The 288,358-nt window shown below is 38.3% G+C and overlaps 3 protein-coding genes across 4 annotated transcripts in view; 2 read left to right on the forward strand and 1 right to left on the reverse strand.

The window, feature by feature from the left end:
- Nucleotides 1-1,739: 1,739 nt before the first annotated feature.
- On the reverse strand, nt 1,740-52,558 carry LOC150089366 (photoreceptor-specific nuclear receptor-like; the record flags this gene model as incomplete). Its single annotated transcript, XM_090389958.1, has 7 exons — nt 1,740-1,983; nt 7,873-7,978; nt 22,368-22,614; nt 31,955-32,184; nt 36,530-36,739; nt 43,544-43,647; nt 52,377-52,558. Coding segments are annotated over 7 exons (1,212 nt in total), but the record flags the coding sequence as incomplete, so codon positions are not given.
- On the forward strand, nt 32,015-196,734 carry LOC150089367 (uncharacterized). Of its 2 annotated transcripts, none has more exons than XM_090368549.1 (3): nt 32,015-32,212; nt 184,616-184,900; nt 195,716-196,734. In XM_090368549.1, the coding sequence occupies exons 2-3, from the start codon at nt 184,843-184,845 to the stop codon at nt 196,663-196,665; spliced, it is 1,008 nt and encodes a 335-aa protein (XP_090224675.1). In that variant the 5' UTR covers nt 32,015-32,212; nt 184,616-184,842; the 3' UTR covers nt 196,666-196,734. The 2 variants fall into 2 exon arrangements, with proteins under 2 accessions (XP_090224675.1, XP_090224676.1); XM_090368550.1 differs by lacking the exon at nt 32,015-32,212 and adding an exon at nt 165,026-165,128.
- A 64,135-nt stretch (nt 196,735-260,869) lies between these two features.
- Nucleotides 260,870-288,358, forward strand: part of polybromo (protein) — a 702,481-nt gene continuing 674,992 nt past the window's right edge. The window contains exons 1-2 of the mRNA XM_090389959.1: nt 260,870-260,962; nt 281,984-282,081. Coding sequence (XP_090246085.1) covers nt 260,870-260,962; nt 281,984-282,081 — 191 coding nt within the window. The remainder of the gene's footprint in view (nt 260,963-281,983; nt 282,082-288,358) is intronic.

Below are 288,358 nucleotides of genomic sequence, written 5' to 3' on the forward strand. Positions count from 1 at the left end.
TACGGGGGGGGGATGTGCCCCTGTGCCCTTACCCTGAATCTGCCACTGAGTGCGATCATTGCCAAATCATCAATAGAGAAGTTTTTAAACATTGAAAACAGGTTCTACGCGACATTGGCTACTTTGATATGCTCGTGCTGCTGTTCGAATTGATCGTGAGGTTACCACTAGTGTGTATGTCCTTTGAGTGTGACCGCCCCTTGGATGTCCCATGAGGGTACCGCTAGCGATACATTCTCGTATTTACTACTGCTCCTGTTCTTTGCTGCTGTAAAAATAGCAGTAGCAGTAAATTACTATCCCTACTACTATATCGTTGCCACTTAAAACTATTAGAAATCGCTTAACCCGAAACAAAGAAACGCATACTACATTACAATTAATTCCATTTACTTCTATTAAAATATTCCACTAATTTTCAACGATGTGCTGCCTTCTTCAGGCGAATGTTTATACAATATATCAACCCATGTGTACTGTGTCTGTAAATTGCGCGTGTTCTCTGGTCGATTTACCTGTTTTGCTGGACGAAGAAACCCCAGTTTCTCTGGGGGGGGAAATCTTGCTGTCTACGCCTAAGACCGACTAACTCAGCCACGGAGTTAAAAATCCCATTAAAGTTCCTCGCGTCATCGACGGGATTCGAACCCCGGCCTTTCCCACTCGGTGTGGGGGAGCACGGTGACAATACCACTGTGCTACCGCGCTGACACTCCACATCAAAGGCATTCCCGATCTTGCAATTTGCGAAGACGAACTGTGCGAAACTAGTGCAACGTACATTTAGTACACGTTTCAGAATTCATCCGCCAACTATGAGCAACATTTGTCGTTTGTATAACCAATTTGAAGAGTCGAGAGTAACAGTTGACCCAGAAAGACCGCCGTTACTTCAATGAAACTCTTCCACACCGCTGGATCGGACGTCCTACTTCTACTGACTTGTCCTCCTGCAGTTGGCCTCCCAGGTCTCCAGACCACACCTGCTGTGCCATTTCTTTCTCTAGGGGTAGTAAAGGACACCCTCTCTGTATCACCCATGCCATATGATCTCCAGGAATTAAAATGGATTATCACAGCGATAACACCCATAAACAGGTACGTGCTCGAAAAAGTATGGAGGAATTCGATTATCGGGTTGATCTGTGTGCTGCGATTCAGGGTGTCCACATTGAAAATAACTTTAAGGTATGAAACTTTGAGAGTTTTTCTAACCATTGTAGGCTCGCTGGTTACTTCCCAATAAATATATGATAATCATTCATTTGGAATCGCCCTGTATTACTCATGGAAATATTTAGTGACTCCACATGAGAATCGGTGCACCAAAGACTGTCAGTAAACTCAGAAACGATATTGAAAGTAAACGTTTACCAATACCTTTCATTTGCGTGTTTATACTCATCTAGCTAATTTTACAAAAATACTCAAGACAGTAACATGGCCGGAAATCGTTTGATTGGTTGTTGATAGTTCTCTACATGAAATAAGCTTGTTCTATATTTAGTACTTAACAAACTTTTAACATTAGCTGCATAATTTAATCGTTTTATCACATTACAAATCAGTCATTACCAACGCTGTACAGTGATGATTACAAGACGGCAAACTTACAAGTCGAGTCTAAATAATTTAACATAAAACATTGAGATACTACATGCTCAGAAATCAGCTTCTTCTTCTTATGTGATTGACTCCTTTGCAGAGTTCTCTATGAATGAGGAAATGAAAACGGGTCAGAAAACAAACAAACAAAAAAAAGTTCGCCATTTGCAGGTATTTGTGAGGTGGAGGGAGAATGTTGTGCTGTTACAGTTTTTGGAATCCCTGGGGTAGCAGTCCACATTATTTCAACACTTGAACATATCACACAGTAATTTTTCCATGGCCGTGTTACCAATGATCCTATGGAAAAACAGCAGCTCGATTCTGTCTGCCGGTACATAGCGTAGTGAAGGCAGCATCAACAGCAAACGTCCAAACCTAGAGTCAAAAGTTAAGGAAAAAAAAGAAAGTATATATTATGAATTAATGACAAAATTAATGACCATGAATATTAAGTGCAATTTGGGATTTCATATTTAATTTTCATTACCAATAACTGCATATTTTTTTATATTACTTTGCCTTGAATAGCAAGAAATTTTCACTTATTTAGGAGTAATTATTTTCATTATATATGTACTTGTCTATGATGGCACCCAGATTAACGTCCATCTCCACCAGTATATTCTGTGTTCAAGTATTCTGCTAATGAGCCTGTAGTGTAAAGTATGTGTAACTATTTAGGAGTAAGAGAGAGAGATTGGACAGAACTGTATATTCCAAGAAAATTACTTTTCCCGAAGACGGACAGAATGCTGAAATTTTTCGCCATTCTGTACGTCTTCAGGTTCTTAGACAGGTAACTGCATGAGAGAGAAAAAAATGCATACAGGTAAGTACAGTATTTGTGACTACGAAAGTTGGCTGAGTCGTTTAAAATTTTTGACAGAGCAACGATATGGCCATGAAGATTCATTATAATAAGTGTCTGTGGAGTGTCTGTATTTTTATGGTCGGTTTTTTGGATTTTGCAGGATGGAAAATCCGAGTTTTCAGGTTAAAAGCAATGTGGCCCAAGCTCGAGACTAACTTAGTCGCAGCGTAAAAAAAAAAATTTCACCTGTCCAGTGAAGGAATCATTTCTCAACTTTGGTGATGGGAATTCAATCTAGGACAGACACGCGAGTAATGGCATGCATTGCAAATAAATAGCGCCGAACATCTTCTGAGCGGCTGTTTATTTATAGCGTAAGAACGAGACAACTGGTGATTTTGTTTACAAAATGAAATGTTTGATGGATTTTGTCCAAAAAAAAAAAAAAAAAACGCTCTAAAAATTAACTTAACTTAAATTTCATTACTACAGTTATTTCATTAGCTGCCTCAGTTTTTCAGTCTGTTAAAACGGGTTGAACCACATAGATTCGTAAAATTCTTCTTCAAGGTACTGGGCTCTTCTTTATGTGCCCTAGATCCTTTTCTGCTTGACGTTATATAATCAAAAACATGATTGCATAATTTCAAGGATACAAATGTATTCAGTGTTAACAGAAAAGAATACGCAATCTTTCGTAAATAAGATTGAGTCTATACGTTTAATCAAGCAAACCTTACACATAAAAATACAATAATTTTATTTGGAAGTCTCGAATTATAATAAGTTAGCTATTATTTATTTGCAGCAGTACTTTATCCACATAGGAGGAGAAAACGTATACCCTTACAGCTAGGTAATGATTTTATTACTGAGAATTTAAACACTCAACGTGACAAATCTTTCGCAAACTTGCTGAAATCATAGAAATTTTTTTGCATACTCAGCTCGTTAACTCTATTCTTAAAATTCATTTCGAATATTTGCTGTCAGCTTCATGAAAGTCGTTGCGTAAAATGTAGATTCACTGAGCCAAGTTGATGCGAACATTGACAGCAACTCTATGAATTCTGAGTGGAGAACCATGAACCAATGAACCAGCCGACTCCACATTATGAAGATATTCGTTTATTCATCAACATTCATTTTTCAATTAATAACTGAATTAACTTTTAAGAAAAGCAAATCAGCTTGAAAACGCCTGTTCAAGGAGAGCAGATTGAAGAGATTTTTAGACAGTGTTTAGCTATTTCAAGATTCCAGAGTAAATGGACCTTGCTTTTTTTTTTTTTTTTTTTTTATTTAGGAGAAAACTCTCCCGAAAAGTTTTTCAACCACTTCAGATCACGCTGTATCAAAATCCGAAACGGTTTCAGATTTTACTGAAAAATCATTTTATGCGCGACCCAAAAAAAGTTTTGAGTTCTGACTACTCGAACCTGCTCTACTAAATTGCAAACCAGTATTCTCCTTTTCCATGAAGTTTCACTTCATGGCTTTCTCGACCAAACGCGATTACTCAAAAAATTGGAATATAAGATGATGGTTGTGAGGAACATTCTAAGCCTAAGTGTGTTTTGGGTCAAGCGGCACCAGGGGTTTCCCCCATCTCCGCGTAGTTTACGTTGTGGTGTGTTACAATAGTTCAAACGTTCTGTGTAAAGTGTATTCGTGTCAAACGGCACCAGGGGTTTTCCCCCATCTCCGCGTAGTATACATTGTCATGTGAAACAGAACACTGTTGAGGCCAGAGATTTAAAAGTGTATGGATATTGTACATGTGTACCGTTGTTCATCTGGTCATTTAGCCGCTGGACCCCTACTGAGGCCTAACGTTTCCCACACTAGGCCCCGTGGAGGCAGACCAGGTACACCAGTATTACAGTTATTTACTCTGGCAGGCCCTGCCACCTAATTTCCTGAGATTTCAGTGGTTAAGGCCTACGTTAAAAAAAAAAAAAAAAAAATGGGGGTAGACGCTAGAGGTTTAGATAAGGCCGAGGGCCGAGATAGGTTTTAAATGAAGGTTAGGTTAATTTTTCACATTAAAGTTTATTAGCTTGCAATTGGAACATTCACGGTCTGTAAAGGTAGAGTGTGTGTGTGGGGGGGGGAGACTGAAGATTGAGGGGAATAGGTAGAAGTATGGGAACGAAAGAGAAGGCGATCCCAGGAGTGTCAGTGGAGTAAGCCCCACCAGGGGAAGAAGGGGAAGGCAGGGGAGGGCTAAGACACAGGCCCGTCTCTTCCCCCTCCCTTGCCCAGTTCAGAACGCCAGGCGGCGTGCTGCAGCAGAGCTGCTGTGGTCATGTCCAGTCGTTGCGTCGGACATGGGAGAAAGAATCCCGTCCAGAGAGATCATTGTCTAGTAGAGTCCGCATAGATGGTGACGGATCGTCTATCCTCTGCGATGGATGCTCAATCCTGGGAGAGAGAGTGAGGTCCCACCATAACGGTCATAGTCTGGTTCAGTTTGGATGCTCATGTACAGGGAGCCCTGGGCTAACGGCGTGCATCATTGATTGCAATTTGTGTTCTCCTTTTTGCCAATAAGCCTTGTGCAAATTTGGTGAGGGCACTATATTCATCGAAGCTGTCCAGGAGATGGTGTTCCCGGTCCTGAGGTAAGTAAGTTAGTCTGGTGATTAGGATTCCACGTAGGTCGTCGTACAGCGGGCATTGGTGCATAAAATGTTGCCAGCTCTCGCGTTCCCCACATGGACAATGTGGGTCCTCCACGAGCCGAAAGGCTGCAAGTTTTTCACTGAAAGGTTCGTGACCCGTCAGGAGGTAAGTGGAGTGCAGACCTGGGTGGAGCCAAGGCGGTGATTTAGGGTAAACTTTGTGTATGTCCGGAAGAAATTTCTTTGTCACTTCTCCTTTGTGCTGTTTGTCCAGCGGGTTTGCCATTCTTGCTTCAGATGCCCCAATAATCGGGTCTTTTCAGTCTTTCTATCATTTGTAGGTTCGATGGTGTACCCCATGAATGTGACGGGCATCCATTTAGATAGGTAGTATGACAGGCCACACCTGAAAATCTCTAGGTCCAGCGGGAGAACCCCCGCCAGCACCTTGAGCGCCTGCGTACTGACAGTCCTGCATGCGCGGGTTATTGTTAGAAGGATTGATCTCTGGATTGAATCAAGAATTCTTTTATTTACGGCCTTGGCTGTCTTATGGAACCAGATTGGAGCAGCATATGAGATTGCTGGTATAAATGTAGCCTTATAGTAGAGAGAGAGAGAGAGAGTGTTTGCTTTTTCAGGCCCCAGTCGCGCCTTGTAACACGGGCGACCAGTGCAGAGTAGTTTCTAATTTTTATTCTTAGTTGCTTGAGGTGAGGTTGGAAGGAGAGATTGTTATCAGGGATGACACCTAGATATTTCATTTGAGTGGTAAGCTTTATTGTTTTTCCTTTATTAGTTCAAACGTTCTGTGTGCCACTGCTGGCCATAGCTGGATGATTACTTGTTTTTATCTGAAATATCTGTTTATTTATGATTATCATTGTTCGTACTGATCGCCATCCGACTGTAATGGTGGTGTGCGTTTTTTAATTTTGTATTTCTATTTTATTTATCTGTATAGCTATTTGTTGTTAAAATTCTCTTTTTATCTGTATAGGGAATCATTAATTAATCTGTTATAAGTTAACAAAGAATCATTGTTATTATTCAATCCATTTAAGAGAGCGATGAAGCCAGTCAGTTAACGGAAATGCATGTTTTCAATAAATATAAATTAAAAATTAAGTTCTGAGGGATACAGTATCAACCTTTGGCTGTGGACGTTGAATTTGCTAGACGTGGCCTTGAACATGGAAACCAGAACTTAGAATTGTGCTTAAATCCCCGCAATGGGAAAATGATGGTTATAGTTGTCAAAGTCCTCGGTATTATTTGTACCAGAACCACAAACCATGGGCAGTTTGTAGACATGTTGAAAGAAAGAATTACAAAAGGTCGAGTAGTCGAAGCAAAAATCTTCTTTTGGGTCGCATATGAAGAGATTTTTCAGTACAATTTTCAAAATACAGGTATGATACAATTCAGGATTATTATTTATGCTGAATCGTATCATATGCGTTTCCAAATTTCCTCCCTCAGCAAGAAAATCATGGATTGCACTGATCAAAGTAATAATTCATTTAATGATCTTTTTTACCACTCAGCAACTGTAGATTTACAAAAAAAGACGATTTTGATGAGAAATCGTCTGTTTTGTAAATTTTACTGAAGAATCTTTTTATGTGCGACCCAAATAAGTTTCGGTTCTGACTACTCGAACCTTTTGTAACTCTTTCTTTCAACATGTCTACAGACTGCTCATGGTTTGTGGCACTGGCACAAATAATACAGAGGATTTTGATAACTAAAACCACCATTTGCATATTGTGGAGACCTAAGCACAATCCTAAGTTCTGGTTTCCATGATCATAGCTAATTGAACGCACGCAGCAAAAAGTTCATACTTCACCCATACAATTTAATTTTTATTTATGAAAAAATAAGTTTACTATTTATGTATGAGGAACGAAAAAAAAAAAAAAAAAACGCGTTGGCATTAAATCTCCAAAAATTGTTTCATTACATAAATCAATCTTTAGGATATACAGTATACAAATTGAAATTATAGATTCACCGTTTTCATGCATTTTTGTTAATTGTTTGAATAGAAATGAAAAAAGAAAAAAAAAAGAATCATTATAAATGTCGTTGAGTAACAAATTAAGAAACCTTCTGGGGGTTAAAAAAATATCCAAAACGAACAAATTACTTTAAGTTTACATTAAAAAATTTTAGTTTTCAGCGAAGAAAATTGATTAATTATTTCTCCAAAATTGATAATTCTTTAGAAATTTGATGCTCAAACGATAAAATATTATTTTTGTGCCCCTATCATAAATATGCCCATGGACGACAGAAGTCCCGTCGTCAATGCCTTGGCATGGTCCTGCCCATGTTATCACTAGTACTGGCAATAATATATGTAATTTATAATTCTGTGAATTAAACATTAATTGGCACCTAGTTATATACAGTAAGTAACACTAGTAGGCGCTATGAACATTATACTGTGGTCTTGGTGTGGACATGGGCATACATTACGAAATCTAGACCCTATGCTTGGACAAAAAAACCCAGAATTATTAAGTAGCAGTACCCACGATTCCACGCAAAAGTTATTTCCTTATCTGCGATTTTTATTGTGTTCCTCTGTTTTTTTCATTTACCAACTTTTCAGCATTGAGCTACAGAGCTATGAGCAGTTAAAGCATGTGCGTAACTTGAAATGCTAATAGTTCATTGACTCTTGAGAATAGCACACATATTCATGCGACATTTATTACTCGAAATAATCTAATTGATAATCTCATGAAATTCTGTTTATCTTTCCGAGGAGCATTCTATGCAAGCAATGATATAAGAAAGAAATTATCATCAGAAAGAAACCTGGCTGGCTGGCTAGGATGATGAACTTTCACATGCTGATTTAGCATCATTTGAGCTTGATCTTGGAGACTTTCTACTTGACTGGCATCCTTTAGACCGCGTGCATCTATAAAGGGGAAAATGTAACATTTAGGAATCAGCTAAGTATTCATATTGTACAATTATGAGACCTTTTTAAGTTTGATGATTTAACAGATTGAATTACATTTGTTCAACACTGAAGCTAGTTCAAGTTAGACGAAAATGTGATCAATTTTTTTTTTAGATTTTTTAAAACATTCATTATTTTTTAACTATATAAAAGTTTAGCCTGCTCATAATGAAGTTAATATTTCAAGAGTAAATATAGAGAGTTAGTAACCCAACACAAGCCTGGACAAAAGATCAATCAGGCAAAAAAAAAAAAAAAAAAACAACTACAACCTCTCTAACCATTTCCCAATAACATAACCAGAACAAGAGAAATAATTCATTCCTTGGGATTTCTTTCACATTGATGAAGAGGTGACATGTTATAGAACCCGTTTCAGCGTTGCAATTTTCATATGCCAAAATTTCGGATTACCCAGCGCAGTGCAACTTGCGGGCTTTTAACCTTGTCGCCAGGCCTTCATCCTTATTATCACTTTGAATTCTATTCAAACCTCCCAAAACCATAACTTACCCAAGACTGGATTACATGACAAAGACAACTTGTGCAAGATTTGGTACGCTATACAATTTTTATAACTTAAAGGACCTCATTAAACTTAAATATTTCTTAATATGTCTTGTTCAGCCTAAGATGTAGTACATATTGTCAATAAACTATTTGATAAAGGTAACCATGTACGAGGGATGATCATTTAATTCTCGGACTGGTGCAAGATTTTATATTTACCGCGTGAGCTTTCCATAACTTTCGCTAGAGGCGCTTTCCCAGATCGTTACTGAACTGACTCTGTGTGTGCACGCCAGTACTTGTCGAGCTAATGTTGCATGAGGAGTTTTTTAGCTGCGTTCTACTGACGATCGTGTCGAAGCAAGTATCATGTCGGAAATACAGATTAAACAGCGATATGTGATTCGTTATTATGTCAGACGGGACTTAAAAGCATCGGAAACAGTTAAAGAGATGAATGAAGAGTATGGTAATTATGTCTTAGGTAGGGCGGCCATATTCCAGTGTGACCAAACTTTCTGGTGTGAAGTGGTTTCTCCATTCAGGCAATGCTAGGCGCCATACGGCTAATATTGGGCAGGCAGTGATCACTGCCATAAGTTCCGAGGTTATGCCACATCCCCCTTTTCATCGGACTTAGCCCCGTGTGATTTCTTCCTGTTTCCACATCTAAAGAAAGCTTTGAAAGGCAAGTGTTTCGCGTCCGACTCAATTATGCTTGCAGAGGCACAACGCAGTTCGCAGCCTTTCGAAAAATGGCTTGAACGAAGCATTTAATGCGTGGTACGACGTCGGTGAAAGTGTGTAAAGTTCAAGAGAGAGTATTTCGAAAAGGAGAAATCCACAGGAGATTCACATATTAAGATAAGATCTTGCACCAGTCCCCGAATTAAATGATTACTCCTCATAATTCCAGCGAATGGTGCTATTCTGATAAATGTTTGTAGTGGTATGTCGTAATAACCAGTTGCTGTAAAAGGGCAAATCTCACTCCTCTCCCGACCTCGATTTAATACATATTAGCTCCGAAATGGCGAAGGCAACCATTAACAGTCTTTTGTTGAGCAACGCTTCAGGAAGTGACGTGATTTCTATCTTTATAATATTCAAATTTCTAGTTCATTCATTTATAACCTCCTTACTGTTATCGTTAACATTTTTTCTGAGCAGAGATACTTTCCTAACAACGAGAATGAAAACTCCATCTTTGCTCCAAGAAAAAAACCCTACACTACTTAAAGATTGGAGATCTGTCTCTTTCACGTTCTCCCTACTACAATTCCTTCAAAAAATCCTTTCCGCCATAATCTCTCAAATTTTGCACTTTAACTCTGATCACGTTCACTTAAGTAGAAAAAAAAAAAAAGTATCTCCACAGTGACCAGTTCACTTGCTACTACTTTTATTGCGATTCAAACAATCAATAGTAATGCCCATTAAACTTAGTCTATCTTGGCGTCTCTACTGCTTGCGTGCAATCAATTCCCAAACACGCGTTACTGTTCTACACGACTGCTACTCCATATTTGGCCCACTTCTGTCCTTCATTCAAAACTCCATATTTAACAGGAAACTTTTCCTTTATTCTGGATAAGTTAGGAGTTAGGTGTATATTAAGCGTCAAAGTTACTGAGGCTATAAGTGTAAGGTAGTTTGTGTTTGTAATTTAGTTTATTCTTCGGTCGATTTGCTGTTTGCTAAACAAAAAAATCCAAGTTTTCTGGAGAAAAACCATGCAACCCTCTTCTGAGACTGACCAACTCATCCACGTTGGGAAAAACAGCCCATAAAAATTCTTCGCTCAGTTAACGGGATTCGAGCTCAGGCCTTTTCCACCCGTTGTGGGAGGATAGTGATTATAACAACCATGCTGCTGGCGAGGGCTCTGGTAAAATGTTGGCTAACATCTGCAGAAATATCTCAAGAGGGGAAAGGGGTTGCCATCTGTTTTTCGCTTCTTTAACCCCCTAATTCACTAATTTAAACTTACTTCCCTGTAATTTGCTTACCTTTACGATTGCTTAAGATTTGATGATTTGGTCCTTTCACATTCTGTTGAAGAACGAGCAATCACAATGTTTTCATAAATCAATGTATTTTATTTTTTTTATGAAAACCCCAAACACGAGAGGTATTAGAACCTATGGTACTTGGTACCGTGCATGAGCTGAAGGTTGAGAAGATGAAAGAAGATACTTGTTGACATTACACTTGAATTTTTGTAGATTAATTTTCAGGAAATACATATGAAGGAAGGCTGTTCCAGAAAACGGAAGTTGAAGGGATTAATGAGGAAGAAGAAAAGTTGGTTCTGTGAATTTGAAGTTGGACAATGAAAGGATGTTGATTGATCGCTACACGTGTTGGGACTGCTTTGGAAGAGAGAGTGTCAATGGAATTATAGAAGCCAAATAAGAACAACAGTGACGACTGAAGTATTGGGTTGTTAAAATTAAAGTTAAAATTAAAGTATGTAGAGGGCTCTGGACCGAGTTCTAAGGCTCGTACTGAAGAGAAATTTGGACAACAGGTACAATAAAGAATGAGCTCACCATTTATTGGAAAAAAAAATTAGTTACAAAATTTGTCACTATAAGGCGCTGTGGCAATGCAAATCATTTGAACAGCGCTACAATTGTTCAATATGTCCTCCGTGACCAACAACAGTTTCCATTCGAAGAACAGCATTTTATACAGCAGAACGTAACATGTCAAATGGAATAGCCAGCACATGACGTTTAATGTCAGGCCTGCCAAAGTTTGACATCCTTCCCGATACACCTAGTTCTTCAAAAACCCCCAAAACCAGAAGTCGCATGGGGTGAGGTCCGGTGATCGGGGTAGCCAAGATGTCTGGAAACAACGGCTGATGACCCATTCGTCTGTAAAGTGTTGCCTTAGTAACCTTTGGACACAACAGTGGATGTGGGGTGGCGCACCATCTTCATGAATATGGTATCCTGAAGATACCAAAGTTGTTGAAGCTCTGGTGTTGTGAAATTTGCCAACATTTCATAATATCGCTGTCCAGTGACGGAACAGGTCTAGTCGGTGTTACCTGTTCCAAAAATATATGGTCCAATCATGAATGTGGCCGTAAATCCACACCACACTGTCACTTTTGAAGAATGCAACGAGACTTCTCGGATAACTCGAGGGTTTTCTGTTGCCCAAATGCGACAGTTGTGCATATTCACTTGTCCATTGAAGCAGAAGTGGGCTTCATCACTCCAAAGGATGTTTCATGGCCAAGTGATATCCACTGTCATTCGCGCCAGAAACTGAAGTGCGTATGTGAAACGAATATCTGCATCAATGTGCTTTAGCTGCTGTAGCATGTGTATCTTGTAAGGATAGTACCGCAACACCTGACGCATTACTAGCCTTACCTGTGCATTTTAGCCTTAGATGCTAATGCGCCATAAAACAAACAAACAAACTAGCCTTACAGTGGAATACGGCATGTCCACTTCACGAGAAACAGCTGGCACACTTGCGCTACCACATGGAGATTGACTTGATAAATCCACGACAGCCATAGCCACATCTTCAACACGAGAGGAGTCTACTCGTTTTCGACTTCTACCTGGTTGAACACCAAGATGTAATGTCGCTTCAAATTTTGCAATCTTTCTGCATACAGCAAAAACAGTCATAGGTCCACGTGGGCCTTATGCATTTCTGACGCCGGAAATCTCTGATAGCCGCAGCTGCACTATTTTTGCTGTTCTGATAGTACAACTTCACTAATAGCACCTTTAACTGCACCGTTGTTGGCATTTGCCTGTAGCGCAGGCAAACATCTACTGTATGATTTTGAAAAGATTGCTTTGCTTTTATACAGTACAGTAGAGCTGAGTAGTGGCGCTGTGACAATAACTTACGATTATGCAAATAACGTAAATTATTTGCATAATCGTAACTAATATAGTTATGTGCCATACAGTGACAAATTTTGTAACTAATTTTTTTTTTTCCAATACATGGCGAGCGCATTCTTTATTGTACCTGTTATCGAAATTTCTCTTCAGTACGAGCCTTAGAACTCGCTCTACAGACCTCTACATAGGGATACTTTAATTTTAACACCTCTGTATATATATATATATATAGAAAAGCCATATAACCGACTATGAGACAGAGGGTGGAGATGAGTCATTAATTAACCTAACTGTCCTTTTTGAATGGAATCTAGAAGCCTGAGAGAGGTTTTGGGGAGGCCCTCCAGATGTGGGAACAATATTCCATGGTAGGGCGGATTTGCGATTTGTACAGAGTGATCAGCTGTTTGGAAGAAAAGTAACGCCGAGAGCGAAAGAGAAAACCCAGTTTTTTAGATGCAGAGGAAGCAATATTTGTAATACTTATGTCAAGAGAGAGATTAGAAGCTACGGTAATCCCCAATAGAGATATATGATCTTGCATAGAAATCGGAATGTCATCGAAGATAAACATAGGAGCAGAAGAATCCTTTTTGCTAGATATAAGAGGGGACTGAGCGTTAGAAGGATTGAAATCAACTAAGTTATTTTTGCTCCATTGGAGAATTACCTGGAGATCAGCATTTAAGGAATTGGTAGTGGATATCCGAGAAGTTGAAGCTGTTTGTGCAGGGCCCAGTTTCTCAAACTGGAAGGTGGAATGCAATGTGCTATCATCAGCAAAACTATGGATATGATTTCTAGTCAATGGAAGAAGGTCATTAATATACAAAGTACAAGAGGAAAAGAGTGGAAAAGCAGGAGAAAGAATATTTACCACCAGCATTAGTGGAGGAGTTAAAAGACAGAGAACCATCTACTATCACCCGCAGTGAACGGTCAGAGTGAAAACTGGATACCCAATTACAAAAAAAAAAAAAAAAAAACAGTTGGCAAACCATAAGGTGGAAGCTTATTCAGGAGACCTTTATGCTAAACACGACCAAAAGCCTTTGAAATATGCACTACAGGCTCTATCAGCGGTGTCACGCACTAATCATCCAACCCTGTCCCGAATTCAGCAGATAATATACAGCCTCTATGCAAGTAGATTCGATATCCGCTTCTGCCGGATCCCCAGTCACATCGGGATTAGAGGAAATGATTTGGCCGACATTGCAGTAGAGAGACATTGCAAGACTATCCGTCTGTATAGGGAACCTGTAGTCCCCTATACAGACTACAGGCAAGTGATCCGTAGTAACTTACAATCTCAGTGGCAAGATTCGTGGCATCGCCTGATTACAACAAACAATCTATGTCGAATTAAGTCTGTGATCCATCCTTGGCGGTCCAGCTTACGCAGGGATCGCAAAGAGGAAGTTGTTCCTGCTCGGCTCCGCATAGGACACACTCGTGTGACACACTCCTTTTTGCTGAGGGCTGATGACCCTCCTATGTGCGAGCAATGCGACACCATTTTATCTGTTCAACATATTTTATGCGATTGTACCAGTTTTAGAAATGCTCGTTTTACTGTTTTTACCCATCTGACTGAGCCATATATACTCAGTCAGATTTTAAATGACAATGACAATGTGTCAGCAGTTTTCAACTTTTTTAAATCGATCAATATGTATACACTCATATGAAATATACAATTTGCTTTTATCATTGTACTGATTTTATTTATTGATATGTCTGTATATATATATATATATATGCACCTTTAGACGAAGTAACCTTTTTAAAAGTAACAAGTCTTATCTTTTTTGAATTTTAATCTTTCCATGGCCCACTATAACCTTGCTGTTTTTGTGCCACAAAAAATCAAATCAAATAAAATCAAAAACTTTTCCATTGAAATTGGTCCATGGATGGATAGCATAAGCCAGAATATCACCAGTGGATCGACACTGACGGAATCCATAATAGCGATCATTGATATGAGGGAAGGTATCCGGATGATTTAAGATTTGGCGGTTAACTGATTTTTCCATTACTTTAGAAAGAATACAAGTGTAATGGGACGATAATTGAAAGGGAGAGGGGGATTTGTCACCCATTTTAGGAATTGGCTGTATATAAGCAAATTTCCAAGCAGAAGGGAAATATGGGGTAAGAAAGTGAATAAAGGCGACACAGAACATAAATATGTCCAGGAGCACAGGTTTTGAGAACAAGTAGAGAAATACCATCAGGAACTGGAGTTTTCTTAGCACCAAGACTGCTCAAAATCCTTGTGCCGTCCATTTGATGGAAGACCACAGGAGGCACTGAATGAAGTGTACTGGGAATGGTAGGAGGTGGTTTAGCAAGATCATCAATACACGAGTTAGAAGAAAAGTAGTATGCTAGCAGGTCAGCTTTATCTTTGGCTGAGGCAGCAATAGAACTATTTGGTTTGGACAGAGGTGGGAACAGAGATGGGCAAAAGTTGCGGCCAATAATAACTTTGGCAAGAGACTAGAATTCGCCACTACCTTTTGGACAAGAAGCAAGTTTTCTACTCTTATTCTGTTCGAAATCTAGTTTGGACTGATTAATACCTGCTTTACAATTGTTGTGAGCTTTGGTGTAAGCAGAAAATGAACCTGGAGATTTGGATACAAGCCACTTGCGATATACAACATTTTTATCTTGAACAGCTTTAGCACATTTATTGGAAAACCAACTTTTAGATAAAGGACGAGATTTTAAGGTGGAGTGTGGAATAAAAGATTTTATCCTTACAAGAATAATTTCGCTGACATGATCTGAGCAAACGTTGACATCAGAAGATTTGAAACAGAAATCCGACCAAGGGAAAAAAAAATCTCGCAGATCATCTCATTTTGCATTCCTGTAATGCCAAACTACGCGACTAGAATGGCCACGGGAGAAAGACTCCATTGGAGAAGAGACCACCATCACCAAGTTGTGATCTGTGTTGTCTAGAGGACCTCTCACCTCGACCGTGTACTTAGAAGGGTTGTCTGTGAGAAAAAGATCAAGCGTATCGGTTGCGTGGTTAGGATTGTCTGGTATTCTGGTGGGTAAATGAATAATCTGCGCAGAGGTCATTGGTAACTGCAAAATCTCAGCATCTCGACCAGCTGGGTTTGTGTGACTAGAAAACGGAAGCCAGTTGAAGTTGTGAACATTAAAATCACCAAGGAAAACTACCTCACTGTTAGGGAAGTCGGACTGGAGAAAGTCAGGTTTCAAAGAAAAGAAGTTAAATGAGTTCCAAGTGATTAGTGGAGTTAGCAGAATGATAGAGGCAACAGATGAATTTGACAAATGTGGTAAAGAAATTTATAAGCCAGAGAAGATCGAAAAGAGGAAATTTCAAATTAATAAGTCTCTGACAGGGAACATCAGAACGGACGTATGCACAAGTACCACCTTTGAAGTGAAAGTAATCATACAGCGAATAATTCAGACAACTGAGATGAGTAGTGCTTGACTCAACCGATAACATTCTGTCAGGAAAAAGTACTCATACATAGGATTTAACAGACTGTAAGTGGAAATGGACATCATTGAGATTAGAACTGAGACCACGTATATTTGTGAAATGAATGCGGAAGTGCTTGATAGGTTTAGATCTTTTTGCAGATAAGTTTGTTCTATTAATTTGATAATTCATGATGTATTCAGTAGTAAGAAAAGGTGCGGAGGACATGCGGTATGAAGTAATACAATTTTTGGATATAGCGTACATATGGTAAGAATATAGCCAGCTCCTTGACATAACGTGGTCTCGACAATCCAGCCTTCCGCAAACACATTACTCGGACTCCCTCCAGTCACTATCTGGCAGAGCAGAGGCAGCGAAATTATACACTAGCTGATCCGAATGCCTTCTAGAGAATCCATTTCCGGTGGACTATCTAGCGGCTGGCCTGAGAACACCGTTTTGTAGTTGTACCGTTGAAATGCAAGAAAGATCTCGCCATGATGTCCATCATAACCTCAAAAGACATCAGTCATAGATAGAAGGCATGGGGAGGGGTTGCCGGAACTTTGCTCTGGAGAATAAACATGGATTCCACCATTTCAAGCTTCCAATAAGCAAAGTGGTAGTCATCATCATCATCAGCCATTTTCAATCCACTGCAGGATGAAGGCCTCTCCAGCAACTTTCCAGTTCCTTCTGTTTTGAGCACTGGCCATCCATTTACTACCCACAAACTCATGAATTTCATCTATCCATCTCCGCCTTTGTCTTCCAGGTTTTCTTCTAGCTCCTCTTGGATACCATTCTGTTATTTTCTTAGTCCATCTGTCATCATGTCTTCGAGCTATGTGTCCTGCCCAAGACCATTTTAGTTCTTTAGTTTTGATAAGAATGTCCTTTACTTGAGTTTGTTGCCTAATCCATGTGTTTCTCTTCTTATCTAACAGTCTGATTCCCAATATGATTCGTTCCATTCTTCGCTGTGTAGTTCTCAGCTTCTCTTCCATTCTTTTGGTGAGTGCCCAAGTTTCACTTCCATAAGTCATGGTGGGGAGTATACATTGATTCATTATTTTACGTTTCAGACAAACTGGGATATTGCTCTTCAGTATGTGACTATATTTCCTGAATGCTATCCATTCAAAATTTATTCTTCTCTTGACTTCCAGCCATTTATCATTATTACAGCTAATGACTTGTCCCAGATAAGTATATGACTCCACCTTTTCAATTACTGCTCCTTCAATCATTATTTCCCTTTCTGTAGCATACTTGTTCATCATTACTTTTGTTTTAGCCATATTCATCTTTAGTCCAAATCCTTACTAGCTGTGCATAACTGATTAAGATTTTCCTCTAATTCGTTGGGATCGTGGCTAATGACCACAATGTCATCTGCAAATCGTAAATGGTTTAGGTACTCTCCGTTCACATTGACTCCTTTCTGCGACCAGTCTAATCTTCTGAAAGCTTCCTCAAGGGCAGCAGTAAACAGCTTCGGAGATATTGTGTCTCCTTGTCGAACTCCTTTCTCAATTTTAAATTTCCTACTGTCTTTGTCTAGTCTAATAAAGGAGGTAGCACTCTCATATATTTTCTTCAAAATCATAATATATGGGGTATCAATGCCTTGTCTTTCCAGTGCCCGAAACATTGCCTTATGCTGTATGGAGTCAAATGCCTTTTCATAATCCACAAATGCCAGGCATAATGGTGTTTTATATTCATTTGCTTTCTCCATTAGCTGTGATATTACATGAAGGTGATCCATAGTTGAGAATCCTGTCCTAAAGCCAGCTTGCTCTTTCGGTTGATTCTCATCAAGTATTCTTTCTAATCTGTTAGTAATGACCCTTGTGAACAACTTGTAGATGTGGGATAGCAAGCTAATTGGTCTATAATTTCCAATTTCTGATTTATCTCCTTTCTTATGCAGCAAAACTATGATTGCATTATTCCACTGCTTAGGTGTCACACCTTTTCTAATGCACTTTGTGAAGAGCCTAGTCAGTTTTTGTGTTATATCTCTTCCTCCCAATTTTAACAACTCTACAGTAACTTCATCTTCCCCCGGGGCTTTCTGATTCTTCATTTTCTTCAATGCATGTTCTACCTCATCAGGAAGAATATTGGGTATGTCGTATGTGTTGCTACTTTGCAATCCATCTTCCCCACTGCTGGCATCATTCCCTCGCTCCTTGTATAATTCTCTATAGTAGTCTTCTGCTATTTGAATTATGCCTTCTCTGCTGTTTATAAGTACACCATCGCTATTCTTCAGTTTCAGTATCATTTGTCTTTCTGTATTACTGCTCATGGCTGCTGATTTAATTCCTTTGTTTTATCTTAATGCTTGTTCTACTTTTCTTGGGTTAAATCTTCTTATGTCCTCTCTAAGTCTCTTTCTAATGGCTTTGCATAACTCAGTATACTCAATTTTCTCCCTGTCAGTGTTTTTCTTGCTTTTCATTTGTCGTCTTCGGTTCATCATGACAAGTGTTTCTTGACTAATTTTTTCTTCTTTGGATTTCGTTTTCCCTGTAGGTTTCTTGGGCTTTATCACTTTCAAAAAGTTGTAATATTCCTCGTCGATATCTTGGTCCTCAGCAGTCTGCAGAAGCTCATACTTGTTCTTAAGTTCCAGTACATACTGCTTTTTCTCCTCTTCTGTTATCTCAAAGACCTTTGTATTATTTACTCGAGTCAGTTTTTTCCTTTCCTCTCCTACATCTATATCAAGTGTACATCTTACCATTCTGTGATCACTTCCAACATTTACCTTATTCAGGACGGTAACATCATTCACAATATATCTTCTGTTAGTGAGGATGAAGTCGATTTCATTAGTAGTTAATCCATTTGGACTCTTCCATGTCCACTTTCTGTTCACCCTTTTCTTGAAAAAAGTGTTCATTACTGACAATCCTTGAGATTCTGCAAATTCCACAAGTCTTTCACCTCTTTCATTTCTTTCACCAATTCCAAAATTTCCTATTGTTCCCCTTTCTGCGCTGTTTTGTTTTTTTCCAACCTTAGCATTGAAGTCTCCCATAATAATAGTGTAGTGGGTTTTATGCTCATCTAGAAGACTCTCAATTTCAGTATACATTTCTTCAACCTCTTCATTATCATGGCTCGATGTTGGTGCATAAATCATTATAATCTTTAGCTTGTATCTCTTAGAAATCTTGAGTATTAGTCTTGACACTCTTGGTGATGTACTTTTGAATTCCAAAATGTTGTTTTTAAAATCTTTATGGACCAGAAACCCAACTCCACCTTCACTCCTTTCACTGTTTCCATTGGTGTACAGCAGATTTCCACTTGATAAACTTATAAGTGATTCATTTCTTCTTCTTGTTTCAGCCAAACCGATGATATTCCAATTCACATTTTCGTGGTAGTATTGCACCTATTGATGAGAGTCATCTACCACCTACTTGCCTGGTTACACAGAAAGGCGTCATTCCTTTGTGTGGCGTGGGCGATACACCTCGACCCCTGCTTACTTTGGTTCGCACCCGAGTGGTCACCAACAGTATCTTAGGTGCCATATTTCTTATATGGCATCTAAGATACTGTTGGCACCATATTTCTTAGGTGCCAACAGTATGTTAGGTGCCTGGACATAACCCCCCCATACATGGGGGGTTATACCCAGGGTTACTATTAGTCCCACTATCGTGAAGGTGCAAACAGAGGATTTGGCTGTCACAGACCGACCGGACTTTGTCGAAATTCGGTCCACTTGACTTGAGTATCTCCCGAGTATCAGTTCTATTAGACTCCCAGTTAGCAAGCCCAGCTTGGCGTACCAGAGAGAATGTCTGTGACAGCCTCCAGGACCAATGTTAGATACTATCTGTAACGTCTTTCTTTCGCCACTCGAAAAGTCTCTCTCTCTCTATTAGAATATCATATATACATGTACACATATAATCTGTTCCACTTCGGTTTTATCCTGTAATTTTATATTTTTGATCCTGAACTCACTTTTAAAAATAGCCTTCAGAAGTCTAAAATTAAATCCCTTAAAAATGTGATTGGAATAATAAGCAAAATCTTATTCATATTTCCGTTAGAGCCATAATATTGAAGTACAGTACAATAGAAGTCATAAATCAAAAATGTGGAATTATTAAAAATTCAGCCGATCTTGAATATTTCTCCGAGGACAGTCGACCCTACAAGTATACAAGGGAAATAGGCTGATCGCACTTAAAAGAAAAGAAAATAAATAAAAATAACATCTTAAGTTCTGCCTTTATGTATTATATTCTATCAATCATTTCCAAACCCGAGTTTCCTTCTTTTTTTGCATATGTCATTGTTACTGTGTATTTGCAACGTATAGAACCATTCATTTTGCGAGACATAATCCAGGATACACTAGCTTCCAATAAGCTAGTGTATCCTGGTATGTATTTAGTTTTTAAGGCGATTCGATCAATGAATTCATAAAGCCCCATTTATACTTCCTATTAAAAAATACTGGACACGCAACATCCATACAGGAGTTGGAGTCGGTCCAGGCAAGCACATAGGACTCATAAGACCGATTCGGTAGCACGCTCACATCTTACCTTAATTCTGATGACAATTGCTCTGTGGAAATTATAGAGATCAGCGCTACTGTATTATCTAATAAAAATGTTAAAGCTGATTATTTTATTGACTGATTGATAAAAGAATTGATCATTTCATTGTGCGAGTACAAATACGATTAAGGATAATATTCATGATTTATTGTAAACTCCTCTGAGCTGCGTCATGCCGGCGTACAAACTAGAACATTTTCGGCTCGATGTAGCGCGAGAGTGTAAAAGCACATGTAGTTTGAGTGGACCTTGGTTCAAGCTCGCGTGACTGCTAATACGGTTAATGATGTATTCATTGTCAAATTAATTAATGTAAAATCGTCTGACCTAGTGGCCGTTCCAGAGTATAAACAAGATGTTCACAGAACTATGCAAGATGGTTTCCTATGTTAACACAGCATGGTCTTTGGGGTATGTGCTTTTAAACGATGTTCAGTAGACTTTCGAAATGACGGCACCTTCGGGGATCAAGGTGCCGTTATTTAGATTTTTCCGTTATCTAGAAAGTTTTATTTTTAATCTTTTTAATATAGAAATAATGAGGCTAAATAAGAAATAGAGAGATTAAGAATGCAATTTTATTAACTACAAATAAAAAACATGACGATCCAACGTTACATTCTGCCATTAATACACTTCTGCTTACACCCCGTTCTATTTTCTTTATTATAACAAGTTTATTTTGCGCGTGTATCGCCGTGGTATCGTCACCGTCCTTCCCAAATTGGGTGGAAAAGGCCTGGGTTCGAATCCCGTCGATGACCGAAGAACTTTTATAGGCTTTTTTCACTCTTGGCTGAGTTAGTGGGTCTCAGGCGTAGATAGCAAGGATCTCCCCCCCCAGAAACTGGAATTTATTGTCTAGCAAAACGGGCAAATCAAGCAGAGAACACATGCAATTTACAGACACAATACACGTGGATATACGAATTAACATTGCGGGTGACCTTACTGTAATAGTTGGATTAAGTTTGTCACTAAGCTTTAATGTTGTTCTTCTTTTCTTCTTTGTATGAGGTTTATTAACTTTAGGAGCCATAGTGAGGGGTTTTTAATTTAAAATAAATGTAAAACAGGGGTATAATCTGTGATATCAGTAAAGAATTCCCTTTCAAAACGGCGAACGTAAACAAACAAATAAATAAATAAATATTCATTTATTACAACTACAGCAAGCCCATCACAGCACTAGGCTAGGGGTATCAACGTGCCGTTGTTTGGGGTGCCGTGATTTCGACAGTTTACTGATAAAGAAATTATTAAATCACGACCCTCATCTCGTGGATAGCGCAGTTAGTATAATCACCATCTGCCCCCCCCCCACCTACCTCCACCAATTGGGAAACGCATTAGTTTGAATCCAGTCAATTGGAAATTGAATCCAGTCAATTTGAATTTGGGTTTTTTGAAACCCAAATCAGTTTACAGTTTGGGAGTATTTCATAAAAGATGCGAATTGACAAAAGTACAGAGAAGAAGTACGAGGTTAGCTTAATGCACGAAGTTAAACAAGGACTAGATTCTGGTTTGTAACACTTTAAATGGATCCAATAAACTAAACACTGATCGTTTACTTTTTTCTAGTAATATAATCGTGACGCTTTTATTTTGCAGAGGGTATAATTTGCCTTTATTCAACTAGCAATTGGCTGTTGGCGTAAATATCCACGTAATCTCGTGGAAATGGAGAGCTTATATAAATTTTAAAGGAAATGGAAAAATAGTGGTACGAAATAGATAAAATAAACGATAAAGAATTAAAAAAAAAAAAAAAAAAAAAAGGCTGGTGCCACATCGGTTTTGCCTCCTTGCATGATTCTGTGAATACATACATGATACATACATACCGATATTTGCAAGAGACAACTACATACCTGCTTTAAATAAAACCACCGCCTTCATGCAAGCAAATTCAGCAGGATCAACAGCAACTCTCTTGAAACGCGTATGTGTGTCTTGAAGACGGCGAAGATCCGTTAACACGACATTTGCTTTACCATTCGCCAGTCCAGTCATAACGTTTTCATTAGGTGTAAACAAGGGACTGGATTCGAGAGGCATACACCATTGTACCGCACATAGGAGAAATAGTTCCGACCAGGTTTCCTCCAGCAGAATGACCTAAAAGAGAAGTCATTTTGAATTACACTATGTAAGTGGTACAAACCTGTTACTGTTACTTTAAAGACCAAAAATAGTATACTGAATGTACTCACTACATACAAGTTACAGAGAACATTGAATTGCTTTGAACAGTTTAGACCTGTTGGCTTTTCTTTTTTAATAAGATAGCCGCTACACACACGCTCTCTCTCTCTCTCTCTCTCTCTCTCTCTCTCTCTCTCTCTCTCTCTCTCTCTCACCGCATGGCAAAGAACCGTGATCGATTCCTCTTATCGGCCGAAGTTGAAAATAAGTCCTTTCCAGACAGCGGAACTTTCATGTTTCGCGTGGCCTGGTTAGCCGAATGAGGTTGCATGGTTTTTTTTATTTTGAGAAGTCTGGTTTTTATCAGAAAAATAGAAAACCGAATTAAACAGTAAACAGTACACAGTTTACAGAAGTTGATGCCACATGTCCTTAGCTGCCTCGGAGAATATCCTAAACAACTCACAACCCACAGATCAGCTCTTGATGTCGCTGTTAGCTTAACAAGACTGGTATGATCAAGAAAAAGCATATCCTGTGAGTAAGAGGGATTCTTCGAAAAGTAGTAAAAAACTTCCATATACTCACGCAGTGTTGGCTAATTATAAAGGATGTAAGGTAGTCATAGGGAGCAGCAATTTCTTAAGTGTACGTTGATGGGAGAGTTGTTTCGCTGAAGCCCCTTGAGCTATATTTACAAAATAGGATAAAGACTGTAGTCACACGGGGGCAAAGTGCAATGGAATGTCTCAGTGACTTGCAGAAGCATGTTGGCAGGTTGCACGTCTTATCGTACTGTGGCCAGGCGGCTAGCTCGTTTTGAAAAGAAGAAAGTGAGAATACATCCACCCGTTGATGCTGAATGATTGGTTCATGGGCATCAATGAGAGGCGCCTCCGTAGCCAGGTGGGAAGGAGCAGCAGTGCGTAGCACACGTCTTGATTAGACCGGGGTTCGAGCCCGTCACCACCAAATACGGAGGATGCGGAAAGGTCAGGGAATGACATGACCACCGCATATTCCCGGAGCAACATGGCCTTAGTTGCTAATTCTCCTAAAAACCAAAATAACAAACAAACAACGAACAGCATCAATGAGGGATGTAACAGCGAGGGACCTGGCTGGAGAAGTTGATTGTGCTACAGCATCAGTATTGCTATGAAGGCGTTATTGCAGTGTTGGAAGGTGAGAAATCCTTGAGCACTCCTCCCCATTCTTGGACATGATTCCTTGTGGCTGATTTTTTCCACAGCAGTCGCTCACAGGTCAGTGCTTTCGGATAACAAACATACTAGAAGTAGATTGTTCCCTCGATATCCTTCTACAAACGAATGCTGCTGACGAGCTCGGACACATCCCGAATGGAATGGCTCGTACAAGAGACTGGAGATTATTTTGACGGAACACAATCGTAAAATGTGTGTAAATAAGATTGTTTTGATTTTTTTGTAACAGCCAAGTTGTTGCCACTATATTTTTAATCACCCTCATACTTGAAAAATTATCTCCTTTCAGTATCGCGTGGATTCAAACATGATCAGTTAGAGTCGCCGCAATGCACATTCAAGAAAACAAATGGAATTCGTTTTAAATTGATCAGCTTCTGACGATTTTTTAAAAACATGCCAGTTTACTAGCACTTTCCCCTCCTTTTCGATCGACATTTTTCAAAAATGGAAGTAGACCTATTTGTTTTAGGAACCAACACTGTATTAATGGTAAATATATTTGGAATAATTCATTACACTGGACCATCAGCGGGTTTCATATCCTGATGGTCCAATTTTGGTCCTGACGTGCCGATGCAAGGGAGTTTCTTGTGTTTCGCAGTGAGCATGTGCACCTCCGAAGCGACCATTGACTGCCATGACATATACGAGCTAATGTCCGGCTCATAGTCTACGTGGATATTGGTCTTGCTGTTCCTACGTTGTACTGGGTGATAAACTAGGCCACTGTGTTGTGTCGCTGCTGTTTTACGAGACTAGACATACGATGCTCACCATGGGCGTCGATCATAAGTGGCTGTCCAACGTGTGACTTTTAGCTGGTTGTTCGACTATGTTGAGTCAGTCACGGTAGCCTCGTGACACCACAGAACGGGAACACTTAACGTGTTAACTGTTGTCACCTGTTACCGGCACCTGTACGCGTTGCTTACACAATCATTCCACGTTCGGAGTCGGTTTTTCAGTATTGCAGTCGTTGTAGTAGGATTCTAGAAGCATTAGCGACTAAGGCCATATTTCTCTGTTTATTGTCCGTAAATTCCGTGTGTTCTGTGGTTAATTTTCTGTTTTTCTGGACGAAAAACTCGAGTTTCCGGGAGCAAAAACCATGTTACCTCGCCTGAGACCGACTAACTTAGCCACGTTGTGATAAAGGCCCATAAAAATTCCCCACGTCATCGACAGGACTCAAATTCGGGTCTTTTCCAATCTTTGTGGTGAGAACGGCGGTTATACCAACCGTTCTACCCACGAGGGCGGTTTTTCAGTGACTGCGAGGAGGAACGGGTTGGCGTCTAGTTCTTTCCGTTCAAAGTCGAAAAGATCTCGATGCCGACCCATTATTCCACACACACACACACACTCAAAAAATGATCGTCACGTGTGCAAACTGCAATGTTATATCAGCCTTTCCCGACTTTGAGCCTTCACCAGCGTCGAAGCCCAGTCATTCTTACACAAGGAGTGTTACTAATACATAGCCAACTCAGTATATACTGTATATAGGGTGTATCAGAATATGTTGGATCCACTTCAGGGATGGATTTAGAACCTAAAAACAATAAAAAAAAACTCATGTAAATATAATTCTGATTTCGCCTTGTTTCCGAGCAAGAGCCATTTTCGTGTTCCAGAAACTATCTGCTTACGTTTACGGGAAATGTTCAAAATGACTATCATACACCTCAATACAAGCCTGCAAGTGCCTAATCATAACCCTCCTCACCTGCTCAAAAGTTCCAGGTGTCTGCTCGATTTGCTGTTCTGGAGCTAATGAGTCTACTACCATCTGAAACTCGTTTTATAAATGAACCAGTTTCCTCTAGGCGTTCATGAAAGTCTTCTTATTTGGCACATAATGATAAGGGAGGTTTTCTGCATACAGATGTCTTGCCTCAGCTGCATTGTATATAGCAAGTCCATACGTGAGATGCATGTCTGTCCTCTCTCGAATTAAATAAGCCTCCATTATCACAGCAAATGCACAGCATCAAAATGTTAATTACAAGCTCCAAACTGAGCGCCCTCCTCAGGAGAAATAACTGAAATCATTCAAAGAGCACTACAGGACCTTGTTTACGTAACTATCAGAAAAGCCCTTTATGAGATATCGAGCATTGTTTGTAGATAGTTGAATGGAGCCAGCTATGCTAACTCAGTTTGTGGAAATTATTGCTGGAACACAAAAATGGCTGTAACTCGGAAACAAGACGAAATCAGACCTATGTTTACACGAACTTGTTTTTAGGTCCTAAATCCATCCCTGAAGTGGGTCCCACATGTTATGATACACCCTGTATATGTTATTTTTAATAATGTGAATGACGCTCTTTCTAAATGAGAAAGAAGCTAAAGAATAAAGGGTATTTGACTATTAATACCGCTCTCTTGCTTAGCCACATTTGATTAGTATAAAAGTTAAACTGTCCTTCCACGCTGTATCAGCTTAGGTTCAATTCCTCTCAAAGACGGGAATGATTTTATGGGTTTTTTTCGCACTATGGCAGAGTTAATTAGCCTCGCGGGAGGCTAAGCAAGGTTTCCCTCCCGGAAACTCAGATTTCTTCGTCCGGCAAAACAGACAAACCGACCAAAGAACGAACTGTATTACATACACAATATGCTGCAATTGCATTAGACGCTGCTCGACGAAACCTTCTGACATAAAAATCATTTAATACTTTTTGTTCATTTATATTACTTTCGAAGCAGCGGATTGCTGGTTAAAATAGCTATTTATTCTCTCTCTCTCTCTCTCTAAGATCTTGAAGCATAGTTTATTTTGAATGGAACGTATTTAATTCGTTTGAAACATTTTTATGGATTTTGAAGCCTTTGTTGGTTAAAATATTACCGTTCACAGTATTCATCATAATTTGTACAATTTGGTACACAGTACAATTCAAGTTTTTAGAAAGAAGAGGGCGATGCATGCAGTAGAGGCGAAATTTGTTTTTCATAAGGTGACGTTACTTTTGAAAGTTTAACTTGCATGTATTGTTTTGTATTTTGTGCACCATGGGTGGTTCTGCTGCTGCTTGCTTAATGTTTCTTTGCTCATTGTGTTGTTCTCTTTGAATTGGACGTACCTTTATGGATATAGTTTCCTTTTCCCCGTGAGTAATAGACTTTGGTTACTTTTTACTTTAAAAATTAAGATACTGAGTTTAGATTTGATTTATTTTGCACTTTAATCGTCAGAAACTTAAGCACGCAAAAGTTCTAAAGAGACAATTCGTCCACGTTTGGTACATGGTTTATCGTATTGTCATCTTAATCATATTTGGTGAATTGATTATTTGAGTTTCCTCTGTGGTTCAAATGTTGCGTATTTCTTGTTTCTACTGGGTATTTTGTCAAATTTCACTTTTCACTTAAAAAAAATTCGCTTCACGTAATGACTAGTTTTTTGTGTGAATGTGTTGCTAACGAAAATTTTATTTTACGTGCTCTGAATGAGTACGGAAAACGTGTCTGAAATTCAGTTTAGTGGTTATGCATAAGAAATATGTAAAAGTAAGGCAAGAGGATTCTTTTCTACTTCTATATTGTGGAAGTGCGTATTATGAATGTTATTCGTCATGCTGGTAACTTGTCACGAGTCGCTCAGCGTGGATTTACATTTCGCTTTATTGATCTAACTGAAAGATAGGAGTAAATATTATTGACTACATAAAGAACATAAAAAGTTGATTTACAAATATGTACGCAAGGCAGATCGAGATCTCCAACTATAAATTCTCTCGTACACCAAAAATGGCGACCAGGAGTTTTATAAATTAATGCATTCGAGCGAAAGATGTGTGCCAATAACCAAATTAAGATTCGAGCATTGTACATATTTCTAACACTTACTTTTAAATAATCGTGTGTTTTCTTTAGTTGATTAACAATAATTATACTTATCTTTAATTTGGATTTAAATCATAATTTGGATTTAAATCACGCCTTAAATGTTTGATTTTAATCAAACATTTAAGGAGTTAGTACTATAGCTGTAAGTTTAGTATTCATTTTAAAAACAGTCCAAGACACTATTTTAAAGGTTAGTCGGCAGTACTCCGGGTTAGATCAGTTTCATTACAATTGCAATATCCAGAACGAGAGGCGACGATAAGCAGGAGTATGCTGCCCCTGGCCCCTCTAATCTTGGTTCCGATGTGATCAGGATTAGAGAGGGAAAGAAGAATTACAGCTGGAAGGCCGGCTTGGTGAGTGTTTCTCTGGAACTAATGCTCTCTCTCTCCACCTACCTACCTGCGCCCCTGTAAACAGTACACTAGAGTTGCACGAACAGGTGGAAGGTAAAGTGAGCGAGTGACCGAAAGCAACTTGGCAACAGCCAGAAGTGAAAGACAATTGCTGATAGATTACAATGTGCATAATGAACTGAGACAGTTCATTATATGCAAAAAAGTAAATGATCAGACACACAAAGAATGCAATTTTTTTCAGCAAATAGGGTAGTAATAGTTAATCTGTTTCCTGCTACTGAGTTTATTCTTACTTTCCAGACTACTCGTACTGTGTGCATTTTTACTGAGAATTTCTTAATTGTATTTTTAAAGTGGAACTTTGGCGCAGGAAGTGACGTATAGTTACGGCAACAAATTTTGTAGAATCTCAGAAATTATCGCTCAAGCAGAGACTTTCCAGTGAGTATTATTAATGATAAAAGAAATTTTTTTCCCCCTAAGCATCGCACATAAGGTACACATGCTTTGAATACCTTTTGGAATAATGATTAACACCGAGTGCAAATGTAACTGAATACATCAGAGATTCGGAAAAGGAATTTGGGTAAATTACCTTTTTAAGAACTATTAAACCAATTCGCCTTCAATCTGTTCATTTCCTCCAAAGAATGTAATCAATCTGTAAACTATCTTACCCGTATACAACCCTTTTTTATGTTTAATAGAGATTGTCAGTTTTGTTTGTCTACATGCTACCGTTGGCTAAAACGAGTATTCCTGAATATATTAAACTAATGGAATTGGCTCCACACTTATGTGCTAGTACATCGTGAGAATACAGGCCTTATGCAAATAATGTGGCCTGGAAGAGAAAAAAAGCACGATTCAGAGCTATTGTGGTTTTCACTTTGACGTATATTAGTCTTAGTTGCAAGAAAATACCAAACACTGAGTTAATTTCTTGGAAATGCTTTTAAGATGCCCAGATGATATGTGCAAACAGCTTACCCAATTGAATAAATATGAATGGGGTCGAGAGGTGGGATGGTCCACGAGGATAATTGCTCTTCCATTTGGACAAGATTCTAGACCAGTTGGTCGATTTATACCACTGTATACAGAAGCACATCCACAGTTGCCATACAGGTTTTGATGAAGCATCCACAAATAGTGAAACGACGGGACAGGGCAACTCGCCGGTAGTGGGACTAAGATTTGCTTTTCTGTGGATTACAGATACGTTAATTAATTTCTGGGGGATCTAGTATCGAGAAGCACCATTAATAAATGATCGGCAATATCAGGATCCCATTTAAGTTTACTGCTTTGCCTTTTCCCCACTTCACTGCATCTTAGATACAGCGACTTAGCGGAGGACAGAAGGGATGCGCGTGTGACACGTTGAGAAATATGTCACACGTACATTCTTATCGTTCACTGGAGAAAAAGCTGTTCCTGCCTGTGCATACAAATGCAGTACAAGCAATCAAGCCGTTCATCATTGATTATTGTTCAGGGTAATCCCAGTGGGTGACATTACGTTGAAACTGTACTTAGGCCTTTCTTCTGCCATTTCGCCAGCAGTTACTTAATTTTTTGTTCTAGCATGACAGCGCTCTGCTCCATATCGCTAATCTTGTCAGAAGGTTTCTTTACAATGTTGATGTGCTTTCCTAGTCTACTAGGCCCTCTGATTTGTATGGCATGGAATTATGACAGACATGGGGAAGTATTCCTTCAGAGGTTGTTGTAGGGTTTTAGGAGCATCAGCGATTAAGGCCATGTTGCTCTGTGCGTATATTGTCTGTAAATTGCGTGTGTTCTGAGGTGGATTTTCTGTTTGATTGACGAAAAACAAGAGTTTCCGGAAGAGAAAACCATGCTACCCTCACCCGAGAATCGTAACGTGGCTAAACTAGCCACGTTGTGAAAAAAAAAAAAAAAAAAAAAATCACAGCTCCGATAAATTAATCTACACTTTTTTTGGTGGGGACAGAATTTTTTGACACTGGATATATTTTTGCAAAGCAGTATGGTTTGTTTCCCGATGGATCGGCAACTGCTAAACTTGGTTGTATTGTACTCTGAAGAATTCTTTGAGACTAGTTGCATGGAATATTAAATGTCTGAAAGGCTTATTGCATTTATTTATTATATGTTACTAGAAGTTGACTTTTGGAGCTGCGTTGATTTACGCCGATTTCACTTCCCCTTCTGATTCTGTTATTGGTAGCAATTTCTCTCCCAAACGGCGAAGTATTCTTACTTCGAATACTCTTGCCGGCTAAAGTTAAGAAATCACTTTCCTTTGAATGGGCACCTCCGTAGCCAGGTTGGAAGGAGCAGCAGTGCTTAGCACGCGCTTCTTGATTAGACCAGGGTTCGATCCCGTCACCACCAAATACGGAGGATGCGGAAAGGTCAGGAATTGACCACCGCATATTCCCGGAGCAATATGGCCTTAGTTGCCAATGCTCCTAAAAACCAAATAATAACAATAATAATAACAATAAATCTTCTGAATGGGGAAGAACACAGAATCAGGAATTGAAATGGAAAAATTTTTCTAAACTTAGTGCTCGCTGATAAATTTTTAATAATCATGCATGGAATACACCAATTTATAGACAGTATAATAAGGCTTCATTGCCTTCTGTACAAATTCTTTAACGATCTTGCTGATATAACATGGAATATTAGGCTTACAAAATTAGCTGCTATAGAATCTGACTCTCAATTACGTTGAAGACGGTGCAAAAAATGGGGTCACCCTCCTCCTGATGCAGCGCACCCAGGCCCGCCACAGAGAAGTCCCCAAAATCTTTCTGATTGGTGGAAATCAGAAACACTCCGATGCCGACCATATTCCTTAGGTATCGGTTCTTGTGACTTTTATCATCTTTCCTAAGATGAAAAGATTCCTTCGAAGTAGGCGCATTCAAAGGACATCTTGCAGGTATCCAATACTATCCTCCCCAGCAAACAGCAGGGCAGCCTGGCAGAGTGAGAGTAGCTTGATTATTCTCTAATTGATTTTCTTTCTTTCTCTCTCTGTCTGGAATATCGGTGACGTGGTGCATTATAACCGCAGTCGTTTTTGTGCCATAAAAAAAAACCAACCAATCTGGAATACCGTGTGGAAAGGGGAACCTGAATAACAGATGTATCTTGCATAATCATAATCTTAAATTAAATCAGCCATATGTCATACAAAAATGAGTAAAAAAAATTAGAATTTTGAATCTGGAGACAGCATAATTTTGGCCTCTTAAGGACTACAAGCATGGAAGTGGAATAACCCTGGGTAATAAGATTCAGCTGCCGTCTAGTAATGTTTCTTAACATAAAATTCCAATTACTCTGAACTACAATAGTGTGGTCCAGACCTTGACCGTGATTCACACTTGGATATTCATCTCTCTGGTACTTGGTTATATGCACCCCACCTCTGATACGCGGTTTTTATAGTCCCTGAGGCTTCCACACATCATAGTTACTAACATTCTCACAAAAGTGAAATTGTAAGCAGGGCATTTTGGGTATAGTGGAACGATCGGACTTGCCGAAGTTCTACACTACACATAAGTTCATCTGTGTGACTTGAATATTAGTTCCATCAATTGTTTGTCAGTGAAACATGCGTAAGCCTTCTTGCCATCGTTGCTGGATTAATGTTCATAACTGGACTCGGGTACATTATTCTGCTTTCAGTTAGTATTGAATATGTTTAACAATGATTAACCCACTTATCTCAATTTAAGAATGACATTGCATAAAGAGGAAACTATTATATTTTCAATGTGATTTTTTTCTATTTTATTAATTATTCAACTGGCTTAATGCAGATTTATCTGTAAGTAAACTTTGAAATTCTTTTGTCACTTTTACCTGATCTCGAAATGGCAAATTAGCAAATGACGGTAGATTTTTCGCCCACTTTACAGCCATGAAGAGTAGATGAGCAGAAGTTTCGTACACGGTGTCATGAGTCGGACTAGGCGGAGTACAGGAATACAGCGTCGTCTCGCCGTATGGAGATGTTGTAGGTGGAAGATAATTTCCGGAAACGACACTGCTTGAACAATCACTGTCTTCTTGCACTGTCGAGTGTTCAGACCCTGAAAAGCGCATCAACACTGCATTAGTGTAAGTAACGGTTAATATATTTTCTTTAAATAACATTTGGGACAAAGAGCCTCAACTTTTAATGTTATAATGTATATCTTTGTTTTGTTCTTGAAATTAGAAGGAAACACCGGTTTGCAAACAATTTTACATCGTTCCATTGTTTCTGAATCTTGTCAGTAAACTTTTTATCACCGTTGGCTGAGCTTTAAATAATTGCAGTACATTCTTCGTGATGAATTATGTTAAATTACTGTTTCGATGTCTTTAGTTTAGTTGTTTTTGAACTCGCATGACTAAGTTAAATCTTCTGCTGAATCGATATTTTCAAGAAAAATTAACTTCTGTTAAAACAAAAAAAAAAAAAAACTGTTGACATCTTATTGGATGAAATTATGCACCAACAGGTCCGAAAGATACATTTTTAACAAAATGTAGTCAACAACTTACACAAGAAAGAGCATCCGAGTGTTTTCTCTTTAACAAAAGAACTGGTAGAATCTTTAAAGCATATTAATTGTTTCTGTGTATTTGCCCATTTAACTGAACGTAATTTCGCATATAAAATAACCATTACATAAGAAATAATTTAAAATATTATTACTGAATGCAACATTACAAAAAACAACCACATTCACTCAGGCCATACTTTACAATCATAATAAACTTCCTTTGCTGAATTTAAGTTTGTGGAGCGTAATCTGAAAGTTGGCTTGAAATGTTGTTTTTTTCATAAACCATTGTTTCGTTCAAGAGCTGCACACAACACTTATTATTATTATTGCTGCTTTTACTCCTTATGGGATTTTTCATCCCGTGACTGGTATTGGTACCAAGTACATGTGTTGGTTGTTTGTGTTTGGTTACTATTATTATTACTGTTGGTCGAAGAACTCTGATTATCCTGCTGGTGTTCAGGATCGCGCATTTATAGCGTTCCATTTAAGTGTTTTCTGGGAGGCCACTAACACCTGACACCGTGATCGGGATGGTCATTACTTGTTCCAAATGGCACATTTCTTTATTTTCCTGTCTTAAATCTGTGTACTTCCTGATCTTTACCTCGTAGGTTCTCTGGAGGTTGCTGGTGTTGGGCACCGCTATGCCGATTAGGTTAGTAGCCATTTTCTTCGTGTCGATGAGGGTTATGTCTGGTGTGTTGTGCGAGATCGTCTTGTCCGTTATTATGGCGCGGTGCCAGTATAGTTTGTGAGTAGGGTCTCTAGTCCGGCATAGGTTCATACGTGTAATACAGTATACTTACTTTACTAAACTGGTATTTTTGCGCTAGCTTCTAATGTGGTCATGTCTATGAGTGTACTCCGTCTTGGTGATCACCTTGGAGCCCGCGGTGATATGTTGGATTGTTTCTGGGGACCCTGTGGTATCGTCTACGTATCATCTGTCACTCTGGGTTGTTATGATAGTTGTAATAACCAATTGTAAACGTTAGTTAATTACTCCAATGTAAAATATCCAGCAACACTTTTTGTAAGTCTAAAGAGTTGTACAAATGATGCTACGAACTAAAGTATCTTTTTTATGACCAGGTTTTGGCGCATTATAGCCTTAGTTGCTAATGCGCCAATAAAACCCAACCAACGAACTAAAGTTATTTGATAAAATATACATCTTAATCATCTGTGATATTATACGTGTTTCGGGGGTCTACTGAAATCCATCTTCGGCCCTAATACAGTTTTATTAGGCCTGAAGACGAGTTTCAGTATAATCGCGAAACATAGCCAAAATATTTTGTATTTAGCATGTATTGAGATGACAACATTTCAATAAATAGCTACACAATCTCACATGTGGTGAAAGAGTGCATATTTCAATTAGTTTTATTAAGTTGAAGAGCAAGTGTCATAAGACCACGCTCTCTACAGTAAGTATTTGTGGTCAGAAAGCAAAACTGATATTAGCAACTTATTTTTCCTGTGCACCGTTATTGGCCAAAATAATTGTCAATCAATCGATCATAACAGTATATTAAACAGCTATTGAATAACGAAATGCCAATGAAATAGTATGATTTACTTTTCATATAGTAAAGTTGTAAATAAAGTAGAAAATAAAGAATTTTCATGTATATGAAATTCCTTGTTTTTGGTTTTTTTTTTTTAAATGAAGAACTTATCAGCCATCATTATCTGGGTACAGCAGAGTTGACAAATTGAAAGACTTTACATAAGGTCTCTAAACAATTTGCTAGAAAACCACTTTTTTTTTATAACCGGATGACTATATTTTAAAGTAATGCTGTATAAATCTGGCTTCTTTGAAGAGATGGTTTTATTAATATTATTAACACTAACCTTTTGGAAAACAAAATTAATTTTATACTCTAGGGCGGCCACAGGAGTTCATAAGATATGAAAGAATAAAAGTACATCGCTTTATTAACCAGTCACACGGTTTGAACCCAGGTGTATTAATGTGTGCATCCGAAATGTGTGTATTAATGCGCCTTCGCGTTGGACCAATAGTCTACAATATCCTCTTGTTCTTCATATGACAGTTTCTTCCTTAGATTCTTTTTATTGACATCGGAATAAATCTGTGTAGGGAGTTTGTCGCCGTATGCAGTTATTCTAAGCTCTCACACGGTGTGAAACGAAAGAAAATCTCAAATGCCTCTTGTTTTGAACCTCGTCTTCTTCCATAGAGTGAAGAGAGACAGTGATCATAACCACCAGGCTACCCGCAAGCATCGGGTAGAGTTAGCGCTGCCTCCTTAATATTATTTACTTCAAGTGTTATGTAATGAACACACTGTTAATTCATTTGAATCTTAATTGAGTGGTGTTGCTACATTTTGGTAGGCCTTATTATTATTATTATCCATATGATGCAAGGAAGCCTGAGGCTTATGCTGCACCAGGAAAAAAAAAAAAAACGTTCCCGAGTAACCCTGAGAGAGAGAGAGAGAGAGAGAGAGAGAGAGAGAGAGAGAGAGAGAGAGAGAGAGAGAGAGAGAGAGAGAGAGAGAGAGAGAGTGTCAAAAGTAGAAGGGAATCACCAAGAAAGAGAAGAATGATGATATCCACATTTTCAAAGTAAGCCTCCTGATAACAAAATAATTCATTTATCCCTTGGTTTTTATTTCTCTAATTTTTTATTTGAGTTGCACTCTTGATATTGGATCAAAGTTTGCTTAAAGCGAAATATGCGGCCTTATTTTCACGCAAGACCCAGAAACTGAGCTGAGTCCATGACTAAAGTTAGAAATATGGTACCGGAAAGATGTAAGGGCACTAAATAAAGCAGCTGAATGAAGGACTGCTGTATTCTGGGCCATGTTATAAACTTGTAAACACCCGATGAAATTTGGTATATATCTGTTTTTTTGATTGCTGGAGGTCCGTGATTGTCTTGTGTTTAGTAACTGTTAAAATGAAAGAAGTAAACTCATATTCGTTATTCACATCTTGTGTAGGGTATACTGTCTTTTACACACACCACTCTGTTAGGTGCGACATATGTGGAGTAGTAGTTGATACATTCTTGAAGATTAATCGTTCCGTAAATTAACTTTGATTGTTTTGAATTATTGGCAAGGCAATTCGGACCATGAAGAGTCGTTGTTACTTATTTGAAAATTATTATTATTTTTTTTTCTATATATCAAAGTTGGCTTTCCTGACTGTTGGAACAGAACTTCCACCAACGAATCCGAGGAAACCTTTCCCTTCCGTTTTTAATTAATTCTTCAAAGTACCCCAGTAAGTTGTTTCATAAACCGATTCCAAACTGAAACTTTTAAGCGAGTGGCAAGTACTTTGGTCACTGTTCTTTTAAAGATGCAGTGAACTAAATTAGCGAACATTTAGTCCATAAATTCATATTACGAGGAAAAAGATTTACACTGGGTGGCAGGAAGTTTTCTTTTAGCCACTTGTTAATTAGTGGAATAAGTTGCTTCCATAGCGTAAATATGGTCAAAGTCGCTGATGTGCCTTGAAGCCCACTAACGCCAAGTTAATCTCCATGCATAGTTGGGGTTTGACAGCTTGGTGAAATTCAAAGATCAGTTGGATGGTTACCTACGTGAGGAAGGAAACACATAGCTTTGTTATTTTGTATATATTTTTAATATTATTTATTTCTTATATAATTTTATTTTTGTTTTAATCGGCTATTGCAGCAAAAGCTTGTGGCTTCATTGCCATGTATGGCTACTAATGTATTTTACGACAGATCCAGAATTGCCCAACCTTTAAAATTAATGTCTTCTCATCAACCATTCTCCACACAATTTACTTGCATTCCAAATTAAAAATAAATAAATAAATAAAAGAACAGAAAGCAAATTGCAAATATGAACGTCCAACTTACCGCTGTTGCTCCCGAGTTCTAATTTCGAAGACATGTTTTCTGCGGTGATAAGGTTGGGAAGCATCCGATGCGTTGAGCACGGCGGAGGAAACACACCCACAGCTACCGTAGCTGCAACTCCCGTCCTTAGCAACCGCTCTCCGCCTAATTCGCAGAGGGTTTCCGGCCTTATAGTCGCTGTATTTCGGGGCTGACGTTCGTTCTGTACTGCTGTTGGAGAAAATAAATGTAGGAGAGAAACACCCACATTTCAGTGGTAGCATTATTTATTACTCTAAGATAAATGACAAAACGTTACAGATACTTCTGCACGGATAACAGATTTGGTGCTACTTCGAGGGTCACGCTGCCAAAACAACATTCTGTTGCTACTCTGGACAGCTCCGAACTCCAATTCCCTCTGAATACGTGTGCTAATAATTTTCTGTATTTTTAAAGAAATTTTCAGATCTGTGTGCATTTTTCCAGTATTAGAAGTTTCTTGTTTTTTTTTCACTCTCCATATTTCGTTTTCGGCGTCTAATAGCTGAAAGCAACGCTCTCGAGTGCTAATTTGATTCTTAAATCTAGTTTATTATCGAAGATATCTTTACAGAAACTAAATTACTGCGCTGCTTCAGGACAAGCGATTTTACTATTTGTACTAAACTCATCATTTTCGCTTAAAACACAGGATGTAAAAATGGTTTATTGCCAAAAACAGAACGTAGGCAGTAAACTTTTCATTAATTTTCAACTTAATCTCTGTCCGTTTAAAAGTGGAGTTCCGATGTCGTACAAACAACTCCATTTCTTGCAAAAAAAAACTTACTTTGCATGTCTAGTCAAGTTTTTCACCGCTTCTACAGATAGCATCACTCATTTGAGGATTCTTTAAAAATACTCCAAAAATCCAAAGCAGCTGGATCACCAATTTAAGAGGAACATTCTGACAATTCCATGTTTTGCAATAGTCAGTAATAATATGTTACACATTGCAATAAAACTCCTTTACTCAGTACCACGTCATTTTTTTTTTCTGATAGGTTTATTTGCGAGAAGATTAAAATAATAGTCACTATTCATTCTTTAATTTATCTTTAAAAATGAATAGTAAGACGGTATCTTTGGATTGTGGGGAAAATTGCAATGCGTATAAATGATAACTGGACGCTCTGTCTACTTCACATTCTTTTCTGGGGTCCTTTCGATTGCGTTTCCATTTCTTTGTTTTTGGGGGGGGGGTCATAATGGTGAACCCGCCTTTCATTTTCAAAATCAACATGACGGTTGAATTTCATTGCACGCTGATTTGAATGGTTTACAAAGGATTTCTCGATATTGGTTCAGTATCATAGGAGAAGCGCCATTATTTTAAATAAACATGTCTCTTCGCTTGTTGGCCAATTGAAAATTGGCTAAAAAGCCATTGAATGATTTTCATTTCAATAATTAAGCATATTAGATGCTTAATTATTGAAACGAAATAAAACAAATGTTTTAATTATCATAAATAATTTTACTTGTAAATAAATTGCTGTTTTCTTTTTTATTTTTAGTAAGTTGCATTCGCAAACACATTCGTGAGCTGTGAAGTGGGTTACTTCATGATCTTTTCACGAAGGTAACTCCACCTAATGCTGTGTCACCACTCTGTTACAGCAGTCCGTAATGATGGCTTATCTTTTGATTTCTGAGGTTTAAATACATCATCTCTATTGATGCCAGTGCCCTGGTATCCCAATTTCCCAGCCTTTATACTATTGTGAGTTGCATTGAATGGTATCTTTGGAAATTGAGGCTTAGAGTAGAGCTGCCAGGTAGCTTATTTACTTTTTTTTAACCATTATTTCCACACTGGTTAATTAATTTATTTTGTTAAAACCTGGGAAAAGTTGTAGGATGCACTATAATATTTGCTCTCTCCTCCCATCCCCAACCTAGTATCTTTTAGAAGTGATGGGTTCACCAAAGATGTGCTCTCCAGATGAGGTACGTTTTGCCAGACTGCAAACGCTGTTAGCAGAAAGGCCAGATAACTTAAATTAAGTCCATCAAGATCTTAGTCCATTTTGGACTATATTCTGTTCACGAAATCAGAATATATAGTCCAAGCTGAAACTCTTGGCAGCCCACAACTCAACAGAGAAGATGCAACTAAGTGAATAGCAGACATTGGGAGTTGAGGAAGGGAGAGCAGAGCAAACTCTCACCAGTAATCAGAACAGTGCCCACGTATTGTTTGATTTATGTATTTCTATATCAGTGGCAAGGTTCAAGATGCATTTGACCTCAGCTGTCAATGCGCCATTAAAAAATGAACTAACCAGTTCAAGATGCATTTACTTTTATTTTCATTCGTTCTATTCTCTTCTTCGTTCACGTAAACTCCGCTTTAAGTATACTTAGTGTTTGACAAAACGAACAAGATTCTACTTCTTTAGTAGATTATATACATTTTTTGACATTTTAATAATGTTAGTATTTATTTTACTGCTACTAGCCTCTATAGATTTATATTCGGTGCATGCCACTCATATCGGGCTCTTGACATTTCTGCCCTTTTCAAATTATAAATCTGATAATTCCAATGGTCTGTTTCCTTGCAGTCTGATTGTTTTCATATTTGGAGTCTTTCTAGCAATCCTTTCTTTGCATCTTTCCGACATTTAAGTCTAACTTCCTGTTCTTTGTTCGATCTGTTAGTTTTAATTTAAATCTAAATCTGTCCTTGATAATATAGAGACTAATAATAGTTTGGCATTACCCCTACATTTATGGATATTTGTGTTGTTGTGGCGGACCCCAGGGTTCCCCTCACTAGCCTTTGCTATCCTACAATTTAAAATATTTATAAGCTAGAGGTCTTAGTCTTACACATAGAATTACTGCTTTAATTTTCCACTGTGAGAGTATAGTGGTTTCGCCACTTGTCAGTCGTTTTGAGAGATTTGGTTCGATTCCAGTCTGATTGGAGGAATTTCTAGTCTTCTTTAATTGATGCTGTAGTTAGCCGATATCAGATAGAGGGAGTAGGGTTCCACCCCGTAAGTTTTTTCCGAGTTTCAGTCTGCCCAACGTGAAATCGGCCCGTGAATGTTTGCTTGTACGAAATCAATGAAACGCGTTAAAATGTCATGGCTCTCAGCTGAAGTTTCCACAGTCAGCTCTACGCGATGGACAATCCGAAAATTCAATTTTCCTAGAGAGAGTCGGAAAATGGTTGCTATCGGATTTAGGAGCTTCGAGTGGATAATTATTCAGTTTCAGAGGTTCGAATCACGGTCAACTTAAAAGCGTGTGCGCGCTACTGCACTCGAGCAATTCAGCTTATGGCCTGTGTCAGGTCAAAAGGCGATTTGCAAATTAAAAACAGCCTTAGAGCATTTATTAGCTTATTTTTTTGAAAAGTTAATAAATGGTTTTGAATCTTATAGATCTAATTCTTATTTATGCACTTCTGCTTCAGATATTTAATCATTGCAGAGCAGATGCCTTCTCGGTACATTAAGAGTAGCAAAGGAGGCAATCAAACCTTTTAGCCATAATTATGAGAGCATCTTTAGATTTAGGGGTAGTCTGTATGGACTGGACATGTGCGAATGTATACCCAATTCAGAAAGTGGGATCAAAAGGACACATCAGTAATTACAGAAATGTTAACTTAACTTCTTTTTCAGAGAAAATAATGGAGTCGCTGATTAAACCATAAATGCAGGACCCTCTAGAAAGGAGCAGTTATATTACAGTCACAGGAACGATTTGTTAAAGAGCGATTTTCTCTAATTTGATTGGATACTGTGATGCAGTAACAAAGACATTTAGATGCAAAAACAATTTTGATATCATATAAGTGGATTTCAGGAAAGTGTTTAAAAATATTTTGCATAAGACTGCTGCGCAAATTGGAGCAGTGTGGTATTAGGGGCAAGTTACTGCTATGTTACGCCGAAGGCATTGTTTTCTGTATGTTTTGGGCATTAAAAAGGTTAAGGTATTTTGTTGATGGATGGGCAAAATTGTTATCCAGTTTTCCGTTAGTTTTAATCTGTTTTTAGGATGATTGGCCGGTTTTTGACGTGATCTGAGCCTCTTCGGGATAGTGACGTCCGTTATGAACTGCAATGGACTTTCACAGCAATCTTAATTCATTATTTATCTCTTGGGTTTCATCGATATTTGTCATGGTACACAGGTGACGACGACAACAGAGCGAGTAAACTCTCGTCCTTTTGTCTGCGAGGGGAAATGCACTATTGCTGAGAGCTCGCGGGTCCTTTTTTTTTTTTTGTGAATTAGGTTGATTTCTTGGAACTAATCAATGGGTAGCCCCAGTTTATGTTAATTGCATGCTGGAAGTTGCTAATATGTGTGATGGTTCACACCCTGTTGCCCACGTTCACTTTTCTTTAGGCGCGAATATGTTTAATTTAATCTCAGTTGATCATGAGATAATTGAGATCACAACTTTTAAATTTATGATTTCAGTCATAGTATCATGACTGAACTCAGTCAACAATAGTCAAGTGCTATTTGACTGACAACTAATATAAAAAATGGAGCCCAATTACACCTAATGAGCACAAAACAGTGGTTTGACAAGACAAATGCAATTGCCCACACGTAACTAAGACGGAATGGTTAAGTCATTGATCCTCGTTCTCAGTAATCATCTTAAAATATAAACAACGTGGAGTTTGTCAAAGTGATGCACAAAGCCTGCACAGAAAAGTTAGGACAGCACTCTTCAAGTTTTGTTGTTTTCCTCACTGTGTGCCTGACTTCTGTAAACTGATTACAGTTCCATATACCCAATGAGTTAGTTGTTACGAGGTTTCATTATGCAGTGGACGAAAGAATTTACTCACCTGCATGCATTCTCCAAGCAACAAAGAAACTGAGATGACGGACAACGGTGGAGAACTTCGATTAGAAATATTTATGCCAAATAATTCACGCACAGTAAAATATTCCCTCTTTGACTTTGCAAAGGTGACGCTCGTGCACAACGGTATCCTATTAATGGAATCTTTTGATAGCCGACGGCATTGCGTCCTTGGACACCAAAGACACAAAGGCAGCTAAATGGAAATGGGACATATGGTGGTGAGGCGTAGGGTTTACATTATGTGGAATTGTATGATAATATATAATAAAAAGTGAAAACAACAGAAGGATTGCAGTTTGTGATCATTTGATTGTTTCGTCTTACCCATTCTCGCACTGAATTATATACGTACAGCATTCTTACAAAGGGTCCTCGCTGGCAGCACAGTGGTTAAAATCGCCGTTCTTCCCATACCAGGTGGAAGGGTTCGATTCGGGGTAGTGATGTCAAGAACTTTTTATTGGCTTTTTCACTACGGGCTTGAAGCAAGAAAAATAAGGTTTCCCCCTCCGGAAACTCTAGCAAAACAGCAAACCGACCAGGGCACCCATGCAATTTATGGACATAATATTTTCAATGACCGTAATATATATATTTTTAAATCCTTAGGAATCTGCCCACCTGTGATGTTACTGAAGCGTGCACCACTTCATGAAGAGTATAGATGTCCCTAATAAAATAGCCACTATGTGTAAGTGAAAACTGTAATATGCTCTTCATTGCCGGTACCAGTATCACCCAGGTTGTTGAGATTGAGATTTAATCGAACAAGTGCTGTGATAGCCATATTGCAGCTTGTTCATATGTTAAAAGCTACCGTGTGGGTGAATTGGTTAAAAATAAAGTGAATTCAATCATTTTAGCGTTCAGATAAATTCGAAAAATATATTAAAAAGCTGCAGTCCTGTCATTAATAATGTGGACAAGTGATGAAGATATATACTGATAGAACTAAAACTGACAGCAGTGTCAGTTTTAGTTCTATCTGGGTATTCTGGAATCTGCTGACATATTCCCATCTCAGCAAATTAGATAGACAGCGGAGAGAGAGAGAAACGAAATCTTTATCTTTTTTTATTTATAGAATCCTGAAGCACGTCATATTCTTCATTTTACACCAGGTTACCTGGCCATTCTGCAGTTGTTACTCGATTTTACATTTATATAAGATATCAGTCACAAATAAAAGAAAGCTATATACATGAATATGTAAGATATTAATTTTCGTCCATTTTGACGTTAATACAAAAGCATCTTTTTAGTATTTCCAAGTATTAATAGGGTTACTATAAAGGCTAGAGTGTATGTAGTGAAGAACGCATCTTCCACGAAAAAAAAGTCCACTGGCGTGATCCTGTTAATTAACGAAAGTATTCTATAATTAGTTTAATCCTGTTAGGTCCCTCTGACCTACTAGGACTAAACCCATGCATTTTCCTATACATCAGACACAAGCTATCGTAGCCTTCATCCACTATAAGTTAGACTGCAGTTTCTCTAGCAAAACGTGTTGAAACGTGTCGACTTTGTGATGGCCTTTGTTCTTATTGCTGCACGTTTGCCCTCATCTGGTGATGAAATCACTTCTCCAAATTTAAAATTTTATTAAATGGAAATGCTCGTCGAAATTCTGGGTAAGGGAACAAAACTGTATAATAAAAGTAACGATGCCTATTACGAGCGAAAACGGCGTCCCGGTACGTACAAATCAGTAAACCACCAAGAGGTTTCGTTCCCATTAATACCCTGAATTTGTGAACCTTAAAAGCAATAGTTAAGAATAGCCTCGAAAAGTTGTTCCAATTACAAAATATAATTGATAAAGCGCAGTGTCTGTTACTGAAATTCATAGATATTTAAGGATAATTAATTAATGGGAACTTCTCAAATACCTTTTAGAATTATATTTATCTCTGTGATTATGTGCCATATTAAACATTAAAATGAAAAGATAGATTCCAAATCCATTTCTCTTAAGTATCTATGAATTTCACTCAAAATCAAATAATTTCTAGTAATTGATTACACTATAACGTGTTTTTTTTCCCTTTTTTTTCTTTTTTTTTTTTTTTTTTTTTTCAGTACTGCAACAAACTACCAGAGTTTACTGTTGTCTAATAAAAAGCATAAATTGAAAACATCCTTACCGTCTTTGTTCATCCCCATCTCTAAGCATTTCTTTAAACGACATGCTTGGCACTGATTTCGGTGAGCTTTGTCAACGACACAACTTCCAGTACCAGCCTGACACCTAAAATAAACACGTTTCATTTATTTCGAGTTCACAAATAAATCAGTTTTTTCCCCCCCCAAAAAAATCAAGGGTATGTTTAAATACAATGTATGTACGAATCAAGCTAACACTAGTCTGTGCAGTCGAGCCGATATAAAATCTCATTGCTTAAACATTATAATAAAAGGTGGTTGATATGGAAAAGTTCCATGCAACGAGATCATCTGTGTTTGGGCTCACTTCCCCCAATCGAATATCTTCATCTTTGTATCGTGGGTGTTCTGTTTGTTTGCTTATATGTAAGATCAACCCCATCTCCTGAGATTGATTTATTTTTAAAGCGGAAATTGAACCTAGAACTTTCCCAGAGGATGACCAATAGCGAAACCATTATTGTTGGTAATGTAAATATTTTTGTCCACTGCCATGACAACTAACATAAAATCTTATAAATGCATTATTAAAAATGTTTGCCGCACTTGGGGAACTGTAGGTTCTGTGAGGTGCGATATAAGATCGCAGTTGCTGCTATTTCTCTAGGTGATGTGAACGTGATCTGTCTGATAATATCCCGTAGAAATAGGAATGTCATAATCCCACTGTACAAGGTAATTTGTAAGACTGTATTTGGAATACTGTGTTCAAGTATGGAAACCTCATTTGAAAAAAAAAGAATTAAGCTTCTTGAAAGGGTCCAAAGACCCTCAACTCGCATAGTAAGATCAGCAAAAGGGCGACTGTATGAGGAAAGATTCCGTTTATGTAGGCTACAGAGCTCGGCAATCGGGCACCCCACAAGTAACCCGATTGAGGTTTATAAGGCTCTTAGAGGGGTCAGTAAACCGAACGAAGGGGGAATTTTCACTGTTATAGAGAATTCTAGAACAACAGGGGAATAAATTCAAATTACAGGTGAAGAGGTTTAGGCTAGGTTGTAGAAAGCTTTCTTTTAGCCAGCGAGTTGTTGATTCTGGAACAAATTGCCTCCGCCGGTAGTTGAAGTCGACGGTATGAAGAAATTCAAAGGTCAACTGGATAGTTATCTAAGTGAGGAGGGAGCGCATAATTTGTATTTTCTTATCTTCTTTTTACGTTTTTATCCGGTGCAGCAAAAACCTGTGGCTTCCTTGAAATATGTGGCTAATACTAATACAGTGCATAAAGATTTCACAGCCGTTGATTCTGTACAAATAGTACCGCTTTAGTTGCTGCTACAAAAATAGTTTGGGATCTTTGGATAACATCTCCTGTCAAAAACGCGCTCCAAGAGGTCGTTTCTCTTTGAAGCATAAAAGAAAATGTTTATAAACAAGTGTTGAATGGCCTTCCACACGGGACTCTTGTCAGTGGACATCTCGGAAAATTTTCTGCCCTTCTTAAATCCTCCTCTTTTCACAGATCATGCCGATGACATAATTTGTGCTATATCATCTTTCAGTTGCGAACCATGGTAATACAACTCTGAACAGCTCAATTTTCTCTACAACGATCATCCTATACTAAATTCTTTGATTTCATTAAAAGGTCGGTAGAACACCATGAGCTTTCCTGGTCCCCTTTCCATCTTTACACCGCTCAGAGAACTTTACATCTACCCGTATCATAATTTTCGGATCCCCTACTTCCTCTACTGTTCTCCGCCAAGTGTATAAGTCAATTTTGGAATTGATATTGCTGTATTAAACCTTGAATTTTGATGTATTAAAACATAGCTACTACTTTTCTGATCACTCTTGAAACTGTTCAAGTCATCTTGAAGAAGACCTGCTTCACACTGATCATTAACGACACTCCCAGTATTTACATCGTCTGCGAATTTTGACCTCAGGCCCTGTATCCTTTCGTTGATGTTATATATGAAAATCAGAAACAACGATGGCCTAAGAATAGATCTGTGGAGGGGATCTGATATTCCACCAATCTGAAGAATATCCATTAATCACGATCGTTTGCCTTGCAGTCACCCTGCGCCGACCGGGCTAGCCAGGTAGGTAAAGTGCCTGCCTGGCAACCCAAAGGTCGCAGGTTCGATTCCCGCCTCGGGCTTGGATCACAGTAAAATGCAAAAATTTTGGGAGGTGCAATATAGCCATAGAAGCTGATGCGCCAACAACTAATACAAAAAAAAAAAAAAAAAAAAAAGCAGTCACCCTGCGATTATACTTTTTTTTTTTTTTTCTAGTAATCTCGAACATATTCCGGCTTATACAGTAACCTTTCACGAGTAACTGAGTCAAATGACTTGCTCAAATCCAAAGAAACTATATCGAAATTGTTCCTTGCATCCAGCTCATGAGTAACTGTATCAAAATAGATTAGAGGTTAGTTAAACACGATTTTCCCTTAAGAAAACTATGTATGTCCACTTCAGAATGCCGTTTCTATTTAAATGTCCCCTGGACTGCGCTCTTAATCATTGTCTCAAAGATTTTTCCTAGTCACACTAACAGGGCTGTAGTTATAGACTGCACCCTTAGAACCACCCTTATACAAATATATTGTCGATACTTTTGGCACTTCTCCAGTCCAAAGGAATCTCTTAAGTCCAATGATGCCTTCAAATTAACCTCAGTAGTTTCATATACTCTCTGGCCGCTCCTTCAAAATTACTGGGTATATGCCATCAACTCCGGGAGCCTTACTTGCCTTTATGCTGAAAGTTTTTCTAATAAACAGTTATTTGTAATTTCAAAATCACTCATTTCATATGGCTCAACCTCACTAGCACAGCATCTTCTGAGCATGAAGTGCCTTTCGTCAGTCAAAGACAGATGCAAAATACCTATTCAATTCATCCTTAACGTCAGCTGGGTTATCTAAGACTTTCCTACACCCAGTGCACTAGGGTCCGATCTTATTAGCTTTTTTCTTCCTTGTATTCATATATATGAAAAATGTCTTGTCCCCATTCTTTGCTCTCTTAGCCAGTGCTTTATTATACTCGGTTTTGGCCTCCCTAACCTTATATGTAGTATTATTACAGATCAACTTGTACCTGTTGTAGGCTTCAGTACTTTTCATCGCTCTGTAACTTTCCCCTGCTGTCTTTTACTGTTTTGTTAGACTGGACAGCTGAGTATTCATCCATCCCGGCATATTGCTATACTTTCTTAATATATGCGTTCATGGCTTCCGCGATTATGGCTTTAAAGGTATTCCAATATCCCTTCTAATGTTTGGCCCTCCTTCTGCAATCCGCCCAATTAATAGATGCCAAGTAATGCTTTAAACTGTCATAGCCACTTTTTCTGAAATTAAAACCCGTGCCTTTACCTTTTCACTACTGCAACATCTTTTTTTTTTTTTTTTTTTTTTTTTCATCTTCCAATGAAGAAAGATGTTGCTGAAAACATGCGCAATTTACGGACATATTGCATATCCATAAATATAGCTTTTGGGTAGCACTTATATATTTTTTAATGCTTTGAATGTTGAGAATAAATATTTTTAAATAAAAGTGCCACAAAGGGGAATAGTCGATATTTTGTGAGCATGTATGTGCATCTTTTTTTCTACAACCTTATTTTTATTTTTTTAATCGTATTTTTAACCTTTTTTTTTCATGTTATCTGAATGGAAAATTAAGTTTACTGCGCTTTTTCCCCCCCAGATATTTTATTGGCATATTGTTTTTCTCTTAACCCTTTCCTGGTTTTTTTTTTTGGGACCTTCGACTTGTCGAACGCGGTACGTTCCAGGAGCGTATCCTCTACGTTTGGCGAGGGATTCCTGTATTGCTGGAATTCGGGCGAGTCCCTTTTATAAAGTTGGTTAGTTTGCAGTGGTGTCCTGCACCACAACTTGGCAGAAGGATGTGTGAAAGACTGACAGTAGAAGGTGGAAAGGATGGCTCTGAAGTGGACTCGCACAGAAATTTTATCTACAGTGAAGCATCGTTGACAAGAAAAATCGAATCGGGTTACTGGAGAAAGTAGCTCATACATCTATAATATATAAGATTTATATATTGCTTGTGTTCTCTGGTGTTCATTTATCTTTTACTGCTAAACGGTCACCAGACGAAAAAACCCGAGTTTCAAGGAGGAAAAACGATGTCCTACCCCAAGATCAACAAACTTGCCCAAAGTGTGAAAAAAGCCTAAAAATGATCCTAGCATTATTGACGTAATCGGAAACTAAGCTTTTCTATACGGCAGGGGTGGCCAACTTAATCTGTGATGCAATCGACTTTTTTTTCCTTCAAAATGTGCCGCGATCTTACCATCTCAAGAAATTCATTGCACGTGGTTGAAAATGTTAATCAACACATTGAAGAATGTTGTTTATAAATTTTAAAATTAAATACAATTCAGAATTCTTATTTTAGATTCATACGTATTTAAATTTTTAATTTATGCGAAGTTTGTGTTAATGTCATCTGCCAAGCTTTCAAAATCGGGGATATACAAAGGGTACTAGGAAAGTTTTTTGCAATATGACGCAACAATGAATCACAGGAAGCTGCATGTTGAGACATGTGCATAGTAGCCGCCGCGTCAAGTCGATGGGCTCAGTTATTCATTAGTAGTGAAGAGTGTAAAGTGCTTGCGATGGCATCGTGGTCACGAAATGAGATAAGGACAGTTTTGCGGTATAATTTCGTGCGTGGTTTAACCATAGACCAGTGCTTAGAAGAAATGACTCTTGCACTAGATGATGATTGTCCACATCGTACAACGATATTCAGGTGGTATAGAGAATTCCAAAGGGGAAATTTCACTCTGGAGGATTCTGAGAGGCCTGGAAGGCCACGAACGTCAGTTACGGAGGAAAACGTTACTGCTGTGAGGAAAATGCTTGACGAAAACAGGCGAGTGACCTACCAACAGATAGAAGATAATTTGGGCCTAAATGCACCAGCAATTCGTTCGATTCTGCAAGATCATTTGCACGTGAAGAAACTCTCTCTCTGGGTGCCGCATCAACTGACTGAAGAGCAGATGACACGACGTGTGACTTGGTGCCGGGATATGTTAAAAAAGTTTGATAAGGGACAATCTCGGTATGTGAACAACATCGTGACAGGTGACGAGACTTGGCTGTACTATTACGATCTGCCGACCAAGGCTCAAAACAAAGTTTGGGTCTTTGATGATGACGACACACCCGTAATTGTCAGAAAATCCCGATCTGTAAAGAAGAAAATGATAGCTGTATTTTTCAAATCGAGTGGAATTGTGGAACGTGTCGTTTTGGACACGCAGAAGACAGTCACAGCTAAGTGGTATACTGAACAATGGCTGCCTAAAGTCATTGGATCTATGAAGAACCTACGGCCAAAGTCAAGAATGGACACTTGGTACCTCCATCACGATAATGCTGCAGCTCACCGCGCCAAAGCCTGCACCGAATATTTGACCACGACAGGACTGAAACTTCTCGAGCACCCTCCCTACAGTCCAGACCTTGCTCCCTGCGACTTTGCACTGTTCCCGCATGTGAAAATGAAGCTAAAAGGGAGGCGGTTTTCCAGTGATGAGGACCTTCTACGGGCTTGGGACAACGAGTGTGCTTTACTCCCTAGTGAAACTTGGCAGAACTGGCTTAAAGATTGGTTTCGGAGGATGGAGAGGTGTATTGAATGTAGAGGAAATTACTTTGAAAAAATTAAATAAACAAAGCTGTATTGCAAAACTTTCCTAGTACCCTTTGTACAAGGCCAACCGTAAAGAATCTTCTGTATGCAAGTCCGTAAGAGTAGAGCGATTCTTCGTCTTTTTTTTTACAGTGAATTTTGCAAAAATTCACTGCATTTTTTTTTACAGTACTTTTCTCGGCAAACATTTCCAAAAGTCTTTTTCTGATGACCTGGCTTTTAGGAAGATATTGTTTAGCAATGTAATTTCATTTTCAAGTAATATTTTCTCCGTGTGAAAAATCTCAGCGATTTTTTTTCTGAAATTTGTTTCATATCTTAGTCGACCTTAAATGGACAAGAAATATATTGTCTTCAATTGTTTTAAAATCACTGAATCTGGTTTCAAAATCATCCACAACTTTCTCAATTTCAGAAACATTTCTCACTATTAAATTCAAAAACAGGATAGTTTTGCAAATGACTTTGCATATTTGCAAAATGATCGATTTTTTTTTCTTTGAGATCCTTAGCCATTGCCAAAAATTGATATTTATAATTGATATATATTTATATGCAGAAATACTACTAATCATGTCACCCACATTTTTATTTTTTCCTTGCAATTCCAAATTCAGATCACTTAATTTACTGGTAAAATCTGCCAAAAAAAGCCAGATCACACAACCACACCGTATCTTGCAGCTGCTGATAATCATCTCCCTGTGATCAACAAATTTTTTAATTTCATTCAGCAAATTTCGAAATCTGTAGAAACTTACTCCGGCTCAGCCACTTCACATCTGTGTGTAATATCGGATCTGGTTCCTTTTCATCGAGTTGCTTTTTAACAGTCTCCTTTTAAGAGATTGTCCTCTGATGGAATTCACGATTTTGAAAGCTATCTCCATAATACTTTTAGTATTTAATCTTTTTCTGGCTTTTTGGTGGATGATATAGTGGTAACTCAAAAATCTGAATTCATTCTTTTGGCACAATGCGATGAATCCGTTAAGATTCCCTGCCATTGCTTTAGTTCCATCTGTTATTGATACGAGCTTAAATAATGGTAATTTAATTTTTTCAATAAAATGTTTTGAATGCGTTAAATATATCAAGACCTTTAGTTCTTTCTTTTAACGAAACCATACCCAGCAGTTCTTCTCTAGTGGCAGAATTATCGAAAATCATACGAATAAAAACGAGCAACTGAGCCATATCACTGACGTCTGTAGATTCATCCAGTTGTCAAGAAAAGGACACACTAGCAATATGCGTATGCAGTTGTTTCTCACAATCTTACTCGTTATTTCGATGCGTCGCCTCACAGTATTTCAAGATAATTGCAGATCTTGAAGGGCACTTTTAATTCCATTTTTGTTCTTAAAATTTTAAAAAAGAGAATCTGTTATTTCGAAAAATGCGTCTTTGATGAATTGATCATCAGAAAATGGTTTGTACTTTTTTGCAAGAAGATTACTCACTTTAAATGATGCTACAGTTACTGTTTTAAATTGTGAATTAGGTGTCACGAAGAAATTGTTGTGCGAATAATCTGGATTTAAGTTCTTTTAATTTATTTTTTGTAAGGTCAACTATTAGACGGAAAATCTGATTGGTATTTACCATGGAGCGCTTTGAAGTGCCTTTCTAAATTTCTTTTCTTGGATATAGCCACGAAAGCATTGCAAATCAAACAACATTTTTCTTTTATCATTACAAAAAAGTATTCTCGTTTTCCACTCTTGATGAAAATTATACGTTTTACTCTTTTTCTTAGTATTCATTTTAAATCAAAGGGTATTAAATTAACATAAGTACTGCTCAGTTATTAATATTAAGTAAGCCAAATAAGAATTCGGCACATACGCTATGCTCTTCTCAACATAACTGCGTGAATTTTTACTAGCGGCTACAAGAGTAGTCGTGTGGTTCAACGGATTTGTAACAAGCGTATGCAGTGGGGCGCATAATAATAATGATGATAATAATAATATTTAGTTTTTGATTAATCTATTTTTTATATATATTTAAAATTCTTCGTGATCGACTTGTTGGCCACCCCTTCTATACGGCATGGGAGAACAATGATTACAGCCACTGTGGTATGGTACATGCAAAGGGCTCTTGACATGTAGACGTTTTCTCTGTTGGAAAAGACTTGCTAATCGTAAGACTTGCTAATTGCTTAACGTCCTTACCAGTTTGAAGAGTGATAGCAAGCTAATGGTTTTTGTTATTTCGAAAGTATTACTAACATCCCGGTGGGCCAGTTTGGCACTGAGATATTGGTGGATATTGTTATTTGAGATTTCGACTTTTGAGGAATATGATAGTCGTTTATTGTTTTGACTTCAGCTGCTTTACCTTTTTAATTCAGCGAGAAGCAACATTATTTTTTCGAAGGTGTTGATTGTAATGGAGACTTGTAGTACTGCTCGTCTAGTGGCGGGGGTGATGAGCTGGTTACACTGTGGTTGACTGCGCATGATGGTTACGGATTGAAATAGTTCAGGATTACCAAGTAGTGGAAGCAAAAATCAGTGCGTTACGAACCAGATGTTGCCCGGATCTGGAAGTAGTTATAGGAGGGGAAAGAGGAAGAAATGGGACGGAAAAAGTGGAGGGTATAATATCGAATTATTATGTTACTTATTTCAAGTTTTCCATTTTTTTTTTCTCTTTCAGCGCGTGCTCTTTTTGTTTCATTATATTTTCCTTAGCCGTATTTACAGTATGGGTGCATTCGACACAGACTTCTAGGTTCACCGTGGAGTTTCATCTGTGAGGCGAGTCATCTGGCAGGAAAAGAATACCACGAAATGATGCACCTTTTCGGACACCAATAAATTTCTCCGCCAAATTTTTGAAATAAGGCGTATCTTATACAAAAATTCGATGTACTGATTATTTTTCGTCAGAACCACTTCGTTATGTGATTCGGAAATGTTTTCATTAGAATTAAATTTTCGTTAAAGCATGTTCATAGAAACTGGATTTTACTGAAGTTATTAAATGTGTACTCGATAAATATAATCGAAATTGCAATGCCCATTTAATGTACTCTTACTAGAGAACATTAAAATATTATTCAATTAAGTTTCCGAAAAGAAATTTAGTATATATTTTTTTTATTATGGAAGATAAATCCCCGGAAAAAAAATAACCAAACCTGTAAATAAGTTTCCTCCTGACGCTTCTTTTAAAGAAACCACTGCAGCCGTTACAGGCAAACACGCCGTAATGTTTTCCGCTTGATGCGTCGCCACAGACCACACAAGAGAGTCCGGGAGAGGTCACTTTAGTTGAACTGTCATCACGACCAATGTTATCCGAGTCCTCTTTGTTCAGCAACCTTTGTGTGGAAGAAAGAAGTGGGTAAAAGCCATGTGCTCCTGTTGCCGTATTCGTCACGGTGGTAAATATCGGTGACGGACGATTAGCAACCGAGAAACAGACAGCCCTCTCGATTCCGTTCGGGTTTTCTGACATGGAAGAATCTAAGGAAAAATAAAGGCCTTTAATTATCTTACAGTATAAGCTGCTTTAATCAAAAGTTCAATTTTCTAAATCTCCAAGGAGTAACCGATATATTTAAATTTAGGGATTTCCAGAAGAGTAATTATGCACTCTTCTTCAAATATCCTTTCTTTAAGTTATTGTTCTGTTAAGGAAATGTATTTTTCTGATTGTTTTATTTTTCGGAATCCTCCGGCGGATTATTCAATACTAATACGACTGACTACGTAGCTGAATAGTCAAACGACCGTAGTTTAGGCCCATGAGACCACTAAATACGGCGATGTTCTTATACCTTTTCTCTCTGTATTTCTTGTGAACGCGTTTGATCCTATATGGCCGTCTGGAGTATAAACCGAAAATTTATTTATTGTGAGGATCTTTGTTAACAAAAGGCATTGTTTAACGTCTAACTCAAATGAGAAATCGTAGATTACATGATAGAGTTCCTGTAAACAGTTCCTGATTTTGGATTTATATGGAGAAAATGTCTCCAGACATCGAAATTCGTTGTGATAAACATGGACTCTATCCATTCAACAGCATCCAGACACCGGTATTGTTAAAGTAGTTCGAAAGGTGTTAGTTAGGATTCAGATCAAAGAGTTTGGAACATCGTCCCCAAACCAGGTGTGCTAGGCCTGGCTTTATGGGAAGAAGCATTATCGTACTGGCAGGTGAACCCAATTCTACTGAATTACAGAAAGAAGATACAACGGCTCACCAAATTTTCAAACATTGTGTAGTGCGACTTATTATTTCATATGTTCTCTTTCGATTGCTCCCGAGTATAGAAAAAAGTTCTAACTCCTCTTATTGCGCATTCTGAACTAATTAGAGCAAAAATCAAATTAAAATTTTTATAAAACTTCCCATTAAATAGACATTTGCAAATACAAACACTGTTCCATCACATTAAGAAATTAAGTTCTTCAGGACTGCGATAACATCTTATTTCTAGAGTTTTCTAAATAGCAGTATGAGGTGGGGCATTGTTAAATCATATCACAATGACACCACTTTCCTTTCATTCCAGTATACAACGTTGGTTTCCGCCTTCTTGTGATGTCATCAATCTTTCGGCATCACTCAAACACCTGTTGACGCCTTATACTGCACCAATATCACTTCATCAATATCATGGTCGCTTAATGTTGTGAACCGCTTTCAAAAAGGAGTCGCCAAGGCTGAAATTCAGACACAAGGAATCTGTACCTAGCCAGCCTTACAGAACGAAATTATCGTGCTTCTGCATTGTGAACACCTAACTACCCTATGGGTTTCTGACCTGACTATTCCAAGACCTTACTTAAACACTAAACGTTTATAGTAAGAAACACAAATTGCCTACGTTTTGAAGAAAGTAATACTTTATTACGACTGATTTCGGAAATAATTAAGAATTTAATCCTCAGAATCATTAGAAGATATTCAGGTTTGCAACTTGCCCTTATACTGTTATCGTTAATTATAGTGACATCACAACTCAACCCTTAACAAAGAATTCAATGTAAACAGTATGCTTTACAGTCGTATGAAAGTTCACCCAAGTGTGAACTGTGGAATACGAAATCTGTGAGGTGACGCTCAATGCGAACTTGGTGCTGGGAAAGACGTAACATTCCGTATGGTGGGATAAATCACTAACTGATATACTTTTCTGTCCTTCTACTGACAGAGCGATTTTCGCACGACTTTGAAAACTTACCTTTTTTTATGCATTTTTGGCTTTCTGTGTGACCTAATTGTAACAATATAAAGACTGGTTGCAACCCTAATAAACCACCACTCATTCTGAGGATGGATGTGAAATTATTTCCGAAACCGTCAGTCATAATAAATTATTCCTTTCCTAACAACGTAGTGCCATCTGTTTTCCTTAATATTAAATGTTTTACTCCAAAGGTTTGCAAATATAAATTAAAAATAAATATATAGTATACTGCAAGTACTCATAGCTGGCGCTACTCTTCTATGAAAAAATAATAATAAATAATCAAAAGAGGGAAAAGCAGAAGGGAAATTAAAATTCACACAAAATGAGAAATCGTTCCGTTACTCCAAAGGGGAAACATCTGTCATTTCGTTATGAACACCCACCACAGAGGCCCCTACCCATCTTTATAAAAATATATTGAATTGATCTGAACTTCTGTTATTTCTTAAAAACACAGTCCAGCATTCTACCCACAATGCAGGGGCGTTCGAGCGTGCGACCGTTCAGGGAGCCAAAATTTAGGGGGCGCAAAAGAGAGAATGATGAATTTGTTGGAGTTTATATTAAATAATTATACTATGTTTTATTCGTTGATACGATTTATATTATAATAAATAAAATTATTATATTGCAAAATGTGGTTAATTTATTTATTTCCTAAATAATATATTTTTTTAAAATTAAAAAAGTAAGTATTTTTCAGTTAATAGTAAAAAATATAATGCATAAACTTAATAAGAATTTGGAGAGGGGTCACCAAAAAGTCTTTGATAGACCTGGGACCTGTTCTGCCACAATGATTCTTAAAAACACAGAATACCATAATTCTAACCACAATGATAATTGCAGCGACCTTATTTTTAATGGACGCACATTTCGCTAGCCTGAACTAGTCGAAAAATCTGAAGAAACATGAGGATCACTATAGGACTGAATGAGCCCTCCATCACAAGTACTTTCCAATTGCACTGAGATATGATGATTATCTGATGATCGAAAGCGTTTTCAAATTTAGGAAATTATTCTAATGATAGTATCGCTTTATTATGTCTGTCATTCTATCGGAAAACAAATGCTAAAACTATTTAACCTGGAATTTGTATATAGATTATGACAGAAATAATCGTACAATGAAATCCGTTTATTAAATGAAAATTTACTTCTCCGAAACTGATTTTATAAATGTATTCACCAACTTTATTTGTCACTCAGTTTTCAGTTAACATACATTATTTTTAGCCATGCTCATATATTTGGTTATTTTGTCAACATTTTATTAATTCATTCTATTCTACTTTTCTTTTTCACACACTTTTTTTTTATCGCACGTATTTCCTTCCTTCCTTCCTTCTCTTCATTCATTGGGGTTCCCAACTTTAATGCGAACTGGAGATACGAAAGAAGCAGTAATTCCAAGCGCATCCTGCCTTAAGAAACGAAGTCGGTGAAATTTCTTTGCAACACTTCTTTTGTCAATGTGCAGCAGGCCCGTCTCTGATAGTAATCCACTTTTAAAGTTGCAGTCAAGAATGGCGTGACTCCCTCTCTAACAGGGGGGATTTTAGAAAAACAACGGGACTTCTTACCTTCAGAAACAAAACATCGGAACTCTAAATAGTGGCTTAAGGGACAAATAGGGTCGGCTCTTAGGTGGTGCAGTAAGGAATTGACCTACGTCGTAGTTTGGATTGTTTCTGAATGAAAAGAATCTGACTTTTTCCTCTTCTTTCTCTCGTCTTCATTTCGTGTATTTGTACCAGAAATTCTTGCCGAAAAGTTAGTTAAATGGAATTCTCCAACTAATTCTTAGTCAGGTGGGTGAGGCCAGCAAACCGAAAGAAAGAAAGGCTTAATTCTCACTGTTGCATATTTATCAGTGGCATCTACTCACTGTTTGCGAAAAATAAAAGAAACCAAAGATAGGAAGAGTTGCAACATTTTAGACGTACTTAAGGAAGACCAGTGATCTTTTTGTCAGAATTTTCTTAAATAACATTAAGTTAAACTGGAACAAACTCGGTTTAATTTTAATGCTAAGGGGATGTAGTGTGCATGTTTTTTTTTCTAATTAAAAACTTTTTTATGGTGATAAAGTGATGATAAACAGATATTTTTCATATACAATACGCGTAACATTTTAAATTACAATTAAATTATTACTTTATTACATAGGCAAAACACATCCCAAGAGATAGGAGCTCACAATATAGAGAGAATATAAGAATAAGAACATAATTATTTAGCAGTCATGTAGGCTAGAACCACGTTAACTCAATCGCGAGTACAAATGTACCATAGCATATAAGCCAATGGAAATCATATCGTTAAATCAAATGCAAATGTACTGTATACAGTGCTTTCCCACTTGTGAAAAGTTGCATTTATTTATCAAATTGTCTTTATCGAGAGTTTTATTAAGTGTTAAACGGTATTTGATGAAACCTTAGTGAAGGGACAGCTAAGGTAGTTGGAATTTGTCCCTCTGTCCCTCACAATGTTTTTAATGAACCGTTGCCCAAAATTGATAAGTTTTGAAACAGAGTTCCGCGGTACCATAAGGTTACTTGAAATTGTGTGTGTGAGAGTGAGATAATCTTACGATCATTGTTTTATCCTGGTTTTTAATAAAATATGGATAGAAAGAGGCATGAGATGATTTTCGAGATACAAACATTTAGTACGAAATGACAAATATTCAAAAGTTCAGAACTATCAAGAACAAGGATTTCAAAGTATGTTCTCCAGTATTATGAGCTTCCACAGAGGAACCCAGAAGTTCTGTAAATCTTCCCGTTAATTTTTTTATCATTGATATTTTTATTCAATTTGCGCATACGCGTTACTGTTTTTAGAGATGTAGTGGTTTTGAAGAGGAAAATTTCGATTTTAAAAATAAGTTCCGCGGCCAAAAAAGAAATTTGAAAAGCGTCTGCCTAAATTATAGGCAGTCATACAGAAGCTAGAAAAGAGAGAATGAAGGTAAAAACAAGAAACCTTCATAATAGTATTTATTAGTCAAGTTCTGTTGGTAGAAAATCTAACCCTAAGCAATGCTGATTGCTGTCTCTCTCTTATCGCATACTGGCTTATGGTGCTAATCTTTTTAATATCAATCACTGGTTTCAGTGAATGATTATCACATGCCACGATAAACATATCTCCTGTTTGTGTTTAAAGTCTTGCGTTATCACATCGAGGCCAGAGGGTTTTAAAAAATATCTGTCTCGTTTACTAATGTTCTTTGTAATTGAACAAGAAGTTGTTTAGGAGCCCTGAAACTCATTTTTAAAGCTCGATATAATCTTGCAGACAATCTTATTCTCAGTTTTGTGATCGTTATAGATCGAAGCTATAATGTATAAAATATACCTACAGCATTATTCTAAGACAAGTGTAGTTAATTATTAAACTTTGCTATTACAATATTCGCAGATTTTTTAAAAAAAATTCTTTTAATACATTAAATTATATAGACATTGATTTTTATCCTCGAAAATTTTATTTACGCTTACCAGTGCTCTTATCCATATAAAAGTGTTTTTTAGCGTAATATTCCATAGTGAGTTTTCTACATTTTTGTTCGAATTTTTTTATAAATTCCTAGTTGCAATTCAACGTCTAAAGAATGAATTTATATTGAGAAAGCTGAGTTTTAATAGCTGGTTTTGATCTATTAATAAACAAACTAATCGACCACTTCTACTGTAGCCTTTCGGAGGCTCTCGGTTTTCAAGGGATTTCACAAATAATGCCTTATTTTTTAATTATTTCTATAAACAGAGTGCAAAAATACTCTTTGGCATATATGAAATACAAACATCAGGTATAAGATGTAATAGTGTTTTACACTTATAGTGTAAAACTGAACCGACAAATTTTTATATTTGAAAATATCGAGATTGCAAAAGGAAGTCAACGTTCAAGTTTTTAGGCAGGCCTAATTGAGGCATCCTGTTAACAATATTGATAAAAAGTAATTACTGTATGACATTCTACAACTGTTAACGATCCAGTAGAGCCCTCGGAGGTAACACAGTTGGTAGAATCGCCGTCTTCCCAACAAAGGGTGGGAAAAACCCGAGTTCGAATCCCATCGATGACAGGAGGAATTCACAACGTGGCTGAGTTAGTCGGTCTCAGGCGAGGGTAGCATGGTTTTCTCGAGTTTCCCGGGAACTCGGGTTTTCCTCCATCAAACAGAAAATCGATCTCAAAACACACGCAATATACACGGAGCAATATGGTCTTAGTTGCCGATACTCCTAAAATCCAACAACCAACCAGGTCCAGTGAGACACGAAAAAGTAATATTTGAAAAGATATAAGGAAATAAATATTTTCGTAAAATGCTTTTCCTGACTAGAGTACAGAGAAGGCAGTCAGAAAATAATGAACCAATCTGCTATGAAAACCGTTCTTGAATATGTTTGTTCACGATATCGGCGTCGAGTTTTGTATCTATCAAAAAAAAAAAAAAACAAAACAAATCGTGTATCATTAGAAAGGTCTCAACAAGAAATCGAGTGTATGATTAACCAGAATTTGAGTTAATTTTTAAATACGAAATTAAGACGCTGGTGCGTTTGCGCAAACGATTAACTGGCATTGTAAATAAAGATATTATAAGCACTGTTATTATAATAACAGTTGAACAAGTAGTGTGATGATAAAAAGGTTTTGACGTTTGTTTTTAATAATATACGTGATACAATCCAAATGTAGGTTTTTTTTTTTTTTTTTTTTTTTTTTTACTATTCCTTGATTTATTTGGCAGAAAAATTGAAAACGAAGTGATTTTAGATATTTAAATAAAATAATCCGTCCTTGATACAAGGAAAGGGTTTTTATTAACCTAACCACTGAACTTTAAAGTATGAAACCTTATTTTTATTGTTTATTAACCAAGCTCCTCCACGGTATTCTGCGATCCTCTGTGATAACGAATATCACAGATAAGGGAGCCAGGGACCTCCATCAAGGAAGTTTACATCGCAAATATTGGCTATCAAGAGGTTTCATAAATTAACATATTCTACCCAAAGATACTAAAGGTATTCTTTCCGACACCGAAAAGACAGGATATGTGACAAAAAATTTAAAATAAAGTCTTCACATAGAAAATAATAATAGTAAAAGAAGGAAAATACTTAACTTTTTTATTCCCGCGTTTAATGTTTTCAAAAATGAATAACTAAAATGAATGCAAGAAAGTTTTTCAGAAGTGAAAACTCCGGAAAACCAGTTAAACTGTTTCTTTTACTGGCTGAAGTTGACACAAACTGAAATATAAAATGACTGTTGCTAAATGAAGAATAAATGAAAATATCTGGGGGGAAAAAACAAAAATTCGGCCACCGATGATTGATCTTTTCAAGAGTAAACTACAAGGCCCTTCAGTGGGAGAAGGAAGATCACGTCTAGTACCATTTGAACCTCTTACCAAGGTAGTCGATGTGCGAAGGAACACCAAGGCAACTCTCCCCATATGATGGTTGCGATAATTAGAACTTAGCTAGTAACTTCCTACGAAAAAAAAAAAGTAGATTATTGAACAAATCCATGAGAAACCTCAATACAATAAATTTCCTATTGGTAAACATCAAGAGCAAATCGAATTCTTTAAAGATCGAAATGGAGTATACCTTTGAGCAGGAAGTGCATATGTATTTTAAGTGCGCTAGTTAAGTTTACTGTCAAATATTAAGCCTAAATAGAATATTGCTAGTAAGAGTTATTTTTCAATAACTGGCTAACAGCTCTGACTCGGCATGCATTTCTGATTTCCACAGGAATGCACGACAAGTGCTTTTTGGTCAGAAAGATGGTAGCCATTACAGTTCATTCATAAAAACTGCTTATTCAGTGAAAATTCGTTTTTCGCTCGAAGGAGCACATAATCTGAGAATTACATAAATAAATCAGTAGCATAGAAGTATGTTCAACAGTATTTGGGATATTCTAACTGAAACCAGAATAGCATTCAGTCGTATCCTACCTCTCCTCCTAAATACAACACTAATAGTCATTGTAAAGCGACGATCCTTGTAGCACAAACTGATGCAATGCAGAAATAAGGACTAGTGGATGCACAAACAAGTAAATCGATCTTAGAATACATGTCATTTATAGGCTAGATATGCAGACCTCCTCATGTCCTTGGTTTCTTTGGCTTTCATTCTTAAAGCCCAACGCTCGTTATGAACAGGCAACTGGGAATGATTAAATTTCAGGTTAAAAGAATGGACATTTTTTGCTTATTTTTTCCTCCTGTCTGCCCAGGAAGTAGCTTAAGTGAAACTGTAAACTTATGTGTGGATTCTCTACATGGGCAGCGAGACTGTCGAATTATACACATAAATGCAGCGAAGTGTAATGAATCTAATATGCAATATATTTTCCTCTTCATGAAGTTCAAAGTAAGCGGAAGAAATTAATCCGCTTCATGGGAAATGGAAATAAACTGGAGCCAGCAGGAACAATTACTTGGGAGGTTTTGTGAGTAATAAGATGAAACTGTATGAAAGGCTTCGTTGTATTTATCATCTTTAAGTATAGGAAAGAGCGTAGCTAATAGGCACTAAAGCTTCCCAGATGCATGAAAAGACAGTATTAAGTCTGAAAGAGTCTTAAGAAAACTCCACCAATCGAAAACGATAATTGAGACTAAAGCTAAAGCGACCACAGTAAGGGGATGGATGTCGAGGCAGGATCGATAATCTGAAAGAGAGGGGAAGGAAATGAAAATTGCAGGGAAGTCGCTAAATAATGGAAAGCCGCAATATCCGATAGAGCAGCCGGAGGAAATGATGAGAATTCGAGGTAGTTTGATAGCAGCTTGGTGGAAAGACGTCCAAAAGAAACTTGGGGAAAAACAGAAGAACACGATAAAGATTCGCGGGAAAGCCACCGGAGGAGGATACAAAAAGTACTTTTAGAGAAATACTTTATCGAGCCGAAAGAGATTCGTAGAAGGAAAGGAAATATATGATAAACACTTAAAATTAATTGCACAGGAAGAGACAGAAAGCGAAGTGGTATTTAAAAAAGAATAAAAACCATGGAATTTTATGCATTAAAAATAACTCATTGCATTGCGATAGTTGATCGAAAAGTTTACTTTGATCTGGTTGGTATATGTTATATCGATTTGAAATTCAGCTGTATCCTTCTGATGTATCCTTCCATAATACCACTTCAGCATTACTCTGTCTTTTTCTCTCTCTCTCAGTATCTTTTCGAAATATGGAAAATGAAGAAATATCAAATTGCTTCTTGTGATAAAATACGTTCGTAAAACGGTTGATAAAATTCGATTTATATCACAACTCATATCAACTTGATTGCAGTGTGTGTATATATTACATGTGCAAAAGAAGTTAGTGTTTTTTTTTCTGTTAAGCATGCCAAGGTCGGAGAGGTCTGGGTTCGATTACCGTCTATGACAAGAGGAATTACTGAGGTCCTCTTCAACCGAGACTGCAGTTACCAATCTCAGGCGGAGGATGTAAAGTTCCCTGTGTGAGCTATTTCCGGTTTTTAATCCCTCACTCGGCCACTTTGGGATATGTATAATCTTTGGCCAAAATAGGGCACGTCATGAACTGTTTAATGGGCGTATATATCGCGAGGTACCATCCAATTGCTTAAAGCAAGTGGCAATGTAGAAAATATTTCAGTTTCTGGCAACGTATATACGTTTCAAGATGTTAATATTGTTATAAATAATATATCTAGTCAATAAAAAAAAAATTCAGCTCACTTATTTTATTCATGGATAATGGGCCTATACTACATAAGCAGCCAACTTTGTCTACGTTAAAATGTAGGTTGCATTGCCCTTTTCACATAAAAGGGCCATTTTGGTAAATCTATCTGGGCATTAAGTATCGTGTCAATTGTGCTTATTTAACCAAATAGTTTCCCTTCCCGCAAGGCTTGTATTCTGTTATGGAAGGTAAAATTATTTACTGTTTTTTAAATGTGTACAACAAATGTAAAAAAAAAATTACAGAATGGCATACTTACTTAAATGTACATTTTCGATATTATTAAATTTTAGTATTCACTTTTACCTTTTGTTTTATACAAGATCGGTATCACAATATTCATAAATTGTCTTCTTTTTATCCGTTTATCAAATGTTCATTAAGGCTAGATAGAGATGTTTCAACACATTCCATCGGTTTTCCAGTCTAAAAGGTATTTGTTTTCCTGAATTTTTTTTTCTACACACACAGGTCGATTTCCATAGCATTGGCTGCTACTAATGCTTTTGCTGGAAGGCTTTCCTTTTTAAACAGCGAGGTTTATAGGGATTGGAAAAGTGAACTGGCATGTGAGGATTAAACGAATTTTTGCTGTTTACTTTGGGCTCCTTGATAATCATCCATCATTCCCGTGCGTCAGAATTCTTAACTTTTCCATATTTCTCCAGGGCTGGAGATCGAGATTTGAAAGGAGATTTGCTCAAAGTTGGTAGAGGAGGGTCGCAAATACGGTCTAACCATCTCAAGATTCATTACTCCAGGGAGAGGACCTTCGTTATATGTCACTCTGCCGTTGATGACCATATCTTTAACCCATAAAATGGCGATAGATAGAAGGCAGCTCTTGTGTCGGAAACATCCTACATTAGCAGTCAAGTTTGTCTCGTTAAAATGTAAGCGACTTTGTACAAGATTGTAACTCTCACAGTTTTTGTAATGCCAACACAGTTATGATAACATTGATAATTTGCTTATTTAAACTTTGCCCTTTATGCAGTGTAATTTTCTCCTACCCTTCAGTTGTCTGTCTGCTCTTTTATCTCTCTCTCTCTTGTAAGCAGTTGCTAAATTGCTTTTGCTTTACATGGAGTTACACAAACGGTCAAGACTGGTGGCACCCGATCTGTTATCCGTGCAGTTTGTTGAGAAGGTGGTTGTGTGCCATGGATGAGTTATCACATTAATTCTGAAAGGTAAGTTTGAGACCTTTTTTTTTAGTGTTTCTGGGAGTTGAGATATGAGCTGGTACGAACGGAATACAGGGGGATAATCAATTTTATTTTTTTTTTTATTTCTAATTTTATGAGGACATCACGTATTCGTAAACGAGTACTCTTATTTTTTGAACTGCGTAATTAGAAATGTGAAAAAGCAAATTTTGAAGGTGAATTAGAAATAATTACAATGTTTTACTATTAAAAGAAATAAACTAAAATAATTCATTTTAGTGGACATTGGCAGAAAAAGTTTGCGTGACTGTTCTAAAAAACAGAATTATTACCGTTTGTGGTTCTAAGGTGACTAATTTATTTCTCACCTTAATTTTTCGCCACGATCCAATGTTCTTCACCCAAAACTTACTAACTGAAGAAAGAGGGGATGCATCATTAAGGTTAATCATGAGGACTTCATTGGCAAAGGGGTTATTCCCTTTGATTGAGAAGCCTTAATGTGTCGCTAATCCATAAAGGTGGTTCCATAAATGAAGTGGCAACCATATGCAGGCGATGATCAAGTAGGTAATACAGGCTCATTTAGAAATGCTTTTATGAAGGAAACATAACGTCATTTAGAAAAGGGAAAATCTTGTTTAACTAATTCAATAAACTATTATGAGGATGTGGCTTATGGGTTGTATGTAGGATTCAATTTTGTCATTGTTTATTTAGACTTTAGCAAAGCATTTGACTGTGTCAGCACGAGAGATTGCTGTAAAGCTAAAATGTATTCGGATCATAGGTAAGATCCTTAATGCATGCGGGATGGCTAAATGACGAGGCAAACAATTGTAATTAATGGTACCCTTTAGAATGGGAAAGTGTGTGAAGTGGTGAACCACTCCTGTTTCTGATTTTCTTAAATAACATTGAAAGGATACAGGCCATGAATCAAAATTTACGGATGGTGTTAGGAATTGGGATATTGGCTAATGATTCTCATTGAAATTTCGAATAATGTCTTCTCTCACATATCGATAGCCCTTTTCACTTATGTTCAATGCATACATTTTTTCATTAATATCGGCCTTCTCTCTCTAAGGTCTTATAAATCATAGTTAGTTTTCTTGACGCTTAATAATTTTCGGTTAGGAGATTTCATTATGATTATTATTGAACGTGATATTAATTACAATTGTAATAGTGATTGTTTCAAAAAAAAGGTTTTTTACATGATTAGCCCATAATAGTGTAATAACGATGTTTTCAAATAAAAGCAATGTGTTAGTTCTCTTACCTGTATGTTGTTATTAGTCACACCTAAATATTAACAGGAACTCTGTTTTAGTTTGCTGGGAGTTTAAGTATACAGTGAGGGTAAAATTAGTTCCTATCCTTGCACTAGTTAGCGCAACACAGCACCAAGGCCGACCTCAGGTATTCTACGCCCATTTCAATTAGAAAAAAATTTCAGAAGGCTCTTCGTTATAAATTTATTTTTATGTTTGGCAAATTAAAAAAAAAAGAAACAGAGTAGGATATTTACTACATTTTAATTATGCTATTAAGTTTCATTTTCAAAAGTTAGTAATAAGAAGTCAAACTTTAATTAGGATGATGAAAAACTTACAGAAATATATATTTTTTTGTATATTATATTTCATCATATGACACTAAAACTACCCACAAAGTAAAAACAAAAAAAAAACTGTACGGAACAAAAAAAAAAAAATATATATTTTGTTTTGTTTCGTGCGAGCAATTTTTTAACAAGCTGCCTGAGTTAATCTCTCTCTCCACATTCTGGTTTTCGCCAAGCACACATGCAAATCGACGAGAGAATTGACAATTTATAGACAAAATACGCTGACACCTCATAACCTTATTTGCTTTGGAACTTACTACACACACACACACACACACACACACACACACACACACACACACACACACACACACACACACACAGATGCGAGCTTAATGGCTGGAGGGAACCAATGACGTGAACTTGTTTTGTACCTGCTATTTAATAATATAAAAAGAAAAATGTTACATTTTTGCGGATGGTACAGAGGTCTGTGTTGTCTGGGGGCGACCTGTCACTAAATATACTGTATTTTCTTTCAGAGGGTTTCATTGAATTTCCAGCTGATGGACGAATTCCCAGATCACGTGAGAGCTGTTGTTTTTTTCTCCTTTGTGCAGAAGTGTGCCGTTCTTAGGCTTTTTTTCCCCCGTGGAACCCTTTTGCAAATCTAAATCTTCTGCAGAACCCTAATATCTTTAAAAACCATCTGAGATATGGTTCATTACTTACTTAATAATTGTACATGTGTACAATTAAATAATAAAAAAAAAATAAAAAAAAATCAATGAACATAAGTTAACGGAACATTTTCAAACCCTCTGGGATTTCTTTGCAGAAGCCAAGAATCAGTATTAAAATATTATATCTCAAAAACCTTTATCCTAGACTCTTTTCTACGTTTTTATTCATTAAAAATGCAGACATCGATAAGAGATTATAATTGTATTAACGACATACATGGAATAAATTAACCCTTAAAAATTATGTATAATGTTTACTAATAGTTTGTCGAGTTGCAGTTTACGTAGTAGTAATAGTAGTAGTGGCACATGATGCAAGAAAGCAAGTGTAGGAGCTTATGCAGCATCAGCCAAAAAAAAAAAAAAAAAAAATCACACCATTCCCTCCAAATGCCTGTCCAGTTCCTCCTTAAATTTATTTAACCTATCAACTTCCACAACGACAGATGGAAGTTTGTTCCAGCAATTAACCACCCGCTGGCTAAAGGCAAATTTCCGCACATCTATTCTACATCTATCCTTTCTTAATTTGAACTTATGTCTCCGTAGGTTGGTAATCTGAACAAGTGGAAGGATCCCATCAGAATTCAGCGTGCTCAACCCATTCAAGGCCTTATAGACTTCAATCAGATCACCGCGCAGGTGCCTAGTCTCCAGCCACTGCAATTTGCAGAACTTAAGCCTCTCTTGGTAAGAGAATCCCTTCATTCCCCTCACCAATCGTGTTGCTCTTCTCTGTACACGCTCAAGCAAATCTACATCCTTCCTAAAATGAGGCCTCCAGACCTGTACGCAGTACTCAAGGCGTGGCCTGACCATTGCCTTATACAGAGGGACAATCACCTCCTTTTCCCTGCTAGCAAAATTCCTATATATCATTGACAAAACCCCATGACCCGCCCTAGCAGCCTGTCTGCACTGTTCAGAAAACTTCATATCTGACTGCACAATTACTCCCAGGTCTTTTTCATTTTCTACCACCTTAAGTGTAGTACCACACATTTGGTACGTTTCTCTGGGGTTACTTCTACCCATATGCAGTACTTTGCATTTGTCAAGGTTGAACTTCAGTTGCCACTTCTTAGCCCATCTGCCCAAATTATCTAGATCCTGTTGCAGTAGCACACTGCCATTACTGTCATTAACAACCCTGCCAATCTTTGTGTCATCTGCAAACTTCGACATTAAGCCTGATATACCTTCATCAATATCATTGATAAATACACAAAACAACAGTGGACCCAACACCGAACCCTGTGGGACTCCACTAATAACATTAGTCCACGAAGAGCAGCACCCATTGATTACCACCCTCTGTCTTCTCCCACTTAACCATCCTTTTATCCATTGTAGCAACTTACCCTTAATACCATTCTGCTCCAATTTGTACAGTAGTCTTCCATGCGCAACAGTGTCAAAAGCTTTCCTGAAATCCAAGTATATGATATCAAAATTATTTTTTGCATCCAGTTCCTTTGTGACCACATCATAATAACCAATCAAATTTGTCAGACAAGACTTTCCCTTAACAAACCCATGCTGTGTTTGAATTATTGCTGCAGTCTTGTCTAGATGATCCTGCAATGCATCTTTAACCAGCGACTCCATTATTTTACCCGGAACAGAAGTTAAACTAACTGGTCTGTAATTACTCGTGTCACCCTTCGATCCACCTTTGTGAATTGGGGACACATTTGCACATCTCCAGTCCGTGGGAACCTCCCCTGAGTCCAAGGATGCTCTCATAATTATGGCTAAGGGTTTGCTTAGTTGCTTTGCCGCATCCTTTAAAATAACTGGATAGATCCCATCCACCCCAGGTGCTTTTCTTACGTTTAACTTCAACAATTTCTCTTCCACTTTGCTCTCGGTTATTACAAAATCATTAAGTATCTTGCTACAATTTGATAACCTTCTGCCATTTTCAAACCTTAATAATTCCTCACGTGTGAATGTAGATGCAAAATACTCATTCAGTTTGTTTGCTATCTGAGCACGATCATCAACAGTCGAACCATCGATGTCAGGTGGACCGATCAGATTCATCCCCTTCCTTTTAGAGTTTATATAAGTAAAGAAATCCTTGCTGTTTTTCTTAGCATCTTTTGCCAAGGATTTCTCGTAATCTGCCTTCGCCTGCCGAACCTCCTTTGTGACCTGATTACAGACTAGCTTATATCTGCCACAGGCTTCTGCGTCACCTGGTAATTTATATGCATCCCATGCATTTTTCTTCTCTGTCACGAGTCTCATTTGTTATTCAAATGGTTAACAAATGTTCATTTGTTAACCATTTAGGCCTAAACCTTGAACAATATTTCTTCATCGGTATGAAAAGTCTAGTAGCTTCCACGATTAATTCCTTGAATGCTTCCCACTTAGAATTTACTGTTTGTAACATCGTCAGTTGATCCCACTGTACAGAATTTAAAAACTGTCTGAGACCACTGTACTCCCCTTTACGGAAGCAAAAACCCTTTCCTTTACCCCTGACAGTAGTTACCTCTTTGAGTAAATCCCACTTCAGCACACTGTGATCACTGCCACCTAGTGGTTCCTTTATCTGCAAATTCTTAATACTCGAATGATCACTGCTGATAACCAGATCAAGAGTGTTACTTTCTCTGGTTGCCTCTCGAACATGCTGCTGCAGAAAACAATCATCCAATAAATCCACAAAATCTGACTAGTGTGTGAGTGACCAACCCACAAGTTCCAGTCAATATCTGGGAAGTTAAAATCCCCCATTATAAGACATTCTGATTTACTGGCCCACTCTATTTCTCTGTACAATTGTTCATTGTACTCATTCAAGTCATTAGGCCTATAACACACTCCTACTCTTATTTTTGCTTTTGCAGTGCTTATCTCACACCAAACTGACTCAACAGAGCACAGTTCATCTATATTAACTGGGTGCACTTCCTTTGATTTTGTTTTTCTTAATTAACAGCATAACACCCCCTCCCTTTCTGTCCTGTCTATCCTTTCTGTACACATTGTACTCCCCAAATTCCAGTTCTGCATTCCTTATATCTTTGTGACACCACGTCTCTGCTATCCCAACAATATCCGCCTTTAATGTCTTGACCAACACTTCAAATTCATCAAATTTATTTACTATACTTCTAGCATTGGTATACATGCAAGCATACATGCTCCTATGCCTATTCCTTGTTACCCTAACACATCCCATATACCCAACTATTCCACGATGACTGCCATACGTCCCTGAAACCCCCAACACCCCTCGCTCCAGGTCACTTCTTATTCTAATAGAAGTTGTGCAAGAATCACCTTCACCTCTGCCTGCGGTTACTGTTAAACTATTAGTCTTTGTATCCCCCCAAACTAGCAGTTTTCCGACCCACCTAACACTGCCTCGATAGCATCAGCAAATATTCTTGCACCCTTTCTATTTAAGTGTATCCCATCCCTGTAGAAGCAATCTCTCCTGTTAACAAGTACAGTCCAAGCTGAAAAAAAATTCTACCCCTTGAGTCTTGCACAATCTTTCCAGGGCCGAATTGATCGACAAGGCTCTCATCATGTACTCCCTCCTATCGTGTCTGGGCAGAATTGCAGACACTTTCAAATTCAACCCTATTTCACGGCTTTTTTTCAACAGTGACCTGTACTTGGTAAGTAATTCCGCCAGTCTCCTACTCTTAATATCATTAGTGCCAACGTGTACAACTATATCACCTTTTGTGCCCTTAAAAGATGATATCCGCTCTACAACGTCATCAACCTTTGCCCCTGGCAGACATACCCTGGTCCTGTTCCACCTATCCTTTTTACAAAGGATGTTCCCCGTTTCCCTGACAATTGAGTCACCAACAACTACTAGTTCCTGTGGGACCAGCGCATTCTGCCTTAAGGGTTGCCGCTGTGTTGCGTGATGACCAAGTGCAAGCTCTGGCGTTGATGTGGGCAGCTGAGAGCCCGATGGGCCCCTCAATTTAGATCTTTCGAGGGCATCCACCCTGTCCTTCAAACTCTCATATAGGCCCATAACAACGCTGAGTTGTCGCCTGATTTCCTTACACTCCTTACATCGCGCACACACAAAGACATCCCCCATGGCAATATCATGTTCCATTCCAGAGAGTTCGGCAAACATTTCACAAGTTGCACATTTTTTTAGGCTGTGATGCGTTGGAGAATTGCCCCCCTGAGGGGGGCAATTCTCCAACGCATTTTATTAATTTTAAATTAATAAAATCAAAATAATAATAAATAAAATAAATCAATAAATAAAATCAAGTACAATGTTAAAAAAAAAAAAAAACATTCGGTTTCCACCCACACTAGCAGAGGCCGTTAACGTCAAACACCTTCGTGCGGCTATTCATGAGAGGAGGCTAGTATTTTCTACAGAGACGATGACCATCTATTTCCGAAACCAATTTCTAGGATCATTCTAACTGGAGAATTCCAATCTCAAGTCTCTTATTCCAAACTGTTCGGTGCCCAACCCAAACAGGCTGAGACATCATCATCAACCACATATGATCGTCAGTGTTCGTGTGTAGGCTACCTGAGATGTCAGCCCTTAAATTTCTTCATTCATTACTGACTTCATGCATCCACTCGTCCAGCACAAGGATCTATCCTGAGGTAGGATCGTTCCTTAATTCTGTACTTCTCGAAGAAGCTGTCTTCGTTCCATTACGGGAAGAAGTTTTCGCGAATCACTGGAAAAATGTATTGTTGCCACGGTCTTTGGACTGAGATCACACATAAGGACTCTTCACTGTGGACCTGTATGATACAAGACTGTTTTAAATCTCTTATTTCTATATTTATTTATATTATGTTTATTCATATTACTTAATTTATTTTGTCCTGTCTTTATCCAGATTTTCTTTATTCCAAACTTATTATCATTCAATTAACTTGCCGATTTATGTTATCGAGTTTTGATCACTAATTAATGTGGGTTATCTAATTGCTATAATCAACTTATTTTCTAGTAAAAAATCTTTGGCATGAGTTTTTTTTTTTTTCTTGGTATTTGTGCCAAAGTGTCATGTATGCAACAAAGATTTCAAAATGTTGAGTTTACTGAGGTTTAATCATAAGATTACATTAAGAATAACGTAATTAAGTGATGTAAATTTATAACAAACACTCAATGTTTTGCCCAAATTATGATACCTTTTCAAATTCCTCTTGGTATTTTTTAATTCTGGTGCGTTGGAATGTGACCAACGGATTGAAGAAACAGTTTTTTTCTTTCAGTTCGTTGTCAGTCTCACGAAATCTAAAGTTCTGACGGAACCCAATTTAAAAGCTTATGTCGTACTTCGTATGAAATTTTAACCGCTTATAGTAAGAAAGACTGAAAAAGAAAAGATAACTATCTGATAAAAGCTTATTGCCCGTGCACTATGGCAAAGTGCCAGATGTTGCTGAAATAGCCACTGCTGTTATAGAAGATGACAACATTTAGAGAATTGTCATGGCGGGCAGAATCTTCCTGAAGTCTGTCGTTTTTATACTTTCTCAGTGTTAATTCGCTCATCTGCTACCATTAAATACTGTGTGCAGAGCAGCAAAATCAACTTCTCGGTGTCCTTTCGTTTACGATATTCACAGCATACACTGCAAAAAATGAGTAGTACAGTGTAGTGATAGAAAACACAATGATGCAGTATTTAAAAAGATTTAAAAGGTAACAGCTGAATGTTTCAAGAGAATAATAATCTTTATTTCATAGAGATAAATTAATCCAACCTTTTGTTATTTATCCCCATAGACATGAAAAGTCTGCAGTACTGTGAAAAAAAAAAAAAAACTTGTGGCCATTTATCGCTATCTATTTTGGCTACAGCCGTTCTTGTAGAATCCAAAAATGCTTTATTTAGGGATGAAAGGTTACCCTTATGCAAAGTTACCCTTATTCCTAAAGTGTTATAAAATATTATTTATTTAAGTGGTTATTGGTAGAAGTTTGATTCTAACGATATATAAAATACGAAGAGTCTGATCGTTCAAGCCCTTCAATCTACAGATAGAATCGACCGGTTTTGCGATCTTTCATGTAATCTTTCACCGAAGTTTTCGGTTGACATGGCGCCTTTCTAAGTTGAGCACCGCCACATAAAAGTAAATTTGCAAAAACCATGAAGCGGTACATTAGTTGCAACCTGTTCTTGTGCTTAATCTTAATATCTACGAAGAACCTATTCTGAACGGATTTTCATTACTCATTGTTGTCATAAACGGCACAGTTTGTGGGTGAACAGTTCATTATTTATTTTGCTCTTTAAAAAAAGCACGTGTGTATCCTGTACGCACGAAACAACTTTGATGAAAATCAGAATCGTTTTAAAATCGAAGAGCTAGAACCGAAGTTATGAACGATGTAGCATTTTATGCTCACGCCCGCTACTTACTCTACCAAAACAACTTCCAAAACATTCAGCAACGAATGCTAAATATTAAGCTATATTGAAGGGGGACAAAGGACTGAGAAGGGCGTTTGTTTAAACCTTTTTTAAATTCATCTCGCAGTGTTTCAAACATTTTCGAAAACATTTCAATGGCGAACACGCTCGACTTTTAAAAGTGTTACCTATAAACTCTCCTGGCTACTGACAAAAATAAGAAAGGAAGCAAACTTTGACTTCTTTATCTCAGTAAACTAAATGGAACGTTTGTATCGGGAAATGAAAATGCACTTAAAGCGGTTGCGAGCAATAAAAAAAGTTCGATAGGAGGTAAGAAGTGATGGATGAAGATACATTCCACTAACATCTGTTTGGCAGAAGCCAAGTACCCGACCGACTCAGGAGAAAAAATGCAGCGAATCGGATGAAAAATGAACCAGAAACGGATATTAAACTGCATTGAAGTTACGGAACTGTACTAAATTGACAGAAGATATTAAAGATAGAGAAACAGTAAGAAAGTAGCGGATGGAAGGTGAAGACAGCTATTAATGGACGGTAGGAAACTTCAGTTATATTGTTGTGAAACTGATTCCTCAAACGTTCTACTGAAGAAACCAACTTTCTTATACTGACGTTTGATTTTTAAAATTGAAAAATTCTTCTCTTGTGGAATATTCTTTGTAAAATATATATGAATGCGTTGAAATATCTTGAATATCATTTTGATGTATGTCTGGCTGCAGCAGTATGGATGAAAGAAGTCCCTCATAAAATGAAAGCTTTCTTTCGGTCCTTGTTACAATGTGACATCTACTTCCACAAGTACCATTTATAATTATTTCTTATTAATGCACTGAAAGAAGCGTCATTCTGTAGTAATAAGGTAATATTAATTAAAAGCTTGGATTATCCTGTTGACAGCGAAGTCTCGTGTTCGATTCCTGTTTTGGTGACAAATTTCTGTAATTTTGTGCTTGGTTCCGAGTAACCACATATCAGGCTGTTGCCATAAGATTTTTTACATGATTTCCCTCACAGCTCGCCAAACCTACAATTGTACACATCCAGTTTTAGATAATTGCCCATAACGAAGTATTGAAGCTATCTGTAGGCTTCGGAAAGGACAGAGAAATCGTTTTCGATCAGTTATCGTGCAGGGGAAAAAAAAGATTAGTTTCATAGCTGGTAAGTTTTAGAAAAAAAATTAAACCGTATTACATCTCGTAAATCTTGTACTATGCAGAACTCCTTTCAGGCTACAATGTGATGTGGATTGTAAGAAAGCAAAGATAGATTTGAAATGTAAGTGAAATTAGGAAGTAAAAAACTAATCTGTTGATAAGAAGTCAAAAATAGACAATTGCCAACGCTGTGAAAAGTGTTCGTTGAACCGAAAGGCTTTCATACAAAGGTGTTTTTTTTTTTACTCGTACGCTATTTTGATCATTAATGTGCCATGTGATTTTAGCACGTATACCAGCATACATGCTAATTTAGTTCCTGTTGTTTGCATATTATGTCTGCATACAAGTGTGCGTTCATTCGTTCATTCACAGCTGTTTTTCGTGTTATATGGGTTGAAAAACCTGAAATAACAAACTGGAAAGCGATTCAACTCCAGCAGTTATCCATCTCAGGATAACTACAGTCTCAACTGCAAAGACCTTTAAGAAATTCCTAGTCTCCCAATGGTATTATTTTTAATTAGACCGCTAACAAACGGTATTAGAACCCAGAGTACTTAAGTACCGTGAGTACGGTTAAAGATTGAGAAAACAGAAGAAGTTACTTTCTGAAGAAAGCTTGCTCCAGAAAGCAGAATTAAAAACACAGAAGAAGAAAGCTAGTTTTGGAAGTTTAAAATTGGGCAGGGAATGGATGCTAATTGGTTGAGACATGGCTTCGCACTGGATTGGAAGAGAGAAGGGGGGAATTACAGATGCCAGTTCAGAACAGTATCCTGGAAGAATATGCAAGAAAGAGCAACATCTTTAGAAAGTGGAGACAGCTCGTAAGACATGAGTCAAGGAACTTGAGAGAGGCTTTGGTGAATACACCCCAGATGTGGAGGACAATAATCCGAGATTTGTACAGAGTGAGTAGTTGTTTAGAAGGAAAGTAAAGCCGAAAGGGATAAAAGAAAATCCAGTTTTTTGTTGCAATGGAAGTAATATTTGTGATGTGCTTCTGTTAAGAGATATTAGAAGAGAGGGTAACCTATAAAAGATGTGTGATTCTAGGAATCTGAGTGTCATCGAGGATGAGAATAAAAGTAGCGGACTCCTTTATCCGAGAAATAAGCCAAGACACAATTTTAGAAGGATTAAAGTTATTATTTATCTAGACTGTCTTCGCCACATGGAGAAATCTGGGGATCGGCATTTAACAAATTGGTGGCGAATATTCGAGAAGCTGAAACTGTTTGTACAGGCAAATTTTCTCAAATTGAAAGGTGAAGGTGGAATGTAAGTTGCTTGGTATCATCGGAAAAACTGTGCATAGGTTTTCCAGTTAGTGGAAGAGGCTCATTAATATACAATAAGAGAAATAAAGCTTGGGAAAGATCAGTAATTGCTGAGAAATTATTAAAATACACATCTACTAATCAATCTACTCTAATGTCGAAATGTTCTTTCTTTTCCTTATAGCCTTCATTGCGCTTCGATTTTTGTCCTGTTCTCCTCATTACTTTATCATTTCTAACGCTGTTGTCCATTTCATTCTTCCAGGCAGTTTTCCATACCCACTAAAAGATTCACCCCTTCTTACGCTCTCTTTCATTGTCTCATAAAGTATGATACTCCATAAAAAGATTTAACTCTTCCTTAACTTGATGTCTACTCAGCCTGAAAATGGATTACTTTCTGTTTTCAAATGCTGGCCGGTTAGAATATCAACGGGTAGTTGATATTCTAGTCCTATTTTCTTGTCTCTGATATTTTCCTTCTAATACCTCGAATAAGAGGATATTAGAAGAGTATTTATATCTATTAGAAATATCCTCTTGTCGTCCGTGTTCATAGTTATTTCATTCCATCACTTCCCACCATTATAATTTTAATTTTTAAAAGTTTTCGTAACAAAATCTGTAATCCCTCTTCTGTATCAGATATCAGTGCCATATCATCTGCAAATATCACTGTCTGTATAATTTTACTCTCCTTCTGTACATTATTGATCACCATCGCCGTTCTTACTATTGCCTTTGCATATACGATATTAAACAATCTTGGAGAGAAACAAAACCCTTGTTTCACTCTTCCTGTTCCCATTTTCTCCGTATTATTACTCACTCCTGTTCTCAACATCATTTAATCCAAATATATTTCCTTTATCAATCTCTTATCTTTCCAATCAGTTTCAATATCTTTCAGAATTTCCAACTTTTTCCAGTTTATCTATCAATCAAATGCTTTTACCAAATCCACCAAACAAACAAACAAACATTCATCTATACATATCATTCCACCAAAATCTTATTCCTAATGCACGCTTTGTTCCTCTCCCTTTTCGAAAACTATATTGTTGCTGGCCTCATTTTCTCTGTTCTTACCCAGTCTTTTGTTCTTTATCCTTACATCATCTTTGCTATATGGAATATAAAACTAATATTCTGGAACCTCAAATCTAATTGCATTGTTTTCCTTCTATATCGATACCAGAATAGTAGCTATAAAATCCTGTATTATATTCTCATTTTTTAGTTCCCTTATCCTTGAATTTCCCTTCGCTTCAAATTTTCCGATAGTATTTGGTCGATTACAACTGCCTTTCCTTTCTTCATTTCCCTTAATGTAGCTCGTTTCAATTATTGTTAGACCCGATTCACCCTCGATGTTATCCTCTCTTCCACTTTTCATATCTACGCATTCGGCCCATCTGTTCATTGTAGCATCTTTATCTTTCAATAATTCCCCATTTCCATCCTAAATTGCCTTCTTTCTTGAATTTTTCTTAAATTTATTATTTAAAATCTTTATACTTTGATTTATTCATACTGTCCTTTCTTTTACACGCTCTTTATTTACACTGCTGTCTTATCGTTTCTACTTCTCCTCCTGAATCTTTTATTGTACTCTCTATATTTCCCTTTTCCCCTCTGAACTTCGCATTCTTCGATTTTCTTTCATCCACTTCCTTTATCATTCCATCCTTACCCACACTATTCTAGCTCTAGTTTCTTTCTTATATCCTATTATTTTTCTTAATTACCTCAATAATACTGTACCTTATTTCAAACCAGTTCAATTTACTGTCGACCTTTCATGCGTTTTTCTTTAAAAATTTCCCCATCCATGTCTTTGATTCTTTCCATATCCTATTTGTTGTCTTTTTCGACTCCCAATTCTCTTAACTTGTACTCAATATGAAATCCTGTGATGCGATGAATTGAGTTATGATAAATTCCACAGTTCTTTCTTTCCATTATAATCCAGTTGGTATCTTCCTACGCAGCATTTTCAAAGTATAACTTCTCCAATTTGGATTTTTAACCATTTTTAATTTTCAAATTGAACTAAGTTTTCTCTCCTCTCTTATTTCTCTTTCCTATCCATAGTTTCTCACATCCGCATTCCATCCTCCATGCTATTAGACAATTGTTTCTTCCTTCTGTTAATTATTTCTTCTACTCTTATACATTTCATCCATTTCCTCTTCATCGTGATGTGATATTAGCATATTTCCTGCCAACCTGCAGGAAATCAGGTTTCATCTTTCTAGGTTCTGATTTTATCCTCATCATTATCCCATCATTAATACATTCAACCTCTACCACATACATCTATGATTAATAAGAAATAAGATTACGAGTATGTATTATTTCTTAGTTCTAGTATGATCTACTTCACGCATATGGACGCAGCTATAGCAATTTTGGTTGTACATTGAGTGGGGCGTGTAATGCATTTCCTTTTTCTGAGTTAATGACATTCACCTACCATGGAACTGTTTCATACCACAGGAAACTGGTCTCTTGGCCTCCCGCCAAAAGCCCTTGACACTGGCGTTGAAGTTTTTTTCTAACACGTGAAATTTAATCGTGTCCGAACATAGTACGCGTGACACTCAGCCGAACTCTCTCACAATCCAGAATTCAGGACTCAATTAACACGCTTTCCCACGTCAGTCATACACAGTAGACGCTAGCGCCACACTCAACGGGAATTCATTCGTGCAAATTATTAGATGGTGGATCTGTAAACAGGAGATTCCCGAAATGCCTTCAGCAACTCCTTTCATTATCTGCTTTCGTTCAATTAAATCTAAGAAAAAGATTAAAGCTGGGACTTTATTATCTAAAGAAGAATTCTTAGGGCGCGGCTTACGTAAAAGAAATTTCCCAAGTTGGTACGTTACGGATAAGGAGGGTGATAATGTTTGTTCACTTTCGGTTTGGATTCTGCCCATAAATATATAAAATTTCCATTACTATATACTAATACCGCTAACTAAAATCCAAATGTGGCATCTCCTCTTGCGCGAATGTCGTACTGCTCAAGTTCTTTTCTAAGCGGCCAAACTACAGTAAGATAATTTATTGTGAAGGATATATACTTACTGCAGTCATTGAATCATGGAATAAGAACTGTCTTAATGCTAAGTTCCATAAATTATTGGAAACTGATAGCAAATAGGATTCAGAAGTTTCTTTTTATACTCCTACGACCATCCGGTGGCAAATGGAGTTTGCAACTCCATTGAAGTTTATCGCATGTGTGATAGAATAGTCCAAATGGAATAGGGGTGGAAGAGTATCTTGTAGCAGAAGAGGCAAAGAATTACATGAAATGCGAAAAAAGAACGGCTACCTTCTCACCATCTTACTTTTTTTTATTTGAGAATTTCCCTCTTGACAAGAGGATAAGCTCGTCTACTTTTCCTCGCACTGATACGATGCAAACCTAAGGAGAACATCAATAAAGCACTTCGAAAGGGTGAAAGAGATGATGTCCGTCTCGCTTGGCGACATCTGCAAGGTAGGTTTCGAACAACATCGATTTCGGTGTAATACTCGGTGACACTGTCGACATGCCTGCTGAAGATTATGCGTAAGTCTACGTCTCACTGTCCTCGCTACTTTTTTTCGCTTTGCCTTATTCCTCCCTCTTTCCATGGCTCCGTAATCTCGTCGTTTGTATCTGTGGATGCGGCCACATTCACATCGGAAACTTCATCTGATTATGCCAGACGTACTTTAATCCTTGTCATGAATTAGTTGTAATTTGAAGGATTTGTTTTAATCTTTCTTAATTCATAAGTGCCTAATAAAGACGCGTATCGATCCAAAGCGTGAGGAAAAGGAAATTTAACAATTATAAAGTAGAAAAAAACTTTCTGTAACAAGGCTCTACTAATAATCGAATTCGCAGCTGCATCTTTGGAAAGAAAACATCGCCACTTACACAGTAGTTAATTCGCACACCCTTAGATTTTTCAGAAGTTACCTGTGTCAGTTGGTGCGTAGGTTTACTGACTGGACCGTTAAGTGACAATGTAAGTTTGATACGTTTAGATGTGACCTGCATCAGAAAAATGAAATTGGGACCGAAAATATCACCGAATATACAGCGATCTTAAAGAAAATAAATACAATTTTGTACATCTAATTTAAACATTTCATTTTTGAATGAATGAAAGTTACGCTGCATATTCAGCTGGCAAGGTTTAGGTTTTTGTCCCACGATGATTCGTCATTTTCGAACAAAACTGTAAAGTTTCTTTTAATGGACAGACAAACCATCCTTCCTCCATGAAATGTGCTGCTTTGTTGGGTTGGGATAGGCAATCGTTCCATCTTATTGGCCTTCTACTTCATTTGCCGGTCGATCTCCATTTCTTTACTATTTTACCCACCCTCTCATTATTTATCCTATTTATGTTCTTTCCTGTTCTTTTTTTTTAATTATTCATTAGTAATCTATATTTCACATTGTTTCCAGATTTTCTTCATTATGAATGTAATTTTGCAGATGCAACGCACTGATGCCTGTGTGTTGTATCTGGGAAAGAAAAAGAAAAAAAAAAAAAAAAAAAACTAGCTCAGCCACATTGTAAGTCCATAAAAATTCCTTGCGCCTTTAATCAGATTCGGACTTAGACCATTTCCACCCGGTATGAGAGGATGACAATTAGAACCACTGCTCTACTTACCAGGGCCAGAACGGTTTTGTACAAGTGTATTTTCAAATTGACTATAAAACAGTAATAATCCATGATCCGAACCAATTCTTAAAGAGGGGACGCAGCAGGTACAGTGCACAAGGTCCAGAACTTAAAACAGCCTCAAATCTCAAAAAGTTAATTGTCCTTTCCCCAACATTCATTCTTGCGCATGGGTTTCCTAATATATAGAACCCGTCTTTCCCATCACCCAAAACTAACGATATAATGTAATTGGTATAAGGAGCAGTCATTTGCATATAAGCCAGAATTCTTATTGAGAAGCAATTTATGCGTTGACGATCACAATAAAAATTTGAAAGCCTCACGTGTTTTCAATCAAAGATAAAATACGACGAGGTCCTCAGCATTTTTACCATGTTCGCCTTCTGTCAACTTTTGTTGTCACCTGGCGAACGTTGAATGGAATCTGAGCTTCCTGATCAATCACTATGCAAAATAACAGCAAGAAAAACTCATTAAAATCGTGTGTGAACCATAGAGGAAGTACCGAGTGAAAAACAAAAAAAAAAAAAAAAAAAAAGCGCCCAAAACCCTCTCAATCAGTTTGCTGATCTGCGATGCACTTTTCGGTCGTGAAACTGAGACGAATAGTACGACTATCTTCAGAAGCAAATTAATTCGGTTTATATCCATAAAAATTTAATTGCGCTAATTTTATTTGTACCGATAATGCTAAGTGGAAGAACCCTACATAATATTTAAAAAAAAAAAAAAAAAAAAAAGCCAAGAAGGGAGCAACTGGTGAAGATTAACATTGAAGGCACGCTGTCAACCTGCAATGACATGTTCCCCACCATTGACTAAGCCGGCTTCGTCTTAAAACAGATTTACTGGAATCAGATACGCGAGTTTTTCTCAAACCTTTTGGTTGCGTTGAGTCATTAATTACAAGCAATGCAAGCAGAAAACGAAACTTAATATGCTGGAACTTTATAAAAAGCTACACGTTGTCCAACATAACACAAGGCAAGCTGGCAGCAATGTCCATTTCGGGCATTGAAAGTGATATTGCGCACATATCGATTACTGTAGGGTTAAGAGTGCTGCTGCTGCTGCTGCTGCTGCAGCCACGGCCCGAAAAATGAGCGTAAATCTCTCTATTGGACAACTTAGAAAGCGTTGGTGTAACTTTGATAGGACTCCCAATGATTCAGTGATATTCTTCTTTATCTGCGGTTTCATTTGTGTTGTTACCCCTCTCAGGAATATCCAGACTTTATTTCAGTTAACAATTATTTTTTTTGCACGTCTATAATAAATTTTCTGTTTATACTCCGGACATAAGTCAAGAGGAGCTGTGTTGCAGTTTAATGAACATCTTACAATCCTCATTATGTTCTTGTTTATACTCCGGTACGACCATCAGGTCAGTGGGGTTTACAGTTAATCAATCAATACAAATGTTAATCGTATTTAGCAGTCACGAGCTTGAACTCCGATCCACTCAAAAAGCGTTTGCTATTGCACTCTCGCCCCTGACCACTATTTATTTGGTTGAGTGTTATTAAGGGGTGAGGATTGAACATTTTTGCCGAGGATGGCTAAATTCTTAAAACAGGTCAGCATCCTTGAACAATGTTTGAAGAGAAGTTTTTACACATATCCGTCTGTAGTTTCATTGCTGATTGCAAATATAAAATAAATTTTCTGTTTATACTCCGGGACGACCACATGGTTAGAAGAGTTCACGAGATAGACTGTGTTCAAGAAACAGCACCATATTTAGTAGTCAGAGGCTTGAACCACGATCACTCAAAGCACGTGTACTTATGTACCCTTGTGCATGACCACTCGGCAACTGCGGCCTATAATATATCTTTTAATAGAGAAAATTCACCAAGAACGCAAGTTCATGGATGCATAAAGTGAATGACGCATAAATCATATCAAAATTAACTCTGAAACGATTTAAAAAAATATAACCAATAGTTAAAGTAGATTTTCTTAATGAAGATCGTGAATGATAACACGTAGGCAGAGCTGTGGATTCAAGAATGCACGCAGTTTAATCATAAATTGTACACTGCTTAATTAGGATAATATCTACGCTCTCTTATTGTTCGAATCTACAGAGAGGTTGCAATCTTCAGTGCGAAGCAGTCATAAAGACTCACTACAGATAAGACGGCTAATATCAGTAAGAGATTCAATTCCTAGGCCAGGCGGACCCAATTAAGATCATCAATCCATTGGTCAGAGATGAAGGGAAATGACGAAGTGGGGCAGAGGGTGAGGAGCCAAGGAAGAGGTAAGCACTAATAATAGAATTTTGTTTAAATATGAAATAAATGTCATAATCGTTAATAATATTGATCATTCAAAAATGCATTATGGATAATAATGCATTTCACATTGAAGAAGACACCTTTACTCGAGGTATCTTCTTCAATTTATCTTTGTGTTCTGCATAAACTGTACAATTTACAGTAATTTACATCAGAAAAATAATGAATGATCGCAAATTCTGAGCATGGTAAAATCTTACTTTTTAATTTTAAGGGTGTACGTCCAGCATACAGAGGTTTACATCTTCTATAGAAACAGTGATAAGTGGAGAAACTTTAATTTTAAGAGCATGTTGGGTGTACATCGTGGGGTAATGAGGTTCAAGAAGCTGCAGTGTATTAGTTATATTGTCTGGATTTGCACGAAGGATTGGGGACGAGATTACACTGGTTGAGGGGAATATAACCAAACGTTGGTTATATTCGTTGGGGTTCTGTGAAAACGAAGAGATGCTGCGGCCCTTTTGTCGAAGTTCTGATGGTCTTCACAACCATAGCAGATTCTGCCTTCGTTTTGTTAACATAACGTAGAAAATTAAGTAACGTAGAGTTAAGCAAGAAAACTCACTTTCTTTCTTCTTTAATTGTTTAAAGAAAGCAACCAGTTTCGATAAAAAGTCAACGAGAAGGTCATGAAGTATCGTCTACAATTATTATTAATAAATAAACACATTAAGCTCTTTAGAATTTTAGGTAACGCGTAATACATGTGCTGTATTATATGGAGCTATAATAATAACGTACTTAGATTGTTCAATAATTCTCAACTTCGATGCCCCCGTGGCCTTAGTTGCTTTCTAGTTGATAAAAATTTCATAATTTATTGTACAATCGAGAAAAATGAATAAAATTATGCTGAAGACCAAGTGTCCGAATTCTCCTTAAGTAAGATTTCTCCATTATTTTAAAATATCTTCATATTTCAGGTTGGAATTCAATCTTGAATGTGGGGATTAACCATTAAAAATGGTATAGAATGAATCTTACTTTTAACAATTTTTGAAGGACATTAACCGCAGTTATCAAGTTACAATTCTTGCATTTTTTCACTTTTATAAAGGAATTGTTAGCTTCAGATAAGGCTCGTTATAATTAATTACAATATTCAAGATAAAAAAAACTTAAAATGAAAATAATTAAGTATGAGGTTTTTATCTACTTGGAATAATGAATAAGATAAAAGAATCCAAACTTCATTCATCAAGTAGATTTAAGGAAATGTTGCCGTAATACCATTTGAGCATAATTGAAGATTTATTTAGTACGTTGTAAAAACAAACAAGCAAAAAAAAAAAAAAAAAACAAGCTCTGACGGTAGATGAAACATTTATAATACTCATAAGTATTTGCCATTCTCGGATTCTATTGCGATATTTAATAGAACGAGGTATCAATTAAGTTTTCTGTGGGGTACTTTATAAAATTAATCTCAAATCCAGGATGGTATTTTGAGTTATACTATTTATGCAAAGAGAATTTATAATTAATTCTGTAATAGTTACCAACTTCGGCCAAACGCAGGAACAGTTCTATTGCTTTATAATTTTTATGCAACGATACGCCAACTGCATCTTGGATGTGCGAGGAATACTGGTCACTATTTATTTCATTAATTTATTATTTATTTTTTTGTAGTGCTCCTTATTTCAAGATGTTTATTGAAAAATCATGGCACAATACCAACAAAGGTTAAAAAAAGACTGATGGAATTGGCTATGTTGAATTCCATCAGCTATATACCGGATTGTAGAGCATTCTCATATTAGCAAATGTAGGTCTGCATTAATCAACTGGGGCTGTGGGACATCAGTATACTGTCTGTAATTGTGTATTCTTGTAATTTTACTGATTGGGTGATATAAAACCATGCTATCCCGTTCGAGACTCGGCCACGTGTGAAAAAAGTCCATCAATTTCCTCATGTTATTGACGGTTTCGAATTCACGCCTTTTCCACTCTGTGTGGGAAGACTACTGTTCTACCCGCGAGGGCACTGGAAAAGGAAAACCAAGAAAGAAGATAAGAAAAAAAGTAGCAAAATTCAATCATTTTAAAGCTCATATAAGAGTAAATACTGTACAGAGGACAGCTCGTAATTAGGCTGAGTTTATATATGTTTGTCCTTCCCGGCAATCCCATCTTTTCACTGTAGAAGCAGTGATGAATTTCTTATCTGGTCACCTTAAAGCAGGTCCTACGAAAACTCAGATACTGGGAAATAACAAATTTCCGTTCGCATTCATAATAGTAAACTGGAAATAATGATAGCATCAAAGAAGCAGAGGGGGAGGAGCAAGGGAAGGTCGCCATAGTGTTGCGTAAAACTGAAATTGAATCCTGTTAAAAAGGGAGGTTTATAGTAGGGCGTATTTCTAAAACTAAATTAATTAAAATAGTAAATTTGAATCCTTTAATCTACATTGTTAATCTGGAAGCATAATGTATCTGATTAGAGGATTCCCAGAAACAAATTTTAATGACTGCAGGTTTACGATCTCAGCTTTGTATTAAAAAAAAAAATAATAAATAAATTTTCTGTTTATACTCCGGGATGACCAAACGGTCAAAGCAGTTCACAAGATAGACAGAATACAAGAAACAGCACCGTATTCAGCAGTCACGGGCTCGAACCCCGGTCACTCAAGACACGTGTACTTATGCACCCGCGCGCCTGACTCGTGAATGCATTAGTAAATTTGAGAAATGCAGTTAACTCTGTTTGCAGTTCAAATCTTTGCTGGTTGAATTAGTTACGTTCTACCGAGAAGAACTTCTTACAATGCCTTTTTGCGTGCCTATTTTTACAGTCTTGAACTCTAAAAATAGGCACGATAAATAGTTTAAAAAAGTCTTTCTGAAAGGGTAAAAGAAATCTATAGGGAGAGGTTCGAAACGGTTTTCAATTGTATTTTCTATAACCGAGCCACTAAACAGAATTAATTCCATTAAACGGGGAATTATTGCAAAATATCGAAATCACCGAAAAATCCCATGTGAGTTATGAATCCTGGTTCAGAAGAAATTTATTTAGTTCATTTCCCTAATAACATCCTGTGTAATTGAAACAGCTTGGGAAGGAAGTAGGCTGGAATTGTTCTGAGTGTAAAATCTATGGGAAGGCGCGAAAATCAAAGATGAAACTTTGATATGTATTCTAGGTAAAATTCTTATCGCTCTGCGCGTTTTTTTAAATTAAATCGATACAGAAAGTTCTATGATTAATTCATACAGGATCAATGATACTAGAATTTTCACAAGTGCCGTTAACAACCAGATGATGGCAGAACAAGACAGTTTAATCATCATCTTTAATAAGATAGAATTACTGGAAGTTGAAGCGAAAGATTGCGATCAAAACGAAGGACTCAGAGTTGCGCATGTGAGTAGAGGAATAATCATGCAACTTTAAGTAATATAAAAAACATCCTATCCCAGTTATAGCTGTTTTGCAACCACTAACCGCAGGTTATGGATGAGTGCAATGTATGCATTACAAAGTGTTGAGTTTGTTGATGACAGGACGAGATTCCTATTTTACAAAGACTTGCTGATTTAAAAAAAACAATCGATCATATCCGGAAGGAAGTTAAAGAATAATACTTAGTTGGTTCTTACGACGGGGTAAGATATCGCAAGAAAGAATTCAGTGCAAAGAAATTTCTCAAAGAAGGGAACTTGGAACTCGTGCCATCGTCCGCTTTTGTTGACTTCCGGTTAAAAGAATTGGAATTTCCGTATCTTCGTTTTCCATTTTTAAAGTTTGTTAATAGCGTTTTCGAATCTGCAGCATTATTTTGATGTTACCTGAAGGTCTTAGAAATATTTCATAGAATACACAACTGGTTTGCGAATCTGTAGCATCGATTTTTGGTAAAGGGTGCCTCCAGTAAACACTTATTTGAGAATTTATAGATATATATTATAGACAATGATACTAGACTATTAGCTAACTAACAATTGAATAACAAAATATATTTAAAGTGCAACAAAATTAAGAGTTTTAGAAAATCATGTAGGCCAATGGTTTTAGAAAATGTTAAGCTTTCAGTGAATGTTTTCGATGTTCTACTTTCAGGGTTTCTCGAAAAAAATGTTTGAAATTCCAAATTCTTCCTTCTGTCTTACATAAATAAGAGGCGCGTCCGTAGCCAGGTGGGCAGGAGCAGCAGTGCGTAGCACACGCTTCTTGATTAGACCGGGATTCGAGCCCATGACCACCAAATACAGAGGATGCGGAAAGGTCAGTGATGACCACCGCATATTCCCGGAGCAATATGGCCTTAGTTGCTAATGCTCCTAAAAACCAAACAACAACATAAATAAGACAGAGGGAGAAATATTTTTCTTCCCACTTTATAGAGATGAAACATTTAGTAAAAAACTGATACACTCACTGCAGTACCTTAAACTTCGAGAAGTTTTCAAGTGGAAAGACAGAATGTCTTTGACATTTCATTTTTGCAACATTGTATTATAAGAACTCTTGTAATTCGAGTTAGGAACGTCTGCTCCGCACCTTTTAAGTTAGAATAGATAGTTTAATGCAGTGTTATTTTCGAATTATACATAATGAAAACAGGGTTACCACTATGGATAATTCGAATTGTTTTCGTTAAAATCACTTCTGAATCCTATTTCACTTTCTTCTGTTAATATTTCAAAGGCCTGATTACCGAGTAATCGGGTACCATCAAAACTCTTAAATCTTGATCCTTTACCATCTCGCGACTTGAAGCAAGTGTCTCTTAAGTAAGATGAATTTTATACTCGCAGTGATTTGCAAATTTAAATAATTGTAAAATAATTGCAACTTTAACTATTCGTTATTAAGCTTAAAATAAAAACAACGCAAAATCAGGTTACCGTGGTTTGGCATTTCCTTTCTGGGGCATCAGTATAACTCTTTCCAAATATTACAGGCTATATTTCAACAGTGTTCCTGTATAATGAAAGATCATCTTGGGCGCCTGAAAATATATTCTTAAAGCAATGACCTTGCAGCCAGAACTACCACTGTGATTGCTATTCTTACCGAAATATTCAGTAAAACCTGGATTCAAATTCCATTTCTGACAGAAGGTCCTTTTTTGTAATAGATTCCTACCCTCCTCTCAGTTGAGGGGAGGGTAGGAATCTATTTCAAAAGAGGGCCAGATCTTAATTTTTAGGTGTACTGAGATTTTAATTTTTGCTTCTGATAACATTTAAAATGTAGCAGGATAACATCAAGGATTCGGAATAAATATTTATATAGAGATGGCTGAAATAGGTCAGAAGAATGGGCTACTTTTAATTTACTTCACGCGCTTTATTATTATACTCTTGAACAAATGAATACTGACACGAGATAGCTGCCCCTACAAAATATCCGCATTTTAAATTTGTGCCATTTATTTGTCCTCCATAAAAATCTCCTTGATTTATTCTTGTAATCATTAATTACAACTTCAAATCTCATTCAATTTACCTCCGTAAAAATGGTGAGCCAAGGCTTCCATATGATTAAGGTGTTTTCAATTTTGGTGTTTGAAACATTTCCCTGAGGATGAGATATACAAACAGAGTTTCATCGCATGAAACTTCAAAAATGTCTAGACCACCATCATTCCTTAAGGAAATTAAGTTTCTGATTACTTATCACATCTTAAGGTAGTTTAACTGCTAATAGATAGAAAAAACGTTTCAGAAAAAAAAGAATAAATAAATTAAAATCTACTTATACTTTGGGAGGACGGATACATAAGGTCAGAGGAACAGTAATCCGCATTTACAGTAGGTGAGTGCTTATCCATTGAAAGGTAGCCTTCCCTAGTAAATTCGGTATTTACTTGGGCAATTATAAATCTCCCATTGAAATGTGAAGTGAAGAGTTTTATTTTTGTGAACTGTCAGCGCCTAAGATAAAATAATTTCGCTTATTAAGACAGGAGAAGGGAGAGCGAATGCATAAAGCATCGAAGATGATCAGCGAATTAATGTGGAATCTATGTACACTATTGAGACGAAATGTGCCAATGTGCAATCCAATCTTAAACACGCCTTAACTTAAATAAACCATATGTTGAACTTTAAGGAAACATTGTTACCTTTATAAGGGCCCGAATGAGGAATTGCAAGAATGCTTAATGATGTAAAAGGCATATCCGGAGGAAGTCACTTAATAGCGTCGATCAATAATATTGCTTTTACGTTTATCTCCTCCGAGTTTAAAATTATTTCCTTAACTCCTCCATCCTCATTCATTCTCAAAACACAACATGACTACAAAGGTTAAGTTAGCCGTAATGAGCTCGGTAGCTACAAATGAACTCTCTCACTCACCGCTTCCAGCCGATGATGGTCGGTGGTCTCTTCCGCGTCGAACAGCGATGTGTGCTTCGGCTCCTTCCATCGCCTCCGGTTCAATGTTTTTTGAGATCGGGAGAGCAGTGGCCAAAGCCCGGAGTCCTACGGGGTCATTTATTCGGCGACAAAAATTGCTACCAACCGCCAGACTCTTCAACCTCTTCCATATTCACCGTTAACCGGATAGAATTGACCGAGCCCATAATTTAACTCGCTCTCGGTCCTTACAGAAGAAAGAGGAGGAGGAGACACGAATGGCACGTGAGCTGCCACTCAAACAGCTTCTGTCTCGGGCCACGTAAAGGAGCAAACGTTAAGTGGGAGTGGTTGCTCGGAGTTTAGCGACTCTGAGCGTGTGTGTTCGTCCGTCACGGCCGGAAAATAAATGGGCTCGATTGTAAAGAGGGTAGTTATGTGGCGACTTTTACTCACTGCCGCTGTATCGTAACGATATCATTTAAGCACCGCCCAGTTTCGGCGTATTTTGTGGCATTTGCTGTCATTTGGTGGTAAGTGTGTTGTGTGATCTCCGATTGGCCAAAGGTGATAATGAGGAGTGCATACGGACCATGCGCTGGCTTGGCTTTCGATAGCTGGGAAAATAGACAGAGAGAGAGAGAGAGTGTAACTCAGATTAGGTAGCGCCAAAGGTAATTACTTTTACATCACACCCGTCAAAAAGGACGAATTTGTCACCAATTCACTGATGCATTACATTACCCACGGAATATTTCGTTACTATGAAATTTAAGGACATCATTGTCGCGTTCATTAACGTTGGATTTTTTTCATTTCCAGTCTCTTCCATTTCTGTTTTATCACTTTTTTATTTCATTGAAAAAATACCCCAAATCAGTAAATTAATCTTTTTTTTTTTTGCTAATTTTCTTTAATATATCATAACCATAGACTGTTTAGGATGCGAAAAGTGGCCTTCAAGTGTTCTGTCCACATCTGCCCCATAGAAGGAACTTTTTAAACCGGGGGGAAGCAAGCTGTATGTTCTCTAACATGTAATACCTCTGCTACTCATTTAACCTTTAGTGAAAACAGCTGCAGAGATATTAGATCCGATATTAAATAACCCCAATCATCTTCACGATTTCCACACTGGTCACGTTTTCTTGCCACAGATCGTAAGTGACTTCCATGAAAGATTAAGTTCCATATGTTAATGATTTTATGATTGAAGTTCTATCGTAAAACACTTAGGTGGAACTTCATTTCATAAACTTATTTGTATGTTTGAATCACAATTTACAATAAAATAAGTTTATTACATAATCTTCACGAAGAATGTCGTTCATTTAATAGCAAGATTAAGGAAATAATTGAGTGGAAATAAATTTTCCACTCAATTATTTTCTTAATCTTGAGTAATCTGTGCGATCCTTAACAAAAAAAAAAAAATTTGGAAGCCATTTTAAATGACATAAGAAGCAGTCGAAGTCACTTAGGATTAGATATAAGTTAAGTGTCTACTAATAAACGACACAGTCAGTTATACTGAAGAACCTCATGTCGTGATTAGCTTATTAGCCTGGGATGTTCACTAGCACAAAATCACCGATGCTGATATCGATGAGTGAAAATTAATACCATTTATAGAGAAGAGCTCAGAGTACATTTTCTAGAAAAAGTGAACTGGATTAGAAAGAAACAGGTGCGTGAGTTAAGCTTATCTTCCTATAACAGTGCATGAATATTGCTTGCAGATCAACTTCATTGCGGGGGGCAAGGCATCACGTGATTCTACACATTTTCAAAGAAAAGAATTAAAGTATATTTGATTAATATAATCAGTGTGTGTGTGTGTATACGAGGCACAGACTCCTATTATTTATTTTTATTTATAATTAATATTTTTCCTGAGAACGTAAATATCAATCATTGAATATTTAATTCAGTTCTGTAACACAAAGATGGCAGGTGGGTACTTTTTAATGCAGTTTCAGAGGAAACATCATACCCAGAAAGCAAGAACATGCACTTTGAGGATCACCAGAACACACAGGCTTGTTTCGATATCATCTTTGAAATGCCATGAGATGTTTCAGAATGTATATTATTAAGTTCTTATTTTTAAATAGATGTGGTTGTTTAAAGCAGAAAACTTTTAACACGAATCAGCGAATTCGCAATAAAATGAAGAGCACGAATCTCTCTACAATCTTGCCCACTTAAGGTCACGCGCATATGCTCCCACTTTTAATGAGCATCGATATTCATCGTGAAGCATAAACAGTTCTCAGCTAGGAGATGAGAAAACCATAAAGACCAATCGATTTTAGGGGATGGTCTTCACTAGAGGGCCGGATAACCTTTATAGGGACTATCACGAAACTAACAGTGATTCGACCATGGTTAATGCAAGGATTCCAAACAGCATCTCTAGTAATAAGAGAGAAGTTGCAACATTTTGACTTTCGGGTGGTAATGAAGTTCGCATATCATTTGCTGGTGGGGGAATAAACCACATAAAGTTACGAAGGACATCTTTCTATAGAAAATTGCTTACTATTAACACTTGTATACGAAATATTATTTTATTGATAAATATGAGTATAAATTTGGACAACTAGCTTTTTTGTCCCTTGATTCTTGATTTTAGACCATAAATTTTTAGACTATTGAGCCGAATGACACCACTCGGATTGTACAGCGTCGGCCATTCAGGGAGCAGTTGGGAAAAAAGATATTTCTCCCCTGTTTCCTCCCTTTTCCTTAAAGGCCATAAAAAAAAAAGGAATAATACGAAGATTCAAGTCAGAAGCGTGGCGGGCTTAAGAGTTATATTTATCTTTCGCGAAAGGTACCACCTGTAACCCTAGGGAAGGAAAACAACTGTAGATTTCCTACGTGCTACATAAAGTAAAGGTGCTGTATCTCAACCATCATACTGCTGAAAACCAGCTCCTCTCAAAATGATATTTGAGTTTCGTAGTGCGAAAACTTGCTTCTGCTCTGTTTTTCTCCCATAGTAGCCCTTCTGAATGTTATTGATATGTCTATATCGCGGGTTTGCACATACCCACGCACATGACGTATAAAATAACAAATTTTTTTCTAAACATTTTTAGCAGACCTTTGTTTGAAGGAAAGAATGGTTTTCTGAAGGAACTGTCCAAGCAGTAAACAGTCTAATCTTAGTAGCAAACGGTAGTTAGAAAACACAACCTAATCACATGAACGTTTCTGCGCATGCGCGCACAAGCAGAGAGAGAGAGAGAGAGAGAGCAAAAGTAAAGTAAAGCTAACTGAACAAAGGGCAAAGTTTTCCCCCACACCAGAGTGACGTCCAGAGGTGAGGCTGTAGTTATCCTACCATTTGCATGTCTTCCTCCTGTTCCAGCTGTGGCCTGCCCATAGTGACTGTGACAGGGTCGCTGCTCTCTAGCGTTGCCGCGGTCTCTGTCAGGCTGGAATCCTCCGTAATCCTCCCTCCATCCACCACCTGAGGCCGGAGGTTGGGCTGTAGAGTTGCCACACTCCGGGCACATCTGTGCTGTACTCTCTACTGAGCCCCAGGGACAAGTTAAGTTAACACTGAAAGTAAGGGAGGGTGGGTGGACGAACTCGTACACCACGCTATGCAAAACACTTCCACCGAAATATCGGGATAGTTTGAGATGCGAGTAGTGAAAAGTAGCAACGAAAGGGTACAAAGAGAAAGAAAACTGGGAGAAAACGATGATAAACTAAAGAATGCAGGAAAAGCTGATAATGAAAGAATGGAAGGATAGAAGCAGATATCCAACTTGATTTCACAGTACTTTATAGGAGCGTGCGGGATCCGCATAGTGTAAGAAAAGCTGTAAAATTCTCAATGTTTTACTGCTTAATCCTTTCTGTGAGTACGTGAAACATTTGTAATGAGAATTATTCACTGAGAGTAGTCGACAATTGTCTGCTCTTGTTGGTTTACTTCATGTTTGCTGAGAGGATCATGCCAATTTTCTGAAAATTGGCATGATCCTCAGAAAAATTTTCAGACAATTTATATTCGTTAGTGTTTTTCGACCAAATAGTCACGATGGATGGCTGAACCATATCATCATTTGTGGCTACAAGCAAGTATTGAAAATGGGAAAATAATGCGCGCTTTGGAAAATCCAGTGCATGCTTCATCTAAATATTTAAAGTTCGAAACGAAATATCAGAACATTTAAGAAATTCCTCAGAGTTTCTGCACTTGTAAATAATTCAATAGAAGAACGTCTCTAAAATTATGCAGTTATAGGAAATTCTTCTTTTCATGCACTTTGTCTTTAAATCATGCAGTGATATAAAAGATAATTTCCTTTAACTGCATCAGAAAAAGAATTTTTCTAAAAATTGTAATTTATTGATTGAAAGAGAAACATCCAAAGTAATTTAACATGTATTTCATCATCATACCTGAAATAAATTTCCATTTTATTTTCCACATAAAAATTATTCTAACCTCTTCGTATTCTTCATTAATAATTGAAATTTTTTTTAGCTGACTTTGCAAAAACAGAAGACACGTGAGATCACCATTGCGGTCCATCTGCCCCCTCTTTCCTCTACATTTTGTGTTCACACTCCGACGCAAACTGTTTACAGTACATGGGAGACTTTATTTCAATCCATCATCCTGAAACAAGCGTTATATAGGCTGTATTATTGACTACGTCTAAATTGGAAGTCTTTTGTATTTTTTTTTTAGATTTTTTAATTATTTGTTTTTCCGTTAGATGACTAGATCTCTTCCGATAGTAGTTAATGAAGCATAACAGAATTTATTCTTCTCTCATTCACGTACTGGAAGTAGTTAATAAAGCTCGTTCATCCAGAACCGCAATGAAAAATCGAAGAAACCGAAAACGGATTAAAATTGGCCCATCAACTTGATGTGATAATACTCTGGTAGTTTTTGATCCTTCAAAAGGACGACATTCTATTCATTTTATTCACTGATGAATTTTGGTTTAATTAATTTATGACGAAGTCTGTATATTAACCAACTTAATGCAGGTCTTTTTTTTTAGTTTCCCCAACCACTCAGATGCTGTTTGTATTGGTTTACTTGCATTGCCTTCTACATTACTCTGAAATACGTGTGACATGTAGGTTTATGTAAGGGCACTGTTTCCCCAAATTGTATCTCCTGGAATTCTGCACAAAGTTAAAAATGTAATAATAATAAAAAAGTTAATCAATTTAGTAAAACAATACATATAAAATTAAAATAGTAACGCGAGTCTCATTTCCCTTCAAACTGTTGTACGTGAAGTCATCTTGTGCTTTTGAGTTGTTTAATTGTACGATGACTTGTCAGAAAATTTCTCTGATTATTCAGTAACACATGAATTACTTGGCACTATTAGAATTCTGTGGTGGCTTGCTCTTTAAGTTCCTGGAATTAATCATAACTAATCCTTACTGAAGTAAGGGGAGTTTTTGATAGACGAATTTTACATTACCTTCACTTTTTTGTATAGTTGATGGCCGCTAACAATCCAGGATGAGGTATTTCTGCGTCCTAGGCGGGTTTCAGCATGTGCCCCTTTCCTCACCAATTATCGATATTATCTGAAATCACAATATTAAATCCCTTAACTCTCATACCCTTCCAACTTCTTCCTGAAGATATGTGCCTGGGTTGGTATACTGGCCGTGGCCATTAATATAGATTGTGGCCGACAATCATGCTTTTGTGGACCGCCCATGGAAAAATGCTATGGTAAAGTGATGATCATTTTCTCTCTGCAGATCGCCGGATGCGATGGCGCTTCCCCAATTTTCCTAACAGCGCTGACGCGTCTCATGTTTCTATTTTCGCTTGCTTTCTTCCTCTTGCATGCGTGTCTTGTGTATTTCCTTGATTACATATCGAGTTTTGTTGATTACAATTATTACCCAATAAGCTTCTTTCTAGCTTGATAAACTTTGAAGTTACACAATCATTGAAATGGTCCCTTTTGTCTGGAATTGGGCAAATAGAAATTATTTTTCCTTGTTTGTTGTGTAATTCACATTGACGTTGAAAAGAAGTTTCCAGAGAGAGGAAAGTAAAGGTTGGAAAAACAACCAAGAATAAATTGAGACTGCAGAAACAACCAAAACTCCTTCATATTCATCTTAGATTCTAAATGAGTCTTCGATAGGTGGAAGATAATTTTACTTTCAGGGCGAGTAAAACTGTATTTTATTTCTTCAAAATAAATCTTTTTAGGTATGCTTGGCTTCAGTAATGCTCTAATATCCAGGCAAGACGCTTCAAATTGGAATGTCTCTAAACACTTGACCTTTTTTGGCATATTTTTTCAGCCCTCTGGTAGAGTTAGTATAATCACTGTCCTTTCCACACCGGGTGGAAAAGACCCGAGTTCGAATCCCATCGCTGACGCGAGGAATTTTTATTGGTCTTTTTCACAACGTGGTTGATGTAGTCGGTCTCAGGCTAGCGTAGCGTGGTTTTTATTCCCGGTGACTCGGGTTTTTTGTCTATTAAAGAGCCTACAATAAAGAAAAAAAAAAGGCACATTTTTTTTCACACGCCCATCCAAAAATACTGATTTTCTGTTTTGTTTAGTTTTTTTTAATTCCACTGAATAATTCTGCAAATTACACCTGTCTTATCACAGACTGCTCTGACATGTGAGGTTATGTAAAATCTCATTCAAACCTTTTACTTGAAAACAGCAATTAATGAATGAGCTTTCCCTGGTTCGACTTTAAACAGTCTCGCCCACGCAGCCTTTATTTATTTCACGTGCTTCTCTACCTTTATTTTAACCGACTGGCACAGTAGTTATGACCGTTTTGCTTTATACTATATAAGAAGGTTGGGGTTTTATTCATGCCAAGGAAAGGGAGTAACTCACTCATTATATTCCCACCGTTGCCAGATAGCTGGTCTTGGGCCAGGATTCATTGATTTTCTCTCCCGGAAACCAACTTTTTCATCCAAAAACGTGATCATGGAGTCAACTAACTTGTAGGCAGAAGTTTGCACAATTTTGAAATTGTGAAAATGTTAAGAAATCGGCATCTATTATTATTAACCACTTTGCTTTAAACCTATTACAATCCAAATGGAAATAGCAATCACTCAACATTGATCAGCTCCGAACTCGCCCACCTAACCATTTCGTTCCGTTATTAATCCGTTGGAATTCCAACTTTCGAAAGCCATTCATTCATAAGTATATCATGGTAAACCAAAACCTACAGAAATTTAGATGGCACGTTGATAAGCGTTTTTTTTTTTTTTCTTTTTATTCCTTTCCCGCATCCAATACTAAATTGATACCATAAATTACCTTCAGTGTAGATAATTTTAGTATCATTCTTCATGTACAACTGTAAGGCTCGTGTGCACACACTCTACAGTTGAACATACGAGGCAAATTTTTATTATAACGACATTATGGTACGCTAGAATTATTTTGAGCTAATCTGTCAGTGCGTTACATATTTCGATATACAAATGATGTTAAAATCGCCAAAAGTCCTACAGCTGTCTAGAAAATGGTCAGTAAATTCAGCTATCCTATAGTGGCGAACAGGCTACAGAAAACTTTGGTTAACCACAAAATTAACTTGTGATTCCTAAGAAGAAATCTCTGTTGTAAATAGTTTTTGTACGTAGTGTTCAATTATCTCTTGAAGTATTCCATTTTAGGAGAAAGTTTGGAAAGACATCTTAGCAATCGTAAAGGGAGGGAGGGATCCGTAGACCAGGAAAGATTGAGGAACACTGGATTCGAATAAACGATTCTGGACAATGGAATGTCGTATTATTGAGAATGACAAATAGCGATGGATTATTAAAAACAAAAGAAAAATCGAAAATAATCAATATATCAGTACTTAGACAATTCATCCTTATGGCGTGTGGGGGCTGCGGAGGAAGAAGAAATACCATTCCGTCCATCTCGATAACTTCGCAGCAATACGGCCAAGCAAAATCTCATAAGTTTTAATAAAGCGTTTTGCGCCCGCAGTTATTCCTTCCGGGAATTCGGAAATAATTTTCCTTCCGCACGAATAACTTAAGTAGTAGACGTTATCAATGCGCAGATACCCGGATCTAGATGAAAGAGCTTTTTCCTCTTTACATGCAAATTTCCGAAAACTTCAAGATATATAAAATTTACTTTATCCCTCTCAACGCAGCCAAGTTGCAATACTTATGTGCTTATTTACTCCGTAAAGTTCACTATAATGTCGAGGACGGGGGCTCAGGATCATTTTCTCGAGCGACGAATGCGGTCTGCGCTCTCGCTCTATAATCTCCCCGTCTGTCCAACTGTAATCCATATACCCCGCTGTTTAACAAGGCGGAGAAGCCAGTACACGCACCGAGCCAAGGGACCAATCAATCTATACGCCTCTCTCCGTACCATTTGCATCCATACGTGTAGATCCGCGTGGCACGGGAATTGTTCTGTGATCGGATTGCTCGTGGTTGACGTAACCTTGGGAGATTAATGTCTCGCTATTAGAGGCAAAAACGTTAATTGATTCTGGCAATCTCCTCCAAAGTAATTGTGGTGATGAGATTACCTGCGCGATACTATCGAATGGTAAGTCTGGTGACACCTTTGTCTAAGTGATGCAACTTATTCCGCATCAAGGCAATTACTGCTACCGGCAAAAATCTTACGCACACTGCCCAAGGAAAAAAGAAAAAACAAAACAAAAAAGCGCTGTTGCTTATACGCACGTCTCTCGGCTGCTGGTTTGTTTGATAAAGTTTTTCCTCTCGCGAGAATAAAGCTCGTCCAAGTATCATTAGCACACAACCGTAACTTTGGAGGACAGCTAATGACTCTGCCGAATTTCTTTCATTCCAGTGGTTGCAACACGCACTTATTCCGCATTTGAATAAATCTTTTCAGCGTTTGTTTCGTCTTCAAACTTTATACAGAAAATAGGAAAGTTCATGTACTTTTTTTTTACCTCTTGGTATTCTAAATTAAAAGAAAAGCATTACAAATGAAGATCTGTGTGCATACAGTCCACAACGTTTTAGCCGCTGAAATTCAAAGAACTGCATTTTATTTCCGTAAAGAAACAATTGACAGCTCACAAATTATTTATCTAAAACTCTAGAATGAGTCAGATAAGGACTGTACTCCTCCTCTCTGAGATCAGCAACTAGACCGCTCCATAAAGAGCCTTTTAGAATCCATTCTCTGACAATATTTAAGCTGGACCTCTTAAAAGGGGCAGAAAATTGCTACACTATCATACTGTCATGGAATACGATGGACAGCAGTGACAAAGATATTCCATCAGATGTTGACAAAAGCTTGATATACATTGGGTAGCCATTTGATTAGGTGCATTCGCGTCTCAAAATTTGCCTAATATTCAAATAATATCCGGGAAACAGCGATCCTATGCTCGAAAACAGCTCGTTGTTACAAGAGGTCAACGGAACCTGATAGGAGTTGTGCAGGGTAACAGAGAAAGGCTTCAGTCAGTCAAACTACAACAGTAGTCCTAAAGAGACATTTCAGACTCATAATTCGTCGTGCCTTATCACGGATGGGGTATCGCGGACAACTATTTTTCGTTATTTTTCGAGTGATGCAGAAAAAAGTCCACTTTCTTACATTATTTGGCCTTTTTAATACTAATGTAACAAAAAAGCAAGATTTAATACAATTTGACGAAATTGAAATCACTTTCTGAGTTCATATTCTTTTTTTATAAAATGTATTATGAACGTTTACAGCCATCATAATAATTCGAATTAGAAATAACAGTTTTAATATGTCCTTTTATTTACAAACAGTCCAAATCAGTTAATTCACATTACCCAACGTTAAACAAGAGCCTCCATTGAAATTCAGAAAATCGATTTAATTGAACAATATTAAATATTATTTAATGACAGGTGTAGCTGTACTCCTCTTGGCATGTGACTCTTCCAGAGAATAAACAGAAGTTTATAATTTCAATTCAGTCTGTTGCTTTTCTTTCTTTTATCGGAATCAACCACTAGAATGAACTGATATTGGAGTCGCAATTCGTTCTAATGAACCAACAGCTCTATCCTTCAAACTATGTGAATCTAGTAACGTTACTGCGTGATTGAGGTTACCTTCAAATTTCCGTTGGCTGATCTCTCCAATGGCCACTTGTTTCCTGCATCCTGATCCTACTCGTAGCTCATTTAGGAGACCGTAAAAAGGTCTTAGATTTCTTCTGTTTTCACAATTAAGCGGATGTTTATTTACGTAGTTCTAAGATAGACCGAAATCCTATAGAAATATCAGTGTAGGTAGTCACAGCAGCCCCAAAACTCGGACTCCGTCCGTTCCCTATTTCCAGCCATGAAAAACTGTTTCCGCTGCTGGATGTCAGGTCAAAGTTATGATTGCTAGACGCCAAAGACTTAGTGTGACCATGAATGTATCCCACTTATGTTCCACTTTGTTGTTGCTTTGGATGGCATGTTTGGCATAAGTTGCTTAAATGTTACTCCAGCATACCTTGACACGTCTTTGTTTATGTGCGAAGAAGATTCTACCAATTTTGAGTGTCAACCACACATTTCGGTGTTGTTTTTGCAGTATTCTATTTTTATGAAAGTCTACCTTTGTCTCAACTCTTTAATGGCTAAATCTCATATATATGCTGTTGGCTTTTCTTTTTTGAGAGCCAAATTTCTCATTTTTGTAAAGCGATCTTTACAGCAACTGATTTTATTTATTTTTAAATCAATTTTGACGTATTGAATAAGCAGAGAACGGTTTCCGTTTTCATCCTTCATGATTTGTTAAACAACGTACGATGTGGTATGACAATTCACGGATTCAGAAGCACGTTGGTGAAGGGGGATCAAAAAACAAATCTAATAAACACCTTTTACCAGAAAACACTTTTTTTACTAACACCAGAAAACACCTTTTTGCTGACTTAAGGCTTGTTTAAACGTAACTAGTAAAATGAGAGGACTCAATGTTTTGGTTGTTTATTTTATTTTTTGCTGAAATTTTACAAGTACTCAATGTCCACCTTCAACCCAGCTGCTTGTCTCAAACTGATGAACAAGTGATTCCGCAATGGATGCAATTATTACGAAGCCTTGGCGGATAGGCAATGATTATAATCACTCTCCTCTCTACACCGGATGGAAAAGGTCTAAATTCGAATCCATGAATGATGCGAGGAATTTTTTTTTTGGGCTTTCTACGCAACTTGGCTTGAGTTAGTCGGTCTCAGGCGAGGGTTGCATAGTTTCTGGTCCGAAAACTCGATTTTCGTCCAGCAAACAGCATATATTTGGGCCTCAATGTCTTTATTTGCTTTGGTGCTCAACACATACTTAACGATTAAGGAATTTCTACCTACTGTCATTATTCAAAGTAAAAGAACGTTTTCTTGATTATGCATGTTGATCTTCTGCGTAGCACAATGTAAGTGATGTTGGACTCTGCAGCCGCAACTGTCATACAGCGTTTACTGTATTTCCTGTTGGGAATCGACTGCGATACTCTTTTTCAGAAGTTCGAGAGTTGCTTTTGTAGAAATTGTTTGAACAATCGACTTCTTAAAAAGAAAAATTGACTTCCAGCCTTACTTAATGAATAAATCAAAAGACGCATGGTTGTATTTGGTATTGATAGATTTAGCATAACTTCAAGAGGCAGGAAGGCGTTTTCACACTTATCATGAGAACTCTTCTTTCTTAATTATTGTTTCTCAACACGCTCTGGAAGTTTTATAGCGGATCTCTTGTGAATCATTCTTTGTATTAACGGCCAGGGCTGCTAATAGTACCAGCTTTTTTTTTTAATACAGTTGATTATGATCATGGGTGCCGTTATGGCGGTAATCTCTGGTACATTTCGTTATGAGCACTGTGTCGTCACTCAGTTTGCAGATAGTGGAAGGAAGTAGGCCCATGCTTTGATGGCCATTTCGACTTCATCCTCTATGAAGTCTATATGATATAACTTCTCTGTTTCAATGTTTAGACTATAAGTAGTTCTGGTGACAGGTTAGTAGGACTTGGTGTCACATTAGGGCCACCCGAAAATTAATTCCGCAAATTGCGTGTGTTCTGTAATTGATTTGCCTGTTTTGCTGAACGAAAAACCAGAGTTTCCAAGGACAAAAAGTACGAAAATTAAATATTCCTGGAATTGCTTATTTATTATTGCCAAAGCTTCACGGTAGAATGCTCGCTAATTTCAATTTTTGAACGTTCCTTGGAACTCCTGTAACTATTCGCTGGCATTGTCAATAATATGCTTAATCTAATTATCATTATCAGCAATTTATCAGAAGCTGCACAGATCTGCAAATGTTTCCCTGGCTGTAGAAAGCTTAATGGTGCCACTGTCTCCGTTTCGTGACTCGAATCCAAGAGTTTAGCGCGGTGCCGACTCGGATTGATCAAATGTATGGTTGGAAGCCACGCCATCAGAGAGGGATTCTGACTATTCGTTCAAGATTTCCGAGTTATAAACTGCATGCTCGAAAATAAAGAACGCTTCTATCCTTCTATTGACGGAAATGCTAAAAGCGCCGCCGCACTTTAATACTGAAAGGAGTCGTGGCCCTTGACTGCGGCACAACGTCAGGCCTGTTTCAGCATTAAGAGCGGCGAGTAATAAGGCTTTCAGCCAAACACCTGGTGGCAGGGAGACACAACGGCCGGCTCCAGTCAGCTCCACTTAGGCCTTATTTCATGCATAATTCATGAGCTATAAAGACGCTATTTGATCCGCAGAAACTAGACGGAGTCATTGCAGGCACGCTATAAACAGCTATAATCTCCTCACTGCAGACGACGAAATCCTCATCACTTTTCAGTCCCGCATCCCTCATGTTTCATTATCCCTGCTCGGAGTGCCAAATGTTTATATTTTTATCTACTGTCTTCGTTAAATGTATTTAGTTTCTCGTACTCTGTTAAAGTGCACTGTTCAATGACTGAAAGTTATTACATTTTTTCCAACTTCATTTCGTGCCGCTCCAGTTTAGTGCGCGATTCATTTCGTTGCGATGGAACTCCGACAAATGGCCGCAGTCATTAGGATGGACGCTTCAAACCCACTGGCTCTCGCTGTCAGCAAAGTGAACACGCTACTTAGGAAATGGCGAGCTAACATAGTTAATTGCGTTTTCTATTAATGGCAAAAGTCTCCAAATGTTTTACACTGTAACTTGTTTGCATGAGAGTAACAACTTCTCTCTCTCTCTTCAGGGTCCCCAGCGGGTGCTTTACAAGTTCCTCTCCTAGACGTTTCACAAGTCTCGTAAAAACTATCACAATTAAAATAGCGAAATAGTAATCGGTCTGTACCCTTCAACTTTGAGAGCTGAATGCGTCACATGCTTGAAAATCATTTCTATTATTTTTTCTTTTTCGGTTGGTGCTTACTACTGTCAAACGATCATTAAATAATTTAATTTGTTTTTCTTATATTGGAACGAAAAACAGAGGGCGCTATATGTCGCATTTTTTCCATATTACATAGCATGTATTTCATAACGAAAATATAAACGAAGATTTTTAATATTTCATAATTATGACGTAATATCTAAGAAATATTTCGCTGCCGCTTTCAAATAAATTATTCCGATTAGTGACCCATGGCAGTTTAGTTGATTTGGGCTATTACTAAGGATTAGAAGAAGAATTAACTTTAGTTCTATACCATGAAGTACAGAATACTCGCATACCTATCGGAATGAATCCTTAGGCCGGAAATTGTTATAAACATTAATTTTTTTTCTTCTAAAAAGTTGGGCTTGGAAATGGCGAGCTAACGTAGTTACTTGAGTTTTCTATTAATGGCAAAAGTCTCCAAATGTTTTACTCTGCAACTTATTTTCATGAAAGTAACAACTTCTCTCTCTTTAGGGTCTCCAGCGAGTGCTTAAAAGTTCCTCTCCTAAACGTTTCAGAAGTCTAGGAGACTTTGCCATTAACAGAAACGCAATCACTTACCTTTAATTACATCATCTAAAATTTCCAAATACTTGTATAAATGTACATTTTAACATATTTAGTTAAAATGTACATACAATTTTTTTACACTTAAATGATAGTCATTATACTGCCTTACTATTAATATCTTTCTATGGATAATTAGTCACGTTCTATCCAAGCACTGCTTGTCATACGGAACTATAAATATGGTCGTAGGCCTTCGGAGAGACAACATTAAGACTGTGCACTGATTGATATAGTTAAGAGACATCCAGTGCGGAATTATAATTGGTTACCACATAAGTAAACTGTCTGCACTTGACATTTCAACGGCTCTAAAGATCCTAGGTCGACGATTGGTGGTGTGATACGTAAATGAATTGGACTTATGCTGAAACCGTTACAACGAGACATCAAGTCTCCAAAGCTGACCGAACGTGAACAGGAGAGCTTTGCAAAAACTCGACCGCAAGTCAACATTGTCGCAGCGCACATCCTCATAATCCGCCATTTCAATCCACTGCAGAATGAAGCCCTCTCCAGCAACTTTCCAGTTCCTTCTGTTTTGAGTACTGGCCATCCATTTACTACCCACAAACTCATGAATTTCATCTATCCATCTCCGCCTTTGTCTTCCAGGTTTTCTTCTAGCTCCTTTTGGGTACCATTCTGTTACTTTCTTAGTCCATCTGTCATGTCTTCGAGCTATGTGTCCTGTCCAAGACCATTTTAGTTCTTTAGTTTTGATAAGAATGTCCTTTACTTGAGTTTGCTGCCTAATCCATTTGTTTCTCTTCTTATCTAACAGTCTGATTCCCAATATAATTCATTCCATTCTTCGCTATGTAGTTCTCAGCTTCTCTTCCATTATTTTGGTGGGTGCCCAAGTTTCACTTCCATAAGTCATAGTGGGGGAGTATACATTGGTTCATTGTTTTACGTTTCAGACAAACTGGGATATTGCTCTTCAGTATGCGACTATTTCCTGAATGCTATCCATCCAAAATTTATTCTTCTCTTGATTTCCAGCCATTTATCATTATTACAGCTCCTTCAATCATTGTCCCTTTCTGTGGCATACCTGTTCATTACTTTTGTTTTAGCCTTATTCATCTTTAGTCCAAAATCCTTACTAATTGTGCATAACTGATTAAGATTTTCCTCTAATTCTTTGGGGTCGTGGCTTATGACCACAATGTCATCTGCAAATCATAAATGATTTAGGTACTCTCTATTCACATTGACTCCTTTCTGCGACCAGTCTAATCTTCTGAAAGCTTCCTCAAGGGCCAATAAACAGCTTCGGCGATATTGTCTCCTTGTCGAACCCTTTTCTCGATTTTAAATTTCCTACTCTCTTTGTCTAGTCTAATAAAGGAGGTAGCATTCTCGTATATTTTCTTCAAAATCATATGTGGGTTATCAATGCCTTGTCTTTCCAGTGCTTGAAACATTGCCTTATGCTGTATGGAGTCAAATGCCTTTTCATAATCCACAAATGCCAGGCATAATGTTGTTTTATATTCATTTCCTTTTTCCATTAGCTGTGATATTACGTGAAGGTGATCCATAGTTGAGAATCCTGTCCTAAAGCCAGCTTGCTCTTTCGGTTGATTCTCATCAAGTATTCTTTCTAATCTATTAGTAATGACCCTTGTGAACAACTTGTAGATGTGGGATAACAAGCTAATTGGTCTATAATTTCCAATTTATGATTTATCTCCTTTCTTATGCAGCAAAACTATGATTGCATTATTCCACTGCTTAGGCGTCACACCTTTTCTAATGCACTTTGTGCATTAGAAAAGGTGCCTTGCCAGTTTTTGTGTTATGTCTCTTCCTACCAATTTTAACAACTCTACAGTAACTTCATCTTCCCCCTGGTCTTTCTGATTCTTCATTTTCTTCAATGCATGTTCTACCTCATAAGGAAGAATATAGGGTATGTCGTATGTGTTGCTAATTTGCAATCCACCTTCCTCACTGCTGGCATCATTCCCTCGCTACTTGTATAATTCTCTACAGTATTCTTCTGCTATTTGAATTATGCCTTCTCTTCTGTTTATAAGTACACCATCGCTATTCTTCAGTTTCAGTATTATTTGTCTTTCAGTATTACTGCTCATGGCTGCTGATTTAAATCCTTTGTTTTCCCTTAATGCTTGTTCTACTTTTCTTGTGTTAAATCTTATGTCCTCTCTGAGTCTCTTTCTAATGGCTTTACATAACTCAGTATACTCAATTTTCTCCTTGTCAGTGTTTATCTTGCTCTTCATTTTTCGCCTTCGGTTCGTCATAACAAGTGTTTCTTGACTAATTTTTTCTTCTTTGGATTTCTTTTTCCCTATAGGTGTCTTGGGCTTTATCACTTTCAGAAAGTTGTAATATTCCTCGTCGATATCTTGGTCCTGAGCAGTTTGCAGAAGCTCAAACTTGTTCTTAAGTTCCAGTACATACTGCTTTTTCTCCTCTTCTGTTATCTCAAAGACCTTTGTATTATTTACTCGAGTCAGTTTTTTTTTCTTTCCTTTCCTTTCCTACATCTATATGAAGTGTGCATCTTACCATTCTGTGATCACTTCCAACATTTACCTTATTCAGGACGGTAACATCATTCACAATATATCATCTGTTAGTGAGGATGAAGTCGATTTCATTAGTTGTTAATCCACTTGGACTCTTCTATGTCCACTTTCTGTTCACCCTTTTCTTGAAAAAAGTGTTCATTACTGACAATCGCAGCGCGCAACTAATTATCACAGATCCTCTAAGAAAACTTATTAGAATCAGTACAATATGGAGGACTCTGCATGATATGAGCTAATGCCAGATGCAGTCTAACTTCGTGTAAGGCCCGTTGTTCTTGGGCCGTAGACCAATGGAAAGCTGTGCTTTGGAGTGATGAGTCATGGCACATGGTAAACCATGTGCCATGACTCATCAGTCTTGAGGTCGGGTCTAGGTGTGGCGGATGCTACTTACCAGAATATATCTTCCCAACGATATTTGGCGGAAGCAGCTTGTTGGTTTGACACTGTTTTTCATTTGTTGTTTTGAATAAAACCATGAATGTTAAGATCTACCTAGACGTCCTGGACAGTAATGAGTTACCTACGTTGTGGCAGCACGCCGGGAGATGCCCAGATCATCAGGAGAACGCTCCATATCACACTACTAGTGTTTTGAAGGAGTGGTTTCGAGGACTTGAGCATAGAAAAGTTGAACTGGATAACCCAGAGCTCACCTCAAGCCGATAGAGAACCTCCAGGATGATCTTCGGCTGCGTGTGAGGAGAGACTGCCTAATAAACGGAGTTGATCTGGTCGCCGATTTGAAAGCAGAAGGGCCGAATATATCGGAAGACATTTACCAGAAACCGGTATAGAGTGTTCCACGGAGACTAGAGGCTGTCAAAAATTTTAAAAGTTTCAGCACACATCATTGGTTTTCCTATAAATAAAAGTTATTTGTAGATATGCTTGTGTCCGGATACTAATTGTAGGGTAGCGTATTCAACGTCCACTTGTTTAGAGTAAGCGTCTAAAAATATCCATTAGTGAACATCAATTTCGGTATTTTGTGGTTTGTTCAATTTAATAATTTCAGTTGACCGTACCATGTTTTGAACTTATATCTGAACATATTCTCTACTCCTTAGACGGCCGAAAAATGTGAAACATCACCATACCTGGATTCCGTGAATGAACAATTGCTTCCGTTATTGTGTTAAAAAAAAGAATCTTAAATCAAAATTAACCATGAACAATTTAACGTCTTTAAATTAAATCTAGATTACAGCTGGTCATAATACACGTTACCACATTGTCATTAACCGAGAATAATTAAATATTTATTACACATTTGTTACTATTTTCTTTTCAACTGAATCAGCAATACAAATGATCCGGTGATAGATGCTTAAATGGAATATATGTTATAAAATGGGAGTACTGATTATTCAAAGCTTCTTTTACCTATCAAAACCTCTGATAAATCTCTTAATGAAGGTAGCACTTTATGGACTTTAATTATCACAGCGTCTATTTACATGAAACAAAGTTGCTAGATCGTTAATTTAGCAACGCTTGTAATTGGGTTCCTCTCTCTCTCGCTATACAGGAATTAAATACAGTGCAATTCGTCTAGCAGAGAGAGAGAGATGCATTTATTAATACCTAAGCTCCTGAGCTATAGACTGATCAGTCTGTCAGTAGCGGTTTGCAAACTATCCAAGTATTCAAATTCACATTCGCGAACAGTTTTACATCATTGGCATAGATGAGGTACAGGAGTGACTGAAAGGTTATTAGTACAGATGACGTCATTTACTTTAAGCTTTCTGCATATCGTAGTTCAGACCAACTCCATTATTTTTGTCTAACAATTCCTTTGGAAACTGCAATCAGTTATTCGAACTTTGACAAGTGGGAAGCATTCAAGGAATTAATTGTAGAAGATACTAGGCTTTTCATACCGATTAAGAAATATTGTTCAAGGTAGTCAGATGAACTAATGACACTCGTGGTAGAGAAGAAAAATGCATGGGATGCATATAAATTATCAGGGGACACAGAAGCCTATGGTAGATATAAGCTAGTCTGTAATTAAGTCACAGAGGAGATGCAAACGAAGGCAGAATACGAGAAATCTTTGGCAAAGGATGCTAAGAAAAACAGCAACGACTTTACTTATATGAAAGTAAAAGGAAATGGATGAATCAGATTGTGCCATTTGATATCGATGGTTCGACTGTTGTTGATCCTGCTCAGATAGCTAACGAACTGAATGGGTATTTTGCATCTACATTCACACATGAGAAGTTAAGGGAGGAAAATGCTAGAGGTTTATCAAAGTGTAACAGGGTGCTTAAGGATTTTGTAATAACTGGGAGCAAAGTGGAGGAGAAATTGTTGAACTGCAGATGTACAAATGTATTCCCAATTCACAAAGGGGGATCTGAGGGTGACACGAGTAATTACAGACCTGTTAGTTTAACTTCTGTTCCGGGTAAAATAATGGACTCACTGGTTAAAGATGCATTGCAGGATCATCTACACAAGACTGCTGCAATAATTCAGACACAGCATGGATTTGTTAAAGGAAAGTTTTGTCTGACAAATTTGATTGGATACTATCATGTGGTTACAATGGAACTGGATGCAAAACATAATTTTGATATCAAAAGCTTGAATTTCAGGAAAGCTTTTGACATTGTTGCGCATGGAAGATTACTGTACAAATTGGAGCAGAATGTATTAAGGGAAAGTTGCTACAGTGGATAAAAGGTGGTTGAAGACAGAGTGGTAATCAATGGACGCTGCTCTTCGTAGATTAATTTTATTACTTTAGTCCCACAGGGTTCGGTCTTGAACTCACTGTTGTTTTGTATATTTATCAATGATATTGATGAAGGTATATCAGGCTTAGTGTCTAAGTTTGCAGATTATACAAAGGTTGGCAGGCTTGACAATGACAGTAATGGTAGTGTGCTACTGCTACAGGATCTAGAAAATTTGGGCAGATGGGCTGAGAAGTGGCAACTGAAGTTTAACATTGACAAATGCAAAGTACTGCATATGGGTAGAAGTAACCCCAGAGAAACGTACCAACTGTGTGGTACTACACTTAAGGTGGTAGAAAATGAAAAAGACCCGGGAGTAATTGTGCAGTCATATATGAAGTTTTCTGAGCAATGCACATAGGCTTGCCAGGCAGGTCATGGTTTTTTCAATGATATACAGGAATTTTGCTAGCAGGGAAAAGGTGATTATTCCTTTGTATAAGGCAATGGTCAGGACACGCCTTGAGTACTGCGTACAGGCCTGGAGGCCTCATTTTAGGAAGGATATAGATTTGCTTGAGCGTGTACAGAGAATGGCAACAAGATTGGTGAGGGGAACGAAGGGGTCCTCTTACCAAGAAAGACTTAAGTTCTACAAATTGCAGCAGCTGGCGACTATGCACCTGCGAGGTGATCTGATTGAAGTGATAAGGTCTTGAGTGGGTTGAGCAAGCTGAATTCTGATGGGATTCTTTGATTGCTCAGATTACGAACCTAAGGGGGAATAAATTCAAATTGAGGAAAGACAGTAGAATAGATGTGCGGAAATTTGCCTTTAGCCAGCGGGTGGTTAATTGCTGGAATAAACTTCCATCTGTCGTTGTAGAAGTTGATAGCATAAATAAATTCAAGGAGTAACTGGACAAACGTTTAGAGGGAATGGTTGTGTGATTTTTTTTTTTTTTTTTTTTTTATGATGCTACATAAACTCATACGCTTGCTTTCTTGCATCACGTGCCACTGTTACTATTAGTCTTTGCAGTACTATTTGAAGAATTTAGTTAAGGACTATTTGAAGAATTTAGTCCAACTAAATTCTTCAAATCTTCGGCAATGGAAATGTAATGTACTCTGCCCCACATTTCGTAATCCAGTGACAATCGGATTACAATATCGTCCTCTTAACGGTTCCTAGACCAGAACCATTAAGTGATCCTCGTGGGAAGCGCAGTAAATATAATGCAGATATAATTGCTGTCTTCCCCACACCGGATGGAAGAGGCCTGAGTTGAAATCCCGTCATAGAGGCAAGGAATTTTGATGGGATTTTTTTCCCAACGTCGTTCAGTTAGTCGATCCCGGGCGAGAGTTTCGTGGTTTCTTTTCTCGGGAACAAGGGTTTTTCGTCCAGCAAACAGGTATCGAAATTTATGGATAGAGTATACTGACGGCTCTTAAAAAGGAAGTGTTGATAGCCTTAGTTGCTTTGGTGCTGAACACACACACACAACGTCAACTAATATTGTGTTCCACTAGATCAGGTTGTGCAATACCACCAACCTAATGGAACGTAATAGACATATCTGTTGAACGTGTAGAGCACAGTAGTTTCGTCACCGCCTTTCCCAGACCGGGTGGAAAAGGCCCGGGTTGGAATCTCATCAATGATGCGAAGAATTTGTATAGGCTTTTTATACTCCGTGGCTGAGTTAGTCCGTCTCAGGCGTAGATAGCAAGGTTTTTCCTCCAGAACATTCGGGTGTTTCGTTGAGAAAAATCGATCAGAGAACCCATGCAATTCACGAACATCACTTAGGTAGTTGAATTAATATTCCGGATGACCCTCTTGTGACATTTATTTATCCCCGCTGTACGTAGTACAAAATTACTATTAGTTTATGTAAATAACTGAAAGTCCACATTAATGATGATTTAAGGCATCGCAGCATGTAGCTTTGGGTTCAGTGGATTTTATAGGTAATGTTACGTTTCAAAGTCTGGCATGGGTGGATGGATCTACGGATGGTGGAGGGACGAATGCAAATAGCATATAGAGGTTTTTCTCATCCCCGATGTGGAACGTTCTTCAACCTCAGTCGGCCATGGGATCAAACTCCAACCATTTCAGAGAGCAGGTTACGCTACTTGCTGCATTACCCGAGATAAAAAAAAAAGGGTATATCGATAAAGAATTCGAAATCTGTTACGTTGAACTTGGAAGCTTTTGTAATTTTCTTTTCAAATTTCCAAAATCAGATGTCCCGTATAGACTTTTTGTTCCTTCTTATAAGAAATTCTATCCTTAGGAAAAAATTCCTATTGATGTTTAACTGATAATTCAAACCGAATTTATAGTGTAATTAAAAAAAAATAATAAACGGATTCAAAGCATTATTCGATATTCATTTTAAATGAATGGTGAAATCTGGTGCTACGAGTGCCATAAAGTATTGCAAGTGGGCAGTGGCAAACACCTTAAATAAAACAGCAATATACTTCTTCACTGGAGCAGTGTTGTTATTTAGAGTAGTGCAATACCAAGGCAACTGGTGGTGAAGGTGCCTCTGCGCTATGAGAACAGCGTATTAAGTGATGGAGGTTCCTCCGCTGGTTGCTCGATGGTACGTAAGAAAAACGGCCTTGAGCATCACCTACCATGTTAATTTTATTAACGATTGAAAGCGGCACAGACCCAATGGCGACTGGGGAATGGACCATTGCATTACAGATTCTTAAATCGTAATCTAAGTCGATCGAGAGGTCTCGCTAAAATAATATTTAAAATTAAAGGTCATCGCTGCCCGTGGAAATCCATCTTCTCCAACTGTTATCGCAGCATTGGTTCGCTTTTCCCCGCTTCTCACTTTCCACTTATTGCGCCTACGAGCAAAGACGAGGAGGGCAGACCGCAAAGATTTATCAAACTCGTCATTCGGCTCCATTGCAATCAGTTAGAGTGAGTAACAAAATGCTACGCCATAATCGCTAGATGGCCGTCACCCTCGGCCTTCAACTAAATCTCCCGCTTAATCTCTTATACAGCGTTACATCGTGACAGATTTACTACTCTGTCATTGTCCGGTCATGAGCGTCCACTCCCCGCAGACGACACTTGCCGGCCTATTGGAGCGAATAAAAGAACGCTCTTCTATTGTCATTCAAAGCCGTTAAACACCAGCCTCTTGCCCTTCTGTTACCATAGCATCCACCAATTATCTCTGCCAGATTTATGGAGAGAAGTTGGGGTTTTAAAATCACTAACAGCGAAATTGTTGCCAGTCCTTCTTTGCTAAGAGAGCGAGTTGTAACCCACAGACAGCGAGGCATTGGAATAATAATGTAGAGCTCGAAAGAATAGAGCGAAAGATATGAATCTTTCGAATATATGCAGTCTGTGTCATTTTACGTATTCACACGTTATTCCATAAATCAAAATGGCGAGTGGCTGTGAGACTGTATAAAATATTTTATTTCTTTTTTTATGAAAACTCCAAACACGAAATGTATTAGAACGTATAGTACTGTGCATGGATTGGAGGTCGAGAGAAAGATGAAAGAAGATACTTGTTGACATTAGACTTGAATCTCTAATTTTTAGGATATACGTGTGAAAGGAGGTTAGTTCGGAAAACGGAAGTTGGATGGATAAATGAGGAAGAAGAAAAGTTGTTGGTTTTGTGAGTTTGAAGATGGACAGTAAAGAATGCTGACTGGTTTGGAAGAGGAGGAGGAGAATTATAAAAGCCATTCGGAAGAACAGTGCCCATGGAAGTATCTATAGAAAAGGCATGCAGCAAAAAAAAAAAAAGAACATAAGAAAGAGTGGAGAGACTTTGTAAGAGATGGGCCACTGATTAACCTAACTGCCCACTTTTGAATCGAGTCTAGAAGGGGGAGAGGTAGTAGGGGTTACCACCCCATGATAAGGCAGATTTGAGATTGGTACAGAGTGAATAGCTATTTAGAAGAAAAGTAACTCCAAAGAGAAAACCCAGTTTTTTGGATACAGAGGAAGCAATATTTGTGATGTGTTTATTTATTCTTTCAGTAAGTATAAAAAGGCATTTTCTGTTTGAAAATGCAATGCAAGTGACAGAAGTTCAAAAGCGGAACCTCTAACAGGTAGAGGAAAGAAGATTAAAGACATTACTAAGTAGTGTTCATAGACTTGGAATGAAAATTGAAATATATAACTATTTGTGGTTGTTCTTAGGATCTGGTTTTTTCTAAAGCTGTCATTTGTTTTTAATGCGAGCATTTGGAAGAGTGACTTAAAATCACTCTTGCCAGTGCTGCCATTCTAATTCATTAAATCATAAACAGTTTTTTAAGAGTGGTGTTGGGAATAAAGATGATTTCTTAGTGTATCTCATCTTGGGAAAAAGAAATTCGCGTCACCGTGCATGGCGTTATGGTCAAATTCAGGGCACCTTGCATGCGCCTGTAGCACTATTCACGTGAAAGTCGTGATTGGTGCTGCAGTGACACGGATTGTGAGGCAAAGCGATTGGCATTGTACCTCCAGGAATGGCGGTGTTTACATCGTATTGTCATGCTTCTCCATGAACTTGTAATAGTGCTTCGTATTTGCAGGGTTCACTTGTAGAACAGCAGAACTATGCCAGTCGTACGCAGTAATCAGCATCACTTTCACAATTCCTAGTTCGTGTTTTAATTTTGTTCGAACGAGGAAAATTTGGTTGGCCCGCTCTTTGGACTGGCTTTTGAGTTCGTGCTCGTAACATAGATCCCATGTTTCATCCGGTGCGATGTGTGTCTCAGAAACCCCCACCTTCGCCCATCGTGCTCCGTAAATTTTACTCAGAGCAACTGTAACAAGCGCTTGCACTTCTTCGTACAGCAAGCAACTTACGTCACATGTTTATGGCTCATCATTGCGTGTACGCAGCAGTATTGCACTAAGTTTTGAGCAGAACTCTTAGTTTTAATAAATGGTATCGTTCAAAAGTTGACTATTATTTTACGAATATACTATTAGTGAATACTGTTATAATTAACAAAAGCCATTTTAAAATGAAACGTTTTATGGAAAACTTAAATTGAAGAATTTTATACTTGGATTATCATTATTTTATGCTTTAAATGACTTTTATTAACCGGTTCTGCGTTTCTTTTCTTATTTGTAACAGTAACTTCGATTGAATCAGTGAACTGGACGGACGACACCCACAGCTTTCATGGTTTCACTGAGCTCAGGATAGTCCTATCCCATACAGTGTACTAGGGACATTATTCTTGCTTGAATTAGTATCCTTCGGTGGTTTTTTCTTTTCTTTTCGTGGCCAAAAGACCTCGGGGCTCGACCATGCTACTCGTGGACGAGCGCTTTGATACGGGAGGATCACTTCATTTGTGAGGGTGTGCACACACATTTGTTCTTAACAACTGTACGAAAGCATTTAATAATTTATTTTTGTGTCGCTGGTCATTGATGGAAATTCATGGCTCCGTTCAAATCCAGAACCAGTAATTCTTCTGAAAAAAGCATCGGCGTGAAAGCATTGCTTACAAAGTCACTTATAGCTTTTTGCATCTATAAACTCAGTAACAGCACGCTAACATCGTAGTGCACCGTACTGGTTTCTCAAACATAGAATTCTCGAAGGCCAAGTCCTGGATGGGTTTCTGTTAAACCTATCTACACTTTTAGTTCTATGAGTTAGGTATTGATTACTGCTGGAACTTAATGCGCTTTGTTCAGTATTGCCGATATCAAGAATGGATGAGCCACTTGGATATGCGGCATATTCTACAAAGGGGAGGTCCAATTGTGGAATATATTGTGGAATTGATGATCCTGCTAAATGAATATTTTGCATCGACATTCACACATGAGGAGTTATTCAGGCAGGGGAATGCCACAGGTGTATTTAACTCTGGCAGTAAGCTAGATCATCAACCGGTGAAATACCACCACTTTGCTTATTGGAGGCTTGAAGTGGCGAAACCCATGTTTAGTCTCTAGAGCAAAGTTTCCGGCATCCCCCCCCCCTCCTCCCATACTTCTCCTTCAACCCATGCATGGTACTAAGTACTATAGGTTTTGTTACCTTTCGTGTTTGGGATTTTCATAAAAAAAAAAAAAAAAAGATAATCTTGTAATAACTGAGAGTAAAATGAAGGAGAAATTGTTGAAAATAAACACAAGAAAGGCACCTGGGGTGGATGGAATCTATCCAGTTATATTAAAAGAGACGGCAAAGGAAGTAAGTAAACCCTTAGCCATAATTATGAGAACTTCCCTGGACTCAGGGGAGGTACCCATGGACTGGAGATGTACAAATGTGACCCCAATCCACAAAGGAGGTTCAAAGGGAGACACAGGTAATTACAGACCTGTTAGTTTAACTTCTGTTCCAGGGAAATTAATGGAGGCACTGGTTAAAGAAGCATTGCAGGATCATCTAGACAAGACTTCAGTTATAGCTCGGACACAGCATGGGTTTGTTAAGGGGAAGTCTTGTCTGACTAATTTGATTGGATACTATGATGTAGTCACAAAGGAACTGGATGCAAAAAATAACATTCATATCATATATTTGTATCTTAGAAAAGCCTTTGATACTGTTGCACATGAAAGACTGCTGCACAAATTGGAGCAGTGTCGCATTGGAGACAAATTGCTGCTATGGATAAAGGGATGGTTGAGTGGGAGAAGACAGAGTGGTAATCAATGGACACTGCTCTTCGTGGACTAATGTTATTAGTGGAGTCCCTCAGGGTTCAGTGTTGGGTCCATTGTTGTTTTCTGTATTTATAAATGATATTTATGATGGTATATCAGGCTTAATGTCCAGGTTTGCAGACGATACGAAGGTTAGCAGGGTTGTTAATGACACTAATGATAGTACACTGCTGAAACCAGGATCTAGAAAAGTTGAGCAGATGGGCTGAGAGGTGGCAAATGAAGTTTAACATTGACAAATGTAAAGTACTACAAATGAGAAGCAGTAACTACAGAGTAACGTATCAACTGTGTGGTACCGCACCGACAGTGGTAGAGAATGAAAAGGACCTGGAGTAATTGTGTAGGCAGATATGAAATTTTCTGAGCAGTGCAGATGCTCTGCAAGAGTAGCTCACGGTGTCTTGTCTATGATATACAGGTATTTTTCTAGCAGGGATAAGGAGGTGATTATCCCATTGTATAAGGAAATGGTCAGACCACACCTCGAGTACTGTATAAAGGTCTGGAGGCCTCATTTTAAGAAGGATGTAGAGCTTTTGAAACGAGTACAGAGAAGGGCAACAAGATTAGTGAATGGAACAAAGGGTTGCTCTTACGAAGAAAGGTTTACGTTTTGCAAATTACAGTGTCTTGAGACTAGGCACCTGCGAGGTGATCTGATTGAGGTATATAAAGTCTTGAATGGTTTTAGCATGCTCAATGCTGATGGGATTCTTCCTTTAGCTCAGAATAATCACCTGAGAGGGCATAAATTCAAATTGAGGAAAGACGGTTGTAGGATTGAGTGAGATGGGTGAAATAAGTTTTTTTTTTTTTTTTTTTTGGCTGATGCTATATAAGCTTGCAAGGTAACTTTGAGTTCGTGTGCATGATTGGTTTTGAGTTCTACCTTTAGTTATTACAATTAATACCAGAGTTTAGGGGTTCCCTTTTGTGTTGAAGCCCAGATATTTCGCATCCAGTTCATTCCCTCTTCCACGGCCTTGAAAAAGGGAAATTCTGCGTGGGTGAAAATTTTGTTGTTGTCTGTCATTATTCTCGCTTATAGAATTAAATTTTAGCCATTGTAACTGTTTTGAAAGTGCTTGGAAATATTATTCAAAACAAAGAGACATAAGTGATATTTTAATGATGTACCCGACAAAGGCTGTCTCTCGTTTGCAACGCACCCTCCTTGCTGGTGATAAATTCATTCAGTAATAAGAAATCGAAAATATATTTTAGTATCGCTTCTGTATGTATAGGACAAGTCCCATCACAGCCACAGTTAAAGCCAGTTTTCCAAATTCTATAATATGACATAAGGTTATGTAGTACAATTATATATGATCGGAGTACATTAGTAGCAAGACTAAAATACTTTCGAATGTTCATATTTGGGGGTGCTGTATATCTACATTTTACTGGTTGGTTTCAATGTTTTATGGCTTACTGAGGATCTTTTTTTCCTATATCCGTGCTAGTGATCGTATTTCTGGTGGTTACTTTGAGGAGATTAACAGATGTAACGCTGAAATAGAAAATAATCCATCCATTTGTTGTAGTCTGAGGCGAACTCTGTTCAGTGGAATCATTTTATATTGGTCTTTTCTGATGACCTCATATTCAGTTGAGAGATTAGCAAGAAGAAGAATATAATCTTTTTTGCTGCTAAGCTCCAAGGTTTCAAAGTATTGTTACTTCTGAGATAGGAAAATATACGCAAGTTTGGGTATCCAGCATTCCAGTGTTACAAATTTGAAATAGGCTTTGAAATTTGAACAGCCAACAACAGCCAAATTTGAAATTTGGCTGTTGTTGCAATGAATCAGAACAAATTACTGAACCATTGGCTAAGGTAGGATATAGATGTATGATTCAGATTGACTTTCTTATTGTGTTTGTTTTATAATTTAAGCAGCTCTCTGATGTTTTTTAGCTAGGTTGGAATACAGCCTCAAAAGCAGAGGTGTTCATCAAAGATAATACCCAAGCCAGGTGTGACGTGACTTTCTAATGACCTTATCATGAATGATTATCTTCATTTTTTTGGGTTCTTTCAATGAGAGATTGTGGAGTGGGTGACATTAGGTAGTTTTCAAGCGATGTATTTATGAGGTAGACGAGAAGAAAGACTTGAGGGCGAATCATCATTGATAGTCTCGTTATGTGAGAGCAGTGATGGAATAACAGAACACATTATAGACAAAAGTTTTATTATAAAATGACAACACAGCTCAAATTTTAAATTATATGGAATGCATTCGTGATAAAATAAAAACTCAGTGACCGAAATATTTACATAAATCCCTTTGAGAGAATCGCTATCATACACAGCATACATTTCGATAAGTGCGTATACAGTATACTATTTTTTTAAAAAAAATAGAGTAATAAGAAGTGAAACTATACATATTTACGAAAAACATTAATTAGGTGAACAAGGACGTTCAGGCGTGCTCAGGACTCCCTTCATTTAAATTTTTCCATTAACCTTCTCTCATCACAAGCTCGATAACTTTCTGTTTTCAAAACAAAACTATACACTCATTTTATTTTTTGATTAATTATATTATTTATTCGGTTTTATTTTATTATCAGGTGTAATTATATCTAGAAGTGTATTTATTAACCTTAACCGATTTCTGTACTACTTGTAATATTTTCACTTCACATAAATTTAATACAGCAAAATTCCATTACAATGAACTTCTCGGGAGAGGGGGACATTAAATCAATCATTTTTTTCTACTGAAAACTCAATATGGTGAACATTAGAGGAAATGATTTTAAAAGACCCGTTATTTATTACAAGAAATTCTATTGCAGTTTTTTAACACAGAGAGGTAACAATTTCTGCTTATTTTAATTTAGTTTTCAAGAATTTTCAATTAATTTTAATATTCAATAAATTGATCAAGAATTTTCAATTTTAATAATTTAAGATTTTTCAAAATTTAATTTTAATTATAAAGATTGAAAGTAATAACAAATGAACACAACGGCAACAAAATATGGATCCTCCATGAGGGTCTTCTAACAGTACAGTGGTTTCATCATTATTTTGAAGAGGTCTGAGTTAGAAACGAGTCAGGGACTGAAGAAATTAAAAGGTTTTTCAGTCGGGACTATACTTAGTTTCAGAAGAAGGAAGTGGAGTTTTCAACGAGGAGTTATTCCTGTTTTTTCAGACAATTCGCAAAATGTAATCGTCTTGTAAACATATAAGCAATCGAATAGGCGTAATACGCGATTTGTAAGAAAAATTACACCAAAAATTCTGGTTCAGGCTATTTACTTTCCTTTTAACTTTAATTAATTCACTATTAGAAAGTCTTAACACCTTAGTTCCATTTAACGCTATTGTTCTCACATTAATACAAAACCTCATTTTAGATTGCAAAGTTGACGTATCGGTAGATTACTAATTCTAACCAATTTTTCTGTTGTAGTGAACATCTTGAACCCATGAAAATGGTTCATGGGTTCAAGATGTTCGGGAGTCCCAATTTCATTTTTTCTTAGATTTAAGCATTACTCTTCAGGAAGATGAATAATGTAGACTAGAGGCGACACTTAACTTTTTGAATGTCATTACGAGATGATCTAATTAAATAAAATACAATCCAGCTGGGAAGTCATCCGGACTTGGCATTTTTCAAAATGGTTTCATTTTAAAGGTGTTCGTTGTAATAGGATTTTATTGTACAAAAAAATTCACGCCTTCTTCAACATTAACCAAAGAAAAGTTAGGTTTTTCAAGGATTTCAACCTTTCCAAGATATTTCTCACGTTAGTGCTTGGAAAGGTTGAAATCCTTTTAGACACAAATGAACCCTTAAAAATTGATATTATAGCTAACATTTGATATGGTGTACAGAATGTTAAATAGCAGTAAACATTACACAATTCACATCTTTATACGTTAAGTGCAAGACAATAAGAACATTTCAATACAAACATTATCGTAAAAGTCTAATTTAGTCTCTATAAAAATGAGTCTAAACGTGAAAGATCTATGAACATATAAAAATTCTTCGAATTATTTATCTTTAATGAGACTGGGATTTCACTCACTAATTCAAATTTTTATTGCAAGACTTCATTTCAATGCCACCAATCCCAATCATAGACTTTATTTCGTAGAAAAAGTTAAATAATAAAAATAAACAATAACGTAAAAAATAAATAAAATCCAAAAAAAGAGCTCAAACTGTGGTATTTGCTATAACACATTGGCAACGTTTAAAGATTTAGAGCCTTAGTAATTATAAAAAAATATTATTCTAAGAATATCAAAAAAATAAATTCTAAAAATAGTAAAAAAATACCGTGAATGAAAGTTGAGAAAATATCAACCAAATTTTCAAGCTTTTGCTACGATATCCGCAACTTTATTTTTGAATCTGTCCGTGCACTGGAGATTTTTGAACATGCAATCAAGAAGTCATTCTCCTCCAAATCAGAATTGGTTTCGTTTCTTGAGGCATATTTCTCGAGTAATGGAACTTAAACGAGTAAAGTCTTTCTCACAACCGTCTAATGAGGGAAATGCTTCATGCGGAGGAACAGCTAGAGAAACTGTCCACTCTTTCTCTGTTCTTTGGTGTGTCGAACAACAGTTGTGTGCTCTCGCTTACATCTATCTCATCACATGACCAATCAACTGTGTCACACTCAAACAAAGGCTCTTTACGTTTCGAAAGAAAATTATTTCTCCAGAAGATCCCCAATCTGGTTCTATTTTTTGGTCTTTCTTGCAACAGTTGTTGTGCGTCGTCAGTCTCATTCTCAGCTATCGAATCGGTCATATCAGCCAAAAATATGGGCTCGCGGGGCCAGAGACGATAACTTTTCCTACAAATCAATTGATTCAAAATTACCTTGCGTTTAAGAAATAGGCAGATAATTAAGAAAGAAAAAAGAAAAACTACGAGCGTGGCTACAAGTATTGTTTTTCTGTTATTTTTCTTACTGTGGCGGATTTCTGGGAAAACAGGTGTTACCACGGTGGGTATCGAAATTGCAGAAGTTTCAGTTCCTGATAAAGTTGAAGTCTCATTTCTCACTGTTATCAGGGTTTTCGTCTCGGAGATGGTTCCTGGAGTTGAAGTACCAGTCACCACTGTTTTAGAGGTCTTAGTTACTACAGTCTCTGTATCCGTGGTCAACGTTTCAACGATCCTCGTAATATTTGTTGTTTTCTCAGTGGTCTCTGTGGTTTCACTATCTGTTGTTGTTTCAGGAGTTCCTGTTTCTTCCGCTGTTGATGCTTCTTCGGTAGTCCCGGTTTCTTCCGCTGTTGTTGCTTCTTCAGGAGTCCCTGTTCCTTCAGCTGTTGATGCTTCTTCAGGGGTCCCTGTTCCTTCCGCTGTTGATGCTTCTTCTGTAGTCCCGGTTTCTTCCGCTGTTGTTGCTTCTTCGGTAGTCCCGGTTTCTTCCGCTGTTGTTGCTTCTTCGGTAGTCCCGGTTTCTTCAGCTGTTGTTGCTTCTTCGATAGTCCCTGTTCCTTCCGCTGTTGTTGCTTCTTCGGTAGTCCCTGTTCCTTCCGCTGTTGTTGCTTCTTCGGTAGTCCCGGTTTCTTCCGCTGTTGTTGCTTCTTCGGTAGTCCTGGTTTCTTCCGCTGTTGTTGCTTCTTCGGGAGTACCGGTTCCTTTCGTTGTTGTTGCTTCTTCGGGAGTCCCGGTTCCTTTCGTTGTTGTTGCTTCTTCGGGAGTCCCGGTTCCTTTCGTTGTTGTTGTTGCTTCTTCGGGAGTCCCGGTTCCTTTCGTTGTTGTTGTTGCTTCTTCGGGAGTCCCGGTTCCTTTCGTTGTTGTTGTTGCTTCTTCGGGAGTCCCGGTTCCTTTCGTTGTTGTTGTTGCTTCTTCCGGAGTCCCGGTTCCTTTCGTTGTTGTTGTTGCTTCTTCCGGAGTCCCGGTTCCTTTCGTTGCTGTTGTTGCTTCTTCCGGAGTCCCGGTCCCTTTCGTTGCTGTTGTTGCTTCTTCCGGAGTCCCGGTTCCTTTCGTTGCTGTTGTTGCTTCTGCCGGAGTCACGGTTCCTTTCGTTGCTGTTGTTGCTTCTTCCGGAGTCACGGTTCCTTTCGTTGCTGTTGTTGCTTCTTCCGGAGTCACGGTTCCTTTCGTTGCTGTTGTTGCTTCTTCCGGAGTCACGGTTCCTTTCGTTGCTGTTGTTGCTTCTTCCGGAGTCACGGTTCCTTTCGTTGTTGTTGTTGTTGCTTCTTCCGGCGTCGCGGTTTCTTCCGCTGTTGTTGCTGTTGCTTCTTCCGGCGTCGCGGTTTCTTCCGCTGTTGTTGCTTCTTCAGGATTCTCTGTCGTTTTGGTGGTTTCGGTCTTCGTTGTTGGTATCGCAGGGGTGTCGGTTTCTGATACTTCTCGAGTCTGATTTTCTGATACAGTTGAAGGCTCAGTTTCTGTTGTAGTTTTAGTTGCAGGTTGAATCGAGGTCAGAGAGAAATCGTCACTTTCGGTTGTTGAATATGTTATCGGGTCATTGGTCTTAACTGTAGCTGTTAAGTAGAAATCTTTGACAGCCACACTACCGCCTTGTTCATCCAGATCTCCAATTATGATTAACTGAAAATATAAGTGAAGAGTAAGTATTATAACTTTCTAATAAAGAAATTATTTAGAAATCATTTTAAGGGAACGAAAGGTCGTATCGTTGTACAGTGGTAATAATTATATTAAATAAACAAACAGGCAATGTTGAGAAAAAAAAATCTGCAAGTTAAGGCTGAATTTGAAAGTACTCTTATCTATAATCTTGCCAAAGCATAATAGAAGAGAGAGTTCATGATTAGACTCTTGTCATTCAATTTCGTCCTGGCGAGATTCTAAAAAGCTCATCGAGTAGAATTTTTATCATTTAATAAGTGGTTTGCACTTGTTTACAAAATGCTGCCTTTTGTTGATACAGAATTCGGTTGAATATTTGCTCATGCTGTCAAAGCGTGAAACGATTAGTTTTGGGGTTGGGACATGCAGACTAAAAATTTAACCGCAGTCATAAAGCAGAAATGGAATTGACTCTTCCAATGTTTCTAATAGGACATAGAATTGCCTGGAAATTGGGAGGGGTTGTTTAAAGACCTGTTGGGAACCCTCACTCGACTAACAAATCAAGAGCGTGTAAGTGCCCAAGCAACTAAAGCTATGAGGTGACAATATATTACATCTGTAAATTGCATATATTCTGTGGTAATTTGCCTGTTTTCTGGACGAAAATTCCGAATTTTAGGGAGGAAATCCATGCAACCCTTGCAAACATCCTTGCGTCATTCGTGAGATTCTAACAATTATCTTTTCCACACGGTGTGGAGAGGATGGGTGACTATATCAACTGTGCTACATGTTGAGGGTGGTTGAGTTTGTGGTCGTGCGATAAATTTAATTCGAAGTTATGTAGAATTTAAGACTAATTTAATTCATCGATACATTAATTTAATTTGACATAATAGGAACATCAGAAACATGGGTCACTGATATTATTGAGGGTGCAGAATTTGACTTTATTGAATACAGTGTGTACAGAAAGCAAAGACAATGAGGAAATTTGACTTTATTGAATACAATGTGTACAGAAAGCAAAGACAATGAGGAAAGGAAGTGGACATAGTGTTTTTGTCAAGCGGTTCCTGTGGTTCTCCATAAAAACCGCGTTGAGTGCCCTGTGAAGTATGCACACAACATTGCAAGGCCGGTCAATGTAGGTTATGTGTAAGTAGTGTGTGTTTGATTGGCCTCTTAGTTACGGGAGGCTCGATTACCATGGAAGGAGCCTTTCAGCATCCGTCCACCGGTACGAGGAGACGGGCAAGGAAATTAGAAGGAACGCCTCATGAGCTCTCTTTCCACTTGCAAAGCAAGAGAGAAGAGAGGCCAAGTTAGAGGAACGGAGCGAATTGGATAGGAAAGATAAGAAAAGGGGAAGGAAGCAAGGGTAGACAGAGCGGAAGGCTATCCCCAGCAGAGGGCCAAACGGTTAGTTGATCCCACACCTGTCAGTTGACCAGAGTCAGCAGAACCCCTTCGATGAGGACTCAAGGCTGGTTAAAATTCAGCCTGGGGAGTGTTCCAGGCCAGCAAAAGAGCCCGAAAACATAAGAGGCGGCCTCAGCAAAGGAATGTCAAGGAGAAGAGGTGAAGGCAGGAATTCCCTTGGTTTATCCCCTGCAGAGAGAAGTGTCTGTGTCGGCAAGAATTTCTGGTGGAAGCTTTGTCAAAAGAAGTTGAGAATCACCCGGTGAAGTCTTCTATGAGTAGCAGGGAACATGTGGGAGCATTGCACGAGAAGATGAAGTTACTGTGTGTGGATAGGAAAAAATTAGACTACTCTCGAGTGGCCACATAATAGACTTGGTGATGGGATTGCAATGATGCATCCTTTGGAGCACAGAATCATTACTGGGATTGGTATATCCCAGTGGCTGACAAGTATTTAATTTTTGGTGTGACTTGCAGTGGAAAGTTAGTTGACAGAATGAGCTGCAGTAGTAGGTGCGCCAGTTGGAAGTTGTGAGTGATAGCGGGTCTGTTGAAGACCGCGGTCGAGAATGATTTGTAGGCTTCTTCTTACTCTGGATGGATGTTGGTGCATTGAGGGCCAGAAGAAGTTGGTTGCGGAGGTCAAGATAGATCGGACAAGAGTGCATCATGTGGTTCCAGTCCTCTAGCATCTCCACAGATGCAAAAAGCATCGTCCGCCAGACCAAAGTCCAGAAGACGCCTTTTAAATGATCCATGGCCAGTCAAAAGAAAGGACGTGTAGATATTAGGATAGAACCAGTTGCAACGTCGTTTGTTGAGGAAGGTGAGATCTGGAATAAAGAGTTTAGTAATTTCACCTGTAGATGAGCTATTCCATCTCGTCTGCCATAGGGAAACCAGTTCAGTCCACACATGGGGTCATCTCATGTTTGATGTTAGTGTCTGTACCTGTTTTAATGGTGATTATTTAAACTTCTTTATTCTTCTTGATGGCATGAGAGAGAGGCCGAAGTATATGACATGGAGATCTAGAGGTAGGCATCTAGAAAGAACTTGCAGTGCAGCGGTTGACGTGGTCCGACACGCACGAATCATTTTCAGCATCATAAGCCGTTGGACCTGAAGGATCAGACGTTGAATTCTTATTATCGTCACATGGAAGGTTGCCCTCGCGTGTAGCACAGTGGATATAATAAATGTATAGCACACCGGCTACAAAAACCCGGGTTCAAAATTCGTCAATGCCGTGAAGAATTTTTTTTTTTTAGGTTTTATTCACATTATGTCCGAGCTAGTCAACCCCAAGCGAGAGTTTCACGGTTTTATCAACCATAAAAGCGAATTTTTCTTTCAACGAATAGGCAAATCGACCAAAAAATACGTGTAATTTACAGAAAAAATATACTGACATCTCAGAGACGTATGTTTTGGCGCGTAACGTTCATACGCGGTCAAGAAGCACGGATTCTAAAACCATACAATTAGTAGATATGGTTACTAGATATGGTTACTAGTGTAATACTGAGTAAATCTGTAATATGGAGTTGAATCTTGGGAAAACAAAAATGAGAATTGAAGTATCTTATAGGTCCAATAATCCTAGTTATAATGAATAACTAGTGAAAATGGAGAGAGTAGGTCAGGAAATTAGGACATTTATCATGGAGGATTTTTATTTTCCATATAGTGATTTGAGCCTGTGGGTTCGCAGCCCACTCAGCAGCAGAACGTTACTGGATTTTTATTCATGACATTTTCAACATTACAGAGGCAACAAGAGAAGGCAATGCTTCATCACATTAAATCTTCAGCTAAAGGGGTCTTTACGTGATCATAGTGTATTAATGTGGTATTTATTACAAGAAATAACTACTGGTAAGGGAAGAGATTTTGTTTTCGCAAAGGTGATTTAAACGGTCCTATTCAATTTTAAAATTTTTTTACAGTGGGATAAATTGATGTTACGAATTAAACTGTTAGATAAGAAGAGAAACACATGGATTAGGCAGCAAACTCAAGTATATGACATTCTTATCAAAACTAAAGAACTAAAATGATCTTGGGCAGGACACATAGCTCGATGACAGATGGACTAAGAAAATAAACGAATGACACCCAAGAGGAGCTAGAAGACCCGGAAGACAACGACGAGATGGACAGATGAAATTCACGAATTCGTGGGTAGTAAATGGATGGCCATTGCACAAAACAGAAGGAACTGGAAAGTTGCTGGAGAGGCCTTCATCCTGAAGTGGATTGAAAATGGCTGCTGCTGCTGATCATGATGAAGAAACTGACGTTGCTAAAATTTCATTACAGCTATGCATGTAGATTCGCAGTCCACTCAGATAAAGGCTACAAAGTTTTTTTTTTTTTTTTTTTTTTATATACCAATTAAAAGATATTGTTGAAGGTTTAGGCCAAAATGGATGCCCGATGAACTGATGAGTTTAGAAGCTGAAAAGCATAATACATAGAATGATTATAAATTGACAGCGGACACAGAATCCAGGGCATAAATTACTCTGTAATCAAGTTACCAGGTGGGTTAGAAATGCTAAGGATGATTAAGAAAACTTTTGTCTAAGAGTGAAAAAAAGTAGCAAGGAATTCTGTGCTTATGTTAACACTAGAAAGAAACTGATAAATTACATTGGACTCTGATATTAATGCCGTGACCGTTGATGACGAGTTCAGGTTGCTGACGAACTATATAAATATTTTATCTCTTCATTCACACATGACGAAATTTTTAGAGAAGAGATACCAAAATTCTGTCTAATACTGACAAGCAGATAAAGAAAGATTTTATGATAATTAAAAGGAAGTCCTAAACGAAATTGTTACAACTGAAAGTAAACAAGAAAATTGGACTATTGGAATCTATCCATCTTACACTAAAAGAAACAACAAAAAAGGTAATCAAGCCGTCAGCAATAATTTATTAGGAATCCTTCGATTCAAGGATTCTTTATTAGGAATCCTTCAACTCCTTACAGATTGGAGATATTCAAATTCTTTTCTATTTACAAAAGTCGTTCAAAGGGTAAAGTCAGCAATTTCACACCTGTATGTTTGATTTCTGTTCCAGGGATGATAATGGAGTCAATAGTTATAAAAGAGAAACTGAAAGCAATTGGAAAAACCTTGCATGTTTTTTTTTTTTTTTTTTTTCAACTAATTTCAACGGTCATTGAAAGTAATTGAAGCCCAATTTCACAATTTATATGCTTTATTTTTCTTAGATATCAATAATCATGTCATAGAGTCAGCCGATGTTTCAGATAATGTAATTAATAAGACTGAGCAGAGGAAAGGAGTTTTGGCAACCTTTCTAATGTTTTTTCTTTTTGGTAAAAATGTATATCAAAGGAAATATTTTGACCAAGAAAGTTAAAAAGTTATATTTATTCTCAAGGTTCTTCCTAATGTTCAATTTCTCAACTGGAGAAGTATTATTTTTAAGGAAAACGTTTGTCCAGAATTTTTCAATGCCCAGTGAAGTGTTTAACCACTGAGATGGTTAAATACATCTGAGAAGCAAAATCTTCTGTCCATTTCATAGTTGAACATTTCTATTATAAATTTATTAAATGAATCTAGTTCAGTTTAACCTAAACTGTAAATAAATTTAAAAAAAAAAAAAAGTTTCACTCAGGTCCGGCACTTCTTAAAAGAAAGATGCATAGAACAAACCTGAACATTTTGGTGCAGGTGAAGACTAGTGAACTCGCTTAAGTTCACACTTGAAAAAGACTTCCACAACGACTTAGTATCTTCCACTTCCATAACATTAAAAGCTCGTTTTCCTTCTGGAAGTAGGAATAGCTGAAAGGTCGCCTTTTTGGAAACATACACAAAAAATGAAATGAAAATATCCTGGAACTCTATAAAGGCATTCCTACTCCATAGTTTAGGCTGCTCCAGGTTGTCGCTGCTGACCATCAGAAATCTTCCGCCTACAATGAATGAAAAGCAAGGGAAAATCATGAGAACTAGGTTTTTAAACTGTCATGGCACTAGATATTGATATTTTAGTAAATAGGGCAAGAATATAAGAATATTGAAATCTCCAGCTAGGCTTAAAGTCATTTTTACTCAATTTAACAACAGTGTTGTAATTGTGAACAAACTTTTAGGATGTCATTCAGCTGAATATAGAGCATAAGCCTGCGTTTTATATCTTGCAACGAAAGAATCATCATATTTATAATTAAAGTGGGAAATCTTGATTAAAATGGCAAAATGTTCATCCCCTGCTTTTACAAACCATTTCTGTTTCATAAAGGATTGAGCGATATTTTTATAATAAAAAGTTGACTCAAACAAAGTCTTGCAGGTGTTCTGAAATTGTACTTAGAAATTCGGATTAGAAGAAAGTATGGAAGGTGAAAATTATTTTAGTCTGTTGCGATGAAACGATGGATAGAATATGAAACACTAACAGGGAAAATTTTATTTTTTCTTCGGCCGAGGCGAAACAACTAAGGCGAGAGGGCCATTTTATAGCCAAATATAGTTATCGAAATTTATGAACCTGAACGGATAGGAGAAACATCTATCAAAAGTTAAACATAGTTATCCCAATTTTCTGAAAGGCCTTTAGAGGAAATACGAAAAATATATTCAAAAAATTCCACTGACTAGAGGAATTCCTAAAGATCTCTTCAATCGGACTCAGGTCAGCTTATCTCAAACTCTGGGACTAGCATTTTTCCCAAGAAGTATTCCCGATTTTTTCCACCTTGGATTAAGAGCTTATAAGCGTTTCCCCCTCCCAATCACATAGCAAGCGACTTGTGGTTTGATACAATGCTGAAGAATAGTACAGAACAGTGATTTGCGGAAATCAATGATGTTAATTTTCATAGTCAAAAACATTCAATTACAGATCATTAAGAAACCTTTATTGCAATAATAATGATTGTATTACAATTCGTTACACTGCAATGTTGCCCTTCACAGCCATCAGGACAGGGGTTAACAGTAATAAAACAATATAAATAGATCATTGATATATCAAACATAAGGAAATGCATATGTGGAAGTACAGCTCGAAACTCCAAGTATAATATAGTTATTTACAGTAAAATATATAAAGAAGATATTGGCGGAAACAAATAATTTCATATACATATATAAACAGGCAACGTTCTTTGCACTGAACAGAAGTAGTTAGAGCACCATTACTCACTGTCATACCGAAAAGTTAGTGTGCCATCTTCACATCAGGTGGTACTGTTGGCTTGCGGCATTAAGACGAGCTTCGAGGAGAAGGATCAGGGACAGGGAAGTACAATTCAAGGATGCGACGTCTATATTTCCTGTCACAAGCGAACTTATTAAGGTCAGCATCGAAGGACTGGGCACATGAAAGTAACTGAAACGGCAGGAATCTATCGGAGAGACGGCTGAGATGTGGGTATAGAGTTGGAGTCGCTCTGACGGAAGGCTGAGGGACTGGGACTCCATCAGCACAGGTCCCAGAATGATGGTGCCGAAATCTCGCCAGCGATCATTTTGATAGTCGTGGTATAAACGTTTCACCCTAACCAGCGTGGGGAGCCTGTGAATTTGAATCAAACTGACCATTTCAGTTGTCCTTAGCTGTGGAGGAAATTTGTTCGTTTATGGCCCATTTTAAGAGCCAAAATGCAGCAGAAAAAAGTAGCCTGATTGTGCTAGTGGCAGCTGATGCCCATACCTCTGCAGCATATAAAAGCGGAGAGTATACTGTGGTTTTTGTTTATTTTCTAGTAGTTGTGACTTCATTAATATAACGTAAATGCTGTTTGGCAATTCATCGGAGCCGAGCTGCCAGGGTGAGGAGCTTGTCCATTTGGTAACTAAAGCAGAGCTTAGGATCAAACACAACCCCGATATCAGTATGCTTATTGACGATGGGAATAGGAGAATTATACAGAATTGGCTGAATATTAGAAGGCGTTTTCTTTTAAAAGAATATCATAAATTCAGATTTTTCTGGGTTTATTTTTAATCCGAACTGGTTGAGGTAGTTTCCAATTTCCGTGATTGTATTATTAATTGATCCTGTTATCACGAGAAAATCATCTTATGGAGAAATCGGTGTGAGGAGCTTTATATCATCTGCATAACATAAAGTATCATACCTGGACTCAACAAGTGGAGAGATAAGTGCTGTAAACAAGAGCCCAGATAAGACACCACCTTGTGGGGCACGCCTGGAGAGATATTTCGGTCGTATATGTGCCCATGGACAGTAAGCTGGATTATTCTGTTTTGTGAAGGAGTGACGTGAGGAACTGTAGAGTGTCTCCCTTGATCTGATAGTGGTCTGAAAGTAGCTTCAGCATTGCAGGAACGTTTATAGAGTCGAAAGCTGCTTCAAGGTCTATATAGGTGACTGCAAGCTCTGCTTGAGATTCAAACGCAGAGAGGATAGAGCTGGTGGTGATTAAGAGGTTAGTCAGTGGATCTATGCGGAAGGAGTAATGGATTTGAGGAGGCTGATGTGGAAGAGTTTAGTTAGAACGGGGAGAGTACCTTGTCAACGAGCTTTAGAAGACTTTGAGGCATTGGAGATTGGCCGGTAATGCTTAAGAAGTGTAGGAGATTGAATTTTGGGAATAGGCCTCACAAGGTAGATGTTCCACTGCTGGGGAAAGAAATGGCTTGACAAACAGCATTAAAAAATAGTTAAAGGGGATCCAAAATATATGGGCTAAGACATTTGATAATGAATTGGGGGATTCCGTCCGCACCTGCCGTAGCAGAAGCTGATGTAGAATTAATGGCAACAATAAGCTGTTCCCTGGAGATTGATACTGCAGATAGTGTCAGGCGGGATTCTAATTGTTGGTTTATGAAGATCAGAACATTGTTCTGTGTTAATTAATCTTTATTGCAGGCAGTGATTGGTTACATGATTGCCTAATACAAAAATGCCCACAACAGCGACAATGCTAGGGATTTAACATGAAATAACTAATACAGGAAATTACATAAAACATATATTAGAACGTAAAACATAATTACATATTTTACATAAAATTAATATTAACATGGGAAATGAAAGCACATGAAAAGACGATGACAGTCACTCGGCTGAAGACGAAAGCTGGTCCTTGATGATGCGTCTTCTGTACGATTTGTCCTCTATGAACTTTTTGTAGTCCACATCCATCTCCTGGACGTTGTGGAGCATCTCCATGGGCAGGAATCTATCCTGAGCCTCCACGCCACAGACTACAGAGAGGGGAGGGCTTTTAAGGGTTTCGGAGGGATCTCCAATTGCACATCTGCCAAAAATTTGGCGTATTGACTTCACCCGCTATCATTTTAATTGACACAAGCAAGCGGAGGGCGAATATCCGTTTGGAGACTTTCCTGTAATTTAGAAGTTGGGTGATATCTGAAGTATGTGTGAGTGATGGCAGATTATGCTTGAAGAGGACCCACCGAAGTAGCCAGTACTCATCAGATGCAATGGTTTTTAGCGTCGTTTTCGTTGCCGACGCCCAGATTTCTGAACCGTAGGTGATGACTGGCCGCAGAAACCGGTATATGTATTGGAGCGTGTACTCAGACTCTGTGACATGAAGGAGGCGTTGTGTGGCAAGCCATCTTAATCTGCAGACCTTGTTGTGAATATCTGCAACATGGTGTTTGAAACTGAGTTTAGGGTCGAATATAATGCCGAGAACTTTGTGCTTGGTGACTGGGGTGATGGGGTTCCGCGGATTTCCAGGTTTAGTTGCGTTGGGTTTGATTTGAGTTGTTCAAGGCAAATCTAGATATGAAGTCAAGCCACTGGTCGGGTTCAAGATTTAGGGGGAAAAATCAGAAGGCCGCTCAGAGTAGAGGCATTTTCCTCTACGAAGGGTTCTATCCATGTAATGCTTAATTGCTTCAGATTTCTACTTATTAAAAGTTGCGCGAGCTCTGGAGTAGGCTATCCTGTCTTGGACACTTTGTTATATGATAAAGGATTAATTACTGTCTTAAGTTAAAGAAAAGGGCTTCAGGCATGCGTGAGGCATGAAACATACATTACGTCAGATGAATTAGCAAAAGCCTTATTTATGCACGTAGCTCAAAACAAATTAGGTTTGCTATACAATGCATCAGTTTTATATCGCAAGCAATTCACTAATCAACAGCGAAACAAGTTAACTTTGCTATATCAGTTTTCTTGCACATTTGCCTCACTGTTAGAATTACGAGAACCTTCTTGAATTACTCATGCTTGGGGGACGTATAGGTTTGAATAAAACCTCATGACTAGCACTTTGGTTACGATCGCTGTTACGATAAGCATTTTTCACAACGTGGCTGTGAAAAAACAAATCCTAAAAGCTCTTTTCACATATCATTAACTTCTCATTCAACTGTTAATCTCACATTATGTCCATACAAAGGCTGCCTGAATTTATTCAGGTTGGAGGGGGGAAGGCCATTAAACCTCCAACGCGCCCCCTTCAAACCGGGAAAATACAATATGTATGTGATCAACATACAAACGCGCGCGATTAAATACATTTTTTAAATCTTTTTACAATAGGTCCTAGCCACTGAAATCTCAGGAAATTAGGTGGCAGGACCTGCCAGAGTAAAAGCAAACTATTGGGTACCTGGTCTTCCTCCACGGGGCGAAAATGGGACAACGTCGGGCCTCAGCAGAGGTCTGGCGATTAAATAACCATAGGAACAACGGTATACGACACCAAACACCTCAAGATCCATACACTTTTAAATCTCTAGCCTTTACAGCGAACTGTATCACCACACAATGTAAACTACGCGGAGATGGTTTACATTTAGGGTGTTTAGATTTAGTGTATTTAGGGTCAAACGGCACGGGAAAACCCCTGGTGTCGTTTGTCCCTAAATACACTTAACATTTTTACACAAAAATCCAACGGGTTAAGGTCAAAAGAGCGTTGCGGCCAAGAAATGGGAACTTCGCGACCAATCCAGTGATTTTGGTAATGGTCATCTAAGAATGCTCCTACTTGTTGCCCAAATGTGAGGCGCTCCGTCGTGCTAAAACCACAAATTGTTATATACACCTAAAGGAACATCTTCCAGAAGTGTTGGCAATGTCGTCTGCAAAAAGCTCTAAGTTCCTGCCGTTTAGGTGGACAGGTAAAGTGTGATGAATAAAGTTCTCGGACAATGCCAGCCCACATATTGACGCTAAACGCCACTTGGAAACGGAATTGGTGAATGGTGTGAAGATTTTCCATTGACCATGTATGGAGATTGTGCATGTTGAATATCCCATCTCGTGTAAATGTTGCCTCTTCTGTCCACAGGATATTGACAAGAGGGTCAGGGCTGTTGTTAATACAATTAAGTATCCATAAACAAAATTGCTCACGCGCAAGTGAATCTCCTGCTTGCAATGCGTGCAAGCAGGAGAATGAATCTCCTGCTTGCAATTATAGTAGGCATACAGCTCACGTTCACGCATTGTGCGCCAAATGAAGGCTTTGGGACGGCTCGTTCTTGCAGCAACTCTTCGTGTGCTGATGGAGGAGGTGATGTCACGATATCCAGCACTTCTTCCTCCTGTGGTGTAGGATCGGGTTCGGCGTCGGTCGTGATGCTCTTTCACCGTACCCCATTCCCTAAAATCACGGTGGTTAACAAACGCATTCCAATTAGGGTGGCCGCCTTGTTGGAAAACGTATTCTGTAGCTCCAGCTCTAGCATTTCCTTCACATACACCAAACACAAAGTGAATAGCCGACGGGGCTAGCCGAGTGGGTAAAGTACCTGCCCGGCAACCCAAAGGTCGCGGGTTCGATTCCCGCCTCGGGCTTGGATCAGAGTACTGCAAAAACCTTGGGAGGTGCAATATGGCCACAGAAGCCGATGCGCCAACAACTACCAAATCAAAAAAAAAAAAAAAAAAAACAAACAAAGTGAATGTTTGCATATTCTGCTAACGTTAATGCTCTTCTACTCACCATATACGTAATGAAATTAGTGTACTGCGGCAACAATCCGTTCCCTGTAGCCTTACATTTTTATCATGCGTTTTATAAAAAAAAAAGAAAAAAAAAAGTACAATTTGCATAGCATTGCAACAATCTGATTTGCATACCCCGCTTTGTGATTTTCACAAAACTCTAAGCGGAAATGACGTCACTAATCCGTTTAGTGACGCCATTTCCGATCAAAGCCCGTTTCACCTGCTTCAAATTGAGTAGTGACTTGTATTTTAATGAACCATACCCTCAAATATCGACGTCAATTTAAAGGAAACCCTGTATTAATATGTCTAGATGTGCATTTATTAAATTTACTTATAATTATCTATTTATAGCTTACTTATTATTATTTACTAATTTTTACCCTTTCTATATTAGTATACAAACAAAGATTCTTTCTCTCTGTCAAATTCAAGTCTTTCTGCATGGTAATTCCCCTACTTTGGTAGTATCTTAGCTATTAAAACTCAGTTTACATTTTCAGGTATGTGTATATTTCATCTGCAAGTTTCAGACTTTGCCTCAACTTCCAGTCGACTGTCTGCAGCGTTGGATTCACTATCCAATATTGCACATTCACGATCGATCCTGATGGTACTACTGCCTTTCTTAAAAAAAAACGTGATAGCAAAATGATGTTCTCCTATAGCGAAATTAAGAGTGAATTGATATTTTCAGAAACAAGTCTTTCCTACCTCAACCATTAATCGCCGAATGGTAAAGAGACTTCATTATTTTATGAAGTAAAATAAAATGAGAAACTGGGTATCTGTTATATTTCTTGCTGCTTATTACCAACAATGAGTGGACCCAATTTGGGTTGTGACTCATATAACAGATTAATCTCACTGGAAATAAACTAATTATCAGGGAAGAAGGGAGAGCAGAGAAACCCAAAATAATATAATGATAGCCAACCAGAATAGAATGCCTTGAAACATGAAGCGATTTCTTGTATCGTGATCGGCCATTGATTACAGTGATAATCGGTGCTTGTGTACAATACTCAAAGAAATAGCAAGCAAATGGGACCTGCGGATGATGTTATCAGTGAGCTACACGGTTAAGTGGAATCATGACTCTAGCAGCATAAAGCATGAAACGAAGTAATGCACCAGTTTTTCCTGTCAACGATGCTGATTGTAATACTTTAACGACTGCCTTCATGAATATATTAATCGACAAATCTTTAATTGCTGCTTCATGCATGTTTTCCTCTACCGGCTCCTGTTTTAACCAGCATGTTATCTATTTTTTCGCTTTGTTTGCATTTGCTTGTTTTAAAAACTGGAAGGTAATACACTGGTGTGATGCAGTGAAACGACCTTTACAGGTAACACATTTGGAAGTCGAGAGTGAAACGTTGTAAATGATATTGAATACAGGACACGATAGTCCATATATTACTCAATTCATCTGTACTACATGTATCCAGTGACTGTGGAAACAGGGAACCATCAATTTTGCACAAAAATCATAAAGACTTGGGATATAATGATAAATAAAGCGCCTACTTCTGAATGCAACCTGTTATTGGTCTAGACTATCGTGTATAACCATACATGATGGAATTTTAAATTTAGAATAGTTCAAAATTCACAAGTGTTAAAATTTCAACAAGTGTTATGCGAGAGATTAAGATTCTCAGGAAACCACGATTCAGTACAGAATCTCCTCTCATTTATTAAAGGGCTACTTTAGGGGCCCATGATTCCCTTATTTTTCTTTGTTCTTTAGAATGACAGCATGTAACTACTTGTGAATTTTTTTTATTATTATTTTTTTTAATATATTCACCACTTATGGAAAAGAAAGTCTGAAACGTTAGCTAGACTGTATATAATTTTCGTAATTGTTATGTCCATCCAATATGGTATAGGTGTTTATTTTACAAATTGTTCTTACCAGCATTCTTATCAGGGTTCTTTATCTCTTTTATACTAATATTGAAAGAGCTAAATAACTTTGTATATCACAATATTGAATTCACCTTTTTATGACACTTCAAACATCAGAATAGAAAATACCAATTTCACACAATTGCTCTTGCGTGTCGACTTTATATCTAAGGGAGATTTTCTTTTTTTAAATTTTGGTTAGATAAATCGAATAAAAGGGTTAATTGTGAAGGTACTGCGAGTTTAAGCTGAATGCACAGAGTAATCGAAGAAAATGAAAGAGCTAAAATCCCCGTCGGTCAATTCGATATTGCACATCTGGTTCCAAAAGAGAATATAAAAGAAGTTATTAGGCTCTGCATTAAAGTTTCACTGAAAAGAGTGGGAAGCCCAGAAAACGGGTCATTATTTTCTTATTTTTATTTATTTATTGTTCTATCTAGTCCCAACCAGCTCTTCGACCTATTTACAATGCTGTACCACTGAACAATGTTGGTGTACAATTATCTGATTCCTTCGTAGTGGGTCGATTCGTTCTCAGTGTAATGTCCATATCACAATGCAATACCATGAAGGCATCCGACACCATAAAATCCCAACATAAGGTTGTGATGATCTCCATTGATACTTGTAGGTCCACCATGAAAATTAAAAATGAGAAGTCCAATCGACGAAGTAGAGGTCTCAACCAGAAATTGTGGTCACAATGAAGTGAGCTTTTTCCCAAACCTAGTCATCCATCTGGGAAGCAACCACAATGTAAACCAACAGACTCGTCGTGGTGGTATGGGCAAGATTAGCTATTAGGTTAGCTTCAAATAGGAGATGGGATTGGTAGAAACGTCAATGGAATTTATAATTTCCAAGCTAATAGAAAGTGATAAACATTGCCTGAATTTGTATTGATTTTCTTAGAAAAAAATGTGTGGCAGTATGTTCTTATTAGGAATACAGTAATCAGGAAAGAGTGATTGGTAAATAGATGAAGAGGAAAATGCAGTAGTAGTAGAGGCATGTGATGCAAGAAAGCAAGCTTAAGTAGCATCACCCACCCCCAAAGTAAAAAAAAAAAAAATTCACACAACCATTCTTTCTAAAAGTTTGTCCAGTTTCTCTTTTAATTTATTTAAGCTATCTACTTCTACAACGGCAGATGAAGTTTGTTCCAGCAATGAACTACCCGCTGGCTAAAGGCAAATTTCCTCATATCTATTCTATAACTATTTTTCCTCAATTTGAATTTATGCCCCCCTTTAGCTTCATAATCTGACCAAGAGGAAGAATCCCATCAGAATTGAGCCTGCTCAACCCATTCAAGGCCTTATACACCTCAATCAGATCACGTGGTAAGTGCCTAGCCTCTAGACGTGGCAATTTGCAGAACTTAAGCCTTTCTTGGTAAGACCACCCCTTCGTTCCTCTCACCAATCTTGTTGCCCTTCTCTATACTCGATAAAGCAACTCAACACCCTTGCTAAAAGGAGGCCTCCAGACCTGAACGCAGTACTCAAGGCGTGGCCTGATCATTGCCTTACACAAGAGAGACAATCACCTCCTTATCCATTCTAGCAAAATGTCTGTTTATCATTGACAATACCCCATGGCCTGCTCTGGCATCCTATCTGCATTGATCAGAAAACTTCATATCTTACTGCCCAATTACTCCCAGATCATTTTCATTTTCTAGCACTCTAAGTGTGTACCACACAGTTCGTACGTTCCTCACAACCACGTTTCTGCATATGGGGTTATTTCTACCCATATGCAGTACTTTGCATTTGTCAATTTAAATTTCAGTTGCCACTTCTCCAGCCCATGTGCCCAATTTTTTTAGATCCTGTTGCAGTAGCACACTGCCATTACTGTCATTAATAACCTTGCCAACCTTAGTATCATCTGCAAACATAGACATTAACCCTGATATATCTTCATCAATATTATTGATAAATATAGAAAATAAGAGTGGGCCCAACACCGAACCCTGGGGGACTCCACTAATAACATTAGTCCACAAAGAGTAGCTTCTGTTGATTACAACACTCTGCCTTCTCTCAATCAACCAATCACCATTTTTTCCATTGTAGTAAAATGACTTTCCCTTAATAATGTACTGCTTCAATTTGTGCAGTAGTCTTCCATGCGCAACAGTATCAAAGGCTTTCCTGAAATCCAAATATGTGATATCAAATTATTTTTTGCACCCAGTTCCTTTGTAACCACATCATAGTATGCAATCAAATTTGTCAGACAGGACTTTCCCTTAACAAAATTATTTCCAGGGGCTCACATTTGGTGAGTATGGGCTTGGCATACCCGGGGTCCTGAGCTGGATATCATCATTCTTCTCTTTCTTGGTGATTCCCTTCTACTTTTGTTTCTCTCTCTCTCTCTCAGGGTAACTTGAATTTTTTTTGTCTGGTGCAGCATAAGCCTCAGGCTTCCTTGCACCATATAGCTAATAATAATAAAATCCATGCTGTCTCAATTATTATTGCAGCCTTGTCTAGATGATTCTGAAATGAATCTTTAACCAGTGACTCCATTATTTTCTCCGGAACAGAAGTCAAAGTAACTGGTGTGTAATTACTCGTATCACCCGTTGATCTCCCTTTGTGAATTGGAGATACATTTACACATCTCCGGTCCTTGGGGACTCCTAAGTCCAAGGATGCTCTCATAATTATGGCTAAGTGTTTGCTTACTTGTTTTGTTGCCTGCTTTAATATAACTGGATAGATCCCATCCACCCCAGGTGCTTTTATTATGTTTAACTGCAACAATTTCTCCTTCAATTTGCTCTCAGTTATTACAAAATCATTTAGCTCCCTGTTAGTTTAATAAGCTTCTGTCCTCCACTTCCCTACAGAATTCCTCATGTGTGAATGTAGGTGCAAAATGCTCATTGAATATGTCAGCTCTCTGAGCAGGATCAACAGTCGAACCATCGATATCAAGCGGACTAATCTGATTCATCTCCTTTCTAGAGTTTATATAAGTAAAGAAGTCCTTGCTGTTCGTTCTTAGCATCCTTTGCCAAAGATCTCATCATTTCTTATATGGGATAGAAACTTCCGAATGATTGGTAGAAGAAAAAAAACCCCAACTCCTTCCAGCCTAACACCACTAGATTTTTCCCGTGTAGCAACATAAAAGCATACTTACGATAAGAAAGCCAGCTGCGTTTTTAAAAACGCTGGCAATATTCTGAGGAACTTTGCTATTCTAACAACGCAACAAGCTGATCCCTCAGATCAGTTGTTTGCATTGTTGCCATTTACCCTAAATTTTAAATGGATACTTGTGATCTAAGCCATAGATTTCTTCAATTGATATTCGATTTATTGAGTGCATATAGATGATTTTGCAATATTGTGTGTAGTGGTATCTACACATAGGTATACTTAATAAGCAATTTATTGGAACTATCTTAGTATTACGATTGATCTTGCACCTACTTTGGGGAGGGTACAAGGGTTAATCTAAGCATTAACTACACAAGATAATGGTAATACTTCTTGATAGATCAGGATCATCTAATTCTGGAGAAGGAAAAATGGGTCCATAATTTTAGCATTTTTATCCTTTATCAGACAAGTTCCATCGCGTTGAGATTCAACAACTGTGAAAGTATAAAGAGAAACGGCAAATGAATCAAAAATTCTGAGCAAACGATCGTTTCCGGGTGCTCCACTGTACAATGCCAACAATCCTAGATGCAGTGAGGAATTTTTTTTGTTATATGTGGTCAAATAGGCCAGTGTTTCTCTATCTTTTTAAGCACCCCCTTTTCAAAAAAAGTATCCCCAGTGGCTACAGTTTTGAGACATTTTATTTTTGTTCTACTATTGCGCTACAGGTTTTACGCTTGAAACATCTTAATTGATTGGTTCTAAAATTATACAATCAATAAATTTGACGCTGTACTTATGCATAAATTTTTATACAAACGTCAGTAATAAACATTGAACAATAAAATTACAAATGTTTTTAAATGAAATCAATTTCATCCTAAACGGGGATGGCAGAGTTTCAGTGGAAGACACCGTACTAGGCAGCCCGTCAATGTAACGTTGTACATCTCTTATTGTACAAGCTTCTCGGAAAAAATGTGGAGAACGTTAGCGGATTGGGTTTTGTGATGTAAGTGAAAGAAGGTATTTGAGTTGGTTATAGCTTATTTAAATGATTTGCCAGATTACGCATACGTCCTAATTTTCTCATTTTACCCAAATTCAAATGAATTGAAATGATCTCATCATCAATATGATGTGACTGTCCATCGCGCTAGATCGGCCTCTTTATTAATTATTCTCGTAACGTGATGGTTAATCAGATTTCTTCCCTTCTCATCCCAGCAACCAGATTTTAACCCCACTGAAATCATTGGCACTCATTTCGTTACCTTCAGTACTGAAAGAACTAGTAGAATTACTACTAACAAAATTGGCTTAAAAACACGCAGACGTATTTCGACCATTAGTTGACCATGTCGAATCCAAAGTGTAATTCAGGTATTTAGACTTTCAACAAGATAATGAATTTTGGTTTATAACGCTTTGCAGTGGAGTGTATAATGGCAAAAATACAATATACTGGCACAGCTTGTTAAGAGATTGTCATGCCGATTTGTTAAAATTAGTGCCACTGATATTTAGTACATGAGGTGATAAAGGTGACGGAATTTTGATAATGGACCTGAAATGATACGCTGGGTTATCAGAGATATGATCATAAAAGACAACATAAAATAATTCCCACTATCACTCATTCTCGCGCGCGCGCGCACACACAATATGATGATAATAATAATTTAAACTGATATTATTAAACGGAGTTGCTAAAACAAAAACTGGCCTGTCGGTGGTTCAGGAATTCCAGATGATTCTGAATCCGATAAATGCCAAAACAAGGTCGAACCTTTGTTCTCCCATCCACACAGATCATCTTCAAATTTACATGAGATATCTAAAATGGAAGCAGCCATAGATATTCTAGTTGGCCCTACAGAGGAAATGAATAATTCAAAATTAGTGTGAAATTTCAATGCATCGTTAATCACGTACCCATTTTAATGAAATAAGGTCCATTATTTCGTACCATAACAGTTATTTTCATTTGTATCATAAGCATCGCTATTAAAAATGAATAAAATGTCATTATGGCCAGATTTTACTGGTCATACATGCTAGAAACTACGATTTCGGCTTATTGCTGAAGCAATAAATAAAATACTCAGATGGTAACTTAAGAAATCCGCTAAATGTTGATGTCTGTGGCAAATGTGTCAAAAATATTACGAACTAAGAAATCCAGACATTATTTCTTTCTTTCATAAGTATCAAATAACTTATTCATACTCGTATATTGTAGCTGAAGAATTGAATTTTTTGTTGTACTTATTTGAAGAAATGAAAAGGGCAATGTGGTGGAGGCGCAGAAAGGAAAAGTTCTTGGTTTAAGCATTGCGCACATGATTGCAGGAGAAACAAATGCAACTTATGGCTCAAAACCGAAGTTCCGATGAAGACAACGTTATTCATTTGTTGAATACAATACGTGAATTTCCAGTTAACCATGGTGCGAACCATGGTTAACTGGAACACCTGTACTGCAGCAGTCGTATTGACCACTTGAATTGGTCAACTTAAGTGTGTAATGGTGCCCTGCATAATGATTTATAATCAGTCGTATGATTTAACCGGGTGTTATATATATATAATTTTTTTAAGAAGCGCAAATTGAAAATATGCATTAATAAAAATTATCATTAACAATTTCTAATTATATTTTAATATCTACAGTTGTGGAACAAACATTGTAATCATATACCAGTTTTAGTCCAGTGTACCGAGTGAGAATTGTTGTTTCTGCAAAGTCGGATTTGTTCAAAACCTCCGTGCACAATACAGATGGAATGTTCGTAGTGGGTTTTAAGAACTTCTCAAGGCCAGCTTATATCAGTCCACGATACTTCTTTTTCGTAGACATAATAAAGAAAATTTCAGATTCTCCTCAATCGAAAATGATCAATATTGACAGCCTTAGTCAAATCACATTGTGGTTTTATAATAAAAATATTATAAAATAATTCATATGAAATACTCAAAATAATAGTTTTGATAATTAAGTTTTACCTGAATGACAGAATGATACAAGCAGTCCAATCAAAATCCAAACACCTGCTGTTTCTCGAAACATAATAATACCCATGGATGCTGCTGTCTAAACACGGGAAAATATGCAGAGCTAATACTATCTAAACTCAAGGAATCCGAAGATGCGAAAGTCTAAACTATGTATTACATTAAAGGCAAATTATATGCACAAAATAAAATGGCGTGCCAGTTATTTTTTTATAACTCGTAACAAAAACTGAGCCTGTTGAAATCACCGAAAGCAAATGAAGTTGAACGTTGGAGATAGTGAAAATATTCGCAGTGAGAGACTGAAGTGATAAAGTGAGAGATTGAATCATGGACAACTCAATGTGTCATAAGTGATGACAGAATGAGCAGTCATCGCTCATTTAATTTATTCCCCTACGTCATCTGCTGTGTGGCTTTTGGTTCGCACCAATATGAAAATACCTTTATTTTTAAACTTATTACAATTAGTATTTTCCTTAATTTTGAATATTTTTTATGTAATTGTAAATGTGATAAATTCTAAACTAACTAATCTTTGTATGAGCATTATTAGTACATTCTGTATATTTATATTACTCTTTATTTAAAATCTAATATGGCAGATTGTGATGATGCAATGTGTTTAGGATATTGCATTAATAAACTAAGATTAGATCATTTAATACATGTTGGAGTGTGCGCGCTGTTTTGGTGTATTCGAATTTTGGAAGAATTTAACGCTATTTAATAACATTGATTATTACACAAAAGAAAAAAAAAAAAAAACATACACATTTGTATTTTTAATGTGAAGTTGGGCTCGCCATTTTTTTTGTCGAAAATAGTTATTAATCGTTATAGCTTGGAAAATAGTTACTCAGCGTGTATCGCCTTTGCCATTTCTTTCAATGATTGAAGGAGAAAACGATAGTTAAGATAACCTTTACTTCTTTTAAAAATCTACGGTTTATCCCAGTCTTTATTTTCGACAATTCCACAAGTTGTAAAATTCCTTGGAGTGACCATCGACACGAACCTTGCTTACAAACATGTCCAATCTCAATATTCCAAAGTCTTAATAGTGTTCTGGGTTACAAAGATAGATTTTTGCTCGCTATTAATAAATTATCAGGAAATACTTCTCAGCTTACTTCAGTAATCTATCCTATGTCGTTGAAGTCTGGTATGCCGCACTCCCAAGTGGCCCTCGTGGCGCAGTTGGTATAATCACCATTATCCTTACACCCGGTAGCAAATACCTAAATTTAAAGACGCGAGGCATTCTCATGGGTCTTTTCCACAACTTAGCCGAGTTAGTCGGTCTCAGGAGAGGCAGCATGGTTTTTTATCCAGGAAAACCGGGTTTTTCCTAGAAAACAGCAAATTGACCACCGAACGTACAATTTGCAGGCATTATATACATTTAAAATGGCCTAAGTTGCTGATGCGCCTAAAACGTAACAACAAAAACAGCACCCCCGACCCCAAGTATACTAAATAAATTATGGTCACTTGAATTCTAAGTTCTGAGGTGGGCCAATTGGTGGTTCCCCCTGATCTACACCACATTCAAGACTGCGCTGTGCTCCAAACTTGGGTAAATGATCATAATTCACACAGTCCATGTGCTGAAAATACACATTCCTACAATTGTTCTCGTCCAGATCTGATCGCATAAAACATTTAGAACACGGTGGCTGGAGTTTTCCAAGTAGACTTTTCCGCAGCACTCCCACCTTATGCTCAAAATAATATTTACAAAATAAAATGGCGAAGTTACATAGCTTCAATAGACTAAGGGGCCTCCACTACTGTCTATCCAGGGGATTACCAGCAACTATCCTTGGACACTCCATCAATAACCTGAATGAAATTAGGCAGGAAAAGAAAAAAATTGCCATCCTACTACTTCAGACCTGGCAGGACAGATGGACTGCTACCGACAAGGGCCCAATCACCAAGAAATTTATACCGTATGTGAATGCCGTATTTCCTAAATCTCCAACTTTGTTTTCTCCTGGTCTTTATACCACCTACCTCATTACTGGACACGGATCAATAAACCATAAATTAACATCCATGGGAATCATTGACAACCCCTACTGTGCATGTGGTGAAATAGAAGACTGGAACCATCTAGTATATACCTGTCAACACTATGAGGACCTCCGCAGCATCCTGTTTACTCGTATACAAGATAACCCTCAAGGAAATGAACACTTATTCATCACAGAAGAAAACTACTACTATGAGTTTACCAAATTTGCACAAGCCCTCTTCACAAGACAGAGCACCCTATTACCAAACATCTGATCCTAACCTAACTGGCCAACCGATCTTAACCTGGATAGGATCAACTGGCGTATGGACCACCTCATTCCTCAGTGGCAACTTGCACACGGCTCTCTTGCTGTCTTATTTATCGTCCTTACCGGGTTCCCCTTTCAACCGATGGCGCTTATTGCTCCATTGATAACCTGGAGGATACCTTCGCCTACATCCTCCATATTTCTAGCTATACCCTCCTTTCTTGCGTGCACTCTTTACTTCCCCGACTCTACCTTTTTTTTTTTTTTTGTCTCCGTCCAGGAAGCTCTGGCGACCCTGGCGGAGACAAGCCAGAGAATAATGGGCAGACTGGCTACCTCCTAGTGGTGTGTGCGGGCAACGTGGAGTCCCACTAGGGGCCCTGCGGCCAAATGCCAGGACACACAACAGAACCTAACGCAATATGTCATATACAACACACAACACTTTTCTGGCATTTACGGTAGTACTGTATTCCTTCACAGCGAACATATGGTGCAGATGTGGGAAACCACAGGTGGCGCCTCACCCTAATACTATGCACACTATGCACTAAGCTTCAGTAGACATTTCCCAAAGGTGACTCTTGACACACTCAACTCGTGTCAACAATCTTTGCTCAATTGTCAAGTCTTATTCTGATTGCATTTTGCATTATCTTTCTAAATGAAAACCCGAATGTGCCGGTGTTAGTCTAATGGGATTATTTTATTTTGCTTTAACGTTTGTTTATTTTGTTATTTATTTTAATCTTTTTTTTTTGTTGGTTCTTTTCAACTGTTATTTGATTTATTTTATGATAATTATTTTTGTGAAATTAATGTAACTAATCACCGTCTGGCTAGATTATTGGATGGATTGTGGTGCATACAATCTACTTTTGTAGTGCTGTTTTTTTTTTTTTTTTTCATTCTGTGTATACAATCGATTAGAAGATTTCTCTGCTCATCTGTGCATGGAATAATTTAATATTTTGAATTAATAAATAATAATGTATTGAGGCTCACATTGAAAGCCTTTCTTTTGAACTCTATCAAAAGGTGCCTGTGCACCTTTTGATAGTGTTCATGCTTGGTATCGTAATGAGCGTGACAATGCCCCTGCTTTACCCCAGAAACATAAACACCCCTAATTCTTATCTATAATAGTTTGCTGTATAATATATAGAATGTAATTAGGATTAAAAAGCATACATTGAAAAGTGTAAAACTTTGAGATCTCCAAAAAAGTTCTACATTTGATTGAACAGTTTGTTAGGATATTCGTAAATGGAATTCTATTCAGCGTATCTCTGGCAGGTTATAATAATGGCCAATCAGTAAGTACCAAATCCAGTATATCGATATTAAAAGATAGATATATATATATCTCATCGATCGAGAATTTAATTTCTCCTAAATCACATTCTGCGATCATTCTGCTTGCTCACAATTGAGTCCAAGTGACTGGTAAGGGATCCATACACCATACAATCTCGTTTACTCTGAACTGTCGATGCTCGATGGGGTGTTTGAGGGGTAGGCAGGCAGAGAGAGGGGAAGCGAAGGCTTCCAAATGATCTCTTAGCTCACACTATAGCAATGTGAAAGTGGTTTGTTTTAGATAACCGTAGTCGAATGCTCAGACGTGAAAGTGCATAAGTACACGTTCTGCGAGTTCTCGTGATTCAAGCTCACATGACTATAGCGTGCGCCCTTATATTCTCCATCTTGTCAATTCCTGTGACGGTGTGGTTGTCTTGGAGTATAAACAGAAAATCTATTTGTTGTGGAAAAACGGGAACATTTTATGGGTTGGCTTTTCATCCACAAAAGCCAACCAATCGGTAAAATACACTCAATTTACTGAGAAGATATATGGGTGCATTTTTACCAGCTGAAAACTTGAGTCCAACTTTTTTCCCTCCCTCTAACAGGAAAGTTATCAATGGCAAAGTTCTTAAAGCATTCTCTCCTCAGAAAGTGAACAATAAACCTAAGTGGAATAATTAACCACAGGTTGGAAACATGTCTCTGTGCAGATGAACAGTGAATCTCCAGGTGTGACCATTAAAAACTTTTGCCTTGAGCTAACAGTCACAGGTTATGTTTACAAATTTTGTTGTGTACATTGAAGTGCTTTCCAAGTTCTAGTAACAAATGAAACAGGAGAAATACTATAAATATCCGCTGTTGAGAAACTCACTGCAATTTTCTCTTTGGTTACTGCCGACGTCATTTTGTTTATACTGTAGTTTAACTGATATTTATCTCTTTGGCTTGTTACGAAATTTATCGTTTCATAAGCAGTCCTTGATCACGCACACACACACTCGGATATTCCAGTCACAAGTTATGTGGTCACAGCTTGTTATCGGCACCTCTACGTTTCACTGCAAACGAACACAATGATGTGCAATAATCTTATACGAAGTAAACTTGCTAGATATGTATGTTACATCATTAACAAAAGATTGGACATCACAATGATAATTTATAATTGCCAGAAAAATTATTCATTTTTTACGACAGCAGCTAATTAATGCTAAATATAGCAATGGTAAATTCCAGAGTTCCAAATAGAATTTGGAACTTATAACACAAAGGAACAATTTACAACATGGGTATAACCCTAACCTTTAACTAAAGAAAGAAATTGTAATCATGAAGCTTTCGGGTATTCCTGCAATTCATCATTTTATTAAAAAATGACAACTTGACAACAACATTCTGGAATCACAATAGAATAGAATCTTTAATTGCAGCATGTGACATACGCACGATTAGTCCAGTCACGGCATGGTGGTGCAGGGTTTACAATACATATTTACAAAAGAGAAAAAAAGGAGAAAAACATATGTTACATGATATACATCCAGATTATTGGAAGGCAAAAGCACAGTTCTACATTTTCAGTTCGACGAGGATTCCCTTCCTGTATTTGTGGTGTTGACCACTTCTTGGAGGTCACCGTGATCGCTTGCAGTGAGGGTAGCATTTGCTATGGAAGGAATCTGTCGATAAGCACTAGCCACTTATGGTCTGCTAATAGCTGTGCTGAAGACCGGAGATAAGGTGGAGGAATGCACCAAGAGCAGTGATCCCAGAAATTCGGCTCTGTAATTTTACCAGTGGCCATCTTGATCGTAAATTGCAGCCTTCTTTCTCTGATATAGGATCGGAGCCTGCGCAGTTGAAGGGCGTCTACTAACTGTGTAGCTCTGAGAGCTGGTGGAAGGTGGAGCTTGGTGTTGACCAACTTTAACAGCCAGAATTCTGCAGCAAATATCCTTTTAAGGTTGGATTCGGCAGCCGTGGCCCATATTTCTGAGGTATATAGTACTGTGGGGTATATGTTTGATACGATGTACTTTTTACCAGGTATGAGTCGTTGGTGTGGAGCAGCTGCTGCTTGGCGACCCAGCGTAGTGAAGCCAGCCTCGAACGTATGAGGTTAACGTGATTGTTGAAGTCGAAAACGAACCCCTTCCCCCCCGATCTTTGAGCGTTTGAACACCTGGAACTGAGGAGCGTTGAGTACGGGCTCCAACATTGTTGGGCTGCCTTTTTTATGGAAAAGTGATTTGTGCCGATTTCAGAGGGTTAATTTGGAAGTTGAATGCGTGAAGGTAGCCAGCCATGTCCTGTAGTTTCTATTGATTTGCTGAGTGATTTCGGATGATGATATCCTAGTAAGGAGCTTGATATCTTCAGCATATGTGATCCGATTGCATTTGTTGGCCACAAATGGTGCCATGATCGCCGTGAAGAGAATGCCAGACAGGAACCCCCCTTGAGGCACACCGACAGTTATGTGACACATGAAGTTCTTCGTTCTGATCTTTAGCACAAGGGGCCTCTTGGATAGGAGAGATTCTAGGAACCAGAGAACATCGATACGAAAATCTAAGTAGCTTTCTAAGAGATGTAATAGTTTGGGTATATAGATAGCATCAAATGCAGAATGGATGTTAAGATATAAAACTGACAATTCCAGTCTTTGTTCTAAGGCTTCTAAGATGCGCAATGTGGTTGTTGCAAGGTTGGTTATAATTGACCTTCCTGATATCCCATAGTGTATTTGTTGATGACTGTCACAGAGAATTTGAGTGGTGGACGGTATTAGTGTTTTATCCAGAATTTTTAGCAATACAGAGGCGCAAGCGATGGGCCTATATTGGCTTGGGAGTGTCGATTGTTGGTACTTAGGAAGGAACCAGACAGAGTACCTGTTCCGCTGTGGTGGAAAGTAATGGGCTTCAAGGTATCTGTTATATAGGTTGAGGAGTGGATATATAGGTTGAGGAGATGAAGACGCTTAAGCATTTGATGAACTGGGAGATGCCATTGTCACCGGTGGTTGCTATGAGAGGGAGAGTGGTAATGACCTGGAAATTCGAATCTTAGCGAGACTGTCAGTCAGCAGGTTAGGCAGAGCTGGAGGCTGCTTAGAAAATCTGGCAACGTAGTTAGGCCGATGTTGATGGAAGAACTAACCTTTGTTTTATAGAATAGTTTCCCCTTCGTTAGAGTTATTTCGAGATGCTTGTTAATTGCAGCTGATTTGTTTCTGTTGAATCCGCATTACATTCACCTGGATTTGGTGAATGTAATGCGGTTTTGAACATAGCCAGAAGCTTTCCATTTGGCATGTAGTGATTGTTTGGAGTGAAAACTGTGGTTGGACGTCCACCACGCGCTGGAGCGCAGACAGATGGCGGCTGTCTTGGTAGCGGTGTGAAGGGCGATCGTATTGATACATTTGGTCATTAGATCGATTGCGAGGTTCAGTTCGTATCCATTTAAGATGTTCCATGGGACTGTGAATGCAGTTACAATGCAGCGCACTGGATTCAGAATTTTGGGGCGGTGACCTTTCTCATGATTTGGTTTTGGGGATATTGAAGTATCTTTTTGGGTAGAAGAGTTATAAATATGATTGGTTGGTGATCCGATTGAAACATGTCGCCTGTGGTTTCTTCGAATTCACATATCACTGAAGAATAGACTGTCCAGCATTCTTTGGTCTCTCGTTGGCCGGTAGTTAACTTGGAAGATTTCGACTGATTGGAGAGATTCTCTGAGCCGACTTTTGAGATGTTGGATAGATGTCGTAAGATTGAAGTCCCCACATATGAGTGGCTGCTGGGTGCAGATTATTTAATTAACCAACCAGTTAGTGGCTTCGTCGATAGCCATCGTTGTTGGAGGAAGGTATAGGAATGCGACGGCTACAGTGGTATTTTGATGTTTCAGAGTTGCCATTAAGGCTTCCACGTCTTGAAAGGTACTTGAGACAGAGTGTACGATGGAGAACGTTGCCGTATTGAAGATTATAGCAACTCCATTCCCTCTGCGGTTATCGCGAGAGGCAGCCAGTACATGAAAGCTTGCGGGAATGGAGCAGCTTATAACTGTTTGGTCAGGCGCTAGCCACGTTTCAGCGAGGCACAAGTGTCTGAAGAGTTTGATAGTAGAATCTCTTCCAGTGTATTAAGTTGTTTCTTAAGGACCTGATATGCTGTAACATTATCGGGATGGTAGGAGAGGTTGTTATGCTTATCCTCACGGGAGGGAGCCTTGCTTCCTGGCTGCGTACAAGTAGAAGCTCTCGACGTTGAGAGATCAGGACAGGGACGAAACGACTTTGGGTTCCCTCGCCTCCAACCTTGAGTGGAGTTTGCTCCAGTATGTTAGTGTGGGAAGGTTCTGGTGCTGGCATCCTTTCTGACAAGCAAGTATAATTGCCAAGTCAGCTGTGACTGCAGTAGGAGTACTTCTGTCGGGTCCGAGTAGTCGCTTTAGATTTCGAGGTTTACGGGTAGTGAATAAACGGTCTGATCCTCGTTTCGACAGGTCAAATGGCGACGTTTCCTCTCAGGTCTGCTTGGTGTGGGCTATAGTCAATTTTAAATGCAGTATATTGTTGACTCATAGTTTGTGTACAGTTGGTTGTAGATTCAGCTGTTCGTATAAGACTTGTTTGACTGGGTCAGGGGCGTATTCAGGGGGTGGGAAGAGAGGGAATATGCCCCCCTTAGCCAAAAATTTGAAATTAAAGAAAAAATGCAGGAGGCGTTCTAAAGTCTGGTCGCCATGCCCCCTTACGATGATACCTGGATACGCCACTGTCAAGGGTTGTGTATGGTGCCAGTCAGGATACGAAAAGGTTGGTTGTACTGTTTCTGGTGGTGCCTTGAGTCCTGAAAGCTCGTAGCGTGGAGTTTATTGCTGTGCCGTACTTTTTTCTGATGTGCGTGTTTCTTGTCTAGTATCGCCGCTTAGTGAAGCTATTACAGATTGGGCAGTGTTGTTGTTGTGTTCACCATCCGTCTGAGGTTGAATTGTTTCGACTGCTCGCTTGGGCATCGACGTGGACTGATGAGGTTGTCGGTATATTTTTTTTACTGCAATGGGAAATCGGCGATGGATTTGGTTCACTATCAGGGGTTGAAATAGGGAGAGAACTGTGTGATTTTATCGCGATGCATATTGCAGCGTGACTTATGATGTTTTTGCCACTATTGCTCACCTAAGTAGCCAGGATTTCCGCGTATGACTTATCCTGGGGGGAGGGGCTCTAAATATCGAGAATCATGTTTTTGTTAGGGCTGTGCAGCCATGTTGGGGAGATGCTGTTGGATCAGTAGACTTGCACATTGTGATTTCCATGCTTTCGAGATGTAAAAGTTGGCTTGCAGGCTGGCGTTGATTTGGTGGTTTGTTAGGCAACTTCTTATTTTTCCTATGAGAAATTTTTCCATATTTCCTCTTTGCTTTAGGGATGACTTTAAAGATTGAATGGTAATTGCTGGTTCGGTCTGACACCCTTTGGACCTTCTCGCAGGTGCGCTTTGACTGTTTTCAGATCTTTGCATAATATAAGCTGTTTCAGGAGCTGCTGAAGATGCATCGATACTTGCATTCGAAGCGGACAGGTTTAGATGGTCTGGTGTTGGTCTGTAGGAGCCGTCGGTATTGAGGCGTTATATCTGTAGCGGAGCTGTCAGTGTCGTAGGTATTACTGTCCATATTTTCTTGAAGACTGGCCTAGTGTTGAGTGTTATCAAGTTGTGGCCGAACTTCCGTAATTCTGCCTAGCTGGGAATTATCTGCTTAGTGACTTCGGCTGTGCGTAGTGAGTTCTGAGTTGTTATGGGAGAATTTCGGGTTGTCCTTGTGGCCTGATGAACGTAACCTCTTGCAGCACGATCCCTTCAATTTCAGCTTGGCTGCCATGGAGAGTTTCTTTCAGCTGAATGGGGGATAGGCCTGGGCATCCGGGGCAGATAGTTTTCACAGCCACTACAGACAATGACAAATGACAGCATAGGGCACGCTTCTGTGTCGAGTTGAGAGGCTTTCCGTTTCTGCTCATGTTTGGGAGGAATGCAGTGGGGATATTCAATAGACAGGTGTTTGAATTGTCTAAGTGGCTGCCTTGCTATGAGTTGGCGTGAGGCTAGGGGTTGCGAACTTTTCGCGCAGTCGAATATGTAGTACGGCGAGCGGAATCAGCGAAAGGCTGAGTGATAGCAACGTTCGCACTTCAGCTTAATGCTGTGATCAGAATGTAAGCTTTTCAACACCCGGGGCTATAGCTAGTGGACAAAGGCAGGCATTGCAACGTGCTGTAGCATTTCGTACTCATTTGCAGTGTTACGAAAATGGAAAAACAGTAAATAACATTTACCTGATTCAGGTGGTAGGATGAAAGCTTCGTCAGTGGATCAGTCGCTCAATGAGGATATAGGTGATGTGTTCTTCATCCATAGGTTAAACCTAAAACCACTATAATTAGCATTAAACTGCGGAGCACACAAACTACTGATCGACTCACACAGACGCATGCGCTGTACGCTCAAATTAAAGACTTGAGAAATAACCGACGTGGATGGTATTCGAACCCACGGGGGGAAACCCCAATGGATTAGCATTCCATCGCTTTAACCACTCGGTCACCTCGTCTCCTTCCTTCTTTTAAATCCTTCTTTCCAATAAGAGGTGGAGTGGTTCAAAACTGACTCTGAAGCAAAGAGGTGTATACCGATGTCATTTTTGCCCAACCATTTCCGTACATGAATTTCGTAACCATTTCCATTGTTTGTGCTTCAGCACAACAACAAAGTTAGAAGGGTCTGCTTTGGTCTTGTGGGTCTCGGATGGGCTTATTGTACAGATTTTTTGAGCGCTGTATTATAGTAAATGTCGAGTATTATTTTTATAAGTGAAGGAAGCTAATAACCGCACTAATAGCATTGTTCTTCGTGGACTAATGCTAATAGTGAAGTCCCTCAGGGTTCAGTGTTGGGCTTCTTAACGTTTGAATATTTATTAACGACATTGATGAAACATTAATTGTAATGTCTCTGTTTGCTGATGATTAATGAGAGGAAACAGGGTACGCTATTGCAACAAGACTTGGGAAAAAAAATAGGCGGAAGGACTGAGAAGTGGAAATTGAGGTTTCATTGATAAATGCAAGGTACTGCATTTGGACAGCAGTGATCTCAGAATAACATAACAATAGCATATCACACCCAAAGTAGTGGAAAACGAAAAGAGTAATTGTACATTACTCCGACATAACTAACATGAAATTCTTTGAGCGGTGCAAGAAATGTTGCTAGGAGAGCTCATGGGATTCTGTTTATGGTATACAGGAATTTTTTCCAGCAGGATTAATAACGGTCAGGCCACACCTTGAGTATTGCATACGGGTGTAGAAGCCGAATTTTAAGAAGGATGTGAGAGTGTTGAAAGGGTTGTTGTTATTTGGTTTTTAGGAGCATTAGAAACTAAGGCCATATTGCTCAGGGAATATGCGGTGGTCATTCCCTGACCTTTCCGCATCCTCCGTATTTGGTGGTGACGGGCTCGAACCGCTGTCTAATCAAGAAGCGTGTGCTACGCACTGCTGCTCCTTCCCACCTGGCTACGGAGGCGCCTGTTGAAAGGGATTCAGAGATGAGCAACAAGATTAGTCAAAGACCCAAAAGGGTATTCTTACCAAGGAAGAGTTCAGTCCTGCAAATTGCAGCGTCTGGAAACTAGAGCCCTTGTGCATAGCAAAATTGGTATAATCACTACCCACACCGGTTGGAAAAGATCCGAGTTCGAATCCCGTCAGTGTCGCGAGGAATTTTTATGGACTTATTCCACAATGGATGAGTTGGTCAGTTTCGTGTGAAGGTATCATGGTTTTTTTTTTTTTTTTGGCGAAGGAACTCTGATATTTCATCCAGAAAACAACAAATCGGCCACAGAACACACACGCAATTTACAGACATATAATACACGGTGCAATACAGCCTAAGTTGCTGATGCGCCTGCAAAACCCTACCCTACCACAACTACTCCCCCCCGGATACTATGCCCCCGCGAGGAATTCTGATTGATGAGTTTAAATAGGTTAAATAAAGTAATGACAATGCTATTATTAGCTATATGGAGCAAGGAAGCCTGAGGCTTATGCTGCACCAGCCAAAAATATTTCCCCGAATTACCCTGTGAGAGAGATCAACAAGAAATAGAAGAATGATATCCAGCTCAGGACCCTGGGTGTACCAAGCCCATACTCACCACATAATAATGAGCCCCTGGGGTTATCATATTTGCTCTTTCTCTGATTAGTCACTTAAGGGCGCGTAAACTTATATTGAGAAGGATGGCTGCAGGATAGACGTGAGGAAATTAGCTTTCAGTCAAAGGGTAATTGATTGTTGAAATAAACTTTGATTAAATTTAAAAAGGTATTAGACAAGTGACTACAGATGATGTGGGCATGTCTTTTTTTTTTTTTTTTTTTTGGTGATGCTGTACAAACCTGCTTGCTCGCCATTACTAATTAGCTCTAATAAATGCAATTTTTATGAACTTCAGTTTTCAGGTGAATGAACTCAGTTCCAAATTTAATGTAGTCGTGTGAAAAAAAAATAAATATCATCGGGCGTATAATAAGATTTAAATGAAATTTCAGCGAGTTTCATTTAGTTTGGAAGCGTTCCCAATTCGAATTATCTTTGTTTTTATCTTTTAAATTGTGTATATTTATGGTTTTATGCAAATTTATGTAATTATAAGTTTATACCCGAAGTCCGCGAATAAAAAATTAACAAAACTTAAATCTTTAAGTTTTTTTTTTTTATTTTTCCCACGCTGCGCAATATAATTCATGTTATCAGAAACAAGGTTAACATCAATAACTAAAGAAACGCGAATAAATAAATAAAGAAATAAAAATTCGGCCATTTTATCTTCTCCAAAGTGATAATATAGTTTTATAAGATACACGTTAAGAACAACAGATGGCACCACAATACCACAGATTTTGGCTGCTGGTGAGTTCTTAAAATTGAGTGCATGCTCTAAATTAGCGGAATTAATTACAAAGAAAGCGCAGTGGTATCTATAATTATTTTAAGGAATAAACATTTTTAGGAAATTAAAAGTTATATTCCCTTAATAATGTAACCTAAAAACGTACCAAAATGTATAAACTAATTTAATTTTATCATAATTTTATAATTAAAAGATTATAATTAAGAGACTAATAAAGAAATTTTTTTTGGCTTCCTTGCACCACTGAGGGAGCAAACATAACCTCAATTTAGATGAATTCAGTTAAAACGATATAATAAAATTATTCTAATTTAACTATTGTTATTAATAAATGTTTGATATACACTCGGGACAAAATTAACAGAACAAAATGTTTTTGATGAATATTTTATTGGGAACAGTGCCGCCGAACGCGAATATTTGTTGTAATATGCAGCCTTTCATGCAAATTGTGAGTATCCAATAGAAATCGATCTACCACCTTGCAGAACATTATGCATATTCATGCCCATAAAAACACGTTGCGACCGCATCACTTAATTCCCGTTTTTTGGCTTGATCAGTGCGAGCCACATCTCCAATACTCAGGATGATGGCAAGTCATCTTCGTTTAGATGCTTCTTTGAGATGGCAGGCCCTTGAACAACTTGAAGTCAGACTGTCGCAGGCGTAGGTGGCACGTTGGCTAATGCGTCTTCTCTGCGCTGGTGGCACAGCGGTATCGTCACCGTCCTCCCCACACTGAGTGGAAAAAGTCCGGTTCGTATCCCGTCGATGACGCGAGGAATGTTTATGGGCTGTTTTTACACCGTGGCTGAGTTAGCCGGTCTCTGGCGCAAATAACAAGGTTTTCCACCCCGAAAAACGGGTTTTCGTCCATAAATGCAGGAAAATCAACCAGAGAACATGTGCAATTTGTAGATCCAATACATGTGGGTAGCTGAAAGTTGCTTTTCAAGTCACCCTAATATAATAGTTTAGTTTAATAGTGTATGGGAGCAGTTTCAGGAGACAGAAATCATTACAAGAAGAGCTGGCCAAGATCGCCCGAGGGCTACGTCAACCACAACAGACCGCTGTCTGGCTCTAACAACAAGACGAAACGCTGCGATGTCCTGTCATCAACTGTCTCTTGAAGTTTCTGCGGCTACAGATGAAAACATTTGCAACCGGACTATGTTAAAATGGCTCAATTCAAGTGGACTCTATGCAAAAACGGTAGAGGTTTGTATCCCATTGACCCAAAACCACCGCACAGCTCTCGAAACTGGTGCCATAAACATGCGACTTGGAGCCCTGACAAATGGGGTACAGTTCTGTTCTCTGACGAGTTCCGTTTTAGCCTGCAAATAGATTCCAGATGCTATTTCATTTGTCGACAACGAAGAATGCGGTACCATCACTCCAACATCAGAGAAAGGGAGCGGAGGCAGTGTTCTCGTGTGGGACGGAATAATGATCAACGACCGCACCCCTCTTCATGTTTTTGATACGGGTACTGTAACTAGAGAACAATGGTTCGAGGATCTGTTCTCTGCACAGAGAACAGATTCTCGAACCACTTTTTGGGGGTGCGGTTGGCCCAGACTTGCTTTTCATGCACGACAACGTCACTTAATATAGAACTGAAGTGGTGGAGAAATATCTTGAAACTGAAGATATCCAACGACTTCTGTGTCCAGCCCGACTTAAATCCGGTCGAACATGTCTGGGACGCATTGTACGCCGACTGCCAACTTCTTGGTCATTTGGTGAGCTAAGGTCTGCGCTGGTGGAAGAATGGGTTTTGTTGCCACAGAATCTTAGACACCCTTATATCGAGCGTAGTTAGCGTTGGAGAGGACCACACGCCGTACTGATGTTACGTGGCCTAATTTTCGAGCATCTTGTATCGACTTCTGTAATATGACCTATTTGGTAATTCTTATACAACCCCTATAAATGTCCCTTATAATTGTCCGAAGGTTCTCGCTGCCTCATTATTTCATCGTTATTTTACGTTGCACTACCGTACCAAATTTTGTCCCACTTCGTCGAAAGCTGCTTGAGTTATAGGATATTAAACAACATATTATCGCGCTACTAATGAGCGCAGAGCGAGTCAAAAATCGCTGTGTACCTTCGTCATTGGGTCACTAATGAATAAGCGCATTTCAGGAAAACTGGTGGGTATTATTGTAAAGAGCAGTGGAGTAGAAGACAGACAGGTATAAATGAAGCTAAGAAAAGGTAGAAATGTCATTTGCAATTGCGTCACGTGGAAATTAATTGTACGTGACGCAACAAAGCGACCACTGCTGGTCGCTTTGTTCCGAAGAATGGTAACCAGAATTGCAGAAGAATTCCCCAAGAGGTCCCAGAACGTACATTATTTGTTAGTGATTGTACAACATAGACTGCCGTATCTATTTATGTAGATATTTCAAAAGAACGATGCTTTCTGCCACAACTTGTTGGTTCTTGGCTTGGGGGAAATAAGATAATAGTAATGAAATAGTCCACTCAGAGCATGATCTAAGCTCAACAGAATTATTCTCAATTTGTTTTAGATTAATTATTAGATTTAAATTAGGTCATCAGTGCAACTAAAGCCATAAAGCGTGTCAGTATACTGTACACTATGTTGATAAAAGTGTGCAAAAAGCTCTGAGATCTGGTTAAAATGAACCATAGCCACCATCGGTATAAAAGCAACCGGTCTAGTAATAAGCAGATCAACGAAGCACATAGGTGGTCGAGGCGTTCAGATTAACTTCTAATGGGAAATCATCATAGGAAGCCATATGAGCAACCAATCTGCTTTTATCATTTCAGCAGAACTGCAACAGCCCAGACGCTGGAATGAGCCTGTAACGTTGGAAATCATTGCTATGGAGTGACGAATCACTGTAAACGGTTTTCCGAATTGATGTCTGTGCTTGAGGCTGGCACATGTCCATAGGAAGATCAAGAGCAATACTTGAATCAACGCCAAATCTGTTCTACAGAATGTTACCATTTTGGCTAAACTGAACAAGTTAAATTTTTTAACTTTAGTCATAAAATGAGAAAGTTGGATAAAATATTGGATGAAAAATTAAATCGAAATTTAATTTTTCATCCAATATTATTCCCAAATATTTAGTTTCTGTTATTAAAGGAAGTTGTTCTAATACACTTAAAACTAAAATGCTTCTGCTGAAAGGTAAATTAGATCACAATAGAATCCCAAAATTAATAATTTAGAACAACTTCCTTTAATAACGGAAACGAAATACTTGGGAATAATATTAGATAAAAAAAATTTCAATGCTCATCTTTTTCATCTGATGACTAAAGTTTAAATTTCTCCAGAGCTCTTATACGTATTACTCGACAGGACTGGAGCCTTTCGAGGAAAATTCAAAGTCTTTATATTACTCTGCAGCATTCATCCTTATTGTATCTTTAAGCGTCGGCACCTGGTTTCACAGGTTATAGCATAAACAAAAAACAAATTAATTTTTATACAAAGAAACACAATACTTGCCTGCCGTACGGTCTCATCAGCTTCTGTTATAGCAGGATACAGCAAGTTCTCTTCTAGCAAGTTATAACAGGATCTATTCCACTAGATTTTCACAGGGCTGTGTTATAGACTGAATAAAAGAATTGCAACCGAATTCTTATATGTTAGAATAAATTTGAATAATAATATCAGAGATGCTAAGAAAAACATCAGGAACGAACATGTTAGCGTATATATGAAAAACACGATGGGACACTCCGCTGACTGGGCAGATCACTAGAAAGTTTTTCTCAGAGATTACTTTTTTTAATAGATAAAGAAAGAAGACAATTGTTCTCTCTATCCATGCATACATCATATCTAATCACTGGGCACGGATTACTAAACGATAAATTATATACATTCGGACTTCATGGTACTAAAATTTGTTCTTGTGGACAACGTGAAGACTGGCAGCGCGTTGTATTTGACTGTGCCATTTATGAGGACCTGTGAATTCCCTTAAACAATTGCATTGGATATCACCTTGTGGAAAACAAAAATTTACTCCATCTTCCAGAACTTTACTTCGCTTGTTTTTGAAAGACTCCGATTATTGGACAAACACCAACTGCTTCCACCATCTGATATATATATTTTTTTTTGGTGTTTTTTGTTCACACGTATGATTTCTGTCCACTCAGTGTATATACTGATGTAACCATAGTTTAGCTTTAGGTTTTAGCTTCCCTTAATTATTATGGAATGACTTAGGATTGTTTGTCCGCATTTCTTAGCTTTCAGTTACACAAAACGTTGAGAGAAATTTAGACGTACGACTCTGTTTTTTTATTTTTCCTGCAGGCCTCCATATTTATTTTTTTAAATTTTATTATTATTATTTTAAGTAGGACGTGCTATTTTGTCTGAGTACGGGAGCTCTGCACTTTTGGGTTGGGTTCCGCTTTTGAGTGTGGATTATATCTTCATCTGAGGACCTATTAGGTGATAGTTGAGGTCTCCTTTCGTGCGGTTGGGATGGATGTACTGTGGAGGCGTTCCCATTTTTCCCTCTTCTAAATTGCCAGCTCACCAATGTCTCGTATGAATGCTACAGATTTACACGGTGGAGTTAAATAAACGTTCCTGGTGCCGCCTAACCTATGACTTATATACATTGACATTCTGGACAATTCTGCTCTTCCTACTCTGTGGCAGCAGTAGGGGTGGGCCGTTTTCTGTTTCAACACGACATTGCGCCATAAATAAATTAATAAACCATCCACTGTTGTAACCAAAATCATGTGTACCATATCCCAACACAGCTAGTAGTTAGAGGTGGTATATTGAAGAAATGCGAGTCTTCTTAACAGTTATACTCCTGTTTTCATCTATTCGACCTCCTTCTGGGTCAACAGTGTCTGGAGGGTTCGAGTTGCTCATATTCGGTCAACTTCACAGCTATGCCCTCTTCAAGCATGCCTTCACTTGCTTGAAGAGAGTATTTCAGTTTGTCCGATCGTTTTCTTCCACACTAAGTACTATCGAGCATCAAAATCTGGATTTGGATCTGAAGAACTTTGGTCACGATCGTGCATACAGAAAAAGAATACTCTGTGATCGTCAGCCGAGCGATTACAGTTATTACCTGTGACCCAACGACCTATATTACGAAATAGTTTGTTAGGAGGTCCACACACCAACTGGTCTGCATGCAGTGCTGTTGAAGGATCCTCATGTGCTCACATGCTATTTCGATTGGAAGTTTATAGTAGTCCTGATAAATTCAGTTCTCTATGCTCGTTGATAGTTGAATACCTGTGAGAAGTGACTTGTTATTTAACTATTTTTACCATATTATTATTATTTTTAGTCTTTTTTTGTCAAGCGGCACTGGGTGGTCTTCCCCCCAACTCCGTAGTGCACTCTGTGTCGTAGTACAAAATCTGTAAAAGCCAGCGATATGTTTGTATGTAGTCTGCGTAGTGCAGCGTTGGGTAATGTTCGTCTGTTGTTCCTATGGACATTTAGCCGTGGGACCCCTAGTGGTACCCCCGTTTCCAGTCCACACTCCGGGGAGCTAGGTCGGGAATGGAGTGTAAATATAAACTCTGGCTGGGGTGAACTCTAGGCCGCCTGAGCTTGCCAGGGAGAGTCCCCTTAAATTCACTGGAAACTTTTTTTTTTTTTTTTTTTTTTATATCGGAAAAGGAGCGCAGGGGTGATAGTTCTGGAGAAAGGTATTGGAGAAAAGCGGTGATGATAGGAAGGCTTTCCACCTGGAATCAGAAAGTTAAAGGTATAGAAGGCACCCATGTGGATGGAACCCATCCTCCACAGAGGAAAATATCAACAATTGTAAGAACGGTCTGATTTATACTATTTCTTTATATTACAATAAAGACTCTCTCTCTCTCTCTCTCTCTCTCTCTCTCTCTCTCTCTCTCTCTCTCTACACGCGCACATCTCAGCTGTCATACTGCACAGCCTGTAGTGACTTAGCTTGAAGAAATTAAAAAGCTTCTTTAACACTTTTGCGATGAATTAGAATGTCATCTTCGGATGGGGTCAGTGCGCCCTCAATCAGTAACTGAATTGACTAATACGTTAAAAGGGAAATACGGTCACCTTGTTAACAAAAATTGGTTCGGAGTTTACAGATGAGGATACAGTATGATTAAGTCAAAGATGGGTTGAAACGTTATTAAGTATTGCTTCAATAAAAGGTTTTTTTGGAACATGCAGGTGTCCAGTTAGTTACTAAAACTGGTAATAGAAAACACTGGTATTATTCCTGTGTTTTCTATTACCAGTTTTCTGGATGAAATATTAGAATTTCCTGAATTAAAACTGTGCAGTGTTGACTGGAGATCGATTAACTCGCTCGTGGTATGAAATAAATGGATGGAACTCAAAACCACCGTGTGAAAGAAGTATGCTTTCATTGCCAGAATCTGTGTATAGCTAATAAAGATGAATGAATATTCCTCCATGAAAATCGAACACACTTCCACTATTAATGTTTTGCTAGAGGAGTGGAGAAATATTTTCGCTGATGTTTGTCATAAATTGCTGTAAAGATCCTCGAAGGCTACGTGTTGTGTTTAAAGACAAAATAGGCCCTAAACTTAAATCTAATCTTATTGTTCCAATACTATATCACAAACAATAAACAGTCGTGTTCTTAGTATCAACGTTAGAAGAAATGCCTGAAATAGAGTCCGTCACTCTTGATAAACGTTTTTTTTTTTTTTTTTTTTTGCAGTTATTTAAATAGCCAGTGAAAAAATATTTATGTGCATAATTCTATGGATATTAGCAATAGCCGCATGGTGCAAGAAAGCCTATGGCTTATGCTGCACCAGTCAAAAAAAAAAAAAAAAAAAAAACTAATAATTAATAAGAGAAAAGGAAATTTAAACCTATCATCCTATGCGTTTCCCTCATCCGAAGGTACTATCCAGATGACCTTTGAATTTCCACAAACTGTCAGCCTCTACCATCCAGGTAGGCAACTTTATTCCAGTAATTTATGACTCGCTGTCTAAAATAAAACTTCCTGCAGTCAATCTGAACATCTCCCCCGTAACTTGAATTTTTGTCCCCTAGTTCTAGCATCATTTATAATCTTGAATTTCGTCCTCATTCATTTTACTGATGCCTCTCAGAGCCTTAAACACCTCAATCAAATCTTCTCTAAGGTGTCTAGTTTTCAAACTCTGTAACCCACATATTCGACGCCCATAAGGACGCCCTTTTGCCGATCTCACCAGGCAAGTTACCCGTCTTTGCACCCTTTAAAAAGCTCGATGTCTTTGTTTAGGTGCGGTCTCTATACTTGAACACAGTATTCCAAGTGTGGTCTGACAAAAGCCTTATATAATGGGATTATCACGTTCTTCTCTACTTGCAAAAGTTTGATAGATCATCGATAGGACACCATGGGCCTTCCTTGCAACCTGTTTACGATGCTCAGAGAATTTCATGTCTGACCGTATCGTAACACCCAAGTCCCTTTCCTCCAGTACTGGGGTTAGTTGAACTCCAAGTGAATAAGTTATTTTGGGATTACGGTTTCCAGATGTAATACCTTACACTTTGTTGGATTAAAGCACAGCTGCCGTTTTTCTGACCTTTCCTGAAATCTATCTAGGTCTCTCTGAAGAAGTTCAGCTTGACAGTGATCATTAACTACTCTACCAATTTTAACATCTGCAAATTTATACATCTATCCCTTCATCAATGTCGTTTATGAAAATTAAAAACAACAGTGGTCCTAATACGGATCCTTGGGAACCCCACTTCTTACATCAACCCAATCTGAGGAATAGCCATTTATCACAACCCTCTGCCTTCTTCCCTGAAGCCATCCTGATATACATCTAAGGATTTTCCCAGTGATTCCAACCTGTTCCACCTTATAAAGCAACCGCTCATGTGGGACTTAGTCAAAAGCTTAACTGAAATCTAAATAAACAATGTCGAAATTATTCCCTAAATCCATCTCATGAGTGACCCTTTCAAAATAGCCAACCAGATTTGTTAAACCTGATTTTCCCTTTACAAAACCATGCCGAGTATCCTTGAGAATTTCAATTCTATCCAAATGATCCTGAATTCCACCCTTGATCATTGCCTCCATGATTTTCCCTACCACTGAAGTCAGATTGACAGGTCGATAATTTCCCACTTCACTCTTAGAACATCTTTATGTATGGGAGATACATTTGCAGTTTTCCAATCCAACTGAATCTCCCCAGAGTCTAGTGATGCTCGCATAATTAGCCTCAATGGTTCAATGCACTCACTTGCCGCCTCCCTTAAGATTATAGGGTATATTCCATCAACTCCAGGAGCCTTACTGGCCTGTAGGCTCGAAAGTTTTTTTTTTATTTCATTAAATAATCTGGCGAAATTTCAATATCATTAATTACATATTTTTTAACTTCGCTCCCACAATTTCCCATTGCCACAAAAGGTTTTTCTTCTGTAAATATCGATGCAAAATAACTGTTGAGTTCATCTGCAACGGCGGCTGGTGTATTTAATATACTATCCCCTTTCCCTTAAGTAACGGTCCGATCTGGTTTTTCCTGCTCTTCTTAGCATTTATATATGTGAAGAATTCTTTATCCCCCCCCCCCCCCCTTTGCTCTGTTTACTAGCGATTTCTCATAAACTGCCTTTTTCTGTGGCTCTATTACAGGCTACAGTACTTTTTATTGCTCTGTAACTTTTCCATGACACCCTTTTCTGCTCAAGTAATATGACAACTTCACTATTCATTCAACTTGGAACCCTCCTCGTGGAGTTTTTTTTTATATATAATGGTAAATACGCATTCAAGGCATCTGTGATTAATGTTCTAAAAGCATACCACTGTTCAATTGTATTCGTTCTCTGTGCGATATCTCCCCAGTTAATAGAGGCAATGTAGCACATTAGGGCATCGTAATTTCCTTTTCTGAAATTAAAACCCATTCCTTTGCCTTGTACTACTGCTACCTCTCTCTTCATTATCCACCGTAGAACTCCGTAATTACTTCCTGCTACTGGTTACTCTACTGTCAGCCCTGTTATGTCATCTGATTCATGTGTGATGATGAGGTCTAGGATATTCTTTTCTCTAGTACTTTCCCTGACATGTTGATACAAATAACAGTCATCTAGTTGATTTAAAAATTTTGTTCTCCGTGTCGAGTTTCCTTCCCATTTACCCCAAACAATTAGAGGAAAATTTAAATCACCCATAATAAGACATTGTCGCTTACTTGCCCATTCCATTTGCATCTAGACGCTTTTCGTCATAATCTTCACAATCACCTGGTCTGTAGATCACTCCTACTCGCATTATACCTCTTGTTTCCAACTATCTCACACCATACAGATTCTATACTAGCACGTGAAACGTCTGAATCCGGGAAAGTTATCGTCGCACACAGGCTGCTTCTAAGAAGCATTGCCCCCACCGTCCCTTCTATCTACCCTATCCTTCCTAAATACATTATACAAGCCGTACTGAAACTCATCATCCCCAATTTCCGGGTGGCAGCACGTCTCCGTAAGCCCTATTATATCCGCGTTACTTGTTTTAACCAGCAGTTCGAATTCGCTCATTTTATTGACGACACTTCTAACATTACTATATGAACAACTAAGACTTACTGTTCTTGTGTATTTAACAACCCTTGAAGTTTTTAGGCTCTCCCTTCCCTGGCATTAGCCACCCGCTTACTTGAAACGTTTCTGCCCCTAGAACATCTAGATAATATGTCCAATTGGGGAAACAGATAAGAACTCTTGGGGTATATACAAGAGTTACTTTGACCAATATTATCAGATAAATGCGTGTCAGTATTACCCCCCCCCCCCCCAACTATCAGCTTTCCTGAACCTTTAAGGTATCCTCAATAATACTGGCAAAAACCTTTGTACCACCTTTGTTTAAGTGTAAACAAATTCCTTCTACCTACAAATGTGGGCCAAGCTGATAGAAATTTCCCACCAAAAGCTCTGAGTTAATCCACAAGGCTTTTAACATATAATTCCTCCTATCGTGTCTGGGCAGAATTGCAGACACATAGACATTGTGGCCTAGCTCGCGGCATCTCCTCAGCATGGTCCTGTATTTTTCCAACAAATCGTCAGATCGTGTGCTTTTAATGTCATTAGTCCCCACATGAATAATAATATTCTCTTTACCCCTTAAAATCTGACAATCTGTTGGTGATATCATTAATTGTTGCTCCCGGCAGACATACCCTGGTTCTACTCCACCTATCCTTATTACAAAATATATTCCCCGTTTCCCTGACAATAGTCTCCTAATACCTACCGCATCTACTTATCGTTGCGCTAGGTGTCCTGGGTCTTTTTATTTACTTGTATATTTCTTATGATTTTGTAGTGACCCTTCCAAACAGCAGGGTGTTCTGAAATTGTATTACTTACGAAGGTTAGTTTGCTTTTACGTTCCATGATCGAGGACCTCAGAGAATATTCGCTCCGAACATGGCATAGGTTGGAACTGATGGATACCTCAATAGCCAGTGGGTATTCAAATGCGATACAATAAACTAATAAATTACGGATTAATACTTTGAACATCACTTGAACACACTGGTGCCATTTCATGACTAATATGCTCAAATGACTTCGATATCCTACAGTTAGTAGTGGCAAATGATCCAATAAAACAAAAACATTTCCCACATTACCTGCCCACCCCCTCATAACAAATTGTCTAGTGCTTCCTTCAAATTTTTCAAACTATTCGCTTATACAACACTAGATGGAAGTTAGTTCCAACAATCAATTACCCGCTGGTTGAAGGCAAACCGATACACATTTGTCGTGCAACCATCTTTCCTCACTTTTAATTTATACTTCCTTGTGTGTGTAGCTTGAGCAAGAGGAAGAATGTGATCAACGTTGAGCTTGCTCAATCCGTTCAAATCATTAAACACCTAAATCAGATCTTAGAGGTACTTAGTCTCCAGATGCTGCAATTTGCAGAACTGAATTCTTTTCTTGATAAGAGCACTCTTTTGTTCTCATTTACCCCAAACAATTAGAGGAAAATTTAAATCACCCATAATAAGACATTGTCGCTTACTTGCCCATTCCATTTGCATCTAGAGGCTTTTCGTCATAATCTTCACAATCACCTGGTCTGTAGATCACTCCTACTCGCATTATACCTCTTGTTTCCAACTATCTCACACCATACAGATTCTATACTAGCACGTGAAACGTGCTAGTATAGAATCTGTATGGTGTGAGATAGTTGGAAACTCTTCCCTGCATTTGATGCAACAGATCCACATCCTTCTTAAAATAACGCCTCCAGACCTGAAAGCAGTACTCAAAATGTAGCATTAAAAAAAAAAAAAAGGGCAGCCATTATCAACCCACTGCAGGATGGAAGCCTCCTCAACAATTCATGCTGAGGGAAATGGACCATAATCTGCCACGCTGGTCCAGTGCGGATTGGCAGATCGACCGTATTCAGCAGTCAGGGGTTTGAACCCCGGTCTACTCAAAGAGCGTGTGTGCTACTGCACTCCCGCTCCTGACCACTTGGCTACGGAGACTCAAAATGTAGCATTATACAAGGATAATCAACTCCTTGTCTCTGCTGGCAAAATTCCTGTATATCATTGACAAAACCACATAGGCGTTCATAGCACCTCTTTGCATTGTTCAGAGATCTTCAGGCCTGACTGCACAATTATCTCCAGGTCTTTTTCATTTCACAGTGTAGTACTGCACAGTTGATATGTTATTCTGAGATTTCTGCTACCCTCTTTAGTATCTTAGCGTAAAGGTTCGGCAAGTTCTTTGCAGACTTTAAATGGAAATGGGCCTTTCGTCATTTATGTGGATCAACTTGTGTTAGCGGAAATTAAGCTTCTTCTCTTCAGGAAATACTAACTTTAAATTAGCTGACCCTAAGCAGAACTGAAATTTTCCCCCCAACTCACAGAGCGGATATAGACTCGTTGAAATAGTATTCTGTTATCTCCGGGAGACGGTGAAAAGAAAAACTTGCTTTAATTAAAAGTCATCTAGGGTTAGCTGTCGCACAAGTACATTTTGGAACTAACCACTGCATCTGATTTGTTGCACTTTGCGGTTAATTAACCACGAAACTACTCTAGTATCAGCAAATGAAACCAGATTTCTTGCTTCAATCTTTGGTCACACTAACGCTGATCTCTTCAACAGCCTCAACCATTGACTACAGTCAACACACCTGTTTCCTCAAACTTCGTCATCGTTTTGCGCAGTTCATTCGGCAAAGGGGGGTTCCCCCCCACCATCCTTCCTTATTCTTCGCAGTCAGCGGCATTCACGAAGCGTACCTACAATCTTGCCTCCGCTGTTCTGATAGACAGCTTTATCAACACTGCTCGAAATAATATGGAGTCGCGTGTTGACTTTAGTTGGCTGTTATGTTTATAATTGCTGTTGTAATTTTCCCTTTCCAGAGTGACCACGTCACGTATATTCATTTAAATTCCACTTTCACCCTGGTGTCATTTCTTCGAATTATTTTCAATGTCGTCTGCATTTTTTAAAAGTTTTTCTCGTGTTATTCTCTACATACCAATAACGTAAGCCGGGTACGATACCAGTGCGTGGGGAGAAGGAAGGATATTACGCAGGTGGTGTGCATGTCGAGATAATTTTTAGTACAGGACAGCCAAGGTTTTTGTTCCGTGCATTTTGGAAAATAAGATCAAGATTTTTCTGTAAGTGCCCTATTCAGCCATTTACATGCATAATATTAGTATGATTTTATATAGACCACTGTAGATAAATAGTAAATAAAATTATTGCTAAGTGTTCCCCAAATTGGGCTATAGATTGAGCTTTCTAAAAGCTAGAAAACTGTTTACCATAAAACTTAGTACACTCCAGAATGAAATTCATTGGAAATAGGTCCCTATTAAAGGGTGGGGTTGAAGATTCCACAAAATGGTTGTTCTACAACTGCATTATAACCCACATATATTGGAGTATGGTTAATGTAATTAAAATACACCAAAATCTCGGCTTTTGTGCTTTGATCATTCATTGGAAAATTGAGGCCATAGCTCGTCCATTGTGGATTTGCCTCTCCGCCATTCGCTTTACCTAACCTAACTTTTTCATAAACTCTTAACCTTGAAGTTCGCGGAAATGCCCATTGCGCAGACCGTATTGAGAATGGAAGAATGCACGCATGCCCTCTTTGTTACTTATTAACAACACGTTATGTAGAAACTTGCCTTCTGGATAATTGGATGCATGTGATCAACAGGCTTTAAAAAGACTTGAATAATACTTGCTGATAGTTGCATAATCTGTGAGATTATTAGAGAATATAAAATAAATACAAGTAGTCACCTTTTATATAAATATTCTAATAATAAAGCAATTTGGACTAATAGAGGGAAGGGTTATCTGAATTTTAGAACATAATTATATATTTAATTTTTTTTTAAGTCGCAGTTCATAAAAACAAATATATTCAAAATACAGCAACACATGTTAGGTGGCACCGCTAAGATACAAATATGATCAAAAGAAAATGTTCATATTCAAAGCAAAAGTGTATACGAAGAGGTTTAGTCAATTAGAACATGAATACGATTTTTAAAAGAAAACTTGATTAATGTGTTAAATGGTAATAACTATAAATTTATTCAGGTGTAGACGTGCCCTACCCAGTCCCTTTTTTAAGAAATCGGAAATTTCTGTTCAATTAGAGAACTATTTTACGAGCGTTGCTATTTCTTAAATATTTTTCATCATTTCTCTTGGAGCGTGAAAATTATTTTCGAATTCCTCATCTGAATTAGCAAATTTTAATAAAGGATAATAAAGGATTTTTTTCCTCCTCTTGTAGTCCGCCTACTATTTAGAATCGCCAAAAAGAAAATCACACACTTCACCTTTGCTTCGATAGACATTTTTATAGCTGAGTATGTCATCCTCATCCATAGGCTCTATAAGAGCTTGGGACTAGGACTGAGGGGGTAAGAAAAGGCACATGAATTTGCCATCGTCGCTTGATAAAAATTTCCCAATGTCCAGGTACATAATCTAATTTTATTTATTTTAAATTTTTAATGATTTTCCTTATTTTGCAAAATGATTGAGACCATTCAGATGGAAGTTTAGAACCGTATTGTTAATTTCTTGCTTAGAAGAAAAATCCGTTACGCATACAAAAAAGAAAGCAGTCCAAATTGATGTTTTATTTTATGTATAAAATGCAATATTCATTACAAATAATTTATTAATTAAAAAGATAGGAATATTACAAAGCTCTGAATAAAGTTTGAAAAATAAATATTACTTAAAAATAGTCATAAAATATGGGACCAAATTATCCAAGAATTGCAGACTAGCAAAAAAGAACTGTTTTTGAGAGTCGGGAAAACTAGCCTTCCTCTTCCAATAGACGCTTTGTGGACATCTTCAGAAACGTAAAGGCACGAACGACGAGGCATTGATATGATGGAGTACAGTACTCTATTAGTAGATGAGTAAAGGGATAATCTCTATCTAAACACTTTTAATAAGAGTCTTCCTCCCTGAGTAATATACAGTAAGAGTAGCTACATAAATGAATTCGACAACTTTGCATATGCGATCATCACCTGCTTTAAGATTGCTCCAAAATGCTACTGGATCAAGGTCCACTGTGATAGTTTAATTTTTGGTGGTTTTGTCACTTGTCTCAGTTCGAATCCCATCAAGAGTGGAGGAATTCTTAAAGGGCTATTCAATCGAGCCGTAGTTCACTGACTCAAGGCGAAGAGTACATAGTTTTCCAGCCCGCACAGCACTCTTGTATAGACATAGCACGCTACAAAATCGCACAAAGTTGGGTACAGTATGAGAGGTCGTACTGCGGTCCGATTAGCTGATTTTTCAAGTATTCACAAGCATAAACAAGCAGTTGGATGGAGTGTCTCATATGCCTTCGCCCAATGTCAAAAGGAGCAGTCTCCTTTTTTAAGAAATCGGAAATTTCTGTTCAATAAAAGAACTGTTTTTCGAGCGTTGGTCAGGCGCGCGGGTGCATAAGTACACGTGCCTTGAGTGACCGGGGTTCAAGCCCGTGACTGCTGAATACGGTGCTGTTTCTTGTATTCTGTCTATCTTGTGAACTCCTCTGATCATTTGGTCGTCCCGGAGTATAAACAGAAAATTTATTTATTTTATTTATTAACTGTTTTTCGAGCGTTGCCATTTAAATGTTTCACCATTTCCATAAGCTTGGAAATGGTGAAAATGTTTAATTTGATTCATTTAATCAAATTAATTTGAAACATTTAGTTTAAATTAAACATTTAAATTAATTTAAATGTTCAATTAATTTGAAACATTTAAATACCATTGGCTAACAAGCTAATGGAAGCGTGATTGAATCTTTTCCTTAATATTATCCCTTTAACAATAAATATGTCACACTTGATATTCTTTGGCTAGTTAGAACTGTTATTTCTATATGAGTATCATACCAGCATTTGGATGGAAGATGATGTCAGTGATATTTCTTTTCTTTTCCCCTCAAAGCATTCGTACAATGTAAGCATACTAATGTTGTATTTCGGATTCCAGCATATAAGTTTAGGTATATTGCGGTTTTTCCTAATTATGGGAGCTTTGGAACCTTTTTCCTTTGTTGAAACTTTCCTTCCCATTTATTGTATTACTTGAGTATTTGCAGTCGGCCGGTATCACTGATACAAAATGTGCCTCTTCGCGCTATATTCTACAAGTAACTTCCAAGTATACCTAAATTTCATAAATACACTGTTTATATTCCGAAACGGCCACGTGAGGTCAGAAGAATAAAAAATATACTATTACAAATCTGTCAATATTCAAATGAACACTGATCTGATCAAAATTAGTTTAATATGATAGTTTCAAACTCATAATATTTATATTATTAGTTAACTTTCAAATCATGCAGCAGTCTTGGTTTTGATAACCAAGGAATGAGAAACTTATCAGCTCGTGTTGGTCTGATTACAGGATCCTATAATTAGACCAATAATTCAAATCTTTATTTCGCCATGCTAATCCACTTATCCATAATGTGTGAAGAATTAAAAAATAAAGTTTTAAAATAATTCCTGAAAAGAAATGTGCACAGATCTTTTGTTCTTCGTGAAGGAAAATGATTAAAATACACTGGTAATACATTCTGAAGTTAACTATCCAACGTAAGAAGTGTGATAGAAGTACCTAACATATTTTAATTCTTTTTTTTCCATGACGAATCAAAATATTTGTCAAATTTCTTTTCGGGGATTTCTATTTTACAAGTTAAATTTTCTAACTCGTCACGGATTAGTGGGTGAATGTTGTGAAATAAAAAAAAAAGTTTGTTACCATAAATAGTTAATTGACATCTGGCGATACTTATGGTTTTTTAACCATAAAGTAAATTAATAATATAACAGTTTAAATTACACAGACTAGCTAATTCTTCTGACTAAATTTAAAAACTGCGTACATGGTTAAAATGTTGCACTCTTAGTTTCATGCAATGAATAAATCGATTTCTGACTTACAGGGCCAACATTGATTCGAAGTACAAACCCCTTCTTCCCACCATAGAATGATATGCGGTATAGCAGATAAGATATATATATAAATCATATGATCATTCTTTAAATCAGGCCCAGATTGTCTTCTTATCGTTAAGTTCGGTCACATGAATCCTGTACCGTCAGCAACAAGATCTTGGATAACTACATTGGTATACATGAAAACATCGATAGTGTGATAAGGATAAATCAAGCTGACAAAGTCTCTGTTCTGCAATTACGAATGGGAAGTTCAAGTAATATTGTTCAGAAATTACGAATATCAAGTTCAAGGGAATTTTTGTGCAATACAAGGAAGACAGCTGTTCTATAACGATTTGTAAAGACCAATGAAAGTCCTGCATTGTGCAAGTCTTTTCAGTGTACCGATAGAAATTTAACAAAATGGAGCAGTTTCAGATAATAAGAGAACAATGAATACATTGCATATATAAACGCTTAAGAATTTAACAGTATGTTCGGTTTTTAGGCTTACTACAGAGCCCTTTAATAAATTTTCTTAGTTTATGGATGTTTGAGGCGTACTTGTATCGGCCTGTAGAAGTGAGTATTGTTGGTTGATTTACATGTTGTGCAGGCTGAAAACTCCGAAATAAATGCGAGGGAAACCTCTACTCCTTTCAATCGACTAATTGCAAAGTCGATTGAAGATGACGTTAGAAATTCCTCCAGTCATCGACGTGATTAGAATCCATGTCTTTCCAAAACGAGCGGTAGATGGCGATGTATCGTGTCGATTAAGCTGTCACAGATGACTTGCAGTTCTTATAAATATAACGTACTTGAACCTTCACGGCCTTAACTTCCTTCGTGCCTCATCTGAACAACAAAGATACATAAACACTTAAATAGGGGTTTCACATGTGAAACCGCATGTGTGAAAGGAGTTACTGTTGCTTACAGAAAAAAAAAAAAAAAAAAAAAAATGAATGAACTTTCCCACTGCTGCAGCAATGCATGTAGGCACCGTCTTCTCCATATCGAGTTAAAAAGGCCCGGTTTCGAATCCCTTCAATGTAGGGAGGATTTTTATGGGCCTTTTTTCACAAAACGGCTGAGTTAGTCGTTCTCAGGAGAGGGTTACATGATATTTTCTCCTGGAAACTTGAGTTTACCACAGAACACAACACATGCAAATTATACAGGGTGATTCACTACCAGTGCGACAAACTTGCAGGAGGTGTAGGGGGCACAAAGATGAATCGGAATCACATAGCATTGCAGGGTCCGAAATGCCTTCGTCATGCGGTAGAGGACGTTGAGCGGGAGGTCGCGTGAACAGCGATCCCGCTGGAACTCAGCATTTGCGAACCGTTTCTGTTGAAGAAACCAAGTAGCAAAAGTCCTCCGGAGTCGATAATCTGCAGGCTCCAATAATTGGAGGCGTTGCAGATGATATGAACTCATTTGGTTTGTTGACAGTATCCTCCATACAGTGGATTGGGAAATACCCAATCGTTGGCCTATCGCTCGAGTACTCGTACTCGGATTGCCTTCTGCAAGACGTAGGACATTCTCCTCATTGTCTGGCGTCCCCGTCGTTCGCTCTCGATTCATGGTACCTCTCGTGAAACAACCAGTCTCACGTAACCTTCTGTGCACACGTGCGAAAATCGTATGATGAGGAGCACGCCTGTGCGGGAAACGTTTCTGGTACAAGCGCAGAGCGGCGCGCTCGTTACAGTCCACAGCTCCATACGCGAGGTGCATGTCGGCCAGTTCAACGTTTGAATACTCGTCCATCCTACTGCCTCGGGAACTGGTTCGCAAATGCTGACTTCCAGCGGATCGCTGTTCACGCGACCTCCCGTTCAACGTCCTCTACCGCATGACGAAAGCATTTCGGACCCTGCAGTGCTATGTGATTCCGATTCGTCTTTGTGCCCCCTACACCTCCTGCAAGTTTGTCGCACTGGTAGTGAATCACCCTGTATACATATTATATACAGTAGGATGCAATATGATCTAAGTTGCTGTTGTGGCTAAAAACAACAACAAGCATTTGCTGCATGCTTTTGTCAGGAAGAGACAACGGTTTTATATACACTGCCCTACCATTAATATGCGGGCATCTGCCTTTAGACAAAAAAAAAAAAAAAAAAGAACTTTTGTGTCATTTAATATTTGGTGCTGAAACCTTTTGCTTTTATGATTTGCCTTCAATCTTCGTGGCATACTCTCAACCAGCTTTTTATAAATGTCACAAAGGTAATACGTTCCTCCACTCGACCTATAACGCAGTCACCAGTGCTTGCGGTCGTCCGACACGTGCACGTACCGGACGATCCAATACATCCCAAAGATGGGGTTCAGATCAAACTCTGGGCTGGCCAATCCAACTTTTCCACACCCATGCCCTCAAACCACTCTATGATCCGAGCAGTATGGCATGGTGCATTGACTTGCTGATACAAGTATGGGCCTTCTTCGAAGTATTGCCGTAATGTTGGAAGTGAACAATTGTCCAGGATGTCCTGCTGTTGCACAGCATTCATGGTTTTAGGCCCAAGCCGAACCATGAAACTGCCTCCAGAAAAACTTGATTGTTAGGAGGAGATACAATGAAGAAGGAACTGTTCCCCTGGCATTCGCCACATCCAGACTGGAACAGTGCGAACCTCGACTCGCCTGTCCATAGGACTGTTTTCCGCTTCTCTACAGTCCAGGATTCGTGCTCCTTACACCATGTTAATCGGCGTCTAGCATTTGCATTTTTTGAGGTGATCTATTCTGTTGAACTTTTATCTTCCATGCCTACTTTTGCAATTATCTGTTCGAAGCCCAGTGTGCATATTTATAGCAGGTTCTGTGACGTGTTGCATGCATAGGACCTGTAACCCCGTCCATGGAGGGGGTGTCCAGATATTAATGGTAGGGCAAGTGTAGATATATGGTGGTAGCGCTTTCTGTACATTTAGAGAAGACTACAAAAATTGCACCCGTTTTAAGTATATTGGATCTTATTAATGTTCAAATAATTTTAAATTTATTTAATCTTGCTTTTATTTTAAAGAGATGGAAGGAACAGGTATGCATCTCAACACTGAGGGTAAAGCGCTTCGAAAACCTAGCCGTGTTCCTTTTAAGTTGACTGATTTATCGGTTGCCAAAACTCAGCATCATTTTTTCCTTCCTTTTAATTTCAGAGCTTTAGAAAGCTAGTGCATAGCTAAGATGCCTACTCAAAAATAAATGAATAACGGAATTTTTTTTTCCACGCTTACATTTAATTCTTTGTTATTTGAGCTTCATAGCTTTGGATACTTCTCTGAATGTACTTTAAGTGGCCCAACATTTTTTTTTTTTTTTTTTTTTTTTGTTAGGTTTCGTTAACTTTGAAGGCAAGTAGACAAATTCAAAATCTTTAAGAAATGTTTGCCCGGTTGCAATCTGTTCCTTCCTAATTGTTATTTAGTCCTGTTAGGAATGTTTCAGCAACAGGTAAAATAATTCAGAATAGGAAGGAAAAGAAAGTGACGTTAAAAGCTTAATGAACTTTACGTTTCAACAGAAAGATTGAAGGAATGGAAATAGAGACGTGTGAAAAGACGAATTCAGAGGAGCACAAATTAAAGTAGCACGGTAATAGCACAGTTAGAAGTAAAAACATTAGATGTTTTCTAGTTAAGTTATTGCTCATCCCTACGCTTCATGTGGAGGGCCCCCTCTAGTAATTGATTTCAGTGACAAATTAACTTTCGTCGATAATTAATTGCTCAAGCTAATTAATGAGTTTACAGAAGTATCATCAATTTTGTTTCCAACGTGTTTACAATCCGAAGTAGAAACAACACGATTAACACAGTAGAGATAACACCGGGGGGAAACCAGAACTCGGAAAGGCAAAAATTGTTCCTGGAGTTCCCTTCTCCTTTCCCAGTACTTTTAGAAAGAACAAACCCTGATAGGGTATAAATGAATCATGGGCGAAAACATCAGAAAAAGCTAAGATAAATCAATAAATAAAACAGTGAGAGTATGTTAAGCACTATATTTGCAGTTTGATGCAACCAGTTGAAAATGAACTGTCAGAATAACCTTCGTCAAATGGATACTGCCGTTATTCAAATAAATCAGACAATGGAACTAGAACATGAAATGCTTTATGGACGATAACTATTCAAAATTCGAAGTTTTTTTTGTTCATCGAAGTTGACTTACAGACAAAAGAAACAAATTACGAAGGATGGGAGACCAGAAAGGCTAAAATATAAGGAAGAACGATGTGAAGGAATTCGTTAATGTAATAGTCAAGATTGTTTCTGGGCTTGTATTAAAAAAAAAAGCATGACCATCTTTACACCATTCATTTTTGTGAATTGGGATTTTATTAGCATTTTAGCTTAAGCATTCGCACTCCAGTTTTTATTATTTTCCCTTATTGTAATCGTTAGAGCTGACATGGAGGGGAGTTGCAAATATTATTGTTACCATGTCTGTTCCACAATACTGTATCAGCTTATTTATTAAGATTATGCCGACTCTCATTAAGAATATAGATTTTATCTACTGGTCAGAAATTTAAACACGTTTTAGCGCAGTCCAAGAAGTGAAACATCATATCTTTTCATGTCTGATGTTTTCCTAACTAGGTAATTTAACTCCATGTAAGGAAACCGTGACAACGAAATTTGTTAATTTGCATTTTATTAAACCCGTTGTGAACGTATTACCTACATGGAACTGAAGAGGCTGAAGTTTCTAATTTCACATAGCGAGTCCTGCCCGTATTGTGTCGCACATATCAATTGTCCATACCTGCAGTGTCCGGTATCTGACACAGGGAAGTGTCGTAAGCAACGGGGGGAAGGGAGAGGCTTTTGTTTTCGTAAAGGCGACTACAGCGGTTTCAGACAATTTTTAAATTATATGCAATGGGACCAACTGACGATGTTACCAACAAAGAATTCTGAATGGGAAGAATTCAGGGATGTTATCGTAGTAGCTAAGGGGCTTTGTATACCAAGAGATGCAGTCCAAGGGATATACCTAAATGGAAGTCAGATGAACTGATGAGACTCGTGGCAGCGAAGGAAAATGCATAGGATGCATATAAATTATCAGCTGATAAAAGAGGCATGCAGTAGATATAAAGTAGACTGAAATCAAGTCACAAAAGAGGTTAAGCAAGGTAAGACAAAGATACAAAGAAAAGCAACAAAGACTTTATGTTAACAATAGAAGGAAGGGTTTAGGAATCACATTGGTCCACTAGATATCAATTGTTTAATTGTCGATAATCCGGCTCCGGTTGCAGACAAACTGAATGGGTATTTTGCATTTTTCATTACTGAGGAAATTTTTACGGAAGGTGATGCCAGAAGTGAGTCAAATTATAGCAGAGCTGAATGATTTTGTGATAAGTGAGAGAAATGGTTGAAGCTAAATGTAAAAAATGCATGTGGAGTGGATGGTATCCATCCAGTTATATTAAGAGAGGCAACAAACGTTTAACCAAGATTAAAGGGCATCCCTGGGTTCAGGAATGGTTCTTATGGGCTGGAGATATATAAATGTATTGCTAATTCACAAAGGGGGGGGGGGGATCAAAAGGCGACATCTGTTCCAGGGAAAATAATGGCGTCACTGGTTAAAGAAGAAATGCAATTATACTGCAATCGTATACAGCATGGAATTCTTAAGGGACGGTCTTGTCTGACCAGTCTGATTGTATACTATAATGCTTAACAAAAGAACTGAATGCAAAGAATAATTTTGACATCCACATACTTTGGTTTCAGAAAAAAAAAATGATATTGTTGCACATACAAATTGGAGTGGTGGAGCAGTAAGAGCAAGTTGTTTCTACGGATAAAGGGATGATTGAATGGGAGAAGAAGATAGTGGTTATCTGTCCGTGCTGCTCTTCTTGGACTGATATTATTAGCGGAGTACATCACAGTTCACTGGCCCTCGTGGGTAGCACAGTTTGTAGGATCGCAGTCTTCCCCACACCGGGTGGAAAACACCTGAGTTCGAATCCTGTCGATGACTGGAGCAGTTTTTATGGGTATTTTTTTTTTTTACAACGTGGCTGAGTTAGTCTGCCTCGGGCGAGGGTAGCATGGTTTTTCCTCCCTGTAAGTCGAGTTTTTCGTCCAGCAAACAGAAAATCGAAATCAGAACACACCTCAAAATGTTTTCTTCATTTATTAATAATATTTATGAAGGCATATCAGGCTTAATATCTAAGTTTGTAGATGATACTTAATAGTATCATCTGCAAACTATCATCAAATGATACTTAATCGTATCATCTGATAATACTCGTAATATCCGCAAACTTTGTCGAAGTTTGGAGATGATACGCAGGTTAGCAGCCTAGTTAATAACAGTAATAAGGTATGCTAGCTACTATAACGTTAGAGAAATTCCGCAGATCGGGAAGTGGCAATTGAATTTTAACATTCACAAATGCAAGCTACTTTGTATGGGTATCAGTAATCCAAAATTAATGTACTTGCTGTGTGGTACTATATCTGGAACGGTGGAGAATGAAAAAAGACCTGGGGATAGTTGTGCAGTCAGAAATTAAGTTCTTTGAGCAGTAAAGTTGGGCTGCCAGAACAGCTAATGGGGTTTTGTCAATGATATACAGGAATTTTGCTAGCAGGGATAAGGAGATGATTATCCCATTGTATAATGCAATGATTAGGCTACATCTTGAGTACTGAATACAGGGCTGGAAGCCTCATTTTAGGAAGAATGGATATTTTGGAACAGGTGCAGAGGAGAGTAACAAATTGGTGTGGGGGGGGCGGGCAAAAGGGTGCTCTTATCAGGAAAGCTTCAGTTTTGCAAATTGCAGTGTCTTGTGACTAGGCATCTCCAAGGAGATCTAATTGAAGTTTTTAACGTCTTCATTGAGTAAGCTCAATGCTGATGCATTCTTCCTCTTGTTCAGAGTAGACACACGAGGGGGCATAAATTCAAATTTTGGAAGGATGCTTGTTGGGCGGATGTGTGGAAATTTGTCTTCAGCCAAAGGGTGGTTGATTGTTGGAACAAACTACCATCTGGTGTTGTAAGGGTCAGTAATTTGAATACATTTAAGGAAGAATTAGATAAACTGTTATACAGACAGTTGAAATGGAAAGCGCTGGCTTTGTTTTTTTCTTTCTTTTTTTTAGGAGATGCTGTTTAAGGGTGCCGTTTGCATAATTTGGATCGGAGCATAGCGGACGACAAAATCTCATTCGGTAGAATAATCAGGTGATATGTGGATGTACGTTATTTATGCTTATATAAGATTTTGAAGATCTGACGTATAGTCTCCTTATATGATGCTCTTTTAAAGACATTTAATTTTGTGTGTACAAATCCAGGGGAAAACTAAATTTTCGCCTTAGACTAATTAAATCACTCCTTTCCAGATTGGCTGCAAACAGTGTTGCTACTATATTGTCACGGAGGACCCAGGAATGTAAGCCCTAATAGCACAAAGTAAACAAATTCTCTCGCAAAAGGTAAAGACAACTTGGTGAATTCATATAATCCTAAAGCTAGGCGATTGATCAGTTAATGTTAATCGAAAGAAACTCAGTACTTCATTTACAAATTGTGTGCAATCTGAAATTAGTTCTCATCTCTTTGACAGACATGAATGCGCCGAGTTTCTTAGTGAATATAATTTTATTCTAAAAGAGCTAACTGCAATAATATTCTTTAAGATTGTTCCCAACTAGTAGCTCCTCTAGATCTAAGAAACAGTTTATGGACCATGGCTTTGAGAAATTTTTGATCCTCACGGCAAAAAAGTTTAATTCATTCATGAAATATTTCTTTAAAATAAAATTACTATTGAAGCCATTTTGCATTTTCTTGTACCTTGGCTTGGCGGCAATTCCTATTTGTAAATCAAATGGAACTTGTAAAGTTTTCTCCCTCCACAATATCCATATCGTACCTCCATTTTTGTAATAATTATCTGGAAGAGATTGAGGATTCCAACACATCCTTTTCGAATTGCAGTATGGTCCTGTTTCCGATTTGAAGCTAAGTGGTTGTCTTCCTCTGTATCACATGTTTGTGTCAGTGGGTTCACGTAAAGCAATTTCTGAGAGAAAGGGGAGTAGAAACACATTAAACTTCCCAGCTTCCATACTGCTCTATAATTCAGTAAGAAGAATGCCGAGACATCTTTTAAGTATTTGCTCGATTTTATCACTTATAGCACAGTTAAAGACTGGCTGATTCAATTTGAAATCAAACTAAAACCCGTACGTCGTACCTGAGTTAGATTTCGATCACATGGAGAGACTTTTTGCTCTCATTGAATGAGTGGCGAATACTCGGCTCTCAGTCTTCATGAGATATTAGCAACTTAAGCAGATACCCAGTTCTGCCGGAGTTACACAACGTCATCTGAATAGGCGAATCCGGTATACATTTAAAAATTCGAGACACCGTTAGGTTCTGGAGCTTACCGGCTTCTCATCAGCCGGCGGTGATGTCTATTAGGGAACATAAGATATGCCGTATTGTGAATAACTGTTTTGTTTACCTCGTATAATTGGGCGGCGTTTGTCCTATGCAGAAAATTACTATAGGATTGCAGAGTATTTAACATAGAATTTGGAATCAAATTATCTCCAAGTTTCTTCATAATCAAATCGAATGACATTGTTTTACTTGTGTTCGATTTTGATTATGGAGAGACTTTTTGGTCTCGCTGAAGACCAAGTACTGGCGGTGTTTCAGATTTTGAAACGTATGACGGTTACATCCATTCATGCGATGCTGTACAATTTAAGAAAGATATTAGCAACTTAGGCATAAGTCTTTCAGAAGGCTATTACCCTTACCCTAATAAGTGGAAAACAGCAAGAATAAGACTTATACTTAAGAATCCAACCAAACCCCAGGATAAACCAACATCGTACAGACCCATAGCTTTGCTTGAGCAAACTTTTTGAGCGGCTTCAATACCATAGATTAGAGACTCACTTCCAGGAAGCGAACATGTCCTCTTCTGTTCATTCCAGAAGCGTCCTCTTCTGTCGCCGAACCAGTTCGGCTTCAGAAGAGGACGCTCAGCGGCAGACGCTTTGGAAAACATAATTGATGCAGCAAAAAACTGAGACATGAAGTATTTTCTCCTCATATCAATAGACTTTGCTGGCGCTTTTGATTCTCTCTGGTGGCCCGGAATCCTGGCCAGACTTCGGCGCGCCAAAATTCCAGGCAACTTGTTCTGCTGCCTTAGATCATACTTGGATGACAGAAGGATTACAGTGACTACTCCCTTTGCCACTCTCTCCAGGCAGGTCCACAGAGACTGCCCCCAGGGATCAGTTCTGGGGCCCCCTTCTGTGGACTCTTGTGCTGGATGAGTTCCTCAATATGGAAATCTCTAATATAAGAACGCAGGCATACGCCGATGACCTTATACTGATGCTGCAGGCTAATAGCAGGACTCAGCTGGAGACCCATGCAAATCATGCCATTTCTGTTCTGCAAGGATGGGCAAATGGAATCTACTGAACATCTCACAGAAAAAAACACATTCAATACTCCTCAAGGGCTCCCTTGATCCCAGGAGGCCTCCCCAGATCAAGATAAATGGAACAACTATTAAACTAAAAACATAATTCAGGTATCTTGGCATTATCCCCGATAGACACCAACTTCACAATGCATCTTAGTTACCTCAGAGTAAAATTCAGGAAATATTCCGGCCTATTCGCTAGAGTTACACGCAGAGACTGGGGTCTGAAGAAGAGAGCGCTCGCCATCCTCTACAAGGCATTCTTCATCCCGGCACTGGCTTATGCAGCGGGAGCTTGGTACGCTAAGGCAAGCACTGGTGTTAACAGAAGGAAATTGGAAACCATCCATCGAATAATTCTCCTCACAACACCCAGAGCATGCTGCACGGTGAGCACCCACGCTCTCCAGGTCCTTGCGGGATGTCTCCCTCTGGACTTAGAGATTGTTAGCCGTGGGCTGCTGCACCAACACGCCAAAGGAAGGGTACTCACACATTTGGGATACACTACGGACCCAACTCTGACTAGACCACAGGAAAAAAGACGTCTTACAAACCACATGAGAACAGTGTGGCAGAATCGGTGGAATGTCTCCACTAAAGGCCGCATAACTGGAAGCTTCATACCAGACATTGGACGTGTTTACCCTGTTTCTCCGACCTGGTACTCTCCTGGACTTCATACCACTTACCTGCTGACAGGGCATGGCTCCTTCAGGAAAAAGCTATACGATTTTGGAATCTCGGACATAGCGCAGTGTAGATGCGGACAAGAAGAAACTTGGGAGCATCTGCTCTACGAATGTAATATATATGAAGACCTCCGTGGCCTGCTGTTTACCAAACTACGCTCCATCCTTAGAAATCAGGAGGACATAGTGTTGCAGGAAGAAGAAAACTATAAGACTTTCACGCTTTTCACCCAAAATCTCTTCGCCAGGCAAAGAGCACTTCCACCACCCTGAAACAAACTTCAGACTTTGGTCCACCGATGGACACAGAACACAACTGGCCATTGACGACCAGCTGAGTGACTACAGGACTTGAACACAAATGGTGGGGACAACCTGAGTCCTAACTGGATGCGACCAAACACTGGGACCTAGATGTAGCTAGTCTGTCACGTGGAGGTGACGCATCCTGGCCTCTGCCGAGATAAAGTCAAAGTGAACGACTTAGATTGCAATCTTGCTGCCAACTCCAAATGGCGTTCCAAATCCGACACCTTTCCGGGCCTCCTTTATCTCCTTTTCCCGGCGGGGGGACACCCCTATCCCTCCTCTCCTGCAAAACCCACTTTCCCTCTGGTGTGGCATGGGCATGCCCACTGAATATTTGGGGGCCACCTTCTCTATCAGTCCCTTTCTTCTTTTTCTGCCCTCCAGCCTTCCTTCTCCCCACCCAAATCTGTCTACCTTAATAGTGCACAGCCCCACATGTCAAAATTGTAACTACACCAAAATTGCTTGCCCGACCCTTTTCGGCCAAAAATAAAACTCATCTCGCGTACAATCCCTTCTCGCTCTTAAGGCAAATCTCTATGACCAAACAAAAGCACCAACAGCGATTAAAGCAATGTCTTTTTTAAATTTTATTTATTATTTTTTTTATAGGTCCTAGCCACTGAAATCTGAGGAAAGTAGGTGGCAGGACCTGCCAGAGTACTGATTCCTTACTGGTAACACCTGGCTAGGCTCGACGTGGCGCGGTATGGGTAGCGTCAGGTCCCATCAGGGGCCCGATGGCCAATAAGCCAGATGAACAATGGGCACAACAGACTACACTATACACGATCCACACACTTTAAATCTCTGGCTTGATAGGGTACTATCACTCGATACAGAGAACACCGCGGAGATGGGAGGAATCCCAGGAGCCGCTAGACCCTCAACATACCAAATACCAAAAGAACCGTGGATAACGTCGATTGTCTTTAAGTTGAATATAAACCCAAGCCTTAGAGCCGATTTCTCAGCGCTTGTTCTTCAATGAGAGCAGAAAGTTATTCCATGATCGAATTTTGATTTGATTACTACTACTGCGTTGAATTACCCCTACAATCTTGTAGTATGGGGCACGCCGCCCATGTGTATTTCCGGAGGTAATTTGTCAATATTAATGATACTCAACGTCATTAGCGGGTTCGGATTCAGATGGTTCTGAATCTCTGTTGTGGCGAAGAACATTTCATGGCGACTTATCACGCTAAGGATGAAGTGAATGTATATAATTATTTCCTACTCTTCTGTCTGGTGATGTTACAACTGCAGTGTGGGCCACGTCGGGCCTCAGCAGGGGTCTGGTGGCTAAATGGACAGAATAACAACGGTACACGACATCACACACCTCAAGATCCATATACTTTTAAATCTCTGGCCTTTTATAGTGAACTGTATCACACCACAATGTAAACTACGTGGAGATGGGGGAAACCCTTGGTGCCGTTTGACCCTAAACACACTTTACTAACTGCAGTGGTGTACCTCGCAGCTAATGCAGTGATTATTCTCGCTGTCCTTCCACTCCGTATGAGAATAACCTTGGTAGAAATTTCATGTGGACAATAGGAATTTTTATGGTTTTTTTTGTTCACATGTATCCCGGATAGTCGGTCTTGAGCGAGTTTTTAATTGAGTGAACTTTGGATTTCATCCGTCAGACAAGAAAACCGATTGTAGAATACATGTATTTTTATAACATAATATATCGAGACATCACAAGAATAACTTAGAAAGAACTAGCAAACTAACAATTGTACACTACCAATACATTGTTTTACGCTTAATGTTATTTATATTTGTCTACACCTGTAAACAATTTGCAATAATCAACCTTTAAACTGCGTATCTGCTTCTACCACGCTGTCTGTAATATACTGTTGACCTACAGCTTGTCTTATCTGAGCAAACATTCAATGCAAGAAGTCTGAACTTTAAGAACGGAAGTAAATAAAGGATGCAATGTAAAGGTTGGGCGGAAGTCCTTAATATTTGAACCCACCAACTGAGTCACATCAAAAGTTGAAAAGCATAACGAAGTGCCTTCGCATGTAGCGCACAATGTACATAATCGCCTTTCTCTCTACTCCGCGTGGAAAATGCTAAAGTTCGAACCCCGTTAATGATGTAAGAAATTCTTGTGGACTTTCTAACAAAGTGCTAAATTATACGGTTTCATGTGAAAGAAACTTTGGTTTTTCGTTCAGTAAACAGGCAAAGCGACCACAAAATAACCACAATATACTGCCATCTCAGAACCTGTTTATTTGGCTTTATGCTGAAGGAACCCCCTTGCTTCGCAGGCAACACCTCTGCTTCTTATATGGTGAGCTGCTAGACCTATTTGATATCTGGTTGTTGACACACTGTATTTTGGGTTTTGGGGGAAAACCAGCTTGAGTGGCACGTGGGGTGATGACCGTAAGATTTGACCTCCCTCAGTACAACTTCATTAAGGCTTTCACAATTAAATTATTGTTATCGATAGTGGTTCTGTAGGTCAATAAACTCTCCCATACTTTCCGAAACCCTGTTGATTCGTTGGTTTTAGATTTTGCTCATATTAGTGTTTGAGCGAGAAAGAGTTTTTTTCTAATATTTCATTTAAAATGTCTTTCTTTAAAGACAAAAATCACGTGACAACGAAAGATGAAGAGGACCCGCTTACGTCTAGGAAGCTAAAATACTTCCACGAGATGGGAATTAATCAGTTTTTAATTACGATGTCTCCAATTTATAACTTTTCCAATTATACATATTAATTAATTCCGCAAAGTACTTTTCATTGAACATTCCTACTTTTAGTCACAAAATCGGCAAACAAATATCAAAATACATCCCTGCACAGTTCATCTTCCTATCTAAAATTTTCCACATGTACACAGATTACAATATTATTTACAATGCCACGTGTCAACAAATGCTCTTCACTCCTACCGATGATATTTTTGTAACAATCTTTTTTTTTCCAAAAATGTTTACAGTTAAATAGCAAGGACTTTGCCCATATTTCAGTTGTGCCTTCATTAACTAATAGTATCGAAGATACTTCATTTGCTCTTGTCGTATGTACTTCATATAGTACGAACCTGTAAATAGTTGAATTTTTTTCAACTATCAAAGTTCAGTTATTGCGCCATTCAGCTTTCCATCGTTCTTGATAACAGTTTTGAGGTATTTGACTAAAATGCGAAATCCAGATAAGGTTCTTACTCTTTTTTGAGTTAAAAATATTTTGATAAGAAAGCTTGATATCACTTGTGCTTAATTCGTTTTATGTCGTGCGTATTTTGTAATGAGTAATTTGTCTTTTTACAATAATGAGCGTGATATTGATGGTGGAACAGAATCAGTTATTGATGATCCTACTACTCGGTACTTGAATTAAATGTCTGGGCATAACCTAAAAGAAATCTAAACCTTCTGACGAGTAATTATGTGCTCGATTACAGATTAATTTTCATACATAACACAAGTTGCTCTGATCATGGATTCGGTCCCTGTTGCGATATATTGAATGCTTTCAGTAAAATCTAACCCCGTACTAATTGCCCATCTGAAATTCCTCATTGGGAATGAGGTACAGATATGCAGACTTGTACTACATCAGACTCATTCTAGGGTTGATAAAAATTTACGGTTGATCTTAAAGCATCCATTTCAAATGTATTCACAAGGTAAGATTGGATGCTTCAAGTTGAGTTGTAATTTTTAATTTGTAATATTGTCTAAACTGGTTCTGCCTGCCTAAACAAATATTACCTCTTTTTTAGGTAAACGGCAAATGGACTGGGCGTCAATAATGAGTAGTAGTGATATCTGTTCCGCACAATATCTTGAAGATGTGAACGTCTCTACCATCAAATTTTATTTATTTATTTTTGTGTTGTTCAAGCCTGGCTAACTCCTACTTCGGTTCTGTAAACAAACTGTTTTGTTAGTATTATTACCATACCGATAATAATAAATACATGATTTATCCAGCATTTGTTACACCAAAAAGTACATATCATCGATAATGAAGCTTTGCTTTCTGAAAAGAGGCAGAGGGGGGCTAAAGCAGTGTGCGATTTTTTTGTCCATTTTCTGAAGTACATTTTCGTGCCCAGATAAACTTTTTTTTTTCTTCAGATTTCGGCGAATCATGAACTTCAATCATCATGTAGTATGGAAAAAAAATCATTATTTTTAGGACGGGAGCGTAGCCCCTTCAGACCCTAACTGGGGTTTCCACTGTCTGCATCAGCTCCAAAGAGGAAGAGGGAAAACAAAGTTTTCCAAAATTCTTCACCTAAATTGGAATGTCCAACTTCTTTGTCAGTGCAACCTTTTCTACAATAGTTATGTTTTTATGTAAACCCCTGGCTTGTAGCCATGAAGGTTGTTATATACAGCAATGTGCCTTCTGTTTACAATAAAGAGTTCTTCATATGAACCTGTGCATGTGATTTAAAAGGCCACAGCCCTCCAGGCTACTTGATTTTCTTTTAGGCAGCGTATGTACAAATAAATCAGTCTTTATGTACATAGTCTTTTGGAAAAAATAATCTAAAAGTTCAAATAAAAATCAGCAAACAATGAATATGTTTAGCTACATTACCTCATTAAAATCATTTTCATAGTCAAATGCTTCAGGTACAAATCGAAATTTAGAAACTAATCAATCCATCGTTTATTATTGAGTCGCCATCTTGTTTTAGATTAGCAATTAGGCAGTTTATGACATTTCTCTAGCTATTTGGATCACAGAAAAAACATATGGCACAGAGATAATTTCCAAAAGTGCGCAATCAGTTCTAATGCGCAGCTTTGGCAATCCCTGACAATATAATCTTAATACTCTTAAGATTATATTGTCAGGGATTATTTATCATCAAATCTATGAAAATGACAGAGTTTTTCTTGAGGAAAAACTAGTTAGACTGCTGCTTCACAGTGTAACATTTAATTTTAAGAGCGAATTGCTGAATGGTTCTGTAGGCTGTGAAGGAAATTGTTTCAGAAAAACTGCCAAAACGCACGAAATCGAATTCGATTATTTACTGTGTAAACCACTGAGTTCCCGCCCTATCTGATTTGGTTGTAGTGTGTTATTCATACACAAAAAACAAAATATCAAATGACAATTTTCGTTTCTTCAGGTTCGTTGTCGTAAAAAAGTTCCTGCTGGAGATAAAGCTTCCTTATCGTCAAAAGTCGATAGTTGCCACGGGTTTCGATCAAGTTTCCTCACAAAGCTCGTGCTGTCATCTGCACACATTTATCGAGAGGCGTGTTCCTTATCGTAAAGTTTTACATCACCCATCTTTAGCCCACAACAAAAGCCCTTGTCGGCTAAAAATTGACCTTTTACGATTTAGTGGCAAAGATGTTGGTTACCACAGCTGCAGCACAGATCCTGTTCTTCTTGGCCGCCGGACTGTACAGTACGTATATTTATTGAACGTTCGTAATTATTAATACTTCGCACTTTACCTAGCCTAAATAAACAGTCAGTTAATGAAGAGTTCCTAAAAGAAAGCCATGTTCGAAATTAGTTCTTCTGCGATGTAATAGTTGGAGTCCTTGTGAAATCTTTCAAGTACATTTACTTGTATAAAGGCGGTTCCAACAATCTTGATAATTGCTGATCAGATATCATTTAAGACATATGGCTGATATACTCCTTACAGGATTCTCCACATCTATAACGTAATCATTCATAACAGAAAAATTATCATAAAAAATATAGTATGTGTAATTCTGCCTGAATTTATAAATTTACCATCATATACTGATTGATGGAATTTACTGAGAAGTAATATATAGTTAATTTTTTAGTTTGGTAGTTGAGGGCATAAACAGTTGTCAGAAATCTGATTGTCAAATTGAAAATGTTGATTACTTGAAAATTTTGTTGAAAAAACGCAGTTTTATATCTTTATGTATTGTTCTGTGTATTCTATATGTTTTTATAATTTGGTTTAGTTCGGAATAACGCATAATACCTACTCGTTATCCTAAAACCTGAGTACAAGAGAATCAGGGCATATATTTATTAAGAGATGTAGGAGGAGCTGTTGACATAGGAGTGCATATAATAGTTTGTAGAACGTATTTGAGCATCGTAGCTCCGTTTTGTACTAATATAATGTAGAAGAAAGTTTCTCCATCTATGTAAAGATCTTCCCCGTATTTATTAGAGTGGATTAACTAGTATATTAAGACATAAATACGCAGAAACTAAACGTTTAAAATTAGGGAAAAATGAAACCAAAATAAAAACACTGATAATTACAGTTTTAGTTCCGGTCTTTTGCTATGTTCTACTTAGAAGGGCATTCGTAAAATGGGACACTGGATAGCGATGCTGCTGTCTCACACTGTGAAAAAGGTCTAGGATCGATTCCTGCCACTGTCTGATATGGTAAAATACTTCTCTCAGGATGGAGTAGAGTTTTTTTTCATCCTAATGGCAGAGTTAGTCATATTTCCCATTCCAATTTGTAACCGAAGCTCAGGCTTTTATCTCTAAATAAATAGTGGCAAACATGCAGTATTATTCATAACTTCAGTTGTTGGGGATGCAAATTGTAAACAGTCCAGTCCTAACTATAGCAAGGATAAAAACAATAGGTGGCTCAAGATTGTGCACTTGGCTTCCCACTCTGTATATGGAAGAGAAGCTTAGCGAGTGACCTTGAAACTCCTGCTGCTTTTTATCCCTGCTGTAATCAGGAGATAGTTGCACAACACCTTGGCCTGACCAAACAAGAGTTGCGTGCTATGCATAAATGTAAAATAGTTGGTGCCTTCAGCTTAATATTCTCTGCACTTAATTCCTTTTACCGCTAAACAGCTAAAAAATATTAGCTTTCATCCATAACTTCTCCGTCATAGTTGACATTTATGTTCATCGTTCTTTGGTTTATACGCCACAGCGCAGTGTTCTCTGGAAAGCTTTGCTTGTTGACACTTTCGAAAGGTGTGAAATCGAATTCTGTAGTTCACTGGAGGAATTCATCAAAATAATTGCCTCGACAAGTTTTTATCCAATCAAATTGATTTGATCAAACACGATGATTTCCCCTTAACAAATCCAAGCTGTGTCTAAAGTGTAATTGCGTCATTGTCTAAATGATAAAACCAATAATCTGGGAAAATGCATGTCTCAGTGGCAATTGATTTGGCAAAATCAACATAAAATTAGCTTCGAGTATTAGGCCAATCCTCGAAAAATGACCTTCAAGCTACAGATCAAATCGCTAAAGGCAGGTAATATCCGGTCGTCTGCGAATGGGTCATACAAATATCATCAATGCTTATCTATTAAGAGCGGAGGGGTCTTCCATCAGTGTCATCAATGTATAATGGTGCTTTTGCACATTCAGTGCAAAAGCACTGTGCAAAATGTGCAAAATATTCAAGAAGATACCAGAATCTCCTCACTCCAGTCACAAACGAACTCCCACTCGCCTTTAATGAAACAAATGTCTCAAATATTTCACATTTTATAAAAATGATTACTGTACATCACCTTCTTTAGACAGTGATATCTCTGTCCAGAAACTTGGTAACTTACTAGTTACCATATGTATGGTGCATATGATCGTAGATTCTAATACAACTATAAAAATAAAACACCCAAACAAATAAACAAGCTAACGTTCCAACGCTCTGTTCACATATTTCACATACTTGCCACCGATTTGTCGAATCTTCACCATGTGCTAAATTCACTTATAACACTATACAGAGGGATTTAAATGGAGACTTTTCAATAGGACAAAAAATAGTGCTTCAGACGCTGCTACTCCTATGCCACGCGAAAGCCAAAAAAAGATGTTTCGCTCTTTGCTTACTTGAACACAGGTATCTGCTCCCCTAAATTTTAAACATGCCAATGCTTACTTTCAGTGAAGAATATGGTACATACTCTACATTTTCTTCGATATAGCCTGTTTCGATGCATTTTGGAATACTTTTTTGAAATTACCTTATAAATAGAATATGATCCACGATATATCTCAGCAGAAAGACGGAAAAACAAATTGTAAGACGTAAAAGAAGATTTCATTTTAATATTTTAGGCTTTTTTTTAAATTAGTATTACCAATGGCCACACGGTGCAAGGAAGCCTATGGCTTATGCTGCACCAGCCAAAAAAAAAATAATAATAATAATAAATAAATAAAAATAATAAGAAGAAAATAAAAAAATAATAATAATTAATAAATAACAGAAAAGGAAATGGACAAACTAAGCGTTTCCCTCCTCCCGTATGTAATTATCCAGCTGACATTTGAATTTCCCCCAAACTGTCAGCCTCTACCACCCATGTAGGCAACTTATTCCAGTAATTTATAACTTGCTGGCTAAAATAAGACTTCCTGCAATCCAGTCTAAACATTTCCCACCGTAACTTGAAATTATGGCCTCTATGGCCCCTATTTCTAGAATCATTTATAACCGTGAAAATTTCGTCTTTTCATTTTGCTTATGTCTCTCAGAGACTTAAACACCTCAATCAAGTCTCCTCTAAGGTGCCTATTTTCCAAGCTCAGCAACCCACATATTCGAAGTCTTTTTTCATATGGACGCCCTTTTGCCGATCTCACAAGGCGAGTTACCCGTCTCTGGACCCTTTCAAGAAGCTCGATGTCTTTCTTTAGGTGCGGTCTCCATACGTGAACACAATATTTCAAGTGTGGTCTGACAATAGCTTTATACAATAGGATTATGACGTCCTTCTCTTCTAGCAATTGTTCGATACATCAACGATCGGACACCATGGGCCTTCCTTGCAACCTGTCTACAATGCTCAGAAAACTTAGTCTGACCGTATCGTAACGCCCAAGTCCCTTTCTTCCACTACCGGCTTAGTTCAACTCCGCCAAGTGTAAATTATAATTCGCTGTTTAGGGTTTTTTTTATGAAATCCCCAAACACGAGATGTATTAGAACCTCTATAGTACTTAGTACCGTGCTTGGGTTGGAGGTTGAGAAGACGAAAGAAGATATTTGTTGACATTAGACTTGAATTTCTGTAGACTAATTTTCAGGAAATATGTACGAAGGAAGGTTGTTCCAGAAAACGGCAGTTGAATAAACGAGGAAGATGAAAAGTTGGTTCTGTGGGTTTGAAGTTGGACAGTAAATGGATGCTGGCTGGTGGCGGCACGTGTTCGGACTGTTTTGAAAGAGAGAGAGCGGGAATTATAGAAGCCAATTCAGAAGAACAGTGCCCATGGAAGTATCTGTAGAAGAGGCATGCAGCAGAAACAGTACGTCTATGAGACGAGTGGAGAGACTATGTTAGAGATGAGTCATTAATTAACCTAACTGCCTTCTTCTGAATGGAGTTTTGGGGTTACTGTTCCCCAGGTGCAATACCTTACACTTTGCTGGATTAAAGCATAGCTGCCATTTTTCTGACCATCCCTGAGGTCTGTCTAGGTCATTCTTCAGAATGACCTAGATAGACTTCAGGGATTTTTCCAATTTCCAGATATTGGGAAAAATTCCCTGCTGCAAACATGTTCATCTGTAGTAAGTGATCAAAGAAATTTTTAGCATCTCTGTTTCATTAAGGTCATTTGCTGGCCATGTATTCTTTTTAGTACTATGTAAAGCTGCCGTTAGTTTCTCAGCGGTAAAAGGCGGCTTAGTTTCAGTATTTTGGTAGTCATTATTTTCAGAACGGAGGTTTATACTGCATTTAGAGGTTTGTTGTCAATTGCTGACTGTTTCTCCCAGATATGCGAATTCTAACCAGCTACAGCATTAGCAGTTTTCACATCTCCTTTTGGCAGCTTGTTGATAACAGTAGGGTATACCACACCTCCAAGAGTCGGCAATACCACTGGTACCAACAGGTGATTGTCAAGACTCTTTTTCAGCTTAATCAGGATGGTATATTGGCTTATAAGATTTTTGTACGTTTCTATTCGGGCGTTGACTTCTGCTATCAGCCAACTTGATCTGTATCTCTAAAAGTGTTTCCTGGCCTGATGACCTTTCACTGGAGATTTTACAGCTCAGAGCACCAACAGGGAACTGCATTAGGTCTCTTGTTTCTTCCTCATAGAGATGTCAGCAGTGTTGATGATAGTGTCTGTTAGATTTTTGACCTGTTCATTTCGGTGGAGATGATTTGTTTTTCTGTGGTGATGCTCCTATTAAAATATGACAAGGGTATCTATATATTTTTCAAATCTACTTTGTTTTGATATTATAACGGGTCATATCATACACTTGAGGTGAGGGATCTGGCCCAGCCCAGTCGGAATGTAATTGCACGGTGGTTTCTTATCTTATATATATATATATATATATATATATATATATATATATATCTGATAATTAAAATAAATATGATATTTAAAATGATAGCTTCATATCCATATTTATTTATTTTTATTACTTTTGCCTAACTTTTACATCACATTATATATATATATATATATATATATATATATATATATATATATATATATATATATATATATATATATATATACACACACACACACACACATATGAAAACCCCAAACGTGAGAGGTATTAGCACCCATAGTACTTAAAACAGTGCTTGGGTTAGAGGCTGAGAAGACGAAAGAAGATATTTGTTCACATTGGACTTGAACTTCTGTAGACTCATTTTCAGGAAATACGTACGTACGAAGGAAGGTTGTTCCAGAAAACGGCAGTTGAATGAATAAACGAGGAAGATAAAGTTGGTTCTGTGAGTTTGCAGTTGGACAGTAAATGGCTGGTGGCGGCACGTGTTCGGACTGTTTTCAAAGAGCGGGAATAATAGAAGCCAATTCAGAACAGTGTCCGTGGAAGTATCCATAGAAAAGGCATGCAACAGAAACAGTACGCCTATGAGACAGCGAGTGGAGAGATACTGTTAGAGAGGAGTCATTAATTAACCTAAATGCCCTCTTCTGAATGGAACCTAAAAGCCTGAGAGAGGTTTTGGGGGCACCGCCCCAGATGTGGGAACAATATTCCATGGTAGGGCAGATTTTCGATGTCTACAGAGCGAACAGCTGTTTGGAAGAAAAGTAACGCCGAGAGCGAAAAAGAAAACCAAGTTTTTTCTATGCAAAGGAAGCAACATTTGTAGCGTGCTTATGCCAAGAGAGATTATAAGTCAGGGTAATTTCAAAAAGCGATATCATCTTGCCTAGAAATCGAAGTGTCACCAAAGATAAGCATAGGAGCTGAAGAATCTTTTTTGTGAGATATAAGACAAGACTGAGTTTTTTAAGGATTGAAATCGAATAAGTTGTCTTTTCCCCACTGGAGAATTATCTGGAGATCGGCATTTAAGGAAATGGTAGCAGATATTCGAGAAGTTGAAGCTGATTGAGCAATGCAAGGTTTCTCAAAAGGGAAAGTGGAATGCAATGTGCTATCATCGGCAAAACTATGGATTGGATTTTCAGTCAATGGAAGAAGGTTATTAATATACAAGAAGAAAAAAAAAGTGGGGGAAAGAACTGAGCATTGGGGGATACCAGCATTAGTAGAGAGGTTAGAAGACAGAGACATCTACCATCAACCTCAGTGAGCGATCAGAGAAAAAAACTGGATAATTAATTACAAAAAACAGTTGGCAAACCATAAGATGGAAGCTTGTTAAGAAGACCTTTTATGCTAAAGATGATCGAAAGCCTTTGTGATGTTAAGAGCAACTGCTTGTGTTTCACCGAACTTTTCCATTGAATTTGTCCATAAATGGGTAACATATGCCAGAATATCACCAGTGGATCGACACTGACGGAATCCATACTGGCGATCGTTGATCAGACGGAAGGTTTCTAGTAATTTAAGAGTTGGCGGTTAATTGATTTCTCCATTACTTTAGAAAGAGTAGAAGTAATTACAATGGGACAATAATTGGATGGGAGGGATTTGTCACCCTCCCATCCAATTATATAGGAACCGGCTGGATATGAGCAAATTTCCAAGCAGAAGGAAAAAACACCTTTGGAATATGAAAGTGAAAGAAGGCGGCAAAGAACAGGAGTAAGTTCAGGAGCACAGGTTTTGAGAACTAGTGGAGAAATGCCATCACCAACTGGAGCTCCATGGATCTTGATGCTAAGCTATAATGTCAAAATACTTCCGACGTTTTGAAGAAAGACCGACTGTGGTCTTCCTTTTGAAGACCACAGGAGGCTAGCAGGTCTGCTTTATGTTTTGCTAAAGTGACAACGGAAACATCTGGTTTTGACAGAGGTGAGAGCAGAAATGGGCAACAGTTGCGATCAGTAGCTTTTGCAAGAGACCAGAATACTCAGCTACCGTTTGGGCAAGAAGCAAGTTTTCTACTCTTAGCCTGTTCAAAATCTAGTTTGGACTGATTAATAACTGCTTTACAATTGTTGTGAGCTTTGGTTGGACGTAGTCCAGACATCTTGCACTTTCAAGTCATTAGTTTGACTTGGCACATTATAGCCTCAGACGCTATTGTGCATAAAACACTTAAACAACCAACCAACCAACCAGTCATCAGTTTCGGTCTGTGTTGTTGTAGCGGGATTTTAGGAGCCTCAGCGACTAAGGCCATATTGCTCCATGTATATTGTCCGTAAATTGCATGTGTGCTGAGGTCGATTTCTGTTTTCTAGTCAAAAAACTCCAAGTTTCCAGGAAAAAAACCATGCTACTCTCGCCTGAGACCGACTAACTCAGCCACGGTGTGAAAAAGTCCCGTAAAAATTCCTTCCGTCATCGAGGACTCTAACTCGGTCTTTTCCAACCGCTGTGGGGAAGACGGCGATCCTACCAACTGACTGCCCACGAGAGTGTCGGGTTTGTGCAGTAGCACACTGGCATCGTCACCGTTCTTGCCACATCGGGTGAAAAAGGCCCGGTTGGAAACCTGTCAATGACGCGAGAAACGTTTATGGGCTGTTTTCACTCCGTGGCTGAGTTAATCGGTCTCGGGCATAGATAGCAAGGTCTCACTCCCCCTCCCCAGAAACTCGAATTTTTCGTCCAGCAAAAAAAAAGGCAAATTGATCAGAGAACCCACACAATTCACAAACCTAATGCACTTCGGCAAAGGAATTGATATTCCGCGTGGCCCAAGTGTGACATTTATTTAGGTTACCATAGTTATGTAAACCACACTCTCGTGCAACGTATTTCTGTATGTTGGTAGATTGTGTAGCTATTTTAGAATTGTTAAAGAGGTTGTAGCAATGAAGCCCTCCATTGGCTGTCCGTTATTAGTTAAAGGTGATCTGGAATTTGCATCCATTAGTAAAAGAATTTTGCCAGCTGGTAGTAAGTTTTTAGTATTGTTGATAAGTATTGAAAGGAAGGGTCAATATTTTCGTCCGGCCTGCAATACAATGAGATGACATGGAAGGATCCACGAGGAGGAATTATATGGGCACAAGCAGCCAGTGGTATAGACTACTGAATTTTTTAACCGTGAGTTTGGTAATTCTGATGGTTATTGCAGCCCATATGGTGTCCGTAGAGGCTTCAATAATCTGTACCATCTTGTATTAAGGTGTAATGGTGCTTACGCATTACATTCTAGTGTAAGCACCATTACACCCATGAGTGTAGGGCTCCTAAATACAGGAAAAGTCTATTTTTTGTTCTTCCACGACCAGTTTTAACTGGTCTATAACTTTATTGGCTCTCTGGGCATTCTGTTGCAGGAACTTCGAAGCTTGGCGACTATGGGAATTACAAGGATTGCCCACGATCAACCATTTGTTTGTGCTGTTTCAATGTCTTTAAGTAGCGTGGGCATTTCCGGTCACTCACTCAATGATTGAAGGCAAGCAATGTACTTCTACAATTGGATCATTTATCTTCTTGTGTGTTTTGCAGTTGTTATATTCATGTATACAAATTGCACAATGGCCACGTGTGCTATCTTTTTGAGTGCAAGTGTGGGAAGTGTGCCCGAAATTTAGGCAGCGGTAGCGCGTTGGTAGAGGGAAATGCTTCGTATACCTGTGGCTGCTCTACCCTATATATATATATATATATATATATATATATACACCCTCTTTACAAGCTGCCACATCCTGGGTGATAAATCTGTTATCCAATTACATGATCGAGCAGACCTGGATTCAGTAGAATATTTCAAGTTAAATTCTGGTAAATTGGTTCCTATTCACATGCTCTGAAAAGTTTTTCACATATGTGTGTTCTGATTTCTTCCTTACTCTTTGTCTTGTCAAGATCAAAAATAAGAATGTTGGGACGTTTGTGTTTTGGCTTTTTTGTGTTCACATCCAGGTTTGTCATTTCTGGATTATTTCTTCTTTCAGCATCTTCTTTGGCGACTGTCTCTATAATAGAACCTGTACTTATCTTGCGCAGCCCTTTGATCTTAGCATTTGAAAATGGGTCCCTAAGTTTGCGGTGGTTTCTTGTTTGAGAGCCTCATTGGAATTCAGCGTGTTGCTTTCCGTGGGTCGTATGATTACAATATTCTCATCTCTCTTTTTTAGAATTGTCAGAGGTTGTGATTTTGTATGCTTAATTTTTTGTTGAGTGCCCTTTAAAGTCTGGGCATAGGATACAGTGCTTTCCCCCCGTTTTATCCATTCCTTTTCCTTTGTGTTAATTCTTGCTTTTAGAACCTTCGTTCTCTGTGGGAAGTTAATTGATGGATTAGCATAGAGTTCTTGCTGTGTTAGTCCAACATTTAATTATGTTTTCTTACTAAGACAGAAATTCTGCCAGATTTGTTGGCCATGAGTTCTAGTTGGAGCCTCACTGCTATTACTTTATCTAAGTCAGAGACAGCTGCCTGGAGGTTGTTTTTCTCTCTGTTGGTTATTTCCATTATCAGGTATGGCTTGGTTGGTTGGGGAGACTGTCCTCGAGCTAATTTTCATTCTGTTTTCTTTTTGGAAGTTGGGGCTGGGTTAGGTGCTTCATCCTGTGAGCATAGCTGAATAGTATTCTCTTCATTATTGGTATGAGTTGATTGTACTGCAGGTTGGAGGATTTGAGTCTCAGAATCAATACTCGTTGCTTTGTGATCTGTTGTTTTCCCGTTACCGCTTGAATACAGTGTTTTTACAGCTGAAATCTATGCAATCAAGATGGTTTTGATTCTTCTTGATGACTTTTTAATACACGGGGTCATAATATATATATATATATATATACAAACTCATTAGGTGCAATGATGGCTAAAAAACAACTCTAAGGATTGCCATCCACTTCTGACACATTGGTTCTCGGTTACTTCAACTCGATGAAAATAAACTGACTGTCAAGTTTTGCTGGATACCCAAGCACGTTGGAATAACAGGAACGAGTTTGCCGATCAAGTAGCAAGGCAGCTTTAATTCCATCCCAGTTCCTTATAATGATCACAACCAATCATACGACTGATATGTGCTGACTTATGATCTCAAATGTGGCATATCCAGACAGCTTCCTGAAATAAAACAGATTCCACAGCTGTGGAGATCCAGTTTCCGATTAAACAGGCATGGAGAGGTCGTGCTTGCGAGAACATGAATTTGCCATACGCATCTAACGCACCTTTTTTTAATGTTAGGGAGGATCGCCCCCAGAATCCTTGCACTACAGGTACCTACGTTCCGTTAAACATATTCTGATTGAGCATTATCATTCGGCTAGAATCGCATCTTTCAGCTTGCTGTTTAACTTAACCTTTGCAACTAACTCACATTACTGGAAATGAGACCGATTTATCAGAGTTTTGTTTTACCTATGTGAAAATGGTCAATTTATGTACCCGCTCCCAGGTCTATTTCGTTCATATCTTGATCAACACTCCAAAGTAACAGGTGCAATTCGGCCATAGTAGCCCGTGCTCCACCCAAGAACAACTATGAACCCTGAATTTGTCGATTTATGTCGATCTCGACTAAGTAAATGTTAACTAATATTGCTACTTTTTAAACTACTTTGAAAAATCCAGCTTTTTGTACCGCAATTTGATATTGCTATTTTAGGGACTCATTACAATGAATGTCTCCAGAGATCTAGATGATCTAAGATATTTCAAATTTTCCCGTATATATTTCTGTTTTATAATCCACTGCACCCGAATTCTTTCCTCATTTATTTGAAGCATATCATGGATTGTATCGTGTTTTGCTCGAAAATGTTAAAGCCTTGTCTAGAAATTAATTGTTACTAGCTATTTTATAAAACTGAAGTACAAAATTATATTTAAATTATTTTTAATGTGCCTTGGTCATTTTGTTTAAAAAGTTCACAATTTTGTTTCACAGATGATACAGTTCCTGTGACTCAAACCCCTCCGGTACCAACGACACCGCCAATCACCAATTCTACCAATTCAACGCTTACATCCCTGCGACCTACAGGAAACTCCACAGGTCCGACTACTCCGCTGCCTACGGGAAACTCCACAAGTTCGACTACTCCTGTTCCAACGGGAAACTCCACAAGTTCGACTACTCCGGTTCCAACGGGAAACTCCACAAGTTCGACTACTCCGGTTCCAACGGGAAACTCCACAAGTTCGACTACTCCGGTTCCAACGGGAAACTCCACAAGTTCGACTACTCCGGTTCCAACGGGAAACTCCACAAGTTCGACTACTCCGGTTCCAACGGGAAACTCCACAAGTTCGACTACTCCGGTTCCAACGGGAAACTCCACAAGTTCGACTACTCCGGTTCCAACGGGAAACTCCACAAGTTCGACTACTCTGGTGCCTACGGGAAGCTCCACGGGTCCGACTACTCTGGTGCCTACGGGAAGCTCCACAGGTCCGACTACTCTGGTGCCTACGGGAAGCTCCACAGGTCCGACTACTCTGGTGCCTACGGGAAGCTCCACAGGTCCGACTACTCTGGTGCCTACGGGAAGCTCCACAGGTCCGACTACTCTGGTGCCTACGGGAAGCTCCACAGGTCCGACTACTCTGGTGCCTACGGGAAGCTCCACAGGTCCGACTACTCTGGTGCCTACGGGAAGCTCCACAGGTCCGACTACTCCGGTGCCTACGGGAAGCTCCACACGCCCGACGTCTCCAGAGTCATCCACGGGAGCGACGTCTCCAGAACCTACAAAAGGTCCTCATAAACCTAGTAAAGGGGCAGTTGCCGGCATTGTAATTGGTGTTCTGCTACTGTGTGCTATCATTGGAGGGGTAATCGTGTACTATGTAAGAAAACGCCGAACGGTACCCGAAGATGAACAAAAACTTTATTAAAGGTTTCTTCTGCCGCAGCATCAGAGATTTATCCGTGATAGAAACCAATAAACTGAAACAAAATCAGAGAAGTTCATTGTTCAATCCAATCATGGTTTAATAATTTCTTTTTAGTAAAATGATTTCATACACGAATCTGTAAATTGAAATTCATGTAAATATTGTGAGAACGTTGGAGGACATAAATTAAAGTCAAAATTATAAAGTATCATCTTTCTGTGTTTATAGGAACAGCAGGGCAACCAATCTGGTTGCCCTTCGTGGAACCATTTATAGAAGTTTTCTTCAGAGCTTCTGAAAAGCGTTAATGTTCTAAACTCCAGTATTCTAATACTTGATGGCATCCAATATTCTAAATGCGTTATCACAATTGTCTTATATAGAGGGGACATACTTTTTCCTATTTGCGAAGAACAACATGGTAGGACCATGTAATTTCCTAGCCACATGTTTAAACTGCACAGTAAATGACATCTGATTGAACATTAGCTCCTAAGTCGTTTATGTTCTGAATCGTAACTCTTGTTCCTCAAGCTTATAAGTAACATCTGTCACGTCTTCGAGCTATATGTCCTGCCCAAGACCATTTTAGTTCTTTACTTTTGATAAGTATGTCCTTTACTTGTGTTTTCCGCCTAATCTATGTGTTTCTCGTCTTATCTAACAGTCTGCTTCCCAATATAATTCGTTCCATTCTTCGCTGTGTAGTTCTCAGCTTCTCTTCCATTCTTTTGGTGAGTGGCCAAGTTTCACTTCCTTAAGTCATGGTGGGGAGTATACAATAGTTCATTATTTTACGTTTCAGACAAACTGGGCTATTGCTCCTCAGTATGTGACTATATTTCCTGAATACTATCCATCCAAAATTTATTCTTCTCTTGTCTTCCAGCCATTTATCATTATTACAGCTAATAACTTGTCCCAGATAAGTATGACTCCACCTTTTCAATTACTGCTCATTCAATCATTATAACCCTTTCTGTGGCATACTTGTTCATCATTACGTTTGTTTCAGCCATACTCATCTTTAGTCCAAAATCCGTACTAACTCTGCATAACCGATTAAGATTTTCGTCTAATTCTTTGGGATCGTGACTTATGACCACAATATCATCGGCAAATCTAAATGGTTTAGGTACTCCCCATTTACATTGATTCCTTTCTGCGACCAGTCTAATCTTCTGAAAGCTTCCTCAAGGGCAGCAGTAAATAATTTCAGAGATATTGACTCCCCTTGTAGAATACCTTTCTCAATTTTAAATTTATTGCTGTCTTTGTCTAGTCTAATAAAGGAGGTAGCGTTCTCATATATTTTCTTCAAAATCATAATACGGTATATGGGGTATCTATGCCTTGTCTTTCCAGTGCTCGAAACATTGCCTTATGCTGTATGGAGTCAAATGCCTTTTCATAATCCACAAATAATGGTGTTTTATATTGGTGTTTGGCATAATGGTGTTTTATATTCATTTGCTTTTTTCAATAGCTGTGATATTATGTGAAGGTGATCCATAGTTGAGAATCCTGCCCTAAAGCCAGCTTGCTCTTTTGGTTGATTCTCATCAAGTATTCTTTCTGATCTGTTAGTAATGACCCTTGTGAACAACTTGTAGATATGGGATAGCAAGCTAATTGGTCTATAATTTCTGATTTATCTCCTTTCTTGTGCAGCAAAACTATGATTGCATTATTCCACTGCTTAGGCGTCACACCTTTTCTAATGCATTTTGTGGAGAGTCTTGGCAGTTTTTGTGTCATGTCTCTTCCTCCCAATTTTAATAACTCTACAATAACTTCATCTTTCCCCGGAGTTTTCTGATTCTTCATTTCGTTCAGCGCATGTCCTACCTCATCAGGAAGAATATCGGGTATGTCGTATGTGTTACTAACTTGCGATCCATCTTCCCCACTGCTGGCATCATTCCCTTGCTCCTTGTATAATTCTCTATAGTAGTCTTCTGCTATTTGAATTATGCCTTCTCTGCTATTTATAAGTACATCATTGCTATTCTTCATTTTCAATATCATTTTTCTTTCTGTATTACTGCTCATGGCTGCTGATTTAAATCCTTTGTTGTCCCTTAACGCTTGTTCTACTTTTCTTGTGTTAAACCTTCCTATCCCCTCTCTGAGTCTCTTTCTAATGGCTTAACTCAGTATACTCAATTTTTTCCTTGTCAATGGTTTTTCTTGCTCTTCATTTGTCGTCTTCGGTTCATCATGAGAAGTGTTTCTTGACTGATATTTTTCTACTTTTGATTTCTTTTAACCTATAGGTTTCTTGGACTTTATTGATTGTAGAAAGTTGTAGTGTTCCTCGTCGAAATCTTTGTACTGAACAGTCTGCAGAAGCTCGAGCCTGTTAAGTTCCAATACATACTTTTCTCCTCTTCTTTTATCTTAAAGACTTTCGTATTATTTACTAGTCAGTTTTTTTCCTTTCTTTTCTTACATCTATATCAAGTGTGCATTTTACCATTCTGTGATCACTTCCAACATTTACTTTGTTCAGGACGGTAACGTCATTCGCGATATCTTCTGTTAGTGAGGATGAAGTCGATTTCATTAGGGTTAATCCATTTGGGCTCTTCCAAGTTCACTTTCTGTTCATCCTTTTCTTGAAAAAAGTGTCTCATTACTGACAATCCTTGAGATTCAGCAAATTACACAAGTCTAATTTCTTCCACCAATTCCAGAATTTCCTATCGTTCCCCTTTCTGCACTATTTTGTCTCTTTCCAACCTTAGCATTGAAGTCCCCCATAATGATAGTGGAGTGCGTGTTCTGTTCATCTAGAAGACTCAATTTCGGTGTACATTTCTTCAACCTCTTCATTGTCACGGCTCGATGTTGGTGCATAAATCACTATAACCTTTAGCTTGTACCTCTTAGAAATCCTCAGCAGTAGTCTTGACACCCTTGGTGATCTACTTTTCTTTTGAATTCCAAAATGTTTGTTATATCTTTATTGACCAGAAAGCCAACTCCACCTTCGCTCCTTTTACCATTGGTGTACAGCAGATTTCCACTTGATAAACTTATTGATAATCAACGAAGATAACTAATCACTTGATAACAAGTGATTCGTTTCTTCTTGTTTCAGCCAAACCGATGATGTTCCAATTCACATTTTCTAGTTCCATTTCCAGCTCTAATTTCCTGTCTTCACCGATGAGCGATCTTACGTTGTAACAGGTCAAGTTCAGTTTCCGTGCATGGCAGCCTGGTCGTACCCAGAGATTCTTAGCAACCTCTGCTTCCACTCCGATCCTCTCGCTGAGGTAAGAGGGGGAGTGAAACCGCTAGGGACTGAGGGCTACTTGTTTCTTCGTGCTGTCATGTGCTGGAGAGTTTGGTCTTTTCCTCTTCATGCTAACAAGGCGTCTCGAAGAGAACCACTCTACACGTTCGTTGCCACCTAAGTGACATAACAGGGCTTACCCGCAAGAAGGTGTGCATGAGTGATTTTAGGGAGACAAGCCAACCGAACTTCTAAATCTTCTGAAAAAGAAAGATATTGGATCCATCAGTGTTTTAGACAGAGTGTCTGATAACACACAGAATGCCTGTTCCCCTCTATCCCTTATATGTACGGTGCAATAGCGCTCTATAAAGCTTTCGTCATATATTCATTGCAAACACAAGAATACGTTATCATTTTTTGAATACGTTATCAGTTGATTTAACTTTTAGGTCATTTATATATCCACATGGATCACCGTATATCTTTTGGTATTCTTAAAACTGATAACTGTTTACGTACATTACCTGTTATCACCTGACAAACATACTGTGGTTGTAGCAGTAGGGGCATGTGATGCAAGAAAGCATGTGTATGAGCTTATGCAGTATCAGCCAAAAAAAAAAAAAAAAAAATCACACCATTCCCTCCAAATGCCTGTCCAGTTCCTCCTTAAATTTATTCAACCTATCAACTTCCACAACGACAGATGGAAGTTTGTTCCAGCAATTAACCACCCGCTGGCTAAAGGCAAATTTCCGCACATCTATTCTACATCTGTCTTTTCTTAATTTGAATTTATGCCCCCTTAGGTTCGTAATCTGAACAAGTGGAAGGATCCCATCAGAATTCAGCGTGCTCAACCCATTCAAGGCCTTATATACCTCAATAAGATCACCGCGCAGGTGCCTAGTCTCCAGCCACTGCAGTTTGCAGAATTTAAGCCTCTCTCTTGGTAAGAGGATCCCTTCATTCCCCCTCACCAATCTTGTTGCCCTTCTCTGTACACGCTCAAGTAAATCTACATCCTTCCTAAAATGAGGCCTCCAGACCTGTACGCAGTACTCAAGGCGTGGCCTGACCATTGCCTTATACAGAGGGATAATCACCTCCTTTTCCCTGCTAGCAAAATTCCTATATATCATTAACAAAACCCCAAGACTAGCCCTGGGAGCCTGTCTGCATTGCTCAGAAAACTTCATATCTGCCTGCACAATTACTCCCAGGTCTTTTTCATTTTCTACCACCTTAAGTGTAGTACCACACAGTTGATACGTTTCTCTCGGGTTACTTCTACCCATATGCAGTACTTTACATTTGTCAAGGTTAAACTTCAGTTGCCACTTCATAGCCCATCTGCCCAAATTATCTAGATCCTGTTTCAGTAGCACACTGCCATTACTGTCATTAGAACCCTGCCAACCTTTGTGTCATCTGCAAACTTCGACATTAATCCTGATATACCTTCATCAATATCATCGATAAATATACAGAACAGCAGTGGACCCAACACCGAACCCTGTGGGACTCCACTAATAACATTAGTCCACGAAGAGCAGCACCCATTGATTACCACCCTCTGTGTTCTCCCACTTAACCATCCTTTTATCCATTGTAGTAACTTACTCTTAATACCATTCTGCTCCAATTTTTACAATAGTCTTTCATGCGCAACAGTGTCAAAAGCTTTCCTGAAATCCGAATATATGATATCAAAATTATTTTTTGCATCCAGTTCCTTTGTAACCACATCATATTATCCTATCAAATTTGTCAGACAGGACTTTCCCTTAACAAACCCATGCTGTGTCTGAATTATTGCTGCAATCTTGTCTAGATGATCCTGCAATGCGTCTTTAACCAGCGACTCCATTATTTTGCCCGGAACAGAAGTTAAACTAACTGGTCTGTTATTATTCGTGTCACCCTTCGATCCCCCTTTGTGAATTGGGGATACATTTGCACATTTCCAGTACGTGGGAAACTCCCCTGAGTCCAAGGATGCTCTCATAATTATGGCTAAGGGTTTGCTTAGTTGCTTTGCCGCCTCCTTTAATATAACTGGATAGATCCCATCCACCCCAGGTGCTTTTCTTATGTTTAACTTCAACAATTTCTCCTCCACTTTGCTCTCAGTTATTACAAAATTATTAAGTATCCTGCTACAATTTGATAACCTTCTGCCATTTCCAAACCTTATTAACTCCTCATGTGTGAATGTAGATGCAAAATACTCATTCAGTTTGTTTGCTATCTGGGCAGGATCATCAACAGTCGATCCATCGATATCAAGTTTACCAATCAGATTCATTCCCTTCCTTTTAGAGTTTATATAAGTAAAGAAATCCTTGCTGTTTTTCTTAGCATCTTTTGCGTTCCATCTGTCTTTATTACAGAATATATTTCCAGTTTACTTTACTATTGAATCCTCCAGTAAGGGGGGGAGTCAGTGTGGAACTACCCACTGTGGAACTAGAGCATTTAGTACTGAAGGATAGTCCTGGGGAATGACAAGGCAAAGAATTAGAAAATATAAAATCGAACTGGGGTGTCTGAGTACTGCCTTCTATGTACTCAGTCTGTCTAACAGTGCATCAGGTTTTAATTTAAGGTCGTCGCACTCCCTTCAACTCAACGATCACTGAATTATGAATACCACCCATCCGTAATGACCTATGCCGCATAGCTTCGTACGATAGAGCAGTGGTAATTTGCATCTCGTCGTCCAAGTCAGAATGATAAAGTAGCAGTTAGGACGTAGTAAAGATATCACGGGGTTTCAAAAGGGCATGATTGTGGGAGCTCGTCCGCTGAGTGCTTCCATATTGGAAACAGCATGGCTTGTCTGTTGCTCACGGACCACCGTGGTTAAGGTGTACAAAGAATGGCGTCGAACGGGGGTGACCACCTTCCGCCGATAGAACTGTAAAGGATTACGCAAAGTGGATGTTAGTGGAGAGAAAAGGTGCAGCGCATTGTAGAGCTCAACGGCAGGTCACTGTGGAACAATTAATATCGCAATACAATATGGGAAATGCAAGAACAATATCCCGAATTGTGATACACTACTTACTCAAACATATGGGGTTCCACAGCACACGACTCAAGAGAGAGAGAGATCCTCTTCTCACCGCTGATCATCGTCGACAGCGAACGCTGTTGCGTCAACACACTTGTTTCCTATAGTGTCCAACTAACATGTTGGACACTATAGGACTGGAAACAAGTGTGTTGTCGGATAACTCCAAATGCCTTTTGTAACACGCTGACGGATGCCTTCGTTTGTGGCACAAGCAACACGAGTCAATGGACCCATTGTGCATGGTATCCACTATCCAGGCAGATCGCCGTGGTTGTTAATATGGACCATGTTTTGCTGGCAGAAACTAGTATCCCTGGTGCGTATGGACCGACGTTTCGCTGGTGAGATCTACGGCAGCTCTTAAGGGATCATGTTCCAATTTTGTTTCCGAACAGAAATGGGATCTTCCAAGACGATAATGCGCCGTATCATCAGGCCGCACTATACACGATTGGTTCGAGGAACACAGTTATCACCCACCTTGATTGGCCTCCAAATTTGCCTGACCTCAATCCACATCTTTATTGAACGTCTGTAAGATGTTTTGGAACGAGAGTGAGATGTGGACACTCAACCGTCATATATTCCGACACACTATGGAAAGCCTTGCAGACAGCATGGCTGCAGATCTCTACGGAGGTCTTCAGACATCTAGTGGAGTCAATGCCTAAGAAAATAGTGGCTGTTATCCGTGCGAATGGCCTAACAAGGTATTAGGTAGGTGGTCATAATTCGCTGATCACTGAGTGTAGATCAGAGCTGAATCGCCATCAGCTAAAGGAAGCTCGCGTACAGACGACAGCGAGTACACGAAAAAAAAAAAAGGTAGAAATTCATTGGTGAATCGTCAGTGACAATTCCTCCTTCACTCTTCGTACTTGTGATGTCATTTTATGTTATATACGCCTTTTTAGTTGAAACTATATTAATTAATTAACACGTAAAAGCATCTGTCCACTAAGAAGCCAGAAAAATTCTCTAATTTCCGCCTTCAATAGTGCAGAATTAACGAGGTCATAACAAAAAATGAACTTGATTAGACACGGTATAGCGATGAGGTTATTATTTCGTCTCACTGCAGACATCACTGCAGGCGAATGTATTCCCTTGCCGCTTTCGACAGCAGTCGAACTCCCATTTCTTACTTCTAGTCTGTTCTCATTTGAAGTATATTAAACTTTCGCATATTTTCCTAACAACGATATAATCAACTGGATTTATTTAAGCACAGGGTGGGTGTTTTTGTACTTCTAGTTTCAAGTGTCAGTAGTAAGGGAATGCCATCTACGTTCAAAGAGAAGCCTGTCGAAATGTTTCCAATCATGTAATAAATATTTTTGATGTGATAATTTCATTAAAAAAATCTAAATATGTAAATATCTATAAGCATCAAAATGAAAACTAAAGTGCTTAATAAAGTGAATCTAGAAAATCGTTAACAAATGACTAATCACCAAGTAGGTGATTAATCACTGTTATTAAAAAGCTACCCCATCGTTTGGAACTTGGCCGTCTGGTTACAGTGTTTTTTTTTTTTTTTTGTTGTTTTTGTTTTTTTTTATGAAAACCCCAAACACAAGATGTATTAGAACCTACAGTACTTAGTACCGTGCTTAGGTTGGAGGTTGAGAAAGAAGATATTTGTTGACATTAGACTTGAACTTCTGTAGACTGTAATTTTCAGGAAATACGTCTGAAGGAAGGTTTTTCCAGAAAACGGCAGTTGAAGGAATAAACGAGGAAGATGAAAAGTTGCTTCTACGAGTTTGAAGTTGGACAGTAAATGGATGTGGGCTGGTGGCGGCACGTGTTCGGGCTGTTTTCAAAGAAAGAGCGGGAATTATAGAAGCCAATTCAGAAGAACAGTGCCCATGGAAGTATCTGTAGAAAGGGCATGCAGTAGAAACGGTACGTCTATGAGACAGCGAATGGAGAGACTCAGAGAGTAGTCATTAATTAACATAACTGCCCTCTTCTGAACGGAATCAAGAAGCCTGAGAGAGGTTTTGGGGGCACCACCCCGGATGTGGGAACAATATTCCATGGTAGGGCGAATTCTTCAGAGTGAACAATTTCTACAGTTTAGAAGAAACGTATCGCCGAGAGCGAAAGAGAAAACCAAGTTTTTTAGATGCAGAGGAAGCAATATTTGTAATGTGCTTGTGCCAAGAGAGATTAGAAGTCAGGGTAATCCCCAAAAGAGATATATCACTTTGCCTAGAAATCGGAGTGTCACCAAAGATAAGCATATGAGCAGAAGAATCCTTTTTGCGAGATATAAGACAAGACTGAGTTTTAGAATGATCGAAATCAGCTAAGTTGTCTTTGCCCTACTAGAGAATTACCTGGAGTGGATATTCGAGAAGTTGAAGCTGATTGAGCAAGGCAAGGTTTCTCAAAATGGAAAGTGGAATGCAATGAGCTATCATCGGCAAAACTATGAAGAGAATTTCCAGTCAATGGAAGAAGGTCATTAATACACAAGAGGAAAAGAATGGAGGAAAGACTTGACCTTTGGAGGCACCAGCATTATTAGAGAAGTTAGAAGGCAGAGAACCATCACCCTCAGTGAGCGAGCAGAGAGAAAACTGGATAATCAATTACAAAAAAACAGTTGGTAAACCATAATATGGAAGTTATTTAGAAGACCACTATGCCAAACACGATGAAAAGCCTTTGAGATGTCAAGAGCAACTGCTTGTGTTTCACCGAACTTTTACATTGAATTAGTCCATAAATGGGTAACATATGCCAGAATATCACCAGTGGATCGATACTGACGGAATCCATACCGGTGATCGTTGATCAAACTGAAGGTTCCTAGGTAGTTTAAGAGTTTGCGGTTAATTGATTTCTCCATTACTTTAGAAAGAGTAGAAGTAATTGCAATGGGATGATAATTGAATGGGAGGGATTTGTCACCCTTTTTAGGAACTGGCTGGATATGAGCAAGTTTCCAAGCAGAAGGAAAAACACCTTTGGATACGAAATTGAAAAAAAGGGGGCAAAGAACTGGATTAAGTTTAGGAGTACAGGTCTTGAGAACGAGTGGAGAAATACCATCAGAACCTGGAGCTTTCTTAGCATTGAGATTCGTCAAAATCCTTCTGACATCCTTTTGATGGAAGACCACAGGAGGCATTGAATGAAACGTGTGGGGAAGGGTGGGAGGTGTTTTACCAAGATCATTAATACATGAGTTGTAAGAAATATGGGATGCCAGCAGATTAGCTTCATTCTTGGCTGGAGTGACAGAACCATCTGGTTTTGACAGAGGTGGGAGCAGAGATGAGCAAAAGTTGCGGCCAATAGCTTTGGCAAGAGACCACAATGCTCGGCTACCATTAGGGCAAAAAGCAAGTTTTCTACTCAAAATCTAGTTTGGACTGATTAATAACTGCTTTACAATTGTTGCGAGCTTTGGTTTAAGCAGAAAATGAAACTAAAGAATTGAAAACATGCAAATTACGAAATACAACATTCTTCTCCTGAACGGCCTTAGCACATTTATTGGTTTAGAAATTTTAGAAAACCAATTTCTAAACCTTGGTTTAGAAATTTTAAAGTGGATTTTAAAGATTTTAAAGTGGAATGTGGGATAAAGGATTCCATTCCTACAAGAATAATTTCACTGACACGATCTGAGCAAATATTGACATCAGAAGTTTTGAAACAGTAGTCCGACCAAGGAAAAGAAGAAACGAAATCTCGCAAGTCATCCCATTTTGTATTCTTGTAATGCCAAACAACACGGCGTTGGAAATAACCATGAGATAAAGGCTCCATTGGAGAAATGACAATCACCAAGTTGTGATCTGAGGTGCCTAAAGGACCACTCACTTCGACTGTATACTTAGAAGAGTTGTTTGTGAGAAAGAGATCGAGCATGTTGGCTGTATGATTAGGATTGTCCGGTATTCCTGTAGGTAAATGAATAATCTGTTCGAGGTCATTAGTAATTGTAAAGTGTCAGCATCTCGACCAGCTGGTTCGGTGTGACTAGAACACGGAAGCCAGCTGGAGTTGTAAACATTAAAATCACCAAGGAAAATTACCTCACTGTTAGGAAAGTTGGACTGCAGAAAGCCACGTTGCAAAGAGATTAAGTCAAAGAAGTCCAAGTGATTAGTGGAGTTGGGGGAACGGTAGAGACAACAGATGAATTTAACACAATGAGGTAGAGAGATTTTAAGCCAGAGAAGATCAAAGAGAGGAGATTCCAAATTGCCAAGTCTCTTACAGGGAATATCAGAACGGGCACAAGCACCACCTTTGAGGCGAAAGGAATCATACAGCGAATAATTTGGGCAACTGAGATGAGCAGTAGTTGAATCAATCAATAACTGAGATTCTGTCAGAAAAAGTACATGGGGTTTGGCAGACTGCACGTGGAAATGGACATCGTTGAGATTAGATTTGAGACCACGTATATTTGTGAAATGAACTAGAAAATGTTTGGGAGGTTTAGATCTTTTCGCAGATAAGCTTACTCTATTAGTTTGACAATTCATGGTGTATTCAGTAGTAAGGAAAAGTGGGGGGGGGGGACATGCTGTATGAAGTAATAAAATTTTTGGATATTGCATACACATGTTAAGAATATACCCAGACCCTTGACATAACGTAGCCTGGACAATGCCCCCCTGCATACATACTACTCGGACTCCCTCCAGTCACTATCTGGCAGAGTAGAAGTAGCAAGATTATACACTAGCTGATCCGGAAGCCTTCTAAAGAGTTACCAATAGGTTCGCTCCGGTGCAATCACTAGCGGCCGGCCTGCGAACACTATTTCAGAGCTGTACCCTCGAAATGTAAGGAAGATTGGATCTCGCCGTCGTAACCTCAGAAGTCATACTGCATGATGGAAGAGATGGGAAAGGGTTGACCGGAACTTAGCTCTGAAGACTAAACATGGATACCACCATTTCAAGCCTCCAATAAGCAAAATGGTGGTATTTCACCGGTTGATGAGAGTCATCTACTACCTAGAAATATAGTTGTGAGTTTCCGTCATTATTGAGAAATGTTATGGTTCTCGTGGATAGCACAGTCCTCTCCATACCCGGTGGAAAAGACCTGAGTTCGAAACCTGTCAATGATGCGAGAAATGTTTGAGACCTTTCACAACGTAGCTGAGATAGTCCGTCTCAGGCAAGGTTAATGTTTTTTTCCTCCCGAAAATTCGGGGTTTTTTTTTGTCTAGAAAACAGCAAATCGATCACAGAACATACACAATTTATATATACACTGGTGCGCAAAATTTAAGGGCCAGTCAGGTTTTCACCTGTAGCTTCTTATAGGTGTGGCCTAGATATGGGAAAAACATACCAAATGAACCTTATCAACAACATCGACACAACAACGATAACTAAACGGTACAGAGGGACTTTATTCAAAAATCACTTGTGCTGCTATGATACAGATGCATCACTGCCAACGATGGAACAATGGGAAGAGGTGGTTCTCAGTAGGAGATATGGCCACCCCTAATGTCGATGCAGGCTTTTCACCGCCTGTCCATACTTAGAACAATGTTGTTGATAAGTTCCTGCGGTAACATCGTCCATTCCTCTATCAGTGCCATCTTCAGCTGGTGAACATTTTCTGGTGGGTGCGGACGTGCCGCTAGGCGTCTCCCCAGAGTGTCCCATGTGTGTTCGATGGGATTTAGACCGATGGAATAGGCAGGTCAATCCATACGAACAATGTCCTCACTTTCCCAAAGCATATCAACAGCTGCAGTGCGATGGCGTGTGGTGTTATCATCCATAACCATGAACTCAGTACAGTAGCATGCACCGGTTACAGTACCGCCTTCCAGTATCTGGAGTTGTGTACGTCCATCCAAGATAACGCCTCCCCAGACGAGAACACCTCCACCACTACCATATTGATCCTTTTCAGTGATGTTTGCGTGGTGATACCGTGTGCCAATCTCTCGCCAGATTAGCTGACGTCCAGAATCGCTGCTGAGAGTGAATCTACTCTCATCAGAAAAAAGTACCTTAAGTAAAGATTTTGTGGTTGTAACCTTCAGAAATAGTGTTTATCCTTAAGTTTTGCACACCAGTATATACAGGGTGTCTCAAAAATATTGGTAGAAACGTTTAGGGGAGGTAGGTAACATCTAAAGGAATGTGAATCGCATAGGAACCCAAAACCGGAAACGTAACCGTAAGTCGGTAGACTGCGCGGTAGTCGCCGCACGAAGAGCATGCATCGATATACGAACTGTGAGCTGGCAGACATGCACCTAGTGTATGGATTAGCAGAGGGCAATAGACGAGCCGCTCAACGAATTTATGGAGAACGCTTCCCAGACAGACATGTACTGGACCACCATTTGTTTGCACGTGTGCATCAATATTTGTGCGATTATGGGTCATTTAGAGGTAACAGGAGTAGTGCGAGCAGACCACGTTTGACGCGAACTCCCGCCATGGAAGAAAGTGTGTTGAATGCTCCAAAATAATCCTACTACCAGCACACGTGCCGTTGTCTCTGCCTTAGGAGTGTCTCGTTGCAGTATACAGCATGTCTGGCACGACGATTCCTTACACCCCTTTCATCTCAAAGGGTTCAGTTACTGCTCCCTCAAGATCATCCTGCACGTGTGGCTTTTGCGCAGTGGTTTCTCCAAGAAAGTGTTCAAGACTTGAATTTTCCAGCCTATGTTTTGTTCACGGATGAGGCTTATTTCACTCGGGAAGGCTTATTCAATCAGCACAATGCTCATGTGTGGGCTTACGTCAACCCACACAGTGTGTGCCCCCATGCGGCACATATTGTATGTGTATGTTCCCTGTTTATGGCCGCCCCTAGGCATATGCCTATCTCCACCTGATATCTCTGTTAGGAAATAATCTCTGTTCAATGGGCCTGACATAGCATTAACACACTACAATACTGCAATATGTGTTATCCATGTCAGGCCATTTTGCCACCAGGGAGCAGCTGTCCCTGGACCTCCTGGACAGCCAATTCCCGGCGCACGTTCGACGTCATGTAAAGCCGGGCCTGTTCCAATAGTCTGTGCTATAGCACAAACTCCCGCACCCAGGGTGCCCAAACCTGAGTACCAGCAAAAAAAAAAAAAAAATTTTATATATATATAAATAAAATAATTAATTAAAAATATCTATATAAAAATGGTAATATCAAAAATAACTTAAAAAAAAATAACAACCAAACTATGGGTACGAGAACGAAAAAAAAAAAAAAAAGAGAGACTGGGATATTACTGAGTGGCTTTCAGCAATTGTCGTCTTTTCCTAATGACACTAAGACAAAAATGTTGAAAAACATTAAATCTATCTCTATCTGAGACAAACAAGTGTAATTCATTAACATTACTTATTAAAACTGTTTGAAACAACAAAAATCTTTCTTCAGTATACAGATTACAATCCAATAACACGTTTCCAATCTTCTTCAATCCCACAAATAAAAAACTATCTGTCGCTATGCCCAACTGAAACAGTTTTGCCTTTAATGATCCATGCCCTGTCAGTATAAAAGAAGCCGCCATAGCTGGGAAAAACCAATCTATTTTTTTGTTTAATGACAAATAGCGAACATCTGGCAAAAAGTATTATATAATATAATATTATATAATTCATTTAATATTCTTTTTATCTCAATTTTCATATTAACAGATGTATTAGAAGTTATTCCCATAAAGCTAACTTCCCTACCCTTCTTTAACTGATACACCATCCCTCTATATATCACACGCAAATCCAGGGGCAACAGCCCAGCTATCACCTGAAGGGCATTCGTTGAAACCGTCCTACATACTCGATTAATTGCTAATAACACCACCCTCTGTATGGAATTTAATTTATTTTTTATTCTAACAATATTTGCCCTCCTATACCAAATACCAGCAGCATATGAAACAATTGGCATGAAAACAGCCTTATAATACAATCGAAGGGTTTTTTATTTAACCCCCATTCTGTTCTGGTTATCCTTATTATAGCAGCTATTACTGCTCTAAATTTTCCACATGTTCTGTAAAACTTATCATCTATAGTTATTCCAAAATACTTATTGGCTTTAACATACGCTATTTGTTTATTATATATACGAGCAGTAGGTGGATGATCATAATTGAAAGCCCCTTTAAAAACCATCAGCTTAGTTTTTGTTATAGAGATATTCAACTTATGTAATGTAACCCATTGGGTCAGATCCTCCAGTATTTCTTTAATCTTTGTCTCCAAGACCAATCTTGAATACCCCGGAACACAAATTACCAAATCATCTACATATGCTATACAATGAGGCACAACATCGCTTCGCAATAAATGTGTGGGCAGGTATGGTCGGTGATACTTAGTCGGCCCATATCTGTTACCATCCCGCATGAACTCAGCTAAATATTGGATCTTTCTTGAACAAGTTCTACCAGGGTTACTTGACAATGTTCCAGCAAATGTGAGATGCAACATTTGGTTTCAATATGACGGGACGCCTGCTCATTATGGAAGGTGTGTTCGTGACCATTTGAACAGGCGTTTTGGGCGTTGATGGATTGGCCGTTGTGAACCAGTTGCCTGGCCCCCACACTCACCTGATTTATCGAGCCTTGATTTCTTTCTGTGGGGGGCCCTCAAATCTATCGTCTATGAATCGCCTGTGGAGACGGAAATGGATCTCGTGGCGAGACTCGTCTGCGCTGCTGCTACTGTCAAAGAAAGTCCAGGTGTGTTCGACCGTGTCCACCAATCCATGCTGCGTCGGTGTCACGCATGCATCGCGTCTCATGGTGGAACCTTCGAGCATCTGTTGTAACATCATGAAATGCATCCATCTCGTATTCCATTGTTAATATTATGTGAAATAAATGTTTGCCACTAATCACTGTCTTGTATAATTTCTGCTTCTTTTGCCTCTGCTACTACTTTCCCGTGACGTTTCCGGTTATGGGTTCCTATGCGTTTCACATTCCTTTAGATGTTACCTACCTCTCCTAAACGTTTGTACCAATATTTTTGAGACACCCTGTATAATAATAATCAGGGCACTGTCATAAACTGCCGAAATTATGAGAAATTAATTTTAAGAAAATTTGAATGTTTTAATTTATTATAGCCATATTCTTCACTTTAACTGCGTATAAAAAAAGATGAAATTTTAAAATTAAGAAATTTTAAAACCAATTGTACTTTTCACGGATAAATTTTCTTAAAACGAAATTATCTTCTTTTACCTTCTTTTTTTTAAAAAAAAATTAAAATTATTCATTTGAGTAAAAAATTTCTTTGAATGAAGCAAAAGTTTCTGGAAAGTAAAAGCATATTCTATTAATAAACACAACATCGAATATTATTGATTTGTAATAATCAGTTGAAATGATTAGATATGCTAACCCATCTATTTTAACAACCCCTATAATTTATTCCACCTTTATGTCACTTTTTCAACATGAAACACCACTTAGCTCAAGCATGAAGTTTTCTGAGCAGTGCAGACGGGCTGCAAGAGTAGCTCATGGTGTCTTGTCAATGATATACATTAATTTTTCTAGCAGGAATAAGGAAGTGATTATCCCCTTGTATAAGGCAATGATCAGGCCACACCTTGAGTACTGTATACAGGTCTGGGGGCCTCATTTTAAGAAGGATGTACAGCTGTTGGAACGAGTACAGAGAAGGGCAACAAGATTAGTGAATGGAACAAAGGGTTGCTCTTACGAAGAAAGGCTTAAGTTTTGCAAATTACAGAGTCTGGAGACTAGGCACCGGCGAGGTGATCTGATAGAGGTGTATAAGGCTTTGAATGGTTTGAGCATGCTCAATGCCAATGGGATTCTTCCTCTTGCTCAGAATAATCACCTCAGAGGGCATAAATTCAAATTGAGGAAAGTCTGTTGTAGGATAGCTGTGCGGAAGTTTGCCTTTAGCCAGAGTGTTGATTGCTGGAACAGACTTCCATCTGTCGTTGTAGAAGTTGATAGCTTAAATAGATTTAAGGCAGAACTGGACAAACATTTGGAGTGGGTGGATAAGTGAAATGAGAAGGATGTTTTTTTTTTTTTTTTTTTGGCCGATGCTATATAAGCTTGCTTTCTTGCATCATGGGCCCTTGCTAATGCTAATTTGCAAATGGCATGCAAAAACATCTGTTCAAAAAAAGAAACAAAAAAAAAAATCGTTGCAATTTAAATTATAATTTGATTCCCCTATAACTACAGTATTAGAGATGAAAGGATAAAAAGCGAACTAAAATTAAATTGAAAAATATTCTTAGCCAGCTGAAATTAAATTTAGAAAAAGAGAACCTGTTGCGTTCCACATAACCATTTGTAGTTAGTTACTTAACTTGCTTCTAGGTGGCACCACCATCCGTATTATGGTCCGTGTTACTATCTGCTCGGAGAGGTGATAACCCGTGAGAGTGGAGTAAATAGTGTAACCACAATTTCTTTAGTCTAGACCACAGAAAGCAGTGAACGTTATTTTGGTTTAGTTTTTGTATGCCCTGGGATTGGAGTTCTGAATAGAAAGACCAACTGGTAAACCACTCTAAATGTTTTTTCAGAGTAGCTGAAATCTGATAGTTGTCGGGGTATCTTCTACTTTAAAACAGGATAAAAAAGAAAAACAAAGGTGTATGACAATGAAGAACTGGAAAGTGTTTTTCCTAGCTTGTTTTCTCGCTACAGGTAAGTTTAATTTACATGTGTTCATTCATTAGTTTATTGGTATTAATCCCTTAAAGGAAACTCTGGTTAATATTTCACAGCTAGTTCGCTTTATTTCTTTAAAATAGATTAAGAATTCTTCAGTCCAGTCGTGCTCAATTATATCATAATTATTTCAGGAATTTTTGTTTTTCTTTTAAATTCAGTTGCGATTTTTATTTGCCCCTTCACTAATTTCTAGATGCTGTATTTTGTTGGTTACTTAAACCGGTTCATTCACTCTTTTAATTATGGCGATATACTAAAAAGTACTTTATTATTTTCTGTAGTCTAAGTAGCAAATCTGCTAAAACCTGTTGTTTGTTCATCTGCTTAAAATTTTATACTAGAAGCAATGGTTTGCTACGTACCTGAGACAGAAAAGCTTTAGAGCTCAATCCATTTGCAGTACATGATCCGCTTTCTTATGAGGCAAATGTACCTCATAAGAAAGCGAAGTCAGCATGGCTACATATAGAGATTAGGTGTTCCTCCCCTAATATAGTTTTCATAAGAGTTCAATTATCATGTTGTCATAATCGAGTTTATAAAACCGGTTTTAAGGTAGTAAGTACAATGCTGATTAGATTAGCACTAACTGCAACTGACCCACATTTTATTACAATACGAGCTTTGAGGCTTACAGGGAAGTTTATACTCCTCCATAACAATGTAGGGTTCTGCCACTCATTTGGATGTGAGGATATGGGTTCGAATCCGGTCAGAGACCTCTAAACGGCCACTTCAGTCAAGGCGATCTCAGGCGGAGGGAGTAGAGATTTCTCACTTGAGTATTTTTCAGCTCCACATCATGCAAATAGCTCAGTGAACACACCCGTGTACAGACATAACACAACACATGTAGTACCGTATAAACTGGCGCACTTTGACCAAACCTACCAGCCAAATGCATTGCACACTTTGTCTGAACGATGGCTTGATATAAAGTAATTTTCTTGTAGTATCACTGAATGTTAGTAATACGTTATTTAATCAATTATTTGTTTCGATTTCAGTGGATTCTTTTAGAAGTGAGTAGTGATTACTTGTTAATTCCTCCAAATATTCAATCGAATCATTAATAGAATGAAACATAGTATGTGTATTAGATTACGTTTGAAATATGAGGGCGTGCATCTGGAGTACATGTGAGATGCAAAATCGTGCAAATAAATATTCTTTAACGAGAAAATATATTATTATTATTATTATTATTATTATTATTGATATATCTGTTTATTAATTATTTTAAGAAAAAACCCCAGAATGTCTTTAATTTCCTAAAAAAAAATCTAAATATTTCTCGAAAAATGGCTGATAATGGTATAGATCTGTGAGGCTAGATGTTTAGGCTGCTACTAAGAAGATCCTAGCTGACTTTATTGAAAAAGTAAATACACAAAAGCTGCTTTTATTCGTTTGGTTTTGTAAATGGGTAAATGTGGCCTCTTGATATTCGTATAAATAAATGTATACGAATATCAGGTTTATGCTCCCATTGTCAGATGAGAATATTTCCTGGTTATCATGTGGATTCGAACATGCGGCTTGCGTAACTGTAAACGCCTCTGACCAATTTGGTACAGTCTTGTAGCATTGAACGAATATGAACGCGTGAGAAGGAATGTTTGTTAGGGTTACCAACTCACTTTTATGCCATTCTGCATGTGTTGATAGCTGCGCTTATTAAAGACTCGCCTTGATCCATTTATGCGACTAACATATACATCAGTGAATGCTACTATGAATTCTGTAAACTTCGTTCAAAACTATTCACGTGGTTTCCCCATTCTATTATGTTGTTCGCTCTCGACCTGTTTATTGAGCCGGTGAAAGGTTATTTAAGGGGCTATTTAGATAATGGACACGTATTGACGTTCATTATATGCTGTTCTATTCAAGGAGAAGAAACAAAGGCACCGATTCGTCAAACGAAGTTAAAGGTTATTTGGAGATTTGAGAATGTAGAAATTTCTTTTGTTTTCTTCAAACGATTCGATTAATTTGCCCAATAAAAAGGAATGCAGAAACATTTCTGAAGCACCGAACAGCAGTATCAAGAAAGGCAGTTTCAAGATTAAGAAACTTTGTTAGAAAATATGGACACTCATTGACATTCATTATATGCTTCTCTATTCAAGGAGAAGAAACAAAGTCACCGATTCATTAAACGAAGTTAGCATTCGTAGAGGCATATGCTAAATGAAAGCAAGCTTATACAGCAAAAAAAAAAAAAAAAAAAAAATCCTTCCCATTTCACCCATCCATTCGCTCCAAATGTTTGTCTAGTTCTGCCTTGAATTTATTTAAGCTGTCAATTTCTATAATGACAGGTGGCAGTTTGTTGAAGCAATCAACCACCAGCTGGCTAAAGGCAAACATCCGCACATCTATTCTACAACTGTCTTTCCTCAATTTGAATTTATGTCACCTCAGGCGATTAATATGGGAAAGAGGAAGAATCCCATCAGCATTGAGCATGCTAAAACCATTCAAGGCTTTATACACTTCAATCAGATTACCACGCAGGTGCCTAGTCTCTAGACACTATAATTTGCAAAACTTAAGGCTTTCTTCGTAAGAGCAACCCTTTGTTCCATTCTTTAAATTTTGTTCCCTTTCTCTGTTTTCGAATCGGGGCGCCTGTTTCCGATTCAGCTAGGGAGAGTGTTTTATCTCACCTCAACCCTATTCAACATTCAGCTCTTAGAACAGCACTAGGTGCGTTCAGAACATCTCCAGTGCAAAATTTGTATATTGAAGCCCATGAACCTCCTCTAAATATCAGGAGAAAGATGTAGCTGTTGAACTATGCAATCAAGATCCAAAGCCAGGTTATCCATCCTAATTGGTCAATACTTTATGATCCGCTGTATATGACCCTGTATAGAAACAAACCACAGACAGTTCGGCCTGCTGGTATTAGGTTAAAACATCTAGCAGAAGACTGGGATATACACTTCAATAAAATCTTGCAAGATCCTATAGATCCCGACCCTCCATGGTCTGTCATCATGCCATGTTGTGACAATTATTTCCACCAGTGGGGAAAACACTATCAGATTTTACCATCCAACAGCTACACATTGAGAAAACGCAACATTATTCCGACTTCGCTAAAATATATACAGCTGGATCGAAGTCTGAGAGTGGATCGGATGCAGCAGTGGTATTCCCTGATAACATAATTTCTCTATCTCTTCCGACAGAGTGCAGTAGCTACACGACTGAATTATATGCCATAAAGCTTGCATTAGAAAATGTCTTCCATATGTCAATTCAAAAGAGCATAATATACATAGACTCGCAAGGTTCCGTATTAGCATTGCAAAACAATTCCCCGCCTATTCACCCGTTATTAAAGCTCATCAAAATACAGTTGATACGTCTTAGAGAGCATCAGCAAAAAGTTGTCATTTGCTGGATCCCAGGCCATACCGGAATACCAGGAAATGAAATTGCAGATGATGCTGCCAAAAATCCATCCAGCTCAGCCCCAACGAATTCCCTAGTACCGGTTACAGATTATAAAATGAATATATAAAGATCAATGGACTCTTCAGTGGCAAACACAATTTCATACTAAACTACTCCTAATAAAACCTTTACCAAAATTATGGGCTTCTAGCTCCACAGCAAAGAGACAAGAAGAAAATTCTAGCCAGAGCCAGAATCGGCCATACCCATCTATTTCTTTTGCCAGGAAATGATCCTCCCCAGTGTAGTCATTGTCATACACCACTCACATACTTCTGGACTGTACTCTATATAATAATGCTCGACTAATGTCTTTCAGTTCTCTGTCAAATTTAAAGGAACCTTTGTCGCTTAGCCATATCATAGGCGAAAATTCAAATCTCGCAGAATTCTTCTCCTTCCTAAAACGAATAGGATTGTATAACCGTTTTTAACTGCTTCTAAATCAACAAACGCAGGCAGTATGCACCACTTCCATAAGTGAAATATGGCCTAAGTAGCCATTGCACTTAAAACCCCAACTACAGCAGCAGCAGTTCAAGAGTAAGAAACTCTTTGTTAGAAAATATGGAAAGGAAGTTGGGGAGCTGGTTGGAAGACCGAACTGGAAGATGAGTCGATCGACTTCTCCTGGATCACTTAAAAAGAAATATGCTGAAAATGTCTTATTTATTTACATAACAAGTGAAGATTGATGGCAAACAAATACCCTACGTCCGTATCTTGAAATATCTTGGTGTCGTTCTAGATGACCGACTAGACTTCAGTCATGTCAAATTGACGACCCGGGAACCGCTTAGCAAGGTTAAACCAATATGAAAATAAAGATAAATGACCATACTTAAAAGTAGATTCATGACTTACACAAACCGCCATGAGGTTAACTGTTTTTGGGCAGGAGGAAATATGTGAAAATATTTAATATATTTCTCTAAGTAATGTCATTTGGTGTACTGGGTGCACCCTGATGCTGCCGCGAGCCCCCCCCCCTCTCTCCCGAGAATCGTTTGAGCATCCTTCCTCCTCCTGTCTAGTATTTTTTGTAAGTCTGACATTACTGATTGGTTTCTTTTTAAATTATACTGTTGATATCAGTACTGGAAAAGATCGGTTTATTATATTTATAGAAAAATTACATTTTAAACGCAGTCATAACAAAAATTTAAATCCTATGAAATTTCAGTTGCATATTTGAAATTGCCGTATCGATTGGGTAAACCGAATTTTATTTATTTTTTATCCATTTCTTCAATCATAGGACGAAAAAACGTGATTAAACGATTATAGATAATCCGCATGTATTACAGTATCATTAAGATTATGTAGGAAATATTATCAGAGTTATTATCATAAACCAATGTTTAAAGAAAAATAATTTGAAATTTTATCAGTCAAATTACGTTTAGTTAGATTTTCCTAGAGCCGGTACTAATGTCTCCTTTTAGACTTGGCCTCGAGTGCCAAGCGATTTACTAGTGTCTTTCTAGTGCGAGCACTAGCCTTTCATAATCTCCCCTCCGCGCGCAACGTTACTGCTATTCCAACTAGCAACGTACCGCTTTCTTACCCCTCTGATCGCATGGTCACTGGTTGGCACTGCTTCTGTCTCCATGTGACCGGGTAGGAAACATTGGTAGAAAGAGTTACTTCAACAGGACGCTAAAAGGTTCTTCAAGATCTACATGACTCAGAGGTCGACTACTGATGATCATTGAGAGTGTTCTTAAAAGTAGAACTTTTCAAGTGTATTCGAGATAACAAGGTTCCCATTCCCCTCCCCCGGAACCTGGGGTTTTTCTTCCAGAAAAGCAGGCAAATCGACCAGAGAACACACGCAATTTACACACACAATACACATGGGTAGTTATATTAACATTCTGTGTGACCCTAATAAATATTTTTTAAAGTGTGTTATCGCAGTGCTGTTTTGCAATCTGTTATCCAAAGAGGTGTACTACAGGGATCGGTGCTCAGCACTTCAGCCTTTGCTATTAGAATAAACAGTTTAGCGCAGAATGTTCCGAGTAAAGTTGACATCTACCTTCCTGCCGATGACCTCTCAATATTTTGCCATTCACAGAATGTTTTTCATTGAAAGACATCTGTGTCTCACAATAAACAAAGTACTCTAGTGTCATGGATTTCACATAATGGTTATCGTCTATTGACATTAAAAAATTATATCCATTCACTTTTGCAAAAAGTATTAACTACATCCAGAACTCGAATTACAGCTGGGAATTCAAATGACAAACAATACCCAATTCTTACGTCTAACGTTTGATACTATATTCACATTTCAGAAACATATACTACAAACAAGAAGTCTGTATAAAAAAGCTGGATGTACTTACTCATCTCGTCTATGGCAGGGAAGGCTGATCGCGATACGCAACTCCGTCTAAATCGAACTTTGATCAGATCTCAATTAGATTAAGGATCCTCGGTTTATGATTTTGCAGGGAAAACGCTTAGCATGTCTTAACCCACCAGCACAGTAATCAGTGGATTGCTCTTGGGGCGTTCAGGACATCGCCCTTCAAAATCTATACCATATATAAAAGCTGATGAACCTCTACTTCACCTTCTGATAAAAGATGCTGCTCCTTAATTATGCTGTCAAAATCCAGTCTCCCTTCTCTTCCCATTTTACACACCTTTATGATCCTCAGTGGATAAACATTTTCAGAAATAAACCTGATGAAAATAAACCTACACCAATCCACCTACAAGATCTAATGCAGCAGTGGAATATATCAGGCCAATACTCATCAAGACACAGAAGTAATACAACCTCAATGGAAAATATGCATACTGTCATTCGATATCTGTTGCCGTCGTTGGGAAAACATTCCCTGGACAATCTTACCTTTCAAAAGCTACATACAGCCCACGTCTTAGTCATTGTACAAACTTTTGCAAATTTATACTGACTGCTCAAAGAAGGACAATGCCATTAAGATGGCATTGTCCTTCTTACTAATCTTTTCCGGCTGAAGACCATAATCTGTACAGATTCTGAGTACAATGACATCTATCGTTGATAATTGCTACTTTTCACATCCACTTCTAAAGCAAATAAAGATCTCAAATTGACGACAATAAACAGACTGTCATATTCTGCTGTATTCCTGGGCACGTTGGAATACCAGGAAATAAGCGTGCAGATGAAGCAGCAAGAAACTCCTGACAGTGATCCCATTCAGATTCCTTTATAGGTTATAAGCCCATCATACGCTGATTATGCAACGAAAACTGGACTGAAATTGGGCATAACGAGATATAGAGCAAATTACGAGACTCGTACGAATCTGTAGAATTTGTAGATTCGTCAGAATCTGTAGCTGCGTAAATCCAACTTCCAATCAAATAGACATAGAGAAGATGTACTGGTCGTGTTCATCTGAAGAATCTCTTTTTGCTGCTAGGAGATGATCTTTGCTTGCACTGTGGCTCAACACTTACTGTAATTAAAAAAAAAAAAAAAAAAACCTGCTATATTAGGGACATCCGAGAATCAGCTCAACTTTCCTATGCAGATTTTTAATCCTTCCAATTCCTCCCTAAAGTACAGGATTTTCTTCAGTTCAATCATATTATCCAAGACGACGGCAATATGAGTTTTCAACCATCTGAAATTGATTAAATTATATATGCACTTTTAAATACATTTTAATAAGATGCTCATGTTCACTGCACACGAACAGTCACAATTCGACCATATTAATCCTGGCGCCGAAAAAGAAACTCCAGTAGTGGAGACTTGCCTTACCTCATTTCTCTGAAAGAATATTATTGATATCCGCAAAATGATGCATGAAAAAAAAGTTAATATAGCATAAAAATGACATAAAACCTATTTGGTGGTAGTCCTAGATAGGGGCTAAAGCGGATACAGGCCCTTCCCCAAATTTTTAAATCCCAGTAATTTCCCTAAATTTGAAGAATCATTCCACTTTTTCCGATCAAGAAAATATACTTCATAAAAAATAAAAACCTCTTTTAATAAAATAATCCTGGGATGACCACCGAGCGTATTTTTGGAATTGTCGTTCTGCATACGTATTTGTTCTACATTGTCTGAGGCTCTATTCCGACAATCATTGCTTTGTCTAAGGGCAAAATTTTTCGCATCCCTTCTGCAATTATCCTTTTTTTGTTTAAATTATCTACAGTTATTCTTTCTTAATATAATTAATTACTTTACCCAACCCTTTTAAAGCTGTAAATCCCTACTCAACGCAAATGCTTGGTTTCCAAACGTTAACTACCCTTTCCAGCGACTCCACATCTTTCCTGAAATGACGTAATTTTGACTGTAATCGAGTGGTGATTTTTAAAGTACAATTACTTATGCCTCTTGTTCAAATCCAAGTAATACCAAATGCTTTCAGATTACTATATAACTTCGTTTGATCTCATATGGTCAACTCGGAATAAAGACAAGGTGTGGTCTAACCGTTTAGAAAATCATCTGCCTACTATCAAAACCGTGTACATCATTGACATAACCCCATGAACTGTCCAAGCAGCCAGTGTGCATTACTTAGAGAACTTCATATCAGATTGTAAAATTACTTACAGGGATTTTTAATTATTAGCTACCAAGAATTTGTTGCTTTCCGAATATTATAATACGTCATCGCGAACTGAGATTTCTAAGACCATCTGCGTTGATTCAAGTTATCGACTAGTAAAGTAGCATCTTAAAGTAGCATAATCTGGTGTTGCTTCCTACTGTACTCATCTTTGTATCACCAGAAAAACTGGACATTAAACTTAAATGCCTATATCGGGCCCAACAGTAAATTTTAGAAACCGTAAAGGGGACCCCGTCTATGATATGGTACATGAAGATGATTAAATGTGTACACACTCACCGCTACTAATTTTTTTTTAAAATTAACTGATGTAATAATTTTAAATCAATCTATTCCGTACCAATAGAGAGTTTGAAAATTTAGTACAAAATTATGTGCTTCCAATTTCAGTAAATGTTTCTCTGTAGGTTGACTGCGTTAATCTGTATGGTAAGCTACCAACTGCGTTTCTATTGCAAGTGGGTTTCGGATCTCATATGTTGAAATTTAGGGATTTTCGTTTTGTACATTGAAATCACTTTAAAAATAGAGAATCCTCTTAATATTCTCTAGAGAATTACTAAATGTATGCTTTCAGCAGTTTGAACTAATGAGAGCCTGGAGTGTGGATTAAATATCTGAACTACTGTCTGTTGGAGAACATTGACTCTTTTGATTTACCTGTTGAAAGACGCGAGTATGATGCTGTCATTATCGAATATAATAGTCGTAATAGCTAACCAGAAAAACTCACTGTCCCTCTTTCGCCTGGGGGAGATCGCCTAAAGTATATCTCAATAGGATTATGATCTTTGGTCATATACAGCAACAGCTATCTTTTAAGTGATATATTTATTGTAAACACCAAGTCCATTGACTGTAGTATACTGAAGAAAAGAATATCTTTCACTAAATGCGGAACATCTGATTTCAATAACACGCTATAACTGCAATTTTTTTCAGCCCTAGGTAATTTCTAGAAATAACTATTGAAAAAAGAAAAGAAAAATCTTTCTTGAACACATACGCCAAATAAGAATCAAATGTAAGAAAAAGCTCTATCTTGAGGATCTTCAACGTCTTGGGGGGGGCAGTTCGTTTCAATCGAAAATAGATTGAGTTAATGTACGACTCAGTAAAGAAAGTTTCCTTCGATGGCTGGATCTGGTTCAACACAACTCTGAATTGTCTCAGGGTTTGTCGTACATCACTAGTAGGGTGCATAATACGAGTAGGTCGAAGCATGCAAGCCTCTGTCCCCCCGAAGTAAACAATTAGCATTGCAGTATGCTTGCAAGATCTAAACTATGCCTGATCATCGTACCTAGCAAGCTTTGTTTAGATCGAAAGGGAAATATATATGAAAAACATTTTCATTTCTAGCCTTTTCCCTGGCCCATAAGAGGTATGCAATGCCTCAAGACGCCCTTTACTTTTGCCACGGCCTTTATATTTAGGACTTCGTCGCTCCGTCGGAGATAGCTGCGTTCGCGTTGGTTTTTCGCCCACGAAATCAACGTCGCCCCAGGGGATGCTGCCGCTGTAATTTTACACCACTATTAGGCGTTTAGTCAGTCAATGACGTCAGAAGAACGAAGAAGGCGACTATGGTCAGCAGTAGAAAAATTAACAGAACAGGCGACATGTTTCCTCGCGTAATCAGAATCCTATAAACACATTAACTGTCTTTTCGACGCTCCGTACTTGGTGCCGTATCAATTTATTTCTGACAACCCCCCTGGAAAACAACGGAAACTGCTCTGTACACATATCGTATTGCTTTCTTCAGATAACATTTCATTTTTAGTAGTCTCTAGTTGCAATAGGTGACAGGTGCTAAGGTTTATTCTTTCCCCCCACATTATTGACCTGTGGAACCATAGCATGTCATGGGAAACACATGAAGGGAACCCAGAGGTATATATTTGAAGAGGGGAAAGCAAGAGATAATACTTTTTTTGGGTGAGACAGAAGAGTAGGAAAGACCAGCGAAGGACTCGCGAAGATTTTGGTGGGGTTTTAAGTAAAAAAATAGAATAGTGTAATCAACCAGAAGAGAGAAAAGAGACGAAATGATTTTTGGACAAGGAATACGCCCCCCGAGGCGGCGCGGATTTCTTTGGGCGAGTCAACCTTTGTTGTTTAAGAACAAGATGCACTAAATTGCCCAGAGTCAAACCTGCCCTACTCTTATTGTTTTAGCGTGTATAAGATATCTCTTCTCACATATAAATACCCAGACAATTGTTGTAACAATTTTTGGTACTCAGGTTTTAACAGTTAATGTGACTTATTGACTCAAATGACAAAACACCAATTAAAGCTACTAAATGGACCCATTTTATTATACTATCATTAGAATAGTAGTATGTTATGACAGGCACCAATTATCTTGTTACTTGTGAGAGTGACGAGCGAAGAGCCTACACGAAGAACACCAATGCCCAGTTATACCAACAGTAATAATGTTTCAACCTGCTATATAGTTGTATTTAACCTGTCCCATATAAGTGACACAAATCATGATATTATTTTTTTTAAATGTGTGTTGTACAATTTAGTGTTTTAATAAACCTTTTTCGTTTGTTTACCCTTTTGCGTCCTGACTATGCTCTCTAGTTACACACAATTCACTTAATAAATATTGTAAGGAACCATTGTTAAGCGGTACTCTTGAATCTCATTATAAAGAAAGGTGGACTCAACTAAAGATGAGATAACCCGGAATTTCATCCCGGACATTACCCAAGTGTATCCCGAACAGCCAAACTGGTTCTCACCGGGGCCCTACACCACCTTTCTTCTAACAGGGACGGCTCTTTTAATGCCAAGCTGTCAACTTTCAGCATCAGGGATTCCCCATTATGCCACTGCGGAGAAAACCAAACATGGTCACATCTAATGCACGATTGTCCCCTCTTTGAGGACATCAGATGTCATTTCATCACAAAGATACGCTTTAATCCGAAGGAACGGGAGCACCTTATATTACATGAGGAGGAGCACTACAAGGCCCTCTCGTGCTTTGCACATGAGCTGTTTACCCGGCTAAGGGCAATGACCCAACCTCCCCAGGCCTGATGCAGGACCTGACTACAACTACAACTCATCGGACGGGACTCTGCTCTCATGAGTGCCATTACTTTGTCAACTGTACCAGAAAGATCAAAGTACCACGATATCGGTCGGGACTTTGCTCCCACGAACATCACAATCAAACATGGACACCCTGTCAACTGGACCGACAGCGCATGTAATTTACCCAACGAACTACCCTAGAATGTGACAATCACCATATGCAGGAGTGACAACACTGCATCGACGCCCAGATAACAGAACAAACAGTGAAAGTGACAACATACCAACAATGACCACCCAAAATGGAAATAGAATGACCATGACCACGACCAAACTGGATGAGACCTTGATCCCATGACCAACGCCGGCATTCAACCGATCTGTGAACAAGTCGGTAGAGACCTTGTCCCTGGATGTACCTCCTGGTGGGGCCAGTGTTGTGATGCTGCTCTAAACCTGCTGACCTAGCCACTACTCTGCAGACAGGCTGCACACACACACACACGCCATATTGACGATCTGTGCCGGCTCCCTTGTCCGGCCCTTTCTACCCCACCCCGTCAGGGGGGAGAGATGGTCATACTGTTTCCTTCCCTCCACGCCACCCCCATTCTGCCTTCTGGCAGGGCATGCCCTGCTAACACCAAATTGAGGCCTCCTACTCTATTGGCCTTATCCTTCTTCCTTTAACCCCCCAGCCTTCAGTCTCCCCCCTCTCTATCTTTACACAAGCGAATTCCCCCCACACATAAATTCAATGAATCCAAATTAACCTACGCCCATATTTCGGTCTTTATTTATTCAAGCGACATCACCCTATGCAATCGAGAGATATCACACATATATCTATACATATATGTGAAAATATTTTTTTTTTTTTTTTTTAAGGTCTTATCCGCTGAAATCTCAGGAAATTAGGTGGCAGGACCTGCCAGAGTGAACTAAAGACTATCGGGTACCTGGTCTGCCTCCACGGGGCGTAAGTGGGGCAACGTTGGGCCTCAGAAGAGGTCCAGTGGCTAAATGGCCAGAGGAACAACGGTACAAAACACCACACTTCCATAATCCATACACTTTTAAATCTCTGGCCTTCCCAGTGAACTGGTACACCCACAATAAAAGCCACTGGTACACCCACGCGGAGATGGGGGAAACCCCTGGTGCCGTTAGACACTGAAAACACTTACACTTACGCTATAAAGAAAGGTTTTTGAGTAAAATTACAACGCGGTCTTCGATGTTGCAGGCTTACTCATCGTTCAGCTGAGTAAGTTTCCAGAACAAAAGGTCTTTGTCGTAATCTGACTACTAGATGATCATATTGAAACCCAGGTTTTCTGGATACACATGGTAGCGTGTAGTCTTGCTGAGAGCCGAGTGATCCACGAGTACGTTGATGGCAAGCACACAATACGACAGAAAAACCTTGTGGAACATATATATATATAAACGTACACTGCTCGACAAAATTAACAGAACAAAATGTTTTACATGAATATTTTATTGTGAACAGTGTCGCCGAAGGTGAATATTGGATATAATAGGTATCCTAGCATGCAAATTCCGAGTATCCAATAGAAATCGATTTACCTCTTTACAGAACTGCATATTATACAAATTATTCATTCCTATAAAAACACGGGTTGCGATCACATCACTTCATTCCCGTTTTTTGGTTTGCTCAGTGAGATAGCCACATCTCCATTACTAAGGATGGAAAATCATCGTCGTTTAGATGATTCGTTGAGATAGCTGGCCGTTGGACGACTTGAAGCCTGGCAGTCGCAGGCGAAGTTGGCACATTGGCTTAATGTGTCACGCAGTGTCGTCTCGGCACTATGGAAGCAGTTTCTGGAGACAAGAACATTACAAGAAGAGCTGGCCGAGGTCGCCCGAGCGGTACGTCAACCAGAACAGCGCTATCTGGCTCTAACAACAAGACGGAACCCTACGATGCCCTGTCATCAGCTGTCTCTTGAGATTGCTGCTGCCACGAGTGAAAACATTTCGAACCGAAATGTGTTAAGAAGCCTCAATTCAGTTGGACTCTGTGCAAGGAAGTCAGTGGTTTTTAACCTATTAACCTGAAATCACCGTAGAGCTTATAAAAACTGGCGCCATGAACATATGACTTATAGTCTTGAAAAAACGGTATATAGTTCTGTTCTCTGATGATCCTGTTTTAGCCTACAAACAGATTCTAGACGTTATTCCACATGGAGACAACGAGAAATGCGGTACCATCCCTCCAACATTAGAGAAAGGGACACTTACAGTGGAGGCGGTATTCTCGAGTGGGGCGGAATAATTATCGACAGACGCACCACTCTTCATGTTTTTGATAGGGGGTACCATAACTGCGCAGAGGTACCGAGAACAGATGCACGACTTTTTAGGGGTGCGGTTGGCCCAGATTTTCTTTTAATGCACGACAACGTCACTACACATAGAGTTCAAGTGGTAGAGGAATACCTTGAAACTGAAGGTATCCAACAACTTCCGTTGTCAGCACGACCACAGACTTAAATCCGATCGAACATGTGGGGGGACGCCCTCAGGAACCGTATTGCACGCCGATAAACAACTCCTCGGTCACTTGGTGAGCTAAGGTCTGCGCTGGTGGAGGAAGAATGGGATTTGTTACCACAGAATCTTATAGACACCCTTATATCGAGCATGGTTCATCGCTGTCAAGCCTGTTTAGCTGTTGGAGGGGATCAGACGCCATACTGATGTCACCTGACCATATTATCGAATATTTTGTATCGACTTCTGTAACGTGTCCTTTTTGGTAATTCTTAAATGACCCCTATAAATGTCCCTTATACCTGTCTGAAGTTTTTCGCTGGCTCTTCATTTCATCATTATTCTGTGTTACGCCACCATACCAAATTTTTCCCCATGTCATTGCAAGCTACGCCAGTTACACCACGTTTTTTACTTGTTCTGTTAATTTTGTTGAGCAGTGTATAATACCAGCGGATTGTAAATAGACCTTTAGATACCACATACCTGAATGAAGGAATTTTAACACAGTTCAAATTGATCTTTGACAATATTGCTGCATTTCCGGAAAGCACTCTCCACCATGTTATCTTTATACCCCAAGAAGTGATCTTTCCTTTCTGAACCGGGGGAAAATAAGATTTCTCTTTTCAAGGATTCCAACAACTACACCAAATTCATTGTTCACAATATTCTAAATTGTGTCCGGTTACTAATCTACCGATTGGTCGAAATCAGATTCTTTCGGAGGTTCTGCAGCAGTTTACATAGATATTATCCCATCAGATTTCCAATGCGTAGCATATTTACAGCGAAATTATTCGCAATCGCCTTGCTTTCGACCATCTTATTCACAAACAATATCACAAATGTATGATATACAGAGATTCTTTGAGCATATTTCAGCTTTACTTAACACCAAGATTCGCGGTCACCCAGTTTTTCGCGAAATTAAGAATAACCTCTACATAAAGAAAAGTATTCAGTTATGTTGGATCCCCAAGCCTTAGTGGAATCAAAGAAAATGTAGTTGCCGGTAAAGCTACAAAATCAGCAATGTTTCTGCATCCAGTGCCTCTCAATTCCACACATTGGCTACAACAGAACAATCTGAAACCATTTTCTCACAAAACGACAATTATTTTGGAACCAACATAAGTCAAATTATTTCGCATAAAACCACAAATCGCTTTGCGGTACTCTAGTCTAAGCAAAGTGGGCAGTGAAGTAGTTGTCCTAGTTCGACTTAGAATAGTTCATAGTAACCTTACGGATTCATATGTTTTAAGAGCTTAGACACTTAAAGAGCTCTTAGCAGACAGGGAGTTTAAATCAGGTATTTTCAGATTCATATGGAAAATTAACTTGGATCACGCTGTGTGAAATGTTCACGTAATTACAATTTTCTTGTTTTTATTTTTTGAGAAACTTTAACTCTGTGCTTCGTACTATATTACATGAATAAGGCAGGAAACAGATTCTGAATAAAAATCTCAGATTACATCTTTCAGCTTGGTGCATTATAGTCTCAGTAGATGGTGCTCTTTAAAAGCCCAAAGCATAAACAACTGAACCTTAGACAGTTCTATTCTTACATTCGTTTCCAGTGTTTAGGAATAATATTTTTTCTTTTTCGTGTTTTTCCCTTTATATTGTCTTTTTTTTATTTACATACATTTTATTACATATATACAAATATACATAGATACAAACACTTTCTATTTATAATCATCGCATTCTGCGTAAGAAACTATTTTAAAAACTCCTTCACTTGCAAGCAATAAAACACAATAAAAGATATACTATGTATACATATATATATATGCGTATGTACTTGTTTTGGGTGGCACCTAGACGTTTAGTCGAACTCCACCTTGGAAAAACTGTGTTGAAAAAGTAACTCTGTCTACAGCAATCAACACCCGGGCAATCACTGCCTAGTGCCCATTTCTAAGCATGAGTTGTGCCTAGTTCTATTATCTAGTGCTGCTGCACCAATTTGTCGTCCAGTGGAAGGAGTGCAATACCAAAGGACAGGCGCCCTCAGGCTGCCCAACCCGAGGGGGAAAAATAAATAAATTCTAAGTATAGTTAATACCATTATATACATTCAATACTATTACTAATTTAAGAAAACAATATTTAGTTTCTAAGTTAGCAGCTGTTTGACCTAGTAAGGTGGAAATATAAGTTCATGAATACATCAGTCTACTGTCCACTTCTAGAATTAGTAAACAAGGTGCGTCTTCTTTTAAACACCTTGTCAGAAAACGATTGGAATGCCGCAAAGTTCTTGGCATCTTGAATTAAAATATTGAGGTTGACAGTCCTAATGGGTTGAGTGCTGTTAAATAGTTCTTGTCTGAAGTCGTCATAAGCCGAGAAATAAAGCAGAACATGCCTCCAATCATTCCTCCATCTTCTACTGCCCCACAAAAACACAAAGAATCAGGTTCAAGTCCAAATTTACACAATTTATCCCTCAGTGAACCATGACCAGTAATTAAATATGACGTTGTCATTGAAGGATAAAACCATCCCATAACTTTCTTATTTACAGCAAATGTTGCATCTTCAATGAACTCCCTGGTAGTGAGTCTTGTTTCACTGGATTGCCATCTATATTTCGACTTCTCAGTGAATATTGTCCATAGATTAATTTTCTCCTGCCGAATGTCGGTGGCGGGTTTACTTACAATGTCGAGGATTTGAGTTGCCAAACCTTCCTGGATGGTCTGCCTAATCCGGGCAGACCATCCCGTTTTCTACATGCTGCGCATGGAGAGGAAAGGGTAAGGTCTATGTTAGACCGTCCGTTAATGTTCCAAAAGGTAGCTGGCATGTTGGGAAGATTATGCACATTCCAATGGTTAGTCAATATAAATTCTTCAAACACAGAACCTCTTGCGTCGCTAAACCGAAGTTGAGATTTTGAGTTGGAGTCAGCTGAAACCAATATATTTTCACTAGGAAAAGTGCTTAAAATTTCTTCCAAAAGATGCATTGGTACCTCAATATTATCATTTGAAGCGCAATATAAAGAAACCATGTAGAAGCCTAAAAATTGGGTAGAAATATGGATATATTTCTACCCAATTTTTAGAAATATGTAGACATGTATAGTATCTTACATACATGTCTATGATGCAGGTAGAAAAGGATGTGCCGACCGGGCTAGCCAGGTGGGTAAAGTGCCTGCCTGGAAACCCAAAGGTCGCGGATTCCAATCCCGCCTCGGGCTTGGATCAGAGTAAAAATGCAAAAAAAATGTTTGGGAAGTGCATTATGGCCGCAGAAGCCGATGCGCCAACAACTAACAAAAAAAAAAAAAAAAAAAAGAAAAGGATGTACAAAAACGAGATATGACTGTAACGATTAGAGCTCCATTAAATACAACAATGGCAGTTTTTGGCTGCTTGGATTCACATGCAACAACTCTAGTTACTAACGGGTATCCAACACCATGATATAACTTATCCGTTTGTCTATACATCGATTAGGGCTCCTGAATAAGCAAAATATCTACTTTATGCATTATTTTTAGGAAGTACTTGTTGGTAGATCTATTGTAATTTAGATGGTTTATTGGTGTATTCATTAACAATTTTCAGTCTTGCAAGTTCAGCTGCCTTCTGATATTCTGGACAGAGTGTATCCCTTACAGAAAGTGCATTGTCCTTATTCCTCCTCTTACAGTTTATACATCTCGAGGGTTGTTCTTTATGGGAGAAATCTGCATATATATGACCGCAAGATACAGTCTTGTGGGTGCAAAACTGCGTGAGGTGGACAAATTCCAAGCAATGGAAGCATTTTGTCACTATTGTAACCTGTATTTATGGGCTGAGAATCCCATGAAAAATTCTATCGTTTTCTAAAATATGTCTAAATAATCTCGGTGAGAAACCTATCACCAAATTTATCGCTCTTGCCTTTGTACCGGAGTTAAAACGTAACATCACATCTTCCTGAATCTCTTCAAAAGTAAAGCCATAGTTTTTAAGCTTTTTCATAAAGATATCCTTTACTATTTCTTCCTTAGTTAAATCTTTTGAAATGTCATAAACTAATAGTGTAGGAAATGTCATTTTTGGTTTGTCGGACTGTAGTCCAACATTTTTAAATGTGGAGGATTTCTTCCTTAGTTAAATCTTTTGAAAATAAGGATTTCTTCCTTAGTTAAATCTTTCTTACTTAAATCTTTTGAAATGTCATAAACTAATAGTGTAGGAAATGTCATTTTTGGTTTGTCGGACTGTAGTCCAACATTTTTAAATGTGGAGGATTGTCTAAGCACTCTAAATCCTCCTTGTTAGATGTTTCAACTAACACCATTATTTCTCACAATTCTGACGTTTTTAATTTTTAAATTTTTATGTTCAGAACGCAGAGATTTGGCTATTACTTCTTTAACCTCCGAACTCGAGGCCAGCTTGGAGTCGTCCACCGGTATAAAGATCGCCACATGCTGAGGGACACTGATTTGTGTTGTAACAGTTTTAGCTTTCATAAGTATCCTATTCCTAGAATCAGTTGTATTATAATGCTGCTCTCGTTCCACTCTGTCCCCTCCAGAATACATCTGTTTCGTTTGTGTCAAGCTGATCCTGACTTTATCGGCGTAAGATGGCTGTAAAGTGGCATCAAACCAGCCTTGCCCCTCATGATTTGGTCAAACATATTAGCTCTTACTTGTAATTGCTCTGTCTTGACTTAACTTCTCATTTTGAATTATCAATGACGTGGTAATTGTTTCCATTGTTTCCAATTGTTTCCATGCCCAAAAGCTATGGATTATGTTTGAGGCTGCCTTAGTTACTTTATTGGTTTCAGCAGCCTTGAAATCACTCAAGGTTGCCTTCATTTTCGTCAAAACCACTTGCATACTAGAACTATCTGCAAGGCATTCTGCATCAATCGTAAAAACTACTAGATCGGTCTTAGACTTATAAGTATTCACTTTATGCGGACATTCTTTGTCTTTTATGCCCTTATCCTCAAGAACACCCAGATTAACCTGAGAAGTAGACGCATTAATTTTAGAATCACTTTATTATTATTATTACTAGCCACATAGTGCAAGGAAGCCTGAAGCTTATGCTGCACCAGCCAAAAAAAATTTCCGAGTTACCCTGAGAGAGAGAAATAGAAGGGAATCACCAAGAAAGAGAAGAATGAAGATATCCAGCTCAGAACCCTGGGTGTGCCAAGCCCATACTCAATAGATGTGAGCCCCTTTGTACAATATTACATAACCAACGAGCTCTTGACGCACTGCCCAAAGAGCCACGTACGTCTTCTGCCTCATCTTGACAAAGTGAGGCTGAAAGGTGAGCCCAACATCCCAGGTGAGGCCAAGTTCAATATGGGAGGTCACATTTTGCACCGGCTTCAGATTTGGATATCATTTTTGACTCTCTTCTTGGTTATCGGCAGTTGCGCTGATTTGGAAGGGCTCAGATGCAGCCCTATTGTGGCAAGATAACTTTCCAAGCTCAATATCTGCCTAGAAGTTTGTTGGTTGATATCATGAATCTGACGATTATGATCTGAGCTCACGGAACTTCAGATCGTCGGCGTAAGAGACAAAGTTAGGATTCTGAGCTAGGAAAGGCTCTAAAACTGCTGCAAACAGGATAGCTGACAGCACGCTTCCTTGCGGGATGCCTCTTGAGACGTCAATAGTTACCTGGAAGTCGCTGTGGGTCACAGACAGGTGTCTAGGAAGTAAAATTGACTTCAATATTTGAAGTAAGGTATCCGCCAGGCCGAAGTAGTGTTTCAGAATGGTAAAAAGAGCTGAGAGGTGTATTCCGTCATAAGCCGATTTAATGTCGAGGAATATGATATCAATCTGTGATTTGTTGTTAAGGGTCTGCTGAATTCTGAAGAGGGTAGCAAAAAGATTGGTAGATGTCGATCTCCTGTGGCGAACGGTATGCAAGTACTCTGGCCTGTGTCCAAAGCAATGCTGGGCAATTGCTGGCTGAATTACTTTTTCAAAAATTTTGAGTAAAGAACAACTGAAGGAGATTGGTCGAAGGTCTTTAGGAGATCTGGGTTTCTTGATCTTTGGAATGGGCTTAACATGGTAAGTTCTCCAAATTGAAGGAACTATTCCAGATTGCAAGATTTGTCTGAAAAGGTGAAGGAGAAGGTCAACTATATATGGGCTGCAAATTTTGATAATAAAGAGTGGGAAATCATCCGGACCCACAGTAGCTTTGTTGGGTAGTTTATTAATTACATCAATTAGGGTCTCTCTAGTTATTTCGAAGTCAGTCAAGTGTGTCCTAGGTAACTAGTCCTCCTGTGAGAGAGGGGAATCAGAATCAGAAAAATTTGCCTGCAGAAAGCTGAACTGTGCCCTTCCTGGACAAGCTTTTGGTTAATGGCTAGATGATGATGATGTGAAAGGATCCTTCTACCCCTCTTCAACCTATCCAGAACAGCTTGGTTAAGGACCACTGTCCTTGGTTAAGGACAGTGGTCCTTCAGTAATTCATCAAAGTCTGTTTGCTGGCATTGAATGTAGAAAGAGCTGTACGACTCGTGTTTAGAAATCATTTTTATTGCCTTTGTTTCTACTTGCAGCTGCGTTCTGATGTGCTGCTTTACTTCTCTATCGCAGACTTGGGGTTCGAGTCTCGAGACAAAAATACCCTTGGTCGAACTTTTGGTTCTGGGAATTGCTCTGATTGTAGAGTTGGTGGCTGTTCCCACAACAGGAGGAGGATGTCGACGTCTGCCTGTATGATTCGAGGCAGATAGATTCCACTGTCTTCCGATGAGATCTGTCCGCCGCCTAGAGGAAATGATATCTTCTAGGAGTGGATTTGCAGTTCGATTGACATCCTTAGATGTTTTCTGAGACTGACTGGGGACAGGAGCATATACTAGAGGGTATGGAGGTTGCTTTATATGCGTAAGTGGCTTCTGCAACAGGAACAGGGGTTGGCTGGAAAGTAGAATTTTTCCATGGCTTTCGTCCAATTGTATGTAGGACTTAATGATCTGCTGGAGTTTCGAATAAGATCTATCAAATCCGAAATTTTCTTTAGTAAAATATAATTAAATTTTCGAAATTGCGCGTTTTACAATCTGATTTTTTTAGTTTCATCAAGAAGAGAGACCATCATGGATTTGTGAGTGTCCAAGATTTGAAAAATGAGTTTTGTGGTCAGCTCATTTGTATTTGTATCTTGTGAAACTTCTTGATTAAGGAGGTGAGAGAAGGAGCGATTTGTCTGCTCTGATGCCACGTCATGAAGTATGGCCTCGGATAGCCCACTCTGCCGAGTATCCATTGACGACGAAGGACAGTTTAAACACTGAGGTTCACCGTCGTTAGGGCTTGAGCTGGGCTGGAGCCAAAGTTATTTTCATGTTTCGTGTGCTTTGTCTTTGATTTCCTGTGATTTATACAACAAGGGCCCTTCCACGAGTCGATTGCTGCCTGTGACATCTTTTTCCAGTTCGCAGTTGACATATCTATGCATTTGATGCAGTACACAGGATCGCATTCCGCATTGCATTGAAGGAAGTTTTTGTATTTCTTTTTTGCACGATTGGCAAATAATTTGCACTTGCGGAGCCATTGTAATTAAAAAAAGTACACAGAATTTCTTTTGAGATTAAACAAAAAATATACAAATATGAATATACAAAGTATGAGATATACAACAGAGACTTATTGATATCTGAAATAATTTTGTTCTAAACGTATCCGTGAACTTCGGTTAAAATTCTTCAGAATTCATTACAATTCATTCAAAAAGCGCATTTGAAAGATATGCTTAGTTGATTCCTAATTTAAGCAACAGGCATTTAAACAACATTTAAGCAACAGTTCTGGATTTCACACCACTGCAGATTAACTAGCAGAGGGTCTTTTGAAAGGCACAGTCCTCTTCGTAAGAACAATGGCAGCTGACCTTGCGTGCTGTAATAATTTCGTTGATACTTCCGAGCTTCTGGGACGCCTACGGAAACGATCTGAGATGCCTTGTAGAAAGGAAACATAAATTGCATTCGTTATAGCATGAAAACTATCTTTCCAAAACCTCTTCTTTCTTGATGGATGTGACGAACATAACTTGCTGATTCAGACAGTATAAAAGTTTGGAGCAGATTCATCAGAAACCATTCATTTAGCTCACTTCTGCAGGAACACAAACACAGCACAAGCACAACCATTCGCGCAAGCGCACTGTTCAGAGCATCTATGTAAATATATCTTGCATATAAATCATGTATACGTATACTTTGATGTACATAATCTTGTATATTGTGTGTAATTAATAAATGAAAAAAGAAATGTGGGATCCTCCAAGAGCAGGCGTTCCAAATATTCGGAGATGATATCTGGCCTGTAATTAGTTTGGCTGTGAAGACCAGTCTCTTTTCCACGATCAGGAATTTCACCCTCGGGATTTTGAGTGCTTGTGCCATCATAGTGGTTGTGGTAACGGCAGGCAGGCAGACGGAGCTTGGTATTGGCCCATTTCAGTAACCAGTATTCAGCGGTGTATACCCGCGTAAGGTTTGTCGGAGCGGCTGAGGCCCATATTTCTGTATCAAAGAGAAGAATGGCGGGGTAGATCATGGAGGTGGTGAACTTTTCACCTCTGAAAAAATTTCTTGCAGCTGTCAGATGTCTCAAGGGAGCGTACCCAGATTTGCTTGAAGGGTGGAGTTTGAAATTAGGCTGTAACACTACTGTACTGTGTAGTAATTACTAATAACTACTAAAACATAGGTTAAGATTCGACTTTTATTATTAAATAAATTTTCTAATATTGAAATATCTCCCCCAATTTGCAATTTCAGTACATATTTCTCTCTTTCTCTGACTAAACTAAATTTTTATTTTTCAGAATTTCATGTCATCAGTAGTCAAAATGTCACTTCAAACTCTTCTATCCCTGAAGCAACTCAGCTGGATTCCATTGATACTACCCTAACATTGAATTCTGCTACCACACTCACCAGTGCCTTACAGGAGGGTTCTGCGGCGACCACCACCAGCACACCCCAGCAGGGTTCTGTGGCGACCACCACCAGCACACCCCAGCAGGGTTCTGTGGCGACCACCACCAGCACACCACAGCAGGGTTCTGTGGCTATCACTACTAGTGCAGCTCCTCGACAGACCACAAGTGCAGCTCCGCCACCGTCCTCCAGCGCAGCTCCACCACCACCACCACCGTCCTCCAGCGCAGCTCCACCACCACCACCACCATCCTCCAGCGCAGCTCCACCACCACCACCACCATCCTCCAGCGCAGCTCCACCACCACCACCACCATCCTCCAGCGCAGCTCCACCACCACCATCCTCCAGCGCAGCTCCACCACCACCACCATCCTCCAGCGCAGCTCCACCACCACCACCATCCTCCAGCACAGCTCCACCACTACCATCCTCCAGCGCATCTCCACCACAGACCACCAGTTCCGCTCCACCACAGACCACCAGTTCCGCTCCACCGCAGACCACCAGTTCCGCTCCACCGCAGACCACCACTGCCGCTCCACCGCAGACCACCACTGCCGCTCCACCACAGCCCACCACTGCCTCTCCACCACAGCCCACCACTGCCGCTCCACCACAGCCCACCACTGCCGCTCCACCACAGCCCACCACTGCCGCTCCACCACAGCCCACCACTGCCGCTCCACCACAGCCCACCACTGCCGCTCCACGACAGACCACCAGTGGAGTAAACGAAGTGACTACCGAAAAGGAATCCGAAAAACCATTTGAGGCAGGGGAGATTGCTGGGATAGCAATAGGAGTTTTGTTAGTATGTGTTTTTCTGGCTATCGCTATTGTAATAATATTGCGAAGACGAAAGAATCAGGATGATCCTGAGCGCCAGAGATTGTTGCCCGAATCCTAAGTGACTATTATATATTTCTATGCTGTGCAAAGTGTTGATTATAATAATGTGACAAAATTGATCTCTAAAATTTTAAGTTTATTAAAATTTTGGTGACAAATGTGTCAAACTTTGGTGATGAACTGACAAATGATCAATTTTCATATGTGTAATTTAAACGTTCTAATAAATATACTTACTTAAGGACATAGTGTACATATTGTTTAGGGTAAAGTGGTTCTGATGCTTTCCCACAATACCGCGATCAATTTTCTTGTGTTGAATATAGTACAGTGAAAATTTCGGATAGTGCGAGTGATATGTGGTTTACATAGTATAGTGTAGTGTAAGGTTATGTTGTTTTCTTAACCTAGGAGACAGTGGAACCCTATCGACCCCTAGTTACCATACCGGGTGCTGGGAGCCGAGATAGGTAGTACGGATTATATGACCTGAAGAGATGAAGCCTGGCGTCATCTGAGTTACCAGGGAGGGAGAAAGAAATAAAAGAAAACGTTTTTATTGGGAAGAAGTGCAGGGGTAACAGTTCTGGTCTACTCAAGAAAATGGGCAATGCCCTGGGAATGTTTGGGGGAGTTAAAATCATAGGATCAGGGTTCCCTTTATAGCGATCCTGTTCGCAGCTTACCACTCTCCATTCTTAAAAATAACAGAGGTAAGCTGTTATTTTTTTAATCAACTGGTTTCGCTAATTTTGGTAAAAAAAATGGACGACTTGGAGAGCAAAAAAATAAAATAAAATAAGAGCCGCAAATTATTTGTATTTTTAATTTCTCTTCCGAGCAATAATGAACCTTGCAGGGGGTCAACGGGCTCGCCAAACTTAAGAATTTTTATCAACTGGTTCTACTCTAAAACTCTGGTGCCTCCGCAGCACATCAGTGCTTATGGATATATTTATTAGAAAAAAATGAGAATGAATGGCATGCACATATGGATGCCTCAGTGGCATTGTCACCGTCTTTCCCATACCGCGCGGAAAAGCCCAGGTTCGAATCCTGTCAATAACGCGAGGAACTTTAATGGGAGTTATTCCGTCATATGCGTAGATAGCATCTTCCCCCCGGAAACTCGGGTTTTTCGTACAGAAAACACACGCAATTCACGAACATAATACACTAGGGTCACCCAGGACGTTAGTGTGGCATCTTATATATACGTATTGGATATCTTTTATTCTTCTTTCATAATTAAAATGTATAATTTTAGTTATTGAGAAAAATATTTTTAAATTAATGAATTGTTAATAAAATTGCCTGTCTACAAACTAATTCTGAAAGAAAGAACACTGCTTGTCTGTTTTTAAAAATCCTGTGATCTTCCCAAGATAGCGTGGGATTGAACGTTGATGAACGGAACTTGGTTCAGCTGTCTGGCTGCTAGCTGTCTGAATAGTCTGTCATGGATTCTTTGGAACTTCCTGGTGTCGGTAGAAATAAACCTGAAATGTGAGGAGCGGAGGGAAGAAGGCTACTTTGAGGGTTTGATCTCTGTAATATAAAGTCGGAAGTATCTCCTGGAGCTGCATGTGAGGTTGGAAAACAGGGCAATCCAGGAGGAGGGAGGGGTTATTCTGCTGATGTTTTCGTTCATGTTGGTGTCTGGTCTGCCTTGGATGGTACAAGTTTCTAGGAATTCTCCAGCAACGATTCTGGGGACCTTACATAATCTTCTCACATCCAGAGTTACTTCTACCGGCACAAGGAGGTCCGGAAGAATTCATGACAGACTTTTCAAACAGCTAACAGCCAGCCAACAGAACCAAATTCCATCCATCAAACGTTCAATACCCCGCCATATTTACTAATATCACAGCATATTATAAACAGACGAGAGCTAATCAGCAGAACCCAGAAGGCCGGAATGCAGCTCACAAGCTGTCCAGCTCTCAATATCTCAGAGAATATAAATCATTCAGAGTCTACAGCTTCCACAGACGTCTGATAAAATCAGACGGATAAATGAGAATCTTCCTCCTATTAGTTCGTTTCCTTTTGCAGCCAAATCAAGTCGCTCACTGAAGATATACGTTCTGTGTGGACGTATACCTCTACACGAGATGCATACTTATCTATATACTGAAGTATAGAGAAGTATACTGGAAGAAGTATAGAGGTTATATCATTTTGACATTTGCTGTTTTATCGAATGTTTTAAGTTTTTTTTTTTTTTTTTTTGCATTAGTTGTCGAACCTCATTTTACAGAATTATTGTATTCGAATTTTAAAAGAATTAAGTTCAGTATACTGCTGAAATCAAATCTGAGCATACACATTTGAATTTCATTTTGATGTTCCTCTTCTTTATGAATATTTAAAACGATACCTAGAAACGTAGACGCGCCAGTATTATGAATTTTATCGCTAATTTCTACAACGTGACTTCTAACTTATCTCAGGCCTTTGACGTCTTTGGTCATCTTGTAGGTTTTCATATTTGTTTGTTACCAGAGAAAAACACGTTTTTCTTGTTTCCGTTTATCATTCTGTCACTCTAAATGTTATCTTAATAAAATAAATATCTTCACGTGGTACTGATATGGCTCTTCTGCGTCAAAAAGATTGTGACTGTGTAGGTATCTAATGGCTGTGTAAGTTTAAAATACAATGGTGATTTTGTGATGACAAAAGTGCAATAATTTACAAATTTGAAAAATAATCGACAGACTTCAGCGAAATTTGGTATGTCAGTAGATTGTTATGAGGCAACAATACTCTATTAAATTTTGGATAAATTAGTCATTTATCTCATGAGAAACTAAAATGAGTATCCGGTAGAGGAGCTTCATGAAGATCGGGAACAAACTACATGCGGTGGATTCACTTAAATGATCCACGACCTATATACAAAAATGATGAAAACTTCATATATAATCTTTATTGCAATCAATCATCGATGTAACGTACATGTAGATAAAAACTATATACACAAAACAATTACTGCAAAGGTTAAAATACAATAAAATATAAATTAAAAGTGTTGAAAGTAGATTAAAATGTAACTGGTTTAGCTTTCAGAAACATTAGTTTCATTCTCAAGATTACAGATCCGTGCCATTGCTACTGCCATTCACCTGCAGTGGCAATGACCCACCTCACCTGAGAGGTACTAGCTTCTATCCCATCCTTCAATCCTGATTAGTAGTGCGTTGGTGGTAGATACAAACTCTCCAACGATTTCCGATACCAAAATATGACACCAAAGTCTATCAATACCTATAGCAGATGTCACAGTATCTTCCTTTCTGAAAAGCAATTCATCGATGGAACAGGAATGTGCATTTACTGGTTCCATAGTAGTGACGCACCCTCCTATCTGGTATAGCTAGGCAGAAATGCTATGCCCCATTATGCAGAATTTCTGCCCACCAAGTTGGGGAAATTCTTATAGGATGATAATGCTGAATATGACAGGGCCCATAATACCAAGTAACGGTTCAAAGATCATGTGAACGAAGGTACCTACTATGGTTCTCTCAAATTATCTGACATCGACCTCACAGAACATTTGTATAAGTTTCCACAACATAGGTTTTCTACCATCCAACCTATGAGAAATGGGCTTTTCACTGAAGGGAAAACAAATATATAGATATCTGGAGCTGTTTCCCTACACCATAACCTCTCTCAGGCTTCTAAACTCCATCCAAAAGAGAGCAGTTAAGGCTAATTAATTGTCCATCTCTTAAAAATTCTCTCCAGTCTCCTTCTCATAAACGTTCTGTTTATGCCTCTTCTGCAGATACCCTATAGAATAGGCATACCTATTCTACAACGTGACTTCTAACTTATCTCAGGCCCTAGACGTCTTTGGTCATCTTCTAGGTTTTCATATTTGTTTGTTACCAGAAAAAAACACGATTTTCTTGTTCCGTTTATCATTCTGTCACTCTAAATGTTATCTTAAAAAATTAAATATCTTTTTCTGCATGCCTATTCTATAGATACTTCCATGGGCATTGCTCTGAACTGATGCAAATTCCTCTCCCCCTTCCAAACCAATCCGAACCGATCCAATCCGATCCGTGCCGCAATCAGACAACATCAATTTACTGTCCTACTTCAAGCTCATAGAACCGACTTTTCTTCTTCCTCATTCATCCCTTCAATTTTTTTCCTGGAACAATCTCCCTTCATACATATTTCCTGAAAATAATCTACAAATATTCAAGTTTAATGTGACCAAGTATCTTCTAAACCTTCAACCCATGCACAGTACTAAGCAACAAAAGGTTCTTAATACCTTTCATGTTTGTTATTTTCATAAAAAATAAATAAATGAATAATTTTTATTGCAGACCATATTGTGCTAAAATATTATTATTTATTTTTTTGCAGTATAACAATATTCCATACGGCCGTCGTAGCAGAGTCGTCAAATAGGAGGATACAAAACCATCACTGCATTTAGCAATGATGTTCTTGTATTCTCTCTCTAAATTATAACCTTCTCTGGCTCTATGTGACCACCTCAGAGTATAAAGAGAAGATTTATTTTATTTATCCAATCAGCTAGGGATAACCAGTCCGCATTGTAAGATTGGTTTAACAAATATGATAAATTAATTGATGACATTCTCTTAAAGTTATACATATAACTTTAAAATAAAGGTACCCATCGATGAAAAGCCAACTAGCTTTGAAACGGTGCCGTCTGGGTAGTGGTGCCCACCGAGAATAAGTGACAATAGTCTTCTCTGTTAGTGAAGAGTTACTTATTCGAGGTAGTGTAATACATGGTAACTCGTTGAGAAGGATGAGCACAATATGAGATACACTTAGCACTACTATCGTAGTTTTTCTTTAAGAGTTGTCTATGGTGTATCTACACCGATATTATTTAGATATAGTAACATATTTATGTATTCATAGCCGAGGAAGAGACACACACAGAGTCGAAAGCTTCTGTAAGTATTTTATTTTATCAAAAGAAGTGAGCGCAGCGAGCAAGGGGCAAAGCCCCCTAATTTATATTAAAAATTGAATTAATATAATTAGTGTGCTTATATACAAGGATCAATCAATATTTACGAATGATACGGAATCGTCCACTGTAACCGAGTAGTCTTGCGTGAGGATACAAAAGTACACGCGTCTGAGTGACAGTGGTTCAAGCTATGTGACTGCTATATATTGTGATGTTCTTGTATTCTGTATTTTAAACCCCATGGACTTATTGTCCCGGATATAAGGGGTAAACAGAAAATTTATTTACTTAATAGCAGAATATAACATTGGATTTCAACGTGTTTATGTTTTTTAAGTGTTGTTAATAAAATTGCATTCTTAATCTTCATATTTCTTATCTAGCCTCATTATTTCTGCATTAAATATAAAACTTTCTAGATAATGGAAAAATCGAAATAACGGCATCTTGAATCCCCGAAGGTGCCGTTATTCTGAAAGTCTGCTGTACTATAACATTTTAATTTCAAAGTTGAAAGAGGCTAATTTGTAAATGAAGGTTCGTAGGAAAGAATATCATACTCTAGTGAAATTTATTATATAGAGTTGAATATTTAAAGATTTACTGAATATATTTAATGTTGTAATTTTATTGTTGGTTGATTGGTTTGGTGTTTAATGGCACATTGGAATTTTATTGTGGCTTCATTAAATTTAGTTCTGCTTATTGTAAAAAGTATTTAATGGAAGGACGCATATTTTGTGATTCTGAAAACCTTAAACTTTGTAAATAAATTTATAGTATGTGTAGTCTGAATTGTGTTATTTTGTAGTAAAATTTCGATTATTACATTTTATTATAGTCCTTTATTCTTTTCTAAAAATGGAAGAAAACTTTTTTCTGAATTAAACGCGACCTTAATTTTATAAAACGATTTTTCGGACGCGAAATATTAAATAAAAACGTTTTAACATTTTATAGTAAAATTATTCAGAATAGTACTGAGTTTATGGTGCATATGTGAATCCACGTGTACCAAAAATATACAGTGATGTTATTGTATTATCTGTCTTGTAAATTCTTCTGGTCCCATTGGCCGTTCCGGTATATAAATAGAATATTTGTTTATATTTTGGACTTGTACAGATGTATTAAAATTTTACATTGAAAATAGGTATAAATGAAATATATGGATTTTTTTGAAACAAGGAAGTAACTGATATTTTTAGTACAGCTGACCGGTTAAGGTGGCAGGACTGAAACCATAAACTGAAATAGCCTCTCTACCTGATTTCTGTGAGGCCACTAAATTCTTTGTGTTTCTGTTTTTTTTTTTTTTGTGCTACCCTGTTGTGTATGGAATGCGGCTCTCCGTTTCTACGTAATCTGTGGCTTAAACCAATATGCTGGTATGCCAGTTCATAACAAGACCTACTTCGGGGAAATTCTTCGTTTCTCTTCGAAGAATCTCCCCTTAGAATCTTAGAATCTAATAAAATATCTTAGAATCTTCGTTTCTAAGATATTGAGTAAAGGGCATTACGCGGCGTTTACAGATTTAAATATAGAATAAAACGAAAGAATAATGCTTTCCCTTCTTCTCTTGTGTAACCGATTGTCATTTTTATTATGGCATTTCGAACAGATGCTACACCCGGAACGGATCAGACTGGAGAGATTCAGTTTCTCCCTGAGCACTTGTTACGCGCTCTCGAACAGGGCTTTGAACAAGATTATTACGAGATGAATTTAAGTTTTCTAGTACGCAGTAGAAAGCATCATCATTCTATGAGTGAAAAAATAGATACCAACCATCAACAGGATTAGTTATGGTAAGCATTTTCTTTTACGACCGTGTTTTTTTGCTATTAGACTTCAATAAAACTGATGTCAACATTAACTCGGAACTCTGTTCTGAAATTTTGAACTGCCAGCACTTTTAGCATCACACACAAGCGACCAGGACAATTTATAGAAATGATCATCCTGCTTTATCGTGAAGCCTGCTTTAACACCTTGCCATCTGGATTTAGGCCTTGCTGTAAAGGATACTCTGGTAGGCTTTCAAATACTCTGCCTACAGTTCAGATTTGTCACCATAAAACTTTCATGTTTTTGTTCCGCTGAAAAAAAATCTTTAAGAGGACGCCATTTCAATTCGCACGCTGAAGTCAAACGGCTGTTGAAGAATGGCTCTATCAACCGCCCAAAGAAATTTTTAAAGAAAGAATATAGATTATTGAAGCAATTGGTAAAGGTGACTTTGAAAATAAAATAAAATTGAAATCCTGAAATGTATTTTAATTTAATAACTCCAGCATATATTTCGTCTTCAAAAAATTCTTTCTGACTGTTGACAGAATTAGCCTGAGCAACTATGCTGCATGCTATTTGCATTAACGGGGTGCTTATGCCAATAAACAATATGAATAAGATATAAGGGTAAGAACTATCAGTTAAAAATTTCAACACCTAAAATTTCTTAGTAAAACAGTGGGTATGCCTTCCATAACTATGAAAAATTCAAGATTTAAGAGAAGCTAAAAAATATAGGGGCTTCAAGTCACCACTCAGCCGCTCCGATGTGTGCGCCTTTGCCTTTAGGTTACTTTTGTTAATTAATATCAGATATGTTAATCTGATATTAATTAACCTGTAATTAAATTTATTGACCTTTAATTAACCTATAATTTACCTTATGATCAACTAACTTGTAATTACCCTTAGTTACCTTTTGCCTGAGGTAACCCTAAGACAAAGGTCAATGAAAAGTCACTCTTCTTTTGAAAAGTAAAAAACCGATAACTGTAAGTCGGAGTAAGTATTGTCTTGTTACTTCACAAAGAATATATCGAAGTAAACCTCATTCCTGCACTCAAGTAGCTGCGGTTTATCAGAGTTACAACTGTATTTATCTCTTTATTTGTAAAAGTAAGTGGATTGTTGACAATCCTGCGGCTGTTGACCTTTGGCATTGGACTAGCACGCATTATATCTTGGTAGACTTGAGACTACTGCTCGTGCTCTGATTTCATAATCACACAAAATTTATTTAGGATTTTATTATAGAGAGAGAGAGAGAGAGAGAGAGAGAGAGAGAGAGAGAGAGAGAGAGAGAGAGAGAGAGAGAGAAAGAGAGAGAGAGCGCGAATTGCAGCTACAATTAAGCGCGCATTCTGTTTCTTTATTTCGTTAGAGTAAGGTACATTCGTTACTTAGTGGGGGTATATAATTTCCACAGTACAGTTTCGTGCGGCTTGCTCAGTTTCAGTTCAATATGAAAAAAATAATAAGAAGAAATAAGAAATGCCAAAGAAAATATTTTTAAAATTAAGTTTAGAGGTGGAAATACACTAGTGTGCAAAACTTAAAGACCAACACAACCACAAAAATCAAACGAAACAGCCTATGGCGATTTGCATAATAATTATTGTGGAACACAAAGAGAAGGCTCACATAAACAGATAAAAGCAGCAGATCAGCAGTTATGTGCAAATTACCAAATGGTGATCACGATTGTTACAGACGTTCGATTGGTTTCAACAGTGCTACAGACAACGAAATGGCCAGCCAGTAGACAACATCTGGATGATGAATAATTAGTAAGCTCGACGAAGGTCGAAATGCGAGGAGTGTGGCTGCAGAGATCGGTATCGCCCATAGCATCGTCTCACGTGCGTGGTCGGCCTTCAGAACGACAGGTACAGCTGTTCAAAGGACCAGTAGGGGTCAACTACGAAACACAACGCCCAATGATGACCGCTATATACTCAGGCCAAGACCAATCAGGACCGACCCCAATCAGCGGAATCCATTGCAAACCAGCTTCACAGGACGCAGGATATCGCAGTTTACTGTGGCCAGGCGACTCCACAAAGGAGGACTGTTTGCCCGACAGCCAGTACGCTGTGTCCCTTTAACACCTGCCTATTGGAGACACCGTTTACAGTGGTGTATCGAACACAAGGACTGGACAGCAGCGCAATGGGGTAAGGTATTTTTTACTGATGAGAGTAGATTCAGTCTCAACAGCGATTCTGGACGTCAACTAATCTGGCGAGAGGCTGGCACACGGTATCACCCTGCAAACATCACTGAAAGGGATCGATATGGCGGTCGAGATGTTCTCGTCTGGGGAGGCGTTATCTTGGATGGACATACACAACTCCAGATACTGGAAGGCGGTACTGTAACCAATGCACGCTACTGTACTGCGGTAATCCTTCCCCATATGCATCTGTTCGGAGGGGCCATTTTCCCTGAGTTCGTGTTTATCGATGATAACTCCACACCCCATCGCACTGCAGCTGTTCATATGCTTTTAGAAAGTGAGGACATTGTTCGTGTGGATTGGCCTGCCCGTTCCATCTATCTAAATCCCATCGATCACATATGGGATTCTCTGGGGAGACGCCTAGCGACACGTCCACGCTCACCAAAAAATGCTCACCAGCTGAAGATGGCGCTGACAGAGGAATGGACGATGTTACCGCGAGAACTTATCAATAACATTGTTCTAAGTATGGACAGGCGGTGCAAAGCCTGCATTGACATTAGGGGTGGCCATATCTCCTACTGAGGACCACCTCTTCTCTTTGTTCCATCTTTGGCAGTGATGCATCTGTATCATGGCAGCCAGTTCTATGTTGCCATTTTTGAATAAAGTCCCTCTGTACCGTTTTGTTTCCGTTGTTGTTTCCTTCATCATTTCTGTACCTCACGAGGTTCATTTGGTATACTTTTCCCATATCTAGGCCATTTCTATAAGAAGCTATAGGTGAAAACCTGGCTGGTCCTTAAGTTTTGCATACCATTGTAATTGGAAAACGAGGAGAAGAGAAATGTATGAAAAACAGATTTTCCACCAGATAAAGCTATCAAGTAACATTTATTGAAAAGGAAAAGCCTAAATCGATTCCTGTCGTCAGTCGAAGTTGAATATCTGCTGTCATTAGTCAATACTTTTATTTTCAAGACTTAGCCATTAGCAAATGTACAAATGTTAGCATATTCTGATGGTTTGTGCGGCTTAAAACAAACTCAAAATTTCAGCTATAAAACTTAGAATGATTTTCCACCTGAAATTAAACTACAAATAGACTATCAATAATTAAATATGAGAGCAAATCCATAGGTTGCTTCTACTCGTAAGCATGTAGAAATCATCGTAGATGAAAATCTGTCCTTTCTATCACACATTCGGAATTTCAAAAAAGGTCAACAGTTTACAGTGACGCTCTTCAGGATTTAACGTCAAGACTGGGGAGGGGAGCTGAAGAACGGTAATCTTCGACTTCTCTACCAAATAGTTTTCTGTGATTTATGCTGCTAATATCTGGTTCAATAGAGAAAATCTTTTTACCATTCAAGCTAATCTTAACACTGTGCAAAGATGCTTTTTGCTTGTCCTATTAAGATCATTCAGAACTCTCTCCACCTATTCTCTTCAAGTGACTTGCTTTTAGTTTAAAAAGGATTTTCATTCGTGTCACAAAAACGGCGCTAGCGTTTGTGGCGACTGAGGCAAAACCTTGTCTCGACAGCTAATTCATATAGTATTTTAACACGCATATATGTATATAGCAGTGCATCTAGCATGGCATAAAACCGGATGAAAGTCAATTTGGACAAGACCAGGTGAAAGTCATGCTCTTTGCAGATGACCACTGTATATGGGGAGAGAGAGCAAGGAACAAGTGCAACGGCAAGTTGATATGTGGTCTAGTATGGCCAATGAATTTGGAATGGTTTTCAATAAGGCGAAGAGTGAAGTAATGGTTCTAAAGAGGAGGGGAGAGCCTGACGGATACATCACAATGGAAGGTAAAGAGCTTAAAATGGTTAACAACTTCAAGTATCTTGGAAGCACAATCACAAAGACTGGAGTGATAGACGAAAAAATAAGTAGCAGGTTACAAGCGGGCGGGAATTTCTACAGGCAGACAAGAGATCTGATCTGGAACAGGAACATACCACTGAAGTGTAAGAAGGCCATATACCAGATCTATTATATACCAGTTGTCTCATTTTTTTTTTCGGCTTCTTCTTCTGTTTCCTACCATCTGTTCTTTTACTCCCCCCCCCCATTTTTCTCTTACAGAATGATTTTTTTTTTTTTTTTTTTTTTGTGGGGAAGTGGTTTTTATCCACCCGCCACCCCACTCTTCTCTCTGGTGAGGCACTGGGCATGCCACACTGTCATCAGGGGCCATCTTCCCTGTTGGCCCCTTTCTTCTGTTTCCTACCCTCCAGTCTTCTGCCTTCCTCCCTTACTTTTCTTTTGCACAACGTTTTATATATATATATATATATGTGTGTGTGTGTGTGTGTGTGTGTGTGTGTATATACAGTATATACACACATGCCTCACAGATCTAAATCTTAAAACATCAAAATTACTGCCCGACCTATTTGGCCCTAGAACAAGTTATCAGCGAACAACCCTACGCTCTGTTAAAATTAGAACCGTTGCTCAAGAAACAGCGATCATCTCATTCTCAAATCTGCTCCTAGCCACTGAAATCCCAGGAAAGTAGGTGGCAGGACTCGCCAGAGAACTCTAGCTACAGTGGTACCAAGTCAGCCTCCCCGTGGCATGGTGTGGTAACGTCGGGTCCCACTAGGGGCTCGGTGGCTAATAGACCGGAGGAACAAAGGGCACAACACAATATACAGCACATGACCCCCACACACTTCAAATCTCTGGCCCCGATACAATGTACACCCACGGAGATGGGAGAAATCCCAGGAGCCGTGAGACACTAACATACCTTATACCTTATATACCAGTTGTAAAGTATGCATCTGAAACTTGGACTATGAGGAAAAAGGATGGAAGCAGAATAAAGGGGACAGAAATGATATTCGTGAGGAGCATTGCCGGAAAGACAAGGCCCCACAAAATCAGGAATAATGTGATTAGGGAGAGAATGCCTTCGTTGAAAATCTCCAGGACAGGATTGATAGAGCCCATTTTAAATGGTTCGGACATGACAGGAGGATGAACGAGAGGCGTTTGTCAAGAAGCATGTTTGATTTACAATTAAAGGACAAAAGACCAAGGGGGAGACCAAGAATGAGGTGGCAGAACTTGGTAAAGATCGATGTTATTAAGAGAGGAGGAAACTGGAATAAAATCAACGATGGAGAGAAGTACACGGACAGGGCTTTGTGGCAAGGCTTTTTACATCGATCCGTGAAAATCGGAACAACAGATGATGATGATGATGATGAGTGCATCTAACAGCGCTATTTTAGGCAGTGCCTGTGGCAAGTGCCTCACTTGCGCATCCCTAGCGCCAGGCCTGCGTGTCGGTAAGGGCTGTCCTCATAGATTTTAAAGCATAACTTATAACCAGTAAGCATAACTTATTGCAAATCTCAAAACAGAATGACATGTAGACATGTATAGTATCTTATGTAGGACGGCACCTGAACGAAAGTTCAACTCCGCCTATGTACACTGTGATGATTACAGAGCACTGTAAAATCAGAAATGTGTGTAATATTATGTTTGTACAGGGTGATTCACTACCAGTGCGACAAACTTGCAGGAGGTGTAGGGGGGGGGGGGCACAAAGACGAATCGGACATATTTCGAACACATATTTTTTTTTTTTTTCATTTTTATTAGCAAGCGGTCCCAAGCCAGAAACTGGAAACTCCACTATATACAGGGTGATTCACTACCAGTGCGACAAACTTGCAGGAGGTGTAGGGGGCACAAAGACGAATCGGAATCACATAGCATTGCAGGGTTCGAAATGCCTTCGTCATGCGGTAGAGGACGTTGAACGGGAGGTCGCGTGAACAGCGATCCCGCTGGAAGTCAGCATTTGCGAACCGTTTCTGTTGAAGAAACCAAGTAGCAAAAGTCCTCCGGAGTGGATAATCCGCAGGCTCCAATGATTGGACGCGTTGCAGATGGTATGAACTCATTTGGTTTGTCGACAGTATCCTCCATACAGTGGATTGGGAAATACCCAATCGTTGGCCTATCGCTCTAGTACTCGTACTCGGATTGCTTTCTGCAAGACGTAGGACATTCTCCTCATTGTCTGACGTCCTCGTCGTTCGCTCTCGATTCATGGTACCTCTCATGAAACAACCAATCTCACGTAACCTTCTGTGCACACGTGCTGACCAGGTACACCCTTTCATGGCAACGGTCTTCCCCTCTGGTGGTGCCGCCTTTCAGGAGGATAATGCGCCATGCCACACTGCCCTGATTGTTCGAGACTTGTTCGCGGAACACATTGTTATTATTATTATTATTATTATTATTAGCCATATGGTGCAAGGAAGTCTGAGGCTTATGCTGCACCAGCTAAAAAAAAATTCTCGAGTTACCCTGAGAGAGAGAGAGAGAGAGAGAGAAAGAGAGAGAGAGAGAGAGAGAGAGAGAGAGAAAGGAATCATCAAGAAAGAGAAGGATGATGATATCCAGCTCAGGACCCTGGGTGTGCCAAGCCCATAATCACTATGTGTGATCCCCTGGGGATAACACGAGGAAGACATCCAGGTATTGCCCTGGCCTCCAAATTCCACAGACATCAATCCCATCGAGCATCTGTGGTTTGTGTTGGAACAGCAACTCCGATGTGCGGCGTCTCAAATACGGACCTTACAGGAGTTAAAGGATCCGCTGGTTACTTTTGGTACCAGATACCACAAGACACATTTAAAAATCTTGTAGCGTCCATGCCTCGCCGGGTACGAGCTATTTTGGCTGCACGTGGAGGACCAACATCATATTAGGTAGGTCGTCATAATGTTTGCCTCATTGGTGTATAATATCGGTGTAAATACACCATAGTTTACTCATAAGCACATACGCAGTGTAACGGCATCGTTTAGATTTTATCTCATATTGTGGCTACCTTCACAACGATACCAGGTATTGCACGACTTCAAATAAATAACGCTTCTCTAGTAGCGGAGACTACTTTTAGTTGTTCTCAGTGGTCACCGCCGCCCAGACCCGATTGGAGCTTGGCTCACTAATCAGTGGGCGGGCAGATACCCTGGCTTCTGGGCAGTTGTGCCCACTGAGAATAAATAACAGTAGTCTCCTCTATTAGAGAAACGTTATTTATTTGAAGTAGTGCAATACCTGGTATCTCGTTGTGAAGGTAGCCACAATATGATAAAATCTAAACGATGCCGTTACACTGCATATGTAGTTAACTTTATGGGTAAACTATGGTGTATTTACACCAATATTTTATAGTTAATTTCAACCCATAACGTATTATGCCTTGAGCATTTAGTCTTCAAAATAATTTAGCCGTGAACTTATGTTGCTAGGTGGCGTTGCTTTAAAATCATGTCGCTCGTGGTTCTTCACAATGTAGATTGTTTTTGTAACAATTTAAATCTTTTTGCTATATTGTGTTTATTTTACTATGTACATATTGTCATCACATGAGAAGAATAATTAGTTTGTGTAAATATTATGCATATTAAAGTTTGAGTTAAACAGTTTATAAGTGTCTCGAAGCTGATTTTTCGAAGAACGAGGATAAATAGCAATTAAAAATAAAATTATAAGCATCCTTCACGTAAGTCAGCATTCGCGAAAAGTAAAGCAAATGTGTCTGTTTTTAATGAGTTAAAGAAGGGTTGTTTCATATCTCTGCAAATGTCATTTGTGTGGGTTTCACTAGGTTAAGTTTAGTTCGAGTGTGCCTGACGCTCGTTTTAAAATTTTGTTTTATATATTAAGTGCCACCATACTACTCGAGTGTAATCTGAATGATTTAGATTTACCACAAATAGCGTTTGGTGTCTGCTGAAGTTCTGTTCAAATAGTCGAGTTTGTCAATGTCAGCTATCATTATATTAGTTTTCATGTTTTTGTTTACATTCCGGAACGACCACATAAGGTCATTTTTCTATTGCATTTCCAATTATTTGTACACACAATTATTACATATATATACAATACCTTCATGAAGATTTATATACATTAACATTCACGTTACTACTATTATTATTATTATTATTATTAGCCGTATGATGCAAGGAAGCCTGAGGCTTATGCTGCATCAGGGGGCATTGTTGAGGCCACGTTTTTGTCAAGGATTGTTGTTATTTGGTTTTTAGGAGCATTAGCAACTAAGGCCATATTGCTCCGGGATATGCGGTTGTCATTCCCTGACCTTTCCGCATCCTCCGTATTTGGTGCTGACTATTGTCAAGGAGCTGGGGTGTCTTTCTGAGTATACACCATACCCAAAAATTTAATTTCTTACATGTTTCTTCTACTACTATTACTCTACTATTGAATACATCATGAATAGTTGAACTAATATAACAGACTTATCTGTGAAGAGGTCTAAACCACCCAAATACTTTCCATTCATTTCACAAATAAAATTCTGCCAAACCCCACTTACTTTTTCTGACATATTACCAATTATTGATTTCCTGAACAATTGTTGTCTCAATTGTTGTTGTATGATTCCTTTCACTTCAAAGGTGATACTTTTGTATATGCCTGTTCTGATATTCCCTATCAAAGATTTATTAATTTGGAATCTCCTCTTTTTGATCTTCTCTGGCTTAAATACCTCAACCCCATTTAGTCAAATTCATCTGTTGTTGGCTCTGTCATTCTCCCAGCTCCAGTAATCACTCAGAACTCTTTAACTCCCTTTTTCTGTTGACTTTCTGTAGTCCAACTTTCCTTATAGTGATGTAATTTTCCTTGCCAATTTTAATGTTCACAACTCCAGATGTCTTCCATTTTCTAGTCACACAGACCTAGCTGATCGAGATGCTGAGGCTTTTGGAGTTACTAATGATCTTGCACAGATTGTTCACTTACCTACCACACTTCAAGACAAAAAGAAAGCACTTGATGCCTTAAAAAGAGAGAAAGTGTGGGAGGTTTTGAGAAACTTGGGGATAGAGGAACATCTTGTGGAGAGAATTGAGATACGTACACCAATACAGTGAGCAAAATAAGAACAGTGATGGGGATGATGGAGAGCTTCGAAATAACATCAGTTTTGAGGCAAGGAGGCATCCTGTCACCACAACTTTCATAGCTGTCATGAGTTTGCATTAATGATGTGCAATGTAGAGTGGTGGAACAACTTGGACAGGACCAGATGAAAGTCATGCTCTTCGCAGATGACCTCTGCATATGGGGAGAGAGCAGGGAACAAGCGCAATGACAGGTTGATATATGGGCTAGTATGGCCAATGAATTTGAACTGGTTTTATGAAGTAATGGTTCTAAAGAGGAGTGGCTAGCTTGACAGATACATTATAATGATAGGGAAAGAGCTAAAAATGGTTAACAATTTCAATCTAGGAAGCACTATTACAAAGACTGGAATGATAGATGAAGAAATAAGTAGAAGAATACAAGTGGGTGGGAATTTCTATAGGCAGGCAAGAGATCTGATCTGGAACAGGAACATACCACTGAATTGTAAGAAGGCTATATATCAGGCCTATTACGTACTAGTTCTGACGTATGCATCTGAAACTTGGACTGAGGAAAAAGGATGAAAGCAGAATTCAGGGGGCAGAAATGAGATTTGTGAGGAGAATAGCCGGAAAGACAAAATGAGACAAAATCAGGAATAATGTGATTAAGGAGAGAATTCAGGTGTTTGAAAAACTCCAGAATAGGATTGAAAGGCTCCATTTGAAATTTTGGACATGTCAAGAGGATGAACGAGAGTCATTTGCCAAGAAGAATGTTTAATTTACATTTAAGGGACAAAAGACCAAGGAAAGACCAAGAATGAGGTGGCAGGACATGATAAAGGCTGATGTCATTAAGAGAGGAGGAAACTAGAGTGAAATCAATGAAGAAGTACACGGACAGGGCATGGTGGCAAGGCTTCGTACATCAACCCGTGGAATTGCGGAACAATGACAGGTGATGATGACTGCAAGACATTCTTACCTACACAGCCAACACGCTTGATCTTTTACTTACAAACAACCCTTCTAAGTGCATGGTCAAGGTGAGAGGTCCTCTAGGCACCTGAAATCATAACTTGGTGATGGTCTATTCTCCAGTGGAGACTTTCATCTATCAGCTACATTCATCTATAGATGATAGTAGCTGTTTTCAACTTCAAGTTGTTTAGCATTACAAGAATGCAAAATGGGATGAACCATGCAATTTCTATTTTTCTTTTCCTTGGTTGCATTACTCTTTTAAGTCTTCTGATGTCACTGTTTGCTCAGATCATGTCAGTGAAATTGTTTTTTAGAGATGAAATCATTTATTCTACACTCCACCTTAAAATCTTGTTCTTTATCTAAACCTTGGTTTTCTAATAAATGTGCCAATTCTATTCAAGATAAGAATGTTGCATATCGCAGTTGGCTTGCATCCAAATCTCCAGGTTCATTTTCTGCCTACATCAAAGCTTGCTATAATTGTAAAGCAGTTATTAATCAGTCCAAACTAAATTTCAAACAGGCTAAGAGTAGAAGACTTGCTTCTGCTCTTAGCCTATTCAGACTTATCCAAACGTAGTTGAGCATTCTGGTCTCTTGCCAAGTTATTCGCTGCAACTTTTGCCTATCTATACCCCCACTCTTTTAAAACTTGATCATTCTGCTACCTCCTCAGCCAAAGATAAAACTGACTTACTAGCATCTTACTTTTCTTATAACTGTTGTATTGACAGTAAACTACCTCCCATCATTCCCAGTACACTCCACTCATTGCTTCCGGTGGTCTTTTATCTAAAGGATGTCAGAAGAATTTTGAACAGTCTTTTTCCCACTCTTTTTCCTCTTGTATATTAATGAAATTCTTCCGCTTACTGTAAATCCTATCAAGAATGATAATAGTACATTCCATTCCACTTTCCAGTTTGAGAAAACACGAGCCTGTGACCACCAAATACGAGGATGCGGAAAGGTCAGGAAATGACCACCCCATATCCCCGGAGCAATATGGCCTTAGTTGCTAATGCTCCAAAAAAAAAAAAAAAAAAGTTTGAGAAACCTTGCCCAGTATAAAAATTCTCATCTTCATAAATATCCTGCCAATTCCCTAAATGCTGACCTCCAGGTAAATTTTTAATGGGGCAAAGATAATTTAGTTAATCTGAATCCTTCTAAAACTCATTCCTGTCTTATATCTCACAAAAAGGAAACTATTGCTCCTGTGCTCATCGTAAATGACACATGTTTAGGCATGATCACATATCAGTATTAGCATTAATAGTGGCATGTGATGCAAGAAAATAAGTTTATACAGCATCAGCAAAAAAAAAAAAAAACACTTCCCATTGCACCTATTTACTTCCAGACTATTAACTATTAACTTCCACCTAGCCGGGTGGGTAAAGTGCCTGCCTAGCAACCCAAAGGTCGCGGGTTCGAATCCCGCCTCGGGCTTGGATCAAAGTACTGCAAAAACCTTGGGAGGTGCATTATGGCCACAGAAGCCGATGCGCCAACAACTACAAAAAAAAAAAAAAAAAAATTAACTTCCACAACAATAAATGGAAGTTTGACCCAGCAATCAACCTCTCAATGGCTAAAGGCAAACTTCAGCACATTTATTCTGCAAAACTGCCCTACCCAATTTGAATTTATATCTCCTCATGTGCATACTCTGAGCAAGAGGAAGAATCCCATCGGCATTGAACTTGCTCACCATTCAAAGCCCTAAACACCTGATCAGATCATCTTGCAGATGCTTAGTCTCTAGACACCGCTTAGACAGTGCCTAGAGTTCCAGCAGATCTATATACTTTCTAAAATGAGGCCTCCAGACCTGTATGCAGTACTCAAGATGTGGCTTGACCGTTGCCTTATACAATGGTATAATCATATCCTTAAATCTGCTAGTAAAATTCCTGTATATCATTCACAAAATCCCATGAGCTACCCTGGCAGCCTGTCTGCACTGCTCAGAGAATTTCATTTCTCACTGCACTATTACCCACAGGTAATAGTGCAGTGAGATTTTATTTCCCACTACTCTGAGTGTAGTACCACACAGTTGGTATATTACTGTGGGATTACTGCTACCCATGTGCAGTACTTTGCATTTGTCAGTGTTAAACTGCCATTTCTCAGTCCATCTGCCTAACCTTTTTAGATCCTCTTGCAGTAGCATACCATCATTACTGTCATTAACCACCCTGCCAACCTTTGTATCATATGCAAACTTGGATGTTAAGCCTGATATATACCTTCATCAGTATCATTGAAAAAATATAGAAAACAAGGATGGGCCTATGGACTAATTTTATTAGTGGAGTCCCTCAAACACTGGGGGACTCCGCTAATAACATTAGTCCATGAAGACCAGTGTCCATTGATTACCACGTTCAGTCTCCTCCCACTCAACCATCCCTTTATCCATAACAACAACTTGCCCGTAATACCACACTGCTCCATTTTATACAGCAGTCTTTTATGTGCAACAGTACAAAACTGTTCCTAAAATCCAAGTATATGATGTCAAAATTATTTTTTGCATCCAGATCCTTTGCGACCACAATGTAGTAATAAATAAAATTGGTCAAACATGATTTCCCCTTAACAAACCCATGCTGTGTCTGAACTATAACTGCAATCTTGTCTGGATGATCCTGCAATACCAGTAACTCCATTATTTTCCCCAGAACAGAAGTTAAACTAACAGGTCTGTAATTACTCATATCATTCTTTGTTCCTCCTTTTTTAATTGGGGATACATTTGCACCGTTCCAGTGTGCGGGGACCTCCCCTGAATCCAAGAATGCACTCATAATTATGGATAAGGCTTTGCTTACTTCCTTTGCTGCCTCCCTTAATATAATTGGATAGATCCATCCATTCCCAGCTGATTTTCTTATGTTTAACTTCAACAATTTCTCTTCCACTCTCCTTTCAGTTGTTACAAAGTTATTTAGAGTTATTCTAACAGGTATTCTTGTTAGAGTTTGATAAGCTTCTGGTCTCCACTTCCCTACAGAATTCCTCACATGTGAATGTAGATGCAAAATACTCATTCAGTTTGTCAGCTAACTGAGCATCAACGTCATCAGCAGCCATACCATCGATGTCAAGTGGACCAATCTGATTCATACTCTTCCTTCTAGAGTTTGCATACATAAAGAAGTCTTTGCTGTGTTTTTTTTGTATCTTTTGCCAAAGATTTCTTGTAATCTGCCTTCGCTTGCTTAACCTCCTTTGTGACATGATTACAGACTATCTTATATCTACCACAGGCTTCTGTGTCATCTGATAATTTTTATATATCCCATGCATTTTTATTCTCTGCCACCAGTCTCATTAATTCAGCTGACATCTATGTAAGCCTGAACTTTGAATAGTACTTCTTTAGTTATTATGAAAAGCCTAGTAGTTCCATGATTAATTCCTTTAATGCTTCCCATTTAGAATTTGCTGTTGGTAACATCATCATCAGTTGGTTCCATTGTATAGAATTTAAAAACTGTCTCAGGCCACTGTAGTGAGCTTTACGAAATCAAAAACCCTTCCCTTTATCCCTGATGGTAGTTATATATTTAATTAAATCCGACATCAGCACACTGTGATCACTGCCACTTCCCTAGTGGTTCCTTTATCTGCAGATTCTTAATGCATGAATAATTACTTTGATAATCAGATCAAGAGTATTACTCCCGCCGGTTTCCTCTTGAACTTACTGCTGTAGAAAACAGTCATCCAATAAATCCAGGAAAGTCTTTCTAGTGTGTTAGTGGCCAATCTACAAGTTCCTGTCAATATCCTGAAAGTTAAAATCTCCCATTATGAGACATTCTGATTTACTGGCCACTTAAAAAGACTACCTAAACCTATATCCTTATGCAGTAATAACACTATGCACTAGTTATGTTATGAAGTTTACGTTATTGAATATATATATCAATGTCAAGTATGATAGATAATAAATTTATCTGTCATAACTACTTAGTTTGTTAGATAAATTATATCAATATGAATAATATAGATTACGCCAATCTGCATTATTCAAACTCTCGAGTGACCTATTTGAGATACTTATTTGTGCCAAATCACCAATACCAAAAGCTCTATGAATATTAATGTTGTACATTATGGACTACTTGATAGAGTTAGGTTACTAAAACACATATTTAGTGCTATAAATTTTAGTTTATAAGTCTCTTATAATACTGATTACACTGCTAGTAGAAACCTCCAAGTATCTCCTATATCAGGGGTCGGCAACCTTTTTTGCGTGAAGAGCCACTTTTGATCTAATTAAAAAAAAAAGAGAATCCAAAGAGTTGCACCTCTGCTCAAGCTGGGATGAGGAAGGAGGGAGGGGGAAGTTTTTAAAGAAATGGAATTGAGTGGGAAGGTATTTTATTAAAAAAATATATTTTTTGAAATATTATTTAATTAATGTGACTTTTGCTGCTGAACTTCTTGAGCGAGTCTCTCAACATCAGGTGGCGCCTCTGTAGCCAGGTGGGAAGGAGCAGCAGTGCGTAGCACACGCTTCTTGATTAGACTGGGGTTCGATCCTGTCACCACCAAATACGGAGGATGCGGAAAGGTCAGGGAATGACCACTGCATATCCCGGAGCAATATGGCCTTAGTTGCTAATGCTCCTAAAAACCAAATAACAAACAACAAACACCAACATCAGGCGAGTATGCCGTAATTTTTATCTTTAAACTTGCTGAAAGACTCTCATTGTTCAGATGGTTTCAGTTATTTTTTTTAATATAGTTAATGTTCGAAAATATTTGCTCGAAGAAACACGTCGTCGTACATATGGGCTGAAAGTTAAAGAGCCACAGATTGCCAACCCCTGTCCTATATCAGTACTAAATTATGAGAGCTTCTTTGGACTCAGGGGAGGTACCCATAGACTGGAGATGTGCAAATGTAACCACAATTCACAAAGGAGGATCAAAGGCTGACACAAGTAATTATAGACCTGTTAGTTTAACTTCTGTTCCAGGAAAATTAATGGAGGCACTGGTTAAAGAAGCACTGCAGGATCATCTAGACAAGAATTCAGTTATAGCTCAGATGCAGCATGGTTTTGTTAAGGGCAGGTCTTGCCTGACCAATTTGATTGGATACTATGATGTAGTCACAAAAGAACTGGACGCAGGGAATAACTTTGATATTATATATTTGGATCTTAGAAAGGCTTTTGATACTGTTGCACATGGAAGACTGCTGCACAAATTGGAGCAGTGTGGCATTGGAGGCAAATTGCTGTGGATAAGGCAAATTGCTATGGATAAGGGGATGGTTGAGTGGCAGAAGACAGAGTGGTAATCAATGGACACTGCTCAACGTGGACTAATGTTATTAGTGGAGTTCCTCAGGGTTCAGTGTTGGGTCCGTTGTTGTTTTCGGTGTTTATGAATGATATTGATGATGGTATATCAAGTTTAATGTCCAAGTTTGCAGATGATACAAAGGTTGGCAGGGTTGTTAAGGACACTACTGACGCTATGCTGCTGCAACAGGATCTGGAAAGGTTGAACAGATGGGCTGAGAGGTGGCAAATGAAGTTTAACATTGACAAATGTAAAGTACTACATATGGGAAACAGTAATCCCAGAGCAACGTATCAACTCTGCGGTACTACACTGACAGTGGTGGAGAATGAAAAGGACCTGGGGGTAATTGTGCAGGCAGATATGAAGTTCTCTGAGCAGTGCAGACGAGCTGCAAGAGTAGCTCATGGTGTCTTGTCAATGATATACAGGAATTTTTCTAGCAGGGATAAGGAGGTGATTATTCCCTTGTATAAGGCAATGGTTAGGCCACACCTTGAGTACTGTATACAGGTCTGGAGGCCTCATTTCAAGAAGGATGTAGAGCTGCTGGAACGGGTACAGAGAAGGGCAACAAGATTAGTGAATGGAACAAAGGGTTGCTCTTACGAAGAAAGGCTTAAGTTTTGCAAATTACAGAGTCTGGAGACTAGGCACCGGCGAGGTGATCTGATAGAGGTGTATAAGGCTTTGAATGGTTTGAGCATGCTCAATGCCAATGGGATTCTTCCTCTTGCTCAGAATAATCACCTCAGAGGGCATAAATTCAAATTGAGGAAGGACGGATGTCGGATAAATGTGCGGAAATTTGCCTTTGGCCAGCGGGTGGTTGGTTGGTGGAACTGACTTCCATCATTTGTTGTTGAAGTTGATAGCCTAAACAAATTTAAGGCTCAACTGGACAGGTATTTCGAATGAACGGAGTGGTGAAATGGGAGTGGTGTGTTTTTTTTTTTTTTTTTGGCTGATGCTGAATAAGCTTGCTTTCTTGCATCATATGCCTCTACTAATGCTAATGCTAAAACAATGGTGGCAAAATTCGAACATTCTTATTGATACAACACAATGCTTGCAGAAGTCAACTTTGTTTTTTTAAGCAATTACAAGAGCCAATTAAAGAACAAATACACCAAATTAATCAGGGCATTACAAATAAATACTACACTACTAATTTTAAATCAAAAGTTAGAGAAAAACAATAATTTCAAATCAATAAATAAAGTTCCGTTTAACAGCTCCCAAAAAAACGTCTATTTAGTAGCAGCATTATATGTGTGGGTCTGTTTGCATATAACTGTTTTCATTCTTCTCTTCTTTTCATTTTTCTCCTCCATAATGAATACAGTAATCTATTCATTTGATCATGTTAGTTATTTATATGTGATATTTTATGCAGTAGTTTAATTATGTTAACTTTTAACTTTACAGGGCAAACTTTTTCATACCTATTTTATATATAGAAACACCTACCTAATCATTAAACATGCCAAAGAGAAAGAGAGTTCAAGGTGGAATTGAAGATAATAAAGATGATCTTGATGGTTCCAAAAAACGAAGAAAAATTCATTTCGATCCTGTAAGTATACGCTGATTTATTAATAGTCATAGATTTCTTTAACCCACCAATACTTAACCTCTTGTAAGGTTTATGGTGGCATGTGATAGTATTATAGGTATTGTAGTAATCAGGCATAACCTGATTTATGTTTAGTTAAAGTTACATCAGTTAATTAGTATAATTGCTGCTAACTCTAGATTTGCTATGGAGAATCTCTCATTTTACTCAGTTTGACTCCATCTCTATCTTATTGTCATAAAATAGTTCACAACTATTTTATGTTTTTCCTTTCCCAATAAGATAGTAAAATTACATTAAAATTTTAAAAAAAATTCTGTGACTTTCTTCTTATTTTGGTTAACAGATACTGCTGTACTAAACATCTGAGAATAATTTGCCATATTTGTTTAGTTAGCCATAAAAAATAGCAATCTTTTTCTGCTGGATTTTATTTCCGGTGCAGCTCATACAAAATGGTCCAGGGATGATACCGTTCTCTGTCTTAGTTTAGAAAGCAGTAAAATTAATAATGGAGCTTAAAAGTTTACTAAAAACTAAAATCATTAAGATCTTAAGAAATTAAATGTACAGGGTGACAGATCCTCTAACTCACATTGCCGATAGTCTAGAAATACAATCCAAATTCCTGCCTTCCCCTGTCAGTAAATTAGTAAAAGCCAGCTTCCTTGTCAATCATATATTTAAAAGATGAATATGAGATCAGTACAGAGGCATTATGTCACATACATCAAAACACGTTAATAGATGATGAACTGATCAGTAGTACTCCACAACACTTTCAGTGAACTTTGTTTCATACATTTGGTAAAAAAAAAAAGTTACTGCAGTTGAGTAGTCAACTCTTCAACAGTGCTGCGCCTGTTTGCCTGTACGAGTCGTCGGACCTTGCACTTACCTCTAACATCAACATTTCGCTGACCTTTGCAGTTTTACCGTCGGGTCGTTGTTTGACCATTTTGATGCCAGTCCTGGTACACTTTAACTACAGCTGCTCTCGAACACCCCACCAGTTCAGCCATTTGGGAAATTGAGGCACCAGCTTGTTGAGCACCCACAATCTGTGGGTGCTCAACATCAAAGGGTGCTTTATCAAAGTCCGATAAATCCTTCCTTTTACCATTATGCTTGGAATTTCACTACCTTCTTAACCACTGACACCTTATCTACGTTGCGTAGGTTGACTAACTCCACACTCTCATACCTCACGTGGTCAACTGATCGCATTCAGTTTTCATAGGGGGTGGTCATAATTCAGTGATCACTCAGTGTATATCTCTGTACAGCTGTTCATTGTACTCATTAGTCATTAGGCCTATAGCACACTCTTTATAACTCCATTTCATGGGGCTCTATTAGTTACACTAATACAGCCCCTTGAATTTACTTGTTTCATGATGACTCCCAGCACCTTGCTTTGAAGGCTGCTGCTCATTCCAATGGAAGCAGTGCAAGAATCACTTTTACATCTGCCTGTAGCTGTTGTTAATCTATTAGTCTGTGTATCTCCCCCCTTCAAGCTAGCAGTTTACTGACCTGCCTAACACTGCCTTGGTAGAATCAGCAAATATTTTTGCACCCTTTCTATTTAAGTCTATTCAGTGTTGTAGTCTTAAAATTAGCAGAAGATATACTCAGTGAATGTCATGAAAAGCAGAGCATATACTGTGAACATCAGTCTTATTAATTGAATTTGCTTCGGTCGCATAGAATAAAACGAGTGATTTTTAAACATAACGTTCTGTATTTTGGTAATCAACATATGAAAGACTTCTTTTTTAAAAAAAAAATTTTTCAGTAAATATTTTAATAATATTTGTTTTTCAAGTTTTTCAAAAACCAGAGGTTATACGCTATTCCAGTATTTCTCAACCTGTGTGCTGCAACTAGCTTCAAGTGTGCCGCAGAAAATGCAAATAAAAAAAATTAATAAATCCAATTTTTATAATAAAAATTAATTCAAATAAAAAATTTGTTTATTTACGCTGCGCCGACCCGAGTTCCTTCCAACGGTCAATGTGACGTCACGTTTCATTCCTAGTATTAGATCTGTTCACCTTTATTCACCTGTTAATTCTTAGTACTAGATCTGTTTACTTTTATTAACCTTTTGATTCCTAGTATAGATCGACCATCACTAATCCAGCAACGTTGGGACTTGGGTGCCGGATCACTGGTGGTTATTTTAGCACTTACAGTTTACCTAACAGCTAAACACCTCCTCCTACCTTTAACATGTTGACTGCCAAGATAGTTTAAGAAAAAAATTCCCCAGGGGCCAAAAAATATTTAGGAAATAATTTGATTAGTAATTCTAAAATAAATACTGTAATGTCAGTGTTGTCGTTTATTCGCTTAAAATATTTTAAAAAAAAAGTTTTTTTTATGTCGCATATATGTGGCCAACGTGGTCACTTTATTTCTTAACAAGCCGTGTGACGCTTTTACGGCATACATATGAAGGTCGTTTGTGATTAGTTTATTGCACACGCGGCGAGCGCTGCAATAAAACTAATTTTGATAAAATAAACTCTCAAACATCACAATATGTTTGTCAGTATTGTTAGAGATTTTGTGAAAACAAGTTCATTAGTGCACTGTATTATCCATCATATTGTGTTGTGTTTTTCCGCAAGTTTGTACAAGTGTGTTGTAAAAAAAAAAAAAAAAAAATCTAAAAAAGGAATGGCTAAAACAAAATTACTAAAATAAGAGGAACTGAGAGAAATTGCTGGAATTTACAATTAAGCAGAGTTAAACTTCTCACAGAACACACCGCTATTGAGTTTTTTCAGAAGTTCAACTTTATCTATTATGGACAACGTACGGTGTTTGCACTTTTCACCACAAGAGGCACTTCCTTTATGCATTGGAACCATGTCATGGCTGGGGCTAAATGTGAGCAGGTTATAATAATAAATGCAGAAAAACAAGTGGGAATGGCTTGCCAGTGTTTTCGTGCCGATGAGTTCACGCCAACAACTGATGCTACAACCAACGCCACCAAAACAGTAGCGGCAGGTCGGTGCGCCAACCCGGGAAATTTGAAATTGCGTTCGCGGAAATTATGTCCAAATTAGCGGTGGAACTGTATTAGTGATGGTCGACCTGTACTAGAATTGGTCACCTTTATTTGGCCATTCTTATCACTTGAGGGTCTCTCCCAGGCACCCCGCAGTGCATTTTGCAGTTGTATATATGTGCGTAAAGCCTAGGACTATGAATTAAGTGCAACTTGTAAGCAGCATAATAAGTAAGAAATTTCCTTTGTGTTTTTAAAGTACTTTTTGTGTTTTTATCTCTATAACTTCATATTCAGTTAATTTGTATAGAACAAGTATCTTCAATTAACTATAGTGTATTAGTTTCTAGAAGTAACTTTAATTTTTTTTAGAAATTATTAGCGATGAATAAATATTTAGTGAAAGAAAATCAGAAGAGGCAACTTGATAACGTGAGCTGGAAGAAAATGACAAAAAACAAAAACGAGCAACCATCAACATCAAAAAGAAGAAAACATTTTTTTGTAAATATGATGATTATTTGACGATGGGATTTTCTTATACTGGTACCCAGGATTGTCCTCAACCTTTATGTGTGGTTTAAAACTGTAGAATGAATCAATGGTGCCAAGTAAATTGCAGTGTCATTTTTCTACGAAACTCAAGAATTTTTCGTCCAAAACTAGAGTATTTTAAAAGGTTCCAAGCCTCTACCAGAAAACAAGGTACAGAATTTTATAAAATGACTAAAATATCGGATAAAGCACAAGAAGCCAGCTATTTAGTAGCCCAACTGGTGGTAAAAAAAAAAAGAAAAATAAATCTCACCTGATTGCAGAAAGTCTGGTTTTACCAGCATGTCAGGTAATCGTGAAAAGTATTTTGGGAAAGGAAGATGGAAAAAGAATAATGACAGTACCACTTTCAAACAGCACAGTTAGCAGGCGTATAAAAGAAATGTCCGATGATATTGAAGAACAAGTTGCTCAACATATTAATAATTTTGGGCGACTGTTTGCATTGCAAGTAGATAATTATACAGATATTAGCGGGAAAGCCCAATTAATAGCATTTGTCAAGCTTATTGAAAGCGACATGATTATTAATTTTTTTTGGAAGTCGTGTGTTGGCATTTGTACTGATGGTGCCCCTGTAATGACAGGAGCACCAAAAGGATTTCTAAACTTAGTAAAATGACACAATTCAAAATTATTATAACCACTGTTTTATGCACAGAGAAGTTCTAGTAGCAAAGACAGTCGTACCCTATTTAAATCTTGTATTTGTTCAAGTGGTTAAAACGGTCAATTATATTAAAACTAGACCACAAAAATATGTATTTTCGAAAAATTATGCAAGGAACTTGAGTCTGATCATTTTTCTTTAAGAATGCATACTGAGGTTCGGTGGCTATCAAAAGGAAATGTACTTATGTGTATCGATGTGTGAGAAAATGCTCATATTTTTTTCACTGGAGCAATCAGAATTTTGTGATTATTTAAGTGATGAAATTTGAAGCTGTAAATTAGCTTTTCTAGCAGACTTATTCATGCAGCTAAATAAATTAAATATCAATATGCAAGGCCCATAGGAAAATTTACTCACTTCTGCTGATAAGTTGCTCGCTTTTAAAAAAAACTTGAGTATATGGAAAAAAATATGAAAATTAAAAAAATTTAGAAATGTTTCCCTTGACTGCCAAAACGAATTATACAAAAATAATTAATGTAATAAGTGAAACATTAGAGCTGTTAAAGAAAAGAAAAAAATTGAGCATTACTTCCCATCCCTTGATACCAAAAAATATTTGTGGGTAAGAGACCCATTTGCAACAAGAAACCTTCCAATATTAGAACTTAATTTGCAAGAGGAAGAAGAATTGGCTGAGATACATAATGACCAGTTGCTGGAAATTCACTTTAATAACGCTAATACTAGCAAATTTTGGATAAATTCAAAATGAATTTCGGTAAAGGAAATTAGAATTTTATTGCCGTTTTCCACTTCCTACTTGTGAGAAACAGGCTTTAAACAAGATTAAACAAAAAAAAGGAGACTAAAGTCAGTAGAAAAGGAGCTGAGAGTAAGCCTATCCACAATAAATCCTCGTATTAAAAAACTGTGTGCCTCCCATCAAACGCAACCATCTCACTGATTAAAATGTTACAAAATACATCATACATGTATTTTTTTATTTAATTGTGTTAATTTTTTTATATATTTTCTTTTAAATTGCATGCAATTAATGTATGTTCAAAAAAGAGACATTAAAAAGCATTTAAAACAAATACAGGTCGACCATCACTAATCCGGCAGCATTGGGACCTGTGGGGTGCTGGATTAGTGAGTTTGCTGGATCACTGGTGGTTATTTTAGCACATACATTTTACTCAACAGCTAACCACCTCCTTCTACCTTTAACACATTGACTGCCAAACTAGTTTAAGAAAAAATTCCCCAGGGGCCAAAAAATATTTAGAAAATAATTTTATTAGTAATTCTAAAATAAATACAGGTGACCCCCGCTTAACGCTGATAATTTGTTCTGGATAAACAGAGCACTAAGTGAATCCGCGCTAAGCGAGCGCAGCATTCCCATAAGGTAACATATGTATTTGTGAGTTGCAGTCGGTGCCATTGGATATTTCCTAATCAATAATAAACGGCAGTGAAAAGATGCACAAATTTCGGTCAAAATATTTAATATACAAATATTTGTACAGTACATATAAAATATTCTGCATTACATACTTGTGGTAACTACTTACATATCGAAATTAAACTTAAAATTCCAATTAAAATCATGAATTTAAGTGATCTAAATTGATTTTGATTTAATCATGAAAAATGTGTCAATTTTGGGTTGTACTTTGGCCCTCTTCCTGGTAAACTAAAAGGGGTTTTAATTTAAAATCTCCTGCAGCACTAACACCCAATAATAAAGTCAACCGATCCTTTGCCGCTTTGAAACCTGGCATGTTTTTTTTCTTCTTTCAATATGAAACTTCTTTTAGGCATTCGTTTCCAAAAAAGTCCTGCTTCGTCTTTGTTAAAAACTTGTTGAGAAGTATAACACCCCTCTTCAACAATTTTAACAAGTTCTTTTTTGAAAGTTTTGGCCCCTTGATCTGCACTTGCGACTTTTCCCTGGATTTTAAATCTATTCGACCAGCCCTTACTAGTTTTAAATGGTTCCACATTTTTTTTTTTAGGTGAGCTTTCTTCAGATCATCATATAGGTTAATCTTTTTTTTTTTTTTTTTTTTTTATATTTAACTTAACTTAATTCTGCATTTGATATTATCTTCAATAAAATTAGTTAAAGTCTGTCTATTTCAATCCTAATAGCCGGCCTAGCCCTAGTTGCTTGCAGTGGAACAGCTGCCTTTCCGCTGCTAAAATTAATTCTTTATTTTTTATAATTGTTCTTACAGTTAAACCTGCCAGTCCTAAATTATGGCACACATCCTCTTGTCATTGACCGGAATCGATTCGCTTCAAAACGTCTAATTTAATTTTCAAATTCATTCTTTTTCTTACATTTGTAGTCTTCGTACTGAGTCCAGACGTTGTTTCTTTTTTATTCTTATCTGCCATTATTAACTCTTCGAAAATGTAACTGCGTTGGTTGCATTAATTATGATACAATGTTCGAGTAAACTGTCCATTATGCACAATGTCTAATACTGTACTGAGTGATGACTAGACTTCGGATAAATGCATATAACGCAAATATTACAAGAAATATACTTGATAATTTTTAAAAATTTGATCTCGGAACCACGTAACAAGCCACTGTACTGCAATTAAATTAGCATGCGAGAATATTTCACTAAGCATGGGAAAATTTCTCAAGTCGTCGTGGGAAATTTTTTAATGCTGTTTTGCTATTCATTTTCAAGCTATCGACTCCATCAATGAAACGTTTTTGTTAAATATGCCAAAAATGCAATCTGTGCGCTGGTAAAAGAGCGCTATTAGTGATTTGAGACAGCTTTATAATCAGATACGGGTTATAATATAAGAATCAGCGTAAAGCGAACTGCATTATAATGAGGGCCTGCTGTATTGTAATGTCAGTGTTGTCGTTTTTTCGCTTAAAATAAAAAAAGTCTTTTTTTTATGTCGCATATATGTTGGTTACTTTATTTCTTGAGAAGCCATGTCGGCCACATACGTGTGATGCTATTACAGCATACATATGAAGGTCATTTGTGATTAGTTTATTGCACGCGCAATGAACGCTGCAATAAAACTAATTACGATAAAATAAACTCTCAAACATTGCAATAAGTTTGTCAGTATTGTTAGAGATTTTGTGAAAACAAGTTCGTTAGTGCACTGTATTAGCCATCATATTGTGTTGTGTTTTTCTGCAAATTTGTATAAGTGTGTTGTAAAAAAAAAAAAAAAAAAAAAAAAAAATCTGAAAAGGAATGTCTAAAAGAAAATTACTAAGATAAGAGGAACTGAGAGAAATTGCTGGAATTTACAATTAAGCAGAGTTAAACTTCTCACAGACACACCGCTGTCGAGTTTTTTCAGAAGTTCAACTTTATCTGTTATGGACAATGTACGGTGTTTGTGCTTTACACCACGAGAGGCACTTCCTCTATGCATTGGAACCATGGCTGGGGCTAAATGTGAGCAGGTTATAATAATAAATGCAGAAAAACAAGTGGGAATGGCTTGCCAGTGTTTACAAGTTCCCGCCAACAGCTGATGCTGCAAAAAACGCCACCAAAACAGTAGCAGCAGGTCGGTGTGCCGACCTGGGAAATTTGAAATTACGCTTGCGGAAATTATGTCCGTATTAGCGGTGGAACCAGATTACCGGTGGCCAGATTAGTGACGGTCAACCTGTAATAAGTGTATTATTAAATATACTATATATATATATACAAAATTTGTATGAGTATAATAGTGATTGTAGTATGCCGCAAAATTTTAGCTTCTTGAAAAGTGTGCCACAACAATGAAAAGGTTGAGAAACACTGCGCTATTCACCAAAAAAAATCCAAAGGTTACATATACCCACATATACCCTCCACTACAGCTTTGAGTGTATTCCATCCCTGTAGAAGTGGTCTCTCGTGTTAACAAGAGAGACCACACTGAGAAAAATTCTACCCAACAAGCCTTGCACAATCCCTCCAGGGGTGAATTGATTGACAAGGCTCATCATGTACATTAAGTCCCCAACATACGTAAGAGATACATTCCAGGACTTCTTACGTAAGTAGAGTTTTACGTAACTCAGGAATGACTAATAAAATATTGCCCTGATATGCCAAAATTACAAAAATCACATAATATCTTCAGAAGAATGAAGAAAAATTATATATTTTTTATACATTAGTTATATATGTATAGAAAGATAGTTATATATTTTTAATAAAAACAAAAAACACATGTTATTGTACTGTAAAAAAAAAACTGATATGTATTTCGTAGTTTTGGTTATTATAATTGACTTCATTGGTATCAATCCCTTCACCGCTTCTCATATTCTGTCTTTGTCCTTTATTATTATAATTTTATGTCCTGTTACAATTTTATTAACACATGCAACTAATAATGTTGAACTGTTTGCTCCTGGCTGAAACAGGCTTAAAAGAAGGTAGAAATTGTAATTTAGATTTTTTCTTTTTTTAAGAGAAAAATGTTATTGTTGTGAAGCATTATGCACAATCTTTATACATTTGCGTATTTGTTTGGTAGACAGCACTTCAATCAAGTCTCCTCTAAGGCATCTAGTTTCCAAGCTCCATAACTGACATATTCAAAGTTTTTCCACGTACGGACCCTTTTTCCAGTCTCACTAGGCACACTTTGGACCCTTTTGAGAAGCTCAATATCTTTTCTTAGGTGGGGTCTCCATACTTGAACACAGTACTCCATGTGTCATCTTACAATTGCCTTGTGTCATTTAAGAAAATTAAAAACAGCAGTAATCAAGATAATAATCCTTGGGGAAGCCTGTTTTCTAAAGAAACAGAATCCTGCTTCTTTAGAAAACAGGCCTTGTGCGTTGGGTTGCATTATATCATCAAAGTTTCTTGTGCCAACCGACTAACATAAGATATATACATAAGATAAAACAGAAATAAAATAAAATAAACATTTTAAAATACAATAAGATAAAAGCGTTAAAATATAATATAAAAAAAGTATAATAAAAGTGTTAAAATACATAGTAGCTTTCGAAGCGAAGTGCCTCTTCATCAGCTAGTCTGTGAATGGTGTACCTCAGTATATATTGATGGTTACAATAGTACAAGTCAGCTGGGTATGATCATGTATCACAAGTCTGGTGTCGGTAAAGCAGAATTACATACACGTGATGATTGCCAGCGCTCATCGCACTGCAGTACAGTACCTTCTATAATAGGGTATAAGTGTACTCCCCTTGTCCGATTCATAGTACTATTATTGGTGGCTATGTGTAGTGCTTCAAGCCATGAGCGCAGGCGGTAATCACATGAATAGTCCACGATTACAATAATTTTCAGCGACTTCGGAGCGTTCAAAATTAGCAGTTCGCAGAGCCACCTCATGCTCAGAAACCCGAACTTTCATTCTTCTACCAGACTCACCTACATAACACCCTCCACAATCTGGACATGTAATACGGTATACAGAACCACACCATAGAAATAATAGATTGTAATTTCCTCCCTGGAAGTTGCACATACGTATATGGTGGGGATGCAAAATCCTAAGCAACTAAGCAAACCCTTAGCCATAATTATGAGAGCATCCTTGGACTCAGGGGAGGTTCCCACGGACTGGAGATGTGCAAATGTGTCCCCAATTCACAAAGGTGGATCGAAGGGTGACACGAGTAATTACAGACCAGTTAGTTTAACTTCTGTTCCGGGTAAAATAATGGAGTCGCTGGTTAAAGATGCATTGCAGGATCATCTAGACAAGACTGCAGCAATAATTCAAACACAGCATGGGTTTGTTAAGGGAAAGTCTTGTCTGACAAATTTGATTGGTTATTATGATGTGGTCACAAAGGAACTGGATGCAAAAAATAATTTTGATATCATATACTTGGATTTCAGGAAAGCTTTTGACACTGTTGCGCATGGAAGACTATTGTACAAATTGGAGCAGAATGGTATTAAGGGTAAGTTGCTACAATGGATAAAAGGATGGTTAAGTGGGAGAAGACAGAGGGTGGTAATCAATGGGTGCTGCTCTTCGTGGACTAATGTTATTAGTGGAGTCCCACAGGGTTCGGTGTTGGGTCCACTGTTGTTTTGTGTATATATCAATGATATTGATGAAGGTATATCAGGCTTAATGTCGAAGTTTGCAGATGACATAAAGGTTGGCAGGGTTGTTAATGACAGTAATGGCAGTGTGCTACTGCAACAGGATCTAGATAATTTGGGCAGATGGGCTAAGAAGTGGCAACTGAAATTCAACCTTGACAAATGCAAAGTACTGCATATGGGTAGAAGTAACCCCAGAGAAACGTACCAACTGTGTGGTACTACACTTAAGGTGGTAGAAAATGAAAAAGACCTGGGAGTAATTGTGCAGTCAGATATGAAGTTTTCTGAGCAGTGCAGACAGGCTGCTAGGGCGGGTCATGGGGTTTTGTCAATGATATATAGGAATTTTGCTAGCAGGGAAAAGGAGGTGATTGTCCCTCTGTATAAGGCAATGGTCAGGCCACGCCTTGAGTACTGCGTACAGGTCTGGAGGCCTCATTTTAGGAAGGATGTAGATTTGCTTGAGCGTGTACAGAGAAGAGCAACACGATTGGTGAGGGGAATGAAGGGATTCTCTTACCAAGAGAGGCTTAAGTTCTGCAAATTGCAGTGGCTGGAGACTAGGCACCTGCGCGGTGATCTGATTGAGGTCTATAAGGCCTTGAATGGGTTGAGCACGCTGAATTCTGATGGGATCCTTCCACTTGTTCAGATTACCAACCTACGGGGTCATAAGTTCAAATTAAGAAAGGACAGATGTAGAATAGATGTGCGGAAATTTGCCTTTAGCCAGCGGGTGGTTAATTGCTGGAACAAACTTCCATCTGTCGTTGTAGAAGTTGATAGGTTAAATAAATTTAAGGAGGAACTGGACAGGCATTTGGAGGGAATGGTGTGATTTTTTTTTGGCTGATGCTGCATAAGCTCCTACACTTGCTTTCTTGCATCATGTGCCACTACTACTACTACCAAGACGTTCCGACATGCCTGGATAATAGGGGATGTAGGCGATAGAGATAAATTGATTGATGTGAGGTGAGTTAGATTTTGTAACAAATTCGTGAGCCTGAAGTTCACATCTATCTAGAACATGAGGTGGATAGCTGCAATTTGAAAGCTCCACCCTAATTTTAGAAATCTCCAATTGCCTGTCACCAGATGAACTAGAGTGCGTCCAAGCACAGGAGAATAAAGTACGAGCAGTACTACGTAAATGACCAGGGGCGTGTGCAGAGCCATAATTGGTAAATTGGCCTGCTCACATTGGCTTCCTAAAAACGGAAGTTACTAAACGCGAATCCACGCATTGGACTAACACATCAAAAAAAGGAAGGGTATTATCAACCTCTAGTTCAATCGTAAACTGAATGACGGGCGACAGGGAATTGAGATATTGCAGCAGCCCAGATTCTGATCCCCGGGGTACAATTGCAAAAATATCGTCAACATAACATAATAATGGGTGTTCTTCAGATTGGAATAATATAAGAAACCCCAATTCTTATATTATTCCAATCTGAAGAACACCCATTTCATACAACCCTCTCCCTGCAGCCAACTCAGCAGAGCATCTGACTCAGCCCCCCCCCCCCAACCTGCAGCACAGAGAAAAATGCTTTGCTGTAATCCATATAAAATATATTGAAATTATTTCCTTCATCCTTCTCATAGGTGACTGCCAAAATAGCTAAAACCAGATTGGTTAAACGCGACTTTCTCTTTAAATTGCATTGAACCATTAACTTTAATGGTTCAATGCACTCCCTTGCTGCTTGCCTCAGAATTACTGTGTATACAGAATTACTGAAATCAACTCAGGGCCTTAGCATTAGCATTAGTAGAGGCACATGATGCAAGAAAGCAAGCTTATACAGTATCAGCCAAAAAAAAAACCCCTTCCCATTTCACTGATCCATTTATTTCAAATGTTTGTCTAGTTCTGCCTTGAATTTATTTAAGCTATTGACTTCCACAACAACAGATGGAAGTTTGTTCCAGCAATCGACTACACGCTGGCTAAAGGCAAACTTCTGCACATCTGTTCTACAACTGTCTTTCTTCAGTTTGAATCTATACTCCCTCAGGTTTGGTAATCTGCGCAAGAGGAAGAATTCCCCTCAGCATTAAGCCTGCTCGATTCATTTAAGGCCTTATACACCACAATCAGATCGCCTCGCAGGTGACTAGTCTCCAGAAGCTGCAATTTGCAGAACTTACGCCTTTCTTCATAAAAGCACCCCTTTGTTCCCTTCACCAGGCTTGTTGCCCTTCTCTGTACTCGTGCTAGCAACTCTACATCCTTCCTAAAACGAGGCTTCCAGACCTGTATGCCGTACTCAAGGTGTGGCCTGACCATTGCCTTATACAAGGGGATAATCACCTCCTAATCCCTGCTCGCAAAATTCCTGTATATCATTGAGAAGACTCCATGGCCTACTCTGGTTGCCTGTCTGCACTGCTCAGAAAACTTCATATCTGACTGCACAATTACCCCAAGGTCTCTTTCCTTCTCCACTACCCTGAGTGTAACACCACATATATGGTACATTTCTCTGGGGTTGCTGTTATCCATTTGCAGTACTTTTCATTTGTCAATGTTAAACTTCAGTTGCCACTTCTCAACCCATCTATCCAACTTTTTCGGATCCTGTTGCAGCAGCATACTGTTATTATAACAACCCTGCCAACCTTTGTATCATCTGCTAACTTTGACATTAAGCTTCATATACCTTCATCAATATCATTAATAAATATGCAAAACAACATTGAGCCCAACACCGAACCCTGAGGGACACCTCTAATAACATTAGTCTACATAGAGCAGTACCCATTGACCACCACTCCGTCTTCTCCCACTCAGCCATCCTTTTATCCGTTGTAGCAACGTACCCTTAATGCTATACTGCTCCAATTTGTACAGTAGTCTTCCATGTGCAACAGTATCAAAAGCTTTCCTGAAATCCAAGTATATGATATCAAAATTATTTTTTGCATCCAGTTCCTTTGTGACGACATCATAGTATCCAATCAAATTGGTCAGACAAAGTCTTCCCCTTGGCAAACCCATGCTCTGTCTGAATTATTGCTGCAGTCTTGTCAAATGATCCTGCAATGTTTTTTAACCAGTGACTTCATTATTTTCCCTGGACCAGAAGTCAAACTAACAGGTCTGTAATTACTTGTGTCACCCTTTGATTCTCTTTTATGAATTGGAGACACATTTGCACATCTCCAGTCCATGGGACTTCCCCCGAGTTGAAGGATGCTCTTATAATTATGGCTAAGGGTTTGCTTACTTCCTTTGCTGCCTCCTTTAATATAACTGGATAGATCCCATCCACCCCAGGTGCCTTTCTTATGTTTAACTTCAACAATTTCTCCTCTACTCTGCTCTCAGTTATTACAAAATCATTTAACTCCCTGTTAGAGTTTGATAAACAACCAGCTCTCTCCTCCTTGAATAACTCCTCATGTGTGCATGTAGATGCAAAATACTCATTTAATTTGACAGCTATCTGAGAATGATCATCTACAGTCTAACCATTGATATCAATTGAACCAATCTGATTCTTGCCTTTCCATTTAGAGTTTATATAAGTAAAGAAGTCTTTGCTGTTTTTCTTTGCATCCTTTGCCAAAGATTTTTCATAATCTGCCTTCGCTTGCCTAATCTCCTTTGTGACTTAATTACAGACTAGCTTGTATCTACCATAGGCTTGTGTGTTGCCTGACAATTTATGTGCACCCATGCATTTTTCTTCTCTGCCACGAGTCTCATTAGTTCATCTGACATCCATTTGGGCCTAAACCTAGAGCAGTATTTCTTAGTTGGAACAAATAGCCTAGTAGCTTCCAAGATTACTTCCTTGAATTCTTCTCATTTAGAATTTGCTGTTGGTAACATCATCAGTTGGTCTCATTTTATATAGAATTGAATAAATGTCTGAGACCACTGTAGTCGCCTTTATGAAAGCAAAATCCCTTCTCTTTACCCCTGATGGTAGCTACATCTTTAAGTAAATCCCTCATCAGTACACTGTTGTGATGACTGCTACCTAGTGGTTCCTTTATCTGTAAATTCTTAATGCATGAATAATCACTGCTAATAATCATATCAGTAGTGTTACTCCCACTTGTTGCCTCTCCAACATGCTGCTGTAGAAAACAGTCATCCCCTAAATGCACAAAACCTTGCTAGTGTGCAAGTGACCTACCCACAAGTTCCAGTCTATATCTGGGAAGTTAAAATTCCCCATTATAAGACACTCTGATTTACTGGGCCACTATATTTCTCTGTATAATTGTTCATTATACTCATTAGAGTCATTAGGCCTATAACAAACTCCTACCTTCATTTTTGCTTTCCCAGTGCTTATCACACCAAACTGACTCAACATTGCACTGTCCATCTATGTCAACTGGATGCACTTCCTTAGATTTTTGTATGTTTCTTAACTAACAGCATAAACCCCTCCTCCCTTCCTATCCTGTCTATCCTTTCTGTACAAATTGTACTCCTCAAATTCCAATCCTGCTTCCCTTATATCTGAGTGGTACCAAGTCTCTGATATCCTAACAATATCTGCCTTTGATGTCTTAACCAGCACTTCAAATTCATGAAATTTGTATACTATACTCTTAGCATTGGTGTACATGCAAGTATTCATGCACCTGTTCTTACGGGCGCCTCCGTAGCCAGGTGGACAGGAGTGGCAGTGCGTAGCACACGCTTCTTGATTAGACCGGGGTTCGAGCCCGTCACCACCAAATATGGAGGATGCGGAAAGATCAGGGAATGACCACCGCATATCTTCGGAGCAATATGGCCTTAGTTGCTAATGCTCCTAAAAACCAAATAACAACAACAACGACCTGTTCTTACTCTAACACTAATCTAATACTAATACTAACACAGCCCATGTATTTACTCGTTTCATGACTCCCAGCATTTTTTGTAATCCCCAGCAACTGGCTTTCCAGGCTGCTGCTCATTCCAATAGAAGCAGTGCAAGAATCATTTCCACCTCTGCCTGTGGCTATTGTTAACCTATTAGTCTGTGAATATCCCCAAGCTAGCAGTTTTCTGACCCACCTAACATTGCCTTGATAGCATCAGCAAATATTCTTGCACCCTTTCTATTTAAGTGTATCCCATCCCTGTAGAAGCAATCTCTCCTGTTAGTCACCTTTACGCTTAAAAGTTTTTCTAATAAATAAAATTTCAACATCACAAATTTCATTCTTTCAACCTTCACTAACAGTTTCTCCTCACCATGAAAAGGCTTTCATCTGTAAATATCAATGCAAAGTACCTATTCAGTTCATCTGCAACATCAGCTGGGTTATCTAAAACTTTCTCTTTTTTGTATTCACATATATGAAAAGGATGAAATTTTCTCTGTTACGATTCCAGAGCTAGGGGCCATAAGCTCAAATTACAGGGGCAGAAGTTTAACTGGATTTTAGAAAGTTTTCTTTTAGTTTGCAAGATGTTAATTATTGGAATAAGTTGCCACCACGTGTTGTTGAGTCTGACAGCTTGGGGAAATTCAAAGGTCAGCCAGAAAGATACACGAGTAGTCAAATACAGTAGTTACTTTATTTTATTATTTAGTTATTTATTATTATTATTTTTAATTAATGTCTAGGTTTTCCTTATACCATATTGCATACTAATACTAACTCTTTGGCTACTCTAGTGGCAGACACTGACTTTTGGCCTGCATATGGCTTGATCTTATATTGTTCATCTGCAACATCAGCTGGGTTATCTAAAACTTTCTCTTTTTTGTATTCACATATATGAAAAGGATGAAATTTTCTCTGTTACGATTCCAGAGCTAGGGGCCATAAGCTCAAATTACAGGGGCAGAAGTTTAACTGGATTTTAGAAAGTTTTCTTTTAGTTTGCAAGATGTTAATTATTGGAATAAGTTGCCACCACGTGTTGTTGAGTCTGACAGCTTGGGGAAATTCAAAGGTCAGCCAGAAAGATACACGAGTAGTCAAATACAGTAGTTACTTTATTTTATTATTTAGTTATTTATTATTATTATTTTTAATTAATGTCTAGGTTTTCCTTATACCATATTGCATACTAATACTAACTCTTTGGCTACTCTAGTGGCAGACACTGACTTTTGGCCTGCATATGGCTTGATCTTATATTGCATAGCATTTTTCTTCATTATTGTTTAAAATATTGGCAATTTAGATAGACTTGTGATATTCATGGGTAATGGTGTAGTCTCTGAAGTGAGGATAACCCCAAGCTGTGATGGCCAGATGCCAGCCTCTTTCACTGGAGGGATGAGAGTTCCAAAGACAGAAATTGAACACAGAAATACATGCAATTTTCAGTAATTTGAAAACTGTACATTTGAATAATTGATAGTTAGTAGATTTATTTTGCCAGTGTCTTGCTTAGTAATGATTACTTGCAAAAAACAATCCAAATGATTAGTAGTTAGCAGATTCTCTCTTTTTAAGGACATTTTATGTATTAATAGAATTATATTTCAGTGCTTGAATTGAAATGTGATTTGAAATTTTGAGCCATATTGTGGACCATAATGTCCGCAATATGAAAATTGAATGCAGAGATGTATGCAATGTTCAGTTTATTTTAATGCTGGTTTGCTGTTTATGGGAAACAGGCTAGTGTTAGGGGTAAAGATATACATAATCACTACATGTGTGTGTAATTGAAATTGGAATTTTTTCTTCCTTACAACCCTTGGCAGCTTGCTAGATTCAATGTATTATTCATAGGTTGGCATGTGCTTGCTAGCAGTGTTTGCTTGTCTGATGAGAGACTACTAAGTCTTGAAGATGTTACAGTAGTGTCTGAAGATTTAGACAAATAGTGGATTCACCTTTTTAGTTGATGCTATTTGTGTAAAATGTATTAGCAATTTAGGTTGATTTGTGGATAATGGTGTCATTTTTAATAGAAGCATAAATCCAAACCTTCATAGTGAAAAGTTAGCACATCTGTCACTTGTGAAACTAAAGCCTTCCCAACACAGAAATTGAATCCATGATAGTATTTGTTAATGGTTAGGATTCATTTACATGCAACTTGTGCTGTTAAGATAATTTTTATTGCTGTTTTTAGGGCTCAAAATTTTCATATGGGAACTTCCATTATGAAATACATTTGTGGATACATGTGAATGGGATAACTATTTTAGCTGAAATGGCAATGCAAAACCTGCTGACTGTTCTGGATATACAATGGAGAATCTGCCTTTTTCAGTTCTCTTTATCCCTTCCTTGTGTCACAATTGTAACAGTATTTCTGTTTTTTTTGTTTTTTTTTGCAAAAAAAAAGGAGTAAAACTATAGCTTTACCATCACATATTAAATTTTTAATATTCTATGAAGTTCTTGTTTTTAGAAAACAGGCCTTGTGTGCCCGGTTGCATTATATCATCATATTTTCTTGACAACCGACTAAAAACTAACTGGTTTTTAGTCGCTCTACAGTAAACTAACAGTAAAAACTAATTGGTTAAGATAAATTTTAACCAGTTAGTCGGTCGTCTAACTGGTTAAAATTTATTAAAAGAGTGTCAGGTGCCACACACACACACACACACACACACACACACACACACACACACACACACACACACACACACACACACACACACACACACACACACACCATAGCATTAATTTTTGTGTGCATATGTGTGTGTGTGGTGCACAACTAATTAACAATGTCTTTGAGTAAGATGCCAAAATATAACATAAAATTTCAGAAGATATATAAGACTTTGCATACATTGTAAAATCTGGAAAAATGAAATGTTTTCTTTGTGTACTCTATCAGACATGATTTATAAATTTCAATTGGCAGGAAATGCATTGTAATCAAATATTTGAAAATAAATAAGCATAAAAACAATTTGCACTGTGTAGAAAGAAATGCAAAAGTAATGTAGCATTTCAGAATGAATGTGATAACATCATTTATGATGTTATCACATTCAATGTTATCACATTCACTGATGATGTTACCAACAGCAAATTCAAAATGGGAAGCATTCAAAGAACTTATCGTGGAAGCTACTAGGATTTACATACCAACTAAGAAATATTGTTCAAGGTTTAGGCCAAAATGGATGTCAGATGAACTAATGAGGCATATGGCAGAGAAGAAAAATGCATGGGATACTTACAAATTAACACATGACACAGAAGCCTATGATAGATACAAGTTGATATGCAACCAAGTTACAAAGGAGGTTAGGCAGGCGAAGGCAGATTACGAGAAATCCTTGGCAAGGGATGCAAAGAAAAACAGCAAAGAGTTCTTTACTTATGTAAACTCTAGAAGGAAGGGGATGAATCAGATTGGTCCACTTGATATTGATGGGTCAACTGTTGATGTTCCTGCTCAGGTAGCTAACAAACTAAATGAATATTTTGCATCGACATTCACACATGAGGAGTTATTCAGCAAGGGGAATGCCAGAGGTGTATTCAACTCTAGCAGTAAGCTACAGAATCTTGAAATAACTGGGAGTAAAGTGGAGGAGAAATTGTTGAAGATAAACACAAGAAAGGCACCCGGGGTGGATGGGATCTATCCAGTTATATTAAAGGAGGCAGCAAAGGAAGTAAGCAAACCCTTAGCCATAATTATGAGAGCTTCCTTGGACTCAGGGGAGGTACCCATAGACTGGAAATGTGCAAATGTGACCCCAATTCACAAAGGAGGATCAAAGGCTGACACAAGTAATTATAGACCTGTGAGCTTAACTTCTGTTCCAGGAAAATTAATGGAGGCACTGGTTAAAGAAGCACTGCAGGATCATTTAGACAAGACTTCAGTTATAGCTCAGACACAGCATGGTTTTGTTAAGGGGAAGTCTTGCCTGACCAACTTAATTGGATACTATGATGCAGTCACAAAAGAACTGGATGCAGGGAATAACTTTGATATTATATACTTGGATCTTAGAAAGGCTTTTGATACTGTTGCACATGGAAGACTGCTACACAAATTGGAGCAGTGTGACATTGGAGACAAATTGCTGCTATGGATAAAGGGGTGGTTGAGGGGGAGAAGACAGAGAGTAGTAATCAATGGACACTGCTCATCGTGGACTAATGTTATTAGTGGAGTCCCTCAGGGCTCAGTGTTGGGTCCATTATTGTTTTCTGTATTTATAAATGATATTGATGATGGTATGTCAAGCTTAATGTCCAAGTTTGCAGATGATACAAAGGTTGGCAGGGTTGTCAAGGACACTACTGACACTATGCTGCTGCAACAGGATCTGGAAAGGTTGAGCAGATGGACTGAGAGGTGGCAAATGAAGTTTAACATTGACAAATGTAAAGTACTACATATGGGAAACAGCAACCCCAGAGCAACGTATCAACTCTGTGGTACTACACTGACAGTGGTAGAGAATGAAAGGGACTTGGGGGTGGTTGTGCAGGCAGATATGAAGTTCTCTGAGCAGTGCAGATGGGCTGCAAGAGTAGCTCATGGAGTATTGTCAATGATATACAGGAATTTTTCCAGCAGGGATAAGGAGGTGATTATTCCATTGTATAAGGCAATGGTCAGGCCACACCTAGAGTACTGTATACAGGTCTGCAGGCCTCATTTCAAGAAGGATGTAGAGCTGCTGGAACGAGTACAGAGAAGGGCAACAAGATTAGTGAATGGAACAAAGGGGTGCTCTTACGAAGAAAGGCTTAAGTTTTGCAAATTACCGTGTCTGGAGACTAGGCACCAGCGAGGTGATCTGATAGAGGTGTATAAAGCCTTGAATGGTCTAAGCATGCTCAATGCTGATGGGATTCTTCCTCTAACTCAGAAAAATCACCTGAGAGGGTATAAATTCAAATTGAGGAAAGACAGATGTAGGATAGACGTACGGAAATTTGCCTTTAGCCAGCGGGTGGTTGGTTGGTTGGTGGAACAGACTTCCATCCCTTGTGGTGGAGGTTGATAGCCTGAATAAGTTTAAGGCTCAGCTGGACAGGTATTTTGAACGAACAGAGGGGTGAAGTGGAAGTGGTTTTTTTTTTTTTTTTTTGGCTGATGCTGCATAAGCTTGCTTTCTTGCATCAAATGCCTCTACTAATGCTAATGCTATCATAGAACATCTTCCCGTGAGGTGTGTGCTAATCATGGTGCATTGTTTAGAAACATTTTTCCTGATAGTGAAATATTAAAATAATACAGTTGTGAAAGAACATAACAGCAGGCATTGTTAGTGAAATTACGCAGAAAAAGAAAGAAGTAATAGTAATGGCTCTGAAAAATGGGCAAATTTTTATTGTTGCATATTGTAATAATCAAAGTGATTCCAAGCTATGTTCTGTTGTGACAACCTTTTGTAATAATAATAACAATAATTCTCAATTGAAATCTTTAATCTTAAATTGCAAGCTTGTTCTCAGTGCCAGCATAAATGGCAATACTACAGGGTACAACTTTGGGTGTCTTCTTCTGAACAACTTGAAAGCATGTGGTATTTCTTTAAAAACTTGTATGACACTTAGTATTGAATATACATCAACATCTACAAAAACAACCCCAATACAAATAGGCAGATGACATATGGGAATAAATATACTGATGTCTTTAGAGATGTTTTGAAATAAGGGTAAGGAAAAAAAAGCAAGAAAACAGAATTACTTTTAAAAAATTTAATGTTTTAACTTTTTTTTATATTTGAATGTTAATGAAAGTTCTCATGCACACATTACATTTATTGACTTTTATTAAATAATATATATGCCCTGTATGTATTGTGTTATTTCAGGAAGATATTTGCCAAGAATTATATGAAACAGTAAGAAATTACAAGTCAGAAGATGGTCGCCTTCTTTGTGAAACTTTTATTAGAGCTCCAAAAAGAAGGTATTTTGAAAATGGAAATCAAATATTGTATACAGTAATACCCCGACTTACGCGAACTCGGAGTTACCCGGTTCTTGATTTTTTCGTTTGGTGTATATCTAAAATTAGCTTACCAGTGATTTGGAAGTCAAATCATAAAGCTTGGGTGACAGCTTCCGTTTTTGAGGACTGGTTTGGCCACCACTTCATACCCGAAGTCGAACTTTATTGCAAGTCTAAACAGATTCCATTTAAAGTGATGCTTCTTATTGACAATGCACCCGGTCACCCTCCTGCCACCCTAATTAATTTCGTGTGAAAGTTGTGTTTTTGCCTCCAAACACAACCAGCTTGCTTCAACCAATGGACCAGGGAGTCATCAAAACATTCAAGGCTTACTACACGAGGCGTTCGTTTGCACATCTGAATGAAGCTATGAGACAAAATAGTGAAATATCTGTTAAAGACTTTTGGAAACAATTCAATGTTTTAGATGCCGTAAGAATCATTGATGAATCTTGGGACGAAATTCACAAAAAAAACATTGAATGGTCTCTGGAAGAAACTTTGTTCATTTTTTTTCAAAAATGAGACGAAAACAACGCCGGAAACTGATCATGTCGCTCATGTGATAGAAGAAGTTGTTAATCTTGCCAGGCAATTAGATTTGGAAGTCAATGGTGATGATGTCAACGAGCTGTTGGATTCACATAGTCAGGAGCTGACAATGAATAAGATGCGTGAGCAAAACGTCACTGAAGTATCCGACACTTCAGACCCAGTTCCACCAGAAAAGCACATGACAATTGCAAGTTTGACAGAAGGTCTCAGCTCAATTGAAAAGGGCTTAGAAATTTTAGAACACATAGACTCCAACGAAGAACGCGTTATAGCTACAAAGCAAGGAATAAAAAAATTAACTTGCTACGAAGAAATTCTGCGTGAAAAAAAAGAAGGCGCTGTGTCATCAGAAGAATTTGTTAGATTTTATGAAGCCATCAACATCGAAATAACTTTTTTACGTAACTCATTTATTTTTTTAATACATATTTTGTATTAATATGTAAAAATAACTGCAATTTTATTAAATATTTTTCTTCTAAACTAGTGTTTTTGTTAGTCCTTGGTCCCAATTAAACAAAACTTATATGTATTTGTATACAAAGTTGTACCCCGACTTACGCGAATTCGACTTAAGCGATTTTCGTCGGACCCACCTATCGCGTAACTTCGGGGTATTACTGTATTTAAATTTATAAAATAATAATAAATAATCACCATTTTCAAGGTTCTTTTAGAATTAAGCCATTTTTATGTATTTTAAAATAATTTTTAAATACTGAGTACCGGATTGCCCATCTAAATAAGTACACAGTAAATCCTACATGCTGTAATTGTAAGATGACTTTTGCATAGGCAGTTATACAGGTATCAGAAACCTTTGGCATAGTGCAAATGACAGCACTGAAGATTACCTAAATGGTTCTACATAGTGATTTAATTTAATTGTCCCAACAACACATTGTTACAAAAATCCCCACAAAGACAAATAATCATATCTGTGTTCTGATTTAAATTCAAAGCTAAATACATTTTACATCTCTCCACTGTTTGCACTTCTTTTTGCAAAATAAGTTTATGTGTAATTAATCCTCCGATTTGAAAAATTGACCACTGTTGCTAATGATCCCAGCCCAGAGTGAAATTAGCATGCCAATCCTGAATGGTTATTGACTGTTGCATTATACTCTCAAAATATTTAGATATCCCTCTATTACTAGCTAAATTTTTTTGACATGTTTGTGCAAAGTAGGAGCAGTTTCATTCTTTCGCTTCCTTGTGAGGAAGTGAAAGAATGAAGGTGATATTACAATCAGGAACTAATCCATGCAGACCGTAAAGATTTATGAGGTGCTTGGGGAGGGAAGGAGGGGGGGAGAGAGAGAGAGAGAGAGAGAGAGAGAGAGAGAGAGAGAGAGAGAGAGAGAGAGAGAGAGAGAGAGAGAGAGAGATTTCTTTTTAAATGAACAGCAAATACATTTTCAAAGGTATAAAATTTTTTATTTGCATCCTATATACAATAATAATGAAATAATTCAGTGGGAAAAAAGACACATTGGAACAGCAGGGCAGCATAAGTACTGCATTTATTTCTACACACAAAGAAAATCAGCCAGTTCACAGGGTTTACATACTAAAAGTTATGGCCAGCTAATAGCAAAGAGACATCCAGCTCTCTTTGCTATTAGCAGACTACTTATTGATTCCATGTAAGGCATTGTTTTGAACTTTCGATGGAGGATATGCCTTGGTTTCTTGTGTGTGTGTGTGTGCTAAGTAGAAGCTATTAATAATGAACTTCATGGCAATGAAAAGGAAGTTGCTTGTAGTGTGTGTTATCTGTTTTGCATAAAGCAAGTACCAGCTTTCTCTGTACCAGGTACAGAGAAAAATAATTTGTTTCCTTGTGTTTGGGAACACAAGAGATGTAAATGGTTTAACAACTTCATTTGGTGTTAAGTATGATCTGTCAGACTCAAAATTGTTCGCTGACCAATTTCCTCTCAGTTCTGATTACTTAATCCATATGCTTAATCACAGAAGCTGATTCACTAACAAACAACAACAACATATGCTTAAACTAATTTAAATTTCTAACAAATTGAATTCTGCAATTTTTGTTAGAAAAGATGAAACGTTGCTGTGATCATGAATGAATAGTTTATGGCAATTTTATAGTGTTAACTATACTTCTTGGACAACATTTGGGTTACACAAAATTCCCAGGATTTGGGTTACACAGATCAAAGGGCTGATACAAAATGATAATTTTGCAACCTTTGTGTGTTTGAAAGAAGTGGAGGATTCGTTTGCATTCAAGAGTGAGGTGAAAAGCTTTTTTTTAGCATTTATAATTCAAAGCACTGTGAGAAGATTATTAATAGCATGTACACTAGTTTCACACATGAGTGTGAGAGTTCATTTTTCAGTGTGGTCACCTTTAATACTTTACATGAAACGTTGGTGCAGGGAGTGAATAGCAGAATGAAAGGTTTCACAAATATATTAAGATAAATGGATTGAGGCAAGGATGGTAGACTGTTGAGGTCTGAAAAGTGATTCATGCAGTGAACACAGAAGGGTTTCAGAAAAGCACAAATTCATCCATATTAAAACAAAAAAAGAAAGAAAAGAAAAAAGAAAAACTGTCAGACCACCAAATAAATTATCAATTTAATGAAAATACTGGTTACCTGTATACATTGTCATTTGTTTTTATTACTTTATGCTGTAAACTTTTAGCCAAATGTTCAAAAAATATATATATTTTACTTTGGTAATGTATGGGCAGTACATTTTTTACTTTTCATTTTGTGCAAAAAAAATTGTTGTGATAGAAGCAAAATCGATTACAGATGTGAAATTAGCACACAAGAGTTCTACAAGTTAACCTATTTGCATTAATCCTTCAGTGTTGGCACTATACATGTGAGGTGTAATTCAAAAATAATGAGCCAATGTCTAATTGTTGGCTGAAGATAATCTGATTTTTCTGTACCTTTCTAAATATACACAAATTTTTATTTATTGTTTTCCCTGAGTACCAAGCGATCTTTTTAGTGCAATTTTCTAGCATTTTTCCTAGGGCAAGTACTAGCACTTTAATAAACCCTCCACCACTCGCAACATTACTGCTAACCCTGCTTGCAACATTACTGCTATCACTAGCAACGTACTGCTCTCCTCTTCTGCTGATCACTTGGTCACTAGTTGGCACTGCTCCTGCCTCATGGGTTTGTTAAGGGAAAGTCTTGTCTGACAAATTTGATAGGATATTATGATGTGGTTACAAAGGAACTGGATGCAAAAAATAATTTTGATATCATATATTTGGATTTCAGGAAAGCTTTTGACACTGTTGCGCATGGAAGACTATTGTACAAATTGGAGCAGAATGGTATTAAGGGTAAGTTGCTACAATGGATAAAAGGATGGTTAAGTGGGGGAAGACAGAGGGTGGTAATCAATGGGTGCTGCTCTTCTTGGACTAATGTTATTAGTGGGGTCCCACAGGGTTCGGTGTTAGGTCCACTGTTGTTTTGTATATTTATCAATGATATTGATGAAGGTATATCAGGCTTAATGTCGAAGTTTGCAGATGATACAAAGGTTGGCAGGATTGTTAATGACAGTAATGGCAGTGTGCTACTGCAACAGGATCTAGATAATTTGGGCAGATGGGCTAAGAAGTGGCAACTGAAGTTTAACCTTGACAAATGCAAAGTACTGCATATGGGTAGAAGTAACCCCAGAGAAACGTACCAACTGTGTGGTACTACACTTAAGGTGGTAGAAAATGAAAAAGACCTGGGAGTAATTGTGCAGGCAGATATGAAGTTTTCTGAGCAATGCAGACAGGCTGCCAGGGCAGGTCATGGGGTTTTGTCAATGATATATAGGAATTTTGCTAGCAGGGAAAAGGTGATTATCCCTCTGTATAAGGCAATGGTCAGGCCATGCCTTGAGTACTGTGTACAGGTCTGGAGGCCTCATTTTAGGAAGGATGTAGATTTACTTGAGTGTGTACAGAGAAGGGCAACAGGATTGGTGAGGGGAATGAAGGGATCCTCTTATCAAGAGAGGCTTAAGTTCTGCAAATTGCAGTGGCTGGAGACTAGGCACCTGCGCGGTGATCTGATTGAGGTGTATAAGGCCTTGAATGGGTTCAGCACGCTGAATTCTGATGGGATCCTTCCACTTGTTCAGATTACGAACCTAAGGGGACATAAATTCAAATTAAGAAAGGACAGATGTAGAATAGATGTGCGGAAATTTGCCTTTAGCCAGCGGGTGGTTAATTGCTGGAACAAACTTCCATCTGTCGTTGTGGAAGTTGATAGGTTGAATAAATTTAAGGAGGAACTGGACAGGCATTTGGAGGGAATGGTGTGTTTTTTTTTTTTTTTTTTGGCTGATGCTGCATAAGCTCATACACTTGCTTTCTTGCATCACATGCCACTACTACTACTACTAAAAGGAGCAGCGGTGGATATGCTAATATCCACTGCTAAAGCCCACAGCTATTGATAACAATGTCTCAGAGCATGACTCAAATCGTTCAAAGAAACTACGGACGGAAAAATCAACGACAGATATGCCAGCATTTCTCATAATGCATTTGCTTTCCGCACAACCTGTTGGCAAGCTATGTAAAAGCTAAGCCTTTTCTAATACAGAAATGTTTAGAATCGGTTGTTGAATCCCCTAAAATGGTCAGTCTCCAATCTGAGACCTTCTAATTGATGCTTCCAAGCCAGGTCATTCAGAAAAATTGTTGGTTACACCCCATAATACTCTAAACACCTCTAAAGGTGTTATCAGCGAATGGGATTTACTGACTGTCTCAGAAGAAGAAATAGTACAATATCTCTGTGAACAAAAAGTGACTCATGCATGGAGAATAATGACCAAAAAAAGATGGCGACCCACTACCAACCTGGTCCATCATTTTGACGTTCAGTACTCCAACTCTTCCATCTTCTGTTAAAGCAGGTTACCTAAACTGCAAGATCCGGCCTTATATCCCGAATCCAATTTGCTGCTTTAAGTGCCAGAAGTACAGCCATTCTCAGATAGCATGCTGAAGCGATGCTGTGTGTCCTGTTTGTGGCTCAAAAGAGCATTCCCAAGGAGACCGTACAGCTTCCACTTCTACTTGCCCACTCTGTAAAGGAAGCCATCCTGCATTTTCTAAAGCATGTGACCTTTGGAAAACAGGCAAAAAAAATCCAGAAATATATAAAGTGGAGCATAAAGTCATATACCCTGAAACAAGAAAGCAACTGCTAACCATGCTTAGCCAGTCATACACATTGGTTACCAGAAACAGCTGCTCAACTGCAACACAAACAGATGTCTCTATAGAACCAACCATTTCCTTTGCCACAAAACTAAGAAACCTACAGTCAATGAAATAAGCAGTACACCAATCAGTATCCCAACTGATGCTATCTCAACCTTGCCAGAAACAAAAAAATCAACTTTTGTTGAAAATCAGAAGAAAGTTTTTTGGTTTTTTGGTTTTTTTTTTTAGGAGCATTAGCAACTAAGGCCATATTGCTCCGGGATATGCGGTGGTCATTCCCTGACCTTTCCGCATCCTCTGTATTTGGTGGTGACGGGCTCGAACCCCGGTCTAATCAAGAAGCGTGTGCTACGCACTGCTGCTCCTTCCCACCTGGCTACGGAGGCGCCTCAGAAGAAAGTGAAAACATGCAATAGCAACATGGAAATTGAT

The sequence above is a fragment of the Mastigoproctus giganteus genome, chromosome 2 (genome assembly GCF_048544385.1).
Source record: "Mastigoproctus giganteus isolate SK-2022 chromosome 2, ASM4854438v1, whole genome shotgun sequence".
In the NCBI taxonomy this organism is placed as follows: Eukaryota; Metazoa; Arthropoda; class Arachnida; order Uropygi; family Thelyphonidae; genus Mastigoproctus; species Mastigoproctus giganteus.

Coding starts and splice junctions, on each gene's coding strand:
- LOC150089367 (XM_090368549.1), top strand. CDS start 184,843: ATGTTGGTTACCACAGCTGCAGCACAGATCCTGTTCTTCTTGGCCGCC. Junction 184,901..195,715: donor CTTGGCCGCCGGACTGTACA/GTACGTATATTT, acceptor TTTGTTTCACAG/ATGATACAGTTCCTGTGACT.